Raw genomic sequence first — 288,358 nt, forward strand, 5'->3', positions numbered from 1 at the left:
CATCTGTCCACGGGTGTACGGTGTGTAGTACCTCCCGTTTATGACATCAATGGACTGTCGCTGCCTGAAAGGGGTCTCTGATAAATGTGTCCCCGCTTGTTCGGGGCGGAGCCGCACCCCTTATGACGTCAGCGGACTTTCCCTCTGTAAACGGAGACTCCAATCAAGGGTCTCTGAGGTCTTCGGGATGAAGCCAGCAGTGCACAGGCAAACTTGCCATGGATCACAATACAAATAGTAGGTTTCAATAAAATAAAAACCTTAAATAACCAGGCCCATCCTGTCGACGGGGCAGACCCACCAATAATCCCATAGTCTGAACGAACCGGGGGGTGCCTTCAAGGAAGCAGATTGCTCAGGATGTGCCAGAAGCTCCTACGCCCCAGTGAGCTCTTTCCGTGAATGGTGAACTTGCTGAGTAGGGCTCAACTGGGCGTGAGCTCCCCAGAAGTAGAACGCAAAGGATGACTCTTTTTCTTCCCTCTGTATCTCTCTAACTTTCTCTCTTTCTCCCTCTCTCTTTCACTGTCTCCCCTCTCTGTCAATCTCTTTCTTTCTCTATGCGTTCTCTTCCTGCATTCGTTCAGGTCCCCCTTCTTCATCATCCTTTAAGACTTTATGGTAGGGAGCCTGGTCGTTGTGCATTGCATGACTAAGCTGACGCTAAGGAGTTCCAAGCAGCAGTGATTCAGCTGGAGGACCATGAAACAACGTTCGTCCCCGAAGGTTTTCACAGTGTCTGAAATCCACGAAGGCCAATCTCTGCTGGCCTGGGCAATAGTCATCAAGTGGAATCGATGGGAGATCAGTGAGTTTCGTTTGGGGTGGTCCTCTCAGCTGTCTTGGGATGCTATCTGACCGGCTAGGATATAGGTGTAGCTCTTTTTCTATGCATATTGTTTTCCCTGTGCTCTTGATTGCCATGGCCCCCACCAATTCCTGCTGCTGTAGTCTTTGCACCAGCTTCTCCAGAACCATCCAGAAGCTGCTCGTGTAAGCTGTCTTTCTAGACTTGCCCAGTCACACACACTGACACCAGACTACTTTCTGGCCACGTTGCTCATGGGAAAGTGGTGTAATGCAACATTTTGCACTTGCGGGGATTGTCCAACCTTGCTCAGTTTGATGTCATGCCAAATCTTGCACGCCAGGAGGTGTTTGAAACATTCCTCCTCAGGCTTTAGGGATGTCGCCTGTAGTGTTGACTGTATACTCCCAGGTTGATGGAGATATTCCACCAGGCATTGACTTCCTTTCTCACGCAGGAGGGCAGGCAGGTGGCTGAAGGAGTCCTTGGTGCTCCACTAGGTGGGTAGGGAGGAACCCAGAGGGAGTTGAGGACTTCTAGTCCGCAGGCAGCACAAGGTCTTGTGGGAAGGGGATCAGGCAGGCAGGGAGTGAGTCTGAATTAGGCTAGCCATGTGCGTACACTGGCCCCACTCAGCAAACCGGTCGGTCAGCCATTGGCTGCAGGGCACAGGGTTTGAAAGTCTTGTGTGGGAATGGTCTGCGGGAGCAACTTTGGCACTGCTTTCTGAGGTGCGCCGCGACAACTTTGCGGGAGCAATGGACAGAAGAGTCCTGGGAATGCCTGTGAGGTTTCTTGAGTTCTTTGCTCAGCACGGTGAAGAAGGTTCTTTCTCTGGGCATCATCTTTATGAAAGAAGGTTCTCTGCCTGGGCATCATCTTTATGAATGAAAGTACTCTCCCTGGGCATCATCTTTATGAAAGAAGGTTCTCTGTTTGGGCATCATCTTTATGAAAGTAGGTTCTCTGCCTGGGAATAATCTTTACGAAAGAAGGTTCTATGGCTTGGCATCATCTTTATGAAAGAAGGTTCTCTGCCTTGGCTACATCTTTGTGAATGAAGGTACTTTCTCTGGGCATCATCTTTATGAATGAAAGTTCTCTCTCTGGGCATTATATTTATGAAAGAATGATCTCTCTCTGGGCATCAACTTTATGAATGATGGTTCTCTCTCTGGGCACCATCTTTTTGAAAGATGGTTCTCACTCTGGGTTTCATCTTTATGAAAGAAGGTTCTCTCTCAGGACATCATCTTAATGAATGTAGGTTCTCTGCCTTGGCATCATCTTTATGAATGAAGGTTCTCTCTCTGGGCATCATCTTTATGAAACAAGGATCTCTGCCTGGGCATCATCTTTATGAAAGAAGGCACTCTCTCTGGACATCATCTTTATGAAGCAGGTTCACTACCTGGGCATTATATTTATGAAAGAAGGTTCTCTGTTTAGGCATCATCTTTATGAAAGAAGGTTCTCTGCCTGGGAATCACCTTTACGAAAGAAGGTTCTCTATCTGAGCATCATCTTTATGAAAGAAAGATCTCTCTTTGGGCATCATCTTTATGAAAGAAGGTTTTTTCTCTGGGCAACATCTTTATGAAAGAATGTTCGCTGTCTGGGCATCATATTTATGAATGAAGTTTCTCTCTCTGTGCATCATCTTTATGAAAGAATGTTCTCTGCCTGGGAATCATCTTTATGAAAGAAGGTTGTCTGCGTGGGCACCATGTCTACTAAAGAATGTTGTCTACCAGGGCATCATCTTTGTGAATGAAGGTTCTTTCTCTGGGCATTATCTTTATGAAAGAAGGTTGTCTGCGTGGGCATCATCTTTACTAAAGAAGGTTCTATGTCTCGGCATCATCTACAAGAATGAATGTTCTCTACCTGGGCATCATCTTTAAGAATAAAGGTACACTCTCTGCGTATCATCTTTATGAAACAAGGTTCTAAGTCTGGGCATCACCTATATGAATGAAGGTTCTCTGCCGGGGAATCATCTTTATGAAAGAAGTCTCTCTCTCTAGGCATCATCTTTATGAAAGCAGGTTCTCTCTCAGGATATCATATTTATTAAAGAAGGTTCTCTGTTTGGGCATCATCTTTATCAATTAAGGTTCTCTGGGCATCATCTTATGAATGAAGGGTCTCTCTCTGGAAATCACCTTTATGAAAGAATGTTCTTTGCCTGGGCATCATCTTTGTGAATGAAGGTTCTCTCTCTGGGCATCACTTTATAAATGTAGGTTCTCTGGGCATCATCTTATGAATGAAGGTTCTCTCTCTGGGCATCACCTTTATGAAAGAAGGTTCTTTCTCTGGGCATCATCTCCATGAATGATGGTTCTCTCCCTGGGCATCATCTTTATGAATGACGATTCTCTCTCTGGACATCACATTTATGAATGAAGGTTCTCTGCCTTGGTAACATCGTCATGAATGAAGGCTCTTTCTCTGGGCATCATATTTATGAAAGAAGGTTCTCTATCTGGGAATCAAATTTATGAAAGAATGTTCTCTGCATGGGCATCATCTTTGTGAATGAAGGTTTTCTCTCTGGGCATCATCTTCATGAATGAAGGTTCCTTCTCTGGGCATCTTCTTTATGAAACAAGGTTCCCTGCCTGGGCATCATCTATATGAATGAAGGTTCTCTCTGTGGGCATCATCTTTATAAAGAAATTTCTCTGTTTGTGCATCATCTTTATGAAGGAACGTTCTCTATCTCGGCATTATCTTTATCAATGAAAGTTCACCCTCTGGGTATCACCTTTATGAATGAAGGTCATCTGCCTGGGCATCATCTTTATGAATGAAGGTTTACTCTCTGGGCACCATCTTTATGAAAGTAGGTTCTCTCTCTGGGCATCATCTTTATGAATGAAGGTTCTCTATCTGTGGATCCTCTTTATGAATGAAAATTCTCTGCCTTGGCATCAATTTATGAATGAGGTTTCTCTCACGGGCCATCATCTTTATGAATGAAGGCTCTCTCTCTGGGCATCACCTTTATGAAAGAAGATTCTCTGGGCATCAACTTATGAATGAAGGATCTCTCTCAGCATCACCATTATGAATGAAGGTTCTCTGCCTGGGCATCATCTTTATGAAAGTAAATTTTCTCTCTGGGCATCATCTTTATGAAAGAATGATCTCTTTTTGTGCATCATCTTTATGAAAGAATGTTCTCTTCCTGGGCATCATCTTTATGAAAGAAGATTCTCTCTCTAGGTATCAGTTTTATGAATGAAGTTTCTCTATCTGGGCATCCTCTTTATGAATGAAAGTTCTCTGCCTTGGCATCATCTTTATGAATGAGGGTTCTCTCTTGGGGCATCATCTTTATGAATGAAGGCTCTCTCTCTGGGCATCATCTTTATGAAAGAAGATTCTCTGGGCATAAACTTATGGATGAAGGTTCTCTCTCGGCATCACCATTATGAATGAAGGTTCTCTGCCTGGGCATCATCTTTATGGAAAAACGTTCTCTCTCTGGCCATCATCTTTATGAAAGAAGGTTCTCTGTCTGGGCATCATCTTTATGAATGAAGGTTCTCTGGGCATCAACTTATGAATGAAGGTTCTCTGCGCATCATCTTATGAATGAAGGTTCTCTCTCAGGGAATCACCTATATGAAAGAAGGTTCTCTCTGGGCATCATCTCCATGAATGATAGTTCTGTCCCTGGGCATCATTTTTATGAATGAAGGTTCTCTCTGTGAGCATTATCTTTATGAATGAAAGTTCTCTGCCTGGGCATCATCTTTATGAATGAAGATTCTCTCTCTAGGAATCAGCTTTATGAATGAAGGTTCTCTGCCTGGGCAACATCTTTATGAAAGTAGGCTCTCTCTCTGGGCATAACCTTTAGGAATAAAAGTGATCCTCGTTATTATTGAAGGTTATCTGCCAGGCATCATCTTTATGAAAGTAGCTACATTCTCTGGGCATTATCTTTATGAATGAAGGTTCTCTCAGGGCATCACCTTTATGAATGAAGGATCTCTCTGTGGGTATCATCTTTATGAAAGAAGATTCTCTGGGCATCAACTTATGAATGAATGTTCTCTCTTTGGGCATCACCATTATGAATGAAGGTTCTCTGCATGGGCATCATCTTTATGAAATTAGGTTCTCTCTCTTGGCATCATCTTTATGGATGAAGGTTCTCTGCTTGGGCATCATCTTTATGAATGAATGTTCTATCTCTGGGCATCTTTGTAATGAAATAAAGTTCTCTCTCTGGGAATCATCTTTATTAAAGAATGTTCTCTGTTTGGGGATTATCTTTATGAATGAAGGTTCTCTGCCTGGGAATCATCTTTATAAATGAATGTTCTCTCTCTTGGCACCATATTTATGAATGAAGGTTGTCTCTGGGCATCATCTTTATGTAACAAGGTTCTCTGCCTGTCTATCATCTATATGAATGATAGTTGTCTCTTTGTGTATCATCTTTATGAATGAAGGTTCTATCTCTGGGCATCATCTGTATGAATTAACGTTCTCTGGGCATAATCTTATGAATGAAGATACTCTCTCTGGGCATCACCTTTATGAATGAAGGTTCTCTCTCTTGGCATCATCTTTATGAAAGAAGTTTTTCTGCCTGGGCATTATCTTTACGAAAGAAGGTTCTCTACCTAGTCATCATCTTTATGAATGAATGTACGCTCTCTGGGCATCACCTTTATGAAACAAGGTTTTCTGCCTGGCTATCATCTACATGATTGAAAGTTGTATCTCTGGGCATCCTCTTTATGAATGAAGGTTCTCTGCGCATCATCTTATGAATGAAGGTTCTCTCTCAGGGAATCACCTATATGAAAGAAGGTTCTCTCTCTGGGCATCATCTACATGAATGATGGTTCTGTCCCTGGGCATCATTTTTATGAATGAAGGTTCTCTCTGTGAGCATTATCTTTATGAATGAGAGTTCTCTGCCTGGGCATCATCTTTATGAATGAAGTTTCTCTCTCTAGGAAACAGCTTTATGAATGAAGGTTCTCTGCCTGAGCAACATCTTTATGAATGAACGATCTTCCTCCGTGCATCATATATAAAAGAAGGTTCTCCGCCTGGGAATCATCTTTATGAAAGAATGTTCTCTGCCTCGTCATCATCTTTGTGAATGAAGGTTCTCTGCCTGGGCATCATCTTTATGAATGAAGGTTCTCTTCCTGGGCAACATATTTATGAATGAATGCTCTTTATCTGGGCATTGATTTATGAATGAAGGTTCTCTGCCTGGGAATCATCTTTATTAAAAAAGTTCTCTCTCCTGGCATCACCTTTATTAAAGAAGTTTCTTTCTCTGGGCATCATCTTCATGAATGATGGTTCTCCCTGGACATCAATTTTATGAATGAAGGTTCTCGCTCTGTGCATCATATTCATGAATGAAAGTTCTATGCCTGGGTATCATCTTTATGAATGAAGGTTCTCTCTGTGGGCCTCCTCTTTATTAAATAAGGTTCTCTGGGCATCATCTTATGAATGAAGGTTCTCTCTATGTGCATCACCTTTAGGAATGAAGGTTCTCTGCCTGGACAACATCTTTATGAATGAAGGCTCTTTCTTTGGGCATCATCTTTATGAATGAAAGTTCTCTCTTGGGCATCATCTCTATGAAAGAAGGTTCTTGACTAGCATCAACTTTATGAATGAAGGTTCCCTCCCTGTGCATCATCTTTATGAATGAAGGTTCTCTCTCTGTGCATCATCTTTATGAATGAAGGTTCTCTCCCTGGGCATCATCATTACGAAAAAGGTTCTCTACCTGGGATAATCTTTATGAATGAAGGTACGTTCCTTGGGCATCATCTTTATGAAACACGTTTCTCTCTGTGGTATCATCTTAATGAATGAAGGTTCTCTGTCTGGGAATCATCTTTATGATTGAAGGTTCTCTCTCGGAATCATCTTTATGAAACAAGTGTCTCTGCCTGGCTATCATCTATATTAATGAAAGTTGTCTCTCTGGGCAGGATGTTTATGAATAAAGGATCTCTGCCTGGGCATCATCTTTATGAATGAAGGTTCTCTCTCTGGGGATCATCTTTATGAATGAAGGTTCTCTGGGAATCATCTTATGAATGAAGTTTCTCTCTGTGGGCATCACCTTTAGGAATGAAGGTTCTCTGCCTGGGCAAAATCTTTATGAATGAACGCTCTTTTTCTGGGCATCATCTTTATGAAAGAAGGTTCTTTCTCTGGGCATCACTTCATGAATGAAGGTTCTCTCTCTGAAAATCATCCTTATGAATGAAGCTTCTCTGACTGGGCACCATATTTACGAATGAAGGTTCTCTCTCTGGGCATCATCTTTATGATTGAAGGTTATCTCTCTGGGTATCATCATTATGAAACAAGGTTCTCTGCCTGGCTATCATCAATATGAATGAAAGTTGTCTCTTTGTGTATCATCCTTATGAATGAAAGTTCTCTCCCTGGGCATCATCTTCACGAATAAAGGCTCTCCCTCTGGGCATCATCTTTATGAATGAAGGTTCTCTGACTGGGCACCATATTTACGAATGAAGGTTCTCCCTCTGGGAATCATCTTTATGAATGAATGTTCTCACTCTGGGCATCATCGTAATGAAATAAAATTCTCTCTCTGGGAATCATCTTTATTAAAGAAGGTTCTCTGTTTGGGGATTATCTTTTTGAATGAAGGTTCTCTCAGTAGGCATAACCTTTATTAAAGAAGTTTCTTTCTCGGGGCATCATCTTCATGAATGTTGGTTCTCTCCCTGGGCATCATTTTTATGAATGAAGGTTCTGGCTCTGTGCATCATCTTTATGAATGAAAATACTCCGCCTGGGAATCATCTTTATGAATGAAGGTTTTCTCTCTAGGCCTCATCCTTATGAATTAAGGTTCTCTTGGCATCATCTTATGAATGAAGGATCTCTCTCTGGGCATCACTTTTATGAATGAAGGTTCTCTGCCTGGGCATCATCTTTATGAATGAAGGTTCTCTCTCTGGGAAACACCTTTATTAAAGAAGTTTCTTTCTCCGCGCATCATCTTCATGAATGTTGGTTCTCTCTTTGGGCATCATTTTTATGAATGAAGGTTCTGGCTCTGTGCATCATCTTTATGAATGAAAGTTCTCCGCCTGGGCATCATCTTTATGAATGAAGGTTCTCTCTCTGGGCCTCATCCTTATGAATTAAGGTTCTCTTGGCATCATCTTATGAATGAAGGTTCTCTCTCCGGGAAACACCTTTATGAATGAAGGTTCTCTGCCTGGGCAACATCTTTATGAATGAAGGCTCTTTCTCTGGGCATCATATTTATTTAACAAGGTTCTCTGCCTGGGCATCATCTTTGTGAAAGTATGTTCTCTGCCTGGGCATCATCTTTGTGAATGAAGGTTCTCTCTCTGGGCATCACTTTATGAATGGAGGTTCTCTGGGCATCATCTTATGAATGATGGTTCTCTCCCTGGGTATCATCTTTATGAATGAAAGTTCTCTGCCTGGGCATCATCTTTATGAATGACAGTTCTCTCTCTGGGAATCATCTTTATGAATGAAAGTTCTCTGCCTGGGCATCATCTTTATGAATGAAGGTTCTCTCTCTGGACATCACATTTATGAATGAAGGTTCTTTGCCTAGGCAACATCTTTATAAACGAAGGCTCTTTCTCTGGGCATCATATTTATGAAAGAAGTTTCTCTGCCTGGGAATCAAATTTATGAAAGAATGTTCTCTGCCTGGCCATCATCTTTGTGAATGAAGTTTCTCTCTTTGTGCATCATCTTTATGAATGAAGGTTCTCTCTCTGGGCATCATCTTTATGAATGCATGTTCTCTGGGCACCATCTTATGAATGATGGTTCTCACTCTGGGCAACACCTTTATGTAAGAAGGTTCTTTCTCTGAGCATCATCTTCATGAATGATGGTTTTATCTCTGGGCATCATCTTTATGAATGAAAGTTTCTGCCTTGGCATCATCTTTATGAAAGAAGGTTCTTTCTCAGGGCATCATCTTCATGAATGAAGGTTCTCTCTCTGGAAATCATCTTTATGAATGAAGGTTCTCTCTCTGGGCATCTTCTTTATGAAACAAGGTTCCATGTCTGGGCATCATCTATATGAATGAAGGTTCGCTCGGTGGGCATCATCTTTATAAAGAAATTTCTCTGTTTGGGCATCATCTTTATGATGGAACGTTCTCTATCTCGGCATCATCTTTATCAATAAAGGTTCTCACTGGGCATCATTTTTATGAATGAAGGTTCTAACTCTGGGCATTAAGTTTATTAATGAAGGTTCTCTGACTGGGCATCATCTTCATGAATGAAGGTTCTCTCTCTGGGCATCATATTCATGAATGAAGGTTCTCTCTCTGGAAATTCTCTTTATGAATGAAGGTCCTCTGACTGGGCACCATATTTACGAATGAAGGTTCTCTCTCTGGGATTCTTCTTTATGATTGAAGGTTCTCTCTCTAGGCATCATCATTATGAAACAATATTCTCTGCCGGCTATCATCAATATGAATGAAAGTTGTCTCTTTGTGTATCATCTTTATGAATGAAGGTTCTCTCCCTCGGCATCATCTTCATGAATAAAGGCTCTCCCTCTGGGCATCATCTTTATGAATGAAGGTTCTCTGACCGGGCACCATATTTATGAATGAAGGTTCTCTCTCTGGGAATCATCTTTATGAATGAATGTTCTGTCTCTGGGCATCATCCTAATGAAATAAAATTCTCTCTCTGGGAATCATCTTTATTGAAGAAGGATCTCTGTTTGGGGATTATCTTTATGAATGAAGGTTCTCTCTCTGGGCATCACCTTTATTAAGGAAGTTTCTTTCTCTGGGCATCATATTCATGAATGATGGTTCTCTCCCTGGGCATCATTTTTATGAATGAAGGTTCTGGCGGTGTGCATCATCTTTATGAATGAAAGTTCTCTGCCTGGGCATCACCTGTATGAATGAATGTTCTCTCTCTGGGAAACAACTTTATGAATGAAGGTTCTCTGCCTGGGAAACATCTTTATGAATTGAGGCTCTTTGTCTGGGCATCATATTTATTTAACAAGGTTCTTTTCCTGGGCATCATCTTTGTGAATGAAGGTTCTCTCTATGGGCATCACTTTATGAATGGATGTTCTCTGGGCATCATCTTATGAATGAAGGTACTCTCTCTGGGCATCATCTTCATGAATGATGGTTCTCTCCCTGGGCATCATCTTTATGAATGATAGTTCTCTCTTTGGACATCACATTTATGAATGAAGGTTCTTCGCCTAGGCAACATCTTTATAAATCAAGGCTCTTTCTCTGGGCATCATATTTATGAAAGAAGTTTCTCTGCCTGGGAATCAAATGTATGAAAGAATGTTCTCTGCCTGGCCATCATCTTTGTGAATGAAATTTCTCTCTTTGGGCATCATCTTTATGAATGCATGTTCTCTGGGCACCATCTTATGAATGATGGTTCTCACTCTGGGCAACACCTTTATGTAAGAAGGTTCTTTCTCTGAGCATCATCTTCATGAATGATGGTTCTATCTCTGGGCATCATCTTTATGAATGAAAGTTTCTGCCTTGGCATCATCTTTATGAAAGAAGGTTCTTTCTCTGGGCATCATCTTCATGAATGAAGGTTCTCTCTCTGGGCATCTTCTTTATGAAACAAGGTTCCCTGCCTCGGCATCATCTATATGAATGAAGGTTCTCTCGGTGGGCATCATTTTTATAAAGAAATTTCTCTGTTTGGGCATCATCTTTATGATGGAACGTTCTCTATCTCGGCATCATCTTTATCAATAAAGGTTCTCACACTGGGCATCATTTTTATGAATGAAGGTTCTCTCTCTGGGCATCACCTTTATGAAAGAAGGTTCTTTCTCTGGGCATCATCTCCATGAATGATGGTTCTTTCCCTTGGCATCATCTTTATGAATGACGGTTCTCTCTCTGGGAATCATCTTTATGAATGAAGGTTCTCTGCCTGGGCATCATCTTTAAGAATGAAGGTTCTCTATCTGGGTATCACCTTTAAGAATGAAGGTTCTCTGCCTGAGCATCATCTTTATGAATGAAGGTTCTTTCTCTGGACATCACATTTATGAATGAAGGTTCTCTGCCTTGGCAACATCTTTATGAATGAAGGCTCTTTCTCTGGGCATCATATTTATGAAAGACGGTTCTCTGCCTGGGAATTAAATTTATGAAAGAATGTTCTCTGCATATGCATCATCTTTATGAATGAAGGTTCTCTTCTGGGCATCATCTTTATGAAGAAAGGCTCTCTCTCGGGCATCATCTTTATGAAAGTAAGGTCTCTCGCTGGGCATCATATTTATGAAAGAAAGATCTCTGTTTGTGCATCATCTTTATGGAAGAAAGTTCTCTAAATGGGCATCATCTTTATGGATGATGGTTCTCTGGGCATCATATTATGAATGAAGTTTCTCTCTCTGGGCATCACCTTAATGAAAGAAGGTTCTCTCTTTGAGCATCATATTTAAGACAGAAGGTTCTCAGACTGAGCGTCATCTTTATGAAATGTCCTCTGCCTGGGCATCATCTTTATGAATGAAGGTTCTCTCTGTGGGCATTATCTTTATGAAAGTTGGTTCTCTCTCTGGGCATCATCTCCATGAATGATGGTTCTTTTCTTGGGCACCATCTTTATGAATGACTGTTTTCTCTCTAGGAATCATCTTTATGAATGAAGGTTCTCTGCCTGGGCATCATCTTTAAGAATGAAGGTTCTCTATCTGGGTATCACCTTTAAGAATGAAGGTTCTCTGCCTGAGCATCATCTTTATGAATGAAGGTTCTTTCTCTGGACATCACATTTATGAATGAAGGTTGTCGCCTTGGCAACATCTTTATGAATGAAGGCTCTTTCTCTGGGCATCATCATTATGAAAGAAGGTTCCCTGCCTGGACATCATCTTTACGAAAGAAGGTTCTCTACCTGGGCATCAACTTTATGAATGAAAGTACGCTATCTGGGCATCATCTTTATGAAACAAGGTTCTCTCTCTGGTATCATCTTAATGAATGAAGGTTCTCTGCCTGGGAATCATCTTTATGATTGAAGGTTCTCTGGGCATCATCTTTATGAAACAAGGTTCTCTGCCTGGCTATCATGTATATGAATGAGAGTTTTCCCATTGTGTATCATCTTTATGAATGAAGGTTCTCTCTCTGGGCATGATTTTTATGAATTAAGGTTCTCTGGGCATCATCTTATGAATGAAGATGCTATCTCTGGGCATCACCTTTATGAATGAAGGTTCTCTCTCTGGGCATCATCTTTACTAAAGAAGGTTCTCTACCTGGGCATCATCTTTATGAATGAAGGTACGCTCTCTTTGCATCATCTTTATGAAACAAGGTTCTCTGCCTGGCTATCATCTATATGAATGAAAGTTCTCTCTCTGGGCATCATCATTATGAATGAAGGATCTCTGCCTAGGCACCATCTTTATGAATGAAAGTTCTCTCTCTGGCCATCATCTTTATGAATGCAGGTTCCCTGTGCATCATCTTATGAATGAAGGTTCTCTGTCTGGGCAACATCTTTCTGAATGAAGGCTCTTTCTCTGGGCATCATATTTATCAAAGAAGTTTCTTTGCCTGGGAATCATCATTATGAAAGAATGTTCTCTGCCTGGGCATCATCTTTGTGAGTGTATGTTCTCTCTCTGGGCATCACTTTATGAATGAAGGTTCTCTCTCTGGGCATCACCTTTATGAAAGAAGGTTCTTTCTCTGGGCATCATCTTTATAAAACAAGGTTCTCTGCCTGGCTATCATCTATATGAATGAAAGTTGTCTCTCTGGGCATCATCTTTATGAATAAAGGATCACTGCCTGGGCATCGTCTTTATAAGTGAAGGTTCTCTCTCTGGGGATCATATTTATGAATGAAGGTTCTCTGGGCATCATCTTTTGAATCAAGGTTCTCTCTCTGGGCTTCACCTTAATGAATGAAGGTCCTCTGCCTGGGCATCATCTTTATGAATGAAGGTCCACTCTCTGGGCACCATCTTTATGAATGAATATTCTCTATCTGTGGATCCTCTTTATGAATGAAAGTTCTCTGCCTTGGCATCAATTTATGAATGAGGGTTCTCTCTCGAGGCATCATCTTTATGAATGAAGGCTCTCTCTCTGGGCATCACCTTTATGAAAGAAGATTCTCTGGGCATCAACTTATGAATGAAGGTTCTCTCTCTGGGCATCACCATTATGATTGAAGTTTCTCTGCCTGGGCATCATCTTTATGAAAGTAGGTTCTCTCTCTGGGCATCATCTTTATGAAAGAAAGATCTCTTTTTGTGCATCATCTTTATTGTAGAAGGTTCTCTGTCTCGGCATCATCTTTATGAAAGAAAGTTCTCTATCTGGGCATCACCTTTAAGAATGAAGGTTCTCTGCTTGAGCATCATCTTTATGAATGAGGGTTCTTTCTCTGGACATCACATTTATGAATGAAAGTTCTCGCCTTGGCAACATCTTTATGAATGAAGGCTCTTTCTCTGGGCATCATCATTATGAAAGAAGGTTCCCTGCCTGGACATCATCTTTACGAAAGAAGGTTCTCTACCTGGGCATCATCTTTATGAATGAAAGTACGCTCTCTGGGCATCATCTTTATGAAACAAGGTTCTCTCTCTGGTATCATCTTAATGAATGAAGGTTCTCTGCCTGGGAATCATCTTTATGATTGAAGGTTTTCTGGGCATCATCTTTATGAAACATGGTTCTCTGCCTGGCTATCATCTTTATGAATGAGAGTTTTCACTTTGTGTATCATCTTTATGAATTAAGGTTCTCTGGGCATCATCTTATGAATGAAGATGCTCTCTCTGGGCATCACCTTTATGAATGAAGGTTCTCTCTCTGGGCATCATCTTTATGAAAGAAGTTTCTCTGCCTGGGCATTATCTTTACGAAAGAAGGTTCTCTACCTGGTCATCATCTTTATGAATGAAGGTACACTCTCTTTGCATCATCTTTATGAAACAAGGTTCTCTGCCTGGCTATCATCTATATGATTGAAAGTTGTCTCTCTGGGCATCATCTTTATGAGTGAAGGTTCCCTGTGCATCATCTTATGAATGAAGGTTCTCTGCCTGGGCAACATCTTTCTGAATGAAGGCTCTTTCTCTGGGCATCATATTTATCAAAGAAGGTTCTTTGCCTGGGAATCATCATTATGAAAGAATGTTCTCTGCCTGGGCATCATCTTTGTGAATGTAGGTTCTCTCTCTGGGCATCACTTTATGAATGAAGGTTCTCTGGGCATCATCTTATGAATGAAGGTTCTCTCTCTGGGCATCATCTCCATGAATGATGGTTCTCTCCCTGGGCATCATCTTTATGAATGAAAGTCTCTCTGCCTGGGCATCATATTTATGAATGACGGTTCTCTCTCTGGGAATCATCTTTATGAATGAAGGTTCTCTGCCTAGGCATCATCTTTAAGAATGAAGGTTCTCTATCTGGGCATCACCTTTAAGAATGAAGGTTCTCTGCCTGAGCATCATGTTTATCAGTGAAGGTTCTTTCTCTGGACAACACATTTATGAATGAAGGTTCTCTGCCTTGGCAACATCTTTATGAATGAAGGTTCTCTCTCTGGGCATCATCTTTATGAAGAAAGGCTCTCTCTCTAGGTATCATCTTTATGAAAGTAAGTTCTCTCTCTGGGCATCATATTTATGAAAGAAAGATCTCTGTTTGTGCATCATCTTTATGGAAGAAAGTTCTCTAAATGGGCATCATCTTTATGGATGATGGTTCTCTGGGCATCATCTTATGAATGAAGTTTCTCTCTCTGGGCATCACCTTAATGAAAGAAGGTTCTCTCTTTGGGCATCATATGTAAGACAAAAGGTTCTCGGACTGGGCGTCATCTTTACGAAATGTCCTCTCTCTGGGCATCATCTTTATGAATGAAGGTTCTCTCTGTGGGCATTATCTTTATGAAAGTTGGTTCTCTCTCTGGGCATCATGTTTATGAAAGATGGTTCTCTTTTTGGGCATCATCTTTATGAATGAAGGTTCTCTGGGCATCATCTTATGAATGAAGGTTCTCTCTCTGGGCATTACCTTTATGAAAGAAGGTTCTTCCTCTGGGCATCATCTCCATGAATGATGGTTCTTTCCTTGGGCACCATCTTTATGAATGACGGTTTTCTCTCTAGGAATCATCTTTATGAATGAAGGTTCTCTGCCTAGGCATCATCTTTAAGAATGAAGGTTCTCTATCTGGGCAACACCTTTATAATGAAGGTTCTATGCCTGAGCATCATGTTTATGAATGAAGGTTCTCTCTCTGGACATCACATTTATGAATGAAGGTTCTCTGCCTTGGCAACATCTTTATGAATGAAGGCTCTTTCTCTGGGCATCATATTTATGAAAGAAGGTTCTCTACCTGGGAATCAAATTTATGAAAGAATGTTCTCTGCATGGGCATCATCTTTGTGAATGAAGGTTCTCTCTCTGGGCATCATCGTTATGAATGAAGGTTCTCTCTATGGAAATCATCTTTTTGAATGAATGTTCTCTCCTTGGGCATCATCTTCATGAATGAAGGTTCTCTCTCTGGAAATCATCTTTATGAATGAAAGTTCTCTCATTGGGCATCTTCTTTATGAAACAAGGTTCCCTGCCTGGTCATCATCTATATGAATGAAGGTTCCCTCTGTGGGCATCATCTTAATAAAGAAATTTCTCTGTTTGTGCATCATCTTTATGAAGGAACGTTCTCTGTCTGATATCATCTTAATGAATGAAGGTTCTCTGCCTGGGAATCATCTTTATGATTGAAGGTTCTCTGGGCATCATCTTTATGAAACAAGGTTCTCTGCCTGGCTATCATCTATATGAATGAGAGTTTTCTCTTTGTGTATCATCTTTATGAATGAAGGTTCTCTCTCTGGGCATGATCTTTATGAATTAAGGTTCTCTGGGCATCATCTTATGAATGAAGATGCTATCTCTGGGCATCACCTTTATGAATGAAGGTTCTCTCTCTGGGCATCATCTTTATGAAAGAAGTTTCTCTGCCTGGGCATTATCTTTACGAAAGAAGGTTCTCTACCTGGGCATCATCTTTATGAATGAAGGTACGCTCTCTTTGCATCATCTTTATGAAACAAGGTTCTCTGCCTGGCTATCATCTATAGGAATGGAAGTTGTCTCTCTGGGCGTCATCATTATGAATGAAGGATCTCTGCCTAGGCACCATCTTTATGAATGAAAGTTCTCTCTCTGGCCATCAACTTTATGAATGAAGGTTCCCTGTGCATCATCTTATGAATGAAGGTTCTCTGCCTGGGCAACATCTTTCTGAATGAAGGCTCTTTCTCTGGGCATCATATTTATCAAAGAAGGTTCTTTGCCTGGGAATCATCATTATGAAAGAATGTTCTCTGCCTGGGCATCATCTTTGTGAATGAAGGTTCTCTCTCTGGGCATCACTTTATGAATGAAGGTTCTCTGGGCATCATCTTATGAATGACGGTTCTCTCTCTGGGTATCATCTTTATGAATGAAGGTTCTCTGCCTGGGCATCATCTTTAAGAATGAAGGTTCTCTATCTGGGTATCACCTTTAAGAATGAAGGTTCTCTGCCTGAGCATCATCTTTATGAATGAAAGTTCTTTCTCTGGACATCACATTTATGAATGAAGGTTCTCTGCCTTGGCAACATCTTTATGAATGAAGGCTCTTTCTCTGGGCATCATATTTATGAAAGACGGTTCTCTGCCTGGGTATTAAATTTATGAAAGAATGTTCTCTGCATATGCATCATCTTTATGAATGAAGGTCCACTCTCTGGGCACCATCTTTATGAATGAATATTCTCTATCTGTGGATCCTCTTTATGAATGAAAGTTCTCTGCCTTGGCATCAATTTATGAATGAGGGTTCTCTCTCGAGGCATCATCTTTATGAATGAAGGCTCTCTCTCTGGGCATCACCTTTATGAAAGAAGATTCTCTGGGCAGCAACTTATGAATGAAGGTTCTCTCTCTGGGCATCACCATTATGATTGAAGTTTCTCTGCCTGGGCATCATCTTTATGAAAGTAGGTTCTCTCTCTGGGCATCATGTTTATGAAAGAAAGATCTCTTTTTGTGCATCATCTTTATTGTAGAAGGTTCTCTGTCTCGGCATCATCTTTATGAATGAAAGTCCACGCTCTGGGCACCATCTTTATGATTGAATGTTCTCTATCTGTGGATCCTTTTTATGAATGAAAGTTCTCTGCCTTGGCATCAATTTATGAATGAGGGTTCTCTCTCGAGGCATCATCTTTATGAATGAAGGCTCTCTCTCTGGGCATCACCTTTATGAAAGAAAATTCTCTGGGCATAAACTTATGAATGAAGGGTCTCTCTCTGGGCATCACCATTATGATTGAAGTTTCTCTGCCTCGGCATCATCTTTATGAAAGTAGGTTCTCTCTCTGGGCATCATTTTTATGAAAGAAAGATCTCTTTTTGTGCATCATCTTTATTGTAGAAGGTTCTCTGTCTTGGCATCATCTTTATGAAAGAAGGTTCTCTATCTGGGCATCACCTTTAAGAATGAAGGTTCTCTGCTTGAGCATCATCTTTATGAATGAAGGTTCTTTCTCTGGACATCACATTTATGAATGAAGGTTCTCACCTTGGCAACATCTTTATGAATGAAGGCTCTTTCTCTGGGCATCATCATTATGAAAGAAGGTTCCCTGCCTGGACATCATCTTTACGAAAGAATGTTCTCTACCTGGGCATCATCTTTATGAATGAAAGTACGCTCTCTGGGCATCATCTTTATGAAACAAAGTTCTCTCTCTAGTATCATCTTAATGAATGAAGGTTCTCTGCCTGGGAATCATCTTTATGATTGAAGGTTCTCTGGGCATCATCTTTATGAAACAAGGTTCTCTGCCTGGCTATCATCTATATGAACGAGAGTTTTCTCTTTGTGTATCATCTTTATGAATGAAGGTTCTCTCTCTGGGCATGATATTTATGAATTAAGGTTCTCTGGGCATCATCTTATGAATGAAGATGCTCTCTCTGGGCATCACCTTTATGAATGAAGGTTCTCTCTCTGGGCATCATCTTTATGAAAGAAGTTTCTCTGCCTGGGCATTATCTTTACGAAAGAAGGTTCTCTACCTGGGCATCAACTTTATGAATGAAGGTACGCTCTCTTTGCATCATATTTATGAAACAAGGTTCTCTGCCTGGCTATCATCTATATGAATGGAAGTTGTCTCTCTGGGCGTCATCATTATGAATGAAGGATCTCTGCCTAGGCACCATCTTTATGAATGAAAGTTCTCTCTCTGGCCATCATCTTTATGAATGAATGTTCCCTGTCCATCATCTTATGAATGAAGGTTCTCTGCCTGGGCAACATCTTTCTGAATGAAGGCTCTTTCTCTGGGCATCATATTTATCAAAGAAGATTCTTTGCCTGGGAATCATCATTATGAAAGAATGTTCTCTGCCTGGGCATCATCTTTGTGAAAGAAGGTTCTCTCTCTGGGCATCACTTTATGAAAGAAGGTTCTTTCTCTGGGCATCATCTCCATGAATGATGGTTCTCTCCCTGGGCATCATCCTTATGAATGAAAGTCTCTCTGCCTGGGCATCATCTTTATGAATGACGGTTTTCTCTCTGAGAATCATCTTTATGAATGAAGGTTCTCTGCCTAGGCATCATCTTTATGAATGAAGGCTCTTTCTCTGGACATCACATTTATGAATGAAGGTTCTCTGCCTTGGCAACATCTTTATGAATGAAGGCTCTTTCTCTGGGCATCATATTTATGAAAGAAGGTTCTGTGCCTGGGAATCAAATTTTTGAAAGAATGTTCTCTGCATGGGCATCATCTTTATGAATGAAGGTTCTCTCTCTGGGCATCATCATTTTGAAGAAAGGCTCTCTCACTGGGCATGATCTTTATGAAAGTAAGTTCTCTCTCTGGGCATCATATTTATGACAGAAGGTTCTCGGACTGGGCGTCATCTTTATGAAATGTCCTCTGCCTGGGCATCATCTTTATGAATGAAGGTTCTCTCTGTGGGCATTATCGTTATGAAAGGTGGTTCTCTCTCTGGGCATCATGTTTATGAAAGATGGTTCTCTTTTTGGGCATCATCTTTATGAATGAAGGTTCTCTGGGCATCATCTTATGAATGAATGTTCTCTCTCTGGGCAATACCTTTATGAAAGAAGGTTCTTCCTCTGGGCATCATCTCCATGAATGATGGTTCTTTCCTTGGGCACCATCTTTATGAATGACGGTTTTCTCTCTAGGAATCATCTTTATGAATGAAGGTTCTCTGCCTAGGCATCATCTTTAAGAATGAAGGTTCTCTATCTGGGCATCACCTTTATAATGAAGGTTCTATGCCTGAGCACCATGTTTATGAATGAAGGTTCTCTCTCTGGACATCACATTTATGAATGAAGGTTCTCTGCCTTGGCAACATCTTTATGAATGAAGGCTCTTTCTCTGGGCATCATATTTATGAAAGAAGGTTCTCTACCTGGGAATCAAATTTATGAAAGAATGTTCTCTGCATGGGCATCATCTTTGTGAATGAAGGTTCTCTCTCTGGGCATCATCTTTATGAATGAAGGTTCTCTCTCTGGAAATCATCTTTTTGAATGAATGTTCTCTCCTTGGGCATCATCTTCATGAATGAAAGTTCTCTCTCTGGAAATAATCTTTATGAATGAAGGTTCTCTCATTGGACATCTTCTTTATGAAACAAGGTTCCCTGCCTGGTCATCATCTATATGAATGAAGGTTCCCTCTGTGGGCATCATCTTTATAAAGAAATTTCTCTGTTTGTGCATCATCTTTATGAAGGAACGTTCTCTATCACGGCATCATCTTTATCAATGAATGTTCTCTCTCCGAGCATCATCTTTATGAATGAAGGTTCTCTCTCTGGGCATCACCTTCATGAAAGAAGGTTCTCTGATTGGGCAGCATCTTCATGAATGAAAGTTCTCTCTCTGGGCATCATCTTTATAAAACAAGGTTCTCTGCCTGGCTATCATCTATATGAATGAAAGTTGTCTCTCTGGGCATCATCTTTATGAATAAAGGATCACTGCCTGGGCATCGTCTTTATAAGTGAAGGTTCTCTCTCTGGGGATCATCTTTATGAATGAAGGTTCTCTGGGCATCATCTTTTGAATCAAGGTTCTCTCTCTGGGCTTCACCTTAATGAATGAAGGGTCTCTGCCTGGGCATCATCTTTATGAATGAAGGTCCTCTCTCTGGGCACCATCTTTATGAATGAATGTTCTCTATCTGTGGATCCTCTTTATGAATGAAAGTTCTCTGCCTTGGCATCAATTTATGAATGAGGATTCTCTCTCGAGGCATCATCTTTATGAATGAAGGCTCTCTCTCTGGGCATCACCTTTATGAAAGAAGATTCTCTGGGCATCAACTTATGAATGAATGTTCTCTCTCTGGGCATCACCATTATGATTGAAGTTTGTCTGCCTGGGCATCATCTTTATGAAAGTAAGTTCTCTCTCTGGGCATCATGTTTATGAAAGAAAGATCTCTTTTTGTGCATCATCTTTATTGTAGAAGGTTCTCTGTCTCGGCATCATCTTTATGAAAGAATGTTCCCTCTCTGGGCATCATCTTTATGAATGAATGTTCTCTCTCTGGGCATCATCATTATGAAAGAAGGTTCCCTGCCTAGACATCATCTTTACGAAAGAAGGTTCTCTACCTGGGCATCATCTTTATGAATGAAGGTACGCTCTCTGGGCATCATCTTTATGAAACAAGGTTCTCTCTCTGGTATCATCTTAATGAATGAAGGTTCTCTGCCTGGGAATCATCTTTATGATTGAAGGTTCTCTGGGCATCATCTTTATGAAACAAGGTTCTCTGGGCTTCATCTTATGAATAAAGATGCTCTCTCTGGGCATCATCTTTATGAAAGAAGTTCCTCTGCCTGGGCATTATCTTTACGAAAGAAGGTTCTCTACCTGGGCATCATCTTTATGAATGAAGGTACGCTCTCTGGGAATCATCTTTATGAAACAAGGTTCTCTGCCTGGCTATCATCTATAGGAATGAAAGTTGTCTCTCTGGGCATCATTATTATGAATGAAGGATCTCTGCCTAGGCACCGTCTTTATGAATGAAAGTTCTCTCTCTGGCCATCATCTTTATGAATGAAGGTTCCCTGTGCATCATCTTATGAATGAAGGTTCTCTGCCTGGGCAACATCTTTCTGAATGAAGGCTCTTTCTCTGGGCATCATATTTATCAGAGAAGGTTCTTTGCCTGGGAATCATCTTTATGAAAGAATGTTCTCTGCCTGGGCATCATCGTTGTGAATGAAGGTTCTCTCTCTGGGCATCACTTTATGAATGAAGGTTCTCTGGGCATCATCTTATGAATGAAGGTTCTCTCTCTGGGCATCACCTTTATGAAAGAAGGTTCTTTCTCTGGGCATCATCTCCATGAATGATGGTTCTCTCCCTGGGCATCATCCTTATGAATGAAAGTCTCTCTGCCTGGGCATCATCTTTATGAATGACGGTTTTCTCTCTGAGAATCATCTTTATGAATGAAGGTTCTCTGCCTAGGCATCATCTTTATGAATGAAGGCTCTTTCTCTGGACATCACATTTATGAATGAAGTTTCTCTGCCTTGGCAACATCTTTATGAATGAAGGCTCTTTCTCTGGGCATCATATTTATGAAAGAAGGTTCTGTGCCTGGGAATCAAATTTTTGAAAGAATGTTCTCTGCATGGGCATCATCTTTATGAATGAAGGTTCTCTCTCTGGGCATCATCTTTTTGAAGAAAGGCTCTCTCTCTGGGCATCATCTTTATGAAAGTAAGTTCTCTCTCTGGGCATCATATTTATGAAAGAAAGATCTCTGTTTGTGCATCATCTTTATGGAAGAAAGTTCTCTAAATGGGCATCATCTTTATGGATGATGGTTCTCTGGGCATCATCTTATGAATGAAGTTTCTCTCTCTGGGCATCACCTTAAGGAAAGAAGGTTCTCTCTTTGGGCATCACATTTAAGACAGAAGGTTCTCGGACTGGGCGTCATCTTTACGAAATGTCCTCTGCCTGAGCATCATCTTTATGAATGAAGGTTCTCTCTGTGGGCATTATCTTTATGAAAGTTGGTTCTCTCTCTGGGCATCATGTTTATGAAAGATGGTTCTCTTTTTGGGCATCATCTTTATGAATGAAGGTTCTCTGGGCATCATCTTATGAATGAAGGTTCTCTCTCTGGGCAATACCTTTATGAAAGAAGGTTCTTCCTCTGGGCATCATCTCCATGAATGATGGTTCTTTCCTTGGGCACCATCTTTATGAATGACGGTTTTCTCTCTAGGAATCATCTTTATGAATGAAGGTTCTCTGCCTAGGCATCATCTTTAAGAATGAAGGTTCTCTATCTGGGCATCACTTTTATAATGAAGGTTCTATGCCTGAGCACCATGTTTATGAATGAAGGTTCTCTCTCTGGACATCACATTTATGAATGAAGGTTCTCTGCCTTGGCAACATCTTTATGAATGAAGGCTCTTTCTCTGGGCATCATATTTATGAAAGAAGGTTCTCTACCTGGGAATCAAATTTATGAAAGAATGTTCTCTGCATGGGCATCATCTTTGTGAATGAAGGTTCTCTCTCTGGGCATCATCTTTATGAATGAAGGTTCTCTCTCTGGAAATCATCTTTTTGAATGAATGTTCTCTCCTTGGGCATCATCTTCATGAATGAAAGTTCTCTCTCTGGAAATAATCTTTATGAATGAAGGTTCTCTCATTGGACATCTTCTTTATGAAACAAGGTTCCCTGCCTGGTCATCATCTATATGAATGAAGGTTCCCTCTGTGGGCATCATCTTTATAAAGAAATTTCTCTGTTTGTGCATCATCTTTATGAAGGAACGTTCTCTATCACGGCATCATCTTTATCAATGAATGTTCTCTCTCCGAGCATCATCTTTATGAATGAAGGTTTTCTCTCTGGGCATCACCTTCATGAAAGAAGGTTCTCTGATTGGGCAGCATCTTCATGAATGAAAGTTCTCTCTCTGGGCATCATCTTTATAAAACAAGGTTCTCTGCCTGGCTATCATCTATATGAATGAAAGTTGTCTCTCTGGGCATCATCTTTATGAATAAAGGATCACTGCCTGGGCATCGTCTTTATAAGTGAAGGTTCTCTCTCTGGGGATCATCTTTATGAATGAATGTTCTCTGGGCATCATCTTTTGAATCAAGGTTCTCTCTCTGGGCTTCACCTTAATGAATGAAGGGTCTCTGCCTGGGCATCATCTTTATGAATGAAGGTCCACTCTCTGGGCACCATCTTTATGAATGAATGTTCTCTATCTGTGGATCCTCTTTATGAATGAAAGTTCTCTGCCTTGGCATCAATTTATGAATGAGGATTCTCTCTCGAGGCATCATCTTTATGAATGAAGGCTCTCTCTCTGGGCATCACCTTTATGAAAGAAGATTCTCTGGGCATCAACTTATGAATGAATGTTCTCTCTCTGGGCATCACCATTATGATTGAAGTTTGTCTGCCTGGGCATCATCTTTATGAAAGTAAGTTCTCTCTCTGGGCATCACCATTATGAATAAAGTTCTCTGCCTTGGCATCATCTTTATTAATGAGGGGTCTCTCTCAGGGCATCATTTTTATGAATGAAGTGCTCTCCCTGGGCATCACCATTATGAAGGTTCTGTGACTGGGCATCATCTTTATGTATGTAGATTCTCTCTCTGGGCATCATCTTTATGAAAGAAAGATCTCTTTTTGTGCATCATCTTTATGGAAGAAGGTTCTCTCTCTGGGCAACACCTTTATGTAAGAAGGTTTTTCTCTGGGCATCATCTTTTTGAATGAAGGTTCTCTCTCTGGGTAACATCTTTATGAAAGAAGGTTCTGTGACTGGGCATCATCTTTATGAATGAAGGTTCTCTCTCTGGGCATCCTCTTTATGAATGACGGTTCTCTCTCTGGGAATCATCTTTATGAATAAGGTTCTCTGCCTAGGCATCATCTTTAAGAATGAAGGTTCTCTATCTGGGCATCACCTTTAAGAATGAAGGTTCTCTGCCTGAGCATCATCTTTATGAATGAAGGCTCTTTCTCTGGACATCACATTTATGAATGAAAGTTCTCTGCCTTGGCAACATCTTTATGAATGAAGGCTCTTTCTCTGGGCATCATATTTATGAAAGAAGGTTCTCTGCCTGGGAATCAAATTTATGAAAGAATAATCTCTGCATAGGCATCATCTTTATGAATGAAGGTTCTCTCTCTGGGCATCATCTTTATGAAGAAAGGCTCTCTCTCTGGGCATCATATTTATGAAAGAAAGTCTCTGTTTGTGCATCATCTTTATGGAAGAAAGTTCTCTAAATGGGCATCATCTTTATGGATGATGGTACTCTGGGCATCATCTTATGAATGAAGTTTCTCTCTCTGGGCATCACCTTAATGAAAGAAGGTTCTCTCTTTGGGCATCACATTTAAGACAGAAGGTTCTCGGACTGGGCGTCATCTTTACGAAATGTCCTCTGCCTGAGCATCATCTTTATGAATGAAGGTTCTCTCTGTGGGCATTACCTTTATGAAATTTGGTTCTCTCTCTGGGCATCATTTTTATGAAAGATGGTTCTCTTTTTGGGCATCATCTTTATGAATGAAGGTTCTCTGGGCATCATCTTATGAATGAAGGTTCTCCTCTTGGTATCATCTTTATGAATGAAGGTTCTCTCTCTGGGTATCATCTTTATGAATGAAGGTTCTCTCTCTGGGCATCTTCTTTATTGAACAAGGTTCCCTGCCTGGTCATCATCTATATGAATGAAGGTTCTCTCTGTGGGCATCATCTTTATAATGAGTTTTCTCTACTTGTGCATCATCTTTATGAAGGAACGTTCTCTATCTGGCATCATCTTTATCAATGAATCTTCTCTCTCCGGGCATCATCTTTATGAATGAAGGTTCTCTCTCTCCGGGCATCATCTTTATGAAAGAAGGTTCTCTGACTTGGTAGCATCTTCATCCATGAAAGTTCTCTCTGGGCATCATCTTTATAAAACAAGGTTCTCTGCCTGGCTATCATCTATATGAATGAAAGTTGTCTCTCTGGGCATCATCTTTATGAATGAAGGTTCTCTCTCTGGGCATCACCATTATGAATAAAGTTCTCTGCCTTGGCATCATCTTTATGAATGAGGGGTCTCTCTCAGGGCATCATTTTTATGAATGAAGGTGCTCTCCCTGGGCATCACCATTATGAAGGTTCTGTGACTGGGCATCATCTTTATGTATGTAGATTCTCTCTCTGGGCATCATCTTTATGAAAGAAAGATCTCTTTTTGTGCATCATCATTATGGAAGAAGGTTCTCTCTCTGGGCAACACCTTTATGTAAGAAGGTTTTTCTCTGGGCATCATCTTTTTGAATGAAGGTTCTCTCTCTGGGTAACATCTTTATGAAAGAAGGTTCTGTGACTGGGCATCATCTTTATGAATGAAGGTTCTCTCTCTGGGCATCCTCTTTATGAATGACGGTTCTCTCTCTGGGAATCATCTTTATGAATGAAGGTTCTCTGCCTAGGCATCATCTTTAAGAATGAAGGTTCTCTATCTGGGCATCACCTTTAAGAATGAAGGTTCTCTGCCTGAGCATCATCTTTATGAATGAAGGCTCTTTCTCTGGACATCACATTTATGAATGAAAGTTCTCTGCCTTGGCAACATCTTTATGAATGAAGGCTCTTTCTCTGGGCATCATATTTATGAAAGAAGGTTCTCTGCCTGGGAATCAAATTTATGAAAGAATGTTCTCTGCATAGGCATCATCTTTATGAATGAAGGTTCTCTCTCTGGGCATCATCTTTATGAAGAAAGGCTCTCTCTCTGGGCATCATCTTTATGAAAGTAAGTTCTCTCTCTGGGCATCATATTTATGAAAGAAAGTCTCTGTTTGTGCATCATCTTTATGGAAGAAAGTTCTCTAAATGGGCATCATCTTTATGGATGATGGTTCTCTGGGCATCATCTTATGAATGAAGTTTCTCTCTCTGGGCATCACCTTAATGAAAGAAGGTTCTCTCTTTGGGCATCACATTTAAGACAGAAGGTTCTCGGACTGGGCGTCATCTTTACGAAATGTCCTCTGCCTGAGCATCATCTTTATGAATGAAGGTTCTCTCTGTGGGCATTACCTTTATGAAATTTGGTTCTCTCTCTGGGCATCATTTTTATGAAAGATGGTTCTCTTTTTGGGCATCATCTTTATGAATAAAGGTTCTCTGGGCATCATCTTATGAATGAAGGTTCTCCTCTGGGCATTACCTTTATGAAAGAAGGTTCTTCCTCTGGGCATCATCTCCATGAATGATGTTTCTTTTCTTGGGCATCATCTTTATGAATGACGGTTTTCTCTCTAGGAATCATCTTTATGAATGAAGGTTCTCTCTCTAGGTATCATCTTTATGAATGAAGGTTCTCTCTCTGGGCATCTTCTTTATTGAACAAGGTTCCCTGCCTGGTCATCATCTATATGAATGAAGGTTCTCTCTGTGGGCATCATCTTTATAATGAATTTTCTCTACTTGTGCATCATCTTTATGAAGGAACGTTCTCTATCTGGCATCATCTTTATCAATGAATCTTTTCTCTCCGGGCATCATCTTTATGAATGAAGGTTCTCTCTCTGGGCATCATCTTTATGAAAGAAGGTTCTCTGACTTGGTAGCATTTTCATCAATGAAAGTTCTCTCTGGGCATCATCTTTATAAAACAAGGTTCTCTGCCTGGCTATCATCTATATGAATGAAAGTTGTCTCTCTGGGCATCATCTTATGAATGAAGTTTCTCTCTCTGGGCATCACCTTAATGAAAGAAGGTTCTCTCTTTGGGCATCATATTTAAGACAGAAGGTTCTCGGACTGGGCGTCATCTTTACGAAATGTCCTCTGCCTGGGCATCATCTTTATGAATGAAGGTTCTCTCTGTGGGCATTATCTTTATGAAAGGTGGTTCTCTATCTGGGAATCATGTTTATGAAAGATGGTTCTCTTTTTGGGCATCATCTTTATGAATGAAAGTTCTCTGGGCATCATCTTATGAATGAAGGTTCTCCTCTGGGCATTACCTTTATGAAAGAAGGTTCTTCCTCTGGGCATCATCTCCATGAATGATGGTTCTTTCCTTGGGCACCATCTTTATGAATGACGGTTTTCTCTCTAGGAATCATTTTTATGAATGAAGGTTCTCTCTCTGTGTATCATCTTTATGAATGAAGGTTCTCTCTCTGGGCATCTTCTTTATTGAACAAGGTTCCCTGCCTGGTCATCATCTATATGAATGAAGGTTCTCTCTGTGGGCATCATCTTTATAATGAATTTTCTCTACTTGTGCATCATCTTTATGAAGGAACGTTCTCTATCTGGCATCATCTTTATCAATGATTCTTCTCTCTCTGGGCATCATCTTTATGAATGAAGGTTCTCTCTCTGGGCATCATCTTTATGAAAGAAGGTTCTCTGACTTGGTAGCATCTTCATCCATGAAAGTTCTCTCTGGGCATCATCTTTATAAAACAAGGTTCTCTGCCTGGCTATCATCTACATGAATGAAAGTTGTCTCTCTGGGCATCATCTTTATGAATGAAGGTTCTCTCTCTGGGCATCACCATTATGAATGAAAGTTCTCTGCCTTGGCATCATCTTTATGAATGAGGGGTCTCTCTCAGGGCATCATTTTTATGAATGAAGGTGCTCTATCTGGGCATCACCATTATGAAGGTTCTGTGACTGGGCATCATCTTTATGTATGTAGATTCTCTCTCTGGGCATCATCTTTATGAAAGAAAGATCTCTTTTTGTGCATCATCTTTATGGAAGAAGGTTCTCTCTCTGGGCAACACCTTTATGTAAGAAGGTTTTTCTCTGGGCATCATCTTTTTGAATGAAGGTTCTCTCTCTGGGTAACATCTTTATGAAAGAAGGTTCTGTGACTGGGCATCATCTTTATGAATGAAGGTTCTCTCTCTGGGCATCCTCTTTATGAATGACGGTTCTCTCTCTGGGAATCATCTTTATGAATGAAGGTTCTCTGCCTAGGCATCATCTTTAAGAATGAAGGTTCTCTATCTGGGCATCACCTTTAAGAATGAAGGTTCTCTGCCTGAGCATCATCTTTATGAATGAAGGCTCTTTCTCTGGACATCACATTTATGAATGAAAGTTCTCTGCCTTGGCAACATCTTTATGAATGAAGGCTCTTTCTCTGGGCATCATATTTATGAAAGAAGGTTCTCTGCCTGGGAATCAAATTTATGAAAGAATGTTCTCTGCATAGGCATCATCTTTATGAATGAAGGTTCTCTCTCTGGGCATCATCTTTATGAAGAAAGGCTCTCTCTCTGGGCATCATCTTTATGAAAGTAAGTTCTCTCTCTGGGCATCATATTTATGAAAGAAAGTCTCTGTTTGTGCATCATCTTTATGGAAGAAAGTTCTCTAAATGGGCATCATCTTTATGGATGATGGTTCTCTGGGCATCATCTTATGAATGAAGTTTCTCTCTCTGGGCATCACCTTAATGAAAGAAGGTTCTCTCTTTGGGCATCACATTTAAGACAGAAGGTTCTCGGACTGGGCGTCATCTTTACGAAATGTCCTCTGCCTGAGCATCATCTTTATGAATGAAGGTTCTCTCTGTGGGCATTACCTTTATGAAATTTGGTTCTCTCTCTGGGCATCATTTTTATGAAAGATGGTTCTCTTTTTGGGCATCATCTTTATGAATGAAGGTTCTCTGGGCATCATCTTATGAATGAAGGTTCTCCTCTGGGCATTACCTTTATGAAAGAAGGTTCTTCCTCTGGGCATCATCTCCATGAATGATGTTTCTTTTCTTGGGCATCATCTTTATGAATGACGGTTTTCTCTCTAGGAATCATCTTTATGAATGAAGGTTCTCTCTCTAGGTATCATCTTTATGAATGAAGGTTCTCTCTCTGGGCATCTTCTTTATTGAACAAGGTTCCCTGCCTGGTCATCATCTATATGAATGAAGGTTCTCTCTGTGGGCATCATCTTTATAATGAATTTTCTCTACTTGTGCATCATCTTTATGAAGGAACGTTCTCTATCTGGCATCATCTTTATCAATGAATCTTTTCTCTCCGGGCATCATCTTTATGAATGAAGGTTCTCTCTCTGGGCATCATCTTTATGAAAGTAGGTTCTCTGACTTGGTAGCATTTTCATCAATGAAAGTTCTCTCTGGGCATCATCTTTATAAAACAAGGTTCTCTGCCTGGCTATCATCTATATGAATGAAAGTTGTCTCTCTGGGCATCATCTTATGAATGAAGTTTCTCTCTCTGGGCATCACCTTAATGAAAGAAGGTTCTCTCTTTGGGCATCATATTTAAGACAGAAGGTTCTCGGACTGGGCGTCATCTTTACGAAATGTCCTCTGCCTGGGCATCATCTTTATGAATGAAGGTTCTCTCTGTGGGCATTATCTTTATGAAAGGTGGTTCTCTATCTGGGCATCATGTTTATGAAAGATGGTTCTCTTTTTGGGCATCATCTTTATGAATGAAAGTTCTCTGGGCATCATCTTATGAATGAAGGTTCTCCTCTGGGCATTACCTTTATGAAAGAAGGTTCTTCCTCTGGGCATCATCTCCATGAATGATGGTTCTTTCCTTGGGCACCATCTTTATGAATGACGGTTTTCTCTCTAGGAATCATCTTTATGAATGAAGGTTCTCTCTCTGGGTATCATCTTTATGAATGAAGGTTCTCTCTCTGGGCATCTTCTTTATTGAACAAGGTTCCCTGCCTGGTCATCATCTATATGAATGAAGGTTCTCTCTGTGGGCATCATCTTTATAATGAATTTTCTCTACTTGTGCATCATCTTTATGAAGGAACGTTCTCTATCTGGCATCATCTTTATCAATGAATCTTCTCTCTCTGGGCATCATCTTTATGAATGAAGGTTCTCTCTCTGGGCATCATCTTTATGAAAGAAGGTTCTCTGACTTGGTAGCATCTTCATCCATGACAGTTCTCTCTGGGCATCATCTTTATAAAACAAGGTTCTCTGCCTGGCTATCATCTACATGAATGAAAGTTGTCTCTCTGGGCATCATCTTTATGAATGAAGGTTCTCTCTCTGGGCATCACCATTATGAATGAAAGTTCTCTGCCTTGGCATCATCTTTATGAATGAGGGATCTCTCTCTGGGCATCATCTTTATGAATGAAGGTGCTCTCTCTGGGCATCACCATTATGAAGGTTCTGTGACTGGGCATCATCTTTATGTATGTAGATTCTCTCTCTGGGCATCATCTTTATGAAAGAAAGATCTCTTTTTGTGCATCATCTTTATGGAAGAAGGTTCTCTCTCTGGGCAACACCTTTATGTAAGAAGGTTTTTCTCTGGGCATCATCTTTTTGAATGAAGGTTCTCTCTCTGGGTAACATCTTTATGAAAGAAGGTTCTGTGACTGGGCATCATCTTTATGAATGAAGGTTCTCTCTCTGGGCATCCTCTTTATGAATGACGGTTCTCTCTCTGGGAATCATCTTTATGAATGAAGGTTCTCTGCCTAGGCATCATCTTTAAGAATGAAGGTTCTCTATCTGGGCATCACCTTTAAGAATGAAGGTTCTCTGCCTGAGCATCATCTTTATGAATGAAGGCTCTTTCTCTGGACATCACATTTATGAATGAAAGTTCTCTGCCTTGGCAACATCTTTATGAATGAAGGCTCTTTCTCTGGGCATCATATTTATGAAAGAAGGTTCTCTGCCTGGGAATCAAATTTATGAAAGAATGTTCTCTGCATAGGCATCATCTTTATGAATGAAGGTTCTCTCTCTGGGCATCATCTTTATGAAGAAAGGCTCTCTCTCTGGGCATCATCTTTATGAAAGTAAGTTCTCTCTCTGGGCATCATATTTATGAAAGAAAGTCTCTGTTTGTGCATCATCTTTATGGAAGAAAGTTCTCTAAATGGGCATCATCTTTATGGATGATGGTTCTCTGGGCATCATCTTATGAATGAAGTTTCTCTCTCTGGGCATCACCTTAAAGAAAGAAGGTTCTCTCTTGGGGCATCACATTTAAGACAGAAGGTTCTCGGACTGGGCGTCATCTTTACGAAATGTCCTCTGCCTGAGCATCATCTTTATGAATGAAGGTTCTCTCTGTGGGCATTACCTTTATGAAAGTTGGTTCTCTCTCTGGGCATCATTTTTATGAAAGATGGTTCTCTTTTTGGGCATCATCTTTATGAATGAAGGTTCTCTGGGCATCATCTTATGAATGAAGGTTCTCCTCTGGGCATTACCTTTATGAAAGAAGGTTCTTCCTCTGGGCATCATCTCCATGAATGATGTTTCTTTCCTTGGGCACCATCTTTATGAATGACGGTTTTCTCTCTAGGAATCATCTTTATGAATGAAGGTTCTCTCTCTGGGTATCATCTTTATGAATGAAGGTACGCTCTCTGGGCATCATCTTTATGAAACAAGGTTCTCTCTCTGGTATCATCTTAATGAATGAAGGTTCTCTGCCTGGGAATCATCTTTATGATTGAAGGTTCTCTGGGCATCATCTTTATGAAACAAGGTTCTCTGGGCATCATCTTATGAATAAAGATGCTGTCTCTGGGCATCATCTTTATGAAAGAAGTTCCTCTGCCTGGGCATTATCTTTACGAAATTAGGTTCTCTACCTGGGCATCATCTTTATGAATGAAGTTACGCTCTCTGGGAATCATCTTTATGAAACAAGGTTCTCTGCCTGGCTATCATCTATAGGAATGAAAGTTGTCTCTCTGGGCATCATTATTATGAATGAAGGATCTCTGCCTAGGCACCGTCTTTATGAATGAAAGTTCTCTCTCTGGCCATCATCTTTATGAATGAAGGTTCCCTGTGCATCATCTTATGAATGAAGGTTCTCTGCCTGGGCAACATCTTTCTGAATGAAGGCTCTTTCTCTGGGCATCATATTTATCAGAGAAGGTTCTTTGCCTGGGAATCATCTTTATGAAAGAATGTTCTCTGCCTGGGCATCATCGTTGTGAATGAAGGTTCTCTCTCTGGGCATCACTTTATGAATGAAGGTTCTCTGGGCATCATCTTATGAATGAAGGTTCTGTCTCTGGGCATCACCTTTATGAAAGAAGGTTCTTTCTCTGGGAATCATCTCCATGAATGATGGTTCTCTCCCTGGGCATCATCCTTATGAATGAAAGTCTCTCTGCCTGGGCATCATCTTTATGAATGACGGTTTTCTCTCTGAGAATCATCTTTATGAATGAAGGTTCTCTGCCTAGGCATCATCTTTATGAATGAAGGCTCTTTCTCTGGACATCACATTTATGAATGAAGGTTCTCTGCCTTGGCAACATCTTTATGAATGAAGGCTCTTTCTCTGGGCATCATATTTATGAAAGAAGGTTCTGTGCCTGGGAATCAAATTTTTGAATGAATGTTCTCTGCATGGGCATCATCTTTATGAATGAAGGTTCTCTCTCTGGGCATCATCTTTTTGAAGAAAGGCTCTCTCTCTGGGCATCATCTTTATGAAAGAAAGATCTCTGTTTGTGCATCATCTTTATGGAAGAAAGTTCTCTAAATGGCCATCATCTTTATGGATGATGGTTCTCTGGGCATCATCTTATGAATGAAGTTTCTCTCTGGGCATCACCTTAATGAAAGAAGGTTCTCTCTTTGGGCATCATATTTATGACAGAAGGTTCTCGGACTGGGCGTCATCTTTATGAAATGTCCTCTGCCTGGGCATCATCTTTATGAATGAAGGTTCTCTCTGTGGGCATTATCCTTATGAAAGGTGGTTCTCTCTCTGGGCATCATGTTTATGAAAGATGGTTCTCTTTTTGGGCATCATCTTTATGAATGAAGGTTCTCTGGGCATCATCTTATGAATGAAGGTTCTCTCTCTGGGCAATACCTTTATGAAAGAAGGTTCTTCCTCTGGGCATCATCTCCATGAATGATGGTTCTTTCCTTGGGCACCATCTTTATGAATGACGGTTTTCTCTCTAGGAATCATCTTTATGAATGAAGGTTCTCTGCCTAGGCATCATCTTTAAGAATGAAGGTTCTCTATCTGGGCATCACCTTTATAATGAAGGTTCTATGCCTGAGCACCATGTTTATGAATGAAGGTTCTCTCTCTGGACATCACATTTATGAATGAAGGTTCTCTGCCTTGGCAACATCTTTATGAATGAAGGCTCTTTCTCTGGGCATCATATTTATGAAAGAAGGTTCTCTGCCTGGGAATCAAATTTATGAAAGAATGTTCTCTGCATGGGCATCATCTTTGTGAATGAAGGTTCTCTCTCTGGGCATCATCTTTATGAATGAAGGTTCTCTCTCTGGAAATCATCTTTTTGAATGAATGTTCTCTCCTTGGGCATCATCTTCATGAATGAAAGTTCTCTCTCTGGAAATAATATTTATGAATGAAGGTTCTCTCATTGGACATCTTCTTTATGAAACAAGGTTCCCTGCCTGGTCATCATCTATATGAATGAAGGTTCCCTCTGTGGGCATCATCTTTATAAAGAAATTTCTCTGTTTGTGCATCATCTTTATGAAGGAACGTTCTCTATCTCGGCATCATCTTTATCAATGAATGTTCTCTCTCCGAGCATCATCTTTATGAATGAAGGTTCTCTCTCTGGGCATCACCTTCATGAAAGAAGGTTCTCTGATTGGGCAGCATCTTCATGAATGAAAGTTCTCTCTCTGGGCATCATCTTTATAAAACAAGGTTCTCTGCCTGGCTATCATCTATATGAATGAAAGTTGTCTCTCTGGGCATCATCTTTATGAATAAAGGATCACTGCCTGGGCATCGTCTTTATAAGTGAAGGTTCTCTCTCTGGGGATCATCTTTATGAATGAATGTTCTCTGGGCATCATCTTTTGAATCAAGGTTCTCTCTCTGGGCTTCACCTTAATGAATGAAGGGTCTCTGTCTGGGCATCATCTTTATGAATGAAGGTCCACTCTCTGGGCACCATCTTTATGAATGAATGTTCTCTATCTGTGGATCCTCTTTATGAATGAAAGTTCTCTGCCTTGGCATCAATTTATGAATGAGGATTCTCTCTCGAGGCATCATCTTTATGAATGAAGGCTCTCTCTCTGGGCATCACCTTTATGAAAGAAGATTCTCTGGGCATCAACTTATGAATGAATGTTCTCTCTCTGGGCATCACCATTATGATTGAAGTTTGTCTGCCTGGGCATCATCTTTATGAAAGTAAGTTCTCTCTCTGGGCATCATGTTTATGAAAGAAAGATCTCTTTTTGTGCATCATCTTTATTGTAGAAGGTTCTCTGTCTCGGCATCATCTTTATGAAAGAATGTTCCCTCTCTGGGCATCATCTTTATGAATGAATGTTCTCTCTCTGGGCATCATCATTATGAAAGAAGGTTCCCTGCCTAGACATCATCTTTACGAAAGAAGGTTCTCTACCTGGGCATCATCTTTATGAATGAAGGTACGCTCTCTGGGCATCATCTTTATGAAACAATGTTCTCTCTCTGGTATCATCTTAATGAATGAAGGTTCTCTGCCTGGGAATCATCTTTATGATTGAAGGTTCTCTGGGCATCATCTTTATGAAACAAGGTTCTCTGGGCATCATCTTATGAATAAAGATGCTCTCTCTGGGCATCATCTTTATGAAAGAAGTTCCTCTGCCTGGGCATTATCTTTACGAAAGAAGGTTCTCTACCTGGGCATCATCTTTATGAATGAAGGTACGCTCTCTGGGAATCATCTTAATGAAACAAGGTTCTCTGCCTGGCTATCATCTATATGAATGAAAGTTGTCTCTCTGGGCATCATTATTATGAATGAAGGATCTCTGCCTAGGCACCGTCTTTATGAATGAAAGTTCTCTCTCTGGCCATCATCTTTATGAATGAAGGTTCCCTGTGCATCATCTTATGAATGAAGGTTCTCTGCCTGGGCAACATCTTTCTGAATGAAGGCTCTTTCTCTGGGCATCATATTTATCAGAGAAGGTTCTTTGCCTGGGAATCATCTTTATGAAAGAATGTTCTCTGCCTGGGCATCATCGTTGTGAATGAAGGTTCTCTCTCTGGGCATCACTTTATGAATGAAGGTTCTCTGGGCATCATCTTATGAATGAAGGTTCTCTCTCTGGGCATCACCTTTATGAAAGAAGGTTCTTTCTCTGGGCATCATCTCCATGAATGATGGTTCTCTCCCTGGGCATCATCCTTATGAATGAAAGTCTCTCTGCCTGGGCATCATCTTTATGAATGACGGTTTTCTCTCTGAGAATCATCTTTATGAATGAAGGTTCTCTGCCTAGGCATCATCTTTATGAATGAAGGCTCTTTCTCTGGACATCACATTTATGAATGAAAGTTCTCTGCCTTGGCAACATCTTTATGAATGAAGGCTCTTTCTCTGGGCATCATATTTATGAAAGAAGGTTCTCTGCCTGGGAATCAAATTTATGAAAGAATGTTCTCTGCATAGGCATCATCTTTATGAATGAAGGTTCTCTCTCTGGGCATCATCTTTATGAAGAAAGGCTCTCTCTCTGGGCATCATCTTTATGAAAGTAAGTTCTCTCTCTGGGCATCATATTTATGAAAGAACTATCTCTGTTTGTGCATCATCTTTATGGAAGAAAGTTCTCTAAATGGGCATGATCTTTATGGATGATGGTTCTCTGGGCATCATCTTATGAATGAAGTTTCTCTCTCTGGGCATCACCTTAATGAAAGAAGGTTCTCTCTTTGGGCATCATATTTAAGACAGAAGGTTCTCGGACTGGGCGTCATCTTTACGAAATGTCCTCTGCCTGGGCATCATCTTTATGAATGAAGGTTCTCTCTGTGGGCATTATCTTTATGAAAGGTGGTTCTCTATCTGGGCATCATGTTTATGAAAGATGGTTCTCTTTTTGGGCATCATCTTTATGAATGAAAGTTCTCTGGGCATCATCTTATGAATGAAGGTTCTCCTCTGGGCATTACCTTTATGAAAGAAGGTTCTTCCTCTGGGCATCATCTCCATGAATGATGGTTCTTTCCTTGGGCACCATCTTTATGAATGACGGTTTTCTCTCTGAGTATCATCTTTATGAATGAAGGTTCTCAGCCTAGGCATCATCTTTATGAATGAAGGCTCTTTCTCTGGACATCACATTTATGAATGAAAGTTCTCTGCCTTGGCAACATCTTTATGAATGAAGGCTCTTTCTCTGGGCATCATATTTATGAAAGAAGGTTCTCTGCCTGGGAATCAAATTTATGAAAGAATGTTCTCTGCATAGGCATCATCTTTATGAATGAAGGTTCTCTCTCTGGGCATCATCTTTATGAAGAAAGGCTCTCTCTCTGGGCATCATCTATATGAAAGTAAGTTCTCTCTCTGGGCATCATATTTATGAAAGAACTATCTCTGTTTGTGCATCATCATTATGGAAGAAAGTTCTCTAAATGGGCATCATCTTTATGGATGATGGTTCTCTGGGCATCATCTTATGAATGAAGTTTCTCTCTCTGGGCATCACCTTAATGAAAGAAGGTTCTCTCTTTGGGCATCATATTTAAGACAGAAGGTTCTCGGACTGGGCGTCATCTTTACGAAATGTCCTCTGCCTGGGCATCATCTTTATGAATGAAGGTTCTCTCTGTGGGCATTATCTTTATGAAAGGTGGTTCTCTATCTGGGCATCATGTTTATGAAATATGGTTCTCTTTTTGGGCATCATCTTTATGAATGAAAGTTCTCTGGGCATCATCTTATGAATGAAGGTTCTCCTCTGAGCATTACCTTTATGAAAGAAGGTTCTTCCTCTGGGCATCATCTCCATGAATGATGGTTCTTTCCTTGGGCACCATCTTTATGAATGACGGTTTTCTCTCTAGGAATCATCTTTATGAATGAAGGTTCTCTCTCTGGGTATCATCTTTATGAATGAAGGTTCTCTCTCTGGGCATCTTCTTTATTGAACAAGGTTCCCTGCCTGGTCATCATCTATATGAATGAAGGTTCTCTCTGTGGGCATCATCTTTATAATGAATTTTCTCTATTTGTGCATCATCTTTATGAAGGAACGTTCTCTATCTGGCATCATCTTTATCAATGAATCTTCTCTCTCTGGGCATCATCTTTATGAATGAAGGTTCTCTCTCTGGGCATCATCTTTATGAAAGAAGGTTCTCTGACTTGGTAGCATCTTCATCAATGAAAGTTCTCTCTGGGCATCATCTTTATAAAACAAGGTTCTCTGCCTGGCTATCATCTATATGAATGAAAGTTGTCTCTCTGGGCATCATCTTATGAATGAAGTTTCTCTCTCTGGGCATCACCTTAATGAAAGAAGGTTCTCTCTTTGGGCATCATATTTAAGACAGAAGGTTCTCGGACTGGGCGTCATCTTTACGAAATGTCCTCTGCCTGGGCATCATCTTTATGAATGAAGGTTCTCTCTGTGGGCATTATCTTTATGAAAGGTGGTTCTCTATCTGGGCATCATGTTTATGAAAGATGGTTCTCTTTTTGGGCATCATCTTTATGAATGAAAGTTCTCTGGGCATCATCTTATGAATGAAGGTTCTCCTCTGGGCATTACCTTTAGGAAAGAAGGTTCTTCCTCTGGGCATCATCTCCATGAATGATGGTTCTTTCCTTGGGCACCATCTTTATGAATGACGGTTTTCTCTCTAGGAATCATCTTTATGAATGAAGGTTCTCTCTCTGGGTATCATCTTTATGAATGAAGGTTCTCTCTCTGGGCATCTTCTTTATTGAACAAGGTTCCCTGCCTGGTCATCATCTATATGAATGAAGGTTCTCTCTGTGGGCATCATCTTTATAATGAATTTTCTCTACTTGTGCATCATCTTTATGAAGGAACGTTCTCTATATGGCATCATCTTTATCAATGAATCTTCTCTCTCCGGGCATCATCTTTATGAATGAAGGTTCTCTCTCTGGGCATCATCTTTATGAAAGAAGGTTCTCTGACTTGGTAGCATCTTCATCAATGAAAGTTCTCTCTGGGCATCATCTTTATAAAACAAGGTTCTCTGCCTGGCTATCATCTATATGAATGAAAGTTGTCTCTCTGGGCATCATCTTATGAATGAAGTTTCCCTCTCTGGGCATCACCTTAATGAAAGAAGGTTCTCTCTTTGGGCATCATATTTAAGACAGAAGGTTCTCGGACTGGGCGTCATCTTTACGAAATGTCCTCTGCCTGGGCATCATCTTTATGAATGAAGGTTCTCTCTGTGGGCATTATCTTTATGAAAGGTGGTTCTCTATCTGGGCATCATGTTTATGAAAGATGGTTCTCTTTTTGGGCATCATCTTTATGAATGAAAGTTCTCTGGGCATCATCTTATGAATGAAGGTTCTCCTCTGGGCATTACCTTTATGAAAGAAGGTTCTTCCTCTGGGCATCATCTCCATGAATGATGGTTCTTTCCTTGGGCACCATCTTTATGAATGACGGTTTTCTCTCTAGGAATCATCTTTATGAATGAAGGTTCTCTCTCTGGGTATCATCTTTATGAATGAAGGTTCTCTCTCTGGGCATCTTCTTTATTGAACAAGGTTCCCTGCCTGGTCATCATCTATATGAATGAAGGTTCTCTCTGTGGGCATCATCTTTATAATGAATTTTCTCTACTTGTGCATCATCTTTATGAAGGAACGTTCTCTATCTGGCATCATCTTTATCAATGAATCTTCTCTCTCCGGGCATCATCTTTATGAATGAAGGTTCTCTCTCTGGGCATCATCTTTATGAAAGAAGGTTCTCTGACTTGGTAGCATCTTCATCAATGAAAGTTCTCTCTGGGCATCATCTTTATAAAACAAGGTTCTCTGCCTGGCTATCATCTATATGAATGAAAGTTGTCTCTCTGGGCATCATCTTTATGAATGAAGGTGCTCTCTCTGGGCATCACCATTATGAAGGTTCTGTGACTGGGCATCATCTTTATGTATGTAGATTCTCTCTCTGGGCATCATCTTTATGAAAGAAAGATCTCTTTTTGTGCATCATCTTTATGGAAGAAGGTTCTCTCTCTGGGCAACACCTTTATGTAAGAAGGTTTTTCTCTGGGCATCATCTTTTTGAATGAAGGTACTCTCTCTGGGTAACATCTTTATGAAAGAAGGTTCTGTGACTGGGCATCATCTTTATGAATGAAGGTTCTCTCTCTGGGCATCCTCTTTATGAATGACGGTTCTCTCTCTGGGAATCATCTTTATGAATGAAGGTTCTCTGCCTAGGCATCATCTTTAAGAATGAAGGTTCTCTATCTGGGCATCACCTTTAAGAATGAAGGTTCTCTGCCTGAGCATCATCTTTATGAATGAAGGCTCTTTCTCTGGACATCACATTTATGAATGAAAGTTCTCTGCCTTGGCAACATCTTTATGAATGAAGGCTCTTTCTCTGGGCATCATATTTATGAAAGAAGGTTCTCTGCCTGGGAATCAAATTTATGAAAGAATGTTCTCTGCATAGGCATCATCTTTATGAATGAAGGTTCTCTCTCTGGGCATCATCTTTATGAAGAAAGGCTCTCTCTCTGGGCATCATCTTTATGAAAGTAAGTTCTCTCTCTGGGCATCATATTTATGAAAGAACTATCACTGTTTGTGCATCATCTTTATGGAAGAAAGTTCTCTAAATGGGCATCATCTTTATGGATGATGGTTCTCTGGGCATCATCTTATGAATGAAATTTCTCTCTCTGGGCATCACCTTAATGAAAGAAGGTTCTCTCTTTGGACATCATATTTAAGACAGAAGGTTCTCGGACTGGGCGTCATCTTTACGAAATGTCCTCTGCCTGGGCATCATCTTTATGAATGAAGGTTCTCTCTGTGGGCATTATCTTTATGAAAGGTGGTTCTCTATCTGGGCATCATGTTTATGAAAGATGGTTCTCTTTTTGGGCATCATCTTTATGAATGAAAGTTCTCTGGGCATCATCTTATGAATGAAGGTTCTCCTCTGGGCATTACCTTTATGAAAGAAGGTTCTTCCTCTGGGCATCATCTCCATGAATGATGGTTCTTTCCTTGGGCACCATCTTTATGAATGACGGTTTTCTCTCTAGGAATCATCTTTATGAATGAAGGTTCTCTCTCTGGGTATCATCTTTATGAATGAAGGTTCTCTCTCTGGGCATCTTCTTTATTGAACAAGGTTCCCTGCCTGGTCATCATCTATATGAATGAAGGTTCTCTCTGTGGGCATCATCTTTATAATGAATTTTCTCTATTTGTGCATCATCTTTATGAAGGAACGTTCTCTATCTGGCATCATCTTTATCAATGAATCTTCTCTCCCTGGGCATCATCTTTATGAATGAAGGTTCTCTCTCTGGGCATCATCTTTATGAAAGAAGGTTCTCTGACTTGGTAGCATCTTCATCAATGAAAGTTCTCTCTGGGCATCATCTTTATAAAACAAGGTTCTCTGCCTGGCTATCATCTATATGAATGAAAGTTGTCTCTCTGGGCATCATCTTATGAATGAAGTTTCTCTCTCTGGGCATCACCTTAATGAAAGAAGGTTCTCTCTTTGGGCATCATATTTAAGACAGAAGGTTCTCGGACTGGGCGTCATCTTTACGAAATGTCCTCTGCCTGGGCATCATCTTTATGAATGAAGGTTCTCTCTGTGGGCATTATCTTTATGAAAGGTGGTTCTCTATCTGGGCATCATGTTTATGAAAGATGGTTCTCTTTTTGGGCATCATCTTTATGAATGAAAGTTCTCTGGGCATCATCTTATGAATGAAGGTTCTCCTCTGGGCATTACCTTTATGAAAGAAGGTTCTTCCTCTGGGCATCATCTCCATGAATGATGGTTCTTTCCTTGGGCACCATCTTTATGAATGACGGTTTTCTCTCTAGGAATCATCTTTATGAATGAAGGTTCTCTCTCTGGGTATCATCTTTATGAATGAAGGTTCTCTCTCTGGGCATCTTCTTTATTGAACAAGGTTCCCTGCCTGGTCATCATCTATATGAATGAAGGTTCTCTCTGTGGGCATCATCTTTATAATGAATTTTCTCTACTTGTGTATCATCTTTATGAAGGAACGTTCTCTATATGGCATCATCTTTATCAATGAATCTTCTCTCTCCGGACATCATCTTTATGAATGAAGGTTCTCTCTCTGGGCATCATCTTTATGAAAGAAGGTTCTCTGACTTGGTAGCATCTTCATCAATGAAAGTTCTCTCTGGGCATCATCTTTATTAAACAAGGTTCTCTGCCTGGCTATCATCTATATGAATGAAAGTTGTCTCTCTGGGCATCATCTTATGAATGAAGTTTCCCTCTCTGGGCATCACCTTAATGAAAGAAGGTTCTCTCTTTGGGCATCATATTTAAGACAGAATGTTCTCGGACTGGGCGTCATCTTTACGAAATGTCCTCTGCCTGGGCATCATCTTTATGAATGAAGGTTCTCTCTGTGGGCATTATCTTTATGAAAGGTGGTTCTCTATCTGGGCATCATGTTTATGAAAGATGGTTCTCTTTTTGGGCATCATCTTTATGAATGAAAGTTCTCTGGGCATCATCTTATGAATGAAGGTTCTCCTCTGGGCATTACCTTTATGAAAGAAGGTTCTTCCTCTGGGCATCATCTCCATGAATGATGGTTCTTTCCTTGGGCACCATCTTTATGAATGACGGTTTTCTCTCTAGGAATCATCTTTATGAATGAAGGTTCTCTCTCTGGGTATCATCTTTATGAATGAAGGTTCTCTCTCTGGGCATCTTCTTTATTGAACAAGGTTCCCTGCCTGGTCATCATCTATATGAATGAAGGTTCTCTCTGTGGGCATCATCTTTATAATGAATTTTCTCTACTTGTGCATCATCTTTATGAAGGAACGTTCTCTATCTGGCATCATCTTTATCAATGAATCTTCTCTCTCCGGGCATCATCTTTATGAATGAAGGTTCTCTCTCTGGGCATCATCTTTATGAAAGAAGGTTCTCTGACTTGGTAGCATCTTCATCAATGAAAGTTCTCTCTGGGCATCATCTTTATAAAACAAGGTTCTCTGCCTGGCTATCATCTATATGAATGAAAGTTGTCTCTCTGGGCATCATCTTTATGAATGAAGGTGCTCTCTCTGGGCATCACCATTATGAAGGTTCTGTGACTGGGCATCATCTTTATGTATGTAGATTCTCTCTCTGGGCATCATCTTTATGAAAGAAAGATCTCTTTTTGTGCATCATCTTTATGGAAGAAGGTTCTCTCTCTGGGCAACACCTTTATGTAAGAAGGTTTTTCTCTGGGCATCATCTTTTTGAATGAAGGTACTCTCTCTGGGTAACATCTTTATGAAAGAAGGTTCTGTGACTGGGCATCATCTTTATGAATGAAGGTTCTCTCTCTGGGCATCCTCTTTATGAATGACGGTTCTCTCTCTGGGAATCATCTTTATGAATGAAGGTTCTCTGCCTAGGCATCATCTTTAAGAATGAAGGTTCTCTATCTGGGCATCACCTTTAAGAATGAAGGTTCTCTGCCTGAGCATCATCTTTATGAATGAAGGCTCTTTCTCTGGACATCACATTTATGAATGAAAGTTCTCTGCCTTGGCAACATCTTTATGAATGAAGGCTCTTTCTCTGGGCATCATATTTATGAAAGAAGGTTCTCTGCCTGGGAATCAAATTTATGAAAGAATGTTCTCTGCATAGGCATCATCTTTATGAATGAAGGTTCTCTCTCTGGGCATCATCTTTATGAAGAAAGGCTCTCTCTCTGGGCATCATCTTTATGAAAGTAAGTTCTCTCTCTGGGCATCATATTTATGAAAGAACTATCACTGTTTGTGCATCATCTTTATGGAAGAAAGTTCTCTAAATGGGCATCATCTTTATGGATGATGGTTCTCTGGGCATCATCTTATGAATGAAGTTTCTCTCTCTGGGCATCACCTTAATGAAAGAAGGTTCTCTCTTTGGGCATCACATTTAAGACAGAAGGTTCTCGGACTGGGCGTCATCTTTACGAAATGTCCTCTGCCTGAGCATCATCTTTATGAATGAAGGTTCTCTCTGTGGGCATTATCTTTATGAAAGGTGGTTCTCTCTCTGGGCATCATGTTTATGAAAGATGGTTCTCTTTTTGGGCATCATCTTTATGAATGAAGGTTCTCTGGGCATCATCTTATGAATGAAGGTTCTCCTCTGGGCATTACCTTTATGAAAGAAGGTTCTTCCTCTGGGCATCATCTCCATGAATGATGTTTCTTTTCTTGGGCATCATCTTTATGAATGACGGTTTTCTCTCTAGGAATCATCTTTATGAATGAAGGTTCTCTCTCTAGGTATCATCTTTATGAATGAAGGTTCTCTCTCTGGGCATCTTCTTTATTGAACAAGGTTCCCTGCCTGGTCATCATCTATATGAATGAAGGTTCTCTCTGTGGGCATCATCTTTATAATGAATTTTCTCTACTTGTGCATCATCTTTATGAAGGAACGTTCTCTATCTGGCATCATCTTTATCAATGAATCTTTTCTCTCCGGGCATGATCTTTATGAATGAAGGTTCTCTCTCTGGGCATCATCTTTATGAAAGAAGGTTCTCTGACTTGGTAGCATTTTCATCAATGAAAGTTCTCTCTGGGCATCATCTTTATAAAACAAGGTTCTCTGCCTGGCTATCATCTATATGAATGAAAGTTGTCTCTCTGGGCATCATCTTTATGAATGAAGGTTCTCTCTCTGGGCATCACCTTAATGAAAGAAGGTTCTCTCTTTGGGCATCATATTTAAGACAGAAGGTTCTCGGACTGGGCGTCATCTTTACGAAATGTCCTCTGCCTGGGCATCATCTTTATGAATGAAGGTTCTCTCTGTGGGCATTATCTTTATGAAAGGTGGTTCTCTATCTGGGCATCATGTTTATGAAAGATGGTTCTCTTTTTCGGCATCATCTTTATGAATGAAAGTTCTCTGGGCATCATCTTATGAATGAAGGTTCTCCTCTGGGCATTACCTTTATGAAAGAAGGTTCTTCCTCTGGGCATCATCTCCATGAATGATGGTTCTTTCCTTGGGCACCATCTTTATGAATGACGGTTTTCTCTCTAGGAATCATCTTTATGAATGAAGGTTCTCTCTCTGGGTATCATCTTTATGAATGAAGGTTCTCTCTCTGGGCATCTTCTTTATTGAACAAGGTTCCCTGCCTGGTCATCATCTATATGAATGAAGGTTCTCTCTGTGGGCATCATCTTTATAATGAATTTTCTCTACTTGTGCATCATCTTTATGAAGGAACGTTCTCTATCTGGCATCATCTTTATCAATGAATCTTATCTCTCTGGGCATCATCTTTATGAATGAACGTTCTCTCTCTGGGCATCATCTTTATGAAAGAAGGTTCTCTGACTTGGTAGCATCTTCATCCATGACAGTTCTCTCTGGGCATCATCTTTATAAAACAAGGTTCTCTGCCTGGCTATCATCTACATGAATGAAAGTTGTCTCTCTGGGCATCATCTTTATGAAGGAAGGTTCTCTCTCTGGGCATCACCATTATGAATGAAAGTTCTCTGCCTTGTCATCATCTTTATGAATGAGGGGTCTCTCTCAGGGCATCATTTTTATGAATGAAGGTGCTCTCTCTGGGCATCACCATTATGAAGGTTCTGTGACTGGGCATCATCTTTATGTATGTAGATTCTCTCTCTGGGCATCATCTTTATGAAAGAAAGATCTCTTTTTGTGCATCATCTTTATGGAAGAAGGTTCTCTCTCTGGGCAACACCTTTATGTAAGAAGGTTTTTCTCTGGGCATCATCTTTTTGAATGAAGGTTCTCTCTCTGGGTAACATCTTTATGAAAGAAGGTTCTGTGACTGGGCATCATCTTTATGAATGAAGGTTCTCTCTCTGGGCATCCTCTTTATGAATGACGGTTCTCTCTCTGGGAATCATCTTTATGAATGAAGGTTCTCTGCCTAGGCATCATCTTTAAGAATGAAGGTTCTCTATCTGGGCATCACCTTTAAGAATGAAGGTTCTCTGCCTGAGCATCATCTTTATGAATGAAGGCTCTTTCTCTGGACATCACATTTATGAATGAAAGTTCTCTGCCTAGGCAACATCTTTATGAATGAAGGCTCTTTCTCTGGGCATCATATTTATGAAAGAAGGTTCTCTGCCTGGGAATCAAATTTATGAAAGAATGTTCTCTGCATAGGCATCATCTTTATGAATGAAGGTTCTCTCTCTGGGCATCATCTTTATGAAGAAAGGCTCTCTCTCTGGGCATCATCTTTATGAAAGTAAGTTCTCTCTCTGGGCATCATATTTATGAAAGAACTATCTCTGTTTGTGCATCATCTTTATGGAAGAAAGTTCTCTAAATGGGCATCATCTTTATGGATGATGGTTCTCTGGGCATCATCTTATGAATGAAGTTTCTCTCTCTGGGCATCACCTTAATGAAAGAAGGTTCTCTCTTTGGGCATCATATTTAAGACAGAAGGTTCTCGGACTGGGCGTCATCTTTACGAAATGTCCTCTGCCTGGGCATCATCTTTATGAATGAAGGTTCTCTCTGTGGGCATTATCTTTATGAAAGGTGGTTCTCTATCTGGGCATCATGTTTATGAAAGATGGTTCTCTTTTTGGGCATCATCTTTATGAATGAAAGTTCTCTGGGCATCATCTTATGAATGAAGGTTCTCCTCTGGGCATTACCTTTATGAAAGAAGGTTCTTCCTCTGGGCATCATCTCCATGAATGATGGTTCTTTCCTTGGGCACCATCTTTATGAATGACGGTTTTCTCTCTAGGAATCATCTTTATGAATGAAGGTTCTCTCTCTGGGTATCATCTTTATGAATGAAGGTTCTCTCTCTGGGCATCTTCTTTATTGAACAAGGTTCCCTGCCTGGTCATCATCTATATGAATGAAGGTTCTCTCTGTGGGCATCATCTTTATAATGAATTTTCTCTACTTGTGCATCATCTTTATGAAGGAACGTTCTCTATCTGGCATCATCTTTATCAATGAATCTTCTCTCTCCGGGCATCATCTTTATGAATGAAGGTTCTCTCTCTGGGCATCATCTTTATGAAAGAAGGTTCTCTGACTTGGTAGCATCTTCATCCATGAAAGTTCTCTCTGGGCATCATCTTTATAAAACAAGGTTCTCTGCCTGGCTATCATCTATATGAATGAAAGTTGTCTCTCTGGGCATCATCTTATGAATGAAGTTTCTCTCTCTGGGCATCACCTTAATGAAAGAAGGTTCTCTCTTTGGGCATCATATTTAAGACAGAAGGTTCTCGGACTGGGCGTCATCTTTACGAAATGTCCTCTGCCTGGGCATCATCTTTATGAATGAAGGTTCTCTCTGTGGGCATTATCTTTATGAAAGGTGGTTCTCTATCTGGGCATCATGTTTATGAATGATGGTTCTCTTTTTGGGCATCATCTTTATGAATGAAAGTTCTCTGGGCATCATCTTATGAATGAAGGTTCTCCTCTGGGCATTACCTTTATGAAAGAAGGTTCTTCCTCTGGGCATCATCTCCATGAATGATGGTTCTTTCCTTGGGCACCATCTTTATGAATGACGGTTTTCTCTCTAGGAATCATCTTTATGAATGAAGGTTCTCTCTCTGGGTATCATCTTTATGAATGAAGGTTCTCTCTCTGGGCATCTTCTTTATTGAACAAGGTTCCCTGCCTGGTCATCATCTATATGAATGAAGGTTCTCTCTGTGGGCATCATCTTTATAATGAATTTTCTCTACTTGTGCATCATCTTTATGAAGGAACGTTCTCTATCTGGCATCATCTTTATCAATGAATCTTCTCTCTCCGGGCATCATCTTTATGAATGAAGGTTCTCTCTCTGGGCATCATCTTTATGAAAGAAGGTTCTCTGACTTGGTAGCATCTTCATCAATGAAAGTTCTCTCTGGGCATCATCTTTATAAAACAAGGTTCTCTGCCTGGCTATCATCTATATGAATGAAAGTTGTCTCTCTGGGCATCATCTTTATGAATGAAGGTGCTCTCTCTGGGCATCACCATTATGAAGGTTCTGTGACTGGGCATCATCTTTATGTATGTAGATTCTCTCTCTGGGCATCATCTTTATGAAAGAAAGATCTCTTTTTGTGCATCATCTTTATGGAAGAAGGTTCTCTCTCTGGGCAACACCTTTATGTAAGAAGGTTTTTCTCTGGGCATCATCTTTTTGAATGAAGGTACTCTCTCTGGGTAACATCTTTATGAAAGAAGGTTCTGTGACTGGGCATCATCTTTATGAATGAAGGTTCTCTCTCTGGGCATCCTCTTTATGAATGACGGTTCTCTCTCTGGGAATCATCTTTATGAATGAAGGTTCTCTGCCTAGGCATCATCTTTAAGAATGAAGGTTCTCTATCTGGGCATCACCTTTAAGAATGAAGGTTCTCTGCCTGAGCATCATCTTTATGAATGAAGGCTCTTTCTCTGGACATCACATTTATGAATGAAAGTTCTCTGCCTTGGCAACATCTTTATGAATGAAGGCTCTTTCTCTGGGCATCATATTTATGAAAGAAGGTTCTCTGCCTGGGAATCAAATTTATGAAAGAATGTTCTCTGCATAGGCATCATCTTTATGAATGAAGGTTCTCTCTCTGGGCATCATCTTTATGAAGAAAGGCTCTCTCTCTGGGCATCATCTTTATGAAAGTAAGTTCTCTCTCTGGGCATCATATTTATGAAAGAACTATCACTGTTTGTGCATCATCTTTATGGAAGAAAGTTCTCTAAATGGGCATCATCTTTATGGATGATGGTTCTCTGGGCATCATCTTATGAATGAAGTTTCTCTCTCTGGGCATCACCTTAATGAAAGAAGGTTCTCTCTTTGGGCATCACATTTAAGACAGAAGGTTCTCGGACTGGGCGTCATCTTTACGAAATGTCCTCTGCCTGAGCATCATCTTTATGAATGAAGGTTCTCTCTGTGGGCATTATCTTTATGAAAGGTGGTTCTCTCTCTGGGCATCATGTTTATGAAAGATGGTTCTCTTTTTGGGCATCATCTTTATGAATGAAGGTTCTCTGGGCATCATCTTATGAATGAAGGTTCTCCTCTGGGCATTACCTTTATGAAAGAAGGTTCTTCCTCTGGGCATCATCTCCATGAATGATGTTTCTTTTCTTGGGCATCATCTTTATGAATGACGGTTTTCTCTCTAGGAATCATCTTTATGAATGAAGGTTCTCTCTCTAGGTATCATCTTTATGAATGAAGGTTCTCTCTCTGGGCATCTTCTTTATTGAACAAGGTTCCCTGCCTGGTCATCATCTATATGAATGAAGGTTCTCTCTGTGGGCATCATCTTTATAATGAATTTTCTCTACTTGTGCATCATCTTTATGAAGGAACGTTCTCTATCTGGCATCATCTTTATCAATGAATCTTTTCTCTCCGGGCATCATCTTTATGAATGAAGGTTCTCTCTCTGGGCATCATCTTTATGAAAGAAGGTTCTCTGACTTGGTAGCATTTTCATCAATGAAAGTTCTCTCTGGGCATCATCTTTATAAAACAAGGTTCTCTGCCTGGCTATCATCTATATGAATGAAAGTTGTCTCTCTGGGCATCATCTTTATGAATGAAGGTTCTCTCTCTGGGCATCACCTTAATGAAAGAAGGTTCTCTCTTTGGGCATCATATTTAAGACAGAAGGTTCTCGGACTGGGCGTCATCTTTACGAAATGTCCTCTGCCTGGGCATCATCTTTATGAATGAAGGTTCTCTCTGTGGGCATTATCTTTATGAAAGGTGGTTCTCTATCTGGGCATCATGTTTATGAAAGATGGTTCTCTTTTTGGGCATCATCTTTATGAATGAAAGTTCTCTGGGCATCATCTTATGAATGAAGGTTCTCCTCTGGGCATTACCTTTATGAAAGAAGGTTCTTCCTCTGGGCATCATCTCCATGAATGATGGTTCTTTCCTTGGGCACCATCTTTATGAATGACGGTTTTCTCTCTAGGAATCATCTTTATGAATGAAGGTTCTCTCACTGGGTATCATCTTTATGAATGAAGGTTCTCTCTCTGGGCATCTTCTTTATTGAACAAGGTTCCCTGCCTGGTCATCATCTATATGAATGAAGGTTCTCTCTGTGGGCATCATCTTTATAATGAATTTTCTCTACTTGTGCATCATCTTTATGAAGGAACGTTCTCTATCTGGCATCATCTTTATCAATGAATCTTCTCTCTCTGGGCATCATCTTTATGAATGAAGGTTCTCTCTCTGGGCATCATCTTTATGAAAGAAGGTTCTCTGACTTGGTAGCATCTTCATCCATGAAAGTTCTCTCTGGGCATCATCTTTATAAAACAAGGTTCTCTGCCTGGCTATCATCTACATGAATGAAAGTTGTCTCTCTGGGCATCATCTTTATGAATGAAGGTTCTCTCTCTGGGCATCACCATTATGAATGAAAGTTCTCTGCCTTGTCATCATCTTTATGAATGAGGGGTCTCTCTCAGGGCATCATTTTTATGAATGAAGGTGCTCTCTCTGGGCATCACCATTATGAAGGTTCTGTGACTGGGCATCATCTTTATGTATGTAGATTCTCTCTCTGGGCATCATCTTTATGAAAGAAAGATCTCTTTTTGTGCATCATCTTTATGGAAGAAGGTTCTCTCTCTGGGCAACACCTTTATGTAAGAAGGTTTTTCTCTGGGCATCATCTTTTTGAATGAAGGTTCTCTCTCTGGGTAACATCTTTATGAAAGAAGGTTCTGTGACTGGGCATCATCTTTATGAATGAAGGTTCTCTCTCTGGGCATCCTCTTTATGAATGACGGTTCTCTCTCTGGGAATCATCTTTATGAATGAAGGTTCTCTGCCTAGGCATCATCTTTAAGAATGAAGGTTCTCTATCTGGGCATCACCTTTAAGAATGAAGGTTCTCTGCCTGAGCATCATCTTTATGAATGAAGGCTCTTTCTCTGGACATCACATTTATGAATGAAAGTTCTCTGCCTAGGCAACATCTTTATGAATGAAGGCTCTTTCTCTGGGCATCATATTTATGAAAGAAGGTTCTCTGCCTGGGAATCAAATTTATGAAAGAATGTTCTCTGCATAGGCATCATCTTTATGAATGAAGGTTCTCTCTCTGGGCATCATCTTTATGAAGAAAGGCTCTCTCTCTGGGCATCATCTTTATGAAAGTAAGTTCTCTCTCTGGGCATCATATTTATGAAAGAACTATCTCTGTTTGTGCATCATCTTTATGGAAGAAAGTTCTCTAAATGGGCATCATCTTTATGGATGATGGTTCTCTGGGCATCATCTTATGAATGAAGTTTCTCTCTCTGGGCATCACCTTAATGAAAGAAGGTTCTCTCTTTGGGCATCATATTTAAGACAGAAGGTTCTCGGACTGGGCGTCATCTTTACGAAATGTCCTCTGCCTGGGCATCATCTTTATGAATGAAGGTTCTCTCTGTGGGCATTATCTTTATGAAAGGTGGTTCTCTATCTGGGCATCATGTTTATGAAAGATGGTTCTCTTTTTGGGCATCATCTTTATGAATGAAAGTTCTCTGGGCATCATCTTATGAATGAAGGTTCTCCTCTGGGCATTACCTTTATGAAAGAAGGTTCTTCCTCTGGGCATCATCTCCATGAATGATGGTTCTTTCCTTGGGCACCATCTTTATGAATGACGGTTTTCTCTCTAGGAATCATCTTTATGAATGAAGGTTCTCTCTCTGGGTATCATCTTTATGAATGAAGGTTCTCTCTCTGGGCATCTTCTTTATTGAACAAGGTTCCCTGCCTGGTCATCATCTATATGAATGAAGGTTCTCTCTGTGGGCATCATCTTTATAATGAATTTTCTCTACTTGTGCATCATCTTTATGAAGGAACGTTCTCTATCTGGCATCATCTTTATCAATGAATCTTCTCTCTCCGGGCATCATCTTTATGAATGAAGGTTCTCTCTCTGGGCATCATCTTTATGAAAGAAGGTTCTCTGACTTGGTAGCATCTTCATCAATGAAAGTTCTCTCTGGGCATCATCTTTATAAAACAAGGTTCTCTGCCTGGCTATCATCTATATGAATGAAAGTTGTCTCTCTGGGCATCATCTTTATGAATGAAGGTGCTCTCTCTGGGCATCACCATTATGAAGGTTCTGTGACTGGGCATCATCTTTATGTATGTAGATTCTCTCTCTGGGCATCATCTTTATGAAAGAAAGATCTCTTTTTGTGCATCATCTTTATGGAAGAAGGTTCTCTCTCTGGGCAACACCTTTATGTAAGAAGGTTTTTCTCTGGGCATCATCTTTTTGAATGAAGGTACTCTCTCTGGGTAACATCTTTATGAAAGAAGGTTCTGTGACTGGGCATCATCTTTATGAATGAAGGTTCTCTCTCTGGGCATCCTCTTTATGAATGACGGTTCTCTCTCTGGGAATCATCTTTATGAATGAAGGTTCTCTGCCTAGGCATCATCTTTAAGAATGAAGGTTCTCTATCTGGGCATCACCTTTAAGAATGAAGGTTCTCTGCCTGAGCATCATCTTTATGAATGAAGGCTCTTTCTCTGGACATCACATTTATGAATGAAAGTTCTCTGCCTTGGCAACATCTTTATGAATGAAGGCTCTTTCTCTGGGCATCATATTTATGAAAGAAGGTTCTCTGCCTGGGAATCAAATTTATGAAAGAATGTTCTCTGCATAGGCATCATCTTTATGAATGAAGGTTCTCTCTCTGGGCATCATCTTTATGAAGAAAGGCTCTCTCTCTGGGCATCATCTTTATGAAAGTAAGTTCTCTCTCTGGGCATCATATTTATGAAAGAACTATCACTGTTTGTGCATCATCTTTATGGAAGAAAGTTCTCTAAATGGGCATCATCTTTATGGATGATGGTTCTCTGGGCATCATCTTATGAATGAAGTTTCTCTCTCTGGGCATCACCTTAATGAAAGAAGGTTCTCTCTTTGGGCATCACATTTAAGACAGAAGGTTCTCGGACTGGGCGTCATCTTTACGAAATGTCCTCTGCCTGAGCATCATCTTTATGAATGAAGGTTCTCTCTGTGGGCATTATCTTTATGAAAGGTGGTTCTCTCTCTGGGCATCATGTTTATGAAAGATGGTTCTCTTTTTGGGCATCATCTTTATGAATGAAGGTTCTCTGGGCATCATCTTATGAATGAAGGTTCTCCTCTGGGCATTACCTTTATGAAAGAAGGTTCTTCCTCTGGGCATCATCTCCATGAATGATGTTTCTTTTCTTGGGCATCATCTTTATGAATGACGGTTTTCTCTCTAGGAATCATCTTTATGAATGAAGGTTCTCTCTCTAGGTATCATCTTTATGAATGAAGGTTCTCTCTCTGGGCATCTTCTTTATTGAACAAGGTTCCCTGCCTGGTCATCATCTATATGAATGAAGGTTCTCTCTGTGGGCATCATCTTTATAATGAATTTTCTCTACTTGTGCATCATCTTTATGAAGGAACGTTCTCTATCTGGCATCATCTTTATCAATGAATCTTTTCTCTCCGGGCATCATCTTTATGAATGAAGGTTCTCTCTCTGGGCATCATCTTTATGAAAGAAGGTTCTCTGACTTGGTAGCATTTTCATCAATGAAAGTTCTCTCTGGGCATCATCTTTATAAAACAAGGTTCTCTGCCTGGCTATCATCTATATGAATGAAAGTTGTCTCTCTGGGCATCATCTTTATGAATGAAGGTTCTCTCTCTGGGCATCACCTTAATGAAAGAAGGTTCTCTCTTTGGGCATCATATTTAAGACAGAAGGTTCTCGGACTGGGCGTCATCTTTACGAAATGTCCTCTGCCTGGGCATCATCTTTATGAATGAAGGTTCTCTCTGTGGGCATTATCTTTATGAAAGGTGGTTCTCTATCTGGGCATCATGTTTATGAAAGATGGTTCTCTTTTTCGGCATCATCTTTATGAATGAAAGTTCTCTGGGCATCATCTTATGAATGAAGGTTCTCCTCTGGGCATTACCTTTATGAAAGAAGGTTCTTCCTCTGGGCATCATCTCCATGAATGATGGTTCTTTCCTTGGGCACCATCTTTATGAATGACGGTTTTCTCTCTAGGAATCATCTTTATGAATGAAGGTTCTCTCTCTGGGTATCATCTTTATGAATGAAGGTTCTCTCTCTGGGCATCTTCTTTATTGAACAAGGTTCCCTGCCTGGTCATCATCTATATGAATGAAGGTTCTCTCTGTGGGCATCATCTTTATAATGAATTTTCTCTACTTGTGCATCATCTTTATGAAGGAACGTTCTCTATCTGGCATCATCTTTATCAATGAATCTTCTCTCTCTGGGCATCATCTTTATGAATGAAGGTTCTCTCTCTGGGCATCATCTTTATGAAAGAAGGTTCTCTGACTTGGTAGCATCTTCATCCATGACAGTTCTCTCTGGGCATCATCTTTATAAAACAAGGTTCTCTGCCTGGCTATCATCTACATGAATGAAAGTTGTCTCTCTGGGCATCATCTTTATGAATGAAGGTTCTCTCTCTGGGCATCACCATTATGAATGAAAGTTCTCTGCCTTGTCATCATCTTTATGAATGAGGGGTCTCTCTCAGGGCATCATTTTTATGAATGAAGGTGCTCTCTCTGGGCATCACCATTATGAAGGTTCTGTGACTGGGCATCATCTTTATGTATGTAGATTCTCTCTCTGGGCATCATCTTTATGAAAGAAAGATCTCTTTTTGTGCATCATCTTTATGGAAGAAGGTTCTCTCTCTGGGCAACACCTTTATGTAAGAAGGTTTTTCTCTGGGCATCATCTTTTTGAATGAAGGTTCTCTCTCTGGGTAACATCTTTATGAAAGAAGGTTCTGTGACTGGGCATCATCTTTATGAATGAAGGTTCTCTCTCTGGGCATCCTCTTTATGAATGACGGTTCTCTCTCTGGGAATCATCTTTATGAATGAAGGTTCTCTGCCTAGGCATCATCTTTAAGAATGAAGGTTCTCTATCTGGGCATCACCTTTAAGAATGAAGGTTCTCTGCCTGAGCATCATCTTTATGAATGAAGGCTCTTTCTCTGGACATCACATTTATGAATGAAAGTTCTCTGCCTAGGCAACATCTTTATGAATGAAGGCTCTTTCTCTGGGCATCATATTTATGAAAGAAGGTTCTCTGCCTGGGAATCAAATTTATGAAAGAATGTTCTCTGCATAGGCATCATCTTTATGAATGAAGGTTCTCTCTCTGGGCATCATCTTTATGAAGAAAGGCTCTCTCTCTGGGCATCATCTTTATGAAAGTAAGTTCTCTCTCTGGGCATCATATTTATGAAAGAACTATCTCTGTTTGTGCATCATCTTTATGGAAGAAAGTTCTCTAAATGGGCATCATCTTTATGGATGATGGTTCTCTGGGCATCATCTTATGAATGAAGTTTCTCTCTCTGGGCATCACCTTAATGAAAGAAGGTTCTCTCTTTGGGCATCATATTTAAGACAGAAGGTTCTCGGACTGGGCGTCATCTTTACGAAATGTCCTCTGCCTGGGCATCATCTTTATGAATGAAGGTTCTCTCTGTGGGCATTATCTTTATGAAAGGTGGTTCTCTATCTGGGCATCATGTTTATGAAAGATGGTTCTCTTTTTGGGCATCATCTTTATGAATGAAAGTTCTCTGGGCATCATCTTATGAATGAAGGTTCTCCTCTGGGCATTACCTTTATGAAAGAAGGTTCTTCCTCTGGGCATCATCTCCATGAATGATGGTTCTTTCCTTGGGCACCATCTTTATGAATGACGGTTTTCTCTCTAGGAATCATCTTTATGAATGAAGGTTCTCTCTCTGGGTATCATCTTTATGAATGAAGGTTCTCTCTCTGGGCATCTTCTTTATTGAACAAGGTTCCCTGCCTGGTCATCATCTATATGAATGAAGGTTCTCTCTGTGGGCATCATCTTTATAATGAATTTTCTCTACTTGTGCATCATCTTTATGAAGGAACGTTCTCTATCTGGCATCATCTTTATCAATGAATCTTCTCTCTCCGGGCATCATCTTTATGAATGAAGGTTCTCTCTCTGGGCATCATCTTTATGAAAGAAGGTTCTCTGACTTGGTAGCATCTTCATCAATGAAAGTTCTCTCTGGGCATCATCTTTATAAAACAAGGTTCTCTGCCTGGCTATCATCTATATGAATGAAAGTTGTCTCTCTGGGCATCATCTTATGAATGAAGTTTCTCTCTCTGGGCATCACCTTAATGAAAGAAGGTTCTCTCTTTGGGCATCATATTTAAGACAGAAGGTTCTCGGACTGGGCGTCATCTTTACGAAATGTCCTCTGCCTGGGCATCATCTTTATGAATGAAGGTTCTCTCTGTGGGCATTATCTTTATGAAAGGTGGTTCTCTATCTGGGCATCATGTTTATGAAAGATGGTTCTCTTTTTGGGCATCATCTTTATGAATGAAAGTTCTCTGGGCATCATCTTATGAATGAAGGTTCTCCTCTGGGCATTACCTTTATGAAAGAAGGTTCTTCCTCTGGGCATCATCTCCATGAATGATGGTTCTTTCCTTGGGCACCATCTTTATGAATGACGGTTTTCTCTCTAGGAATCATCTTTATGAATGAAGGTTCTCTCTCTGGGTATCATCTTTATGAATGAAGGTTCTCTCTCTGGGCATCTTCTTTATTGAACAAGGTTCCCTGCCTGGTCATCATCTATATGAATGAAGGTTCTCTCTGTGGGCATCATCTTTATAATGAATTTTCTCTACTTGTGCATCATCTTTATGAAGGAACGTTCTCTATCTGGCATCATCTTTATCAATGAATCTTCTCTCTCCGGGCATCATCTTTATGAATGAAGGTTCTCTCTCTGGGCATCATCTTTATGAAAGAAGGTTCTCTGACTTGGTAGCATCTTCATCAATGAAAGTTCTCTCTGGGCATCATCTTTATAAAACAAGGTTCTCTGCCTGGCTATCATCTATATGAATGAAAGTTGTCTCTCTGGGCATCATCTTTATGAATGAAGGTGCTCTCTCTGGGCATCACCATTATGAAGGTTCTGTGACTGGGCATCATCTTTATGTATGTAGATTCTCTCTCTGGGCATCATCTTTATGAAAGAAAGATCTCTTTTTGTGCATCATCTTTATGGAAGAAGGTTCTCTCTCTGGGCAACACCTTTATGTAAGAAGGTTTTTCTCTGGGCATCATCTTTTTGAATGAAGGTTCTCTCTCTGGGTAACATCTTTATGAAAGAAGGTTCTGTGACTGGGCATCATCTTTATGAATGAAGGTTCTCTCTCTGGGCATCCTCTTTATGAATGACGGTTCTCTCTCTGGGAATCATCTTTATGAATGAAGGTTCTCTGCCTAGGCATCATCTTTAAGAATGAAGGTTCTCTATCTGGGCATCACCTTTAAGAATGAAGGTTCTCTGCCTGAGCATCATCTTTATGAATGAAGGCTCTTTCTCTGGACATCACATTTATGAATGAAAGTTCTCTGCCTTGGCAACATCTTTATGAATGAAGGCTCTTTCTCTGGGCATCATATTTATGAAAGAAGGTTCTCTGCCTGGGAATCAAATTTATGAAAGAATGTTCTCTGCATAGGCATCATCTTTATGAATGAAGGTTCTCTCTCTGGGCATCATCTTTATGAAGAAAGGCTCTCTCTCTGGGCATCATCTTTATGAAAGTAAGTTCTCTCTCTGGGCATCATATTTATGAAAGAACTATCACTGTTTGTGCATCATCTTTATGGAAGAAAGTTCTCTAAATGGGCATCATCTTTATGGATGATGGTTCTCTGGGCATCATCTTATGAATGAAGTTTCTCTCTCTGGGCATCACCTTAATGAAAGAAGGTTCTCTCTTTGGGCATCACATTTAAGACAGAAGGTTCTCGGACTGGGCGTCATCTTTACGAAATGTCCTCTGCCTGAGCATCATCTTTATGAATGAAGGTTCTCTCTGTGGGCATTATCTTTATGAAAGGTGGTTCTCTCTCTGGGCATCATGTTTATGAAAGATGGTTCTCTTTTTGGGCATCATCTTTATGAATGAAGGTTCTCTGGGCATCATCTTATGAATGAAGGTTCTCCTCTGGGCATTACCTTTATGAAAGAAGGTTCTTCCTCTGGGCATCATCTCCATGAATGATGTTTCTTTTCTTGGGCATCATCTTTATGAATGACGGTTTTCTCTCTAGGAATCATCTTTATGAATGAAGGTTCTCTCTCTAGGTATCATCTTTATGAATGAAGGTTCTCTCTCTGGGCATCTTCTTTATTGAACAAGGTTCCCTGCCTGGTCATCATCTATATGAATGAAGGTTCTCTCTGTGGGCATCATCTTTATAATGAATTTTCTCTACTTGTGCATCATCTTTATGAAGGAACGTTCTCTATCTGGCATCATCTTTATCAATGAATCTTCTCTCTCCGGGCATCATCTTTATGAATGAAGGTTCTCTCTCTGTGCATCATCTTTATGAAAGAAGGTTCTCTGACTTGGTAGCATCTTCATCAATGAAAGTTCTCTCTGGGCATCATCTTTATAAAACAAGGTTCTCTGCCTGGCTATCATCTATATGAATGAAAGTTGTCTCTCTGGGCATCATCTTATGAATGAAGTTTCCCTCTCTGGGCATCACCTTAATGAAAGAAGGTTCTCTCTTTGGGCATCATATTTAAGACAGAATGTTCTCGGACTGGGCGTCATCTTTACGAAATGTCCTCTGCCTGGGCATCATCTTTATGAATGAAGGTTCTCTCTGTGGGCATTATCTTTATGAAAGGTGGTTCTCTATCTGGGCATCATGTTTATGAAAGATGGTTCTCTTTTTGGGCATCATCTTTATGAATGAAAGTTCTCTGGGCATCATCTTATGAATGAAGGTTCTCCTCTGGGCATTACCTTTATGAAAGAAGGTTCTTCCTCTGGGCATCATCTCCATGAATGATGGTTCTTTCCTTGGGCACCATCTTTATGAATGACGGTTTTCTCTCTAGGAATCATCTTTATGAATGAAGGTTCTCTCTCTGGGTATCATCTTTATGAATGAAGGTTCTCTCTCTGGGCATCTTCTTTATTGAACAAGGTTCCCTGCCTGGTCATCATCTATATGAATGAAGGTTCTCTCTGTGGGCATCATCTTTATAATGAATTTTCTCTACTTGTGCATCATCTTTATGAAGGAACGTTCTCTATCTGGCATCATCTTTATCAATGAATCTTCTCTCTCCGGGCATCATCTTTATGAATGAAGGTTCTCTCTCTGGGCATCATCTTTATGAAAGAAGGTTCTCTGACTTGGTAGCATCTTCATCAATGAAAGTTCTCTCTGGGCATCATCTTTATAAAACAAGGTTCTCTGCCTGGCTATCATCTATATGAATGAAAGTTGTCTCTCTGGGCATCATCTTTATGAATGAAGGTGCTCTCTCTGGGCATCACCATTATGAAGGTTCTGTGACTGGGCATCATCTTTATGTATGTAGATTCTCTCTCTGGGCATCATCTTTATGAAAGAAAGATCTCTTTTTGTGCATCATCTTTATGGAAGAAGGTTCTCTCTCTGGGCAACACCTTTATGTAAGAAGGTTTTTCTCTGGGCATCATCTTTTTGAATGAAGGTACTCTCTCTGGGTAACATCTTTATGAAAGAAGGTTCTGTGACTGGGCATCATCTTTATGAATGAAGGTTCTCTCTCTGGGCATCCTCTTTATGAATGACGGTTCTCTCTCTGGGAATCATCTTTATGAATGAAGGTTCTCTGCCTAGGCATCATCTTTAAGAATGAAGGTTCTCTATCTGGGCATCACCTTTAAGAATGAAGGTTCTCTGCCTGAGCATCATCTTTATGAATGAAGGCTCTTTCTCTGGACATCACATTTATGAATGAAAGTTCTCTGCCTTGGCAACATCTTTATGAATGAAGGCTCTTTCTCTGGGCATCATATTTATGAAAGAAGGTTCTCTGCCTGGGAATCAAATTTATGAAAGAATGTTCTCTGCATAGGCATCATCTTTATGAATGAAGGTTCTCTCTCTGGGCATCATCTTTATGAAGAAAGGCTCTCTCTCTGGGCATCATCTTTATGAAAGTAAGTTCTCTCTCTGGGCATCATATTTATGAAAGAACTATCACTGTTTGTGCATCATCTTTATGGAAGAAAGTTCTCTAAATGGGCATCATCTTTATGGATGATGGTTCTCTGGGCATCATCTTATGAATGAAGTTTCTCTCTCTGGGCATCACCTTAATGAAAGAAGGTTCTCTCTTTGGGCATCACATTTAAGACAGAAGGTTCTCGGACTGGGCGTCATCTTTACGAAATGTCCTCTGCCTGAGCATCATCTTTATGAATGAAGGTTCTCTCTGTGGGCATTATCTTTATGAAAGGTGGTTCTCTCTCTGGGCATCATGTTTATGAAAGATGGTTCTCTTTTTGGGCATCATCTTTATGAATGAAGGTTCTCTGGGCATCATCTTATGAATGAAGGTTCTCCTCTGGGCATTACCTTTATGAAAGAAGGTTCTTCCTCTGGGCATCATCTCCATGAATGATGTTTCTTTTCTTGGGCATCATCTTTATGAATGACGGTTTTCTCTCTAGGAATCATCTTTATGAATGAAGGTTCTCTCTCTAGGTATCATCTTTATGAATGAAGGTTCTCTCTCTGGGCATCTTCTTTATTGAACAAGGTTCCCTGCCTGGTCATCATCTATATGAATGAAGGTTCTCTCTGTGGGCATCATCTTTATAATGAATTTTCTCTACTTGTGCATCATCTTTATGAAGGAACGTTCTCTATCTGGCATCATCTTTATCAATGAATCTTCTCTCTCCGGGCATCATCTTTATGAATGAAGGTTCTCTCTCTGTGCATCATCTTTATGAAAGAAGGTTCTCTGACTTGGTAGCATCTTCATCAATGAAAGTTCTCTCTGGGCATCATCTTTATAAAACAAGGTTCTCTGCCTGGCTATCATCTATATGAATGAAAGTTGTCTCTCTGGGCATCATCTTATGAATGAAGTTTCCCTCTCTGGGCATCACCTTAATGAAAGAAGGTTCTCTCTTTGGGCATCATATTTAAGACAGAATGTTCTCGGACTGGGCGTCATCTTTACGAAATGTCCTCTGCCTGGGCATCATCTTTATGAATGAAGGTTCTCTCTGTGGGCATTATCTTTATGAAAGGTGGTTCTCTATCTGGGCATCATGTTTATGAAAGATGGTTCTCTTTTTGGGCATCATCTTTATGAATGAAAGTTCTCTGGGCATCATCTTATGAATGAAGGTTCTCCTCTGGGCATTACCTTTATGAAAGAAGGTTCTTCCTCTGGGCATCATCTCCATGAATGATGGTTCTTTCCTTGGGCACCATCTTTATGAATGACGGTTTTCTCTCTAGGAATCATCTTTATGAATGAAGGTTCTCTCTCTGGGTATCATCTTTATGAATGAAGGTTCTCTCTCTGGGCATCTTCTTTATTGAACAAGGTTCCCTGCCTGGTCATCATCTATATGAATGAAGGTTCTCTCTGTGGGCATCATCTTTATAATGAATTTTCTCTACTTGTGCATCATCTTTATGAAGGAACGTTCTCTATCTGGCATCATCTTTATCAATGAATCTTCTCTCTCCGGGCATCATCTTTATGAATGAAGGTTCTCTCTCTGGGCATCATCTTTATGAAAGAAGGTTCTCTGACTTGGTAGCATCTTCATCAATGAAAGTTCTCTCTGGGCATCATCTTTATAAAACAAGGTTCTCTGCCTGGCTATCATCTATATGAATGAAAGTTGTCTCTCTGGGCATCATCTTTATGAATGAAGGTGCTCTCTCTGGGCATCACCATTATGAAGGTTCTGTGACTGGGCATCATCTTTATGTATGTAGATTCTCTCTCTGGGCATCATCTTTATGAAAGAAAGATCTCTTTTTGTGCATCATCTTTATGGAAGAAGGTTCTCTCTCTGGGCAACACCTTTATGTAAGAAGGTTTTTCTCTGGGCATCATCTTTTTGAATGAAGGTACTCTCTCTGGGTAACATCTTTATGAAAGAAGGTTCTGTGACTGGGCATCATCTTTATGAATGAAGGTTCTCTCTCTGGGCATCCTCTTTATGAATGACGGTTCTCTCTCTGGGAATCATCTTTATGAATGAAGGTTCTCTGCCTAGGCATCATCTTTAAGAATGAAGGTTCTCTATCTGGGCATCACCTTTAAGAATGAAGGTTCTCTGCCTGAGCATCATCTTTATGAATGAAGGCTCTTTCTCTGGACATCACATTTATGAATGAAAGTTCTCTGCCTTGGCAACATCTTTATGAATGAAGGCTCTTTCTCTGGGCATCATATTTATGAAAGAAGGTTCTCTGCCTGGGAATCAAATTTATGAAAGAATGTTCTCTGCATAGGCATCATCTTTATGAATGAAGGTTCTCTCTCTGGGCATCATCTTTATGAAGAAAGGCTCTCTCTCTGGGCATCATCTTTATGAAAGTAAGTTCTCTCTCTGGGCATCATATTTATGAAAGAACTATCACTGTTTGTGCATCATCTTTATGGAAGAAAGTTCTCTAAATGGGCATCATCTTTATGGATGATGGTTCTCTGGGCATCATCTTATGAATGAAGTTTCTCTCTCTGGGCATCACCTTAATGAAAGAAGGTTCTCTCTTTGGGCATCACATTTAAGACAGAAGGTTCTCGGACTGGGCGTCATCTTTACGAAATGTCCTCTGCCTGAGCATCATCTTTATGAATGAAGGTTCTCTCTGTGGGCATTATCTTTATGAAAGGTGGTTCTCTCTCTGGGCATCATGTTTATGAAAGATGGTTCTCTTTTTGGGCATCATCTTTATGAATGAAGGTTCTCTGGGCATCATCTTATGAATGAAGGTTCTCCTCTGGGCATTACCTTTATGAAAGAAGGTTCTTCCTCTGGGCATCATCTCCATGAATGATGTTTCTTTTCTTGGGCATCATCTTTATGAATGACGGTTTTCTCTCTAGGAATCATCTTTATGAATGAAGGTTCTCTCTCTAGGTATCATCTTTATGAATGAAGGTTCTCTCTCTGGGCATCTTCTTTATTGAACAAGGTTCCCTGCCTGGTCATCATCTATATGAATGAAGGTTCTCTCTGTGGGCATCATCTTTATAATGAATTTTCTCTACTTGTGCATCATCTTTATGAAGGAACGTTCTCTATCTGGCATCATCTTTATCAATGAATCTTTTCTCTCCGGGCATCATCTTTATGAATGAAGGTTCTCTCTCTGGGCATCATCTTTATGAAAGAAGGTTCTCTGACTTGGTAGCATTTTCATCAATGAAAGTTCTCTCTGGGCATCATCTTTATAAAACAAGGTTCTCTGCCTGGCTATCATCTATATGAATGAAAGTTGTCTCTCTGGGCATCATCTTTATGAATGAAGGTTCTCTCTCTGGGCATCACCTTAATGAAAGAAGGTTCTCTCTTTGGGCATCATATTTAAGACAGAAGGTTCTCGGACTGGGCGTCATCTTTACGAAATGTCCTCTGCCTGGGCATCATCTTTATGAATGAAGGTTCTCTCTGTGGGCATTATCTTTATGAAAGGTGGTTCTCTATCTGGGCATCATGTTTATGAAAGATGGTTCTCTTTTTCGGCATCATCTTTATGAATGAAAGTTCTCTGGGCATCATCTTATGAATGAAGGTTCTCCTCTGGGCATTACCTTTATGAAAGAAGGTTCTTCCTCTGGGCATCATCTCCATGAATGATGGTTCTTTCCTTGGGCACCATCTTTATGAATGACGGTTTTCTCTCTAGGAATCATCTTTATGAATGAAGGTTCTCTCTCTGGGTATCATCTTTATGAATGAAGGTTCTCTCTCTGGGCATCTTCTTTATTGAACAAGGTTCCCTGCCTGGTCATCATCTATATGAATGAAGGTTCTCTCTGTGGGCATCATCTTTATAATGAATTTTCTCTACTTGTGCATCATCTTTATGAAGGAACGTTCTCTATCTGGCATCATCTTTATCAATGAATCTTCTCTCTCTGGGCATCATCTTTATGAATGAAGGTTCTCTCTCTGGGCATCATCTTTATGAAAGAAGGTTCTCTGACTTGGTAGCATCTTCATCCATGACAGTTCTCTCTGGGCATCATCTTTATAAAACAAGGTTCTCTGCCTGGCTATCATCTACATGAATGAAAGTTGTCTCTCTGGGCATCATCTTTATGAATGAAGGTTCTCTCTCTGGGCATCACCATTATGAATGAAAGTTCTCTGCCTTGTCATCATCTTTATGAATGAGGGGTCTCTCTCAGGGCATCATTTTTATGAATGAAGGTGCTCTCTCTGGGCATCACCATTATGAAGGTTCTGTGACTGGGCATCATCTTTATGTATGTAGATTCTCTCTCTGGGCATCATCTTTATGAAAGAAAGATCTCTTTTTGTGCATCATCTTTATGGAAGAAGGTTCTCTCTCTGGGCAACACCTTTATGTAAGAAGGTTTTTCTCTGGGCATCATCTTTTTGAATGAAGGTTCTCTCTCTGGGTAACATCTTTATGAAAGAAGGTTCTGTGACTGGGCATCATCTTTATGAATGAAGGTTCTCTCTCTGGGCATCCTCTTTATGAATGACGGTTCTCTCTCTGGGAATCATCTTTATGAATGAAGGTTCTCTGCCTAGGCATCATCTTTAAGAATGAAGGTTCTCTATCTGGGCATCACCTTTAAGAATGAAGGTTCTCTGCCTGAGCATCATCTTTATGAATGAAGGCTCTTTCTCTGGACATCACATTTATGAATGAAAGTTCTCTGCCTAGGCAACATCTTTATGAATGAAGGCTCTTTCTCTGGGCATCATATTTATGAAAGAAGGTTCTCTGCCTGGGAATCAAATTTATGAAAGAATGTTCTCTGCATAGGCATCATCTTTATGAATGAAGGTTCTCTCTCTGGGCATCATCTTTATGAAGAAAGGCTCTCTCTCTGGGCATCATCTTTATGAAAGTAAGTTCTCTCTCTGGGCATCATATTTATGAAAGAACTATCTCTGTTTGTGCATCATCTTTATGGAAGAAAGTTCTCTAAATGGGCATCATCTTTATGGATGATGGTTCTCTGGGCATCATCTTATGAATGAAGTTTCTCTCTCTGGGCATCACCTTAATGAAAGAAGGTTCTCTCTTTGGGCATCATATTTAAGACAGAAGGTTCTCGGACTGGGCGTCATCTTTACGAAATGTCCTCTGCCTGGGCATCATCTTTATGAATGAAGGTTCTCTCTGTGGGCATTATCTTTATGAAAGGTGGTTCTCTATCTGGGCATCATGTTTATGAAAGATGGTTCTCTTTTTGGGCATCATCTTTATGAATGAAAGTTCTCTGGGCATCATCTTATGAATGAAGGTTCTCCTCTGGGCATTACCTTTATGAAAGAAGGTTCTTCCTCTGGGCATCATCTCCATGAATGATGGTTCTTTCCTTGGGCACCATCTTTATGAATGACGGTTTTCTCTCTAGGAATCATCTTTATGAATGAAGGTTCTCTCTCTGGGTATCATCTTTATGAATGAAGGTTCTCTCTCTGGGCATCTTCTTTATTGAACAAGGTTCCCTGCCTGGTCATCATCTATATGAATGAAGGTTCTCTCTGTGGGCATCATCTTTATAATGAATTTTCTCTACTTGTGCATCATCTTTATGAAGGAACGTTCTCTATCTGGCATCATCTTTATCAATGAATCTTCTCTCTCCGGGCATCATCTTTATGAATGAAGGTTCTCTCTCTGGGCATCATCTTTATGAAAGAAGGTTCTCTGACTTGGTAGCATCTTCATCAATGAAAGTTCTCTCTGGGCATCATCTTTATAAAACAAGGTTCTCTGCCTGGCTATCATCTATATGAATGAAAGTTGTCTCTCTGGGCATCATCTTATGAATGAAGTTTCTCTCTCTGGGCATCACCTTAATGAAAGAAGGTTCTCTCTTTGGGCATCATATTTAAGACAGAAGGTTCTCGGACTGGGCGTCATCTTTACGAAATGTCCTCTGCCTGGGCATCATCTTTATGAATGAAGGTTCTCTCTGTGGGCATTATCTTTATGAAAGGTGGTTCTCTATCTGGGCATCATGTTTATGAAAGATGGTTCTCTTTTTGGGCATCATCTTTATGAATGAAAGTTCTCTGGGCATCATCTTATGAATGAAGGTTCTCCTCTGGGCATTACCTTTATGAAAGAAGGTTCTTCCTCTGGGCATCATCTCCATGAATGATGGTTCTTTCCTTGGGCACCATCTTTATGAATGACGGTTTTCTCTCTAGGAATCATCTTTATGAATGAAGGTTCTCTCTCTGGGTATCATCTTTATGAATGAAGGTTCTCTCTCTGGGCATCTTCTTTATTGAACAAGGTTCCCTGCCTGGTCATCATCTATATGAATGAAGGTTCTCTCTGTGGGCATCATCTTTATAATGAATTTTCTCTACTTGTGCATCATCTTTATGAAGGAACGTTCTCTATCTGGCATCATCTTTATCAATGAATCTTCTCTCTCCGGGCATCATCTTTATGAATGAAGGTTCTCTCTCTGGGCATCATCTTTATGAAAGAAGGTTCTCTGACTTGGTAGCATCTTCATCAATGAAAGTTCTCTCTGGGCATCATCTTTATAAAACAAGGTTCTCTGCCTGGCTATCATCTATATGAATGAAAGTTGTCTCTCTGGGCATCATCTTTATGAATGAAGGTGCTCTCTCTGGGCATCACCATTATGAAGGTTCTGTGACTGGGCATCATCTTTATGTATGTAGATTCTCTCTCTGGGCATCATCTTTATGAAAGAAAGATCTCTTTTTGTGCATCATCTTTATGGAAGAAGGTTCTCTCTCTGGGCAACACCTTTATGTAAGAAGGTTTTTCTCTGGGCATCATCTTTTTGAATGAAGGTTCTCTCTCTGGGTAACATCTTTATGAAAGAAGGTTCTGTGACTGGGCATCATCTTTATGAATGAAGGTTCTCTCTCTGGGAATCATCTTTATGAATGAAGGTTCTCTGCCTAGGCATCATCTTTAAGAATGAAGGTTCTCTATCTGGGCATCACCTTTAAGAATGAAGGTTCTCTGCCTGAGCATCATCTTTATGAATGAAGGCTCTTTCTCTGGACATCACATTTATGAATGAAAGTTCTCTGCCTTGGCAACATCTTTATGAATGAAGGCTCTTTCTCTGGGCATCATATTTATGAAAGAAGGTTCTCTGCCTGGGAATCAAATTTATGAAAGAATGTTCTCTGCATAGGCATCATCTTTATGAATGAAGGTTCTCTCTCTGGGCATCATCTTTATGAAGAAAGGCTCTCTCTCTGGGCATCATCTTTATGAAAGTAAGTTCTCTCTCTGGGCATCATATTTATGAAAGAACTATCACTGTTTGTGCATCATCTTTATGGAAGAAAGTTCTCTAAATGGGCATCATCTTTATGGATGATGGTTCTCTGGGCATCATCTTATGAATGAAGTTTCTCTCTCTGGGCATCACCTTAATGAAAGAAGGTTCTCTCTTTGGGCATCACATTTAAGACAGAAGGTTCTCGGACTGGGCGTCATCTTTACGAAATGTCCTCTGCCTGAGCATCATCTTTATGAATGAAGGTTCTCTCTGTGGGCATTATCTTTATGAAAGGTGGTTCTCTCTCTGGGCATCATGTTTATGAAAGATGGTTCTCTTTTTGGGCATCATCTTTATGAATGAAGGTTCTCTGGGCATCATCTTATGAATGAAGGTTCTCCTCTGGGCATTACCTTTATGAAAGAAGGTTCTTCCTCTGGGCATCATCTCCATGAATGATGTTTCTTTTCTTGGGCATCATCTTTATGAATGACGGTTTTCTCTCTAGGAATCATCTTTATGAATGAAGGTTCTCTCTCTAGGTATCATCTTTATGAATGAAGGTTCTCTCTCTGGGCATCTTCTTTATTGAACAAGGTTCCCTGCCTGGTCATCATCTATATGAATGAAGGTTCTCTCTTTGGGCATCATCTTTATAATGAATTTTCTCTACTTGTGCATCATCTTTATGAAGGAACGTTCTCTATCTGGCATCATCTTTATCAATGAATCTTCTCTCTCCGGGCATCATCTTTATGAATGAAGGTTCTCTCTCTGTGCATCATCTTTATGAAAGAAGGTTCTCTGACTTGGTAGCATCTTCATCAATGAAAGTTCTCTCTGGGCATCATCTTTATAAAACAAGGTTCTCTGCCTGGCTATCATCTATATGAATGAAAGTTGTCTCTCTGGGCATCATCTTATGAATGAAGTTTCCCTCTCTGGGCATCACCTTAATGAAAGAAGGTTCTCTCTTTGGGCATCATATTTAAGACAGAATGTTCTCGGACTGGGCGTCATCTTTACGAAATGTCCTCTGCCTGGGCATCATCTTTATGAATGAAGGTTCTCTCTGTGGGCATTATCTTTATGAAAGGTGGTTCTCTATCTGGGCATCATGTTTATGAAAGATGGTTCTCTTTTTGGGCATCATCTTTATGAATGAAAGTTCTCTGGGCATCATCTTATGAATGAAGGTTCTCCTCTGGGCATTACCTTTATGAAAGAAGGTTCTTCCTCTGGGCATCATCTCCATGAATGATGGTTCTTTCCTTGGGCACCATCTTTATGAATGACGGTTTTCTCTCTAGGAATCATCTTTATGAATGAAGGTTCTCTCTCTGGGTATCATCTTTATGAATGAAGGTTCTCTCTCTGGGCATCTACTTTATTGAACAAGGTTCCCTGCCTGGTCATCATCTATATGAATGAAGGTTCTCTCTGTGGGCATCATCTTTATAATGAATTTTCTCTACTTGTGCATCATCTTTATGAAGGAACGTTCTCTATCTGGCATCATCTTTATCAATGAATCTTCTCTCTCCGGGCATCATCTTTATGAATGAAGGTTCTCTCTCTGGGCATCATCTTTATGAAAGAAGGTTCTCTGACTTGGTAGCATCTTCATCAATGAAAGTTCTCTCTGGGCATCATCTTTATAAAACAAGGTTCTCTGCCTGGCTATCATCTATATGAATGAAAGTTGTCTCTCTGGGCATCATCTTTATGAATGAAGGTGCTCTCTCTGGGCATCACCATTATGAAGGTTCTGTGACTGGGCATCATCTTTATGTATGTAGATTCTCTCTCTGGGCATCATCTTTATGAAAGAAAGATCTCTTTTTGTGCATCATCTTTATGGAAGAAGGTTCTCTCTCTGGGCAACACCTTTATGTAAGAAGGTTTTTCTCTGGGCATCATCTTTTTGAATGAAGGTACTCTCTCTGGGTAACATCTTTATGAAAGAAGGTTCTGTGACTGGGCATCATCTTTATGAATGAAGGTTCTCTCTCTGGGCATCCTCTTTATGAATGACGGTTCTCTCTCTGGGAATCATCTTTATGAATGAAGGTTCTCTGCCTAGGCATCATCTTTAAGAATGAAGGTTCTCTATCTGGGCATCACCTTTAAGAATGAAGGTTCTCTGCCTGAGCATCATCTTTATGAATGAAGGCTCTTTCTCTGGACATCACATTTATGAATGAAAGTTCTCTGCCTTGGCAACATCTTTATGAATGAAGGCTCTTTCTCTGGGCATCATATTTATGAAAGAAGGTTCTCCGCCTGGGAATCAAATTTATGAAAGAATGTTCTCTGCATAGGCATCATCTTTATGAATGAAGGTTCTCTCTCTGGGCATCATCTTTATGAAGAAAGGCTCTCTCTCTGGGCATCATCTTTATGAAAGTAAGTTCTCTCTCTGGGCATCATATTTATGAAAGAACTATCACTGTTTGTGCATCATCTTTATGGAAGAAAGTTCTCTAAATGGGCATCATCTTTATGGATGATGGTTCTCTGGGCATCATCTTATGAATGAAGTTTCTCTCTCTGGGCATCACCTTAATGAAAGAAGGTTCTCTCTTTGGGCATCACATTTAAGACAGAAGGTTCTCGGACTGGGCGTCATCTTTACGAAATGTCCTCTGCCTGAGCATCATCTTTATGAATGAAGGTTCTCTCTGTGGGCATTATCTTTATGAAAGGTGGTTCTCTCTCTGGGCATCATGTTTATGAAAGATGGTTCTCTTTTTGGGCATCATCTTTATGAATGAAGGTTCTCTGGGCATCATCTTATGAATGAAGGTTCTCCTCTGGGCATTACCTTTATGAAAGAAGGTTCTTCCTCTGGGCATCATCTCCATGAATGATGTTTCTTTTCTTGGGCATCATCTTTATGAATGACGGTTTTCTCTCTAGGAATCATCTTTATGAATGAAGGTTCTCTCTCTAGGTATCATCTTTATGAATGAAGGTTCTCTCTCTGGGCATCTTCTTTATTGAACAAGGTTCCCTGCCTGGTCATCATCTATATGAATGAAGGTTCTCTCTGTGGGCATCATCTTTATAATGAATTTTCTCTACTTGTGCATCATCTTTATGAAGGAACGTTCTCTATCTGGCATCATCTTTATCAATGAATCTTTTCTCTCCGGGCATCATCTTTATGAATGAAGGTTCTCTCTCTGGGCATCATCTTTATGAAAGAAGGTTCTCTGACTTGGTAGCATTTTCATCAATGAAAGTTCTCTCTGGGCATCATCTTTATAAAACAAGGTTCTCTGCCTGGCTATCATCTATATGAATGAAAGTTGTCTCTCTGGGCATCATCTTTATGAATGAAGGTTCTCTCTCTGGGCATCACCTTAATGAAAGAAGGTTCTCTCTTTGGGCATCATATTTAAGACAGAAGGTTCTCGGACTGGGCGTCATCTTTACGAAATGTCCTCTGCCTGGGCATCATCTTTATGAATGAAGGTTCTCTCTGTGGGCATTATCTTTATGAAAGGTGGTTCTCTATCTGGGCATCATGTTTATGAAAGATGGTTCTCTTTTTCGGCATCATCTTTATGAATGAAAGTTCTCTGGGCATCATCTTATGAATGAAGGTTCTCCTCTGGGCATTACCTTTATGAAAGAAGGTTCTTCCTCTGGGCATCATCTCCATGAATGATGGTTCTTTCCTTGGGCACCATCTTTATGAATGACGGTTTTCTCTCTAGGAATCATCTTTATGAATGAAGGTTCTCTCTCTGGGTATCATCTTTATGAATGAAGGTTCTCTCTCTGGGCATCTTCTTTATTGAACAAGGTTCCCTGCCTGGTCATCATCTATATGAATGAAGGTTCTCTCTGTGGGCATCATCTTTATAATGAATTTTCTCTACTTGTGCATCATCTTTATGAAGGAACGTTCTCTATCTGGCATCATCTTTATCAATGAATCTTTTCTCTCCGGGCATCATCTTTATGAATGAAGGTTCTCTCTCTGGGCATCATCTTTATGAAAGAAGGTTCTCTGACTTGGTAGCATTTTCATCAATGAAAGTTCTCTCTGGGCATCATCTTTATAAAACAAGGTTCTCTGCCTGGCTATCATCTATATGAATGAAAGTTGTCTCTCTGGGCATCATCTTTATGAATGAAGGTTCTCTCTCTGGGCATCACCTTAATGAAAGAAGGTTCTCTCTTTGGGCATCATATTTAAGACAGAAGGTTCTCGGACTGGGCGTCATCTTTACGAAATGTCCTCTGCCTGGGCATCATCTTTATGAATGAAGGTTCTCTCTGTGGGCATTATCTTTATGAAAGGTGGTTCTCTATCTGGGCATCATGTTTATGAAAGATGGTTCTCTTTTTCGGCATCATCTTTATGAATGAAAGTTCTCTGGGCATCATCTTATGAATGAAGGTTCTCCTCTGGGCATTACCTTTATGAAAGAAGGTTCTTCCTCTGGGCATCATCTCCATGAATGATGGTTCTTTCCTTGGGCACCATCTTTATGAATGACGGTTTTCTCTCTAGGAATCATCTTTATGAATGAAGGTTCTCTCTCTGGGTATCATCTTTATGAATGAAGGTTCTCTCTCTGGGCATCTTCTTTATTGAACAAGGTTCCCTGCCTGGTCATCATCTATATGAATGAAGGTTCTCTCTGTGGGCATCATCTTTATAATGAATTTTCTCTACTTGTGCATCATCTTTATGAAGGAACGTTCTCTATCTGGCATCATCTTTATCAATGAATCTTCTCTCTCTGGGCATCATCTTTATGAATGAAGGTTCTCTCTCTGGGCATCATCTTTATGAAAGAAGGTTCTCTGACTTGGTAGCATCTTCATCCATGACAGTTCTCTCTGGGCATCATCTTTATAAAACAAGGTTCTCTGCCTGGCTATCATCTACATGAATGAAAGTTGTCTCTCTGGGCATCATCTTTATGAATGAAGGTTCTCTCTCTGGGCATCACCATTATGAATGAAAGTTCTCTGCCTTGTCATCATCTTTATGAATGAGGGGTCTCTCTCAGGGCATCATTTTTATGAATGAAGGTGCTCTCTCTGGGCATCACCATTATGAAGGTTCTGTGACTGGGCATCATCTTTATGTATGTAGATTCTCTCTCTGGGCATCATCTTTATGAAAGAAAGATCTCTTTTTGTGCATCATCTTTATGGAAGAAGGTTCTCTCTCTGGGCAACACCTTTATGTAAGAAGGTTTTTCTCTGGGCATCATCTTTTTGAATGAAGGTTCTCTCTCTGGGTAACATCTTTATGAAAGAAGGTTCTGTGACTGGGCATCATCTTTATGAATGAAGGTTCTCTCTCTGGGCATCCTCTTTATGAATGACGGTTCTCTCTCTGGGAATCATCTTTATGAATGAAGGTTCTCTGCCTAGGCATCATCTTTAAGAATGAAGGTTCTCTATCTGGGCATCACCTTTAAGAATGAAGGTTCTCTGCCTGAGCATCATCTTTATGAATGAAGGCTCTTTCTCTGGACATCACATTTATGAATGAAAGTTCTCTGCCTAGGCAACATCTTTATGAATGAAGGCTCTTTCTCTGGGCATCATATTTATGAAAGAAGGTTCTCTGCCTGGGAATCAAATTTATGAAAGAATGTTCTCTGCATAGGCATCATCTTTATGAATGAAGGTTCTCTCTCTGGGCATCATCTTTATGAAGAAAGGCTCTCTCTCTGGGCATCATCTTTATGAAAGTAAGTTCTCTCTCTGGGCATCATATTTATGAAAGAACTATCTCTGTTTGTGCATCATCTTTATGGAAGAAAGTTCTCTAAATGGGCATCATCTTTATGGATGATGGTTCTCTGGGCATCATCTTATGAATGAAGTTTCTCTCTCTGGGCATCACCTTAATGAAAGAAGGTTCTCTCTTTGGGCATCATATTTAAGACAGAAGGTTCTCGGACTGGGCGTCATCTTTACGAAATGTCCTCTGCCTGGGCATCATCTTTATGAATGAAGGTTCTCTCTGTGGGCATTATCTTTATGAAAGGTGGTTCTCTATCTGGGCATCATGTTTATGAAAGATGGTTCTCTTTTTGGGCATCATCTTTATGAATGAAAGTTCTCTGGGCATCATCTTATGAATGAAGGTTCTCCTCTGGGCATTACCTTTATGAAAGAAGGTTCTTCCTCTGGGCATCATCTCCATGAATGATGGTTCTTTCCTTGGGCACCATCTTTATGAATGACGGTTTTCTCTCTAGGAATCATCTTTATGAATGAAGGTTCTCTCTCTGGGTATCATCTTTATGAATGAAGGTTCTCTCTCTGGGCATCTTCTTTATTGAACAAGGTTCCCTGCCTGGTCATCATCTATATGAATGAAGGTTCTCTCTGTGGGCATCATCTTTATAATGAATTTTCTCTACTTGTGCATCATCTTTATGAAGGAACGTTCTCTATCTGGCATCATCTTTATCAATGAATCTTCTCTCTCCGGGCATCATCTTTATGAATGAAGGTTCTCTCTCTGGGCATCATCTTTATGAAAGAAGGTTCTCTGACTTGGTAGCATCTTCATCAATGAAAGTTCTCTCTGGGCATCATCTTTATAAAACAAGGTTCTCTGCCTGGCTATCATCTATATGAATGAAAGTTGTCTCTCTGGGCATCATCTTTATGAATGAAGGTGCTCTCTCTGGGCATCACCATTATGAAGGTTCTGTGACTGGGCATCATCTTTATGTATGTAGATTCTCTCTCTGGGCATCATCTTTATGAAAGAAAGATCTCTTTTTGTGCATCATCTTTATGGAAGAAGGTTCTCTCTCTGGGCAACACCTTTATGTAAGAAGGTTTTTCTCTGGGCATCATCTTTTTGAATGAAGGTTCTCTCTCTGGGTAACATCTTTATGAAAGAAGGTTCTGTGACTGGGCATCATCTTTATGAATGAAGGTTCTCTCTCTGGGCATCCTCTTTATGAATGACGGTTCTCTCTCTGGGAATCATCTTTATGAATGAAGGTTCTCTGCCTAGGCATCATCTTTAAGAATGAAGGTTCTCTATCTGGGCATCACCTTTAAGAATGAAGGTTCTCTGCCTGAGCATCATCTTTATGAATGAAGGCTCTTTCTCTGGACATCACATTTATGAATGAAAGTTCTCTGCCTTGGCAACATCTTTATGAATGAAGGCTCTTTCTCTGGGCATCATATTTATGAAAGAAGGTTCTCTGCCTGGGAATCAAATTTATGAAAGAATGTTCTCTGCATAGGCATCATCTTTATGAATGAAGGTTCTCTCTCTGGGCATCATCTTTATGAAGAAAGGCTCTCTCTCTGGGCATCATCTTTATGAAAGTAAGTTCTCTCTCTGGGCATCATATTTATGAAAGAACTATCACTGTTTGTGCATCATCTTTATGGAAGAAAGTTCTCTAAATGGGCATCATCTTTATGGATGATGGTTCTCTGGGCATCATCTTATGAATGAAGTTTCTCTCTCTGGGCATCACCTTAATGAAAGAAGGTTCTCTCTTTGGGCATCACATTTAAGACAGAATGTTCTCGGACTGGGCGTCATCTTTACGAAATGTCCTCTGCCTGAGCATCATCTTTATGAATGAAGGTTCTCTCTGTGGGCATTATCTTTATGAAAGGTGGTTCTCTCTCTGGGCATCATGTTTATGAAAGATGGTTCTCTTTTTGGGCATCATCTTTATGAATGAAGGTTCTCTGGGCATCATCTTATGAATGAAGGTTCTCCTCTGGGCATTACCTTTATGAAAGAAGGTTCTTCCTCTGGGCATCATCTCCATGAATGATGTTTCTTTTCTTGGGCATCATCTTTATGAATGACGGTTTTCTCTCTAGGAATCATCTTTATGAATGAAGGTTCTCTCTCTAGGTATCATCTTTATGAATGAAGGTTCTCTCTCTGGGCATCTTCTTTATTGAACAAGGTTCCCTGCCTGGTCATCATCTATATGAATGAAGGTTCTCTCTTTGGGCATCATCTTTATAATGAATTTTCTCTACTTGTGCATCATCTTTATGAAGGAACGTTCTCTATCTGGCATCATCTTTATCAATGAATCTTTTCTCTCCGGGCATCATCTTTATGAATGAAGGTTCTCTCTCTGGGCATCATCTTTATGAAAGAAGGTTCTCTGACTTGGTAGCATTTTCATCAATGAATGTTCTCTCTGGGCATCATCTTTATAAAACAAGGTTCTCTGCCTGGCTATCATCTATATGAATGAAAGTTGTCTCTCTGGGCATCATCTTTATGAATGAAGGTTCTCTCTCTGGGCATCACCTTAATGAAAGAAGGTTCTCTCTTTGGGCATCATATTTAAGACAGAAGGTTCTCGGACTGGGCGTCATCTTTACGAAATGTCCTCTGCCTGGGCATCATCTTTATGAATGAAGGTTCTCTCTGTGGGCATTATCTTTATGAAAGGTGGTTCTCTATCTGGGCATCATGTTTATGAAAGATGGTTCTCTTTTTGGGCATCATCTTTATGAATGAAAGTTCTCTGGGCATCATCTTATGAATGAAGGTTCTCCTCTGGGCATTACCTTTATGAAAGAAGGTTCTTCCTCTGGGCATCATCTCCATGAATGATGGTTCTTTCCTTGGGCACCATCTTTATGAATGACGGTTTTCTCTCTAGGAATCATCTTTATGAATGAAGGTTCTCTCTCTGGGTATCATCTTTATGAATGAAGGTTCTCTCTCTGGGCATCTTCTTTATTGAACAAGGTTCCCTGCCTGGTCATCATCTATATGAATGAAGGTTCTCTCTGTGGGCATCATCTTTATAATGAATTTTCTCTACTTGTGCATCATCTTTATGAAGGAACGTTCTCTATCTGGCATCATCTTTATCAATGAATCTTCTCTCTCTGGGCATCATCTTTATGAATGAAGGTTCTCTCTCTGGGCATCATCTTTATGAAAGAAGGTTCTCTGACTTGGTAGCATCTTCATCCATGAAAGTTCTCTCTGGGCATCATCTTTATAAAACAAGGTTCTCTGCCTGGCTATCATCTACATGAATGAAAGTTGTCTCTCTGGGCATCATCTTTATGAATGAAGGTTCTCTCTCTGGGCATCACCATTATGAATGAAAGTTCTCTGCCTTGTCATCATCTTTATGAATGAGGGGTCTCTCTCAGGGCATCATTTTTATGAATGAAGGTGCTCTCTCTGGGCATCACCATTATGAAGGTTCTGTGACTGGGCATCATCTTTATGTATGTAGATTCTCTCTCTGGGCATCATCTTTATGAAAGAAAGATCTCTTTTTGTGCATCATCTTTATGGAAGAAGGTTCTCTCTCTGGGCAACACCTTTATGTAAGAAGGTTTTTCTCTGGGCATCATCTTTTTGAATGAAGGTTCTCTCTCTGGGTAACATCTTTATGAAAGAAGGTTCTGTGACTGGGCATCATCTTTATGAATGAAGGTTCTCTCTCTGGGCATCCTCTTTATGAATGACGGTTCTCTCTCTGGGAATCATCTTTATGAATGAAGGTTCTCTGCCTAGGCATCATCTTTAAGAATGAAGGTTCTCTATCTGGGCATCACCTTTAAGAATGAAGGTTCTCTGCCTGAGCATCATCTTTATGAATGAAGGCTCTTTCTCTGGACATCACATTTATGAATGAAAGTTCTCTGCCTAGGCAACATCTTTATGAATGAAGGCTCTTTCTCTGGGCATCATATTTATGAAAGAAGGTTCTCTGCCTGGGAATCAAATTTATGAAAGAATGTTCTCTGCATAGGCATCATCTTTATGAATGAAGGTTCTCTCTCTGGGCATCATCTTTATGAAGAAAGGCTCTCTCTCTGGGCATCATCTTTATGAAAGTAAGTTCTCTCTCTGGGCATCATATTTATGAAAAACTATCTCTGTTTGTGCATCATCTTTATGGAAGAAAGTTCTCTAAATGGGCATCATCTTTATTGATGATGGTTCTCTGGGCATCATCTTATGAATGAAGTTTCTCTCTCTGGGCATCACCTTAATGAAAGAAGGTTCTCTCTTTGGGCATCATATTTAAGACAGAAGGTTCTCGGACTGGGCGTCATCTTTACGAAATGTCCTCTGCCTGGGCATCATCTTTATGAATGAAGGTTCTCTCTGTGGGCATTATCTTTATGAAAGGTGGTTCTCTATCTGGGCATCATGTTTATGAAAGATGGTTCTCTTTTTGGGCATCATCTTTATGAATGAAAGTTCTCTGGGCATCATCTTATGAATGAAGGTTCTCCTCTGGGCATTACCTTTATGAAAGAAGGTTCTTCCTCTGGGCATCATCTCCATGAATGATGGTTCTTTCCTTGGGCACCATCTTTATGAATGACGGTTTTCTCTCTAGGAATCATCTTTATGAATGAAGGTTCTCTCTCTGGGTATCATCTTTATGAATGAAGGTTCTCTCTCTGGGCATCTTCTTTATTGAACAAGGTTCCCTGCCTGGTCATCATCTATATGAATGAAGGTTCTCTCTGTGGGCATCATCTTTATAATGAATTTTCTCTACTTGTGCATCATCTTTATGAAGGAACGTTCTCTATCTGGCATCATCTTTATCAATGAATCTTCTCTCTCCGGGCATCATCTTTATGAATGAAGGTTCTCTCTCTGGGCATCATCTTTATGAAAGAAGGTTCTCTGACTTGGTAGCATCTTCATCCATGAAAGTTCTCTCTGGGCATCATCTTTATAAAACAAGGTTCTCTGCCTGGCTATCATCTATATGAATGAAAGTTGTCTCTCTGGGCATCATCTTTATGAATGAAGGTTCTCTCTCTGGGCATCACCATTATGAATAAAGTTCTCTGCCTTGGCATCATCTTTATGAATGAGGGGTCTCTCTCAGGGCATCATTTTTATGAATGAAGGTGCTCTCCCTGGGCATCACCATTATGAAGGTTCTGTGACTGGGCATCATCTTTATGTATGTAGATTCTCTCTCTGGGCATCATCTTTATGAAAGAAAGATCTCTTTTTGTGCATCATCTTTATGGAAGAAGGTTCTCTCTCTGGGCAACACCTTTATGTAAGAAGGTTTTTCTCTGGGCATCATCTTTTTGAATGAAGGTTCTCTCTCTGGGTAACATCTTTATGAAAGAAGGTTCTGTGACTGGGCATCATCTTTATGAATGAAGGTTCTCTCTCTGGGCATCCTCTTTATGAATGACGGTTCTCTCTCTGGGAATCATCTTTATGAATGAAGGTTCTCTGCCTAGGCATCATCTTTAAGAATGAAGGTTCTCTATCTGGGCATCACCTTTAAGAATGAAGGTTCTCTGCCTGAGCATCATCTTTATGAATGAAGGCTCTTTCTCTGGACATCACATTTATGAATGAAAGTTCTCTGCCTTGGCAACATCTTTATGAATGAAGGCTCTTTCTCTGGGCATCATATTTATGAAAGAAGGTTCTCTGCCTGGGAATCAAATTTATGAAAGAATGTTCTCTGCATAGGCATCATCTTTATGAATGAAGGTTCTCTCTCTGGGCATCATCTTTATGAAGAAAGGCTCTCTCTCTGGGCATCATCTTTATGAAAGTAAGTTCTCTCTCTGGGCATCATATTTATGAAAGAAAGTCCCTGTTTGTGCATCATCTTTATGGAAGAAAGTTCTCTAAATGGGCATCATCTTTATGGATGATGGTTCTCTGGGCATCATCTTATGAATGAAGTTTCTCTCTCTGGGCATCACCTTAAGGAAAGAAGGTTCTCTCTTTGGGCATCACATTTAAGACAGAATGTTCTCAGACTGGGCGTCATCTTTACGAAATGTCCTCTGCCTGAGCATCATCTTTATGAATGAAGGTTCTCTCTGTGGGCATTACCTTTATGAAAGTTGGTTCTCTCTCTGGGCATCCTTTTTATGAAAGATGGTTCTCTTTTTGGGCATCATCTTTATGAATGAAGGTTCTCTGGGTATCATCTTATGAATGAAGGTTCTCCTCTGGGCATTACCTTTATGAAAGAAGGTTCTTCCTCTGGGCATCATCTCCATGAATGATGTTTCTTTTCTTGGGCATCATCTTTATGAATGACGGTTTTCTCTCTAGGAATCATCTTTATGAATGAAGGTTCTCTCTCTAGGTATCATCTTTATGAATGAAGGTTCTCTCTCTGGGCATCTTCTTTATTGAACAAGGTTCCCTGCCTGGTCATCATCTATATGAATGAAGGTTCTCTCTGTGGGCATCATCTTTATAATGAATTTTCTCTACTTGTGCATCATCTTTATGAAGGAACGTTCTCTATCTGGCATCATCTTTATCAATGAATCTTTTCTCTCCGGGCATCATCTTTATGAATGAAGGTTCTCTCTCTGGGCATCATCTTTATGAAAGAAGGTTCTCTGACTTGGTAGCATTTTCATCAATGAAAGTTCTCTCTGGGCATCATCTTTATAAAACAAGGTTCTCTGCCTGGCTATCATCTATATGAATGAAAGTTGTCTCTCTGGGCATCATCTTTATGAATGAAGGTGCTCTCTCTGGGCATCACCATTATGAATAAAGTTCTCTGCCTTGGCATCATCTTTATGAATGAGGGGTCTCTCTCAGGGCATCATTTTTATGAATGAAGGTGCTCTCCCTGGGCATCACCATTATGAAGGTTCTGTGACTGGGCATCATCTTTATGTATGTAGATTCTCTCTCTGGGCATCATCTTTATGAAAGAAAGATCTCTTTTTGTGCATCATCTTTATGGAAGAAGGTTCTCTCTCTGGGCAACACCTTTATGTAAGAAGGTTTTTCTCTGGGCATCATCTTTTTGAATGAAGGTTCTCTCTCTGGGTAACATCTTTATGAAAGAAGGTTCTGTGACTGGGCATCATCTTTATGAATGAAGGTTCTCTCTCTGGGCATCCTCTTTATGAATGACGGTTCTCTCTCTGGGAATCATCTTTATGAATGAAGGTTCTCTGCCTAGGCATCATCTTTAAGAATGAAGGTTCTCTATCTGGGCATCACCTTTAAGAATGAAGGTTCTCTGCCTGAGCATCATCTTTATGAATGAAGGCTCTTTCTCTGGACATCACATTTATGAATGAAAGTTCTCTGCCTTGGCAACATCTTTATGAATGAAGGCTCTTTCTCTGGGCATCATATTTATGAAAGAAGGTTCTCTGCCTGGGAATCAAATTTATGAAAGAATGTTCTCTGCATAGGCATCATCTTTATGAATGAAGGTTCTCTCTCTGGGCATCATCTTTATGAAGAAAGGCTCTCTCTCTGGGCATCATCTTTATGAAAGTAAGTTCTCTCTCTGGGCATCATATTTATGAAAGAACTATCTCTGTTTGTGCATCATCTTTATGGAAGAAAGTTCTCTAAATGGGCATCATCTTTATGGATGATGGTTCTCTGGGCATCATCTTATGAATGAAGTTTCTCTCTCTGGGCATCACCTTAAGGAAAGAAGGTTCTCTCTTTGGGCATCACATTTAAGACAGAAGGTTCTCGGACTGGACGTCATCTTTACGAAATGTCCTCTGCCTGAGCATCATCTTTATGAATGAAGGTTCTCTCTGTGGGCATTACCTTTATGAAAGTTGGTTCTCTCTCTGGGCATCCTTTTTATGAAAGATGGTTCTCTTTTTGGGCATCATCTTTATGAATGAAGGTTCTCTGGGCATCATCTTATGAATGAAGGTTCTCCTCTGGGCATTACCTTTATGAAAGAAGGTTCTTCCTCTGGGCATCATCTCCATGAATGATGTTTCTTTTCTTGGGCATCATCTTTATGAATGACGGTTTTCTCTCTAGGAATCATCTTTATGAATGAAGGTTCTCTCTCTAGGTATCATCTTTATGAATGAAGGTTCTCTCTCTGGGCATCTTCTTTATTGAACAAGGTTCCCTGCCTGGTCATCATCTATATGAATGAAGGTTCTCTCTGTGGGCATCATCTTTATAATGAATTTTCTCTACTTGTGCATCATCTTTATGAAGGAACGTTCTCTATCTGGCATCATCTTTATCAATGAATCTTCTCTCTCCGGGCATCATCTTTATGAATGAAGGTTCTCTCTCTGGGCATCATCTTTATGAAAGAAGGTTCTCTGACTTGGTTGCATCTTCATCAATGAAAGTTCTCTCTGGGCATCATCTTTATAAAACAAGGTTCTCTGCCTGGCTATCATCTATATGAATGAAAGTTGTCTCTCTGGGCATCATCTTTATGAATGAAGTTTCTCTCTCTGGGCATCACCTTAATGAAAGAAGGTTCTCTCTTTGGGCATCATATTTAAGACAGAAGGTTCTCGGACTGGGCGTCATCTTTACGAAATGTCCTCTGCCTGGGCATCATCTTTATGAATGAAGGTTCTCTCTGTGGGCATTATCTTTATGAAAGGTGGTTCTCTATCTGGGCATCATGTTTATGAAAGATGGTTCTCTTTTTGGGCATCATCTTTATGAATGAAAGTTCTCTGGGCATCATCTTATGAATGAAGGTTCTCCTCTGGGCATTACCTTTATGAAAGAAGGTTCTTCCTCTGGGCATCATCTCCATGAATGATGGTTCTTTCCTTGGGCACCATCTTTATGAATGACGGTTTTCTCTCTAGGAATCATCTTTATGAATGAAGGTTCTCTCTCTGGGTATCATCTTTATGAATGAAGGTTCTCTCTCTGGGCATCTTCTTTATTGAACAAGGTTCCCTGCCTGGTCATCATCTATATGAATGAAGGTTCTCTCTGTGGGCATCATCTTTATAATGAATTTTCTCTACTTGTGCATCATCTTTATGAAGGAACGTTCTCTATCTGGCATCATCTTTATCAATGAATCTTCTCTCTCTGGGCATCATCTTTATGAATGAAGGTTCTCTCTCTGGGCATCATCTTTATGAAAGAAGGTTCTCTGACTTGGTAGCATCTTCATCCATGAAAGTTCTCTCTGGGCATCATCTTTATAAAACAAGGTTCTCTGCCTGGCTATCATCTACATGAATAAAAGTTGTCTCTCTGGGCATCATCTTTATGAATGAAGGTTCTCTCTCTGGGCATCACCATTATGAATGAAAGTTCTCTGCCTTGGCATCATCTTTATGAATGAGGGGTCTCTCTCAGGGCATCATTTTTATGAATGAAGGTGCTCTCTCTGGGCATCACCATTATGAAGGTTCTGTGACTGGGCATCATCTTTATGTATGTAGATTCTCTCTCTGGGCATCATCTTTATGAAAGAAAGATCTCTTTTTGTGCATCATCTTTATGGAAGAAGGTTCTCTCTCTGGGCAACACCTTTATGTAAGAAGGTTTTTCTCTGGGCATCATCTTTTTGAATGAAGGTTCTCTCTCTGGGTAACATCTTTATGAAAGAAGGTTCTGTGACTGGGCATCATCTTTATGAATGAAGGTTCTCTCTCTGGGCATCCTCTTTATGAATGACGGTTCTCTCTCTGGGAATCATCTTTATGAATGAAGGTTCTCTGCCTAGGCATCATCTTTAAGAATGAAGGTTCTCTATCTGGGCATCACCTTTAAGAATGAAGGTTCTCTGCCTGAGCATCATCTTTATGAATGAAGGCTCTTTCTCTGGACATCACATTTATGAATGAAAGTTCTCTGCCTTGGCAACATCTTTATGAATGAAGGCTCTTTCTCTGGGCATCATATTTATGAAAGAAGGTTCTCTGCCTGGGAATCAAATTTATGAAAGAATGTTCTCTGCATAGGCATCATCTTTATGAATGAAGGTTCTCTCTCTGGGCATCATCTTTATGAAGAAAGGCTCTCTCTCTGGGCATCATCTTTATGAAAGTAAGTTCTCTCTCTGGGCATCATATTTATGAAAGAACTATCACTGTTTGTGCATCATCTTTATGGAAGAAAGTTCTCTAAATGGGCATCATCTTTATGGATGATGGTTCTCTGGGCATCATCTTATGAATGAAGTTTCTCTCTCTGGGCATCACCTTAATGAAAGAAGGTTCTCTCTTTGGGCATCACATTTAAGACAGAAGGTTCTCGGACTGGGCGTCATCTTTACGAAATGTCCTCTGCCTGAGCATCATCTTTATGAATGAAGGTTCTCTCTGTGGGCATTACCTTTATGAAAGTTGGTTCTCTCTCTGGGCATCCTTTTTATGAAAGATGGTTCTCTTTTTGGGCATCATCTTTATGAATGAAGGTTCTCTGGGTATCATCTTATGAATGAAGGTTCTCCTCTGGGCATTACCTTTATGAAAGAAGGTTCTTCCTCTGGGCATCATCTCCATGAATGATGTTTCTTTTCTTGGGCATCATCTTTATGAATGACGGTTTTCTCTCTAGGAATCATCTTTATGAATGAAGGTTCTCTCTCTAGGTATCATCTTTATGAATGAAGGTTCTCTCTCTGGGCATCTTCTTTATTGAACAAGGTTCCCTGCCTGGTCATCATCTATATGAATGAAGGTTCTCTCTGTGGGCATCATCTTTATAATGAATTTTCTCTACTTGTGCATCATCTTTATGAAGGAACGTTCTCTATCTGGCATCATCTTTATCAATGAATCTTTTCTCTCCGGGCATCATCTTTATGAATAAAGGTTCTCTCTCTGGGCATCATCTTTATGAAAGAAGGTTCTCTGACTTGGTAGCATTTTCATCAATGAAAGTTCTCTCTGGGCATCATCTTTATAAAACAAGGTTCTCTGCCTGGCTATCATCTATATGAATGAAAGTTGTCTCTCTGGGCATCATCTTTATGAATGAAGGTTCTCTCTCTGGGCATCACCATTATGAATAAAGTTCTCTGCCTTGGCATCATCTTTATGAATGAGGGGTCTCTCTCAGGGCATCATTTTATGAATGAAGGTGCTCTCCCTGGGCATCACCATTATGAAGGTTCTGTGACTGGGCATCATCTTTATGTATGTAGATTCTCTCTCTGGGCATCATCTTTATGAAAGAAAGATCTCTTTTTGTGCATCATCTTTATGGAAGAAGGTTCTCTCTCTGGGCAACACCTTTATGTAAGAAGGTTTTTCTCTGGGCATCATCTTTTTGAATGAAGGTTCTCTCTCTGGGTAACATCTTTATGAAAGAAGGTTCTGTGACTGGGCATCATCTTTATGATTGAAGGTTCTCTCTCTGGGCATCCTCTTTATGAATGACGGTTCTCTCTCTGGGAATCATCTTTATGAATGAAGGTTCTCTGCCTAGGCATCATCTTTAAGAATGAAGGTTCTCTATCTGGGCATCACCTTTAAGAATGAAGGTTCTCTGCCTGAGCATCATCTTTATGAATGAAGGCTCTTCTCTGGACATCACATTTATGAATGAAAGTTCTCTGCCTTGGCAACATCTTTATGAATGAAGGCTCTTTCTCTGGGCATCATATTTATGAAAGAAGGTTCTCTGCCTGGGAATCAAATTTATGAAAGAATGTTCTCTGCATAGGCATCATCTTTATGAATGAAGGTTCTCTCTCTGGGCATCATCTTTATGAAGAAAGGCTCTCTCTCTGGGCATCATCTTTATGAAAGTAAGTTCTCTCTCTGGGCATCATATTTATGAAAGAACTATCTCTGTTTGTGCATCATCTTTATGGAAGAAAGTTCTCTAAATGGGCATCATCTTTATGGATGATGGTTCTCTGGGCATCATCTTATGAATGAAGTTTCTCTCTCTGGGCATCACCTTAAGGAAAGAAGGTTCTCTCTTTGGGCATCACATTTAAGACAGAAGGTTCTCGGACTGGACGTCATCTTTACGAAATGTCCTCTGCCTGAGCATCATCTTTATGAATGAAGGTTCTCTCTGTGGGCATTACCTTTATGAAAGTTGGTTCTCTCTCTGGGCATCATTTTTATGAAAGATGGTTCTCTTTTTGGGCATCATCTTTATGAATGAAGGTTCTCTGGGCATCATCTTATGAATGAAGGTTCTCCTCTGGGCATTACCTTTATGAAAGAAGGTTCTTCCTCTGGGCATCATCTCCATGAATGATGTTTCTTTTCTTGGGCATCATCTTTATGAATGACGGTTTTCTCTCTAGGAATCATCTTTATGAATGAAGGTTCTCTCTCTAGGTATCATCTTTATGAATGAAGGTTCTCTCTCTGGGCATCTTCTTTATTGAACAAGGTTCCCTGCCTGGTCATCATCTATATGAATGAAGGTTCTCTCTGTGGGCATCATCTTTATAATGAATTTTCTCTACTTGTGCATCATCTTTATGAAGGAACGTTCTCTATCTGGCATCATCTTTATCAATGAATCTTTTCTCTCCGGGCATCATCTTTATGAATGAAGGTTCTCTCTCTGGGCATCATCTTTATGAAAGAAGGTTCTCTGACTTGGTAGCATTTTCATCAATGAAAGTTCTCTCTGGGCATCATCTTTATAAAACAAGGTTCTCTGCCTGGCTATCATCTATATGAATGAAAGTTGTCTCTCTGGGCATCATCTTTATGAATGAAGGTTCTCTCTCTGGGCATCACCTTAATGAAAGAAGGTTCTCTCTTTGGGCATCATATTTAAGACAGAAGGTTCTCGGACTGGGCGTCATCTTTACGAAATGTCCTCTGCCTGGGCATCATCTTTATGAATGAAGGTTCTCTCTGTGGGCATTATCTTTATGAAAGGTGGTTCTCTATCTGGGCATCATGTTTATGAAAGATGGTTCTCTTTTTGGGCATCATCTTTATGAATGAAAGTTCTCTGGGCATCATCTTATGAATGAAGGTTCTCCTCTGGGCATTACCTTTATGAAAGAAGGTTCTTCCTCTGGGCATCATCTCCATCAATGATGGTTCTTTCCTTGGGCACCATCTTTATGAATGACGGTTTTCTCTCTAGGAATCATCTTTATGAATGAAGGTTCTCTCTCTGGGTATCATCTTTATGAATGAAGGTTCTCTCTCTGGGCATCTTCTTTATTGAACAAGGTTCCCTGCCTGGTCATCATCTATATGAATGAAGGTTCTCTCTGTGGGCATCATCTTTATAATGAATTTTCTCTACTTGTGCATCATCTTTATGAAGGAACGTTCTCTATCTGGCATCATCTTTATCAATGAATCTTCTCTCTCTGAGCATCATCTTTATGAATAAAGGTTCTCTCTCTGGGCATCATCTTTATGAAAGAAGGTTCTCTGACTTGGTAGCATCTTCATCCATGAAAGTTCTCTCTGGGCATCATCTTTATAAAACAAGGTTCTCTGCCTGGCTATCATCTACATGAATGAAAGTTGTCTCTCTGGGCATCATCTTTATGAATGAAGGTTCTCTCTCTGGGAATCACCATTATGAATGAAAGTTCTCTGCCTTGGCATCATCTTTATGAATGAGGGGTCTCTCTCAGGGCATCATTTTTATGAATGAAGGTGCTCTCTCTGGGCATCACCATTATGAAGGTTCTGTGACTGGGCATCATCTTTATGTATGTAGATTCTCTCTCTGGGCATCATCTTTATGAAAGAAAGATCTCTTTTTGTGCATCATCTTTATGGAAGAAGGTTCTCTCTCTGGGCAACACCTTTATGTAAGAAGGTTTTTCTCTGGGCATCATCTTTTTGAATGAAGGTTCTCTCTCTGGGTAACATCTTTATGAAAGAAGGTTCTGTGACTGGGCATCATCTTTATGAATGAAGGTTCTCTCTCTGGGCATCCTCTTTATGAATGACGGTTCTCTCTCTGGGAATCATCTTTATGAATGAAGGTTCTCTGCCTAGGAATCATCTTTAAGAATGAAGGTTCTCTATCTGGGCATCACCTTTAAGAATGAAGGTTCTCTGCCTGAGCATCATCTTTATGAATGAAGGCTCTTTCTCTGGACATCAAATTTATGAATGAAAGTTCTCTGCCTTGGCAACATCTTTATGAATGAAGGCTCTTTCTCTGGGCATCATATTTATGAAAGAAGGTTCTCTGCCTGGGAATCAAATTTATGAAACAATGTTCTCTGCATAGGCATCATCTTTATGAATGAAGGTTCTCTCTCTGGGCATCATCTTTATGAAGAAAGGCTCTCTCTCTGGGCATCATCTTTATGAAAGTAAGTTCTCTCTCTGGGCATCATATTTATGAAAGAACTATCACTGTTTGTGCATCATCTTTATGGAAGAAAGTTCTCTAAATGGGCATCATCTTTATGGATGATGGTTCTCTGGGCATCATCTTATGAATGAAGTTTCTCTCTCTGGGCATCACCTTAATGAAAGAAGGTTCTCTCTTTGGGCATCATATTTAAGACAGAAGGTTCTCGGACTGGGCGTCATCTTTACGAAATGTCCTCTGCCTGGGCATCATCTTTATGAATGAAGGTTCTCTCTGTGGGCATTATCTTTATGAAAGGTGGTTCTCTATCTGGGCATCATGTTTATGAAAGATGGTTCTCTTTTTGGGCATCATCTTTATGAATGAAGGTTCTCTGGGCATCATCTTATGAATGAAGGTTCTCCTCTGGGCATTACCTTTATGAAAGAAGGTTCTTCCTCTGGGCATCATCTCCATGAATGATGTTTCTTTTCTTGGGCATCATCTTTATGAATGACGGTTTTCTCTCTAGGAATCATCTTTATGAATGAAGGTTCTCTCTCTAGGTATCATCTTTATGAATGAAGGTTCTCTCTCTGATCATCTTCTTTATTGAACAAGGTTCCCTGCCTGGTCATCATCTATATGAATGAAGGTTCTCTCTGTGGGCATCATCTTTATAATGAATTTTCTCTACTTGTGCATCATCTTTATGAAGGAACGTTCTCTATCTGGCATCATCTTTATCAATGAATCTTTTCTCTCCGGGCATCATCTTTATGAATGAAGGTTCTCTCTCTGGGCATCATCTTTATGAAAGAAGGTTCTCTGACTTGGTAGCATTTTCATCAATGAAAGTTCTCTCTGGGCATCATCTTTATAAAACAAGGTTCTCTGCCTGGCTATCATCTATATGAATGAAAGTTGTCTCTCTGGGCATCATCTTTATGAATGAAGGTTCTCTCTCTGGGCATCACCTTAATGAAAGAAGGTTCTCTCTTTGGGCATCATATTTAAGACAGAAGGTTCTCGGACTGGGCGTCATCTTTACGAAATGTCCTCTGCCTGGGCATCATCTTTATGAATGAAGGTTCTCTCTGTGGGCATTATCTTTATGAAAGGTGGTTCTCTATCTGGGCATCATGTTTATGAAAGATGGTTCTCTTTTTGGGCATCATCTTTATGAATGAAAGTTCTCTGGGCATCATCTTATGAATGAAGGTTCTCCTCTGGGCATTACCTTTATGAAAGAAGGTTCTTCCTCTGGGCATCATCTCCATGAATGATGGTTCTTTCCTTGGGCACCATCTTTATGAATGACGGTTTTCTCTCTAGGAATCATCTTTATGAATGAAGGTTCTCTCTCTGGGTATCATCTTTATGAATGAAGGTTCTCTCTCTGGGCATCTTCTTTATTGAACAAGGTTCCCTGCCTGGTCATCATCTATATGAATGAAGGTTCTCTCTGTGGGCATCATCTTTATAATGAATTTTCTCTACTTGTGCATCATCTTTATGAAGGAACGTTCTCTATCTGGCATCATCTTTATCAATGAATCTTTTCTCTCCGGGCATCATCTTTATGAATGAAGGTTCTCTCTCTGGGCATCATCTTTATGAAAGAAGGTTCTCTGACTTGGTAGCATCTTCATCCATGAAAGTTCTCTCTGGGCATCATCTTTATAAAACAAGGTTCTCTGCCTGGCTATCATCTACATGAATGAAAGTTGTCTCTCTGGGCATCATTTTTATGAATGAAGGTTCTCTCTCTGGGCATCACCATTATGAATGAAAGTTCTCTGCCTTGTCATCATCTTTATGAATGAGGGGTCTCTCTCAGGGCATCATTTTTATGAATGAAGGTGCTCTCTCTGGGCATCACCATTATGAAGGTTCTGTGACTGGGCATCATCTTTATGTATGTAGATTCTCTCTCTGGGCATCATCTTTATGAAAGAAAGATCTCTTTTTGTGCATCATCTTTATGGAAGAAGGTTCTCTCTCTGGGCAACACCTTTATGTAAGAAGGTTTTTCTCTGGGCATCATCTTTTTGAATGAAGGTTCTCTCTCTGGGTAACATCTTTATGAAAGAAGGTTCTGTGACTGGGCATCATCTTTATGAATGAAGGTTCTCTCTCTGGGCATCCTCTTTATGAATGACGGTTCTCTCTCTGGGAATCATCTTTATGAATGAAGGTTCTCTGCCTAGGCATCATCTTTAAGAATGAAGGTTCTCTATCTGGGCATCACCTTTAAGAATGAAGGTTCTCTGCCTGAGCATCATCTTTATGAATGAAGGCTCTTTCTCTGGACATCACATTTATGAATGAAAGTTCTCTGCCTTGGCAACATCTTTATGAATGAAGGCTCTTTCTCTGGGCATCATATTTATGAAAGAAGGTTCTCTGCCTGGGAATCAAATTTATGAAAGAATGTTCTCTGCATAGGCATCATCTTTATGAATGAAGGTTCTCTCTCTGGGCATCATCTTTATGAAGAAAGGCTCTCTCTCTGGGCATCATCTTTATGAAAGTAAGTTCTCTCTCTGGGCATCATATTTATGAAAGAAAGTCTCTGTTTGTGCATCATCTTTATGGAAGAAAGTTCTCTAAATGGGCATCATCTTTATGGATGATGGTTCTCTGGGCATCATCTTATGAATGAAGTTTCTCTCTCTGGGCATCACCTTAAAGAAAGAAGGTTCTCCCTTTGGGCATCACATTTAAGACAGAAGGTTCTCGGACTGGGCGTCATCTTTACGAAATGTCCTCTGCCTGAGCATCATCTTTATGAATGAAGGTTCTCTCTGTGGGCATTACCTTTATGAAAGTTGGTTCTCCCTCTGGGCATCATTTTTATGAAAGATGGTTCTCTTTTTGGGCATCATCTTTATGAATGAAGGTTCTCTGGGCATCATCTTATGAATGAAGGTTCTCCTCTGGGCATTACCTTTATGAAAGAAGGTTCTTCCTCTGGGCATCATCTCCATGAATGATGTTTCTTTCCTTGGGCACCATCTTTATGAATGACGGTTTTCTCTCTAGGAATCATCTTTATGAATGAAGGTTCTCTCTCTGGGTATCATCTTTATGAATGAAGGTTCTCTCTCTGGGCATCTTCTTTATTGAACAAGGTTCCCTGCCTGGTCATCATCTATATGAATGAAGGTTCTCTCTGTGGGCATCATCTTTATAATGAATTTTCTCTACTTGTGCATCATCTTTATGAAGGAACGTTCTCTATCTGGCATCATCTTTATCAATGAATCTTCTCTCTCCGGGCATCATCTTTTTGAATGAAGGTTCTCTCTCTGGGCATCATCTTTATGGAAGAAGGTTCTCTGACTTGGTAGCATTTTCATCCATGAAAGTTCTCTCTGGGCATCATCTTTATAAAACAAGGTTCTCTGCCTGGCTATCATCTATATGAATGAAAGTTGTCTCTCTGGGCATCATCTTTATGAATGAAGGTTCTCTCTCTGGGCATCACCATTATGAATGAAAGTTCTCTGCCTTGGCATCATCTTTATGAATGAGGAGTCTCTCTCAGGGCATCATTTTTATGAATGAAGGTGCTCTCTCTGGGCATCACCATTATGAAGGTTCTGTGACTGGGCATCATCTTTATGTATGTATATTCTCTCTCTGGGCATCATCTTTATGAAAGAAAGATCTCTTTTTGTGCATCATCTTTATGGAAGAAGGTTCTCTCTCTGGGCAACACCTTTATGTATGAAGGTTTTTCTCTGGGCATCATCTTTTTGAATGAAGGTTCTCTCTCTGGGCATCACCATTATGAATGAAAGTTCTCTGCCTTGGCATCATCTTTATGAATGAGGGGTCTCTCTCGGGCATCATATTTATGAATGAAGGTGCTCTCTCTGGGCATCACCATTATGAATGAAGGTTCTGTAACTGGGCATCATCTTTATGTATGTAGATTCTCTCTCTGGGCATCATCTTTATGAAAGAAAGATCTCTTTTTGTGCATCATCTTTATGGAAGAAGGTTCTCTCTCTGGGCAACACCTTTATGTAAGAAGGTTTTTCTCTGGGCATCATCTTTTTGAATGAAGGTTCTCTCTCTGGGTAACATCTTTATGAAAGAAGGTTCTGTGACTGGGCATCATCTTTATGAATGAAGGTTCTCTCTCTGGGCATCCTCTTTATGAATGACGGTTCTCTCTCTGGGAATCATCTTTATGAATGAAGGTTCTCTGCCTAGGAATCATCTTTAAGAATGAAGGTTCTCTATCTGGGCATCACCTTTAAGAATGAAGGTTCTCTGCCTGAGCATCATCTTTATGAATGAAGGCTCTTTCTCTGGACATCAAATTTATGAATGAAAGTTCTCTGCCTTGGCAACATCTTTATGAATGAAGGCTCTTTCTCTGGGCATCATATTTATGAAAGAAGGTTCTCTGCCTGGGAATCAAATTTATGAAACAATGTTCTCTGCATAGGCATCATCTTTATGAATGAAGGTTCTCTCTCTGGGCATCATCTTTATGAAGAAAGGCTCTCTCTCTGGGCATCATCTTTATGAAAGTAAGTTCTCTCTCTGGGCATCATATTTATGAAAGAACTATCACTGTTTGTGCATCATCTTTATGGAAGAAAGTTCTCTAAATGGGCATCATCTTTATGGATGATGGTTCTCTGGGCATCATCTTATGAATGAAGTTTCTCTCTCTGGGCATCACCTTAATGAAAGAAGGTTCTCTCTTTGGGCATCATATTTAAGACAGAAGGTTCTCGGACTGGGCGTCATCTTTACGAAATGTCCTCTGCCTGGGCATCATCTTTATGAATGAAGGTTCTCTCTGTGGGCATTATCTTTATGAAAGGTGGTTCTCTATCTGGGCATCATGTTTATGAAAGATGGTTCTCTTTTTGGGCATCATCTTTATGAATGAAGGTTCTCTGGGCATCATCTTATGAATGAAGGTTCTCCTCTGGGCATTACCTTTATGAAAGAAGGTTCTTCCTCTGGGCATCATCTCCATGAATGATGTTTCTTTTCTTGGGCATCATCTTTATGAATGACGGTTTTCTCTCTAGGAATCATCTTTATGAATGAAGGTTCTCTCTCTAGGTATCATCTTTATGAATGAAGGTTCTCTCTCTGATCATCTTCTTTATTGAACAAGGTTCCCTGCCTGGTCATCATCTATATGAATGAAGGTTCTCTCTGTGGGCATCATCTTTATAATGAATTTTCTCTACTTGTGCATCATCTTTATGAAGGAACGTTCTCTATCTGGCATCATCTTTATCAATGAATCTTTTCTCTCCGGGCATCATCTTTATGAATGAAGGTTCTCTCTCTGGGCATCATCTTTATGAAAGAAGGTTCTCTGACTTGGTAGCATTTTCATCAATGAAAGTTCTCTCTGGGCATCATCTTTATAAAACAAGGTTCTCTGCCTGGCTATCATCTATATGAATGAAAGTTGTCTCTCTGGGCATCATCTTTATGAATGAAGGTTCTCTCTCTGGGCATCACCATTATGAATGAAAGTTCTCTGCCTTGGCATCATCTTTATGAATGAGGAGTCTCTCTCAGGGCATCATTTTTATGAATGAAGGTGCTCTCTCTGGGCATCACCATTATGAAGGTTCTGTGACTGGGCATCATCTTTATGTATGTATATTCTCTCTCTGGGCATCATCTTTATGAAAGAAAGATCTCTTTTTGTGCATCATCTTTATGGAAGAAGGTTCTCTCTCTGGGCAACACCTTTATGTATGAAGGTTTTTCTCTGGGCATCATCTTTTTGAATGAAGGTTCTCTCTCTGGGCATCACCATTATGAATGAAAGTTCTCTGCCTTGGCATCATCTTTATGAATGAGGGGTCTCTCTCGGGCATCATATTTATGAATGAAGGTGCTCTCTCTGGGCATCACCATTATGAATGAAGGTTCTGTAACTGGGCATCATCTTTATGTATGTAGATTCTCTCTCTGGGCATCATCTTTATGAAAGAAAGATCTCTTTTTGTGCATCATCTTTATGGAAGAAGGTTCTCTCTCTGGGCAACACCTTTATGTAAGAAGGTTTTTCTCTGGGCATCATCTTTTTGAATGAAGGTTCTCTCTCTGGGTAACATCTTTATGAAAGAAGGTTCTGTGACTGGGCATCATCTTTATGAATGAAGGTTCTCTCTCTGGGCATCCTCTTTATGAATGACGGTTCTCTCTCTGGGAATCATCTTTATGAATGAAGGTTCTCTGCCTAGGAATCATCTTTAAGAATGAAGGTTCTCTATCTGGGCATCACCTTTAAGAATGAAGGTTCTCTGCCTGAGCATCATCTTTATGAATGAAGGCTCTTTCTCTGGACATCAAATTTATGAATGAAAGTTCTCTGCCTTGGCAACATCTTTATGAATGAAGGCTCTTTCTCTGGGCATCATATTTATGAAAGAAGGTTCTCTGCCTGGGAATCAAATTTATGAAACAATGTTCTCTGCATAGGCATCATCTTTATGAATGAAGGTTCTCTCTCTGGGCATCATCTTTATGAAGAAAGGCTCTCTCTCTGGGCATCATCTTTATGAAAGTAAGTTCTCTCTCTGGGCATCATATTTATGAAAGAACTATCACTGTTTGTGCATCATCTTTATGGAAGAAAGTTCTCTAAATGGGCATCATCTTTATGGATGATGGTTCTCTGGGCATCATCTTATGAATGAAGTTTCTCTCTCTGGGCATCACCTTAATGAAAGAAGGTTCTCTCTTTGGGCATCATATTTAAGACAGAAGGTTCTCGGACTGGGCGTCATCTTTACGAAATGTCCTCTGCCTGGGCATCATCTTTATGAATGAAGGTTCTCTCTGTGGGCATTATCTTTATGAAAGGTGGTTCTCTATCTGGGCATCATGTTTATGAAAGATGGTTCTCTTTTTGGGCATCATCTTTATGAATGAAGGTTCTCTGGGCATCATCTTATGAATGAAGGTTCTCCTCTGGGCATTACCTTTATGAAAGAAGGTTCTTCCTCTGGGCATCATCTCCATGAATGATGTTTCTTTTCTTGGGCATCATCTTTATGAATGACGGTTTTCTCTCTAGGAATCATCTTTATGAATGAAGGTTCTCTCTCTAGGTATCATCTTTATGAATGAAGGTTCTCTCTCTGATCATCTTCTTTATTGAACAAGGTTCCCTGCCTGGTCATCATCTATATGAATGAAGGTTCTCTCTGTGGGCATCATCTTTATAATGAATTTTCTCTACTTGTGCATCATCTTTATGAAGGAACGTTCTCTATCTGGCATCATCTTTATCAATGAATCTTTTCTCTCCGGGCATCATCTTTATGAATGAAGGTTCTCTCTCTGGGCATCATCTTTATGAAAGAAGGTTCTCTGACTTGGTAGCATTTTCATCAATGAAAGTTCTCTCTGGGCATCATCTTTATAAAACAAGGTTCTCTGCCTGGCTATCATCTATATGAATGAAAGTTGTCTCTCTGGGCATCATCTTTATGAATGAAGGTTCTCTCTCTGGGCATCACCTTAATGAAAGAAGGTTCTCTCTTTGGGCATCATATTTAAGACAGAAGGTTCTCGGACTGGGCGTCATCTTTACGAAATGTCCTCTGCCTGGGCATCATCTTTATGAATGAAGGTTCTCTCTGTGGGCATTATCTTTATGAAAGGTGGTTCTCTATCTGGGCATCATGTTTATGAAAGATGGTTCTCTTTTTGGGCATCATCTTTATGAATGAAAGTTCTCTGGGCATCATCTTATGAATGAAGGTTCTCCTCTGGGCATTACCTTTATGAAAGAAGGTTCTTCCTCTGGGCATCATCTCCATGAATGATGGTTCTTTCCTTGGGCACCATCTTTATGAATGACGGTTTTCTCTCTAGGAATCATCTTTATGAATGAAGGTTCTCTCTCTGGGTATCATCTTTATGAATGAAGGTTCTCTCTCTGGGCATCTTCTTTATTGAACAAGGTTCCCTGCCTGGTCATCATCTATATGAATGAAGGTTCTCTCTGTGGGCATCATCTTTATAATGAATTTTCTCTACTTGTGCATCATCTTTATGAAGGAACGTTCTCTATCTGGCATCATCTTTATCAATGAATCTTTTCTCTCCGGGCATCATCTTTATGAATGAAGGTTCTCTCTCTGGGCATCATCTTTATGAAAGAAGGTTCTCTGACTTGGTAGCATCTTCATCCATGAAAGTTCTCTCTGGGCATCATCTTTATAAAACAAGGTTCTCTGCCTGGCTATCATCTACATGAATGAAAGTTGTCTCTCTGGGCATCATTTTTATGAATGAAGGTTCTCTCTCTGGGCATCACCATTATGAATGAAAGTTCTCTGCCTTGTCATCATCTTTATGAATGAGGGGTCTCTCTCAGGGCATCATTTTTATGAATGAAGGTGCTCTCTCTGGGCATCACCATTATGAAGGTTCTGTGACTGGGCATCATCTTTATGTATGTAGATTCTCTCTCTGGGCATCATCTTTATGAAAGAAAGATCTCTTTTTGTGCATCATCTTTATGGAAGAAGGTTCTCTCTCTGGGCAACACCTTTATGTAAGAAGGTTTTTCTCTGGGCATCATCTTTTTGAATGAAGGTTCTCTCTCTGGGTAACATCTTTATGAAAGAAGGTTCTGTGACTGGGCATCATCTTTATGAATGAAGGTTCTCTCTCTGGGCATCCTCTTTATGAATGACGGTTCTCTCTCTGGGAATCATCTTTATGAATGAAGGTTCTCTGCCTAGGCATCATCTTTAAGAATGAAGGTTCTCTATCTGGGCATCACCTTTAAGAATGAAGGTTCTCTGCCTGAGCATCATCTTTATGAATGAAGGCTCTTTCTCTGGACATCACATTTATGAATGAAAGTTCTCTGCCTTGGCAACATCTTTATGAATGAAGGCTCTTTCTCTGGGCATCATATTTATGAAAGAAGGTTCTCTGCCTGGGAATCAAATTTATGAAAGAATGTTCTCTGCATAGGCATCATCTTTATGAATGAAGGTTCTCTCTCTGGGCATCATCTTTATGAAGAAAGGCTCTCTCTCTGGGCATCATCTTTATGAAAGTAAGTTCTCTCTCTGGGCATCATATTTATGAAAGAAAGTCTCTGTTTGTGCATCATCTTTATGGAAGAAAGTTCTCTAAATGGGCATCATCTTTATGGATGATGGTTCTCTGGGCATCATCTTATGAATGAAGTTTCTCTCTCTGGGCATCACCTTAAAGAAAGAAGGTTCTCCCTTTGGGCATCACATTTAAGACAGAAGGTTCTCGGACTGGGCGTCATCTTTACGAAATGTCCTCTGCCTGAGCATCATCTTTATGAATGAAGGTTCTCTCTGTGGGCATTACCTTTATGAAAGTTGGTTCTCCCTCTGGGCATCATTTTTATGAAAGATGGTTCTCTTTTTGGGCATCATCTTTATGAATGAAGGTTCTCTGGGCATCATCTTATGAATGAAGGTTCTCCTCTGGGCATTACCTTTATGAAAGAAGGTTCTTCCTCTGGGCATCATCTCCATGAATGATGTTTCTTTCCTTGGGCACCATCTTTATGAATGACGGTTTTCTCTCTAGGAATCATCTTTATGAATGAAGGTTCTCTCTCTGGGTATCATCTTTATGAATGAAGGTTCTCTCTCTGGGCATCTTCTTTATTGAACAAGGTTCCCTGCCTGGTCATCATCTATATGAATGAAGGTTCTCTCTGTGGGCATCATCTTTATAATGAATTTTCTCTACTTGTGCATCATCTTTATGAAGGAACGTTCTCTATCTGGCATCATCTTTATCAATGAATCTTCTCTCTCCGGGCATCATCTTTTTGAATGAAGGTTCTCTCTCTGGGCATCATCTTTATGGAAGAAGTTTCTCTGACTTGGTAGCATTTTCATCCATGAAAGTTCTCTCTGGGCATCATCTTTATAAAACAAGGTTCTCTGCCTGGCTATCATCTATATGAATGAAAGTTGTCTCTCTGGGCATCATCTTTATGAATGAAGGTTCTCTCTCTGGGCATCACCATTATGAATGAAAGTTCTCTGCCTTGGCATCATCTTTATGAATGAGGAGTCTCTCTCAGGGCATCATTTTTATGAATGAAGGTGCTCTCTCTGGGCATCACCATTATGAAGGTTCTGTGACTGGGCATCATCTTTATGTATGTATATTCTCTCTCTGGGCATCATCTTTATGAAAGAAAGATCTCTTTTTGTGCATCATCTTTATGGAAGAAGGTTCTCTCTCTGGGCAACACCTTTATGTATGAAGGTTTTTCTCTGGGCATCATCTTTTTGAATGAAGGTTCTCTCTCTGGGCATCACCATTATGAATGAAAGTTCTCTGCCTTGGCATCATCTTTATGAATGAGGGGTCTCTCTCGGGCATCATATTTATGAATGAAGGTGCTCTCTCTGGGCATCACCATTATGAATGAAGGTTCTGTAACTGGGCATCATCTTTATGTATGTAGATTCTCTCTCTGGGCATCATCTTTATGAAAGAAAGATCTCTTTTTATGCATCATCTTTATGGAAGAAGGTTCTCTCTATGGGCAACACCTTTATGTAAGAAGGTTATTCTCTGGGCATCATATTTTTGAATGAAGGTTCTCTCTCTGGGTATCATCTTTATGAAAGAAGGTTCTCTGACTGGGCATCATCTTTAAGAATGAAGGTTCTCTCTCTGGGCATCCTCTTTATGAATGAAGGTTCTCTCTCTGGCCATCATCTTTATGAAAGAAGGTTCTCTCCCTGTGCATCATCTTTAGGAAGAAGGTACTCTACCTTGTCATCATCTTTTTGAATGAAGGTACGCTCTCTGGGCATCATCTTTATGAAACAAGGTTCTCTGCCTGGCTATCATCTATATGAATGAAAGTTGTCTCTCTGGGCATCATCTTTCTGAATAAAGGATCTCAGCCTGGGCATCATCTTTACGAAAGAAAGTTCTATCTCTGGGCATCATCTTTATGAAAGAAAGCTCTCTCTGGTATCATCTTTATGAATGAAGATTCTCTGTCTGGGAATCATCTTTATGATTGAAGCGTCTCTCTCTGGGCATCATCTTTATGAAACAAGGTTCTCTGCCTGGCTATCATCTATATGAATGAAAGTTGTCTCTCTGGGCATCATCTTTCTGAATAAAGGATCTCAGCCTGGGCATCATCTTTATGAATGAAGGTTCTCTCTCTGGGCATCTTCTTTATGAAACTAGGTTCCTTGCCTGGGCATCATCTATATGAATGAAAGTTGTCTCTCTGGGCATCATCTTTATGAATAAAGGATCTCTGCCTGGGCATCATGTTTATGAATGAAGGTTCTCTCTCTGAGATTATCTTTATGAATGAAGGTTCTCTGGGCATCATCTTTATAAAGAACGTTCTCTCTTTGTGCATCATCTTTATGAAAGAACGTTCTCTGTCGCGGCATCATTTTTATCAATGAAGGTTATCTCTCTCGGCATTATATTTATGAAAGAAGGTTCTCTGCCTGGGCATCATTTTACGAACAATGTTCTCTACCTGGCATCATCTTTATGAATGAAAGTATGCTCTCTGGGCAAAATCTTTATGAAACAAGGTTCTCTGCCAGGGAATCATGTTTACGAAAGAAGGTTCTCTACCTGGGCATCATCTTTATGAATGAAGGTATGCTCCCTGGGCATCATCTTTATGAAACAAGGTTCTTTCTCTGGTATCATCTTAATGAATGAAGGTTCTCTGCCTGGGAATCATCTTTATGATTGAAGATTCTCTCTCTGGGCATCATCATTATGAAACAAGGTTCTTTGCTTGGCTATCATCTATATGAATGAGAGTTGTGTCTTTGTGTATCATCTTTAAGAATGAAGGTTCTCTCTCTGGGCATCATCTTTATGAATTAAGGTTCTCTGGGCATCATCTTATGAATGAAGATGCTCTCTCTGGGCATCACCTTTATGAATGAAGGTTCTCTCTCAGGGCATCATTTTTATGAATGATAGTTCTCTCTCTAGGCATCATCTTTATGAATGAATGTTCTCTCTCTGGGCATCATCTTTATGAAAGAAGATTCCCCACCTGGGCATCATCTTTATGAATGAAGGTACGCTCTCGGGGCATCATCTTTATGAAACAAGGTTGTCTCCCTGGCTCTCATCTATATGAATGTAAGTTGTCTCTGTGGGCATCATCTTTATGAATGAAGGATCTCTGCTTGGGCATCACCTTTATGAATGAAGGTTCTCTGCCTGGGCAACATCTGTATGAATGAAGGCTCTTTATCTGGGCATCATATATATGAAAGAAGGTTCTCTGCCTGGGAGGCATCTTTATGAAAAAAGATTTACTCTCTTGGCATCACTATTATGCAAGAAGGTTCTTTCTCTGGGCATTATCTTCTGAATGATGGTTCTCTCCCTGGGCATCATTTTTATCAATGAATGTTCTCGCTCTGTGCATCATATTTATGAATGAATGCTCTCTGCCTGGGCATCATCTTTATGAATGACGGTTCTCTCTTGGCATCATCTTTATGAATGAAGGATCTCTGCCTGGGCCTCATCTTTATGAATGAAGGTTCTCTCTCTGGTCCTCAACTTTATGAATTAAGGTTCTCTGAGCATTATCTTATGAATGAAGGTTGTCTCTCTGGGCATCACCTTTTTGAATGAAGGTTCTCTGCCTGGGTATCAACTTTATGAATGAAGGTTCACTCTCTGCACATCACCTTTATCAATGAAGGTTCTCTGCCTGGGCAACATCTTTATGAATGAAGTCTCTTTCTCTGGGCATCATATATAAAAGAAGGTTCTCCACCTGGGAGGCATCTTTATGAAAGAATGTTCTCTGCCTGGGCATCACCTTTGTGAATGAAGGTTCTCTGGGCATCATCTTATGAATGAAGGTTCTCTCTCTGGGCATCACCTTTATGAAAGATGGTTCTTTATTTGGGCATATTCTTCATGAATGATGGTTCTCCCCCTGGGCATCATCTTTATGAATGAAGGTTCTCTCTGTGCATCATCTTTATGAATGAAATTTCTCTGCCTGGGCATCAACTTTATGAATGACGGTTCTCTCTCTGTGCATCATCTTTATGAAAGAATGTTCTCTGCCTCGGCATCATTTTTGTGAATGAAGGTTCTCTCTCTAGGCATCATATTTATGAATGAAGGTTCTCTCTCTGGGCATCACCTTTATGTAAGTAGGTTCTTTCTCTGGGCATCATCTTTATGAATAAAAGTTTTATATCTGGGCATCCTCTTTATTTTTTTTAACGTTTTATTAGGGGCTCATACAACTGTTATCACAATCCATACATATACGTACATCAATTGTATAAAGCACATCCATACATTCCCTGCCCCAATCATTCTCAAGGCATTTGCTCTCTACTTAAGCGCCTTGCATCAGGTCCTCCTATTTTTCCCCTCCCTCCCCTTCCCCCCCTCCCTCATGTGCCCTTGGTAATTTATACCTCGTTATTTTGTCATATCTTGCCCTATCTGGAGTCTCCCTTCCCCCCTTCTCTGCTGTCCCTCTCCTAGGGAAGAGGTCACATGTGGATCCTTGTAATCAGTTCCCCCTTTCCAACCCACTCACCCTCCACTCTCTCAGCTTCGTCCCTCACACCCTTTGTCCTGAAGGTATCATCCTCCCGGATTCCCTGTACCTCCAGCCCTCATATGTACCAGTGTACAACCTCTGTCCTATCCAGCCCTGCAAGGTAGAATTCGGATCATGGTAGTTGTGGGGAGGAAGCATCTGGGATCTGGGAGAAAGCTGTGTTCTTCATCGGTATTACCTCGCACCCTAATTAACCCATCTCCTTTCCTAAATACCTCTATGAGGGGATCTCCAGTGGCCGACACTTGGGCCTTGGGTCTCCACTCTGCACTTCCCCCTTAATTTAATATAGTATATATATTACTATATTATTATATATATATATATTATATATATATATTATATATATACACATATATTATATATATATATTATATACATACACATACATACACACACTTATATCGTTGTTTGTTTGTTTTTTGCATGATACCTTATACCTGGTCCCTTAGCACCTCGTGATCGCACTGGCTGGTGTGCTTCTTCCATGTGGGCTTTTTTGCTTCTGAGCTAGATGGCCGCTTGTTCACCTTCAAGCCTTTAAGACCCCAGACACTATCTCTTTTGATAGCCGGGCACCATCAGCTTTCTTCACCACATTTGCTTATGCACCCATTTGTCTTCAGCGATCCTATCATGGAGGTGTGCAGTCAATGATATGATTTTTTGTTCTTTGATGCCTGGTAACTGATCCCTTTGGGACCACTCGATCACACAGGCTGGTGTGTTCTTCCATGTGGACTTTGTTGCTTCTGAGCTAGATGGCCGCTTGTTTATCTTCAAGCCTTTAAGACCCCAGTCACTATCTCTTTTGATAGCCGGGCACCATCAGCTTTCTTCACCACATTTACTTGTTCACCCACTTTGGCTCCAGCCGTTGTGTTGGGAGAGTGAGCATCATAGAGTTCCAATTAAATAAAAGAAGCTATTCATGCATTGAGGGAGTGTTTGAGTAGAGGCCCAAGGTCCTTCTGCCACCTTAATATTAAACCTATAAGTATAGACACATAGATCTATTTCCCCATCTTCCTATATATATTTGCATGTACGTGTCTTTGTCTAGACCTCCATGAATGCCCTTTGACTCCTAGCTCTTTCCTCTATCTCCCTTGACTTTCCTCCTGCCCTACTACCATGGTTCATCGCCACCTGGGCTAGAGTATACCTCTTCTCTAAGCAACCTTACCCTTGATCATTTCCCACCAGGCCTGCCACTCCCCCTTCTTTACCATATGGGATCCCATGGTTTTCCCTGTCCCTGGGTTTTTAACACCACTTCCTTACCCCCCCACCCCCCCCCACCCCAAGTCCCCCCGGAACTGTCGGTCCCGTTGGTTTTCCTCCAGATAGTTTATCCAGCCTGTCCTATTCAGACAGACCTGTGGAGTCACTAACATGCACGAAAACTAGACAGAGGAAAACAAAGCAACAGTATACAACCAGACAACAAAACAACAAAAACAAAACACTGACAAAGAACAGAACAAAACAGTTCACAAGAGAAAAGCTTGTAGTTAGTTCAGGGATCGTTTGCTGGCCCTTAGGAGCGTTTTCCAGTCCAGTCTGTTGGGGCACCACGCACTGGCCCCAAAGTCCACTTTCAGCATTCCCTGGGGACCTTGCCACTCCATTCTCTTGCTGTTCCGCTGCACTCCCCCAGTGATTTGCCTCGGTGTGGTGGGATCAGGTCAGGTGCAATTCCCACACTGTGTCTCTGGTGCTGTCCCCTGTATCGCCCTTTGTCACTGAGGGGCATCATGTCTCATAGTAGGCCCACCCATGTTGTTCTCTCTGTGGACTGGCTGCTCTACTCAGGAACATCATCATCATAGCCTGGGGGGCCAGGCTGTACTCCACTCTCTCCTCCTGCCCCTTCATCTGCTCCCGTGTGCTCTGATCAGATATGTCCATCTCCCGGAGCTGCAGAGTCAATGTCGTCCTTTGGCATCCTCTTTATTAAAGAAGGTTCTCTCTCTAGGAATCATCTTTATGAATGAAGGTTCTCTACTTGGGCATCATCTTTATGAAGGAAGGTTCTCTTTCTAGGCATCATCTTTATGAAACAAGTTTCTAAGTCTGGGCATCAACTATATGAATGAAGTTTCTCTGCCAGGGCATCATCTTTATAAGAGAAGGCTATCACTCTGGGCATCATCTTTTTGAAAGCAGGTTCTCTCTTTGGGCATCATATTTATGAAAGAAGGTTCTCTGTTTGGGCATCATCTTTATGAAAGGAGGTTCTCTTTCTAGGTATTATCTTTATGAATAAAAGGTTCTTTGCCTGGGCATCACCTTTTTGAATGAAGGTTCTCTCTCTGGGCATCTTCTTTATGAAACAAATTCCCTGCCTGTGCATCATCTATATGAATGAAGGTTCTCTCTCTGGGCATCATCTCTAAAAGAAAATTCTCTGTTTGGGCATCATCTTTATGAAAGAACATTCTCTGTCTCGGCATAATCTTTTACAATGAAGGTTCTCTCTCTGGGCATCATCTTTATGAATAAAGTTTCTCTCTCTGGGCATCACCTTTATGAATGAATTTTCTCACTCTGGGCATCATCTTTATGAATGAAGGTTCCCCTCGGGGCACCATCTTTATGAGAGAAGGTTCCCTGCCTGGACATCATCTTTACGAAAGAAGGTTCCCTACCTGTGCATCATCTTTATGAATAAAGGTACGCTCTCTGGGCATCATCTTTATGAAACAAGGTTCTCTCTCTGGGCATCATCTTTATGATTGAAATGTCTCTCTCTGGGCATCATCTTTATGAAACAAGGTTCTTTGCCTGGCTATCATCTATATGAATAAATGTTGTCTCTCTGGGCATCCTCTTTATGAAAGAAGGTTCTCTCTCTGGGCATCATCTTTATGAAAGAAGGTTCCCTGCGTGGACATCATCTTTACGAAAGAAGGTTCTCTACCTGGGCATCATCTTTATGAATGAAGGTACGCTCTCTGGGCATCATCTTTATGAAACAAGGTTCTCTCTCTGGGCATCATCTTTATGAATAAAGGTTCTCTCTCTGGGCATCATCTTTATGAATGAAGATTCTCTCTCTGGGCATCATCTTTATGAAAGAAAGTTCTCTGCCTGGGCATCATCTTTTTTTTTTTTTCAGTAGAAGGATTTTATTGAGGTTGTTTGACAGGATCAACCGTATGTCACCATCAAAAAAAACCAAACCAAACCACACTTGTTACCACTGTTTCAATACTAACTCATAGGGCCCCTATTGGACAGAGTAAAAATGTCCCTTTAATTTTCCAAGACTTAAACATTTTACAGACGTTGACAACCTTATGGCTTCAAACTGCTGGTCTTTTGGCTAGAAGTTCAATGGATAACCCACTGTCATATATTAAACTGATCCCTCAAGGAAAAATGGGTGATGGTCTTCAAAGTTCTCTCCAGACAGGTCACCAAATCCTTATCCCTCTTGACTCATGACCTGGCTTCATATATCAGTGAGTAGATATTTTCTAAATTATACCCTTGTGCTCTCATGATATGTGGGTTCACTTTTTATACATATCTATCCCTTTCTCTGTCTCTCTCTTTTACTTTTTTTTAATACATTTTATTAGGGGCTCATACAACTCTTATCACAATCCATACATATACATACATCAATTGTATAAAGCACATCCGTACATTCTTTGCCCTAATCATTTTCTTTCTTTTTTCTTTTTTTCAATCTTTTTATTGGGGCTCATAAGGCTCTTATCACAATCTGTGCATACATCAAATGAGCAAAGCACCCTTATACATTCATTGCACTCGTCACTCTCATAATTCACCTTCCCTTGTGTTCCCGGAATCAGCTCGGTTTCCCTTTTTTTTCCCCCATCCCCCTCTCTCCCCGATCCCACCCCTGGTCCCTTGATAGTTTATAAATAATTATTATATCTTATCTTACACTCCCCGGCGTCTCCCCTCACCCGCCTCCCCCTTGACAATTTCCCAGAGAGGAGGTTACACATAGATCTCCGAGATCGGTTCTCCCTTTCTACATGCCCTTCCCTCCTGGTGTCGCCTCTCCCAAAGCTGGTGTTGAAGGGTTCGTCTGTCCTAGATTCCCTGTGCCTCCAGATCCCCACTGCACCGCTGTACATCCTCTGGTACAACCAGGTCCTCAAGGCAAGGTAGGATTGGGGTCATGATGATTGAGAGGGGAGGTAGCATTCAGGAACTAGAGGAAGGTTTTGAGTTTCATTGTTGTTACACTGAACCCTGTGTGGCCCATCTCCTCCTCACTACCCCTCTGGAAGGGGTGTTCAGCTCTCTACAGGTGGGCATTGGGTCCCCATCATGCACTCCCCCTCTTTCATGGTGATGTGAGTCTCACCACCACCCCACCTTTGATGTTGGAGACCTGGTCTCCTCTGTCCTTCATGGTCACCTATGTTGGTGTGCTGCTTCCGTGTGGGCTCGGTTGCTTCTGGGCTAGATGGCCGCTTGTTTGCTTTCAAGCCTTTAAGTCCCCAGACGCTATATCTCTCAGTAGCCGGGCACCATCCGCCTTCTTCACCACACTTGCTTATGCACACTTTCGTCTTCAGCCATTATGTGAGGAAGGTGATCACACAATGATTGTTTTTGTTCCTTTGTATCTGCTACATGGTCCATTCAACACCTTGTGTTCGCTTAGGCCGTGTGCTTATTCTCTGTGGGCTTTGTTGCTTCTGAGCTAGATGGCCACTTATTTGCCTTCAAGCCTTTAAGACCCCAGACGCTATATCTTTTTTTGATAGCCGGGCACCATCAGCTTTCTTCAGCACATTTGCTTACACACACGGCTGTCTTCAGTGATCATGTCGGGAAGATGGGTATCCTGCAATGGCTGCTTAGCAGGGCGAGGTGCTATTGTATTGGGGGATTATGCATGAGGAGGCCCAATGTCCATCTGCTACCCTACTACTGAACCTATAAATATATGCGTATAAATCTATTGCCCCCATAAACATAAATATATTTACATATGTACATGTCTGTATTTAGGCTTCTCTGTATACACTTTGCCTCCTACTCCTTTCCTCTATTTCCTTTCGCTTTCCTCCCGACCCATTACCATGTTTGGCCTTCATTCTGGATTCAGTAGTTCCTCTCAGTTACCTTGCTCTTGGTCACTCCCTTCCAGTCCTCCCCTCCCCTCCCTCCTCTGGTTTAGAACCATTCGCTGTTCCCTTGTTTCTGTGTTGGGCGACACCTCCTCCCTTCCCCTACCTCCCACGCTCTCATGTCCCTCCAGGACCATTGGTCCTGTTGTTTTCTTCTCTCATTATTTGTCCAGCCTATCTTGTCTAGGTGGACCTGCTGACATAGCAATATGTGCATACAAATGGATATGACTTTGACTGTACCCAAGTGGCCCATAAGAACATGGCTTTGACAGAAGCAACATCGACACGCTGATAAGCAGAAAAGCCACAAACATACAAAATTTACAAGGTAAAAAACAAAACAAATTAAAAAAGACTAAGCAAAAAGATAGCAAATATTAAAAGAAAAATTGCTAGTAGTTCAAGGTCCTTTCGTTGGCCTGTACACCATCCTTTATACTCCCTCGGGCTCCCTGTGCTCTGCTTCCTCCGCTGCGCCATTGCACGCCCCCAGTGTTTGCCTCAGTGTGGCGGAGTCAGCTCAGTCGCCCATCCCCCATTGTGTCTTAGGTGCTGTCCCATATAGGGCCATGTGTTGGTGCAGGATGTCGTATCTCGTAGTGTGGTCAGCTGAATGGTCCTCTCTGTATGACGGGCCCTTCAGCTGGTCTATCGACTTTGGGCTTGGTGGACCCAGGTGTACTCCACTACGTCCTTTCTCCTTCTTTTGTTTCAGATTCCTTCTGGATGTGGTGTGGTGGGTCAGTTCCTTTCCCACTCCAGACGATCTATTTTTGTTTTCTGTGGTATTCCCTTCGAGTGTGGGGATCGGCCTAATTCTGGTTTGGGCCGGCTTGTCGTCCAGCCTCTTTGTGTAGACCTCTGTACTTTGCGTTGCCCTCCTTGTTTGGTGTGTCATGTTGGGGTCTGTATGCATTTTCCAGATCTGTGGGGACACAACCGATACTCTCCCCCGGGTGGGTTAGTACCCTGCCCCGCCCCATACCATCCATTCAGATTGTCCCCCTCCCGGTTCTCCCTCTCTCTACCCCACTACTCATTCTTTATGCTGGGCTCTCATGTACCTCCCTAGGTGTGGCCTGTCCTCCCTCCAACTATCTATGCTTCCTCCCGTTTATTGTGGGATGGATGTTTATTCTTCTATTTATGTCATGCTGATTGTACTTTCCTCAGGGGACTCATGGTGTACCTGTCCCTTTGGGTCTGGCTTACCTCGCTTAACATAATTCCTTCCAGCTCTTCCCATGAAATAACGTGTTTCATGTGCTCATCGGTGCTTTTCAGTGCTGCATAATACTCCATTGTGTGTATGTGCCAAAGTTTGCTAATCCACTCGTCTATCGATGGAAACTTAGGCTGTTTCCAAGTCTTTGCTATTGTGAATTGTGCCGCAATAAACATTGGAGCGCATATGACTGGTCGTGTTTTATTTGCTGCTTCAACCGGGTATATGCCCAGTAGAGGGATGGCTGGGTCGTAAGGTAGATCAATTTCCATTATTTTTAGGTATCGCCAGATTGCTTTCCACAGTGGCTGTACAAATCTGCACGACCACCAGCAGTGGAGGAGGGTTCCTACTTCACCACAGCCCCTCCAACACTTGTTGCTCTCTGATTTACTGATCTGGGCTAGCCTCAGAGGTGTTAGGTGGTATCTCATGGTTGTTTTGATTTGCATTTCTCTTATGGCAAGGGACTTCGAGCACTTTCTCATATATTTATTGGCCATATTGATCTCCTCTCTAGTGAAAGTTCTTCTCATTTCTTTTGCCCACTTCCTTAGGGGGTTAACTGTTTTCCTCTTTTTGCAGGTCATGATGGTGTTGTAGATTTTAGTAATGAGCCCTTTGTCTGACGTGTCATTACTAAAAATCTTCTCCCAGTCTGTGGGTTGCCTTGTCACCCTCTTGGCAAAGTCTTTCGAGGTGCACAGGTGTTTTATTCTTATTAGATCCCATTTGTCGATTTCCAGATCACCTGTGTGTGTCCCCTTCCCTGTTGCAGTGAGCCTATGTGCTCCCTGGGCCAGTGCTCTGAGATTAGTCCCGATTTCCTCCTTAATGGTCCTGATGGTTTGGGGTTTGACTTCTAGATCTGTGATCCACCTTGAGTGTATTCTTGTGCATGGGGTGAGGTAGACGTCTTGTTTCAACTTTCTACATGTGGATATCCATTGTTTCCAGCACCACTTATTAAAGAGGGCATCTGCTTCCCACTTGACGTTTTTGGGACCCTTGTTGAAGATCAGTTGTCTATATGCTGATGATTTTACTCCTGGGCTTTCTATTCTTTTCCACTGGTCTGAGTGTCTATCATTGTGCCAGTACCATGCTGTTATGACCACTGTAGCTGTGTAGTAGGCATTAAAATCAGGTAGGGCGAGTCCTCCAATTGGGTCCTTCTTCTTGAGGAGTTCTCTGCTAATACTGGGTTTCTTCCCTCTCCATATGAAGTTGGTGGTCAGTTTTTCCAATTCTTTGAAGAAGGTTGATGGTAATTGGATTGGTATAGCGTTGAAAAGTAGAGTGCTTTAGGAAGAACTGTCATCTTTACTATGTTCAGCCTACCTAACCATGAGCAGGGGAGCTTCATCCATTTGTGAAGGTCACTTTTGGTTTCCTGTAATAGGGTTTTATAATTATGCTTATAAAGGTCTTTAGTATTTTTTGTTAAGTATATTCCTAGGTATTTCAGTTTGTTCTTGGCTACTGTGAAGGGTACTTCCCTCTTAATCGCCTCTTCCATGGCCCTGTCCGATGTGTATAGAAACCCTACCGACTTCTGTTTATTGATCTTGTATCCTGCTACTCTTCCATATTCCTCTATTGCTGTAAGTATTCCAACTGTGGAGTTTTGGGGGTCTTCAATGTATAGGATCATGTCATCTGCAAATAACGATAGTTTCACCTCCTCCTCTCCCAACTGGATCCCTTTGATGTCCTTCCGCTGTCTTATGTTGTTAGCCAGAACCTCCAAAACGATATTGAATAGAAGAGGAGACAGGGGGCATCCTTGTCTTATACCCTTTTTCAGTGGTATTGTTCTTGTCTTGTCTCCATTTACTATGAGGTTGGCTGTTGGTCTTTCATAGATAGCTTGTATGAGCTTGAGGAACTTACCTTCCAACCTATCTTCATTAGTGTTTTGATTAGGAATGGATGCTGGATGTTGTCAAATGCTTTTTCTACATCTATGGATATTATCATATGGTTTTTATCCTTTTTCTTCTCGATGTGGTGTATGATATTGATGGATTTTCGGATGTTAAACCATCCCTGCATCGCTGGGATGAATCCTACTTGGTCGTGGTGATTGATATGTTTGATGTTCCTTTGTATTCTATTGGCCAATATTTTGTTAAGGATTTTTGCATCTATGTTCATTTGAGATATTGGTCTATAATTCTCTACACTTGTGGGGTCTTTTCCCTGTTTGGGTATCAAAGTAATGCTGGCTTCGTAAAATGAGTTTGGGAGCTTGCCGTTCTTTTCTACGTTATGGAATACTTTGTGGAGGATCGGTGTCAGCTCTTACCTGAATGTTTGGTAAAATTCTGCTGTGTAGCCATCTGGCCCTGGGGCCTTTTTCCTTGGTAGGTTTTTGATGACACTCTCTATTTCTTCCTTCGCTATGGGTTTGTTGAGGTTCTTGATCTCTGTCTCAGATAATCTAGGGAGAGATTGTTTTTCTACATATTTATCCATGACTTCCAGGTTTCTGAATTCATTAGAATACAAACCTTCATAGTACTTTGTGATTATCCTTTTTATCTCATTGGGGTCTGTTGTTATTGCCCCCGATTCATCCCTCATCCTGGCTATTGATGATTGCTCCTTTCTATCTTTGGTAAGCTTTGCCATGGGAGTGTCAATTTTATTAATTCTTTCATAAAACCAGCTTCTACTTGCGTTAATCCTTTGCATTGTTCTTTTGTCTTCCCACTGGTTTAACTCCGCCCTGATTTTTATTATTTCTTTTCTCTTGCTATTGGAGGGGTAGTTCTGTTGACTCTGTTCTAGTTGTTGGAGGTTTTGTGTTACCATATCTGTCATACGCCTTTCTTCTTTTTTCATGTATGCATTCAGTGATATCAAGCTACCTCTGATAACTGCCTTTGCAGTGTCCCATAAGTTTTGATATGTTGTATGCTCGTTCTCATTAGTTTCTAGAAATTTCCTGATATCCTCTCTGATCTGGACCTTAACCCATTCATGTCCCAGGAGATCGTTGTTTATTCTCCAATTGGTGGCCCTTGCTTTTCTGGGTGCCCTCCTATTAATCTCCAGCTTTATGGCATGGTGGTCTGCGAAAGACGTTTGGATAGTATCTATGTGTTTGAATTTACTCAGGCTGGCCTTATGCCCCAGCATGTGATCTATTCTTGAGAAAGATCCGTGTGGATTGGAGAAGAATGTGAAACCTTTTGCTTTTGGATGAAAGGCTCTATAGATGTCTATCAGGCCCTGTTGCCTAATTACATTGTTTAGCTCTCTGGCCTCTTTGCTGAGCTTCTTTCCCTGTGACCTGTCTTTCTCTGATAGTGGAGTGTTGAAGTCCCCCACTATTATTGTTGCTTCCGTGATTTCTTCTGTCATTTTTTTAATAGTTTGTTTGACGAAATTTCCCGCACCATTATTAGGTGCGTAAATATTCAGTATGCTTAGTGCTTCCTGGTTTACTGAGCCTTTGAGAATTATGTAATGTCCCTCTTTGTCTCTTTTTATGTTTTGGATCTTGAGATCCATTTTGTCGGAGATTAAGATAGCCACTCCTGCCTTCTTGGAGTTACCATTTGCTTGGTAAACTTTCTGCCAGCCCTTTATTCTCAGCATATGCTTGTCTGCTTGCTTAAGGTGTGTCTCTTGCAGGCAGCAGATTGATGGGTTATGTTTTCTAATCCAATCCTCCAGCCTCTTTCTTTTAACATATGAATTGAGCCCATTTGTATTCAGAGTGATTATTACAATCTCTGGTTTCATGGTTGCCATATTGCTTTGTGTTTTGGGTCTTTGCCTATCTTCCTTCATATCAGTGTACTGCGTTTGAGTGGAGGGTTTCTATCCTGTCCTCTTTTCCATCTGAGACCGTGTTGTCCTGGTATGTGTTGCTGGCATGTTGGCTTCTAGATGGAGATGGGCTACATGGTGGTCTCCTGGTGGTTCTAGTTGGAGCTTGATCTTCTGGCCATAGTGAGTCAGCCAGTATGTTCTGCAGGGTCGGGTGACATGCAGTATATATTTTGAGTTCTTCCTTGTCCTGGAAGACCCTTATCTTACCCTCTATCTTAATGGATAACTTGGCAGGATATAGGATTCTGGGGGAGGCATTTTTATCTTTCAGTTTTTGGAAGATGTTGCTCCATTCTCTCCTCCTCTTCATGGTTTCTGCTGATAAGTCTGAGCATATTCTTACCTGCGGTCCTTTGTATGTGACTGTCTTCCTTTCTCTTGATGCTCATAAAATTTTCTCTTTTTCCTCTAAGTTGGATAATTTTACAATTAATGTCTTGGCGTGTTCTTCTTGGTGTTTAGCTTAGCCGGCGTCCTCTCTGCTTCCTGTATGAGAGTCGGATTCTCATTTGTTAGGTTGGGGAAATTTTCTTCCAGGAATTCCTTTGCTATCTTGGCGGTCGATTTGTGTGTTATGTTGTGTTCCGGTAGACCGATTATTCGAATATTATTCATCTTCATAGCATCTGTCATTGATCTCAGGCTGTCTTCTGTTTCTTTAATTTTCCTATCTGATTGTTTTTCTCGCTTGCTTCGTTTGGTTTGAGCGTCCTCGAGTTCACTGATATGGTTCTCAGCCTCCTCAAGCCTAGATATAGCTTCTGTGACCTTTTGTGTGGACTCTGCTACCTCCTCTGTTAGTTTCTGCAGTTCCTTTTGGTGGATAGTATTCATCCCCTCTATTGTGGACTTCATCCCCTCTATTGTGTATTTCATCCCTTCTATCGTTGCATCCTTATTTTGGTTTGCTTCTCTTAGCTCCTGTATTACTGCAAGCAGAGTTCTGAAGATTTCCTTTTGTGGCTGATCTATATCTGTTTCTTCTATGAGTGACGTTAGGTCTGTTAAAGTGCCTCGTTTCTCTGATTTTTTTGTTGGGAGTGATGTGGTCTGTTGATTTTTCCTTGATCCTTTAATAGGCCCCATGCTTCTGGGAGACAGGAGTAACCTTATTGTGTGGAGGCTAGGGCCACTGTGCCGTCTTCTGGGGTGGCTGGGGCGGGCTGCGGCAGGCTTAGGGCTGGCACTGGGGACCCAACAGGACCCCAGGTGGTGAGAGCTGGCTGGAGCTCACTGACGGCTCCTCAGGGACTGCAAAGTCGAGACCCAGGCTCCACTGCAGGTGGAATGTTTGATCTGCCCGGCCTGTGAGCGGGCGCGGGGAGGCCCCTCGGACAGCTGCGCAGACAGCTGCGCAACACAGCAGGGAACAATGGTGTTCGCTCTCCGCCCTGCTCTGAGCTCAGAACCTCGCGGACCGTAGTGGCTTGGTGCGAAACCGCAGGGGGTAATGGCGCCGGCAAAGGAGGCTTGGCGCGAAACTGCAGGGGGAAATGGCGCCCGTCCTCCGCTCAGTCTCAGAGTCGCAGCCGCCGGGGTCCCTGCAGCACCCTGCGGAGGGCACCTACTCTTGTGCCTTGCGCAGGGAGGGGCCCTTGGTGGGCAGACTCAGCAGTGCTGGGCGCGGCGCTCTGTGGAAGCTCAGGGTCTGGGACAGGTGCGGGTTGGGCTATGGCTCCTGTTGGCGGGAAGTGCTCAGCGCAGGGTCCCCGCCAGGAGTGGAGCTGGTGCTAGGCTGCCAGGGGCTGGCGAGGGCGGGCATGTGTGGGAGGCCGGCGAACGGAGGGCAGGTGGAGAGGTCCGCGGCAGCGGTGCGGGTGGATGGTCACCCGTGGGGGTCGCCAGACAACCCGCGGGTCCGCTACCCTGAGCTTGGATGAATGGAGGGAGGGACGTGGGCCCGAGGGCAGATCGCTGCCCTGTGGGGAGAGGGGAACTGCGGGAGAGGAAAGCTTCTCTCCCAGTGGGGATAGGCGAGTGGGGAGTGGGCCGCTGGAGTAGGGGAGCATGACCTGCTGCGCTGGTCTAGTCAGGGCAGGCAAGCGGCTCTGGGCTGGCGTCCGGTTTGAGAACTTTCTTTCATAAGGATGATGCCCATGGAGAGAACCTTCATTCATAAAGGTGATGCCCAGAGAGAGAGAACTTTCATTCATAAAGATGATGCCCAGGCAGAGAACCTTCTTTCATAAAGATGATGCCAGTTAGAGAACCTTCTGGGTAAAGATGATGCCCAGGCAGAGAACCTTCATTCATAAAGATGATGCCAGTTAGAGAACCTTCTTGGTAAAGATGATGCCCAGGCAGAGAACCTTCATTCATAAAGATGATGCACAGAGAGACAACCTTCATTCATAAAGATGATGCCAAGTAGAGAACCTTCATTCATAAAGATGATTCCCAGAGAGAGAACATACTTTCATAAAGAGGATGCCCAGAGATAAAACTTTTATTAATAAAGGTGATGCCCAGAGAAAGAGCCTTCTTTCATAAAGAAGTTACCCAGGCCGAGAACCTTCTTTCATAAAGGTGATGCCCAGAGAGAGAACAGTCATTCATAAAGATGATTCCCAGGCAGAGAACCTTCATTCATTAAGATGATACCAGATAGAGAACCTTGTTTCAAAAAGATGATGCCTAGAGAGCGTACCTTCATTCATAAAGATGATGCCCAGGCAGAGACTTTCTTTCATAAAGATGATGCCCAGAGAGAGAACCTTCATTCATAAAGATGATGCCCCGAGAGAGAACCTTCTTTCTTAAAGATGATGCCCCGGCAGAGAACCTTCATTCATAACGATGATGCCAAATCAGAGAAGCTTCTTTCATAAAGATGATGCCCAGAGAGAGAACCTTCTGTCTTAAAGATGATGCCCAGAGAAAGAACCTTCATTCATAAAGATGATGCCCAGAGTAAGAACCTTCATTCATGAAGTTGATGCCCAGAGAGAGAACCTTCTTTCATAAAGTTGATGCCCAGAGAGAGAACGTTTCGTAAAGATGATTCTCAGACCTAGAATCTTATTTCATAAATAGGATGCCCAGAGAGAGAACCATTATTCATAAAGATGATGCCCAGAGAGAGAACCTTATTTCATAAAGAGGATGCCCAGACAGAGAACCTTTATTCATAAAGATGTTGCCCAGGCAGAGAACCTTCATTCATAAAGATGAGGCCCAGAGAGAGAACCTTCATTCATGAAGATGATGCACCGGCAGAGAACCTTCATTCATAACGATGAGGCCAAATCAGAGAAGCTTCTTTCATAACGATGATACCCAGAGAGAGAACATTCTGTCTTAAAGATGATGCACAGAGAAAGAACCTTCATTCATAAAGATGATGCCCAGAGAGAGAACCTTCATTCATGAAGATGATGTCCAGACAGAGAACCTTCTTTCATAAAGATGATGCCCAGAGAGAGAACCTTGTTTCATAAAGCTTATGCCAAGAGAGAGTACCTTCATTCATAAAGTTGATGCCCAGAGAGAAAACGTTCTTTCATAATTTGATGCCCAAGAGAGAACCTTCTTTCATAAAATTGATGCCCAGAGAGAAAACATTCTATCATAAGTTGATGCCCAAGAGAGAACCTTCATTCATAAAGATGATGCCCAGAGAGTACCTTCATTCATAGAGAAGATGCCCAGAGAGTGAACCTTCATTCATAAACATGATGCCCAGGCAGAGAACCTTCATTCATAACGATTATACCGGAGAGAGAACCTGGTTTCATACAGATATTACCCAGAGAGTACCTTCATTCATAAAGATGATGCCCAGGCAGAGAAAGTACTTTTGTCAAGATGATGCCCAGGCAGAAAACCTTCTGTCATAAAGATGATGCTCAGAGAACCTACATTCATAAAATGATGCCCAGAGAGAGAACTTTTATTCATAAAGATGATGCCCAGAGAGATAATCTTTATTCATATATATGATGCCCAGAGAGAGCCTTCATTCATTAAGATGATGCCCAGGCAGAGAACTTACATTCATAAAGATGATGCCAGGACAGAGAACCTTCATTCATAAAGATGATGCCCACAGTGAACCTTCATTCATAAAAATGATGCGCAGAGAGAGTACCTTCATTCATAAAGTTGATGCCCAGAGAGAGAACCTTCTTTCATAAGTTGATGCCCAAGAGAATCTTCTTTCATAAAGATGATGCCCAGAGAGAGCATTCATTCATAAAGATGATGCCCAGGCAGAGAACCTTTCGTAAAGATGATGCCCAGGTAGAGAACATTCATTCATATAGATGATGCACAGAGAGAGACCTTCTGTCTTAAAGATGATGCACAGGCAGAGAACCTTCTTTCATAAAGATGATGCCCAGGCAGAAAACCTTCTTTCATAAAGATGATGCCTAGAGAGACATACTTCATTCATATATATGATGCCCAGATAGAGAATCTTGTTTCATAACGATGATGCCCCGAGAGAGGACCTTCTTTCATAAAGATGATGCCCAGGCAGAGAACCTTCATTCATATAAATGATGCCAGACAGAGAACCTTCTTTCATGAAGTTGATGTCCAGAGGGAGAACCTTCATTCATAAAGATGATACCAGAGACAGAATCTTGTTTCATAAAGATGATGCCCAGAGAGAGTACCTTCATTCATAAAGATGTTGCCCAGTCAGAGAACCTTTCGTAGGAGTCCGGGAAGATGGCCGACAGGGACACCCGCATACTCTGAGAACTCCTCCAAAGAAAACGGGCTTGGCGACTAAGTAGCTGAATAGTAGGAGTCTGGTGAGTGAAATATCCCCCTGGCACAGCACCCCTGTCCCACCCCATGTATTTGTCCTGAGCAGGGGTCTAGGTGAAAGAGGACCAGACTTGTGGGACATCTCTGGTCACTAAGCTGCTGTGAGCTCACTGGCGACTGGCCTAGGCTCCATCCCCAAACCTGACCCGAGCCCAGAGTCGCTTGCCTGCCCTGCCTAGACAGGCGCAGCAGGTCATGCTCCCCTACAACAGTGGCCCACTCGAGGATCCCCACTGGGAGAGAAGCTTTCCTCTCCAGTGGTTCCCCTCTCCCCACCGGGAAACGATCTGCCCTCAGGCCCGCGTCCCTCCCACCATTCATCCAAGCTCCAGGGAGCGGACCCACAGGTTGTCTGGCGACCCCCACGGGGGACCATCCACCCGCACCGCTGCCGCGGACCTCTCTACCTGCGTGCGCCAGCCTCCCAACCCCGCCAGCCCCCTTCCCCCCCCCCCCCGCAGCCTAGCGCCAGCTCCACTCCTGGGCGGGACCCTGCGCTGAGCACTTCCCGCCGATAGGAGCCATAGCCCAACCCTCGCCTGTTCCGGACCCTGAGCTTCCGCGGAGCGCTGTGGCCCACGTTGCTGAGTCTGACCGCCAAGGGCCCCTCCCTGCGCAAGGCACAAGAGTAGGTGCACTCCCCAGGGTGCTGCGGGGAACCCGGCGGCCGCGACTCTGAGCCTGAGCGGAGGATGGGCGCCATTACCCCCTGCAGTTTTGCGCCAAGCCACTACTGTCCGCGGGGTTCTGAGCTCAGAGTGGGGCGGAGGGCGAACACCATTGTTCCCTGAAGTGTTGCGCCGCTGTCTGCGCAGCTATCAAAGGGGCCTCCCCGCGCCTGCTCACAGTCCGGGCAGATCAAACATTCCACCTGCAGCGGAGCCTGGGACCCGGCTTTGCAGTCCCTGAGCAGCCCTTGGTGAGCTCCAGCCAGCTCTCATCACCTGGGGGCCCTGTGGGGTCCCCAGTGCCAGCCCTAAGCCTGCCGCAGCCCGCCCGAGCCACCCCAGGAGACAGCAAGGTGGCCTGAGCCTCCACACAGTACCCTTAGCTGCCCTAGCACTTCCCAACTAAAGCACTAGGACCTCCAGTGGGGAGAGGCTGGACCTGGGAGGGATTGCTGAGCTGAAGAGCATTCCCAACAACACATAGATCAGCACCACATCTTGGGACAATGCGAACTCAGCCACTTCTGCGCTCTATTAGGCATCACCAGCACTTAGAGGGAAAGGGGGAAATTTTCAGACACTCACATCTACACATCCTCCATCTAGCATAGGTTTTTTTCTGTTTTTGTGTGTGTGTGTGTTTTTTGTTGTTGTTTTTTTTCTGTCTTTTTGCCTTTTGGGTGTTTTTTGTTTGTTTTGTTTTTTATTCCTTCTTCCCTTTCTTTTACTTTCTGCGCTGTATTCTCTCTCCTTCCTTCCTACTTTTTCATTAATGCTTGTACTTCTCTTCTGCCCCTTTTCTATAGATTCTCCTTCTCTCTCTTTTCTTTCTTCTCCTCCCACCTCTACTAGTATCACAGCTTGTCCCTCTTCTATTATAGATTCTCTTCCCTCTCCCCCCAATTTTTTCTTCCTCTGCCCAATATTATGTTAACAACTATTTTTATATCATTAACCTTTTAAATCCTTTTTATTACTAACCCCCCTCCTCATAAAGGGGGCTGCTAAGGGTACCTTGTCACACCTGGTCAAAGCAGCCTGAGGGCACTCACTGAGGCCCCAGCCCCCACTCCAGCTGCTGAAACATCTCAACAACCCGACAGGGAACTCGGTCTACACGGGAGTCTGACCCACCCTTACAGTAGATCATAGGCAATCGCCTGAAAGAATCCTTAACAACAACATATATAAGGTTACTCCTGTCTCCCAGAAGCATGGGGCCTATGAAAGGATCAAGGAAAAATCAACAGACCACATCACTCCCAACAAAAAAATCAGAGAAACGAGGCACTTTAACAGACCTAACGTCACTCATAGAAGAAACAGATATAGATCAGCCACAAAAGGAAATCTTCAGAACTCTGCTTGCAGTAATACAGGAGCTAAGAGAAGCAAACCAAAATAAGGATGCAACGATAGAGGGGATGAAATGCACAATAGAGGGGATGAAGTCCACAATAGAGGGGATGAATACTATCCACCAAAAGGAACTGCAGAAACTAACAGAGGAGGTAGCAGAGTCCACACAAAAGGTCACAGAAGCTATATCTAGGCTTGAGGAGGCTGAGAACCATATCAGTGAACTCGAGGACGCTCAAACCAAACGAAGCTAGCGAGAAAAACAATCAGATAGGAAAATTAAAGAAACAGAAGACAGCCTGAGATCAATGACAGATGCTATGAAGAGGAATAATATTCGAATAATCGGTCTACCGGAACACAACATAACACACAAATCGACTGCCAAGATATCAAAGGAATTTCTGGAAGAAAATTTCCCCAACCTAACAAAGGAGAATCCGACTCTCATACAGGAAGCAGAGAGGACGCCGGCTAAGCTAAACACCAAGAAGAACACGCCAAGACATATAATTGTAAAATTATCCAACTTAGAGGAAAAAGAGAAAATTTTACGAGCATCAAGAGAAAGGAAGACAGTCACATACAAAGGAGCGCAGGTAAGAATATGCTCAGACTTATCAGCAGAAACCATGAAGAGGAGAGAATGGAGCAACATCTTCCAAAAACTGGAAAATAAAAATGCCTTCCCCAGAATCCTATACCCTGCCAAGTTATCCATTAAGATAGAGGGTAAGATAAGGGTCTTCCAGGACAAGGAAGAACTCAAAATATATACTGCATGTCACCGGACCCTGCAGAACATACTGGCTGACTCATTGTGGCCAGAAGATCAAGCTCCAACTAGAACCACCAGGAGACCACCATATAGCCCATCTCCATCTAGAAGCCAACATGCCAGCAACACGTACCAGGACAACAGGGTCTCAGATGGAAAAGAGGACAGGATAGAAACCCTCCACTCAAACACAGTACACTGATATGAAGGAAGATAGGCAAAGACCCAAAACACAAAACAGAATATGGCAACCATGAAGCCAGAGATACTAATAATCACTCTGAATACAAATGGGCTCAATTCATAAGTTAAAAGAAAGAGGCTGGAGGATTGGATTAGAAAACATAACCCATCAATCTGCTGCCTGCAAGAGACACACCTTAAGCGAGCAGACAAGCATATGCTGAGAATAAAGGGCTGGCAGAAAGTTTACCAAGCAAATGGTAACTCCAAGAAGGCAGGAGTGGCTATCTTAATCTCCGACAAAAGGGATTTCAAGATCCAAAACATAAAAAGAGACAAAGAGCGACACTACATAATGCTCAAAGGCTCAGTAAACCAGGAAGCACTTAGCATACTGAATATTGGAAGGTAAGTTCCTCAAGCTCACACAAGCCATCTATGAAAGACCAACAGCCAACATCATAGTCAATGGAGAAAAGACAAGAACAATACCACTGAAAAACGGTACAAGACAAGGATGCCCCCTGTCCCCTCTTCTATTCAATATCGTTTTGGAGGTTCTGGCTAACAACATAAGACAGCGGAAGGACATCAAAGGGATCCAGTTGGGAGAGGATGGGGTGAAACTATCGTCATTTGCAGATGACATGATCCTATACATTGAAGAAGCCCAAAACTCCACAGTTGGAATACTTACAGCAATAGAGGAATACGGAAGAGTAGCAGGATACAAGATCAATAAACAGAAGTCGGTAGGGTTTCTATACACATCGGACAGGGCCATGGAAGAGGCGATTAAGAGGGAAGTACCCTTCACAGTAGCCAAGAACAAACTGAAATACCTAGGAATATACTTAACAAAAAATACTAAAGACCTTTATAAGCATAATTATAAAACCCTATTACAGGAAACCAAAAGTGACCTTCACAAATGGATGAAGCTCCCCTGCTCATGGTTAGGTAGGCTGAACGTAGTAAAGATGACAGTTCTTCCTAAAGCACTCTACAAGTTCAACGCTATACCAATCCAATTACCATCAACCTTCTTCAAAGAATTGGAAAAACTGACCACCAACTTCATATGGAGAGGGAAGAAACCCAGAATTAGCAGAGAACTCCTCAAGAAGAAGGACACAATTGGAGGACTCGCCCTACCTGATTTTAATGCCTACTACACAGCTACAGTGGTCAAAACAGCATGGTACTGGCACAATGATAGACACTCAGAACAGTGGAAAAGAATAGAAAGCCCAGGAGTAAAATCATCAGCATATAGACAACTGATCTTCAACAAGGGTCCCAAAAACGTCAAGTGGGAAGCAGATGCCCTCTTTAATAAGTGGTGCTGGAAACAATGGGTATCCACATGTAGAAAGTTGAAACAAGACGTCTACCTCACCCCATGCACAAGAATACACTCAAGGTGGATCACAGATCTAGAAGTCAAACCCCAAACCATCAGGACCATTAAGGAGGGAATCGGGACTAATCTCAGAGCACTGGTCCAGGGAGCACATAGGCTCACTGCAACAGGGAAGGGGACACACACAGGTGATCTGGAAATTGACAAATGGGATGTAATAAGAATAAAACACCTGTGCACCTCGAAAAACTTTGCCAAGAGGGTGACAAGGCAACCCACAGACTGGGAGAAGATTTTTAGTAATGACACGTCAGACAAAGGGCTCATTACTAAAATCTACAACACCATCATGACCTGCAAAAAGAGGAAAACAGTTAACCCCCTAAGGAAGTGGGCAAAAGAAATGAGAAGAACTTTCACTAGAGAGGAGATCAATATGGCCAATAAATATATGAGAAAGTGCTCGAAGTCCCTTGCCATAAGAGAAATGCAAATCAAAACAACCATGAGATACCACCTAACACCCCTGAGGCTAGCCCAGATCAGTAAATCAGAGAGCAACAAGTGTTGGAGGGGCTGTGGTGAAGTAGGAACCCTCCTCCACTGCTGGTGGTCGTGCAGATTTGTACAGCCACTGTGGAAAGCAATCTGGCGATACCTAAAAACAAATGGAAATTGATCTACCTTACGACCCAGCCATCCCTCTACTGGGCATATACCCGGTTGAAGCAGCAAATAAAACACGACCAGTCATATGCGCTCCAATGTTTATTGCGGCACAATTCACAATAGCAAAGACTTGGAAACAGCCTAAGTTTCCATCGATAGACGAGTGGATTAGCAAACTTTGGCACATACACACAATGGAGTATTATGCAGCACTGAAAAGCACCGATGAGCACATGAAACACGTTATTTCATGGGAAGAGCTGGAAGGAATTATGTTAAGCGAGGTAAGCCAGACCCAAAGGGACAGGTACACCATGAGTCCCCTGAGGAAAGTACAATCAGCATGACATAAATAGAAGAATAAACATCCATCCCACAATAAACGGGAGGAAGCATAGATAGTTGGAGGGAGGACAGGCCACACCTAGGGAGGTACATGAGAGCCCAGCATAAAGAATGAGTAGTGGGGTAGAGAGAGGGAGAACCGGGAGGGGGACAATCTGAATGGATGGTATGGGGCGGGGCAGGGTACTAACCCACCCGGGGGAGAGTATCGGTTGTGTCCCCACCGATCTGGAAAATGCATACAGACCCCAACATGACACACCAAACAAGGAGGGCAACGCAAAGTACAGAGGTCTACACAAAGAGGCTGGACGACAAGCCGGCCCAAACCAGAATTAGGCCGATCCCCACACTCGAAGGGAATACCACAGAAAACAAAAATAGATCGTCTGGAGTGGGAAAGGAACTGACCCACCACACCACATCCAGAAGGAATCTGAAACAAAAGAAGGAGAAAGGACGTAGTGGAGTACACCTGGGTCCACCAAGCCCAAAGTCGATAGACCAGCTGAAGGGCCCGTCATACAGAGAGGACCATTCAGCTGACCACACTACGAGATACGACATCCTGCACCAACACATGGCCCTATATGGGACAGCACCTAAGACACAATGGGGGATGGGCGACTGAGCTGACTCCGCCACACTGAGGCAAACACTGGGGGCGTGCAATGGAGCAGCGGAGGAAGCAGAGCACAGGGAGCCCGAGGGAGTATAAAGGATGGTGTACAGGCCAACGAAAGGACCTTGAACTACTAGCAATTTTTCTTTTAATATTTGCTATCTTTTTGCTTAGTCTTTTTTAATTTGTTTTGTTTTTTACCTTGTAAATTTTGTATGTTTGTGGCTTTTCTGCTTATCAGCGTGTCGATGTTGCTTCTGTCAAAGCCATGTTCTTATGGGCCACTTGGGTACAGTCAAAGTCATATCCATTTGTATGCACATATTGCTATGTCAGCAGGTCCACCTAGACAAGATAGGCTGGACAAATAATGAGAGAAGAAAACAACAGGACCAATGGTCCTGGAGGGACATGAGAGCGTGGGAGGTAGGGGAAGGGAGGAGGTGTCGCCCAACACAGAAACAAGGGAACAGCGAATGGTTCTAAACCAGAGGAGGGAGGGGAGGGGAGGACTGGAAGGGAGTGACCAAGAGCAAGGTAACTGAGAGGAACTACTGAATCCAGAATGAAGGCCAAACATGGTAATGGGTCGGGAGGAAAGCGAAAGGAAATAGAGGAAAGGAGTAGGAGGCAAAGTGTATACAGAGAAGCCTAAATACAGACATGTACATATGTAAATATATTTATGTTTATGGGGGCAATAGATTTATACGCATATATTTATAGGTTCAGTAGTAGGGTAGCAGATGGACATTGGGCCTCCTCATGGGGGGAAGTGCAGAGTGGAGACCCAAGGCCCAAGTGTCGGCCACTGGAGATCCCCTCATAGAGGTATTTAGGAAAGGAGATGGGTTAATTAGGGTGCGAGGTAATACCGATGAAGAACACAGCTTTCCCCCAGATCCTGGATGCTTCCTCCCCACAACTACCATGATCCGAATTCTACCTTGCAGGGCTGGATAGGACAGAGGTTGTACACTGGTACATATGAGGGCTGGAGGTACAGGGAATCCGGGAGGATGATACCTTCAGGACAAAGGGTGTGAGGGACGATGCTGAGAGAGTGGAGGGTGAGTGGGTTGGAAAGGGGGAACTGATTACAAGGATCCACATGTGACCTCTTCCCTAGGAGAGGGACAGCAGAGAAGGGGGGAAGGGAGACTCCAGATAGGGCAAGATATGACAAAATAACGAGGTATAAATTACCAAGGGCACATGAGGGAGGGGAGAAAGGGGAGGGAGGGGAAAAATAGGAGGACCTGATGCAAGGCGCTTAAGTAGAGAGCAAATGCCTTGAGAATGATTGGGGCAGGGAATGTATGGATGTGCTTTATACAATTGATGTACGTATATGTATGGATTGTGATAACAGTTGTATGAGCCCCTAATAAAACGTTAAAAAAAATAAAGAGGATGCCCAGATATAAAACTTTTATTCATAAAGATGATGCCCAGAGAAAGAACCTACTTACATAAAGGTGATGCCCAAGAGAGAACCTTCATTCATAAATATGATGCCTAGAGAGAGAACCTTCATTCACAAAAATGATGCCGAGGCAGAGAACATTCTTTCATAAAGATGATGCACAGAGAGAGAACCGTCATTCATAAAGTTGATGCCCAGGCAGAGAAATTTCATTCATAAAGATGATGCACAGAGAGAACCTTCATTCATAAAGATGATGCCCAGGGGGAGAACCATCATTCATGAAGAATATGCCCAGATAAAGAACCATCTTTCATAAAGGTGATGCCCAGAGAGAGAACCTTCATTCATAAGATGATGCCCAGAGAACATTCATTCACAAAGATGATGCCCAGGCAGAGAACATTCTTTCATAAAGATGCCTCCCAGGCGGAGAACCTTCTTTTATATATGATGCCCAGAGAAAGAGACTTCATTCATAAAGATATTGCCCAGGCAGAGAACCTTCATTGATAAAGGTGATGTGCAGAGAGTGAACCTTCATTCATAAAGTTGATGCCCAGGCACAGAACCTTCATTCAAAAAGGTGATGCCCAGAGAGACAACCTTCATTCATAAGATGATGCTCAGAGAACCTTAATTCATAAAGATGAGGACCAGAGAGAGAACCTCAATTCATAAAGATGAGGCCCAGGCAGAGATTCTTTATTCATAAAGATGATGCCAAGAGAGAACCATCATTCATAAAGATGATGCCCAGGCAGAGAGCATTCATTCATAAATATGATGCACAGAGCGAGAACATTCATTGATAAAAATGATGCCCAGGGAGAGAACCATCATTCATGAAGATAATGCCCAGAGAAAGAACCTTCTTGCATAATAGTGATGCCAAGAGAGTAAATCTTTTTTCATAAAGATGCCTCCCAGGCAGAGAACCTTCTTTCAAATATATGATGCCCAGAGAAAGAGCCTTCATTCATAAAGATGATGCCCAGGCAGAGAACCTTCATTCATAAAGGTGTTTCCCAGAGAGAGAACCTTCATTCATAAAGGTGATGCCCAGGCAGAGAACTTTCATTAATAAAGATGATGCACACCGCCAGAACCTTCATTCATAAAAATGATGCCCAGGGAGAGAACTTTCATTCAAAAAGATGATTCCCAGAGAGAGAACCGTCATTCATAAAGATGATGCCCAGGCAGAGAACTTTCATTCATAAAGATGATGCCCAGGAGAGAACCACCATTCATGGAGATGATGCCCAGAGAGAGTACCTTCATTCATAAGATGATGCCCAGAGAACCTCCATTCATAAAGTGATGCCCAGAGAGAGAAACTTCATTCAAAAAGATGATGCCCAGGCAGAGAACATTCTTTCATAAAGATGATGCCGAGGCAGAGAACCTTGTTAAATAAATATGATGCCCAGAGAAAGAGCCTTCATTCATAAAGATGATGCCCAGGCAGAGAACCTTCATTCATAAAGGTGTTTCCCAGAGAGAGAATCTTCATTCATAAAGGTGATGCCCAGGCAGAGAACTTTCATTCATAAAAATGATGCACACCGCCAGAACCTTCATTCATAAAAATGATGCCGAGGGAGAGAACCATCATTCATGAAGATGATGCCCAGAGAAAGAACCTTCTTACATAAAGATGATGCGCAGGCAGAGAACCTTCATTCATATAGATGATTCCCAGGCAGGGAACCTTGTTTCATAAAGAAGATGCCCAGAGAGAGAACCTTCATTAATAAAGATGATTTCCAGAGAGAGAACCTTCATTCATGAAGATGATGCCCAGAGAAAGAACCTTCTTTCATAAAGATGATGCCAAGGCAGAAACTTTCATTCATAAAGATGATGCCCAGAGATAGAACCATCCTTCATGAAGATGATGCTCAGAGAAAGAACCTTCTTACATAAAGGTGATGCCCAGAGTGAGAACCATCATTCATAAGATGGTGCCCAGAGAACATGCATTCATAAAGATGATGCCCAGAGAGTAAACCTACATTCATAGAGATGATGCCCAAAGAGAGAAACTTCATTCACAAAGATGATGGCCAGGCAGAGAACATTCTTTCATACATTTGATTCCCAGGCAGAGAAACTTCTTTCATAAATATGATGCCCAGAGAAAGAGCCTTCATTTATAAAGATGTTGCCTAGGCAAAGAACCTTCATTCATAAATGTGATGTCCAGAGAGAGAACCTTCATTCATAAAGATGATGACCAGGGAGAGAACCATCATTCATGAAGATGATGCCCAGAGATAGTACCTTCATTCCTAAGATGATGCCCAGAGAACCTCCATTCATAAAGTGATGCCCAGAGAGAGAACCTTCATTCACAAAGATGATGCCCAGGCAGAGAACATTCTTTCATAAAGATGATGCCAAGGCAGAGAACCTTGTTAAATAAATATGATGCCCAGAGAAAGAGCCTTCATTCATAAAGATGTTGCCCGGGCAGAGAAACTTCATTCATAAAGGTGTTTCCCAGAGAGAGAACCTTCATTCATGAAGATGATGCCCAGAGAAAGAACCTTCTTTCATAAAGATGATGGCAAGGCAGAAACTTTCATTCATAAAGATGATGCCCAGAGATAGAACCATCATTCATGAAGATGATGCTCAGAGAAAGAACCTTCTTAGATAAAGTTGTTGCCCAGAGTGAGAACCATCATTCACAAGCTGGTGCCCAGAGAACATGCATTCGTAAGATGATTCCCAAAGAGAGAAACTTCATTCACAAAGATGATGGCCAGGCAGAAAACATTCTTTCATACATTTGATTCCCAGGCAGAGAAACTTCTTTCATAAATATGATGCCCAGAGAAAGAGCCTTCATTTATAAAGATGTTGCCTAGGGAAAGAACCTTCATTCATAAATGTGATGTCCAATGAGAGAACCATCATTCATAAAGATGATGCCCAGGCAGAGAACTTTCATTCATAAAGATGATTCCCAGAGAGAGAACCGTCATTCATAAAGATGATGCCCAGGCAGAGAACTTTCATTCATAAAGATGATGCCCAGGGAGAGAACCATCATTCATGGAGATGATGCCCAGGCAGAGAACTTTCATTCATAATGATGATGCCCAAAGAGAGAAACTTCATTCACAAAGATGATGGCCAGGCAGAGAACATTCTTTAATACATTTGATTCCCAGGAAGAGAAAATTCTTTCATAAATATGATGCCCAGAGAAAGAGCCTTCATTTATAAAGATGTTGCCTAGGCAAAGAACCTTCATTCATAAATGTGATGTCCAAAGAGAGAACCATCATTCATAAAGATGATGCCCAGGCAGAGAACTTTCATTCATAAAGATGATTCCCAGAGAGAGAACCGTCATTCATAAAGATGATGCCCAGGCAGAAAACTTTCATTCATAAAGATGATGCCCAGGGAGAGAACCATCATTCATGGAGATGATGCCCAGAGAGAGTACCTTCATTCATAAGATGATGCCCAGAGAACCTCCATTCATAAAGTGATGCCCAGAGAGAGAACCTTCTTTCATAAAGATGATGCCCAGAGATAGAACCTTCATTCATAAAGATGATGACCAGACAGAGGACAGTCATTCATAAAGATGATGTCCACCAGAGAACCTTGTTTCATAAAGATGATACCCAGAGAGTGTACCTTCATTCATAAAGATGATTCCCAGCAGAGAATTAACTTTCGTAAAGATGATGACAAGGTAAAAAAACCTTTTTTCATAAAGATCATGCCCAGAGAGAGAACCTTGTTTCATTAAGATGATGCCCAGAGAGAAATCCTTCATTCATAAAGATGATGCCCAGGCAGAGAATCTTTCGTAAAGATGATGCCTAGGCAGAGAACTTTCATTCTTATAGATGATGCCCAGAAGGAGACCTTCTTTCATGAAGATGATGCCCAGAGAGAGAACCTTCTTTCTTAAAGATGATGCCCCGGCAAGAAACTTCATTCATAACGATGATGCCAAATCAGAGAAGGATCTTTCATAAAGATGATGCCCAGAGAGAGAACCTTCTGTCTTAAAGATGATGCCCAGAGAAAGAACCTTCATTCATAAAGATGATGCCCAGAGAGAACCTTCATTCATTAAGATGATGTCCAGAGAGAGAACCTTCTTTCATAAAGATGATGCCCAGAGTAAGAACCTTCATTCATGAAGTTGATGCCCAGAGAGAGAAACTTCTTCCATAAAGTTGATGCCCAGAGAGAGAACGTTTCGTAAAGATGATGCTCAGACCTAGAATCTTATTTCATAAATAGGATGCCCAGAGAGAGAACCTTCTTTCATAAAGATGATGCCCAGAGAGAGAACCTTCTTTCATAAAGATAATGCCAAGAGAGAGTACCTTCATTCATAAAGTTGATGCCCAGAGAGAAAACGTTCTTTCATAATATGATGCCCAAGAGAGAACCTTTTTTCATAGAGTTGATGCCCAGAGAGAAAATATTCTATCATAAGTTGATGCCCAAGAGAGAACCTTCATTCATAAAGATGATGCGCAGAGAGAACCTTCATTCATAAAGATGATGCCCAGAGAGAGAACCTTCATTCATGAAGATAATGCCCAGAGAGAGAACCTTCATTCATGAAGATGAAGCCCTGTCAGAGAACCTTCTTTAATAAAGATAATGCCCAGAGTTAGAACCTTCATTCATAAAAATGATGCCCAGTGTGAGAACCTTTATTGAAAAAGATGTTGCCGAGATAGAGAACGTTCCATCATAAAGATGATGCCCAAACAGATAAATTTCTTTATAAAGATGATGCCCACCGAGAGAACCTTCATTCATATAGTTGATGCCCAGGCAGGGAACCTTGTTTCATAAAGATGATGCCCAGAGAGAGAACCTTCATTCATGAAGATGATGCCCAGAGAAAGAACCTTCTTTCATAATGATAATGCCAAGGCAGAAACTTTCATTCATAAAGATGATGCCCAGAGATAGAACCATCATTCATGAAGATGATGCTCAGAGAAAGAACCTTCTTACATAAAGGTGTTGCCCAGAGTGAGAACCATCATTCACAAGCTGGTGCCCAGAGAACATGCATTCGTAAGATGATTCCCAAAGAGAGAAACTTCATTCACAAAGATGATGGCCAGGCAGAAAACATTCTTTCATACATTTGATTCCCAGGCAGAGAAACTTCTTTCATAAATATGATGCCCAGAGAAAGAGCCTTCATTTATAAAGATGTTGCCTAGGGAAAGAACCTTCATTCATAAATGTGATGTCAAGAGAGAACCATCATTCATAAAGATGATGCCCAGGCAGAGAACTTTCATTCATAAAGATGATTCCCAGAGAGAGAACCGTCATTCATAAAGATGATGCCCAGGCAGAGAACTTTCATTCATAAAGATGATGCCCAGGGAGAGAACCATCATTCATGGAGATGATGCCCAGGCAGAGAACTTTCATTCATAAAGATGATGCCCAGGGAGAGAACCATCATTCATGGAGATGATGCCCAGAGAGAGTACCTTCATTCATAAGATGATGCCCAGAGAACCTCCATTCATAAAGTGATGCCCAGAGAGAGAACCTTCATTCACAAAGATGATGCCCAGGCAGAAACCATTCTTTCATACATTTGATTCCCAGGCAGAGAAATTCCTTTCATAAATATGATGTCCAGAGAAAGAGCCTTCGTTTATAAAGATGTTGCCCAGGCAGAGAACCTTCATTCATAAAGGTGTTTCCCAGAGAGAGAACCTTCATTCATAAAGATGATGCCCAGGCAGAGAACCTTCATTCATAAAGGTGATGCCCAGAGAGAGATCCTCCATTCATAAGATGATGCCCAGAGAACCTTAATTCATAAGGATGAGGCCCAGAGGGAGAACCTTCATTCATTAAGATGATGCCCAGGCAGAGAACTTACATTCATAAAGATGATGCACAGAGCCAGAACCTTCATTCATAGAAATGATGCCCAGGGAGAGAACCAACATTCATGAAGATGATGCCCAGAGAAAGAAACTTCTTTAATAAAGGTGATGCCCAGAGAGAGAACCTTTATTCAAAAAGACAATACCCAAACAGAGAACCTTCTTTAATACAGATGATGCCCAGAGAGAGAATTTCATTTCATTACGATGATGCCCAGAGAGAGAACATTCATTCATAAAGATGATTCCCAGAGAGAGAACCTTCATTTGTAAATATGGTGCCCAGTCAGAGAACCTTCATTCATAAAGATGATGCCCAGAGGGAGAGCTTTATTCATGAAGATGATGCCCAGGGAGAGAACTTTCATTCATATTGATGATAGCGAGGCAGAGAACCTTGTTTCATAATGATGATACCCAGAGAGAGAGCCTTCAATCATAAAGATGATGCCCAGAGAGAGAAACTTCATTCGTAAATATGGTGCCCAGTCAGAGGAGCTTCATTCATAAAGATGATTTCCAGTAGAGAACCTTCATTCATGAAGTGATACCCAGAGAAAGAACCTTCTTTTATAAAGATGATGCCCACAAAAAGAGCTTTCATTCATAAAGATTTTGCCCAGGCAGAGAACCTTCATTCCTAAAGGTGATGCCCACAGAGAGAACCTTCATTCATAAGATGATGCCCAGAGAACCTTCATTCATAAAAATGATACTCAGAGAGAGAACCTTCATTCATAAAGATGATGCCCATGCAGAGATTCTTTATTCATAAAGATGATGCCCAGAGAGAGAACCTTCATTCATAAAGATGATTCCCAGACAGAGAACCTTCATTCATTAAGATCATACCACAGAGAGAACCGTGTTTCATAAAGATGATGCCCAGAGAGCGTACCTTCATTCATAAAGATGATGCCCAGGTAGAGAACCTTTTTCGTAATGATGATGCCCAGGGAGAGAACCTTCATTCATAAAGGTGATGCACAGAGAGAGAACTTTCATTCATAAAGTTGATGCCCAATCAGAGAACCTTCTTTCATAAAGATGATGCCCAGAGAAAGAACCTTCTTTTATAAAGATGATGCCCGGAGAAAGAGCCTTCATTCATGAAGATGTTGTCCAGGCAGAGAACCTTCATTCCTAAAAGGAGATGCTCAGGCAGAGAACCTTCATTCTTAAAGGTGATGCACATAGAGAGAACCTTCATTCATAAGATGATGCCCAGAGAACCTTAATTCATAAAGAGGAGGCCCAGAGAGAGAACCTGCATTAATAAAGATGATACCCAGGCAGAGAACCTTCATTCATAAAGATGATGCCCAGAGAGAGAACCTTCTTTCATAAAGATGATGCCTAGAGGGAGAACTTTCATTCATAAAGATGATGCCCAAGAGAACCTTCTTTCATAAAGATGAAGCCCTGAGAGAATCTTAATTCATAAAGATTATGCCCAAAGAGAGAACCTTCTTTCATAAAGATGATGCCCAGAGATAGAACCTTCATTCATAAAGATGATGACCAGACAGAGGACAGTCATTCATAAAGATGATGTCCACCAGAGAACCTTGTTTCATAAAGATGATACCCAGAGAGAGTACCTTCATTCATAAAGATGATGCCCAGCAGAGAATTAACTTTCGTAAAGATGATGACAAAGTAAAAAACCTTTTTTCATAAAGATCATGCCCAGCGAGAGAACCTTGTTTCATGAAGATGATGCCCAGAGAGAAATCCTTCATTCATAAAGATGATGCCCAGGCAGAGAATCTTTCGTAAAGATGATGCCCAGGCAGAGAACTTTCATTCTTATAGATGATGCCCAGAAGGAGACCTTCTTTCATGAAGATGATGCCCAGAGAGAGAACCTTCTTTCTTAAAGATGATGCCCCGGCAGAGAAACATCATTCATAACGATGATGCCAAATCTGAGAAGGATCTTTCATAAAGATGATGCCCAGAGAGAGAACCTTCTGTCTTAAAGATGATGCCAAGAGAAAGAACCTTCATTCATAAAGATGATGCCCAGAGAGAGAACCTTCATTCATTAAGATGATGTCCAGAGAGAGAACCTTCTTTCATAAAGTTGATGCCCAGAGAGAGAACGTTTCGTAAAGATGATGCTCAGACCTAGAATCTTATTTCATAAATAGGATGCCCAGAGAGAGAACCTTTATTCATAAAGATGATACCCAGAGAGAGAACCTTCTTTCATAAAGATGATGTCCAGAGAGAGAACCTTGTTTCATAAAGATAATGCCAAGAGAGTGTACATTCATTCATAAAGTTGATGCTCAGAGAGAAAACGTTCTTTCATAATATGATGCCCAAGAGAGAACTTTTTTCATAGAGTTGATACCCAGAGAGAAAACATTCTATCATAAGTTGATGCCCAAGAGAGAACCTTCATTCATAAAGATGATGCGCAGAGAAAGGACCTTCTTTCATAAAGATGATGCCCAAAGAGAGAACCTTCATTCATAAAAATGATGCCCAGAGAGAGAACCTTCATTCATGAAGATGATGCCCTGTCAGAGAACCTTCTTTAATAAAGATAATGCCCAGAGTTAGAACCTTCATTCATAAAAATGATGCCCAGTGTGAGAACCTTTATTGATAAAGATGATGCCGAGATAAAGAAAGTTCCATCATAAAGATGATGCCCAAACAGATAAATTTCTTTATAAAGATGATGCCCACCGAGAGAACCTTCATTCATATAGTTGATGCCCAGGCAGGGAACCTTGTTTCATAAAGATGATGCCCAGAGAGAGAACCTTAATTCATAAAGATGATTTCCAGAGAGAGAACCTTCATTCATGAAGATGATGCCCAGAGAAAGAACCTTCTTTGATAAAGATAATGCCAAGGCAGAAACTTTCTTCATAAAGATGATGCCCAGAGATAGAACCATCATTCATGAAGATGATGCTCAGAGAAAGAACCTTCTTACATAAAGGTGTTGCCCAGAGTGAGAACCATCATTCATAAGATGGAGCCCAGAGAACATGCATTCATAAGATGATGCCCAAAGAGAGAAACTTCATTCAAAAAGATGATGGCCAGGCAGAGAACATTCTTTCATACATTTGATTCCCAGGCAGAGAAACTTCTTTCATAAATATGATGCCCAGAGAAAGAGCCTTCATTTATAAAGATGTTGCCTAGGCAAAGAACCTTCATTCATAAATGTGATGTCCAAAGAGAGAACCATCATTCATAAAGATGATGCCCAGGCAGAGAACTTCCATTCATAAAGATGATTCCCAGAGAGAGAACCGTCATTCATAAAGATGATGCCCAGGCAGAGAACTTTCATTCATAAACATGATGCCCAGGGAGAGAACCATCATTCATGGAGATGATGCCCAAAGAGAGTACCTTCATTCATAAGATGATGCCCAGAGAACCTCCATTCATAAAGTGATGCCCAGAGAGAGAACCTTCTGTCTTAAAGATGATGCCAAGAGAAAGAACCTTCATTCATAAAGATGATGCCCAGAGAGAGAACCTTCATTCATTAAGATGATGTCCAGAGAGAGAACCTTCTTTCATAAAGATGATGCCCAGAGTAAGAACCTTCATTCATGAAGTTGATGCCCAGAGAGAGAACCTTCTTTCATAAAGTTGATGCTCAGAGAGAGAACGTTTTGTAAAGATGATGCTCAGACCTAGAATCTTATTTCATAAATAGGATGCCCAGAGAGAGGACCTTTATTCATAAAGATGATGCCCAGAGAGAGAACCTTCTTTCATAAAGATGATGTCCAGAGAGAGAACCTTGTTTCATAAAGATAATGCCAAGAGAGTGTACCTTCATTCATAAAGTTGATGCTCAGAGAGAAAACGTTCTTTCATAATATGATGCCCAAGAGAGAACTATTTTCATAGAGTTGATACCCAGAGAGAAAACATTCTATCATAAGTTGATGCCCAAGAGAGAACCTTCATTCATAAAGATGATGCGCAGAGAAAGGACCTTCTTTCATAAAGATGATGCCCAAAGAGAGAACCTTCATTCATAAAAATGATGCCCGGAGAGAGAACCTTCATTCATGAAGATGATGCCCTGTCAGAGAACCTTCTTTAATAAAGATAATGCCCAGAGTTAGAACCTTCATTCATAAAAATGATGCCCAGTGTGAGAACCTTTATTGGTAAAGATGATGGCGAGATAGAGAAAGTTCCATCATAAAGATGATGCCCAAACAGATAAATTTCTTTATAAAGATGATGCCCACCGAGAGAACCTTCATTCATATAGTTGATGCCCAGGCAGGGAACCTTGTTTCATAAAGATGATGCCCAGAGAGAGAACCTTAATTCATAAAGATGATTTCCAGAGAGAGAACATTCATTCATGAAGATGATGCCCAGAGAAAGAACCTTCTTTGATAAAGATAATGCCAAGGCAGAAACTTTCTTCATAAAGATGATGCCCAGAGATAGAACCATCATTCATGAAGATGATGCTCAGAGAAAGAACCTTCTTACATAAAGGTGTTGCCCAGAGTGAGAACCATCATTCATAAGATGGAGCCCAGAAAACATGCATTCATAAGATGATGCCCAAAGAGAGAAACTTCATTCACAAAGATGATGGCCAGGCAGAGAACATTCTTTCATACATTTGATCCCCAGGATAGAGAAACTTCTTTCATAAATATGATGCTCAGAGAAAGAGCCTTCATTTATAAAGATGTTGCCTAGGCAAAGAACCTTCATTCATAAATGTGATGTCCAAAGAGAGAACCATCATTCATAAAGATGATGCCCAGGGAGAGAACTTTCATTCATAAAGATGATTCCCAGAGAGAGAACCATCATCCATAAAGATGATGCCCAGGCAGAGAACTTTCATTCATAAACATGATGCCCAGGGAGAGAACCATCATTCATGGAGATGATCCCCAGAGAATACCATCATTCATAAGATGATGCACAGAGAACCTCCATTCATAAAGTGATGCCCAGAGAGAGAACCTTCATTCACAAAGATGATGCCCAGGCAGAGAACATTCTTTCATACATTTGATTCCCAGGCAGAGAAATTCCTTTCATAAATATGATGCCCAGAGAAAGAGCCTTCATTTATAAAGATGTTGCCCAGGCAGAGAACCTTCATTCATAAAGGTGTTTCCCAGAGAGAGAACCTTCATACATAAAGATGATGCCCAGGCAGAGAACCTTCATTCATAAAGGTGATGCCCAGACATACATCCTTCATTCATAAGATGATGCCAAGAGAACCTTAATTCATAAGGATGAGGACCAGAGAGAGAACCTTCATTCATTAAGATGATGCCCAGCCAGAGAACTTACATTCATAAAGATGATGCACAGAGCCAGAACCTTCATTCATAAAAATGATGCCCAGGGAGAGAACCAACATTCATGAAGATGATGCCCAGAGAAAGAAACTTCTTTAATAAAGGTGATGCCCAGAGAGAGAACCTTTATTCAAAAAGATAATCTCCAAACAGAGAACCTTCTTTAATAAAGATGATGCCCAGAGAGAGAATTTTATTTCATTACGATGGTGCCCAGAGAGAGAACATTCATTCATAAAGATGATTCCCAGAGAGAGAACCTTCATTTGTAAATATGGTGCCCAGTCAGAGAACCTTCATTCATAAGATGATGCCCAGAGAACCTTAATTCATAAAGAGGAGGCCCAGAGAGAGAACCTGCGTTAATAAAGGTGATACCCAGGCAGAGAACCTTCATTCGTAAAGATGATGCCCAGAGAGAGAACCTTCTTTCATAACGATGATGCCTAGAGGGAGAACTTTCATTCATAAAGATGATGCCCAAGAGAACCTTCTTTCATAAAGATGAAGCCCTGAGAGAATCTTAATTCATAAAGATGATGCCCAAAAAGAGAACCTTCTTTCATAAAGATGATGCCCAGAGATAGAAACTTCATTCATAAAGATGATGACCAGAGAGAGAACCTTCTTTCATAACGATGATGCCTAGAGGGAGAACTTTCATTCATAAAGATGATGCCCAAGAGAACCTTCTTTCATAAAGATGAAGCCCTGAGAGAATCTTAATTCATAAAGATTATGCCCAAAAAGAGAACCTTCATTCATAAAGATGATGACCAGACAGAGGACAGTCATTCATAAAGATGATGTCCACCAGAGAACCTTGTTTCATAAAGATGATACCCAGAGAGAGTACCTTCATTCATAAAGATGATTCCCAGCAGAGAATTAACTTTCGTAAAGATGATGACAAGGTAAAAAACCTTTATTCATAAAGATCATGCCCAGAGAGAGAACCTTGTTTCATTAAGATGATGCCCAGAGAGAAATCCTTCATTCATAAAGATGATGCCCAGGCAGAGAATCTTTCGTAAAGATGATGCCCAGGCAGAGAACTTTCATTCTTATAGATGATGCCCAGAAGGAGACCTTCTTTCATGAAGATGATGCCCAGAGAGAGAACCTTCTTTCTTAAAGATGATGCCCCGGCAGAGAAACATCATTCATAACGATGATGCCAAATCAGAGAAGGATCTTTCATAAAGATGATGCCCAGAGAGAGAACCTTCTGTCTTAAAGATGATGCCAAGAGAAAGAACCTTCATTCATAAAGATGATGCCCAGAGAGAGAACGTTCTTTCATAAAGATGATGCCCAGAGTAAGAACCTTCATTCATGAAGTTGATGCCCAGAGAGAGAACCTTCTTTCATACAGTTGATGCCCAGAGAGAGAGCGTTTCGTAAAGATGATGCTCAGACATAGAATCTTATTTCATAAATAGGATGCCCAGAGAGAGAACTTTTATTCATAAAGATGATGCCCAGAGAGAGAACCTTCTTTCATAAAGATGATGTCCAGAGAGAGAACCTTATGTCATAAAGATAATGCCAAGAGAGTGTACCTTCATTCATAAAGTTGATGCTCAGAGAGAAAACGTTCTTTCATAATATGATGCCCAAGGGAGAACTTTTTTCATAGAGTTGATAACCAGAGAGAAAACATTCTATCATAAGTTGATGCCCAAGAGAGAACCTTCATTCATAAAGATGATGCCCAGAGAGAGAACCTTCTTTCATAAAGATGATGCCTAGAGGGAGAACTTTCATTCATAAAGATGATGCCCAAGAGAACCTTCTTTCATAAAGATGAAGCCCTGAGAGAATCTTAATTCATAAAGATGATGCCCAAAGAGAGAACCTTCTTTCATAAAGATGATGCCCAGAGATAGAACCTTCATTCATAAAGATGATGACCAGACAGAGGACAGTCATTCATAAAGATGATGTCCACCAGAGAACCTTGTTTCATAAAGATGATACCCAGAGAGTGTACCTTCATTCATAAAGATGATTCCCAGCAGAGAATTAACTTTCGTAAAGATGTTGACAAGGTAAAAAACCTTTATTCATAAAGATCATGCCCAGAGAGAGAACCTTGTTTCATTAAGATGATGCCCAGAGAGAAATCCTTCATTCATAAAGATGATGCCCAGGCAGAGAATCTTTCGTAAAGATGATGCCCAGGCAGAGAACTTTCATTCTTATAGATGATGCCCAGAAGGAGACCTTCTTTCATGAAGATGATGCCCAGAGAGAGAACCTTCTTTCTTAAAGATGATGCCCCGGCAGAGAAACATCATTCATAACGATGATGCCAAATCAGAGAAGGATCTTTCATAAAGATGATGCCCAGAGAGAGAACCTTCTGTCTTAAAGATGATGCCAAGAGAAAGAACCTTCATTCATAAAGATGATTTCCAGTAGAGAACCTTCATTCATGAAGTGATGCCCAGAGAAAGAACCTTCTTTCATAAAGATGATGCCCAGAAAAGGAGCCTTCATTCATAAAGATTTTGCCCAGGCAGAGAAACTTCATTCCTAAAGGTGATGCCCACAGAGAGAACCTTCATTCATAAGAAGATGCCCAGGGAACCTTCATTCATAAAGATGATCCCCAGAGAGAGAACCTTCATTCATAAAGATGATGCCCATGCAGAGATTCTTTATTCATAAAGATGATGCCCAGAGAGAGAACCTTCATTCATAAAGATGATTCCCAGACAGAGAACCTTCATTCATTAAGATGATACCACAGAGAACCGTATTTCATAAAGATGATGCCCAGAGAGCGTACCTTCATTCATAAAGATGATGCCCAGGTAGAGAACCTTTTTCGTAATGATGATGCCCAGGGAGACAACCTTCATTCATAAAGATGACGCACAGAGAGGGAACCTTCATTCATAAAGTTGATGCCCAGAGAACCTTCTTTCATAAAGATGATGCCCAGAGAAAGAGCCTTCATTCATGAAGATGTTGTCCAGGCAGAGAACCGTCACTCATAAAGGTGATGCTCAGGCAGAGAACCTTCATACTTAAAGGTGATGCACATAGAGAGAACCTTCATTCATAAGATGATGACCAGAGAACCTTAATTCATAAAGAGGAGGCCCAGAGAGAGAACCTTCATTCATTAAGATGATGCCCAGCCAGAGAACTTACATTCATAAAGATGATGCACAGAGCCAGAACCTTCATTCATAAAAATGATGCCCAGGGAGAGACCCAACATTCATGAAGATGATGCCCAGAGAAAGAAACTTCTTTAATAAAGGTGATGCCCAGAGAGAGAACCTTTATTCAAAAAGATAATCTCCAAACAGAGAACCTTCTTTAATAAAGATGATGCCCAGAGAGAGAATTTTATTTCATTACGATGGTGCCCAGAGAGAGAACATTCATTCATAAAGATGATTCCCAGAGAGAGAACCTTCATTTGTAAATATGGTGCCCAGTCAGAGAACCTTCATTCATAAGATGATGCCCAGAGAACCTTAATTCATAAAGAGGAGGCCCAGAGAGAGAACCTGCGTTAATAAAGGTGATACCCAGGCAGAGAACCTTCATTCGTAAAGATGATGCCCAGAGAGAGAACCTTCTTTCATAACGATGATGCCTAGAGGGAGAACTTTCATACATAAAGATGATGCCCAAGAGAACCTTCTTTCATAAAGATGAAGCCCTGAGAGAATCTTAATTCATAAAGATGATGCCCAAAAAGAGAACCTTCTTTCATAAAGATGATGCCCAGAGATAGAAACTTCATTCATAAAGATGATGACCAGAGAGAGAACCTTCTTTCATAACGATGATGCCTAGAGGGAGAACTTTCATTCATAAAGATGATGCCCAAGAGAACCTTCTTTCATAAAGATGAAGCCCTGAGAGAATCTTAATTCATAAAGATGATGCCCAAAGAGAGAACCTTCTTTCATAAAGATGATGACCAGACAGAGGACAGTCATTCATAAAGATGATGTCCACCAGAGAACCTTGTTTCATAAAGATGATACCCAGAGAGAGTACCTTCATTCATAAAGATGATTCCCAGCAGAGAATTAACTTTCGTAAAGATGATGACAAGGTAAAAAACCTTTATTCATAAAGATCATGCACAGAGAGAGAACCTTGTTTCATTAAGATGATGCCCAGAGAGAAATCCTTCATTCATAAAGATGATGCCCAGGCAGAGAATCTTTCGTAAAGATGATGCCCAGGCAGAGAACTTTCATTCTTATAGATGATGCCCAGAAGGAGACCTTCTTTCATGAAGATGATGCCCAGAGAGAGAACCTTCTTTCTTAAAGATGATGCCCCGGCAGAGAAACATCATTCATAACGATGATGCCAAATCAGAGAAGGATCTTTCATAAAGATGATGCCCAGAGAGAGAACCTTCTGTCTTAAAGATGATGCCAAGAGAAAGAACCTTCATTCATAAAGATGATTTCCAGTAGAGAACCTTCATTCATGAAGTGATGCCCAGAGAAAGAACCTTCTTTCATAAAGATGATGCCCAGAAAAGGAGCCTTCATTCATAAAGATTTTGCCCAGGCAGAGAAACTTCATTCCTAAAGGTGATGCCCACAGAGAGAACCTTCATTCATAAGAAGATGCCCAGGGAACCTTCATTCATAAAGATGATCCCCAGAGAGAGAACCTTCATTCATAAAGATGATGCCCATGCAGAGATTCTTTATTCATAAAGATGATGCCCAGAGAGAGAACCTTCATTCATAAAGATGATTCCCAGACAGAGAACCTTCATTCATTAAGATGATTCCACAGAGAACCGTATTTCATAAAGATGATGCCCAGAGAGCGTACCTTCATTCATAAAGATGATGCCCAGGTAGAGAACCTTTTTCGTAATGATGATGCCCAGGGAGAGAACCTTCATTCATAAAGATGACGCACAGAGAGGGAACCTTCATTCATAAAGTTGATGCCCAGAGAACCTTCTTTCATAAAGATGATGCCCAGAGAAAGAGCCTTCATTCATGAAGATGTTGTCCAGGCAGAGAACCGTCACTCATAAAGGTGATGCTCAGGCAGAGAACCTTCATACTTAAAGGTGATGCACATAGAGAGAACCTTCATTCATAAGATGATGACCAGAGAACCTTAATTCATAAAGAGGAGGCCCAGAGAGAGAACCTTCATTAATAAAGATGATACCCAGGCAGAAAATTTTCATTCATGAAGATGATGCAAAGAGCGAGTACCTTCATCCATAAATATGATGTCCAGGGAGAACCACCATTCATGAAGACGATGCCCAGAGAAAGAAACTTCTTTAATAAAGGTGATGCCCAGAGAGAGAACCTTCATTCATAAAGATAATCCCCAAACAGAGATCCTTCTTTAATAAAGATGATTCCCAGAGAGAGAATTTTATTTCCTTACCATGATGCCCAGAGACAGAACATTCATTCATAAAGATGATGCCCAGAGAGAGAACCTTCATTCGTAAATATGGTGCCCAGTCAGAGAACCTTCATTCATAAAGATGATGCCCAGAGGGAGAGCCTTTATTCATGAAGATGATGCCCAGGGAGAGAACCTTCATTCATAAAGATGATACACAAAGAGACAACTTTCATTCATATAGATGATAGCCGGCAGAGATCATTGTTTCATAATGGTGATGCCTAGAGAGAGAACCTTCAATCATAAAGATGATGCCCAGAGAGTGAACCTTCATTCGTGAATATGATGCCCAGTCAGAGAACATTCATTCATAAAGAGGATTTCCAGAGAGAGAACCTTCACTCATGAAGTGATGCCCAGAGAAAGGACCTTGTTTCATAAAGATGATGCCCAGAGAGAGAACCTTCATTCATAAAAATGATGCCCAGAGAGAGAACCTTCATTCATGAAGATGATGCCCTGACAGAGAACCTTCTTTAATAAAGATAATGCCCAGAGTTAGAACCTTAATTCATAAAAATGATGCCCAGTGAGAACCTTTATTGATAAAGATGATGCAGAGATAGAGAAAGTTCCATCATAAAGATGATGCCCAAACAGAGAAATTTCTTTATAAATATGATGCCCACCGAGAGAACCATCATTCATATAGATGATGCCCAGGCAGTGAACCTTGTTTCATAAAAAAGATGCCCAGAGAGAGAACCTTCATTCATTAAGATGATTTCCAGAGAGAGAACTTTCATTCATGAAGATGATGCCCAGAGAAAGAACCTTCTTTCATAAAGAGGATGCCAAGGCAGAAACTTTCATTCATAAAGATGATGCCTAGAGATAGAACCATCATTCATGAAGATGATGTTCAGAGAAAGAACCTTCTTCCATAAAGGTGTTGCCCAGAGTGAGAACCATCATTCATAAGATGGTGCCCAGAGAACATGCATTCATAAAGATGATGCCCAAAGAGAGAAACTTCATTCACAAAGATGATGGCCAGGCAGAGAACATTCTTTCATACATTTGATTCACAGGCAGAGAAACTTCTTTCATAAATATGATGCCCAGAGAAAGAGCCTTCATTTATAAAGATGTTGCCTAGGCAAAGAACCTTCATTCATAAATGTGATGTCCAAAGAGAGAACCATCATTCATAAAGATGATGCCCAGGCAGAGAACTTTCATTCATAAAGATGATTCCCAGAGAGAGAACCGTCATTCATAAAGATGATGCCCAGGCAGAGAACTTTCATTCATAAAGATGATGCCCAGGGAGAGAACCATCATTCATGGAGATGATGCCCAGAGAGAGTACCTTCATTCATAAGATGATGCCCAGAGAACCTCCATTCATAAAGTGATGCCCAGAGAGAGAACCTTCATTCACAAAGATGATGCCCAGGCAGAGAACATTCTTTCATACATTTGATTCCCAGGCAGAGAAACTCCTTTCATAAAAATGATGCCCAGAGAAAGAGCCTTCATTTATAAAGATGTTGCCCAGGCAGAGAACCTTCATTCATAAAGGTGTTTCCCAGAGAGAGAACCTTCTTTCATAAAGATGATGCCCAGGCAGAGAACCTTCATTCATAAAGGTGATGCCCAGAGAGAGATCCTTCATTCATAAGATGATGCCAAGAGAACCTTAATTCATAAGGATGAGGCCCAGAGAGAGAACCTTCATTCATAAAGATGATGCCCAGGCGGAGTACTTTCATTCATAAAGATGATGCACAGAGCCAGAATCTTCATTCATAAAAATGATGCCCAGGGAGAGAACCAACATTCATGAAGATGATGCCCCGAGAAAGAAACTTCTTTAATAAAGGTGATGCCTACTGAGAGAACCTTCATTCAAAAAGATAATCCCCAAACAGAGAACCTTCTTTAATAAAGATGATTCCCAGAGAGAGATTTTTATTTCATTACCATGATGCCCAGAGACAGAACATTCATTCATAAAGATGATGCCCAGAGAGAGAACCTTCATTCGTAAATATGGTGCCCAGTCAGAGAACCTTCATTCATAAAGATGATGCCCAGAGGTAGAGCCTTTATTCATGAAGATGATGCCCAGGGAGAGAACCTTCATTCATAAAGATGATACACAAAGGGACAACTTTCATTCATATAGATGATAGCCGGCAGAGAACATTGTTTCATTAAGATAATGCCTAGAGAGAGAACCTTCAATCATAAAGATGATGCCCAGAGAGAGAACCTTCATTCGTAAATATGGTGCCCAGTCAGAGAACCTTCATTCATAAAGATGATTTCGAGAGAGAGAACCTTCATTCATGAAGTGATGCCCAGAGAAAGGACCTTCATTCATAAAAATGATGCCCAGAGAGAGAACCTTCATTCATGAAGATGATGCCCAGTCAGAGAACCTTCTTTAAAAAAGATAATGCCCAGAGTTAGAACCTTCATTCATAAAAATGATGCCCAGTGAGAACCTTTATTGATAAAGATGATGCCGAGATAGAGAACGTTCCATCATAAAGATGATGCCCAAACAGAGACATTTCTTTATAAAAATGATGCCCACCGAGAGAACCTACATTCATATAGATGATGCCCAGGCAGGGAACCTTCTATCATAAAGAAGATGCCCACAGAGAGAACCTTCATTCATAAAGATGATTTCTAGAGAGAGATCCTTCATTCATGAAGATGATGCCCAGAGAAAGAACCTTCTTTCATAAAGATGATGCCAAGGCAGAAACTTTCATTCATAAAGATGATGCCCAGAGATAGAACCATCATTCATGAAGATGATGCCCAGGCAGAGAACGTCCATTCATAAAGATGATTCCCAGAGAAAGAACCGTCATTCATAAAGATGATGCCCAGGCAGAGAACTTTCATTCATAAAGATGATGCCCAGGCAGAGAACTTTCATTCATAAAGATGATTCCCAGAGAGAGAACCGTCATTCATAAAGATGATGCCCAGGCAGAGAACTTTCATTCATAAACATGATGCCCAGGGAGAGAACCATCATTCATGGAGATGATGCCCAGAGAGAGTACCTTCATTCATAAGATGATGCCCAGAGAACCTCCATTCATAAAGTGATGCCCAGAGAGAGAACCTTCATTCACAAAGATGATGTCCAGGCAGAGAACATTCTTTCATAAAATTGATTCCCTGGCCGAGAAACTCCTTTCATAAATATGATGCCCAGAGAAAGAGCCTTCGTTTATGAAGATGTTGCCCAGGCAGAGAACCTTCATTCATAAAGGTGTTTCCCAGAGAGAACCTTCATTCATAAAGATGATAACCCGGCAGAGAACTTTCATTCATAAAGATGATTCCCAGAGAGAGAACCTTCATTCATGAAGATGATGCCCAGAGAAAGAACCTTCTTTCATAAAGATGATTCCAAGGCAGAAACTTTCATTCATAAAGATGATGCCCAGAGATAGGACCATCATTCATGAAGATGATGCTCAGAGAAAGAACCTTCTTACATAAAGGTGTTGCCCAGAGTGAGAACCATCATTCATAAGATGGTGCCCAGAGAACATGCATTCATAAAGATGATGCCCAGAGAGAGAACCTTCATTCATAAAGGTGGTGCCCAAAGAGAGAAACTTCATTCACAAAGATGATGGCCGGGCAGAGAACATTGTTTCATAAATTTGATTCCCAGGCAGAGAATCTTCTTGCATAAATATGATGCCCAGAGAAAGAGCCTTCATTTATAAAGATGTTGCCTAGGCAAATAACCTTCATTCATAAATGTGATGTCCAAAGAGAGAACCATCATTCATAAAGATGATGCCCAGGCAGAGAACTTTCATTCATAAAGATGATTCCCAGAGAGAGAACCGTCATTCATAAAGATGATGCCCAGGCAGAGAACTTTCATTCATAAAGATGATGACCAGAGAGAGAACCATCATTCATGGAGATGATGCCCAGAGAGAGTACCTTCATCCATAAGATGATGCCCAGAGAACCTCCATTCATAAAGTGCATCATCTTTATTGTAGAAGTTTCTCTGTCTCGGCATCATCTTTATGAAAGAAGGTTCTCTATCTGGGCATCACCTTTAAGAATGAAGGTTCTCTGCTTGAGCATCATCTTTATGAATGAAGGTTCTTTCTCTGAACATCACATTTATGAATGAAAGTTCTCGCCTTGGCAACATCTTTATGAATGAAGGCTCTTTCTCTGGGCATCATCATTATGAAAGAAGGTTCCCTGCCTGGACATCATCTTTACGAAAGAAGGTTCTCTACCTGGGCATCATCTTTATGAATGAAAGTACGCTCTCTGGGCATCATCTTTATGAAACAAGGTTCTCTCTCTGGTATCATCTTAATGAATGAAGGTTCTCTGCCTGGGAATCATCTTTATGATTGAAGGTTTTCTGGGCATCATCTTTATGAAACATGGTTCTCTGCCTGGCTATCATCTTTATGAATGAGAGTTTTCTCTTTGTGTATCATCTTTATGAATTAAGGTTCTCTGGGCATCATCTTATGAATGAAGATGTTCTCTCTGGGCATCACCTTTATGAATGAAGGTTCTCTCTCTGGGCATCATCTTTATGAAAGAAGTTTCTCTTCCTGGGCATTATCTTTACGAAAGAAGGTTCTCTACCTGGTCATCATCTTTATGAATGAAGGTACGCTCTCTTTGCATCATCTTTATGAAACAAGGTTCTCTGCCTGGCTATCATCTATATGATTGAAAGTTGTCTCTCTGGGCATCATCTTTATAAGTGAAGGTTCCCTGTGCATCATCTTATGAATGAAGGTTCTCTGCCTGGGAAACATCTTTCTGAATGAAGGCTCTTTCTCTGGCCATCATATTTATCAAAGAAGGTTCTTTGCCTGGGAATCATCATTATGAAAGAATGTTCTCTGCCTGGGCATCATCTTTGTGAATGTAGGTTCTCTCTCTGGGCATCACTTTATGAATGAAGGTTCTCTGGGCATCATCTTATGAATGAAGGTTCTCTCTCTGGGCATCACCTTTATGAAAGAAGGTTCTTTCTCTGGGCATCATCTTTATGAATGAAAGTCTCTCTGCCTGGGCATCATATTTATGAATGACGGTTCTCTCTCTGGGAATCATCTTTATGAATGAAGGTTCTCTGCCTAGGCATCATCTTTAAGAATGAAGGTTCTCTATCTGGGCATCACCTTTAAGAATGAAGGTTCTCTGCCTGAGCATCATGTTTATCAATGAAGGTTCTTTCTCTGGACAATACATTTATGAATGAAGGTTCTCTGCCTTGGCAACATCTTTATGAATGAAGGTTCTCTCTCTGGGCATCATCTTTATGAAGAAAGGCTCTCTCTCTAGGTATCATCTTTATGAAAGTAAGTTCTCTCTCTGGGCATCATATTTATGAAAGAAAGATCTCTGTTTGTGCATCATCTTTATGGAAGAAAGTTCTCTAAATGGGCATCATCTTTATGGATGATGGTTCTCTGGGCATCATCTTATGAATGAAGTTTCTCTCTCTGGGCCTCACCTTAATGAAAGAAGGTTCTCTCTTTGGGCATATCATATTTAAGACAAAAGGTTCTCGGACTGGGCGTCATCTTTACGAAATGTCCTCTGCCTGGGCATCATCTTTATGAATGAAGGTTCTCTCTGTGGGCATTATCTTTATGAAAGTTGGTTCTCTCTCTGGGCATCATGTTTATGAAAGATGGTTCTCTTTTTGGGCATCACCTTTATGAATGAAGGTTCTCTGGGCATCATCTTATGAATGAATGTTCTCTCTCTGGGCATTACCTTTATGAAAGAAGGTTCTTCCTCTGGGCATCATCTCCATGAATGATGGTTCTTTCCTTGGGCACCATCTTTATGAATGACGGTTTTCTCTCTAGGAATCATCTTTATGAATGAAGGTTCTCTGCCTAGGCATTATCTTTAAGAATGAAGGTTCCCTATCTGGGCATCACCTTTATAATGAAGGTTCTATGCCTGAGCATCATGTTTATGAATGAAGGTTCTCTCTCTGGACATCACATTTATGAATGAAGGTTCTCTGCCTTGGCAACATCTTTATGAATGAAGGCTCTTTCTCTGGGCATCATATTTATGAAAGAAGGTTCTCTACCTGGGAATCAAATTTATGAAAGAATGTTCTCTGCATGGGCATCATCTTTGTGAATGAAGGTTCTCTCTCTGGGCATCATCTTTATGAATGAAGGTTCTCTCTATGGAAATCATCTTTTTGAATGAATGTTCTCTCCTTGGGCATCATCTTCATGAATGAAGGTTCTCTCTCTGGAAATCATCTTTATGAATGAAGGTTCTTTCATTGGGCATCTTCTTTATGAAACAAGGTTCCCTGCCTGGTCATCATCTATATGAATGAAGGTTCCCTCTGTGGGCATCATCTTTATAAAGAAATTTCTCTGTTTGTGCATCATCTTTATGAAGGAACGTTCTCTATCTCGGCATCATCTTAATCAATGAATGTTCTCTCTCCGAGCATCATCTTTATGAATGAAGGTTCTCTCTCTGGGCATCATCTTTATGAAAGAAGGTTCTCTGATTGGGCAGCATCTTCATGAATGAAAGTTCTCTCTCTGGGCATCATCTTTATATAACAAAGTTCTCTGGCTGGCTATCATCTATATGAATGAAAGTTGTCTGTCTGGGCATCATCTTTATGAATAAAGGATCACTGCCTGGGCATCGTCTTTATAAGTGAAGGTTCTCTCTCTGGGGATCATCTTTATGAATGAAGGTTTTCTGGGCATCATCTTTTGAATCAAGTTTCTCTCTCGGGGCTTCACCTTAATGAATGAAGGTCCTCTGCCTGGGCATCATCTTTATGAATGAAGGTCCACTCTCTGGGCACCATCTTTATGAATGAATGTTCTCTATATGTGGATCCTCTTTATGAATGAAAGTTCTCTGCCTTGGAATCAATTTATGAATGAGGGTTCTCTCTCGAGGCATCATCTTTATGAATGAAGGCTCTCTCTCTGGGCATCACCTTTATGAAAGAAGATTCTCTGGGCATCAACTTATGAATGAAGGTTCTCTCTCTGGGCATCACCATTATGATTGAAGTTTCTCTGCCTGGGCATCATCTTTATGAAAGTAGGTTCTCTCTCTGGGCATCATCATTATGAAAGAAAGATCTCTTTTTGTGCATCATCTTTATTGTAGAAGGTTCTCTGTCTCGGCATCATCTTTATGAAAGAAGGTTCTCTATCTGGGCATCACCTTTAAGAATGAAGGTTTTCTGCCTGAGCATCATCTTTATGAATGAAGGTTCTTTCTCTGGACATCACATTTATGAATGAAGGTTCTCGCCTTGGCAACATCTTTATGAATGAAGGCTCTTTCTCTGGGCATCATCATTATGAAAGAAGGTTCCCTGCCTAGACATCATCTTTACGAAAGAATGTTCTCTACCTGGGCATCATCTTTATGAATGAAAGTAGGCTCTCTGGGCATCATCTTTATGAAACAAGGTTCTCTCTCTGATATCATCTTAATGAATGAAGGTTCTCTGCCTGGGAATCATCTTTATGATTGAAGGTTCTCTGGGCATCATCTTTATGAAACAAGGTTCTCTGCCTGGCTATCATCTATATGAATGAGAGTTTTCTCTTTGTGTATCATCTTTATGAATGAAGGTTCTCTCTCTGGGCATGATCTTTATGAATTAAGGTTCTCTGGGCATCATCTTATGAATGAAGATGCTCTCTCTGGGCATCACCTTTATGAATGAAGGTTCTCTCTCTGGGCATCATCTTTATGAAAGAAGTTTCTCTGCCTGGGCATTATCTTTACGAAAGAAGGTTCTCTATCTGGGCATCATCTTTATGAATGAAGGTACGCTCTCTTTGCCTCATCTTTATGAAACAAGGTTCTCTGCCTGGCTATCATCTATATGAATGAAAGTTGTCTCTCTGGGCATCATCATTATGAATGAAGGATCTCTGCCTAGGCACCATCTTTATGAATGAAAGTTCTCTCTCTGGCCATCATCTTTATGAATGAATGTTCCCTGTGCATCATCTTATGAATGAAGGTTCTCTGCCTGGGCAACATCTTTCTGAATGAAGGCTCTTTCTCTGGGCATCATATTTATCAAAGAAGGTTCTTTGCCTGGGAATCATCATTATGACAGAATATTCTCTGCCTGGGCATCATCTTTGTGAATGAAGGTTCTCTCTCTGGGCATCACTTTATGAATGAAGGTTCTCTGGGCATCATCTTATGAATGAAGGATCTCTGCCTAGGCACCATCTTTATGAATGAAAGTTCTCTCTCTGGCCATCATCTTTATGAATGAATGTTCCCTGTGCATCATCTTATGAATGAAGGTTCTCTGCCTGGGCAACATCTTTCTGAATGAAGGCTCTTTCTCTGGGCATCATATTTATCAAAGAAGGTTCTTTGCCTGGGAATCATCATTATGAAAGAATGTTCTCTGCCTGGGCATCATCTTTGTGAATGAAGGTTCTCTCTCTGGGCATCACTTTATGAATGAAGGTTCTCTGGGCATCATCTTATGAATGAAGGTTCTCTCTCTGGGCATCACCTTTATGAAAGAAGGTTCTTTCTCTGGGCATCATCTCCATGAATGATGGTTCTCTCCCTGGGCATCATCTTTATGAATGAAAGTCTCTCTGCCTGGGCATCATCTTTATGAATGACGGTTCTCTCTCTGGGAATCATCTTTATGAATGAAGGTTCTCTGCCTAGGCATCATCTTTAAGAATGAAGGTTCTCTAACTGGGCATCACCTTTAAGAATGAAAGTTCTCTGCCTGAGCATCATGTTTATGAATGAACGTTCTTTCTCTGGACATCACATTTATGAATGAAGGTTCTCTGCCTTGGCAACATCTTTATGAATGAAGGCTCTTTCTCTGGGCATCATATTTATGAAAGAAAGTTCTCTGCCTGGGAATCAAATTTACGAAAGAATGTTCTCTGCATGGGCATCATCTTTATGAATGAAGGTTCTCTCTCTGGGCATCATCTTTATGAAGAAAGGCTCTCTCTCTGGGCATCATCTATATGAAAGTAAGTTCTCTCTCTGGGCATCATATTTATGAAAGAAAGATCTCTGTTTGTGCATCATCTTTATGGAAGAAAGTTCTCTAAATGGGCATCATCTTTATGGATGATGGTTCTCTGGGCATCATCTTATGAATGAAGTTTCTCTCTCTGGGCATCCCCTTAATGAAAGAACGTTCTCTCTTTGGGCATCATATTTAAGACAGAAGGTTCTCGGACTGGGCGTCATCTTTACGAAATGTCCTCTGCCTGGGCATCATCTTAAGGAATGAAGGTTCTCTCTGTGGGCATTATCTTTATGAAAGGTGGTTCTCTCTCTGGGCATCATGTTTATGAAAGATGGTTCTCTTTTTGGGCATCAACTTTATGAATGAAGGTTCTCTGCGCATCATCTTATGAATGAAGGTTCTCTCTCTGGGCATTACTTTTATGAAAGAAGGTTCTTCCTATGGGCATCATCTCCATGAATGATGGTTCTTTCCTTGGGCACCATCTTTATGAATGACGGTTTTCTCTCTAGGAATCATCTTTATGAATGAAGGTTCTCTGCCTTGGCATCAACTTTAAGAATGAAGGTTCTCTATCTGGGCATCACCTTTATAATGAAGGTTCTATGCCTGAGCACCATGTTTATGAATGAAGGTTCTCTCTCTGGACATCACATTTATGAATGAAGGTTCTCTGCCTTGGCAACATCTTTATGAATGAAGGCTCTTTCTCTGGGCATCATATTTATGAAAGAAGGTTCTGTACCTGGGAATCAAATTTATGAAAGAATGTTCTCTGCATGGGCATCATCTTTGTGAATGAAGGTTCTCTCTCTGGGCATCATCTTTATGAATGAAGGTTCTCTCTCTGGAAATCATCTTTTTGAATGAATGTTCTCTCCTTGGGCATCATCTTCATGAATGAAGGTTCTCTCTCTGGAAATCATCTTTATGAATGAAGGTTCTCTCATTGGGCATCTTTTTATGAAACAAGGTTCCCTGCCTGGTCATCATCTATATGAATGAAGGTTTCCTCTGTGGGCATCATCTTTATAAAGAAATTTCTCTGTTTGTGCATCATATTTATGAAGGAACATTCTCTATCTCGGCATCATCTTTATCAATGAATGTTCTCTCCCCGAGCATCATCTTTATGAATGAAAGTTCTCTCTCTGGGCATCATCTTTATAAAACAAGGTTCTCTGCCTGGCTATCATCTATATGAATGAAAGTTGTCTCTCTGGGCATCATCTTTATAAATAAAGGATCACTGCCTGGGCATCGTCTTTATAAGTGAAGGTTCTCTCTCTGGGGATCATCTTTATGAATGAATGTTCTCTGGGCATCATCTTTTGAATCAAGGTTCTCTCTCTGGGCTTCACCTTAAAGAATGAAGGTCCTCTGCTTGGGCATCATCTTTAAGAATGAAGGTCCACTCTCTGGGCACCATCTTTATGAATGAATATTCTCTATCTGTGGATCCTCTTTATGAATGAAAGTTCTCTGCCTTGGCATCAATTTATGAATGAGGGTTCTCTCTCGAGGCATCATCTTTATGAATGAAGGCTCTCTCTCTGGGCATCACCTTTATGAAAGAAGATTCTCTGGGCATCAACTTATGAATGAAGGTTCTCTCTCTGGGCATCACCATTATGATTGAAGTTTCTCTGCCTGGGCATCATCTTTATGAAAGTAGGTTCTCTCTCTGGGCATCATGTTTATGAAAGAAAGATCTCTTTTTGTGCATCATCTTTATTGTAGAAGGTTCTCTGTCTCGGCATCATCTTTATGAATGAAAGTCCACGCTCTGGGCACCATCTTTATGATTGAATGTTCTCTATCTGTGGATCCTTTTTATGAATGAAAGTTCTATGCCTTGGCATCAATTTATGAATGAGGGTTCTCTCTCGAGGCATCATCTTTATGAATGAAGGCTCTCTCTCTGGGCATCACCTTTATGAATGAAAATTCTCTGGGCATCAACTTTTGAATGAAGGGTCTCTCTCTGGGCATCACCATTATGATTGAAGTTTCTCTGCCTCGGCATCATCTTTATGAAAGTAGGTTCTCTCTCTGGGCATCATTTTTATGAAAGAAAGATCTCTTTTTGTGCATCATCTTTATTGTAGAAGGTTCTCTGTCTTGGCATCATCTTTATGAAAGAAGGTTCTCTATCTGGGCATCACCTTTAAGAATGAAGTTTCTCTGCTTCAGCATCATCTTTATGAATGAAGGTTCTTTCTCTGGACATCACATTTATGAATGAAGGTTCTCACCTTGGCAACATCTTTATGAATGAAGGCTCTTTCTCTGGGCATCATCATTATGAAAGAAGGTTCCCTGCCTGGACATCATCTTTACGAAAGAATGTTCTCTACCTGGGCATCATCTTTATGAATGAAAGTACACTCTCTGGGCATCATCTTTATGAAACAAAGTTCTCTCTCTGGTATCATCTTAATGAATGAAGGTTCTCTGCCTGGGAATCATCTTTATGATTGAAGGTTCTCTGGGCATCATCTTTATGAAACAAGGTTCTCTGCCTGGCTATCATCTATATGAATGAGAGTTTTCTCTTTGTGTATCATCTTTATGAATGAAGGTTCTCTCTCTGGGCATGATCTTTATGAATTAAGGTTCTCTGGGCATCATCTTATGAATGAAGATGCTCTCTCTGGGCATCACCTTTATGAATGAAGGTTCTCTCTCTGGGCATCATCTTTATGAAAGAAGTTTCTCTGCCTGGGCATTATCTTTACGAAAGAAGGTTCTCTACCTGGGCATCATCTTTATGAATGAAGGTACGCTCTCTTTGCATCATCTTTATGAAACAAGGTTCTCTGCCTGGCTATCATCTATATGAATGAAAGTTGTCTCTCTGGGCATCATCATTATGAATGAAGGATCTCTGCCTAGGCACCATCTTTATGAATGAAAGTTCTCTCTCTGGCCATCATCTTTATGAATGAATGTTCCCTGTGCATCATCTTATGAATGAAGGTTCTCTGCCTGGGCAACATCTTTCTGAATGAAGGCTCTTTCTCTGGGCATCATATTTATCAAAGAAGGTTCTTTGCCTGGGAATCATCATTATGAAAGAATGTTCTCTGCCTGGGCATCATCTTTGTGAATGAAGGTTCTCTCTCTGGGCATCACTTTATGAATGAAGGTTCTCTGGGCATCATCTTATGAATGAAGGTTCTCTCTCTGGGCATCACCTTTATGAAAGAATGTTCTTTTTCTGGGCATCATCTCCATGAATGATGGTTCTCTCCCTGGGCATCATCTTTATGAATGAAAGTCTCTCTGCCTGGGCATCATCTTTATGAATGACGGTTCTCTCTCTGGGAATCATCTTTATGAATGAAGGTTCTCTGCCTAGGCATCATCTTTAAGAATGAAGGTTCTCTAACTGGGCATCACCTTTAAGAATGAAAGTTCTCTGCCTGAGCATCATGTTTATGAATGAACGTTCTTTCTCTGGACATCACATTTATGAATGAAGGTTCTCTGCCTTGGCAACATCTTTATGAATGAAGGCTCTTTCTCTGGGCATCATATTTATGAAAGAAAGTTCTCTGCCTGGGAATCAAATTTACGAAAGAATGTTCTCTGCATGGGCATCATCTTTATGAATGAAGGTTCTCTCTCTGGGCATCATCTTTATGAAGAAAGGCTCTCTCTCTGGGCATCATCTATATGAAAGTAAGTTCTCTCTCTGGGCATCATATTTATGAAAGAAAGATCTCTGTTTGTGCATCATCTTTATGGAAGAAAGTTCTCTAAATGGGCATCATCTTTATGGATGATGGTTCTCTGGGCATCATCTTATGAATGAAGTTTCTCTCTCTGGGCATCCCCTTAATGAAAGAACGTTCTCTCTTTGGGCATCATATTTAAGACAGAAGGTTCTCGGACTGGGCGTCATCTTTACGAAATGTCCTCTGCCTGGGCATCATCTTAATGAATGAAGGTTCTCTCTGTGGGCATTATCTTTATGAAAGGTGGTTCTCTCTCTGGGCATCATGTTTATGAAAGATGGTTCTCTTTTTGGGCATCAACTTTATGAATGAAGGTTCTCTGCGCATCATCTTATGAATGAAGGTTCTCTCTCTGGGCATTACTTTTATGAAAGAAGGTTCTTCCTCTGGGCATCATCTCCATGAATGATGGTTCTTTCCTTGGGCACCATCTTTATGAATGACGGTTTTCTCTCTAGGAATCATCTTTATGAATGAAGGTTCTCTGCCTAGGCATCAACTTTAAGAATGAAGGTTCTCTATCTGGGCATCACCTTTATAATGAAGGTTCTATGCCTGAGCACCATGTTTATGAATGAAGGTTCTCTCTCTGGACATCACATTTATGAATGAAGGTTCTCTGCCTTGGCAACATCTTTATGAATGAAGGCTCTTTCTCTGGGCATCATATTTATGAAAGAAGGTTCTGTACCTGGGAATCAAATTTATGAAAGAATGTTCTCTGCATGGGCATCATCTTTATGAATGAAGGTTCTCTCTCTGGGCATCATCTTTATGAAGAAAGGCTCTCTCTCTGGGCATCATCTATATGAAAGTAAGTTCTCTCTCTGGGCATCATATTTATGAAAGAAAGATCTCTGTTTGTGCATCATCTTTATGGAAGAAAGTTCTCTAAATGGGCATCATCTTTATGGATGATGGTTCTCTGGGCATCATCTTATGAATGAAGTTTCTCTCTCTGGGCATCCCCTTAATGAAAGAACGTTCTCTCTTTGGGCATCATATTTAAGACAGAAGGTTCTCGGACTGGGCGTCATCTTTACGAAATGTCCTCTGCCTGGGCATCATCTTAATGAATGAAGGTTCTCTCTGTGGGCATTATCTTTATGAAAGGTGGTTCTCTCTCTGGGCATCATGTTTATGAAAGATGGTTCTCTTTTTGGGCATCAACTTTATGAATGAAGGTTCTCTGCGCATCATCTTATGAATGAAGGTTCTCTCTCTGGGCATTACTTTTATGAAAGAAGGTTCTTCCTCTGGGCATCATCTCCATGAATGATGGTTCTTTCCTTGGGCACCATCTTTATGAATGACGGTTTTCTCTCTAGGAATCATCTTTATGATGAAGGTTCTCTGCCTAGGCATCAACTTTAAGAATGAAGGTTCTCTATCTGGGCATCACCTTTATAATGAAGGTTCTATGCCTGAGCACCATGTTTATGAATGAAGGTTCTCTCTCTGGACATCACATTTATGAATGAAGGTTCTCTGCCTTGGCAACATCTTTATGAATGAAGGCTCTTTCTCTGGGCATCATATTTATGAAAGAAGGTTCTGTACCTGGGAATCAAATTTATGAAAGAATGTTCTCTGCATGGGCATCATCTTTGTGAATGAAGGTTCTCTCTCTGGGCATCATCTTTATGAATGAAGGTTCTCTCTCTGGAAATCATCTTTTTGAATGAATGTTCTCTCCTTGGGCATCATCTTCATGAATGAAGGTTCTCTCTCTGGAAATCATCTTTATGAATGAAGGTTCTCTCATTGGGCATCTTCTTTATGAAACAAGGTTCCCTGCCTGGTCATCATCTATATGAATGAAGGTTTCCTCTGTGGGCATCATCTTTATAAAGAAATTTCTCTGTTTGTGCATCATATTTATGAAGGAACATTCTCTATCTCGGCATCATCTTTATCAATGAATGTTCTCTCCCCGAGCATCATCTTTATGAATGAAAGTTCTCTCTCTGGGCATCATCTTTATAAAACAAGGTTCTCTGCCTGGCTATCATCTATATGAATGAAAGTTGTCTCTCTGGGCATCATCTTTATAAATAAAGGATCACTGCCTGGGCATCGTCTTTATAAGTGAAGGTTCTCTCTCTGGGGATCATCTTTATGAATGAATGTTCTCTGGGCATCATCTTTTGAATCAAGGTTCTCTCTCTGGGCTTCACCTTAAAGAATGAAGGTCCTCTGCTTGGGCATCATCTTTAAGAATGAAGGTCCACTCTCTGGGCACCATCTTTATGAATGAATATTCTCTATCTGTGGATCCTCTTTATGAATGAAAGTTCTCTGCCTTGGCATCAATTTATGAATGAGGGTTCTCTCTCGAGGCATCATCTTTATGAATGAAGGCTCTCTCTCTGGGCATCACCTTTATGAAAGAAGATTCTCTGGGCATCAACTTATGAATGAAGGTTCTCTCTCTGGGCATCACCATTATGATTGAAGTTTCTCTGCCTGGGCATCATCTTTATGAAAGTAGGTTCTCTCTCTGGGCATCATGTTTATGAAAGAAAGATCTCTTTTTGTGCATCATCTTTATTGTAGAAGGTTCTCTGTCTCGGCATCATCTTTATGAATGAAAGTCCACGCTCTGGGCACCATCTTTATGATTGAATGTTCTCTATCTGTGGATCCTTTTTATGAATGAAAGTTCTATGCCTTGGCATCAATTTATGAATGAGGGTTCTCTCTCGAGGCATCATCTTTATGAATGAAGGCTCTCTCTCTGGGCATCACCTTTATGAATGAAAATTCTCTGGGCATCAACTTATGAATGAAGGGTCTCTCTCTGGGCATCACCATTATGATTGAAGTTTCTCTGCCTCGGCATCATCTTTATGAAAGTAGGTTCTCTCTCTGGGCATCATTTTTATGAAAGAAAGATCTCTTTTTGTGCATCATCTTTATTGTAGAAGGTTCTCTGTCTTGGCATCATCTTTATGAAAGAAGGTTCTCTATCTGGGCATCACCTTTAAGAATGAAGTTTCTCTGCTTCAGCATCATCTTTATGAATGAAGGTTCTTTCTCTGGACATCACATTTATGAATGAAGGTTCTCACCTTGGCAACATCTTTATGAATGAAGGCTCTTTCTCTGGGCATCATCATTATGAAAGAAGGTTCCCTGCCTGGACATCATCTTTACGAAAGAATGTTCTCTACCTGGGCATCATCTTTATGAATGAAAGTACGCTCTCTGGGCATCATCTTTATGAAACAAAGTTCTCTCTCTGGTATCATCTTAATGAATGAAGGTTCTCTGCCTGGGAATCATCTTTATGATTGAAGGTTCTCTGGGCATCATCTTTATGAAACAAGGTTCTCTGCCTGGCTATCATCTATATGAATGAGAGTTTTCTCTTTGTGTATCATCTTTATGAATGAAGGTTCTCTCTCTGGGCATGATCTTTATGAATTAAGGTTCTCTGGGCATCATCTTATGAATGAAGATGCTCTCTCTGGGCATCACCTTTATGAATGAAGGTTCTCTCTCTGGGCATCATCTTTATGAAAGAAGTTTCTCTGCCTGGGCATTATCTTTAAGAAAGAAGGTTCTCTACCTGGGCATCATCTTTATGAATGAAGGTACGCTCTCTTTGCATCATCTTTATGAAACAAGGTTCTCTGCCTGGCTATCATCTATATGAATGAAAGTTGTCTCTCTGGGCATCATCATTATGAATGAAGGATCTCTGCCTAGGCACCATCTTTATGAATGAAAGTTCTCTCTCTGGCCATCATCTTTATGAATGAATGTTCCCTGTGCATCATCTTATGAATGAAGGTTCTCTGCCTGGGCAACATCTTTCTGAATGAAGGCTCTTTCTCTGGGCATCATATTTATCAAAGAAGGTTCTTTGCCTGGGAATCATCATTATGAAAGAATGTTCTCTGCCTGGGCATCATCTTTGTGAATGAAGGTTCTCTCTCTGGGCATCACTTTATGAATGAAGGTTCTCTGGGCATCATCTTATGAATGAAGGTTCTCTCTCTGGGCATCACCTTTATGAAAGAAGGTTCTTTCTCTGGGCATCATCTCCATGAATGATGGTTCTCTCCCTGGGCATCATCTTTATGAATGAAAGTCTCTCTGCCTGGGCATCATCTTTATGAATGACGGTTCTCTCTCTGGGAATCATCTTTATGAATGAAGGTTCTCTGCCTAGGCATCATCTTTAAGAATGAAGGTTCTCTAACTGGGCATCACCTTTAAGAATGAAAGTTCTCTGCCTGAGCATCATGTTTATGAATGAACGTTCTTTCTCTGGACATCACATTTATGAATGAAGGTTCTCTGCCTTGGCAACATCTTTATGAATGAAGGCTCTTTCTCTGGGCATCATATTTATGAAAGAAAGTTCTCTGCCTGGGAATCAAATTTATGAAAGAATGTTCTCTGCATGGGCATCATCTTTATGAATGAAGGTTCTCTCTCTGGGCATCATCTTTATGAAGAAAGGCTCTCTCTCTGGGCATCATCTATATGAAAGTAAGTTCTCTCTCTGGGCATCATATTTATGAAAGAAAGATCTCTGTTTGTGCATCATCTTTATGGAAGAAAGTTCTCTAAATGGGCATCATCTTTATGGATGATGGTTCTCTGGGCATCATCTTATGAATGAAGTTTCTCTCTCTGGGCATCCCCTTAATGAAAGAACGTTCTCTCTTTGGGCATCATATTTAAGACAGAAGGTTCTCGGACTGGGCGTCATCTTTACGAAATGTCCTCTGCCTGGGCATCATCTTAATGAATGAAGGTTCTCTCTGTGGGCATTATCTTTATGAAAGGTGGTTCTCTCTCTGGGCATCATGTTTATGAAAGATGGTTCTCTTTTTGGGCATCAACTTTATGAATGAAGGTTCTCTGCGCATCATCTTATGAATGAAGGTTCTCTCTCTGGGCATTACTTTTATGAAAGAAGGTTCTTCCTCTGGGCATCATCTCCATGAATGATGGTTCTTTCCTTGGGCACCATCTTTATGAATGACGGTTTTCTCTCTAGGAATCATCTTTATGATGAAGGTTCTCTGCCTAGGCATCAACTTTAAGAATGAAGGTTCTCTATCTGGGCATCACCTTTATAATGAAGGTTCTATGCCTGAGCACCATGTTTATGAATGAAGGTTCTCTCTCTGGACATCACATTTATGAATGAAGGTTCTCTGCCTTGGCAACATCTTTATGAATGAAGGCTCTTTCTCTGGGCATCATATTTATGAAAGAAGGTTCTGTACCTGGGAATCAAATTTATGAAAGAATGTTCTCTGCATGGGCATCATCTTTGTGAATGAAGGTTCTCTCTCTGGGCATCATCTTTATGAATGAAGGTTCTCTCTCTGGAAATCATCTTTTTGAATGAATGTTCTCTCCTTGGGCATCATCTTCATGAATGAAGGTTCTCTCTCTGGAAATCATCTTTATGAATGAAGGTTCTCTCATTGGGCATCTTCTTTATGAAACAAGGTTCCCTGCCTGGTCATCATCTATATGAATGAAGGTTTCCTCTGTGGGCATCATCTTTATAAAGAAATTTCTCTGTTTGTGCATCATATTTATGAAGGAACGTTCTCTATCTCGGCATCATCTTTATCAATGAATGTTCTCTCCCCGAGCATCATTTTTATGAATGAAAGTTCTCTCTCTGGGCATCATCTTTATGAAAGAAGGTTCTCTGATAGGGCAGCATCTTCATGAATGAAAGTTCTCTCTCTGGGCATCATCTTTATAAAACAAGGTTCTCTGCCTGGCTATCATCTATATGAATGAAAGTTGTCTCTCTGGGCATCATCTTTATAAATAAAGGATCACTGCCTGGTCATCGTCTTTATAAGTGAAGGTTCTCTCTCTGGGGATCATCTTTATGAATGAATGTTCTCTGGGCATGATCTTTTGAATCAAGGTTCTCTCTCTGGGCTTCACCTTAAAGAATGAAGGTCCTCTGCTTGGGCATCATCTTTAAGAATGAAGGTCCACTCTCTGGGCACCATCTTTATGAATGAATATTCTCTATCTGTGGATCCTCTTTATGAATGAAAGTTCTCTGCCTTGGCATCAATTTATGAATGAGGGTTCTCTCTCGAGGCATCATCTTTATGAATGAAGGCTCTCTCTCTGGGCATCACCTTTATGAAAGAAGATTCTCTGGGCATCAACTTATGAATGAAGGTTCTCTCTCTGGGCATCACCATTATGATTGAAGTTTCTCTGCCTGGGCATCATCTTTATGAAAGTAGGTTCTCTCTCTGGGCATCATGTTTATGAAAGAAAGATCTCTTTTTGTGCATCATCTTTATTGTAGAAGGTTCTCTGTCTCGGCATCATCTTTATGAATGAAAGTCCACGCTCTGGGCACCATCTTTATGATTGAATGTTCTCTATCTGTGGATCCTTTTTATGAATGAAAGTTCTCTGCCTTGGCATCAATTTATGAATGAGGGTTCTCTCTCGAGGCATCATCTTTATGAATGAAGGCTCGCTCTCTGGGCATCACCTTTATGAAAGAAAATTCTCTGGGCATCAACTTATGAATGAAGGGTCTCTCTGTGGGCATCACCATTATGATTGAAGTTTCTCTGCCTCGGCATCATCTTTATGAAAGTAGGTTCTCTCTCTGGGCATCATTTTTATGAAAGAAAGATCTCTTTTTGTGCATCATCTTTATTGTAGAAGGTTCTCTGTCTTGGCATCATCTTTATGAAAGAAGGTTCTCTATCTGGGCATCACCTTTAAGAATGAAGTTTCTCTGCTTCAGCATCATCTTTATGAATGAAGGTTCTTTCTCTGGACATCACATTTATGAATGAAGGTTCTCACCTTGGCAACATCTTTATGAATGAAGGCTCTTTCTCTGGGCATCATCATTATGAAAGAAGGTTCCCTGCCTGGACATCATCTTTACGAAAGAATGTTCTCTACCTGGGCATCATCTTTATGAATGAAAGTACGCTCTCTGGGCATCATCTTTATGAAACAAAGTTCTCTCTCTGGTATCATCTTAATGAATGAAGGTTCTCTGCCTGGGAATCATCTTTATGATTGAAGGTTCTCTGGGCATCATCTTTATGAAACAAGGTTCTCTGCCTGGCTATCATCTATATGAATGAGAGTTTTCTCTTTGTGTATCATCTTTATGAATGAAGGTTCTCTCTCTGGGCATGATCTTTATGAATTAAGGTTCTCTGGGCATCATCTTATGAATGAAGATGCTCTCTCTGGGCATCACCTTTATGAATGAAGGTTCTCTCTCTGGGCATCATCTTTATGAAAGAAGTTTCTCTGCCTGGGCATTATCTTTACGAAAGAAGGTTCTCTACCTGGGCATCATCTTTATGAATGAAGGTACGCTCTCTTTGCATCATATTTATGAAACAAGGTTCTCTGCCTGGCTATCATCTATATGAATGGAAGTTGTCTCTCTGGGCGTCATCATTATGAATGAAGGATCTCTGCCTAGGCACCATCTTTATGAATGAAAGTTCTCTCTCTGGCCATCATCTTTATGAATGAATGTTCCCTGTCCATCATCTTATGAATGAAGGTTCTCTGCCTGGGCAACATCTTTCTGAATGAAGGCTCTTTCTCTGGGCATCATATTTATCAAAGAAGATTCTTTGCCTGGGAATCATCATTATGAAAGAATGTTCTCTGCCTGGGCATCATCTTTGTGAATGAAGGTTCTCTCTCTGGGCATCACTTTATGAATGAAGGTTCTCTGGGCATCAATTATGAATGAAGGTTCTTTGTCTGGGCATCATCTCCATGAATGATGGTTCTCTCCCTGGGCATCATCTTTATGAATGAAAGTCTCTCTGCCTTGGCATCTTTATGAATGACGGTTCTCTCTCTGGGAATCATATTTATGAATGAAGGTTCTCTGCCTAGGCATCATCTTTAAGAATGAAGGTTCTCTATCTGGGCATCACCTTTAAGAATGAAGGTTCTCTGCCTGAGCATCTTCTTTATGAATGAAGGCTCTCTCTCTGGACATCACATTTATGAATGAAGGTTCTCTGCCTTGGCAACATCTTTATGAATGAAGGCTCTTTCTCTGGGCATCATATTTATGAAAGATGGTTCTATGCCTGGGAATCAAATTTTTGAAAGAATGTTCTCTGCATGGGCATCATCTTTATGAATGAAGGTTCTCTCTCTGGGCATCATCTTTATGAAGAAAGGCTCTCTCTCTGGGCATCATCTTTATGAAAGTAAGTTCTCTCTCTGGGCATCATATTTATGAAAGAAAGATCTCTGTTTGTGCATCATCTTTATGGAAGAAAGTTCTCTAAATGGGCATCATCTTTATGGATGATGGTTCTCTGGGCATCATCTTACGAATGAAGTTTCTCTCTCTGGGCATCACCTTAATGAAAGAAGGTTCTCTCTTTGGGCATCATATTTATGACAGAAGGTTCTCGGACTGGGCGTCATCTTTACGAAATATCCTCTGCCTGGGCATCATCTTTATGAATGAAGGTTCTCTCTGTGGGCATTATCGTTATGAAAGGTGGTTCTCTCTCTGGGCATCATGTTTATGAAAGATGGTTCTCTTTTTGGGCATCATCTTTATGAATGAAGGTTCTCTGGGCATCATCTTATGAATGAAGGTTCTCTCTCTGGGCAATACCTTTATGAAAGAAGGTTCTTCCTCTGGGCATCATCTCCATGAATGATGGTTCTTTCCTTGGGCACCATCTTTATGAATGACGGTTTTCTCTCTAGGAATCATCTTTATGAATGAAGGTTCTCTTCCTAGGCATCATCTTTAAGAATGAAGGTTCTCTATCTGGGCATCACCTTTATAATGAAGGTTCTATGCCTGAGCACCATGTTTATGAATGAAGGTTCTCTCTCTGGACATCACATTTTTGAATGAAGGTTCTCTGCCTTGGCAACATCTTTATGAATGAAGGCTCTTTCTCTGGGCATCATATTTATGAAAGAAGGTTCTGTACCTGGGAATCAAATTTATGAAAGAATGTTCTCTGCATGGGCATCATCTTTGTGAATGAAGGTTCTCTCTCTGGGCATCATCTTTATGAATGAAGGTTCTCTCTCTGGAAATCATCTTTTTGAATGAATGTTCTCTCCTTGGGCATCATCTTCATGAATGAAGGTTCTCTCTCTGGAAATCATCTTTATGAATGAAGGTTCTCTCATTGGGCATCTTCTTTATGAAACAAGGTTCCCTGCCTGGTCATCATCTATATGAATGAAGGTTTCCTCTGTGGGCATCATCTTTATAAAGAAATTTCTCTGTTTGTGCATCATCTTTATGAAGGAACGTTCTCTATCTCGGCATCATCTTTATCAATGAATGTTCTCTCCCCGAGCATCATCTTTATGAATGAAGGTTCTCTCTCTGGGCATCATCTTTATGAAAGAAGGTTCTCTGATAGGGCAGCATCTTCATGAATGAAAGTTCTCTCTCTGGGCATCATCTTTATAAAACAAGGTTCTCTGCCTGGCTATCATCTATATGAATGAAAGTTGTCTCTCTGGGCATCATCTTTATGAATAAAGGATCACTGCCTGGGCATCGTCTTTATAAGTGAAGGTTCTCTCTCTGGGGATCATCTTTATGAATGAAGGTTCTCTGGGCATCATCTTTTGAATCAAGGTTCTCTCTCTGGGCTTCACCTTAATGAATGAAGGGTCTCTGCCTGGGCATCATCTTTATGAATGAAGGTCCACTCTCTGGGCACCATCTTTATGAATGAATGTTCTCTATCTGTGGATCCTCTTTATGAATGAAAGTTCTCTGCCTTGGCATCAATTTATGAATGAGGATTCTCTCTCGAGGCATCATCTTTATGAATGAAGGCTCTCTCTCTGGGCATCACCTTTATGAAAGAAGATTCTCTGGGCATCAACTTATGAATGAATGTTCTCTCTCAGGGCATCACCATTATGATTGAAGTTTGTCTGCCTGGGCATCATCTTTATGAAAGTAAGTTCTCTCTCTGGGCATCATGTTTATGAAAGAAAGATCTCTTTTTGTGCATCATCTTTATTGTAGAAGGTTCTCTGTCTCGGCATCATCTTTATTAAAGAATGTTCCCTCTCTGGGCATCATCTTTATGAATGAATGTTCTCTCTCTGGGCATCATCATTATGAAAGAAGGTTCCCTGCCTGGACATCATCTTTACGAAAGAAGGTTCTCTACCTGGGCATCATCTTTATGAATGAAGGTACGCTCTCTGGGCATCATCTTTATGAAACAAGGTTCTCTCTCTGGTATCATCTTAATGAATGAAGGTTCTCTGCCTGGGAATCATCTTTATGATTGAAGGTTCTCTGGGCATCACCTTTATGAAACAAGGTTCTCTGGGCATCATCTTATGAATAAAGATGCTCTCTCTGGGCATCATCTTTATGAAAGAAGTTCCTCTGCCTGGGCATTATCTTTACGAAAGAAGGTTCTCTACCTGGGCATCATCTTTATGAATGAAGGTACGCTCTCTGGGAATCATCTTTATGAAACAAGGTTCTCTGCCTGGCTATCATCTATAGGAATGAAAGTTGTCTCTCTGGGCATCATTATTATGAATGAAGGATCTCTGCCTAGGCACCGTCTTTATGAATGAAAGTTCTCTCTCTGGCCATCATCTTTATGAATGAAGGTTCCCTGTGCATCATCTTATGAATGAAGGTTCTCTTCCTGGGCAACATCTTTCTGAATGAAGGCTCTTTCTCTGGGCATCATATTTATCAGAGAAGGTTCTTTGCCTGGGAATCATCTTTATGAAAGAATGTTCTCTGCCTGGGCATCATCGTTGTGAATGAAGGTTCTCTCTCTGGGCATCACTTTATGAATGAAGGTTCTCTGGGCATCATCTTAAGAATGAAGGTTCTCTCTCTGGGCATCACCTTTATGAAAGAAGGTTCTTTCTCTGGGCATCATCTCCATGAATGATGGTTCTCTCCCTGGGCATCATCCTTATGAATGAAAGTCTCTCTGCCTGGGCATCATCTTTATGAATGACGTTTTCTCTCTGAGAATCATCTTTATGAATGAAGGTTCTCTGCCTAGGCATCATCTTTATGAATGAAGGCTCTTTCTCTGGACATCACATTTATGAATGAAAGTTCTCTGCCTTGGCAACATCTTTATGAATGAAGGATCTTTCTCTGGGCATCATATTTATGAAAGAAGGTTCTATGCCTGGGAATCAAATTTATGAAAGAATGTTCTCTGCATAGGCATCATCTTTATGAATGAAGGTTCTCTCTCTGGGCATCAACTTTATGAAGAAAGGCTCTCTCTCTGGGCATCATCTTTATGAAAGTAAGTTCTCTCTCTGGGCATCATATTTATGAAAGAACTATCTCTGTTTGTGCATCATCTTTATGGAAGAAAGTTCTCTAAATGGGCATCATCTTTATGGATGATGGTTCTCTGGGCATCATCTTATGAATGAAGTTTCTCTCTCTGGGCATCACCTTAATGAAAGAAGGTTCTCTCTTTGGGCATCATATTTAAGACAGAAGGTTCTCGGACTGGGCTTCATCTTTACGAAATGTCCTCTGCCTGAGCATCATCTTTATGAATGAAGGTTCTCTCTGTGGGCATCATGTTTATGAAAGATGGTTCTCTTTTTGGGCATCATCTTTATGAATGAAAGTTCTCTGGGCATCATCTTATGAATGAAGGTTCTCCTCTGGGCATTACCTTTATGAAAGAAGGTTCTTCCTCTAGGCATCTTCTCCATAAATGATGGTTCTTTCCTTGGGCACCATCTTTATGAATGACGGTTTTCTCTCTAGGAATCATCTTTATGAATGAAGGTTCTCTCTCTGGGTATCATCTTTATGAATGAAGGTTCTCTCTCTGGGCATCTTCTTTATTGAACAAGGTTCACTGCCTGGTCATCATCTATATGAATGAAGGTTCTCTCTGTGGGCATCATCTTTATAATGAATTTTCTCTACTTGTGCATCATCTTTATGAAGGAACGTTCTCTATCTGGCATCATCTTTATCAATGAATCTTCTCTCTCTGGGCATCATCTTTATGAATGAAGGTTCTCTCTCTGGGCATCATCTTTATGAAAGAAGGTTCTCTGAGTTGGTAGCATCTTCATCAATGAAAGTTCTCTCTGGGCATCATCTTTATAAAACAAGGTTCTCTGCCTGGCTATCATCTATATGAATGAAAGTTGTCTCTCTGGGCATCATCTCATGAATGAAGTTTCTCTCTCTGGGCATCACCTTAATGAAAGAAGGTTCTCTCTTTGGGCATCATATTTAAGACAAAAGGTTCTCGGACTGGGCGTCATCTTTACGAAATGTCCTCTGCCTGGGCATCATCTTTATGAATGAAGGTTCTCTCTGTGGGCATTATCTTTATGAAAGGTGGTTCTCTCTCTGGGCATCATGTTTATGAAAGATGGTTCTCTTTTTGGGCATCATCTTTATGAATGAAAGTTCTCTGGGCATCATCTTATGAATGAAGGTTCTCCTCTGGGCATTACCTTTATGAAAGAAGGTTCTTCCTCTGGGCATCATCTCCATGAATGATGGTTCTTTCCTTGGGCACCATCTTTATGAATGACGGTTTTCTCTCTAGGAATCATCTTTATGAATGAAGGTTCTCTCTCTGGGTATCATCTTTATGAATGAAGGTTCTCTCTCTGGGCATCTTCTTTATTGAACAAGGTTCCCTGCCTGGTCATCATCTATATGAATGAAGGTTCTCTCTGTGGGCATCATCTTTATAATGAATTTTCTCTACTTGTGCATCATCTTTATGAAGGAACGTTCTCTATCTGGCATCATCTTTATCAATGAATCTTCTCTCTCCGGGCATCATCTTTATGAATGAAGGTTCTCTCTCTGGGCATCATCTTTATGAAAGAAGGTTCTCTGACTTGGTAGCATCTTCATCCATGAAAGTTCTCTCTGGGCATCATCTTTATAAAACAAGGTTCTCTGCCTGGCTATCATCTATATGAATGAAAGTTGTCTCTCTGGGCATCATCTTTATGAATGAAGGTTCTCTCTCTGGGCATCACCATTATGAATGAGAGTTCTCTGCCTTGGCATCATCTTTATGAATGAGGGGTCTCTCTCAGGGCATCATTTTTATGAATGAAGGTGCTCTCTCTGGGCATCACCATTATGAAGGTTCTGTGACTGGGCATCATCTTTATGTATGTAGATTCTCTCTCTGGGCATCATCTTTATGAAAGAAAGATCTCTTTTTGTGCATCATCTTTATGGAAGAATGTTCTCTCTCTGGGCAACACCTTTATGTAAGAAGGTTTTTCTCTGGGCATCATCTTTTTGAATGAAGGTTCTCTCTCTGGGTAACATCTTTATGAAAGAAGGTTCTGTGACTGGGCATCATCTTTATGAATGAAGGTTCTCTCTCTGGGCATCCTCTTTATGAATGACGGTTCTCTCTCTGGGAATCATCTTTATGAATGAAGGTTCTCTGCCTAGGCATCATCTTTAAGAATGAAGGTTCTCTATCTGGGCATCACCTTTAAGAATGAAGGTTCTCTGCCTGAGCATCATCTTTATGAATGAAGGCTCTTTCTCTGGACATCACATTTATGAATGAAAGTTCTCTGCCTTGGCAACATCTTTATGAATGAAGGCTCTTTCTCTGGGCATCATATTTATGAAAGAAGGTTCTCTGCCTGGGAATCAAATTTATGAAAGAATGTTCTCTGCATAGGCATCATCTTTATGAATGAAGGTTCTCTCTCTGGGCATTATCTTTATGAAGAAAGGCTCTCTCTCTGGGCATCATCTTTATGAAAGTAAGTTCTCTCTCTGGGCATCATATTTATGAAAGAAAGTCTCTGTTTGTGCATCATCTTTATGGAAGAAATTTCTCTAAATGGGCATCATCTTAATGGATGATGGTTCTCTGGGCATCATCTTATGAATGAAGTTTCTCTCTCTGGGCATCACCTTAATGAATGAAGGTTCTCTCTTTGGGCATCACATTTAAGACAGAAGGTTCTCGGACTGGGCGTCATCTTTACGAAATGTCCTCTGCCTGAGCATCATCTTTATGAATGAAGGTTCTCTCTGTGGGCATTACCTTTATGAAAGTTGGTTCTCTCTCTGGGCATCATTTTTATGAAAGATGGTTCTCTTTTTGGGCATCATCTTTATGAATGAAGGTTCTCTGGGCATCATGTTATGAATGAAGGTTCTCCTCTGGGCATTACCTTTATGAAAGAAGGTTCTTCCTCTGGGCATCATCTCCATGAATGATGTTTCTTTTCTTGGGCACCATCTTTATGAATGACGGTTTTCTCTCTAGGAATCATCTTTATGAATGAAGGTTCTCTCTCTGGGTATCATCTTTATGAATGAAGGTTCTCTCTCTGGGCATCTTCTTTATTGAACAAGGTTCCCTGCCTGGTCATCATCTATATGAATGAAGGTTCTCTCTGTGGGCATCATCTTTATAATGAATTTTCTCTACTTGTGCATCATCTTTATGAAGGAACGTTCTCTATCTGGCATCATCTTTATCAATGAATCTTCTCTCTCCGGGCATCATCTTTATGAATGAAGGTTCTCTCTCTGGGCATCATCTTTATGAAAGAAGGTTCTCTGACTTGGTAGCATTTTCATCAATGAAAGTTCTCTCTGGGCATCATCTTTATAAAACAAGGTTCTCTGCCTGGCTATCATCTATATGAATGAAAGTTGTCTCTCTGGGCATCATCTTATGAATGAAGGTTCTCTCTCTGGGCATCACCTTAATGAAAGAAGGTTCTCTCTTTGGGCATCATATTTAAGACAGAAGGTTCTCGGACTGGGCGTCATCTTTACGAAATGTCCTCTGCCTGGGCATCATCTTTATGAATGAAGGTTCTCTCTGTGGGCATTATCTTTATGAAAGGTGGTTCTCTATCTGGGCATCATGTTTATGAAAGATGGTTCTCTTTTTGGGCATCATCTTTATGAATGAAAGTTCTCTGGGCATCATCTTATGAATGAAGGTTCTCCTCTGGGCATTACCTTTATGAAAGAAGGTTCTTCCTCTGGGCATCATCTCCATGAATGATGGTTCTTTCCTTGGGCACCATCTTTATGAATGACGGTTTTCTCTCTAGGAATCATCTTTATGAATGAAGGTTCTCTCTCTAGGTATCATCTTTATGAATGAAGGTTCTCTCTCTGGGCATCTTCTTTATTGAACAAGGTTCCCTGCCTGGTCATCATCTATATGAATGAAGGTTCTCTCTGTGGGCATCATCTTTATAATGAATTTTCTCTACTTGTGCATCATCTTTATGAAGGAACATTCTCTATCTGGCATCATCTTTATCAATGAATCTTCTCTCTCTGGGCATCATCTTTATGAATGAAGGTTCTCTCTCTGGGCATCATCTTTATGAAAGAAGGTTCTCTGACTTGGTAGCATCTTCATCCATGAAAGTTCTCTCTGGGCATCATCTTTATAAAACAAGGTTCTCTGCCTGGCTATCATCTATATGAATGAAAGTTGTCTCTCTGGGCATCATCTTTATGAATGAAGGTTCTCTCTCTGGGCATCACCATTATGAATGAAAGTTCTCTGCCTTGGCATCATCTTTATGAATGAGGGGTCTCTCTCAGGGCATCATTTTTATGAATGAAGGTGCTCTCTCTGGGCATCACCATTATGAAGGTTCTGTGACTGGGCATCATCTTTATGTATGTAGATTCTCTCTCTGGGCATCATCTTTATGAAAGAAAGATCTCTTTTTGTGCATCATCTTTATGGAAGAAGGTTCTCTCTCTGGGCAACACCTTTATGTAAGAAGGTTTTTCTCTGGGCATCATCTTTTTGAATGAAGGTTCTCTCTCTGGGTATCATCTTTATGAAAGAAGGTTCTGTGACTGGGCATCATCTTTATGAATGAAGGTTCTCTCTCTGGGCATCCTCTTTATGAATGACGGTTCTCTCTCTGGGAATCATCTTTATGAATGAAGGTTCTCTGCCTAGGCATCATCTTTAAGAAGGAAGGTTCTCTATCTGGGCATCACCTTTAAGAATGAAGGTTCTCTGCCTGAGCATCATCTTTATGAATGAAGGCTCTTTCTCTGGACATCACATTTATGAATGAAAGTTCTCTGCCTTGGCAACATCTTTATGAATGAAGGCTCTTTCTCTGGGCATCATATTTATGAAAGAAGGTTCTCTGCCTGGGAATCAAATTTATGAAAGAATGTTCTCTGCATAGGCATCATCTTTATGAATGAAGGTTCTCTCTCTGGGCATCATCTTTATGAAGAAAGGCTCTCTCTCTGGGCATCATCTTTATGAAAGTAAGTTCTCTCTCTGGGCATCATATTTATGAAAGAATGTCTCTGTTTGTGCATCATCTTTATGGAAGAAAGTTCTCTAAATGGGCATCATCTTTATGGATGATGGTTCTCTGGGCATCATCTTATGAATGAAGTTTCTCTCTCTGGGCATCACCTTAAAGAAAGAAGGTTCTCTCTTTGGGCATCACATTTAAGACAGAAGGTTCTCGGACTGGGCGTCATCTTTACGAAATGTCCTCTGCCTGAGCATCATCTTTATGAATGAAGGTTCTCTCTGTGGGCATTACCTTTATGAAAGTTGGTTCTCTCTCTGGGCATCATTTTTATGAAAGATGGTTCTCTTTTTGGGCATCATCTTTAAGAATGAAGGTTCTCTGGGCATCATCTTATGAATGAAGGTTCTCCTCTGGGCATTACCTTTATGAAAGAAGGTTCTTCCTCTGTGCATCATCTCCATGAATGATGGTTCTTTCCTTGGGCACCATCTTTATGAATGACGGTTTTCTCTCTAGGAATCATCTTTATGAATGAAGGTTCTCTCTCTGGGTATCATCTTTATGAATGAAGGTTCTCTCTCTGGGCATCTTCTTTATTGAACAAGGTTCCCTGCCTGGTCATCATCTATATGAATGAAGGTTCTCTCTGTGGGCATCATCTTTATAATGAATTTTCTCTACTTGTGCATCATCTTTATGAAGGAACGTTCTCTATCTGGCATCATCTTTATCAATGAATCTTCTCTCTCCGGGCATCATCTTTATGAATGAAGGTTCTCTCTCTGGGCATCATCTTTATGAAAGAAGGTTCTCTGACTTGGTAGCATCTTCATCAATGAAAGTTCTCTCTGGGCATCATCTTTATAAAACAAGGTTCTCTGCCTGGCTATCATCTATATGAATAAAAGTTGTCTCTCTGGGCATCATCTTTATGAATGAAGGTTCTCTCTCTGGGCATCACCATTATGAATGAAAGTTCTCTGCCTTGGCATCATCTTTATGAATGAGGGGTCTCTCTCAGGGCATCATTTTTATGAATGAAGGTGCTCTCTCTGGGCATCACCATTATGAAGGTTCTGTGACTGGGCATCATCTTTATGTATGTAGATTCTCTCTCTGGGCATCATCTTTATGAAAGAAAGATCTCTTTTTGTGCATCATCTTTATGGAAGAAGGTTCTCTCTCTGGGCAACACCTTTTTGAATGAAGGTTCTCTCTCTGGGCATCATCTTTATGAATGAAGGTTCTCTCTCTGGGCATCACCATTATGAATGAAAGTTCTCTGCCTTGGCATCATCTTTATGAATGAGGGGTCTCTCTCGGGGCATCATATTTATGAATGAAGGTGCTCTCTCTGGGCATCACCATTATGAATGAAGGTTCTGTAACTGGGCATCATCTTTATGTATGTAGATTCTCTGTCTGGGCATCATCTTTATGAAAGAAAGATCTCTTTTTGTGCATCATCTTTATGGAAGAAGGTTCTCTCTCTGGGCAACACCTTTATGTAAGAAGGTTTTTCTCTGGGCATCATCTTTTTGAATGAAGGTTCTCTCTCTGGGCATCATCTTTATGAATGAAGGTTCTCTCTCTGGGCATCACCATTATGAATGAAAGTTCTCTGCCTTGGCATCGTCTTTATGAATGAGGGGTCTCTCTCGGGGCATCATATTTATGAATGAAGGTGCTCTCTCTGGGCATCACCATTATGAATGAAGGTTCTGTAACTGGGCATCATCTTTATGTATGTAGATTCTCTCTCTGGGCATCATCTTTATGAAAGAAAGATCTCTTTTTATGCATCATCTTTATGGAAGAAGGTTCTCTCTATGGGCAACACCTTTATGTAAGAAGGTTATTCTCTGGGCATCATATTTTTGAATGAAGGTTCTCTCTCTGGGTATCATCTTTATGAAAGAAGGTTCTCTGACTGGGCATCATCTTTAAGAATGAAGGTTCTCTCTCTGGGCATCCTCTTTATGAATGAAGGTTCTCTCTCTGGGCATCATCTTTATGAAAGAAGGTTCTCTCCCTGGGCATCATCTTTAGGAAGAAGGTACTCTACCTGGGCATCATCTTTTTGAATGAAGGTACGCTCTCTGGGCATCATCTTTATGAAACAAGGTTCTCTGCCTGGCTATCATCTATATGAATGAAAGTTGTCTCTCTGGGCATCATCTTTCTGAATAAAGGATCTCAGCCTGGGCATCATCTTTACGAAAGAAAGTTCTATCTCTGGGCATCATCTTTATGAAAGAAAGCTCTCTCTGGTATCATCTTTATGAATGAAGATTCTCTGTCTGGGAATCATCTTTATGATTGAAGCGTCTCTCTCTGGGCATCATCTTTATGAAACAAGGTTCTCTGCCTGGCTCTCATCTATATGAATGAAAGTTGTCTCTCTGGGCATCATCTTTCTGAATAAAGGATCTCAGCCTGGGCATCATCTTTATGAATGAAGGTTCTCTCTCTGGGCATCTTCTTTATGAAACTATGTTCCTTGCCTGGGCATCATCTATATGAATGAAAGTTGTCTCTCTGGGCATCATCTTTATGAATAAAGGATCTCTGCCTGGGCATCATGTTTATGAATGAAGGTTCTCTCTCTGAGATTATCTTTATGAATGAAGGTTCTCTGGGCATCATCTTTATAAAGAACGTTCTCTCTTTGTGCATCATCTTTATGAAAGAACGTTCTCTGTCGCGGCATCATTTTTATCAATGAAGGTTATCTCTCTCGGCATTATATTTATGAAAGAAGGTTCTCTGCCTGGGCATCATCTTTACGAACAATGTTCTCTACCTGGCATCATCTTTATGAATGAAAGTATGCTCTCTGGGCAAAATCTTTATGAAACAAGGTTCTCTGCCAGGGAATCATCTTTACGAAAGAAGGTTCTCTACCTGGGCATCATCTTTATGAATGAAGGTATGCTCCCTGGGCATCATCTTTATGAAACAAGGTTCTCTCTCTGGTATCATCTTAATGAATGAAGGTTCTCTGCCTGGGAATCATCTTTATGATTGAAGATTCTCTCTCTGGGCATCATCATTATGAAACAAGGTTCTTTGCCTGGCTATCATCTATATGAATGAGAGTTGTGTCTTTGTGTATCATCTTTAAGAATGAAGGTTCTCTCTCTGGGCATCATCTTTATGAATTAAGGTTCTCTGGGCACCATCTTATGAATGAAGATGCTCTCTCTGGGCATCACCTTTATGAATGAAGGTTCTCTCTCAGGGCATCATTTTTATGAATGATAGTTCTCTCTCTGGGCATCATCTTTATGAAAGAAGATTCCCCACCTGGGCATCATCTTTATGAATGAAGGTACGCTCTCGGGGCATCATCTTTATGAAACAAGGTTGTCTCCCTGGCTCTCATCTATATGAATGAAAGTTGTCTCTGTGGGCATCATCTTTATGAATGAAGGATCTCTGCTTGGGCATCACCTTTATGAATGAAGGTTCTCTGCCTGGGCAACATCTGTATGAATGAAGGCTCTTTATCTGGGCATCATATATATGAAAGAAGGTTCTCTGCCTGGGAGGCATCTTTATGAAAAAAGATTTACTCTCTTGACATCACTATTATGCAAGAAGGTTCTTTCTCTGGGCATTATCTTCATGAATGATGGTTCTCTCCCTGGGCATCATTTTTATCAATGAATGTTCTCGCTCTGTGCATCATATTTATGAATGAATGCTCTCTGCCTGGGCATCATCTTTATGAATGACGGTTCTCTCTTGGCATCATCTTTATGAATGAAGGATCTCTGCCTGGGCCTCATCTTTATGAATGAAGGTTCTCTCTCTGGTCCACATCTTTATGAATTAAGGTTCTCTGAGCATCATCCTATGAATGAAGGTTGTCTCTCTGGGCATCACCTTTTTGAATGAAGTTTCTCTGCCTGGGTATCAATTTTATGAATGAAGGTTCACTCTCTGCACATCACCTTTATCAATGAAGGTTCTCTGCCTGGGCAACATCTTTATGAATGAAGTCTCTTTCTCTGGGCATCATATATAAAAGAAGGTTCTCCGCCTGGGAGGCATCTTTATGAAAGAATGTTCTCTGCCTGGGCATCATCTTTGTGAATGAATGTTCTCTGGGCATCATCTTATGAATGAAGGTTCTCTCTCTGGGCATCACCTTTATGAAAGATGGTTCTTTATCTGGGCATATTCTTCATGAATGATGGTTCTCCCCCTGGGCATCATCTTTATGAATGAAAGTTCTCTCTGTGCATCATCTTTATGAATGAAATTTCTCTGCCTGGGCATCAACTTTATGAATGACGGTTCTCTCTCTGTGCATCATCTTTATGAAAGAATGTTCTCTGCCTCGGCATCATTTTTGTGAATGAAGGTTCTTTCTCTAGGCATCATATTTATGAATGAAGGTTCTCTCTCTGGGCATCACCTTTATGTAAGTAGGTTCTTTCTCTGGGCATCATCTTTATGAATAAAGTTTTATATCTGGGCATCCTCTTTATTTTTTTTAACGTTTTATTAGGGGCTCATACAACTGTTATCACAATCCATACATATACGTACATCAATTGTATAAAGCACATCCATACATTCCCTGCCCCAATCATTCTCAAGGCATTTGCTCTCTACTTAAGCGCCTTGCATCAGGTCCTCCTATTTTTCCCCTCCCTCCCCTTCCCCCCCTCCCTCATGTGCCCTTGGTAATTTATACCTCGTTATTTTGTCATATCTTGCCCTATCTGGAGTCTCCCTTCCCCCCTTCTCTGCTGTCCCTCTCCTTGGGAAGAGGTCACATGTGGATCCTTGTAATCAGTTCCCCCTTTCCAACCCACTCACCCTCCACTCTCTCAGCTTCGTCCCTCACACCCTTTGTCCTGAAGGTATCATCCTCCCGGATTCCCTGTACCTCCAGCCCTCATATGTACCAGTGTACAACCTCTGTCCTATCCAGCCCTGCAAGGTAGAATTCGGATCATGGTAGTTGTGGGGAGGAAGCATCCAGGATCTGGGAGAAAGCTGTGTTCTTCATCGGTATTACCTCGCACCCTAATTAACCCATCTCCTTTCCTAAATACCTCTATGAGGGGATCTCCAGTGGCCGACACTTGGGCCTTGGGTCTCCACTCTGCACTTCCCCCTTAATTTAATATAGTATATATATTACTATATTATTATATATATATATTATATATATACACATATATTATATATATATTATATATATACACATATATACACATACATACACACACTTATATCGTTGTTTGTTTGTTTTTTGCATGATACCTTATACCTGGTCCCTTAGCACCTCGTGATCACACTGGCTGGTGTGCTTCTTCCATGTGGGCTTTTTTGCTTCTGAGCTAGATGGCCGCTTGTTCACCTTCAAGCCTTTAAGACCCCAGACACTATCTCTTTTGATAGCCGGGCACCATCAGCTTTCTTCACCACATTTGCTTATGCACCCATTTGTCTTCAGCGATCCTATCATGGAGGTGTGCAGTCAATGATATGATTTTTTGTTCTTTGATGCCTGGTAACTGATCCCTTTGGGACCACTCGATCACACAGGCTGGTGTGTTCTTCCATGTGGACTTTGTTGCTTCTGAGCTAGATGGCTGCTTGTTTATCTTCAAGCCTTTAAGACCCCAGTCACTATCTCTTTTGATAGCCGGGCACCATCAGCTTTCTTCACCACATTTACTTGTTCACCCACTTTGGCTCCAGCCGTTGTGTTGGGAGAGTGAGCATCATGGAGTTCCAATTAAATAAAAGAAGCTATTCATGCATTGAGGGAGTGTTTGAGTAGAGGCCCAAGGTCATTCTGCCACCTTAATATTAAACCTATAAGTATAGACACATAGATCTATTTCCCCATCTTCCTATATATATTTGCATGTACGTGTCTTTGTCTAGACCTCCATGAATGCCCTTTGACTCCTAGCTCTTTCCTCTATCTCCCTTGACTTTCCTCCTGCCCTACTACCATGGTTCATCGCCACCTGGGCTAGAGTATACCTCTTCTCTAAGCAACCTTACCCTTGATCATTTCCCACCAGGCCTGCCACTCCCCCTTCTTTACCATATGGGATCCCATGGTTTTCCCTGTCCCTGGGTTTTTAACACCACTTCCTTACCCCCCCACCCCCCCACCCCAAGTCCCCCCGGAACTGTCGGTCCCGTTGGTTTTCCTCCAGATAGTTTATCCAGCCTGTCCTATTCAGACAGACCTGTGGAGTCACTAACATGCACGAAAACTAGACAGAGGAAAACAAAGCAACAGTATACAACCAGACAACAAAACAACAAAAACAAAACACTGACAAAGAACAGAACAAAACAGTTCACAAGAGAAAAGCTTGTAGTTAGTTCAGGGATCGTTTGCTGGCCCTTAGGAGCGTTTTCCAGTCCAGTCTGTTGGGGCACCACGCACTGGCCCCAAAGTCCACTTTCAGCATTCCCTGGGGACCTTGCCACTCCATTCTCTTGCTGTTCCGCTGCACTCCCCCAGTGATTTGCCTCGGTGTGGTGGGATCAGGTCAGGTGCAATTCCCACACTGTGTCTCTGGTGCTGTCCCCTGTATCGCCCTTTGTCACTGAGGGGCATCATGTCTCATAGTAGGCCCACCCATGTTGTTCTCTCTGTGGACTGGCTGCTCTACTCAGGAACATCATCATCATAGCCTGGGGGGCCAGGCTGTACTCCACTCTCTCCTCCTGCCCCTTCATCTGCTCCCGTGTGCTCTGATCAGATATGTCCATCTCCCGGAGCTGCAGAGTCAATGTCGTCCTTTGGCATCCTCTTTATTAAAGAAGGTTCTCTCTCTAGGAATCATCTTTATGAATGAAGGTTCTCTACTTGGGCATCATCTTTATGAAGGAAGGTTCTCTTTCTAGGCATCATCTTTATGAAACAAGTTTCTAAGTCTGGGCATCAACTATATGAATGAAGTTTCTCTGCCAGGGCATCATCTTTATAAGAGAAGGCTATCACTCTGGGCATCATCTTTTTGAAAGCAGGTTCTCTCTTTGGGCATCATATTTATGAAAGAAGGTTCTCTGTTTGGGCATCATCTTTATGAAAGGAGGTTCTCTTTCTAGGTATTATCTTTATGAATAAAAGGTTCTTTGCCTGGGCATCACCTTTTTGAATGAAGGTTCTCTCTCTGGGCATCTTCTTTATGAAACAAATTCCCTGCCTGTGCATCATCTATATGAATGAAGGTTCTCTCTCTGGGCATCATCTCTAAAAGAAAATTCTCTGTTTGGGCATCATCTTTATGAAAGAACATTCTCTGTCTCGGCATAATCTTTTACAATGAAGGTTCTCTCTCTGGGCATCATCTTTATGAATAAAGTTTCTCTCTCTGGGCATCACCTTTATGAATGAATTTTCTCACTCTGGGCATCATCTTTATGAATGAAGGTTCCCCTCGGGGCACCATCTTTATGAGAGAAGGTTCCCTGCCTGGACATCATCTTTACGAAAGAAGGTTCCCTACCTGTGCATCATCTTTATGAATAAAGGTACGCTCTCTGGGCATCATCTTTATGAAACAAGGTTCTCTCTCTGGGCATCATCTTTATGATTGAAATGTCTCTCTCTGGGCATCATCTTTATGAAACAAGGTTCTTTGCCTGGCTATCATCTATATGAATAAATGTTGTCTCTCTGGGCATCCTCTTTATGAAAGAAGGTTCTCTCTCTGGGCATCATCTTTATGAAAGAAGGTTCCCTGCGTGGACATCATCTTTACGAAAGAAGGTTCTCTACCTGGGCATCATCTTTATGAATGAAGGTACGCTCTCTGGGCATCATCTTTATGAAACAAGGTTCTCTCTCTGGGCATCATCTTTATGAATAAAGGTTCTCTCTCTGGGCATCATCTTTATGAATGAAGATTCTCTCTCTGGGCATCATCTTTATGAAAGAAAGTTCTCTGCCTGGGCATCATCTTTTTTTTTTTTCAGTAGAAGGATTTTATTGAGGTTGTTTGACAGGATCATGTCACCATCAAAAAAAACCAAACCAAACCACACTTGTTACCACTGTTTCAATACTAACTCATAGGGCCCCTATTGGACAGAGTAAAAATGTCCCTTTAATTTTCCAAGACTTAAACATTTTACAGACGTTGACAACCTTATGGCTTCAAACTGCTGGTCTTTTGGCTAGAAGTTCAATGGATAACCCACTGTCATATATTAAACTGATCCCTCAAGGAAAAATGGGTGATGGTCTTCAAAGTTCTCTCCAGACAGGTCACCAAATCCTTATCCCTCTTGACTCATGACCTGGCTTCATATATCAGTGAGTAGATATTTTCTAAATTATACCCTTGTGCTCTCATGATATGTGGGTTCACTTTTTATACATATCTATCCCTTTCTCTGTCTCTCTCTTTTACTTTTTTTTAATACATTTTATTAGGGGCTCATACAACTCTTATCACAATCCATACATATACATACATCAATTGTATAAAGCACATCCGTACATTCTTTGCCCTAATCATTTTCTTTCTTTTTTCTTTTTTTCAATCTTTTTATTGGGGCTCATAAGGCTCTTATCACAATCTGTGCATACATCAAATGAGCAAAGCACCCTTATACATTCATTGCACTCGTCACTCTCATAATTCACCTTCCCTTGTGTTCCCGGAATCAGCTCGGTTTCCCTTTTTTTTCCCCCATCCCCCTCTCTCCCCGATCCCACCCCTGGTCCCTTGATAGTTTATAAATAATTATTATATCTTATCTTACACTCCCCGGCGTCTCCCCTCACCCGCCTCCCCCTTGACAATTTCCCAGAGAGGAGGTTACACATAGATCTCCGAGATCGGTTCTCCCTTTCTACATGCCCTTCCCTCCTGGTGTCGCCTCTCCCAAAGCTGGTGTTGAAGGGTTCGTCTGTCCTAGATTCCCTGTGCCTCCAGATCCCCACTGCACCGCTGTACATCCTCTGGTACAACCAGGTCCTCAAGGCAAGGTAGGATTGGGGTCATGATGATTGAGAGGGGAGGTAGCATTCAGGAACTAGAGGAAGGTTTTGAGTTTCATTGTTGTTACACTGAACCCTGTGTGGCCCATCTCCTCCTCACTACCCCTCTGGAAGGGGTGTTCAGCTCTCTACAGGTGGGCATTGGGTCCCCATCATGCACTCCCCCTCTTTCATGGTGATGTGAGTCTCACCACCACCCCACCTTTGATGTTGGAGACCTGGTCTCCTCTGTCCTTCATGGTCACCTATGTTGGTGTGCTGCTTCCGTGTGGGCTCGGTTGCTTCTGGGCTAGATGGCCGCTTGTTTGCTTTCAAGCCTTTAAGTCCCCAGACGCTATATCTCTCAGTAGCCGGGCACCATCCGCCTTCTTCACCACACTTGCTTATGCACACTTTCGTCTTCAGCCATTATGTGAGGAAGGTGATCACACAATGATTGTTTTTGTTCCTTTGTATCTGCTACATGGTCCATTCAACACCTTGTGTTCGCTTAGGCCGTGTGCTTATTCTCTGTGGGCTTTGTTGCTTCTGAGCTAGATGGCCACTTATTTGCCTTCAAGCCTTTAAGACCCCAGACGCTATATCTTTTTTTGATAGCCGGGCACCATCAGCTTTCTTCAGCACATTTGCTTACACACACGGCTGTCTTCAGTGATCATGTCGGGAAGATGGGTATCCTGCAATGGCTGCTTAGCAGGGCGAGGTGCTATTGTATTGGGGGATTATGCATGAGGAGGCCCAATGTCCATCTGCTACCCTACTACTGAACCTATAAATATATGCGTATAAATCTATTGCCCCCATAAACATAAATATATTTACATATGTACATGTCTGTATTTAGGCTTCTCTGTATACACTTTGCCTCCTACTCCTTTCCTCTATTTCCTTTCGCTTTCCTCCCGACCCATTACCATGTTTGGCCTTCATTCTGGATTCAGTAGTTCCTCTCAGTTACCTTGCTCTTGGTCACTCCCTTCCAGTCCTCCCCTCCCCTCCCTCCTCTGGTTTAGAACCATTCGCTGTTCCCTTGTTTCTGTGTTGGGCGACACCTCCTCCCTTCCCCTACCTCCCACGCTCTCATGTCCCTCCAGGACCATTGGTCCTGTTGTTTTCTTCTCTCATTATTTGTCCAGCCTATCTTGTCTAGGTGGACCTGCTGACATAGCAATATGTGCATACAAATGGATATGACTTTGACTGTACCCAAGTGGCCCATAAGAACATGGCTTTGACAGAAGCAACATCGACACGCTGATAAGCAGAAAAGCCACTAACATACAAAATTTACAAGGTAAAAAACAAAACAAATTAAAAAAGACTAAGCAAAAAGATAGCAAATATTAAAAGAAAAATTGCTAGTAGTTCAAGGTCCTTTCGTTGGCCTGTACACCATCCTTTATACTCCCTCGGGCTCCCTGTGCTCTGCTTCCTCCGCTGCGCCATTGCACGCCCCCAGTGTTTGCCTCAGTGTGGCGGAGTCAGCTCAGTCGCCCATCCCCCATTGTGTCTTAGGTGCTGTCCCATATAGGGCCATGTGTTGGTGCAGGATGTCGTATCTCGTAGTGTGGTCAGCTGAATGGTCCTCTCTGTATGACGGGCCCTTCAGCTGGTCTATCGACTTTGGGCTTGGTGGACCCAGGTGTACTCCACTACGTCCTTTCTCCTTCTTTTGTTTCAGATTCCTTCTGGATGTGGTGTGGTGGGTCAGTTCCTTTCCCACTCCAGACGATCTATTTTTGTTTTCTGTGGTATTCCCTTCGAGTGTGGGGATCGGCCTAATTCTGGTTTGGGCCGGCTTGTCGTCCAGCCTCTTTGTGTAGACCTCTGTACTTTGCGTTGCCCTCCTTGTTTGGTGTGTCATGTTGGGGTCTGTATGCATTTTCCAGATCGGTGGGGACACAACCGATACTCTCCCCCGGGTGGGTTAGTACCCTGCCCCGCCCCATACCATCCATTCAGATTGTCCCCCTCCCGGTTCTCCCTCTCTCTACCCCACTACTCATTCTTTATGCTGGGCTCTCATGTACCTCCCTAGGTGTGGCCTGTCCTCCCTCCAACTATCTATGCTTCCTCCCGTTTATTGTGGGATGGATGTTTATTCTTCTATTTATGTCATGCTGATTGTACTTTCCTCAGGGGACTCGTGGTGTACCTGTCCCTTTGGGTCTGGCTTACCTCGCTTAACATAATTCCTTCCAGCTCTTCCCATGAAATAACGTGTTTCATGTGCTCATCGGTGCTTTTCAGTGCTGCATAATACTCCATTGTGTGTATGTGCCAAAGTTTGCTAATCCACTCGTCTATCGATGGAAACTTAGGCTGTTTCCAAGTCTTTGCTATTGTGAATTGTGCCGCAATAAACATTGGAGCGCATATGACTGGTCGTGTTTTATTTGCTGCTTCAACCGGGTATATGCCCAGTAGAGGGATGGCTGGGTCGTAAGGTAGATCAATTTCCATTTTTTTTAGGTATCGCCAGATTGCTTTCCACAGTGGCTGTACAAATCTGCACGACCACCAGCAGTGGAGGAGGGTTCCTACTTCACCACAGCCCCTCCAACACTTGTTGCTCTCTGATTTACTGATCTGGGCTAGCCTCAGGGGTGTTAGGTGGTATCTCATGGTTGTTTTGATTTGCATTTCTCTTATGGCAAGGGACTTCGAGCACTTTCTCATATATTTATTGGCCATATTGATCTCCTCTCTAGTGAAAGTTCTTCTCATTTCTTTTGCCCACTTCCTTAGGGGGTTAACTGTTTTCCTCTTTTTGCAGGTCATGATGGTGTTGTAGATTTTAGTAATGAGCCCTTTGTCTGACGTGTCATTACTAAAAATCTTCTCCCAGTCTGTGGGTTGCCTTGTCACCCTCTTGGCAAAGTCTTTCGAGGTGCACAGGTGTTTTATTCTTATTAGATCCCATTTGTCGATTTCCAGATCACCTGTGTGTGTCCCCTTCCCTGTTGCAGTGAGCCTATGTGCTCCCTGGGCCAGTGCTCTGAGATTAGTCCCGATTTCCTCCTTAATGGTCCTGATGGTTTGGGGTTTGACTTCTAGATCTGTGATCCACCTTGAGTGTATTCTTGTGCATGGGGTGAGGTAGACGTCTTGTTTCAACTTTCTACATGTGGATACCCATTGTTTCCAGCACCACTTATTAAAGAGGGCATCTGCTTCCCACTTGACGTTTTTGGGACCCTTGTTGAAGATCAGTTGTCTATATGCTGATGATTTTACTCCTGGGCTTTCTATTCTTTTCCACTGGTCTGAGTGTCTATCATTGTGCCAGTACCATGCTGTTATGACCACTGTAGCTGTGTAGTAGGCATTAAAATCAGGTAGGGCGAGTCCTCCAATTGGGTCCTTCTTCTGAGGAGTTCTCTGCTAATACTGGGTTTCTTCCCTCTCCATATGAAGTTGGTGGTCAGTTTTTCCAATTCTTTGAAGAAGGTTGATGGTAATTGGATTGGTATAGCGTTGAACTTGTAGAGTGCTTTAAGAAGAACTGTCATCTTTACTATGTTCAGCCTACCTAACCATGAGCAGGGGAGCTTCATCCATTTGTGAAGGTCACTTTTGGTTTCCTGTAATAGGGTTTTATAATTATGCTTATAAAGGTCTTTAGTATTTTTTGTTAAGTATATTCCTAGGTATTTCAGTTTGTTCTTGGCTACTGTGAAGGGTACTTCCCTCTTAATCGCCTCTTCCATGGCCCTGTCCGATGTGTATAGAAACCCTACCGACTTCTGTTTATTGATCTTGTATCCTGCTACTCTTCCATATTCCTCTATTGCTGTAAGTATTCCAACTGTGGAGTTTTGGGGGTCTTCAATGTATAGGATCATGTCATCTGCAAATAACGATAGTTTCACCTCCTCCTCTCCCAACTGGATCCCTTTGATGTCCTTCCGCTGTCTTATGTTGTTAGCCAGAACCTCCAAAACGATATTGAATAGAAGAGGAGACAGGGGGCATCCTTGTCTTATACCCTTTTTCAGTGGTATTGTTCTTGTCTTTTCTCCATTTACTATGAGGTTGGCTGTTGGTCTTTCATAGATAGCTTGTATGAGCTTGAGGAACTTACCTTCCAACCTATCTTCATGAGTGTTTTGATTAGGAATGGATGCTGCATGTTGTCAAATGCTTTTTCTGCATCTATGGATATTATCATATGGTTTTTATCCTTTTTCTTCTCGATGTGGTGTATGATATTGATGGATTTTCGGATGTTAAACCATCCCTGCATCGCTGGGATGAATCCTACTTGGTCGTGGTGATTGATATGTTTGATGTTCCTTTGTATTCTATTGGCCAATATTTTGTTAAGGATTTTTGCATCTATGTTCATTTGAGATATTGGTCTATAATTCTCTACACTTGTGGGGTCTTTTCCCTGTTTGGGTATCAAAGTAATGCTGGCTTCGTAAAATGAGTTTGGGAGCTTGCCGTTCTTTTCTACGTTATGGAATACTTTGTGGAGGATCGGTGTCAGCTCTTACCTGAATGTTTGGTAAAATTCTGCTGTGTAGCCATCTGGCCCTGGGGCCTTTTTCCTTGGTAGGTTTTTGATGACACTCTCTATTTCTTCCTTCGCTATGGGTTTGTTGAGGTTCTTGATCTCTGTCTCAGATAATCTAGGGAGAGATTGTTTTTCTACATATTTATCCATGACTTCCAGGTTTCTGAATTCATTAGAATACAAACCTTCATAGTACTTTGTGATTATCCTTTTTATCTCATTGGGGTCTGTTGTTATTGCCCCCGATTCATCCCTCATCCTGGCTATTGATGATTGCTCCTTTCTATCTTTGGTAAGCTTTGCCATGGGAGTGTCAATTTTATTAATTCTTTCATAAAACCAGCTTCTAGTTGCGTTAATCCTTTGCATTGTTCTTTTGTCTTCCCACTGGTTTAACTCCGCCCTGATTTTTATTATTTCTTTTCTCTTGCTATTGGAGGGGTAGTTCTGTTGACTCTGTTCTAGTTGTTGGAGGTTTTGTGTTACCATATCTGTCATACGCCTTTCTTCTTTTTTCATGTATGCATTCAGTGATATCAAGCTACCTCTGATAACTGCCTTTGCAGTGTCCCATAAGTTTTGATATGTTGTATGCTCGTTCTCATTAGTTTCTAGAAATTTCCTGATATCCTCTCTGATCTGGACCTTAACCCATTCATGTCCCAGGAGATCGTTGTTTATTCTCCAATTGGTGGCCCTTGCTTTTCTGGGTGCCCTCCTATTAATCTCCAGCTTTATGGCATGGTGGTCTGCGAAAGACGTTTGGATAGTATCTATGTGTTTGAATTTACTCAGGCTGGCCTTATGCCCCAGCATGTGATCTATTCTTGAGAAAGATCCGTGTGGATTGGAGAAGAATGTGAAACCTTTTGCTTTTGGATGAAAGGCTCTATAGATGTCTATCAGGCCCTGTTGCCTAATTACATTGTTTAGCTCTCTGGCCTCTTTGCTGAGCTTCTTTCCCTGTGACCTGTCTTTCTCTGATAGTGGAGTGTTGAAGTCCCCCACTATTATTGTTGCTTCCGTGATTTCTTCTGTCATTTTTTTAATAGTTTGTTTGACGAAATTTCCCGCACCATTATTAGGTGCGTAAATATTCAGTATGCTTAGTGCTTCCTGGTTTACTGAGCCTTTGAGAATTATGTAATGTCCCTCTTTGTCTCTTTTTATGTTTTGGATCTTGAGATCCATTTTGTCGGAGATTAAGATAGCCACTCCTGCCTTCTTGGAGTTACCATTTGCTTGGTAAACTTTCTGCCAGCCCTTTATTCTCAGCATATGCTTGTCTGCTTGCTTAAGGTGTGTCTCTTGCAGGCAGCAGATTGATGGGTTATGTTTTCTAATCCAATCCTCCAGCCTCTTTCTTTTAACATATGAATTGAGCCCATTTGTATTCAGAGTGACTATTACAATCTCTGGCTTCATGGTTGCCATATTGCTTTGTGTTTTGGGTCTTTGCCTATCTTCCTTCATATCAGTGTACTGCGTTTGAGTGGAGGGTTTCTATCCTGTCCTCTTTTCCATCTGAGACCGTGTTGTCCTGGTATGTGTTGCTGGCATGTTGGCTTCTAGATGGAGATGGGCTATATGGTGGTCTCCTGGTGGTTCTAGTTGGAGCTTGATCTTCTGGCCATAGTGAGTCAGCCAGTATGTTCTGCAGGGTCGGGTGACATGCAGTATATATTTTGAGTTCTTCCTTGTCCTGGAAGACCCTTATCTTACCCTCTATCTTAATGGATAACTTGGCAGGATATAGGATTCTGGGGGAGGCATTTTTATCTTTCAGTTTTTGGAAGATGTTGCTCCATTCTCTCCTCCTCTTCATGGTTTCTGCTGATAAGTCTGAGCATATTCTTACCTGCGGTCCTTTGTATGTGACTGTCTTCCTTTCTCTTGATGCTCATAAAATTTTCTCTTTTTCCTCTAAGTTGGATAATTTTACAATTATATGTCTTGGCGTGTTCTTCTTGGTGTTTAGCTTAGCCGGCGTCCTCTCTGCTTCCTGTATGAGAGTCGGATTCTCCTTTGTTAGGTTGGGGAAATTTTCTTCCAGGAATTCCTTTGCTATCTTGGCGGTCGATTTGTGTGTTATGTTGTGTTCCGGTAGACCGATTATTCGAATATTATTCCTCTTCATAGCATCTGTCATTGATCTCAGGCTGTCTTCTGTTTCTTTAATTTTCCTATCTGATTGTTTTTCTCGCTTGCTTCGTTTGGTTTGAGCGTCCTCGAGTTCACTGATATGGTTCTCAGCCTCCTTAAGCCTAGATATAGCTTCTGTGACCTTTTGTGTGGACTCTGCTACCTCCTCTGTTAGTTTCTGCAGTTCCTTTTGGTGGATAGTATTCATCCCCTCTATTGTGGACTTCATCCCCTCTATTGTGTATTTCATCCCTTCTATCGTTGCATCCTTATTTTGGTTTGCTTCTCTTAGCTCCTGTATTACTGCAAGCAGAGTTCTGAAGATTTCCTTTTGTGGCTGATCTATATCTGTTTCTTCTATGAGTGACGTTAGGTCTGTTAAAGTGCCTCGTTTCTCTGATTTTTTTGTTGGGAGTGATGTGGTCTGTTGATTTTTCCTTGATCCTTTAATAGGCCCCATGCTTCTGGGAGACAGGAGTAACCTTATTGTGTGGAGGCTAGGGCCACTGTGCCGTCTTCTGGGGTGGCTGGGGCGGGCTGCGGCAGGCTTAGGGCTGGCACTGGGGACCCAACAGGACCCCAGGTGGTGAGAGCTGGCTGGAGCTCACTGACGGCTCCTCAGGGACTGCAAAGTCGAGACCCAGGCTCCACTGCAGGTGGAATGTTTGATCTGCCCGGCCTGTGAGCGGGCGCGGGGAGGCCCCTCGGACAGCTGCGCAGACAGCTGCGCAACACAGCAGGGAACAATGGTGTTCGCTCTCCGCCCTGCTCTGAGCTCAGAACCTCGCGGACCGTAGTGGCTTGGTGCGAAACCGCAGGGGGTAATGGCGCCGGCAAAGGAGGCTTGGCGCGAAACTGCAGGGGGAAATGGCGCCCGTCCTCCGCTCAGTCTCAGAGTCGCAGCCGCCGGGGTCCCTGCAGCACCCTGCGGAGGGCACCTACTCTTGTGCCTTGCGCAGGGAGGGGCCCTTGGTGGGCAGACTCAGCAGCGCTGGGCGCGGCGCTCTGTGGAAGCTCAGGGTCTGGGACAGGTGCGGGTTGGGCTATGGCTCCTGTTGGCGGGAAGTGCTCAGCGCAGGGTCCCCGCCAGGAGTGGAGCTGGTGCTAGGCTGCCAGGGGCTGGCGAGGGCGGGCATGTGTGGGAGGCCGGCGAACGGAGGGCAGGTGGAGAGGTCCGCGGCAGCGGTGCGGGTGGATGGTCACCCGTGGGGGTCGCCAGACAACCCGCGGGTCCGCTCCCCTGAGCTTGGATGAATGCAGGGAGGGACGTGGGCCCGAGGGCAGATCGCTGCCCTGTGGGGAGAGGGGAACTGCGGGAGAGGAAAGCTTCTCTCCCAGTGGGGATAGGCGAGTGGGGAGTGGGCCGCTGGAGTAGGGGAGCATGACCTGCTGCGCTGGTCTAGTCAGGGCAGGCAAGCGGCTCTGGGCTGGCGTCCGGTTTGAGAACTTTCTTTCATAAGGATGATGCCCATGGAGAGAACCTTCATTCATAAAGGTGATGCCCAGAGAGAGAGAACTTTCATTCATAAAGATGATGCCAGTTAGAGAACCTTCTTGGTAAAGATGATGCCCAGGCAGAGAACCTTCATTCATAAAGATGATGCACAGAGAGACAACCTTCATTCATAAAGATGATGCCAAGTAGAGAACCTTCATTCATAAAGATGATTCCCAGAGAGAGAACATACTTTCATAAAGAGGATGCCCAGAGATAAAACTTTTATTAATAAAGGTGATGCCCAAAGAAAGAGCCTTCTTTCATAAAGAAGTTACCCAGGCCGAGAACCTTCTTTCATAAAGGTGATGCCCAGAGAGAGAACAGTCATTCATAAAGATGATTCCCAGGCAGAGAACCTTCATTCATTAAGATGATACCAGATAGAGAACCTTGTTTCAAAAAGATGATGCCTAGAGAGCGTACCTTCATTCATAAAGATGATGCCCAGGCAGAGACTTTCTTTCATAAAGATGATGCCCAGAGAGAGAACCTTCATTCATAAAGATGATGCCCCGAGAGAGAACCTTCTTTCTTAAAGATGATGCCCCGGCAGAGAACCTTCATTCATAACGATGATGCCAAATCAGAGAAGCTTCTTTCATAAAGATGATGCCCAGAGAGAGAACCTTCTGTCTTAAAGATGATGCCCAGAGAAAGAACCTTCATTCATAAAGATGATGCCCAGAGTAAGAACCTTCATTCATGAAGTTGATGCCCAGAGAGAGAACCTTCTTTCATAAAGTTGTGCCCAGAGAGAGAACGTTTCGTAAAGATGATTCTCAGACCTAGAATCTTATTTCATAAATAGGATGCCCAGAGAGAGAACCATTATTCATAAAGATGATGCCCAGAGAGAGAACCTTATTTCATAAAGAGGATGCCCAGACAGAGAACCTTTATTCATAAAGATGTTGCCCAGGCAGAGAACCTTCATTCATAAAGATGAGGCCCAGAGAGAGAACCTTCATTCATGAAGATGATGCACCGGCAGAGAACCTTCATTCATAACGATGAGGCCAAATCAGAGAAGCTTCTTTCATAACGATGATACCCAGAGAGAGAACATTCTGTCTTAAAGATGATGCACAGAGAAAGAACCTTCATTCATAAAGATGATGCCCAGAGAGAGAACCTTCATTCATGAAGATGATGTCCAGAGAGAGAACCTTCTTTCATAAAGATGATACCCAGAGAGAGAACCTTGTTTCATAAAGATTATGCCAAGAGAGAGTACCTTCATTCATAAAGTTGATGCCCAGAGAGAAAACGTTCTTTCATAATTTGATGCCCAAGAGAGAACCTTCTTTCATAAAATTGATGCCCAGAGAGAAAACATTCTATCATAAGTTGATGCCCAAGAGAGAACCTTCATTCATAAAGATGATGCCCAGAGAGTAACTTCATTCATAGAGAAGATGCCCAGAGAGTGAACCTTCATTCATAAACATGATGCCCAGGCAGAGAACCTTCATTCATAACGATTATACCGGAGAGAGAACCTGGTTTCATACAGATATTACCCAGAGAGTACCTTCATTCATAAAGATGATGCCCAGGCAGAGAAAGTACTTTTGTCAAGATGATGCCCAGGCAGAAAACCTTCTGTCATAAAGATGATGCCCAGAGAACCTACATTCATAAAATGATGCCCAGAGAGAGAACTTTTATTCATAAAGATGATGCCCAGAGAGATAATCTTTATTCATATATATGATGCCCAGAGAGAGCCTTCATTCATTAAGATGATGCCCAGGCAGAGAACTTACATTCATAAAGATGATGCCAGGACAGAGAACCTTCATTCATAAAGATGATGCCCAGAGTGAACCTTCATTCATAAATATGATGCGCAGAGAGAGTACCTTCATTCATAAAGTTGATGCCCAGAGAGAGAACCTTCTTTCATAAGTTAATGCCCAAGAGAATCTTCTTTCATAAAGATGATGCCCAGAGAGAGCATTCATTCATAAAGATGATGCCCAGGCAGAGAACCTTTCGTAAAGATGATGCCCAGGTAGAGAACATTCATTCATATAGATGATGCACAGAGAGAGACCTTCTGTCTTAAAGATGATGCACAGGCAGAGAACCTTCTTTCATAAAGATGATGCCCAGGCAGAAAACCTTCTTTCATAAAGATGATGCCTAGAGAGACATACTTCATTCATATATATGATGCCCAGATAGAGAATCTTGTTTCATAACGATGATGCCCCGAGAGAGGACCTTCTTTCATAAAGATGATGCCCAGGCAGAGAACCTTCATTCATATAAATGATGCCAGACAGAGAACCTTCTTTCATGAAGTTGATGTCCAGAGGGAGAACCTTCATTCATAAAGATGATACCAGAGACAGAATCTTGTTTCATAAAGATGATGCCCAGAGAGAGTACCTTCATTCATAAAGATGTTGCCCAGTCAGAGAACCTTTCGTAGGAGTCCGGGAAGATGGCCGACAGGGACACCCGCATACTCTGAGAACTCCTCCAAAGAAAACGGGCTTGGCGACTAAGTAGCTGAATAGTAGGAGTCTGGTGAGTGAAATATCCCCCTGGCACAGCACCCCTGTCCCACCCCATGTATTTGTCCTGAGCAGGGGTCTAGGTGAAAGAGGACCAGACTTGTGGGACATCTCTGGTCACTAAGCTGCTGTGAGCTCACTGGCGACTGGCCTAGGCTCCATCCCCAAACCTGACCCGAGCCCAGAGTCGCTTGCCTGCCCTGCCTAGACAGGCGCAGCAGGTCATGCTCCCCTACAACAGTGGCCCACTCGAGGATCCCCACTGGGAGAGAAGCTTTCCTCTCCAGTGGTTCCCCTCTCCCCACCGGGAAACGATCTGCCCTCAGGCCCGCGTCCCTCCCTCCATTCATCCAAGCTCCAGGGAGCGGACCCACAGGTTGTCTGGCGACCCCCACGGGGGACCATCCACCCGCACCGCTGCCGCGGACCTCTCTACCTGCGTGCGCCAGCCTCCCAACCCCGCCAGCCCCCCTCCCCCCCCCGCAGCCTAGCACCAGCTCCACTCCTGGCCTGGACCCTGCGCTGAGCACTTCCCGCCGACAGGAGCCATAGCCCAACCCTCGCCTGTTCCGGACCCTGAGCTTCCGCGGAGCGCTGTGGCCCACGTTGCTGAGTCTGACCGCCAAGGGCCCCTCCCTGCGCAAGGCACAAGAGTAGGTGCACTCCCCAGGGTGCTGCGGGGACCCCGGCGGCCGCGACTCTGAGCCTGAGCGGAGGATGGGCGCCATTACCCCCTGCGGTTTTGCGCCAAGCCACTACTGTCCGCGGGGTTCTGAGCTCAGAGTGGGGCGGAGGGCGAACACCATTGTTCCCTGAAGTGTTGCGCCGCTGTCTGCGCAGCTGTCAAAGGGGCCTCCCCGCGCCTGCTCACAGTCCGGGCAGATCAAACATTCCACCTGCAGCGGAGCCTGGGACCCGGCTTTGCAGTCCCTGAGCAGCCCTTGGTGAGCTCCAGCCAGCTCTCATCACCTGGGGGCCCTGTGGGGTCCCCAGTGCCAGCCCTAAGCCTGCCGCAGCCCGCCCGAGCCACCCCAGGAGACAGCAAGGTGGCCTGAGCCTCCACACAGTACCCTTAGCTGCCCTAGCACTTCCCAACTAAAGCATGAGGACCTCCAGTGGGGAGAGGCTGGACCTGGGAGGGATTGCTGAGCTGAAGAGTATTCCCAACAACACATAGATCAGCACCACATCTTGGGACAATGCGAACTCAGCCACTTCTGCGCTCTATTAGGCATCACCAGCACTTAGAGGGAAAGGGGGAAATTTTCAGACACTCACATCTACACATCCTCCATCTAGCATAGGTTTTTATCTGTTTTTGTGTGTGTGTGTGTGTTTTTTGTTGTTGTTTTTTTTCTGTCTTTTTGTTTTTTTGCCTTTTGGGTGTTTTTTGTTTGTTTTGTTTTTTATTCCTTCTTCCCTTTCTTTTACTTTCTGCGCTGTATTCTCTCTCCTTCCTTCCTACTTTTTCATTAATGCTTGTACTTCTCTTCTGCCCCTTTTCTATAGATTCTCCTTCTCTCTCTTTTCTTTCTTCTCCTCCCACCTCTACTAGTATCACAGCTTGTCCCTCTTCTATTATAGATTCTCTTCCCTCTCCCCCCAATTTTTTCTTCCTCTGCCCAATATTATGTTAACAACTATTTTTATATCATTAACCTTTTAAATCCTTTTTATTACTAACCCCCCTCCTCATAAAGGGGGCTGCTAAGGGGACCTTGTCACACCTGGTCAAAGCAGCCTGAGGGCACTCACTGAGGCCCCAGCCCCCACTCCAGCTGCTGAAACATCTCTGCACTGCGGGCCACCAGCCCGACAGGGAACTCGGTCTACACAGCAGTCTGACCCACCCTTACAGTAGGTCATAGGCAATCGCCTGAAAGAATCCTTAACAATAACATATATAAGGTTACTCCTGTCTCCCAGAAGCATGGGGCCTATTAAAGGATTAAGGAAAAATCAACAGACCACATCACTCCCAACAAAAAAAATCAGAGAAACGAGGCACTTTAACAGACCTAACGTCACTCATAGAAGAAACAGATATAGATCAGCCACAAAAGGAAGTCTTCAGAACTCTGCTTGCAGTAATACAGGAGCTAAGAGAAGCAAACCAAAATAAGGATGCAACGATAGAAGGGATGAAATGCACAATAGAGGGGATGAAGTCCACAAGAGAGGGGATGAATACTATCCACCAAAAGGAACTGCAGAAACTAACAGAGGAGGTAGCAGAGGCCACACAAAAGGTCACAAAAGCTATATCTAGGCTTGAGGAGGCTGAGAACCGTATCAGTGAACCCGAGGACGCTCAAACCAAGCGAAGCAAGCGAGAAAAACAATCAGATAGGAAAATTAAAGAAACAGAAGACAGCCTGAGATCAATGACAGATGCTATGAAGAGGAATAATATTCGAATAATCGGTCTACCGGAACACAACATAACACACAAATCGACTGCCAAGATAGCAAAGGAATTCCTGGAAGAAAATTTCCCCAACGTAACAAAGGAGAATCTGACTCTCATACAGGAAGCAGAGAGGACGCCGGCTAAGCTAAACACCAAGAAGAACACGCCAAGACATATAATTGTAAAATTATCCAACTTAGAGGAAAAAGAGAAAATTTTACGAGCATCAAGAGAAAGGAAGACAGTCACATACAAAGGAGCGCAGGTAGAATATGCTCAGACTTATCAGCAGAAACCATGAAGAGGAGGAGAGAATGGAGCAACATCTTCCAAAAACTGAAAGATAAAAATGCCTCCCCCAGAATCCTATACCCTGCCAAGTTATCCATTAAGATAGAGGGTAAGATAAGGGTCTTCCAGGACAAGGACGAACTCAAAATATATACTGCAAGTCACCCGACCCTGCAGAACATACTGGCTGACTCACTATGGCCAGAAGACCAAGCTCCAACTAGAACCACCAGGAGACCACCATATAGCCCATCTCCATCTAGAAGCCAACATGCCAGCAACACGTACCAGGACAACAGGGTCTCAGATGGAAAAGAGGACAGGATAGAAACCCTCCACTCAAACGCAGTACACTGATATGAAGGAAGACAGGCAAAGACCCAAAACCCAAAACAGAATATGGCAACCATGAAGCCAGAGATTGTAATAATCACTCTGAATACAAATGGGCTCAATTCATATGTTAAAAGAAAGAGGCTGGGGAATGGATTAGAAAACATAACCCATCAATCTGCTGCCTGCAAGAGACACACCTTAAGCAAGCAGACAAGCATATGCTGAGAATAAAGGGCTGGCAGAAAGTTTACCAAGCAAATGGTAACTCCAAGAAGGCAGGAGTGGCTATCTTAATCTCCGACAAAATGGATCTCAAGATCCAAAACATAAAAAGAGACAAAGAGGGACATTACATAATGCTCAAAAGCTCAGTAAACCAGGAAGCACTTAGCATACTGAATATTTATGCACCTAATAATGGCGCGGCAAATTTCGTCAAACACACTATTTAAAAAATGACAGAAGAAATCACGGAAACAACCATAATAGTGGGGGACTTCAACACTCCACTATCAGAGAAAGACAGGCCACGGGGGAAGACGCTCAGCAAAGAGGCCAGAGAGCTAAACAATGTAATTAGGCAACAGGGCCTGATAGACATCTATATAGCCTTTCATCCAAAAGCAAAAGGTTTCACATTCTTCTCCAATCCACACGGATCTTTCTCAAGAATAGATCACATGCTGGGACACAAGGCCAGCCTGAGTAAATTCAAACACATAGATATTATCCAGACGTCTTTCGCAGACCACCATGCCATAAAGCTGGAGATTAATAGAAGGGCACCCAGAAAAGCAAGGGCCACCAATTGGAGAATAAACAACAATCTCCTGCGACATGAATGGGTTAAGGTCCAGAACAGAGAGGATATCAGGAAGTTTCTAGAAACTAATGAGAACGAGCATACAACATATCAAAACTTATGGGACACTGCAAAGGCAGTTATCAGAGGTAGCTTGATATCAATGAATGCATATATGAAAAAAGAAAAAAGGCGTATGACAGATATGTTAACACAAAACCTCCAACAACTAGAACAGAGCCAACAGAACTACCCCTCCAATAGCAAGAGAAAAGAAATAATAAAAATCAGGGCGGAGTTAAACCAGTGGGAAAACAAAAGAACAATGCAAAGGATTAACGCAACTAGAAGCTGGTTTTATGAACGAATTAATAAAATTGACACTCCCCTGGCAAAGCTTACCAAAGATAGAAAGGAGCAAACATCAATAGCCAGGATGAGGGATGAATCGGGGGCAATAACAACAGACCCCAATGAGATTAAAAAGGATAATCACAAAGTACTATGAAGGATTGTATTCTAATGAATTCAGAAACCTGGAAGACATGGATAAATATTTAGAAAAACAATCTATCCCGAGATTATCTGAGACAGAGATCAAAAACCTCAACAAACCCATAGCGAAGAAGAAATAGAGAGTGTCATCAAAAACCTATCAAGGAAAAAGGCCCCAGGGCCAGATGGCTACACAGCAGAATTTTATCAAACATTCAGGGAAGAGCTGACACCGATCCTCCACAAAGTATTCCATAACACAGAAAAAACGGCAAGCTCCCAAACTCATTTTACGAAGCCAGCATTACTTTGATACTCAAACAGGGAAAAGACCCCACAGGTGTAGAGAATTATAGACCAATATCTCTAATGAACATAGATGCAAAAATCCTTAACAAAATATTGGCCAATAGAATACAAAGGAACATCAAACATATCATTCACCACAACCAAGTAGGATTCATCCCAGCGATGCAGGGATGGTGTAACATCCGAAAATCCATCAATATCATACACCACATCGAGAAGAAAAAGGATAAAAACCATATGATAATATCCATAGATGCAGAAAAAGCATTTGACAACATCCAGCACCGATTCCTAATCAAAACACTCATGAAGATAGGATTGGAAGGTAAGTTCCTCAAGCTCATACAAGCTATCTATGAAAGACCAACAGCCAACATCATAGTCAATGGAGAAAAGACAAGAACAATACCACTGAAAAAGGGTACAAGACAAGGATGCCCCCTGTCCCCTCTTCTATTCAATATCGTTTTGGAGGTTCTGGCTAACAACATAAGACAGCGGAAGGACATCAAAGGGATCCAGTTGGGAGAGGAGGAGGTGAAACTATCGTTATTTGCAGGTGACATGATCCTATACATTGAAGACCCCCAAAACTCCACAGTTGGAATACTTACAGCAATAGAGGAATATGGAAGAGTAGCAGGATACAAGATCAATAAACAGAAGTCGGTAGGGTTTCTATACACATCGGACAGGGCCATGGAAGAGGCGATTAAGAGGGAAGTACCCTTCACAGTAGCCAAGAACAAACTGAAATACCTAGGAATATATTTAACCAAAAATACTAAAGACCTTTATAAGCATAATTATAAAACCCTATTACAGGAAACCAAAAGTGACCTTCACAAATGGATGACCCTCCCCTGCTCATGGTTAGGTAGGCTGAACATAGTAAAGATGACAGTTCTTCCTAAAGCACTCTACAAGTTCAATGCTATACCAATCCAATTACCATCAACCTTCTTCAAAGAATTGGAAAAACTGACCACCAACTTCATATGGAGAGGGAAGAAACCCAGAATTAACAGAGAACTCCGCAAGAAGGACACAATTGGAGGACTCGCCCTACCTGATTTTAATGCCTGCTACACAGCTACAGTGGTCAAAACAGCATGGTACTGGCACAATGATAGACACTCAGACCAGTGGAAAAGAATAGAAAGCCCAGGAGTAAAATCACCAGCATATAGACAACTGATCTTCAACAAGGGTCCCAAAAACGTCAAGTGGGAAGCAGATGCCCTCTTTAATAAGTGGTGCTGGAAACAATGGATATCCACATGTAGAAAGTTGAAACAAGACGTCTACCTCACCCCATGCACAAGAATACACTCAAGGTGGATCACAGATCTAGAAGTCAAACCCCAAACCATCAGGACCATTAAGGAGGTAATCAGGACTAATCTCAGAGCACTGGCCCAGGGAGCACATAGGCTCACTGCAACAGGGAAGGGGACACACACAGGTGAACTGGAAATCGACAAATGGGATCTAATAAGAATAAAACACCTGTGCACCTCGAAAGACTTTGCCAAGAGGGTGACAAGGCAACCCACAGACTGGGAGAAGATTTTTAGTAATGACATGTCAGACAAAGGGCTCATTACTAAAATCTACAACACCATCATGACCTGCAAAAAGAGGAAAACAGTTAACCCCCTAAGGAAGTGGGCAAAAGAAATGAGAAGAACTTTCACTAGAGAGGAGATCAATATGGCCAATAAATATATGAGAAAGTGCTCAAAGTCCCTTGCCATAAGAGAAATGCAAATCAAAACAACCATGAGATACCACCTAACACCCCTGAGGCTAGCCCAGATCAGTAATTCAGAGAGCAACAAGTGTTGGAGGGGCTGTGGTGAAGTAGGAACCCTCCTCCACTGCTGGTGGTCGTGCACAGTTGTACAGCCACTGTGGAAAGCAATCTGGCGATACCTAAAGAAAATGGAAATTGATCTACCTTACGACCCAGCTATCCCTCTAATGGGCATATACCCGGTTGAAGCAGCAAATAAAACACGACCAGTCATATGCTCTCCAATGTTTATTGCGGCACAATTCACAATAGCAAAGACTTGGAAACAGCCTAAGTTTCCATCGATAGACGAGTGGATTAGCAAACTTTGGCACATACACACAATGGAGTATTATGCAGCACTGAAAAGCACCGATGAGCACATGAAACACGTTATTTCATGGGAAGAGATGGAAGGAATTACGTTAAGCGAGGTAAGCCAGACCCAAAGGAACAGGTACAACATGAGTCCCCTGAGGTAAGTACACTCAGCCTGACAGAAATAGAAGAATAAACATCCATCCCATAATAAACGGGAGGAAGCATAGATAGTTGGAGGGAGGACAGGCCACACCTAGGGAGGCACATGAGAGCCCAGCATAAAGAAGGAGTAGTGGGGCAGGGAGAGGGAGAACCGCGAGGGGGAGAATCTGAATGGATGGTATGGGGGGGGGGGGCAGGGTACTAACCCACCCGGGGGAGAGTATCGGTTGTGTCCCCACAGATCTGGAACATGCATACGGACCCCAACACGACACACCAAACAAGGAGGGCAACGCAAAGTACAGAGGTCTACACAAAGAGGCTGGACGACAAGCCGGCCCAAACCAGAATTAGGCTGACCCCCACACTCGAAGGGAATACCACAAAAAACAAAAATAGATCGTCTAGAGTGGGAAAGGAACTGACCCACCACACCACATCCAGAAGGAAGCTGAAACAAAAGAAGGAGAAAGGACGTAGTGGAGTACACCTGGGTCCACCAAGCCCAAAGTCGACAGACCAGCTAGAAGGGCCCGTCATACAGAGAGGACCATTCAGCTGACCACACTACGAGATACGACATCCTGCACCAACACATGGCCCTACAAGGGACAGCACCTGAGACACAATGGGGGATGGGCGACTGAGCTGACCCCGCCACACTGAGGCAAACACTGGGGGCGTGCAATGGAGCAGCGGAGGAAGCAGAGCACAGGGAGCACAAGGGAGTATAAAGGATGGTCTACAGGCCAACGAAAGGACCTTGAACTACTAGCAATTTTTCTTTTAATATTTGCTATCTTTTTGCTTAGTCTTTTTTAATTTGTTTTGTTTTTTACCTTGTAAATTTTGTATGTTAGTGGCTTTTCTGCTTATCAGCGTGTCGATGTTGCTTCTGTCAAAGCCATGTTCTTATGGGCCACTTGGAAGCAGTCAAAGTCATATCCATTTGTATGCACATATTACTATGTCAGCAGGTCCACCTAGACAGGTAGGCTGGACAAATAATGAGAGAAGAAAACAATAGGACCAACAGTCCTGGAGGGACATGAGAGCGTGGGAGGTAGGGGAAGGGAGGAGGTGTCGCCCAACACAGGAACAAGGGAACAGCGAATGGTTCTAAACCAGAGGAGGGAGGGGAGGGGAGGACTGGAAGGGAGTGACCAAGAGCAAGGTAACTGAGAGGAACTACTGAATCCAGAATGAAGGCCAAACATGGTAATGGGTCGGGAGGAAAGCGAAAGGAAATAGAGGAAAGGAGTAGGAGGCAAAGTGCATACAGAGAAGCCTAAATACAGACATGTACATATGTAAATATATTTATGTTTATGGGGGCCATAGATTTATATGCATATATTTGTAGGTTCAGTAGTAGGGTAGCAGATGGACATTGGGCCTCCTCATGCATAATCCCCCAATACAATAGCACCTCGCCCTGCCAAGCAGCCATTGCAGGATACCCATCTTCCCGACATGATCACTGAAGACAGCCGTGTGTGTAAGCAAATGTGGTGAAGAAAGCTGATGGTGCCCGGCTATCAAAAAAAGATATCGCGTCTGAGGTCTTAAAGGCTTGAAGGCAAATAAGCGGCCATCTAGCTCAGAAGCAACAAAGCCCACAGAGAAGAAGCACACGGCCTAAGCGAACACAAGGTGTTGAATGGACCATGTAGCAGATACAAAGGAACAAAAACAATCATTGTGTGATCACCTTCCTCACATAATTGTTGAAGACGAAAGTGTGCATAAGCAAGTTTGGTGAAGAAGGCGGATGGTGCCCGGCTACTGAGAGATATAGCGTCTGGGGACTTAAAGGCTTGAAAGCAAACAAGCGGCCATCTAGCCCAGAAGCAACCGAGCCCACACAGAAGCAGCACACCAACATAGGTGACCATGAAGGACAGAGGAGACCAGGTCTCCAACATCAAAGGTGGGGTGGTGGTGAGAATCACATCACCGTGAAAGAGGGGGAGTGCATGATGGGGACCCAATGCCCACCTGTAGAGAGCTGAACACCCCTTCCAGAGGGGTAGTGAGGAGGAGATGGGCCACACAGGGTTCAGTGTAACAACAATGAAACTCAAAACCTTCCTCTAGTTCCTGAATGCTTCCTCCCCTCCCAATCATCATGACCCCAATCCTACCTTGCCTTGCGGACCTGGTTGTACCAGAGGATGTACAGTGGTGCAGTGGGGATCTGGAGGCACAGGGAATCTAGGACAGACGAACCCCTCAACACCAGCGGTGGGAGTGGCGACAACAGGAGGGAAGGGCATGTAGAAAGGGAGAACCGATCTCGGAGATCTATGTGTAACCTCCTCTCTGGGAGATTGTCAAGGGGGAGGCGGGGGAGGGGAGACGCCGGGGAGTGTAAGATAAGATATAATAATTATTTATAAACTATCAAGGGACCAGGGGTGGGATCGGGGAGGGAGGGGGATGGGGGGAAAAAAAGGGAAACGGAGCTGATTCCAGGAACCCAAGTGGAAGGTGAATTATGAGAGTGACGAGTGCAACGAATGTATAAGGATGCTTTGCTCCTTTGGTGTATGTACAGATTGTGATAAGAGCCTTATGAGCCCCAATAAAAAGATTTTAAAAAAAGAAAATGATTAGGGCCAAGAATGTACGGATGTGCTTTATACAATTGATGTATGTATATGTATATGCATGGATTGTGATAAGAGTTGTATGAGCCCCTAATAAAATGTAAAACAAATAAATAAATAAATAAATAAATAAATAAATAAATTTAATTTTAAAAAAAGACAGTAGGTGGACATTGGACCTCCACTCAAGTACTTACTTAATGCAAGAACACTTTGGTCTATTAAATTGGCATTCCATGATGCCCACCTTCCCTACACGAACGCTGAAGACAAATGTTGCATAAGCAAATGTAGTGAAGAAAGCTGATGGTGCCTGGCTATCAAAAGTTATAGTGTCTTGGGTCTTAAAGTCTTGCAGGTAAACAAGCAGCCATCTAGTTCAGAAGCAACAAAGCCCACATGGAGGAAGCACATCAGCCTGTGTGATCACGAGGTGTCGATGGTATCAGGTATCAGGCAACAAAGAACAGAATATCCCATCATTGCAAATAAGGGGGAGTGCAGGGTGGAGACCCAAAGCCCATCTGTAGGCAACTGGACACCCCCTTACAGAAGTGTCTTTGAGAGGAGACGAGTCATTCAGGATGCAGGGTAGCAACGATGAAACATACAACTTTCCTCAAGTTCTTAAATGCTTTCTTTTCTCACTTTCATGATCCCAATTCTACTTTCCAAACCTGGCTAGACCACAGGATGTACAGTTGTACACGCAGGAACTGGAAACACAGGGAATCCAGGACAGATGATACCTTCAGGACCAGTGCTGAGAGTTGTGTTACCGGGAGGGTGGAAGGAGGGTGGGGTAGAAAGAGAGAATCCATTACAAGGATCTACATATAACCTCCTCCCTGGTGGATGGACAACAGAAAAGTGGGTGAGGGGAGAGGTCGGATAGTGTAATATATGACAAAATAATAATGGTTTATAAATTATCGAGCGTTCATGATGGAGGGGGCAGTGGGGAGGGAGGGGTAAAATGAAGAGCTGATATCAAGGGCTTAAGTAGAAAGCAAGTATTTTCAGAATGATGATGGCAACAAATGTACAAATGTGCTTGACACAATGGATGTATGTATGGATTGTGATAAGAGTTGTATGAGCCCCCAATAAAATGATTCAAAAAGAAAGAAGAGAATTCTAAAAAGGACATTTAAAGAGTCATTTACACTACCAAACCAAGAGATAAAATACTTAGGAATAGATCGAACTAGAGAAAAAAAGTTATACAAAATCCTATAAAGCCCTTGTACAAAAATACAAGAGATGAAATAACAAATGGTAAACTCTCCCAAGCTCATTCATAGCATGAATATAAGGAAAATGTCTGCATTACTGAAAGCACTGTATAAATTTAATGCAATTCTGATAAAAGACCCTGCACAATTCTTTAAAGAAATGGAAAAACTAATCACCAACTTTATATGGAAACGAAAGAAACCCAGGATAAATGAAACACTACTAAGAAAACAACAACAGGAAAAAAGTAGGAGACCTTCCACTTACCAATTTCAAAACGTATTACACAGCCATGTTCATTCAAAGAGCTAAGCATTTTGTATGTCTATATATGTTGTGGCAGTTATATAATCTATTGTCAACCTGACAAAGGGGGAGTGTCTCGCCTTTTAATGAGCTCACGGCTTGATGTCCTCATTTGGATGTGCGTGGAGATAAATAGATCACTGGAGGCATGACACACTCTCCCTGGGAGATATTCTTGTTGGCAAGTCATATGGAGCTACACTGAGGGAGCCGGAGACCTAGAGCTGGAGGAGCCACATGGAGACCCATGCCAGTACTGAGATGCTTCCACCAACACTGGATCCACAAGACTTTACACCCACTGACCTGTGAATCTCATGCATCAACATAATTACATGTGCTCCATGAGTCTGAAAGGAATTTATAGACTGCTAGTGGACATATGAGCTAATATCAGACTGATGGGCTTCCTCTGGACTGCGCTGGTATGCTTAATGCTCTCTCTTACACACACATGAGTGTCTCTGGATGTGTTTTTCTAGTCAAACCAGACTAATACATATGTATGTATATGTGTGTATATATGTGTATCTATGTATGTGTGTGTATATATACATATATATGTCGGTAAGCATGTAGACCATATGTATGCCAATGATGGATGGATTAGAACAGAGAACCCAGACATATAACCAAGTACCTTATAAAGGACTGAAACACGTTAAGTAGCAAAAATATGGCCTTTACAATATACATTGCTAGAAAATTAGATCTCAACCTCTAAGAATGAAGCAGGACCCATACATCAGACCATGTATGAAAACAAATTCAAGATGAATTAAAGAAATAAATATAAACCAGAGAACCATAAGGATAACCAATGAAAAACAAGGACAAACTTAAAGGTCCCAATACAAGGAATAAATACATGAACAAACAAAATGAAAGCATTCACTGTATAAAAGGCAAAATAGAGTACTTGAACCTTCTAATAATATAACATCTATGTACCTCAAGGGACATCATCAAAAGAATAAAGAGAGAACCTACAGATTGTGAAAAATATATGGCAATTATATATCAGATAGAGGGCTAGTTTGAGAAACTCTAGAAAACTACATCTTAATAAGGAAAACAGATCAATTGAAAATTGGCATAGGACACTAATGGACAATCGACTAAAGATGACACCCAAATAGCCAATAATCATAGGAAGAAAAGCTCACATTGATTATCTATGAAAGAAATACAAAATAAAATATTAAGGAAATATGACCATATACTGACATTCTTAGAAAATTTGTTTAAAAAAAAAACAGAAGTATGTGCTACAGTGGACCACACTAAGCCTATAGGCTGGGGAGAGAGGCCAGCATGCCATGCCCACATGGAAGCAAATCAAGAAAGAAAAAGAGAAAGGTACAGTCTAGACGCCATATCAGCGCAACAAGCCTGAAGGATAATGTCCCTACACAGAACTGCTAAGGTACAGAGAGGACTGTAGCGTCATCAACAGCTAAAGACATGATGTCCCCTCACTGGAGCACACCTTGATGGTGGAACATACTGAAAGACACACGGCGGGGAGTTGGTCTGGTCTGATCACCCCACAGCGTGGCAAACCAAGAAGGGAACATAGAGACCAGCAATGGGAGTCAAGCAAAGCCACAAAGTCACTGAGGAGTCCTAAAAACAGACTCCTGTCTAGGAGGAACGGCTCCCACAACTCCCACAGTACCAGACCAGGAATTATGTATGCCCTTTTTGTTTGATTGTTTGTTTCTATGCTAGCTATTATTACATTGTATTCCTTTTTTTTCCTCTTCATTCAATCTTTTGTTTCATCTCTGGCATTGTTGATTTGACTCCTTATATAAGGTAGGCATCAGAAGCACGCTCGAGGAGAAAGCCATAGAATCAATGGTTCTGGAGAGACTTGGAGGGAGAAGGAGGTGAGGGAAGACAGCAGTGAGCAAACAGCACCACAGATAGGTGTGTTAGTGTGGGTAAACTAGGGAAACAAATTCACAGAAACTCATATCTAAGAGAGAGTTTTATAGAAAGGGTAAGTGTACATTAAGAAAACATCCCAACCCAGTGCTGTTCAAGCCCATAGGTCCAACAATAGCCCATATGTCCGACACCAATCCAGAAAGTCCTCCTCCATCTCACAAAACACACGCAATGACGCCGACTGAAGGAGGAAAGCCGAATCAGTGAGCATGTAAACATCGGTGCTGGCAGGCGGTTCCACGGGGCTGCTCCAGCACCCAGGGCTGTATCAGGGTAGATCCATGTGGCTTTGCCTCAGGGATGTCTCACAGGAAGTAAGCCTTGCCAGCTGAAGCAGGAAACTGGATAAGGCACCTGCACCCTGGCCCAACCATCAGAAATCAAGAGACCCAAGAACTAGAAAGGTGAGGCTCACCAATTCATTTATCTCTCCACCTGTCAACTAACCCCACATGTGTTTATCAGCCAGGTTGTCACAATAAATTTAACTGTCTCACAGGGGAATAACTAGAGAATGAAAATCAACAAGGAGGATGTAGAGATCCTGGGGGTGATGGACCAACAGCAATCTAGTTGAGAGGAAATACTAAGATGCAGAAGAAGGGTGAGCGTGATTGTGGGGCAGGAGGAACGTGAGAGAAGGAAGAAGAATGATCATGTGTTAGTCTGGGTTGACTAGAGAAACAAATCCACACAGATGCTCATATGTGTATAGGAAAGAGCTTTATATACAAGAGTAATTGAATGTTGAGAAAACATCCCAGCCCAGTCCAGAAGTCCGAGATTAGCCCACATGTGCAATACCACTCCATATAGTCCTGTTCAGACTCATGAAACACATGCAGTGATGCCGAATACAGGAAGATCACAGGACAGTGGGTAAGAAGTCTTGTGGATCCAGTGGCATTGTAAGCATCTCAGCACTGGCAAGGGGTCTTCACAGGGCTTCTCTGACTCCAGAGGTCTTGCCCCATCAGCCTTTCTCCATGTGTCTTCTACATAGAGATGTCTCTCAGGGAGTGAGCCAAGACAGAGAGTGTCTCCAGCCTCCAAGGAGGAATACAGGAGTTCCCAGAATCCTCAGAACATCATGCCCACCCAGAGACCTCATTGGCTATGACCCCATTGACAGCGTAGATTCCACCCCTTCATTCTGAATCCTCAAATTGACACCAGATTATATCACTAGCACAGATCTATTAAACAAAGCCATGAAGAGAGGAATAAGCACAGGTGGACATATGTAAATACCTGGATTCATAAAAATAGAAGTATTGGCCCATGGACGAATATTTATATGGCAATACACTGAGGTAGAGTAGATGGCCTTCAGGCCTCTTCTCATGCCCTGCCTTAATGCAAGAACACTTTGTTCTACCAACCTGGCACTCTGTGATGCTCACCCTCCAGGCACAATTGATGAAGATAAAATGAGTGCATAAATATGGTGAAGAAAGCAGAAGGTGTTCCACCATTAAAAGATATAGCACCTGAGGTCTTAAAGGGTTGAAGTTAAACAAATGGCCGCATGGCAGAGGAAAGAGAAGCCTATATGGAAGAAAACCACCAGCCTGTGTGATCATGAGGTGTGGATGGAATCAACTAAAAGGCATCAGAAGACCCAAAGCAAACAAACAAACAAAAACATATTGATAAGAACAAAGGGGGTTGGACCAGAGACACAAAACCCATCTATAGGCAGTCCACTCATGGAAGGGTCCCAAGGAAGGAAAGAGTCAACCAGGGAATAGTATAGCACAGAAGAAACACAAATAATATTCCTTTGGTTCCTGGTGGCTTCCTTACCCCCATTATCATGATCCCAGTCCTGCCTTTCCCTGTGGGCTAGACTGGAGAATGTGCACAGATACAGGTAAGAGAAAAGAACCCACAACACATGAAATCCAGGAAGAGGAATGGGATTGGTGATACCAAGAGGATATGGGGAACGTGAGGAGAAGAGGCTATAGAGAGAGGGAACCTATCACAATGATTGAAATATTACCACAACCACAACCACCACCCATGGGGAAGGCAGACAGTAGTTTGTGAAGGTATGAAAATTATGATTTATAATTTATCAAGGGTCACGAAGGTGGGGGGTGGCAGGGAAAAACAGGAGCTGATACTAAAGGCTCAATCAAAAATAAAAGTTTAGAAAATAATAATAATAGCAATATATGTACAGATATGCTTGCTGCACTTGATGTATACTTTAAGTGCTGTAGGAGAACCCAATAAAATGATCTTTTAATAAAACAAGAGAAAGAAACTTTCTTTGATGGTTACCAGGAGCAAGAGGGGAAGACAGAGTAAACTGCTGGCTAGCGGATAGTCAAATGTTACACTGAGCAAAGGTGGAAGCAGTACACAATGAGAAGGGCAACAAAAATGACAGAGGCAGAGGAAACCCTAGCATTGGTGCAAGGGTTAAGGTTAACATAATGCTGTTTTGTACACAATTCTACAATCACATTGATCTAGAAATAGGTGCAGGGATGGACATGCAGGCTGAAAGGGTTTGGAAGGAGGGTAGGAGTGGGCATATACCTACAAACAAATCTTTCTACGTGTACATTTATCTATGCTGGAATTTATCCATGCATGTGGTGTGGCAGCCAAGGGCAGCCAAAGTTATTAAAACTTCTTATATATAACCAAACACCCTCACAGAATAAATCACAGGGCCTGGGAATTCAGGGCCATGGAATCAGGAAACACCAAGGTTAAATGACACTGCACTGAAAAAAAATGATGTAAATGCTACTTTGGTGAGGGGCAACTAGGGGCCTGCAAGTTTGGTAGTGCCCTTCTAAGGTGTAGCTATTTGTCGCTCCTAGTCTAGAAGAGGGAAAAGGAGTCAAGGATATCAAAGGCACATCGAAAAAATGAGAACAATGGACAAAACAAACATCACACTCTATGACCTTCAGACAAGAACTAGATAGTGCCCAACTGCCACCCCCAACTGCTCTGAAGGGATCCATATTTAGAAAGTCTTGCTTAGAGTGTGAGGGAAAATGTAGAATTAACTCACAATCTTTAAAAAAAAAAACTGGCTTCCAGGCAGTGTACGATAAGATATAATAATTAATTATAAACTATTAAGGGACCAGTGGAAAGGGGGAGCAGGGAGGGAGCGGGAGGGGGGGGGGAGGGAAAACGAGCTGATTCCAGGAACCCACGTGGCAGGTGAATTTTGAGAATGATGAGTGCAACAAATGTATAAGGGTGCTTTGCTCAATTGATGTATGTACGGATTGTGATAAGAGTTGCATGAGCCCCAATAAAAAGATTTATTAAGGAAAAAAAACAGGCTTAAATATAGGCTGTTGAAGGCCCTAAGGCTATGCCCTTTAGAGATCCTTCAAGGTCTGGAAATGAACTCACCCCTATGGCCAATAGGCAGGTCTCTTAGAGGAAATATAACACTAGGGGGCTAAGCACACATGGGAACTCTCATCGGTTGGAGATCAAAGTGGCAGTATTTACCTGAGGACACAGTGCAGAAGAAGGGTTAGGGAAGACCAAAATTATAAATAGATAGATAGATAATGATAGATAAATAAGTAAGTAAATAAAAATGTTTGAGTGCCATGGAATTGATTGCGAATCCTAGTGATCCGACAGTACCCAGTAGAATTGTCCCGAGGGCTCCTGAGACTAATGCTTTATAGGTGTAGAAAGCCTTGACTTTCTCCTGCAGAGTGGCTGGTGGTTTGAAACTACCTGAGAAACACCCGACACTTGCCTGGGGAAAATGTTGAAACCTTAAATCATTCCTGAGGACTTCTTAAAACCAATGGATAAGTTAGAATAACTACTTATAAAGAAAGAAAAAAGGGAAAAACAACCAAGGTTAGGCCTGGAGCAGATTAAGAACTACCTATATGAGATGAACTTGACAACAGGAATTCAAAAGATTAGATTGGAACCCTTGGGAGCAGTTAGTGCATCTTAATGGGGGTGGGGGGATTACTCAGGAGGAGGCTGAGAATGGTTGCACAATTCAAAGATTGTCATTAATGTCACCGAATTGTCCACATCAGAATTGTGAGACTGGTGTATGTGGTGCCGTGGAGTCTCAACAACTAACTAAACAGACCACCAGGTTGCCTGAGGAAAACAGGCTTGGAGCTTACAGTGGAGGTCGGGCTATAGTACACACACTGGAGCGGGGCGCAGGAGACTCAAGCTATAAAACCATTGAAGTAAGCTTGCGTTAGAGAGGACAATGACTTAGATAAGAAGGTAACAACAGAAGAAAATGAGACATGATTTAAGTCAGGATATATTGTGAAGGTAGACCTAAGTGGTGTGCGGAGGGATTAGTTGCAGGGTTTAACAGAAAGATAGGGGGCAGGATTAATCATGAGGTTTCTGGTCTGAGCAATTGGGGAAATGGTGGTAACTGTTACTTAACCTGATGGGAAAGACCTGGTATGAACACCATTGTAAGATGATTGGAGGCACAGGGCACGTGAATCATTCTACTAGAATAAGAAAGTAAGACATGTGTATTTAGCTATGCTCTCTCCAGGTGATGTGAATACATCTTCCTCTTCCTTCACAACATACAATTCAAAACCAAGCAGCTATTGAAAAATTGGGACTCATGGGAATATACCATGCCTTTAACATGGAGATGAAGTCCCTGTCAAGTGAGATCATAACAGATTTCTCAAAGCCGTAGCAGGGGAGTCTTCCAGCAAGATGTTGACTGTGTAACACATACCCATGCCAGAGGGACTCTGCAGAAATCAGCACAGGAGAGTTACTCAGAGGGAAAATCCACATTGCTCGGTCAAGGGAGGAGCATCATGAAGATAAGTGGGCACAGATCCACTAGGTTTTGAGGAGCTAGGGGATTTTGACTTACCACAGTGGACGAAGCCTTGGGTTTGACCTTAGCCTTGCCATCGTCTTGGCCTGAGCCAAGGGCTTTATCTCAGCATAGCCACAGCTTGGGCATGGTTTAAACCCCTCCAGTCCCTCTGTCAGGAATCGGGGCTCTGCTATATTGTTATTATTGTTTCACTCTCTTCCCTCTGCCTCCCACAGGCAAAGCAGGCTCAGGTTTCTTTTTAATCTATTCTGTTTCTCTTCCCTTACTCTCTCACGCCACAGCTCACTTCCACGCCACTCACTCCATCCTCTGCAGCATAACCAGAGGATGGGGAAATTGAGCTGCCATAAAACCCAGCAAGTCCCCTACTGGGCATACACCCAGAAGAGGCAAGAAACAAACCACAGCCACGCATCTGTGCTCCAGTGTTCATGGCGGCGCAGTTCACAATCGCAAGGAGTTGGAAACAATCCACATTTCCATCAACCGACGAATGGATTAAAAAACTGTGGTGCATACATATAATGGAGTACTACACATCCCTTAAAAGCAGCAATGAACACATGAAGCACATCGCCACATGGGAAGAACTAGAGTAAATCATGATAAGCGAAGTATGCCAAGCACAAAAGGACAAGTACAACATGAGTCTGCTGACGTAAGCTTAAATAGGCAAATTGGGAATAGAGAATAAACTACTATATACAAACATTCCTGGGGTGAGGTCCAGGTAGCATGGCTGGGGCCAGACCAAATCCAGGGATACATATGGTAGCCAACTAAAAAGGAGGGGACAACGGAAGAAAAAACAACCAAGGCATGGGTAGCGGGGTAACAGGGTACTAACCCATACGAGGAGAGGATATTTTTTATATCTCCACAGGTAACGAAGGAAAAAAAAACACTTCAACTCAGTGCTTCAACCCAGTGCTCCTGGACATGAATGAAACATACCTTCATGGAGCAGGACACAAATGGACAGGTCTGAGGGGAGCCCCAAGCCCAACTACATGGACAGCATTCCCTCGCTGAAGAAGAATTCACTTCAGAGGACAACACCGAAGCTACACCTCAGGGAGAGGGACGTTTCTGATCACTGCACACAGGAGCAAATCAAGGGAGAGGAAGAGAGAGTGGAACACAGCCTAGCCCACCAAGCTCTGAGGATGATATTCCTGCTCAGAGCAGCCAAAGCACAGAGAGGACCATAGGACCAGTCCCACTACGAGATACGATGTCCCTCACTGACACCTAGCACTTCTGGGGAAAACACTGGAGACACTCTGTGGGAATTGCTCCCAATGTGACCCCACCACACTGAGGCAAAACATTAAGGGCGTGCAACAGAACAGCAAGGGGAACAGAACAACGAAGTCCCCAGGAAACACCAAAAAATAGACTTTGGGGCCAGGGAGTGGCACCCCATCAGACTCCATTGGAAAACACTCATAAAGGTCAAAAAGAGATCTTGAACTATTAACAGGCTTTTTTTGTCCTTGCTTTTTTTGTTGCTTTTTTTTCTGACAATGTTTTGCTCTGTTGTTGTCTTCTGTGCATATTACTATCTCTGTAGGTCTATCTAGATGAGATAGGCCAGATAATCCCTCTGGAGAGAAAACTATGGGGTCTACGGTTGCTGAGGGACAAGGGAGAGGGACACATGAGGGAAAGGAAGTGGGTGTTAACAAACCCAGGAACAAGTGAACAAGTGGTCCAAAATCAATGGTGAGGAAGGTGTAGTAGGCCTGCAACCACGAATAATTACTGAAACCCAAATGAAAGCTGAGCATGATAGTGGGACAAGAGGAAAGTAAAAGAAAATAGAGGAAAGAACTAGGAGCCAAAGGTCATTTATAGAGGTCTACATACAGGTATGTACATATGTAAATATATTTATATGTGATGAGGAGGAAATAGATCTATGTGCATATATTTACAGGTTTAGTATTACAGTAGCAGATAGACATTGGGCCTCCACTCAATAACTCTCTCAATGAAGGAACACATTGTTCTATTAAACTGGCATTCCATGATGCCCACCTTCCTGACACAATCACTGAAATCAAAGTGGATGCATAAGCAAAGGTGGTGAGGAAGGGTGATGGTGACCGGCTATCAAAAGTTATAGCATCTGGAGTTTTAAAGGCTTGAAGATAAACAAGCAGCAATCTAGCTGAGAAGCAACAAAGCCCCCATGGAAGAAGCATACTAGCCTGTGTGATCACGAGGTGTAGATAAGATCAGGTGTCAGTCATCAAAGAGCCAAAAAACTTATCATTGTGAATGAGGCAGAGAATGAAGGGGAGACCCAAAGCCCATCTGTATTAAACTGGACATCCCCTTACAGAAGGATCTTTGGGAGGAGATGAGCCAGTCAAGGTGCAATACAGCACCAACGAAACATACAATTTCCCTCTAGTTCTTTGATGCTTCCACTCCCTGCTCCATGACACCAAATCTACCTTAAAATCCGGCTAGACCAGAGGACGTACACTGGTACAGATGAGAGCTGGAAACACAGGGAATTCCAGATAGGTAAACCTTTCAGGACCAATAACGAGAGCAGCGATACCAGGAGGGTAAGAGGAAGGTAGGGTAGAAAGAGGGACTGATCACAATGATCTACATAAAACCCCCTCCCTGGGGGATGGTCAAAAGAAAACTGGGTGATGGGTGACATTGGACAGTGAAAGACACGACAAAATAATAATAATTTATAAATTATCAAGGGTTCAGGAGGGAGGGACAGTGGGGGGAGAGGGGAAAAATTAGGAGCTGAAAGCAAAGGGCTCAAGTAAAAAGAAAATGTTTCGAGAATGACGATGGCAACAAATGTACAAATGTGCATGACAGAATGGATGTATGTAAGGACTGTGATAAGAGTTGCACTAGCCCCCAATAAAACAATTTTAAAATATTTAAGAAGAGGAAAAGTTAATCTTTATCTAGAGAGATGATGCTCTCATAGGTGTCCTGCATCACACTGCTGTAGAGGGCCTTCTGATCCAAATCCAGTAACTCCCATTCTTCTTCAGAGAAAATCACGGCGACATCTTCAAAGGTCACCAAACTCTGAAGAAAAAAAATGGGTTGCCCTCAATACTTGCCACTGCAGAAGCAGTCCAACTACCTATTTGAGTTTCAAGGTGAGCCAGAGACAAAAGGAGGTTAACAGTATATAAGAGAGGTAAGGAGAGGGTTGAAGAAAGAGACAGGGAAAAGTCCTCAAGGATGGAGCCAAAGGGGTAAGAATCAAATTCCCAGAGGTGCCCAATCCCCACTGTGCCATGTCTGATTGTCCAGAGGAGATGTCTGGGTGGAACAAGCCTCGAAGTGCCCGCTGGGTAGTGAGGATCACACACAGCACAGGAAAAAGGGCTGAGACTTGTGGAAGACTATTGCTGGGGACCTACAGACTCAGGTTCTGCCTCAGCAGTCCAAAGGGAGAAACAGAAGAGCAACCCAATATCCACCTCATCCCTCAGGATCCCCACTCTCCCCTGAGGCCCATACCTATCCTGTTTTCATGGACATGTTAAGGTTCTCTTCTCACCTTCTTTCTCCTTGGACCATATTTTCCCCGATAGAGTTTCACCAGAGCAACAGCCTCCTGGATGCTCTGTGGGCGGTGCTTCTGTATCTGGTAATATAACTTCATGGGCAGAAGGCCCAGGAACTGCTCTAGCACCAGCATTTCCAAGATCTGCTCCTTGGAGTGACTCTCTGGTCTCAGCCAATGACGGCACAATTCTTGAAGCTGGTCAACAACCTGGAGTGGGGCAGCTGTTGCAGGATAGACGAAGTCTCTGAACATCAGGTGAGCGCTCTCAGGATCAAGACTGCTACTCAGTGGGGTCAAATTTTCACCCTGATTGGAGGTGCGTTTCACAGAGCCCTTCAGGCCCAAACTGGGCCTCAGCTGGGGGATCTGATCTGCGGCCACCTCGGTATCTTCCATCATCATTTTCCTGCGGGAACAGTGCGAGCTCTGTGTGTTCTCCTTCCTGCGGACATGGAAGGAGAGAAGGGAAAAGTACATTACAAGAAGAAAGTTACAGGACCCTTGTGTTACTGGCTACTTACCAGAACAAGAAGAACAGAAATTCTGATGGCTTTTCGTCCTTTAAAACTAACGCTTAGTTCTATAACAACCAGAAGGGATAGGTCACTTCTGGATACAGACATCATTCCTTTGGTGCTCAGCAGCTCAGGGAAGGCAAATGCCAATCGATGACTTTTGTGTTATCTGTTTTCTGAAATGTTGTTGGGCGACAAATTTGGCACCCAACAGCTGAGAGGAGATATGAGATCATCTGAAAACCTAATCTGGGTGTTGGTGTCCTACCTTCTCAGTGACCAGGGAATACAGGGATGAAACCTAAAGATTTAGCTTCAGTAGATGTTAATGGCCTGGTGGTATAGCGATTACAGGTTTTGCTGGGATCCAAAGGTTCACAGTACAAAATCACCAGCAGCTCCAAGGTAGGAGGACTAGGTTTTCTGCTCCAGGAAACAATTACTGTCCTAGATTCTCAAGGGCTCACGATGAGCCACCTCTCACTGTCTTCGGATTTCTGTTGGCTTTCTAATGTTAAAGAATCTTTAAATGACACCCAGCTTTCTCCAGTCAATAACATAGATAATCAGCATTGACATGGTTAAGTTCCCTACACACTCACTTCTTTCAGGATGGACTAAACAGCTTCTCTTATCACTTACACAAATATCTTAAATCTGAAGAAGCTTATATTGAGAAATAGGGCTTGTCATTACATGTCTATCTCTATTAGATACGTTTACATATTTGCCTTTACTTCCATTTTCTACAAACTCTTTGAGGTTCCCCTCACTCATTCTTCTCCATTACATACAAAACAGTCTCATGAGCAGAGCATAGTTGTGGCCACAGAGAAAACCAGAATGAACTTTAAAAAACTGATGTACCACAAAATATCTTCTCAGACCTCAGTAGAATAGAACCAGATACTAACAAGAGTAAGGTTTAGGAATTCATTCGTGTGTGTGTGTGTGTGTGTGTGTGTGTGTGTGTGTGTATAACTACCTACTTAAAAACTATTGGATAATAAAGCAGATAAAATAAAATTTAATTTTTTCTTGAATCTGTTGAGTATGAAAATACCAAAGACACAAATCTTGGGAACACAGTCCAAATTGTTGGGAATTTTACATCAAAATATAATGAATTCAAACCAATACCTTAACCCAGCAGCACCGAGTATTAGAAAATCAACAGTAAATTAATCCTGTAGTCCAAAACTATTGGAAAAATATAAAAATTAGAAAAAAATAAATGCAGAAGGAAAGGGAAAATCAACCCAGAGAAAAGCAACGAGACTGAAAGGTGATTATTTGAAAGGATTAATAAAATTTAGAGACCACTGACAACACTCAAATGAAAAAGACGAGAAGATGAAATTATTCTGAATAAGAAATGAATTGTTGTATGTTTCCTCTTGTTCTTCAATGCTTTCTCCCTCTCACTAGCATGATCCCAATTCTATCTTATAAATCTGGCTAGACCAGTGCATGCACAGGGGTACAGGTAAGAGCTATACCACAGGGAATCCAGGACAGAAAAACCCCTCAGGACCCATAATGGACAGAAAAAACCCTCAGGACCAATAATGGGAGTGGTGATACCAGGAGGGTGAGGGGAAGGTGGGGAAAGAGAGGGGAAACTGATCCCAATGATCTAAATATCACCAACCCCCAGGGGGATGGACAACAGAAAAATGGGTGAAGTGAGATATGGGTCAAAAAATAATAATATATAACCTATCCAGGGTTCATGAGGGAGGGAGGACAGGAGTACGAGGGAAAGGAAAGTGGAAAATGAGTAACTGATAGCAAGGGCTCAAGTAGAAGGAAAATATTTTGAAAATGATGATGGTAACATATGTACAAAGTTATTTGACAAAAGAGATGTCTGTATGAATTATGATGAGATCCCAGTAAACGATTAAGTAAAACAAGACATGAAACTGGTGACTCCATGGCAGAACCATTTGACATGAAAAGGATATCAGTGCACTATGAGGAACAAAGCTCAAACACAGATGAAAAACCTAGAAAATATGGAAAGGGTTTTTAGAAACATGCTGCTTACCTAAAGTAAGAGAAACTGAAGTGGAAAGTTTGAGCAGACCTGTAACAGAGGAAGACATGAAACACATCATCCAATAGCTCCCAACAAAAGAATATCTGCCACCAATCCTATTCCAACGACCTTAGGATACAGAAAAGGATGGAATAAATCACTTTATGAAGGGAATATAAGCCTGCTTAGACAAAGATGACACTAAAAATATCTAATATATTAAAAATATATCCTGCCTGAATACAGCAGCAATATTTCTCAACACCAAATACCATATATACTCGTGTATAAGCTAACCCGCATACAGCCGAGGCACCTGATTTTACCACAAAAACACGTATTAAAAAATGAGTTGGAAAACTCTGCTTGTACATGAGTACATACGATAGCTAACTGAATACAAAACCATGTCAAAAAAAATCACGAATCATGTCCATGTGAGATGTGTCCCAAGCAAGACAACCAAGGATGGTTCAACATTAGAAAAACAATCAATGTAATCTGCGCCATAAACAAAATAATGCGAAAGACTCATATGATCACATCAACAGATGCAGAAAATGTGTTTGACAAAGTCAAACGCCAATTCCTAATGAAAACACTCAAATCTATAGAAATGGAAGGAGAATGCCTCGACATAACTAAATGTGTATACATTAAACCAACTGCCAACACTGATCACAATGAAGAGAAACAGAAAGCACTCCCTCCGTGAATGGGAATCAGACCAGAAGACCCTGCAGCACCACTCCTATTCAATAGTGTACTGCAACTCTTCACCTGAGCCATTATAAGGCAGGCAAGGGAAAAATAGTCCTCTAATTAGGGAAGGAAGAAATATAACTATGTCTACTCACAGAAGATAAGATTCTATACACACAAAATCCCATAAACTCAACCGGAAAGCTATTAGGCTAATAAGTGGGGTTGGGCAAAGTGGCAGAGAAAAGATTAACATGCGAAAATCTCTTAAGTTCCTCTATACCATTGAAGGGAACCCTGTAAAGACATTCAGGAAAGCAATCAACTTACAATAGTTAATGAAAACATTAATAACATAGGAATAAAGTTAACCAGCGATACGAAGACTTATATACGAAGAAAACCACAGAACACTACTGCAAGAACCCAAAAGAGAGCAACATGAATGGAAAAAGCATGTTGAGTTTACAATTGTTGTCAGGAGTCTTCAAGTCCCTTACAACTCATAGCAACTCTATGAACAACAGACCAAGCACTACCAGTCCTTCAATTTGCTCACAATTGTCACAAACTTTGGGTCCATTGTTGTGTCAATTTTTATCCTTTGTTAGGTTGTTGGTAGGTGCCATCAAGTCTGCTCTGACCCACAGCCACAACTCTAGGCACAACAGAGCAAAGCACTGCCCAGTTCTGTGCCCTTGCCACAACTGACCCTATGCCTGAGCCCGTTGTGGCAGCCACTATGGCAATCCATCTTGTATTGTCCATCTCTTATCATTAAGATGTCTTAATATTGTGAAAATTTCAAACCCACACCAAGTGATCTACAGGTGTGGTACAAATGTTGTCTATATTCTATCATAGATCTTCAAGTGATGAAAAAAATTTTGATGGGCTGGTCTTAGCTTAGGGGAAAACACAGCAAACCAAACAAACAAAAAAATGCCCACAGGCACCTCAAATGTATAGCATGGCTTTCCTTCGTAACATACCGACTAGAAGACGCACCCCAATGTCAAAAAATTAAAAGTGTGCATGTTAGAATCTATGAAGAACAGTACTTCAGAGAAAAATAAACCCATAAATTCCCACTAGGTTAGTTGTTTGGAAAACCGTTAACTTACTACCCATGCAATTTACTTCCTTAAAAAATTATATCAAGATATTCCTCGCATAATTAATTATAGAAAGTTCATTTGAAGTTTATAGTTCCCACGCAAACATAGGCGTATGCTGCTCGTGCTTCATCTGTCTGATACAGGTTGATGGGTCAATGAATGGATACTGAGTACCTTTCAAAGAGGTCCAAAATGTACCTACAAATTTTATCACAAAACACAAACCAGCACAACCACCCGTGGACACGCATAAACCATGGAATCCTTCCAAACACTACCAAGATTTGAACTTTCCTGGTCGGCATCACAGTCTTTCCTATGCTATCTGAGAAGGGAATCCTCCTTAAGGTCTAAGCAGAGTAGATAAACCCATGAACCGTTGACTCCTGCTGCTGAAATGGTTGAAATGCACCCCTTTCTAGGACAGGCGTGGAAACGGACTGGCCAGCAACGGGTTCTAGAACCATTGCTACGCCGAGAGCACGGCCTGAAGGAAGGAAGTGCCCGGGGAGACTCGGGTTCCAAGACAAAGCGAGTCATTCGACGCCAGAGCGCAGAGCCCCGAGCCCAGGCTCTCCCACACTTCACTGCAAGAGAGCTTTGCTCTGTCTTTGATCAGGCAGCAAGGGGGGCCCCACCAACGGTCGCCTTCCTCGTGCTGAGGCCCGCCCTTCGTGCCTCGTGAGGCGCGACAAGGTCTTGCGGCTGAAGCCCCTGAAACACTGGAGACCACACGCCCGTTGGGTACTTGCGGAGAAACGGGGGTCCTGTGCACGGTTATCCCCCAAACTAGCCCAGCCGGCACGCTCCCTCACCTCACAGCGTCCACCGCCTGGCTCCACCTGCCCGCGTCCGTTGTTCCGCCGCCTCAGGCTCCAGCCGGCCACGAAGAGACGACGTGAGGGGCGTGGTCCCGGGGGCGGAGCCTTCCGCCAGCCCCGCCTTCTCCCGCCCGAACGTTCCGCTCCACACAGGCGGGGGGCGGGAAGCGGAAGTGACCGGAACGCCGCTGTCCGTCCTGCATCCCTCGCTCCCACCTGTGACTTCTGTCCAGGCTGGCCCCCATGGCTGCTGGTCCTGGCGCCACCGCTGGCTTTGGGACGTGGAGCTTTGCTCACAACAGGTGGTGAATATGCCAGGTCTAGCGCTGAGCTGAAGCCGAACTGGGGACATCAGTAATATGTGCAGAACAGAAATGGGATCGGCCCTGTATGTGCATCCCTCCAAATTTAAATTCTGAGTTCGCAATGGAACCGACGTCATTAAAATATGTACATGAATCCTTGATAATTTATAAATTATTTTGTCATGGCTTACCCTGTCCCTTCAGCCCCTTTTCTCGTGTCCGTCCTCCAGGGAGGAGGTCACATGGAGATCCTTGTAATTGGTTCTCTATTTCCAAGCCCCTTTCCCTCTACCTCCCAGTATTGCCACTGCCCTCTGGAATACCAGTGCCTCCAGCTCGTGTCTGCACCAGTATACATCCTCTGCTCTATCCAGACTTACAAGGTAGAATTCAGATCATGATAGTGGGGGGCGGGGTGAGGGAGGAAGCATTTAGGAACTAGAGGAAAGCTGCATTCTTCATTGGTGTTGCATCGCACCCGGGCTGACTCATCTCCTCCCCTAGACCTCTCTGCAAGGGGATCTCCAGTGGCCAACAAATGGGCTTTGGGTCTCCAATCTGCACTTCCCCCTTCATTCACTAAGGTAAGATTTTTCTGTTCTGATGATGCCTTATACCTGATCCCTTTGGCACCTCGTGATCGCACAGGCTGGTGTGCTTCTTCCATGTGCGCTTTGTTGCTTCTGAGCTAGATGGCCACTTGTTTCCCTATAGACCTTTAAGACCCCAGATGCTATCTCTTTTGCTAGCCGGGCACCATCAGGTTTCTTCACCACATTTGCTTATGCACCCATTTGTCCTCAGCTATTGTATCATGGAAATTACCCAGGATTGTGATGGAGGGGAGAGCGGGGAAGGAGGGGGGGAAAGAGGACCTGATGCAAAGCGCTTAAGTGGAGAGGAAATGCTTAGGGAATGATGAGGGCAATGAATGTATAGATGTGCTTTACACAATTGATGTATGTATAGATTGTGATAAGAGTTGTATGGGTCCCTAATGAAACCTTTAATAAAAGGAAACATGTACACATGCTGCTCTGCTTTACTGTCTTCAGATAGGCTGAGCGCCTCCGTATGTTGAACCAGTGTGCAAAGTCAGTTTTAAGAGGGCTCTTCGTAGGAAGGAGCAGATAAACATCATACAGTGTGGCATGAGGAAAACAAAAAAAAGCATGACTCCCTGAAACAATATTGGCCACCTGTTGTGCTCCAGCAGTGCCCTCAAACAATAACGGTTAATAAGGTAGACCACAGAGATGGGCCTGTTGATTCCAGATCAGTTAAAACTATTGTTTGCTGGTTTTCTCTCCAGAGAGGTCTTGAACGACCTCAGATAAGCAAGGTGCCCCCAGTTCTGCATAACAGCGACAAAGTGAATGTTGACATTCTGATGCAATAACACTTTGGCCCAATAACACTTCCTTCCTAAGATGGACATGAAGCTAACCGAGGCTCCACTTTTTTTCAGACACTGTCTTGGAGGTTTTCAGGTCTGGGAAACTGAATGACGATCAAAACTCAGGCTAGGAGGGCGGCACAGCAAGACACAAAGAAATGGGAACCTTAAATGTGTGACTGAGTCCCTGAACAAACCTGCCCAGCTATTTGCCCTATTCCTGGACAGTGACACAGAAACTACAAATATATGTTAATGCAATTATTATTATCAATTGCTGGTGGTACAAGGGCCTTGAAGGCAACGTTTGGCCGCGCAGTCAGGCTAACACACCCCCATGAAGTGGTTCCGGACTGGCAGTGGGAACCAAGAACATCTTCCCATTAGAAGCTGGAATGAGAACTATGGTTCCGGGCGCTTTCGTGATGTCCAAACGGTGCGGAACCCCAGCAAAAACCACGGGTCCTTTACAAAGCCTGCGGCTGTCCCCCTGTAGACAGAGGACAGGCGGGGGTCAAAGTGCAGGCCTATGGCAGGGAGGGAAGAGCACAAAGGTCGAAAGCTATTTCCCACGCTGTTTGGGACCCAAGACCTTTTGAAGCAATCTCCTCTCCCCGAGGTAGACCCACTACAAGCGGTCCGGACAGTCCCCCACAGCCGCTTCCCAAGGTTGCTGCTTAGCCACAGGGACCTCAAGAGAAAGAAAGAGATTGACAGAGAGGCGGAGGGTGGGGGGGGGGGGAGAAATAGAGAGGGAAGAAAAATAGTCATCCGTTGCATACTTCTTCTCCGGAGCTCACGCCCAGCTGAGCCCTATTCAGCAGGTTCACCAGGCAAGGAAAGAGCTCACTGGGGCGACAGGAGATTCTGGCACATCCTGAGCCTTCTCCTTCCTTGAAGGCATTCCCCAGCTTCGTTCAGACTACGGGATTTCTGGTGGGTCTGCCCCATCCGCAGTATGGGCCAGGTTATTTAAGGTTTTTTATTTTATTGAAACCTACTATTTGTATTGCTATCCATGGCAGGTGTGCCTGTGCACTGTTGGCTTCATCCCGAAGACCTCAGAGACCCTTGATCGGAATCGCCGTTCACATAGTTAAGAGTCCGCTGACATCATAAGGGCGGTGCCACGCACCCGAACAACCGGGGCCTGATTTATCAGAGTCCCCGTTAAGCCCGCGAGAGTCCATTGATGTCATGAAGGGGAGGTACTACACACCGTACACCTGTGGACAGATGGACCAGAGTCACCTTTCTTGCAGGGACAGTCCTCTGACAACATCAGGGGGCGGTCTCAAAGCCGGACATCCGGTGGCATACTTCTCGGGGACCAATTTCACGCAGGGACAGGTGCCTTTTAGGACCCAACGAGGGCTCTTCCGGTCAACGGGTGTCCCCGCCCAAATGTGTCCTCCCTGGGCACTTCCTGTTACCACCCTTCTCTCGGGCCCAGTCCTGCCGGGTCTGTTTTCATCTATCCGATTGGCATTCGCCTTTGTTGCCCGGGCTGCCTGACGTTTGAGCTCAAGTGCGGGTGGTTCTAGGGCCTTGAAGGCAACGTCTGGTTTCACAGTCGGGCTCACACACCCCCATGAAGCGCTCCCGGCCTGGCAGTGGCACCGGGAAAACCTTCCCACCAGCAGCTTGCGTGAGAACTATGGTTCCGGGCGCCTTCGTGGGGCCCGGCTCTCTGAGCTTCCCCGGCTCGGGCCACGGGTTCTTCACAGAGCCTGCTGCTGTCCCCCTGTAGAGAGCGGACGGGCTGGGGTGAAAGTGGTGTCCTCGGCCTGGGAGGGGGCAGGCCTAAGGCCGAAAGCGATTTCGGGGGCTGTTTTAGTCCCCAGAACCTTTAGGCCACCGTCCGCTACCCGAGGTAGCCCCGCTCTAAGCGGTCCGGGCAGTCTCCCACACCCGCTTCCCAAGGTTCCTGCGTTGACACAGGGACCTCAAGAGATCTACGTGAAGGAGGCCACTGCCTCATAGGCCCATGCTGCTCAGAGAGCTCACGGATCTGGAGGCTCCTTTGAGCTTTCGAAGCCTGTGCCTACTCTCCACCTGGGGGTCCTTGCCATCAGGGGACCCCACCACCAGCCAGGAGAGGGCAGGCGCAGATAAAGACAGAAAGACCCGCCTTGCGTCCCCGCCCAACTCTGACAGGCCCCGCCCAACACGCCCTGGCAGCACGCGAGCAGTCCCCTAATGCTGTGCCTCGGCTCTCAGGCTACATGTCCGCAGAGAGTTCTGTGCTCTTGGGCCAAGCATCACCCATGTACCCCACTCAGTGCCAGCTCCGGGGCTCCTAGGGGACCCCATGCTCTTGGGCTCTTGCCCTGAGGCGGCCCTTGTTTTCCACCTGCTTCTGCCTGCCAGCTAGCTCATCCCAGCGAGGCCGGCGGTTGATTTGACGGGCTTTGCACAAGCTGCACTTACCACTTTGAGGAAGGTGTACTTGATCCTTTCGGGTTCCCCAATGCAAACTCACCTTGGTGACATAGCGTGCTGCTTTGGCCTGCCTTCTTAACCGTGCCGAGCAAAGAACTCAAGAAACCTCATAGGCATTCCCAGGACTCATCTGTCCGTTGCTCCCGCCTTGAGTATGTGCCCACAAAGCTGCCGCGGCGCAAGTCAGAACGCAGTCGCCAAAGGTGCTCCCGAAGTCCTATCCCCTGACACGACTTTCAAGCCCTGGGCTCTTGCAGCCAATGGCTAACCGACCGGTTTGCTGAGTGGGGCCAGTGTCCGCACTTGGCTAGCCTAATTCAGAACCACTCCCTGCCTGCCTGATCCCCTTCCCACAAGACCTTGTGCTGCCTGCGGACTAGAGGTCCCCAACTCCCTCTAGGTTCCTCCCTACCCACCTAGTGGAGCACCAAGGACTCCTTTACCCACCTGCCTGACCACCTGCGTGAGAAAAGAAGTCAGTGCCTGGTGGAATATCTCCATTAACCTGGGAGCATACAGCCAACACTACAGACCACATCCCCAAAGCCTGAGGAGGAAAGTTTCAAACACCTCCTGGCGTGCAAGATTTGGCATGACATGAAACTGAGCAAGGTTGGACAATCCCCGCTAGTGCAAAATGTTGCATTACACCACTTTCCCGTGAGCAAGGTGGCCAGAAAGTGGTCTGGTGTCAGTGTGTTTGACTGGGCAAGTCTAGAAAGACAGCTTACACGGGCTGTTTCTGGATGGTTCTGGAGAAGCTGGTCCGGGAGACAACAGCAGCAGGAATTGGTGGGGGCCATGGCAATCAAGAGCACTGGGAAAACAATATGCATAGAAAAAGAGCTACACCTATATGCTAGCCGGTCAGATAGTATCCTAAGACAGCTGAGAGGACCACCACAAACCAAACTCACTGATCTCTCATCGATTCCACTTGAGGGCTATGACCCAGGGCAGCAGAGATTGGCCTCGGTGGATTTCAGATACTGTGAAAATCTTTGGGGGCGGATGATGTTTCATGGTCCTCCAGCTAAATCAGTGCTGGTTTGAAACTCCTAGCTTCAGGCTAGTCACGCAATGCACAACGACCCGTTTCCGACTGTAAATTTTTAAAAGAAGATGAAGAAGGTGCACATGAACGAAAGGATGAAGCTAAGGGCGTAGAGATGGAAAGAGATTGACAAAGAGGGCACAGAGAGAGAGAGCGAGAGCGAGAGCGAGAGCGAGAGCGAGAGAGAGAGAGAGAGAGAGAGAGAGAGAGAAAGGCAGAGAGATACAGGGAGAGATACAGAGGGTAAAAAATAGTCATTCGTTGCATTCTACTTCTGGGGAGCTCACGCCCAGCTGAGCCCTATTCAGCAGGTTCACCAGTCAAGGAAAGAGCTCACTGGGGCGACAGGAGATTCTGGCACATCCTGAGCCTTCTCCTTCCTTGAAGGCATCCCCCGCTTCGTTCAGACTACGGGATTTCTACTGGGTCTGCCCCATCCACAGTATGGGCCAGGTTATTTAAGGTTTTTTATTTTATTGAAACCTACTATTTGTATTGCTATCCATGACAGGTGTGCCTGTGCACTGTTGGCTTCATCCCGAAGACCTCAGAGACCCTTGATCAGAATTGCCGTTCACATAGTTAAGAGTCCGCCGACATCATAAGGGCGGTGCCACGCACCCGAACAACCGGGGCCTGATTTATCAGAGTCCCCTTTCAGCCCGCGAGAGTCCATTGATGTCATGAAGGGGAGGTACTACACACCGTACACCTGTGGACAGATGGACCAGAGTCGCCTTTCTTGCAGGGACAGTCCTCTGACAACATTAGGGGGCGGTCTCAAAGCCGGACATCCGGTGGCATACTTCTCGGGGACCAATTTCACGCAGGGACAGGTGCCTTTTAGGTCCCAACGAGGGCTCTTCCGGTCAACGGGTGTCCCCGCCCAAATGTGTCCCCCCTGGGCACAACCTGTTACCACCCTTCTCTCGGGCCCAGTCCTGCCGGGTCTGTTTTCATCTATCCGATTGGCATTCGCCTTTGTTGCCCGGCCTGCCTGACGTTTGAGCTCAAGTGCGGGTGGTTCTAGGGCCTTGAAGGCAACGTCTGGCTTCGCAGTCGGGCTCACACACCCCCATGAAGCGATCCCGGCCCGTCAGTGGGACCAGGAAAACCTTCCCGCCAGCAGCTTGCGTGAGAACTATGGTTCTGGGCGCCTTCGTGGGGCCCGGCTCTCTGAGCCTCCCCAGTTCGGGCCACGGGTTCTTCACGGAGCCTGCTGCTGTCCCCCTGTAGAGAGCGGACGGGCTGGGGTGAATGTGGTGTCCTCGGCTTGGGAGGGTGGAGGCCTAAGGCCGACAGCGATTTCCGGGGCTGTTTTGGTCCCCAGAACCTTTAGGCCACCGTCCGCTACCCGAGGTAGCCCCGCTCTAAGCGGTCCGGGCAGTCTCCCACACCCGCTTCCCAAGGTTCCTGCGTTGACACAGGGACCTCAAGAGATCTACGTGAAGGAGGCCACTGCCTCATAGGCCCATGCTGCTCAGAGAGCTCACCGATCTGGAGGCTCCTTTGAGCTTTGGGAGCCTGTGCCTACTCTCCACCTGGGGGTCCTTGCCATCAGGGGACCCCACCACCAGCCAGGAGAGGGCAGGCGCAGATAAAGACAGGAAGCCCCGCCTTCCGGCCCCGCCCAACTCCGACAGGCCCCGCCCAACACGCCCTGGCAGCACTCAAGCAGTCTCCTAATGCTGTGCCTCGGCTCTCAGGCTCCATGTGTGCGGGGAGTCCTGTGCTCTTGGGCCAAGCATCACCCATGTACCCCACTCAGTGCCAGCTCCGGGGCTCCTAGGGAACCCCATGCTCTTGGGCCCTTGCCCTCAGGCGGCCCTTGTTTTCCACCTGCTTCTGCCTGCCAGCTAGTTCATCCCAGCGAGGCCGGCGGTTGATTTGACTGGCTTTGCACAAGCTGCACTTACCACTTTGAGGAAGGTGTACTTGACCCTTCCGGGTTCCCTCATGCAAACTCACCTGGGTGACATAGCATGCTGCTTTGGGCTGCTTTCTTCACCGTGCCGAGCAAAGAACTCAAGAAACCTCATAGGCATTCCCAGGACTCTTCTGTCCGTTGCTCCCGCCTTGAGTATGTGACCACAAAGCTGCCGCGGCGCAAGTCAGAACGCAGTCCCCAAAGGTGCTCCCGAAGGCCTATCACCTGACAAGACTTTCAAGCCCTGGGCTCCTGCAGCCAATGGCTAACCGACCGGATTGCTGAGTGGGGCCAGTGTCCGCACTTGGCTAGCCTAATTCAGACTCACTCCCTGCCTGCCTGATCCCCTTCCCACAAGACCTTGTGCGGCCTGCGGACTAGAGGTCCCCAACTCCCTCTAGGTTCCTCCCTACCCACCTAGTGCAGCACCAAGGATTCCTTTACCCACCTGCCTGCCCTCCTGCGTGAGAAAGGAAGTCAGTGCCTGGTGGAATATCTCCAACAACCTGGGAGCATACAGTCAACACTACAGAACACATCCCCAAAGCCTGAGGAGGAAAGTTTCAAACACCTCCTGGCGATCAAGATTTGGCATGACATGAAACTGAGCAAGGTTGGACAATCTCCGCAAGTGCAAAATGTTGCATTAAACCACTTTCCCGTGAGCAAGGTGGCCAGAAAGTGCTCTGGTGTCAGTGTGTGTGACTGGGTAATTCTAGAAAGACAGCTTACACGGGCTGTTTCTGGATGGTTCTGGAGAAGCTGGTGTGGGAGCCTACAGCAGCAGGAATTGGTGGGGGCCGTGGCAATCAAGAGCACTGGGAAAACAATATGCATAGAAAAAGAGCTACACCTATATCCTAGCCGGTCAGATAGTATTCTAAGGCAGCTGAGAGGACCACCCCAAACCAAACTCACTGATGTCCCATCGATTCCACTTGATGGCTATGGCCCAGGACAGCAGAGATTGGCCTCGGTGGATTTCAGACACTGTGAAAACCTTTGGGGGCGAACGATGATTCATGGACTTCCAGCTAAATCACTGCTGGTTTGAAACTCCTAGCTTCAGGCTAGTCATGCAATGCACAATGACCGGTTTCCGACTGTAAATTTTTAAAAGAACATGAAGAAGGTGCACATGAACGAAAGGATGAAGCTAAGGCGTAGAGAAGGAAAGAGATTTACAAAGAGGGCAGAGAGAGAGAGAGAGAGAGAGAGAGAGAGAGAGAGAGAGAGAGAGAGAGAGAGAGAGTTAGAGAGACACAGGGAGATACAGGGAGAGATACAGAGGGTAAAAAATAGTCATTCGTTGCATTCTACTTCTGGGGAGCTCACGCCCAGCTGAGCCCTATTTAGTAGGTTCACCAGTCAAGGAAAGAGCTCACTGGGGCGACAGGAGATTCTGGCACATCCTGAGCCTTCTACTTCCATGAAGGCATCCCCCGCTTCGTTCAGACTACGGGATTCCTGGTAGGTCTGCCCCATCCGCAGTATGGGCCAGGTTATTTAAGGTTTTTTATTTTATTGAAACCTACTATTTGTATTGCTATCCATGACAGGTGTGCCTGTGCACTGTTGGTTTCATCCCGAAGACCTCAGAGACCCTTGATCGGAATCGCAGTTCATAGTTAAGAGTCCGCTGACATCATAAGGGCGGTGCCACGCACCCGAACAACCGGGGCCTGATTTATCAGAGTCCCCGTTAAGCCCGCGAGAGTCCATTGATGTCATGAAGGGGAGGTACTACACACCGTACACCTGTGGACAGATGGACCAGAGTCGCCATTCTTGCAGGGACAATCTCTGACAACATCAGGGGGCGGTCTCAAAGCAGGACATCAGGTGGCATACTTCTCGGGGAACAATTTCACGCAGGGACAGGTGCCTTTTAGGTCCCAACGAGGGCTCTTCCGGTCAACTGGTGTCCCCCCAAAATGTGCCCCCCCTGGGCACTTCCTGTTACCATCCTTCTCTCGGGCCCAGTCCTGCCGGGTCTGTTTTCATGTATCCGATTGGCATTCGCCTTTGTTCCCCGGGCTACCTGACGTTTGAGCTCAAGTGAGGGTGGTTCTAGGGCCTTGAAGGCAACGTCTGGCTTCGCAGTCGGGCTCACACACCCCCATGAAGCGCTCCCGGCCCGGCAGTGGCACCGGGAATACCTTCCCACTAGCAGCTTGCGTGAGAACTATGGTTCCGGGCGCTTTCGTGGGGCCCTGCTCACTGAGCCTCCCCAGCTCGGGCCACGGTTTCTTCACAGAGACTGCTGCTGTCCCCCTGTAGAGAGCGGACGGGCTGGGGTGAAAGTGGTGTCCTCGGCCTGGGAGGGGGCAGGCCTAAGGCTGAAAGCGATTTCCCGGGCTGTTTTGGTCCCCAGAACCTTTAGGCCACCGTCCTCTACCCGAGGTAGCCCCGCTCTAAGCGGTCCGGGCAGTCTCCCACACCCGCTTCCCAAGGTTCCTGCGTTGACACAGGGACCTCAAGAGATCTACGTGAAGGAGGCCACTGCCTCATAGGCCCTTGCTGCTCAGAGAGCTCACGGATCTGGAGGCTCCTTTGATCTTTGGGAGCCTGTGCCTACTCTCCACCAGGGGGTCCTTGCCATCAGGGGACCCCACCACCAGCCAGGAGAGGGCAGGCGCAGATAAAAACAGGAAGCCCCGCCTTCAGGCCCCGCCCAACTCCGACAGGCCCCGCCCATCACGCCCTGGTCACACGCAAGCAGTCTCCTAATGCTGTGCCTCGGCTCTCAGGCTCTTGTCCGGAGAGAGTCCTGTGCTCTTGGGCCAAGCATCACCCATGTACCCCACTCAGTGCTAGCTCCGGGGCTCCTAGGGGACCCCATGCTCTTGGGCTCTTGCCCTCGGGCAGCTCTTGTTTTCCCCCTGCTTCTGCCTGCCAGCTAGTTCATCCCAGCGAGGTTGGCGGTTGACTTGGCCGCCTTTGCACAAGCTGCACTTACCACTTTGAGGAAAGTGTACTTGACCCTTCCGGGTTCCCTCATGCAAACTCACCTGGGTGACATAGCATGCTGCTTTGGGCTGCCTTCTTCACCGTGCCGAGCAAAGAACTCAAGAAAGCTCATAGGCATTCCCAGGACTCTTCTGTCCGTTGCTCCCGACTTTAGTGCGTGCCGGCAAAGCTCCCGCGGCGCACCTCAGAACGCAGTCGCCAAAGGTGCTCCTGCAAACCTTTCCCTTGACAAGACTTTCAAGCCCTGGGCTCCTGCAGCCAATGGCTGACCGAACGGTTTGCTGAGTGGGGCCAGTGTCCGCACTTGGGTAGCCTAATTCAGACTCACTCACTGCCTGCCTGATCCCCTTCCCACAAGACCTTGTGCTGCCTGCAGACTAGAGGTCCCCAACTCCCTCTAGGTTCCTCCCTACCCACCTAGTGGAGCACCAAGGACTCCTTTACCCACCTGCCAGCCCTCCTGCGTGAGAAAGGAAGTCAGTGCCTGGTGGAATATCTCCATCAACCTGGGAGCATACAGTCAACACTACAGACCACATCCCCAAAGCCTGAGGAGGAAAGTTTCAAACACCTCCTGGCGTGCAAGATTTGGCATGACATGAAACTGAGCAAGGTTGGACAATCCCCGCAAGTGCAAAATGTTGCATTACACCACTTTCCCGTGAGCAAGGTGGCCAGAAAGTGGTCTGGTGTCAGTTTGTGTGACTGGGCAAGTCTAGAAAGACAGCTTACACGGGGTGTTTCTGGATGGTTCTGGAGAAGCTGGTCCGGGAACCTACAGCAGCAGGAATTGGTGGGGGCCATGGCAATCAAGAGCACTGGGAAAACAATATGCATAGAAAAAGAGCTACACCTATATCCTAGCCGGTCAGATAGTATCCTAAGACAGCTGAGAGGACCACTCCAAGCCAAAATCACTGATCTCCCATCGATTCCACTTGATGGCTATGACCCAGGACAGCAGAGATTGCCCTCGGTGGATTTCAGACACTGTGAAAACCTTTGGGGGCGAACGATGATTCATGGTCCTCCAGCTAAATCACTGCTGGTTTGAAACTCCTAGCTTCAGGCTAGTCATGCAATGCACAACGACAGGCTTCCGACTGTAAATTTTTAACAGAAGATGAAGAAGGTGCACATGAACGAAAGACGAAGCTAAGGCGTAGAGAAGGAAAGAGATTGACAAAGAGGGCAGAGAGAGAGAGAGAGAGAGAGAGAGAGACAGAGTAGGGAGAGAGAGAGAAGAGAGAGAGAGAGATTTAGAGAGACAGAGAGATACAGGGAGAGATACAGAGGATAAAAAATAGTCATTCGTTGCATTCTACTTCTGGGGAGCTCACGCCCGGCTGAGCCCTATTCAGCAGGTTCACCAGTCAAGGAAAGAGCTCACTGGGGCGACAGAAGATTCTGGCACATCCTGAGCCTTCTACTTCCTTGAAGGCATTCCCCGCTTCGTTCAGACTACGGGATTTCTGGTGGGTCTGCCCCATCCGCAGTATGGGCCAGGTTATTTAAGGTTTTTTATTTAATTGAAACCTACTATTTGTATTGTTATCCATGACAGGTGTGCCTGTGCACTGTTGGCTTCATCCCAAAGACCTCAGAGACCCTTGATCAGAATCGCCGTTCACATAGTTAAGAGTCCGCTGACATCATAAGGGCGGTGCCACGCACCCGAACAACCGGGGCCTGATTTATCAGAGTCCCCTTTCAGCCCGCGAGAGTCCATTGATGTCATGAAGGGGAGGTACTACACACCGTACACCTGTGGACAGATGGACCAGAGTCGCCATTCTTGCAGGGACAGTCCTCTGACAACATTAGGGGGCGGTCTCAAAGCCGGACATCCGGTGGCATACTTCTCGGGGACCAATTTCACGCAGGGACAGGTGCCTTTTAGGTCCCAACGAGGGCTCTTCCGGTCAACGGGTGTCCCCCCAAAATGTGTCCCCCTGGGCACTTCCTGTTACCATCCTTCTCTCGGGCCCAGTCCTGCCGGGTCTGTTTTCATGTATCTGATTGGCATTCGCCTTTGTTGCCAGGGCTGCCTGACGTTTGAGCTCAAGTGCGGGTGGTTCTAGGGCCTTGAAGGCAACGTCTGGCTTCGCAGTCGGGCTCACACACCCCCATGAAGCGCTCCCGGCCCGGCAGTGGCACCGGGAAAACCTTCCCACTAGCAGCGTGCGTGAGAACTATGGTTCCGGGCGCCTTCGTGGGGCCCGGCTCTCTGAGCCTCCCCAGCTCCGGCCACGGGTTCTTCACAGAGCCTGCTGCTGTTCTTCACAGAGCCTGCTGCTGTCCCCCTGTAGAGAGCGGACAGGCTGTGGTGAAAGTGGTGTCCTCGGCCTGGGAGGGGGCAGACCTAAGGCTGAAAGCGATTTCCCGAGCTGTTTTGGTCCCCAGAACCTTTAGGCCACCGTCCGCTACCCGAGGTAGTCCCGCTCTAAGCGGTCCGGACAGTCTCCCACACCCGCTTCCCAAGGTTCCTGCATTGACACAGGGACCTCAAGAGATCTACGTGAAGGAGGCCACTGCCTCATAGGCCCATGCTGCTCAGAGAGCTCACGGATCTGGAGGCTCCTTTGAGCTTTCGAAGCCTGTGACTATTCTCCACCTGGGGGTCCTTGCCATCAGGGGACCCCACCACCAGCCAGGAGAGGGCAGGCGCAGATAAAGACAAAAAGCCCCGCCTTGCGTCCCCGCCCAAATCCGACAGGCCCCGCCCATCACGCCCTGGCAACACGTAAGCAGTCCCGTAATGCTGTGCCTCGGCTCTTAGATTACATGTCCACAGAGAGTCCTGTGCTCTTGGGCCAAGCATCACCCATGTACCCCACTCAGTGCCAGCTCCGGGGCTCCTAGGGGACCCCATGCTCTTGTGCTCTTGTTCTCAGGCAGCTCTTGTTTTCCACCTGCTTCTGCCTGCCAGCTAGTTCATCCCAGCGAGGCTGGCGGTTGACTTGGCCGGCTTTGCACAAGCTGCACTTACCACTTTGAGGAAGGTGTACTTGACCCTTCCGGGTTCCCTCATGCAAACTCACCTGGATGACATAGCATGCTGCTTTGGGCTGTCTTCTTCACCGTGCCGAGCAAAGAACTCAAGAAAGCTCATAGGCATTCCCAGGACTCTTCTGTCCGTTGCTCCCGACTTTAGTGCGTGCCGGCAAAGCTCCCGCGGCGCACCTCAGAACGCAGTCGCCAAAGGTGATCCCGCAGGCCTTTACCCTGACAAGACTTTTAAGCCCTGGGCTCCTGCAGCCAAAGGCTGACCGAACGGTTTGCTGAGTGGGGCCAGTGTCCGCACTTGGCTAGCCTAATTCAGACTCACTCCCTGCCTGCCTGATCCCCTTCCCACAAGACCTTGTGCTGCCTGCAGACTAGAGTTCCCCAACTCCCTCTAGGTTCCTCCCTACCCACCTAGTGGAGCACCAAGGACTCCTTTACCCACCTGCCAGCCCTCCTGCGTGAGAAAGGAAGTCAGTGCCTGGTGGAATATCTCCATCAACCTGGGAGCATACAGTCAACACTACAGACCACATCCCCAAAGCCTGAGGAGGAAAGTTTCAAACACCTCCTGGCGTGCAAGATTTGGCATGACATGAAACTGAGCAAGGTTGGACAATCCCCGCAAGTGCAAAATGTTGCATTACACCACTTTCCCGTGAGCAAGGTGGCCAGAAAGTGGTCTGGTGTCAGTTTGTGTGACTGGGCAAGTCTAGAAAGACAGCTTACACGGGGTGTTTCTGGATGGTTCTGGAGAAGCTGGTCCGGGAACCTACAGCAGCAGGAATTGGTGGGGGCCATGGCAATCAAGAGCACTGGGAAAACAATATGCATAGAAAAAGAGCTACACCTATATCCTAGCCGGTCAGATAGTATCCTAAGACAGCTGAGAGGACCACTCCAAGCCAAAATCACTGATCTCCCATCGATTCCACTTGATGGCTATGACCCAGGACAGCAGAGATTGCCCTCGGTGGATTTCAGACACTGTGAAAACCTTTGGGGGCGAACGATGTTTCATGGTCCTCCAGCTAAATCACTGGTGGTTTGAAACTCCTAGCTTCAGGCTAGTCATGCAATGCACAACGACAGGCTTCCGACTGTAAATTTTTAACAGAAGATGAAGAAGGTGCACATGAACGAAAGACGAAGCTAAGGCGTAGAGAAGGAAAGAGATTGACAAAGAGGGCAGAGAGAGAGAGAGAGACAGAGAGAGAGAGAGAGAGAGAGAGAGAGTAGGGAGAGAGAGAGAGAGAGTTAGAGAGACAGAGAGATACAGGGAGAGATACAGAGGGTAAAAAATAGTCATTCGTTGCATTCTACTTCTGGGGAGCTCACGCCCAGCTGAGCCCTATTCAGCAGGTTCACCAGTCAAGGAAAGAGCTCACTGGGGCGACAGGAGATTCTGGCACATCCTGAGCCTTCTACTTCCTTGAAGGCATTCCCCGCTTCGTTCAGACTACGGGATTTCTGGTGGGTCTGCCCCATCCGCAGTATGGGCCAGGTTATTTAAGGTTTTTTATTTTATTGAAACCTACTATTTGTATTGCTATCCATGACAGGTGTGCCTGTGCACTGCTGGCTTCATCCCAAAGACCTCAGAGACCCTTGATCGGAATCGCCGTTCACATAGTTAAGAGTCCGCTGACATCATAAGGGCGGTGCCACGCACCCGAACAACCGGGGCCTGATTTATCAGAGTCCCCTTTCAGCCCGCGAGAGTCCATTGATGTCATGAAGGGGAGGTACTACACACCGTACACCTGTGGACAGATGGACCAGAGTCGCCATTCTTGCAGGGACAGTCCTCTGACAACATTAGGGGGCGGTCTCAAAGCCGGACATCCGGTGGCATACTTCTCGGGGACCAATTTCACGCAGGGACAGGTGCCTTTTAGGTCCCAACGAGGGCTCTTCCGGTCAACGGGTGTCCCCCCCAAATGTGTCCCCCCTGGGCACTTCCTGTTACCATCCTTCTCTCGGGCCCAGTCCTGCCGGGTCTGTTTTCATGTATCTGATTGGCATTCGCCTTTGTTGCCAGGGCTGCCTGACGTTTGAGCTCAAGTGCGGGTGGTTCTAGGGCCTTGAAGGCAACGTCTGGCTTCGTAGTCGGGCTCAAACACCCCCATGAAGCGCTCCCGGCCCTGCAGTGGCACCGGGAAAACCTTCCCACTAGCAGCGTGCGTGAGAACTATGGTTCCGGGCGCCTTCGTGGGGCCCGGCTCTGTGAGCCTCCCCAGCTCGGGCCACGGGTTCTTCACAGAGCCTGCTGCTGTCCCCCTGTAGAGAGCGGACGGGCTGGGGTGAAAGTGGTGTCCTCGGCCTGGGAGGGGGCAGACCTAAGGCTGAAAGCGATTTCCCGAGCTGTTTTGGTCCCCAGAACCTTTAGGCCACCGTCCGCTACCCGAGGTAGTCCCGCTCTAAGCGGTCCGGACAGTCTCCCACACCCGCTTCCCAAGGTTCCTGCGTTGACACAGGGACCTCAAGAGATCTACGTGAAGGAGGCCACTGCCTCATAGGCCCATGCTGCTCAGAGAGCTCACGGATCTGGAGGCTCCTTTGAGCTTTCGAAGCCTGTGACTATTCTCCACCTGGGGGTCCTTGCCATCAGGGGACCCCACCACCAGCCAGGAGAGGGCAGGTGCAGATAAAGACAAAAAGCCCCGCCTTGCGTCCCCACCCAAATCCGACAGGCCCCGCCCATCACGCCCTGGCAACACGTAAGCAGTCCCCTAATGCTGTGCCTCGGCTCTTAGATTACATGTCCACAGAGAGTCCTGTGCTCTTGGGCCAAGCATCACCCATGTACCCCACTCAGTGCCAGCTCCGGGGCTCCTAGGGGACCCCATGCTCTTGGGCTCTTGTTCTCAGGCAGCTCTTGTTTTCCACCTGCTTCTGCCTGCCAGCTAGTTCATCCCAGCGAGGCTGGCGGTTGACTTGGCCGGCTTTGCACAAGCTGCACTTACCACTTTGAGGAAGGTGTACTTGACCCTTCCGGGTTCCCTCATGCAAACTCACCTGGATGACATAGCATGCTGCTTTGGGCTGTCTTCTTCACCGTGCCGAGCAAAGAACTCAAGAAAGCTCATAGGCATTCCCAGGACTCTTCTGTCCGTTGCTCCCGACTTTAGTGCGTGCCGGCAAAGCTCCCGCGGCGCACCTCAGAACGCAGTCGCCAAAGGTGATCCCGCAGGCCTTTACCCTGACAAGACTTTTAAGCCCTGGGCTCCTGCAGCCAAAGGCTGACCGAACGGTTTGCTGAGTGGGGCCAGTGTCCGCACTTGGCTAGCCTAATTCAGACTCACTCCCTGCCTGCCTGATCCCCTTCCCACAAGACCTTGTGCTGCCTGCAGACTAGAGGTCCCCAACACCCTCTAGGTTCCTCCCTACCCACCTAGTGGAGCACCAAGGACTCCTTTACCCACCTGCCAGCCCTCCTGCGTGAGAAAGGAAGTCAGTGCCTGGTGGAATATCTCCATCAACTTGGGAGCATACAGTCAACACTACAGACCACATCCCCAAAGCCTGAGGAGGAAAGTTTCAAACACCTACTGGCGTGCAAGATTTGGCATGACATGAAACTGAGCAAGGTTGGACAATCCCCGCAAGTGCAAAATGTTGCATTACACCACTTTCCCGTGATCAAGGTGGCCAGAAAGTGGTCTGGTGTCAGTTTGTGTGACTGGGCAAGTCTAGAAAGACAGCTTACACGGGGTGTTTCTGGATGGTTCTGGAGAAGCTGGTCCGGGAACCTACAGCAGCAGGAATTGGTGGGGGCCATGGCAATCAAGAGCACTGGGAAAACAATATGCATAGAAAAAGAGCTACACCTATATCCTAGCCGGTCAGATAGTATCCTAAGACAGCTGAGAGGACCACTCCAAGCCAAAATCACTGATCTCCCATCGATTCCACTTGATGGCTATGACCCAGGACAGCAGAGATTGCCCTCGGTGGATTTCAGACACTGTGAAAACCTTTGGGGGCGAACGATGTTTCATGGTCCTCCAGCTAAATCACTGGTGGTTTGAAACTCCTAGCTTCAGGCTAGTCATGCAATGCACAACGACAGGCTTCCGACTGTAAATTTTTAACAGAAGATGAAGAAGGTGCACATGAACGAAAGACGAAGCTAAGGCGTAGAGAAGGAAAGAGATTGACAAAGAGGGCAGAGAGAGAGAGAGAGAGAGAGAGAGAGTAGGGAGAGAGAGAGAAGAGAGAGAGAGAGAGTTAGAGAGAAAGAGAGATACAGGGAGAGATACAGAGGGTAAAAAATAGTCATTCGTTGCATTCTACTTCTGGGGAGCTCACGCCCAGCTGAGCCCTATTCAGCAGGTTCACCAGTCAAGGAAAGAGCTCACTGGGGCGACAGGAGATTCTGGCACATCCTGAGCCTTCTACTTCCTTGAAGGCATTCCCCGCTTCGTTCAGACTACGGGATTTCTGGTGGGTCTGCCCCATCCGCAGTATGGGCCAGGTTATTTAAGGTTTTTTATTTAATTGAAACCTACTATTTGTATTGTTATCCATGACAGGTGTGCCTGTGCACTGTTGGCTTCATCCCAAAGACCTCAGAGACCCTTGATCAGAATCGCCGTTCACATAGTTAAGTGTCCGCTGACATCATAAGGGCGGTGCCACGCACCCGAACAACCGGGGCCTGATTTATCAGAGTCCCCTTTCAGCCCGCGAGAGTCCATTGATGTCATGAAGGGGAGGTACTACACACCGTACACCTGTGGACAGATGGACCAGAGTCGCCATTCTTGCAGGGACAGTCCTCTGACAACATTAGGGGGCGGTCTCAAAGCCGGACATCCGGTGGCATACTTCTCGGGGACCAATTTCACGCAGGGACAGGTGCCTTTTAGGTCCCAACGAGGGCTCTTCCGGTCAACGGGTGTCCCCCCCAAATGTGTCCCCCCTGGGCACTTCCTGTTACCATCCTTCTCTCGGGCCCAGTCCTGCCGGGTCTGTTTTCATGTATCTGATTGGCATTCGCCTTTGTTGCCAGGGCTGCCTGACGTTTGAGCTCAAGTGCGGGTGGTTCTAGGGCCTTGAAGGCAACGTCTGGCTTCACAGTCGGGCTCACACACCCCCATGAAGCGCTCCCGGCCCGGCAGTGGCACCGGGAAAACCTTCCCACTAGCAGCGTGCGTGAGAACTATGGTTCCGGGCGCCTTCGTGGGGCCCGGCTCTCTGAGCCTCCCCAGCTCGGGCCACGGGTTCTTCACAGAGCCTGCTGCTGTCCCCCTGTAGAGAGCGGACGGGCTGGGGTGAAAGTGGTGTCCTCGGCCTGGGAGGGGGCAGACCTAAGGCTGAAAGCGATTTCCCGAGCTGTTTTGGTCCCCAGAACCTTTAGGCCACCGTCCGCTACCCGAGGTAGTCCCGCTCTAAGCGGTCCGGACAGTCTCCCACACCCGTTTCCCAAGGTTCCTGCGTTGACACAGGGACCTCAAGAGATCTACGTGAAGGAGGCCACTGCCTCATAGGCCCATGCTGCTCAGAGAGCTCACAGATCTGGAGGCTCCTTTGAGCTTTCGAAGCCTGTGACTATTCTCCACCTGGGGGTCCTTGCCATCAGGGGACCCCACCACCAGCCAGGAGAGGGCAGGCGCAGATAAAGACAAAAAGCCCCGCCTTGCGTCCCCGCCCAAATCCGACAGGCCCCGCCCATCACGCCCTGGCAACATGTAAGCAGTCCCCTAATGCTGTGCCTCGGCTCTTAGATTACATGTCCACAGAGAGTCCTGTGCTCTTGGGCCAAGCATCACCCATGTACCCCACTCAGTGCCAGCTCCGGGGCTCCTAGGGGACCCCATGCTCTTGTGCTCTTGTTCTCAGGCAGCTCTTGTTTTCCACCTGCTTCTGCCTGCCAGCTAGTTCATCCCAGCGAGGCTGGCGGTTGACTTGGCCGGCTTTGCACAAGCTGCACTTACCACTTTGAGGAAGGTGTACTTGACCCTTCCGGGTTCCCTCATGCAAACTCACCTGGATGACATAGCATGCTGCTTTGGGCTGCCTTCTTCACCGTGCCGAGCAAAGAACTCAAGAAAGCTCATAGGCATTCCCAGGACTCTTCTGTCCGTTGCTCCCGACTTTAGTGCGTGCCGGCAAAGCTCCCGCGGCGCACCTCAGAACGCAGTCGCCAAAGGTGATCCCGCAGGCCTTTACCCTGACAAGACTTTTAAGCCCTGGGCTCCTGCAGCCAAAGGCTGACCGAACGGTTTGCTGAGTGGGGCAGTGTCCGCACTTGGCTAGCCTAATTCAGACTCACTCCCTGCCTGCCTGATCCCCTTCCCACAAGACCTTGTGCTGCCTGCAGACTAGAGGTCCCCAACACCCTCTAGGTTCCTCCCTACCCACCTAGTGGAGCACCAAGGACTCCTTTACCCACCTGCCAGCCCTCCTGCGTGAGAAAGGAAGTCAGTGCCTGGTGGAATATCTCCATCAACCTGGGAGCATACAGTCAACACTACAGACCACATCCCCAAAGCCTGAGGAGGAAAGTTTCAAACACTTCCTGGCGTGCAAGATTTGGCATGACATGAAACTGAGCAAGATTGGACAATCCCCGCAAGTGCAAAATGTTGCATTACACCACTTTCCCGTGATCAAGGTGGCCAGAAAGTGGTCTGGTGTCAGTTTGTGTGACTGGGCAAGTCTAGAAAGACAGCTTACACGGGGTGTTTCTGGATGGTTCTGGAGAAGCTGGTCCGGGAACCTACAGCAGCAGGAATTGGTGGGGGCCATGGCAATCAAGAGCACTGGGAAAACAATATGCATAGAAAAAGAGCTACACCTATATCCTAGCCGGTCAGATAGTATCCTAAGACAGCTGAGAGGACCACTCCAAGCCAAAATCACTGATCTCCCATCGATTCCACTTGATGGCTATGACCCAGGACAGCAGAGATTGCCCTCGGTGGATTTCAGACACTGTGAAAACCTTTGGGGGCGAACGATGTTTCATGGTCCTCCAGCTAAATCACTGCTGGTTTGAAACTCCTAGCTTCAGGCTAGTCATGCAATGCACAACGACAGGCTTCCGACTGTAAATTTTTAACAGAAGATGAAGAAGGTGCACATGAACGAAAGACGAAGCTAAGGCGTAGAGAAGGAAAGAGATTGACAAAGAGGGCAGAGAGAGAGAGAGAGAGAGAGAGAGAGAGAGAGAGAGAGAGAGAGAGTAGGGAGAGAGAGAGAAGAGAGAGAGAGAGAGTTAGAGAGACAGAGAGATACAGGGAGAGATACAGAGGGTAAAAAATAGTCATTCGTTGCATTCTACTTCTGGGGAGCTCACGCCCAGCTGAGCCCTATTCAGCAGGTTCACCAGTCAAGGAAAGAGCTCACTGGGGCGACAGGAGATTCTGGCACATCCTGAGCCTTCTACTTCCTTGAAGGCATTCCCCGCTTCGTTCAGACTACGGGATTTCTGGTGGGTCTGCCCCATCCGCAGTATGGGCCAGGTTATTTAAGGTTTTTTATTTAATTGAAACCTACTATTTGTATTGTTATCCATGACAGGTGTGCCTGTGCACTGTTGGCTTCATCCCAAAGACCTCAGAGACCCTTGATCGGAATCGCCGTTCACATAGTTAAGAGTCCGCTGACATCATAAGGGCGGTGCCACGCACCCGAACAACCGGGGCCTGATTTATCAGAGTCCCCTTTCAGCCCGCGAGAGTCCATTGATGTCATGAAGGGGAGGTACTACACACCGTACACCTGTGGACAGATGGACCAGAGTCGCCATTCTTGCAGGGACAGTCCTCTGACAACATTAGGGGGCGGTCTCAAAGCCGGACATCCGGTGGCATACTTCTCGGGGACCAATTTCACGCAGGGACAGGTGCCTTTTAGGTCCCAACGAGGGCTCTTCCGGTCAACGGGTGTCCCCCCCAAATGTGTCCCCCCTGGGCACTTCCTGTTACCCTCCTTCTCTCGGGCCCAGACCTGCCGGGTCTGTTTTCATGTATCTGATTGGCATTCGCCTTTGTTGCCAGGGCTGCCTGACGTTTGAGCTCAAGTGCGGGTGGTTCTAGGGCCTTGAAGGCAACGTCTGGCTTCGCAGTCGGGCTCACACACCCCCATGAAGCGCTGCCGGCCCGGCAGTGGCACCGGGAAAACCTTCCCACTAGCAGCGTGCGTGAGAACTATGGTTCCGGGCGCCTTCGTGGGGCCCGGCTCTCTGAGCCTCCCCAGCTCGGGCCACGGGTTCTTCACAGAGCCTGCTGCTGTCCCCCTGTAGAGAGCGGACGGGCTGGGGTGAAAGTGGTGTCCTCGGCCTGGGAGGGGGCAGACCTAAGGCTGAAAGCGATTTCCCGAGCTGTTTTGGTCCCCAGAACCTTTAGGCCACCGTCCGCTACCCGAGGTAGTCCCGCTCTAAGCGGTCCGGACAGTCTCCCACACCCGCTTCCCAAGGTTCCTGCGTTGACACAGGGACCTCAAGAGATCTACGTGAAGGAGGCCACTGCCTCATAGGCCCATGCTGCTCAGAGAGCTCACGGATCTGGAGGCTCCTTTGAGCTTTCGAAGCCTGTGACTATTCTCCACCTGGGGGTCCTTGCCATCAGGGGACCCCACCACCAGCCAGGAGAGGGCAGGCGCAGATAAAGACAAAAAGCCCCGCCTTGCGTCCCCGCCCAAATCCGACAGGCCCCGCCCATCACGCCCTGGCAACATGTAATCAGTCCCCTAATGCTGTGCCTCGGCTCTTAGATTACATGTCCACAGAGAGTCCTGTGCTCTTGGGCCAAGCATCACCCATGTACCCCACTCAGTGCCAGCTCCGGGGCTCCTAGGGGACCCCATGCTCTTGTGCTCTTGTTCTCAGGCAGCTCTTGTTTTCCACCTGCTTCTGCCTGCCAGCTAGTTCATCCCAGCGAGGCTGGCGGTTGACTTGGCCGGCTTTGCACAAGCTGCACTTACCACTTTGAGGAAGGTGTACTTGACCCTTCCGGGTTCCCTCATGCAAACTCACCTGGATGACATAGCATGCTGCTTTGGGCTGTCTTCTTCACCGTGCCGAGCAAAGAACTCAAGAAAGCTCATAGGCATTCCCAGGACTCTTCTGTCCGTTGCTCCCGACTTTAGTGCGTGCCGGCAAAGCTCCCGCGGCGCACCTCAGAACGCAGTCGCCAAAGGTGATCCCGCAGGCCTTTACCCTGACAAGACTTTTAAGCACTGGGCTCCTGCAGCCAAAGGCTGACCGAACGGTTTGCTGAGTGGGGCAGTGTCCGCACTTGGCTAGCCTAATTCAGACTCACTCCCTGCCTGCCTGATCCCCTTCCCACAAGACCTTGTGCTGCCTGCAGACTAGAGGTCCCCAAATCCCTCTAGGTTCCTCCCTACCCACCTAGTGGAGCACCAAGGACTCCTTTACCCACCTGCCAGCCCTCCTGCGTGAGAAAGGAAGTCAGTGCCTGGTGGAATATCTCCATCAACCTGGGAGCATACAGTCAACACTACAGACCACATCCCCAAAGCCTGAGGAGGAAAGTTTCAAACACCTCCTGGCGTGCAAGATTTGGCATGACATGAAACTGAGCAAGGTTGGACAATCCCCGCAAGTGCAAAATGTTGCATTACACCACTTTCCCGTGAGCAAGGTGGCCAGAAAGTGGTCTGGTGTCAGTTTGTGTGACTGGGCAAGTCTAGAAAGACAGCTTACACGGGGTGTTTCTGGATGGTTCTGGAGAAGCTGGTCCGGGAACCTACAGCAGCAGGAATTGGTGGGGGCCATGGCAATCAAGAGCACTGGGAAAACAATATGCATAGAAAAAGAGCTACACCTATATCCTAGCCGGTCAGATAGTATCCTAAGACAGCTGAGAGGACCACTCCAAGCCAAAATCACTGATCTCCCATCGATTCCACTTGATGGCTATGACCCAGGACAGCAGAGATTGCCCTCGGTGGATTTCAGACACTGTGAAAACCTTTGGGGGCGAACGATGTTTCATGGTCCTCCAGCTAAATCACTGCTGGTTTGAAACTCCTAGCTTCAGGCTAGTCATGCAATGCACAACGACAGGCTTCCGACTGTAAATTTTTAACAGAAGATGAAGAAGGTGCACATGAACGAAAGACGAAGCTAAGGCGTAGAGAAGGAAAGAGATTGACAAAGAGGGCAGAGAGAGAGAGAGAGAGAGAGAGAGAGAGAGAGAGAGAGAGAGAGAGAGAGAGAGAGAGAGAGTAGGGAGAGAGAGAGAAGAGAGAGAGAGAGAGTTAGAGAGACAGAGAGATACAGGGAGAGATACAGAGGGTAAAAAATAGTCATTCGTTGCATTCTACTTCTGGGGAGCTCACGCCCAGCTGAGCCCTATTCAGCAGGTTCACCAGTCAAGGAAAGAGCTCACTGGGGCGACAGGAGATTCTGGCACATCCTGAGCCTTCTACTTCCTTGAAGGCATTCCCCGCTTCGTTCAGACTACGGGATTTCTGGTGGGTCTGCCCCATCCGCAGTATGGGCCAGGTTATTTAAGGTTTTTTATTTAATTGAAACCTACTATTTGTATTGTTATCCATGACAGGTGTGCCTGTGCACTGTTGGCTTCATCCCAAAGACCTCAGAGACCCTTGATCGGAATCGCCGTTCACATAGTTAAGAGTCCGCTGACATCATAAGGGCGGTGCCACGCACCCGAACAACCGGGGCCTGATTTATCAGAGTCCCCTTTCAGCCCGCGAGAGTCCATTGATGTCATGAAGGGGAGGTACTACACACCGTACACCTGTGGACAGATGGACCAGAGTCGCCATTCTTGCAGGGACAGTCCTCTGACAACATTAGGGGGCGGTCTCAAAGCCGGACATCCGGTGGCATACTTCTCGGGGACCAATTTCACGCAGGGACAGGTGCCTTTTAGGTCCCAACGAGGGCTCTTCCGGTCAACGGGTGTCCCCCCCAAATGTGTCCCCCCTGGGCACTTCCTGTTACCATCCTTCTCTCGGGCCCAGTCCTGCCGGGTCTGTTTTCATGTATCTGATTGGCATTCGCCTTTGTTGCCAGGGCTGCCTGACGTTTGAGCTCAAGTGCGGGTGGTTCTAGGGCCTTGAAGGCAACGTCTGGCTTCACAGTCGGGCTCACACACCCCCATGAAGCGCTCCCGGCCCGGCAGTGGCACCGGGAAAACCTTCCCACTAGCAGCGTGCGTGAGAACTATGGTTCCGGGCGCCTTCGTGGGGCCTGGCTCTCTGAGCCTCCCCAGCTCGGGCCACGGGTTCTTCACAGAGCCTGCTGCTGTCCCCCTGTAGAGAGCGGACGGGCTGGGGTGAAAGTGGTGTCCTCGGCCTGGGAGGGGGCAGACCTAAGGCTGAAAGCGATTTCCCGAGCTGTTTTGGTCCCCAGAACCTTTAGGCCACCGTCCGCTACCCGAGGTAGTCCCGCTCTAAGCGGTCCGGACAGTCTCCCACACCCGCTTCCCAAGGTTCCTGCGTTGACACAGGGACCTCAAGAGATCTACGTGAAGGAGGCCACTGCCTCATAGGCCCATGCTGCTCAGAGAGCTCACGGATCTGGAGGCTCCTTTGAGCTTTCGAAGCCTGTGACTATTCTCCACCTGGGGGTCCTTGCCATCAGGGGACCCCACCACCAGCCAGGAGAGGGCAGGGGCAGATAAAGACGAAAAGCCCCGCCTTGCGTCCCCGCCCAAATCCGACAGGCCCCGCCCATCACGCCCTGGCAACATGTAATCAGTCCCCTAATGCTGTGCCTCGGCTCTTAGATTACATGTCCACAGAGAGTCCTGTGCTCTTGGGCCAAGCATCACCCATGTACCCCACTCAGTGCCAGCTCCGGGGCTCCTAGGGGACCCCATGCTCTTGTGCTCTTGTTCTCAGGCAGCTCTTGTTTTCCACCTGCTTCTGCCTGCCAGCTAGTTCATCCCAGCGAGGCTGGCGGTTGACTTGGCCGGCTTTGCACAAGCTGCACTTACCACTTTGAGGAAGGTGTACTTGACCCTTCCGGGTTCCCTCATGCAAACTCACCTGGATGACATAGCATGCTGCTTTGGGCTGTCTTCTTCACCGTGCCGAGCAAAGAACTCAAGAAAGCTCATAGGCATTCCCAGGACTCTTCTGTCCGTTGCTCCAGACTTTAGTGCGTGCCGGCAAAGCTCCCGCGGCGCACCTCAGAACGCAGTCGCCAAAGGTGATCCCGCAGGCCTTTACCCTGACAAGACTTTTAAGCCCTGGGCTCCTGCAGCCAAAGGCTGACCGAACGGTTTGCTGAGTGGGGCAGTGTCCGCACTTGGCTAGCCTAATTCAGACTCACTCCCTGCCTGCCTGATCCCCTTCTCACAAGACCTTGTGCTGCCTGCAGACTAGAGGTCCCCAAATCCCTCTAGGTTCCTCCCTACCCACCTAGTGGAGCACCAAGGACTCCTTTACCCACCTGCCAGCCCTCCTGCGTGAGAAAGGAAGTCAGTGCCTGGTGGAATATCTCCATCAACCTGGGAGCATACAGTCAACACTACAGACCACATCCCCAAAGCCTGAGGAGGAAAGTTTCAAACACCTCCTGGCGTGCAAGATTTGGCATGACATGAAACTGAGCAAGGTTGGACAATCCCCGCAAGTGCAAAATGTTGCATTACACCACTTTCCCGTGAGCAAGGTGGCCAGAAAGTGGTCTGGTGTCAGTTTGTGTGACTGGGCAAGTCTAGAAAGACAGCTTACACGGGGTGTTTCTGGATGGTTCTGGAGAAGCTGGTCCGGGAACCTACAGCAGCAGGAATTGGTGGGGGCCATGGCAATCAAGAGCACTGGGAAAACAATATGCATAGAAAAAGAGCTACACCTATATCCTAGCCGGTCAGATAGTATCCTAAGACAGCTGAGAGGACCACTCCAAGCCAAAATCACTGATCTCCCATCGATTCCACTTGATGGCTATGACCCAGGACAGCAGAGATTGCCCTCGGTGGATTTCAGACACTGTGAAAACCTTTGGGGGCGAACGATGTTTCATGGTCCTCCAGCTAAATCACTGCTGGTTTGAAACTCCTAGCTTCAGGCTAGTCATGCAATGCACAACGACAGGCTTCCGACTGTAAATTTTTAACAGAAGATGAAGAAGGTGCACATGAACGAAAGACGAAGCTAAGGCGTAGAGAAGGAAAGAGATTGACAAAGAGGGCAGAGAGAGAGAGAGAGAGAGAGAGAGAGAGAGAGAGTAGGGAGAGAGAGAGAAGAGAGAGAGAGAGTTAGAGAGACACAGAGAGATACAGGGAGAGATACAGAGGGTAAAAAATAGTCATTCGTTGCATTCTACTTCTGGGGAGCTCACGCCCAGCTGAGCCCTATACAGCAGGTTCACCAGTCAAGGAAAGAGCTCACTGGGGCGACAGGAGATTCTGGCACATCCTGAGCCTTCTACTTCCTTGAAGGCTTCCCCAGCTTCGTTCAGACTACGGGATTTCTGGTGGGTCTGCCCCATCCGCAGTATGGGCCAGGTTATTTAAGGTTTTTTATTTAATTGAAACCTACTATTTGTATTGTTATCCATGACAGGTGTGCCTGTGCACTGTTGGCTTCATCCCAAAGACCTCAGAGACCCTTGATCAGAATCGCCGTTCACATAGTTAAGAGTCCGCTGACATCATAAGGGCGGTGCTACGCACCCGAACAACCGGGGCCTGATTTATCAGAGTCCCCTTTCAGCCCGCGAGAGTCCATTGATGTCATGAAGGGGAGGTACTACACACCGTACACCTGTGGACAGATGGACCAGAGTCGCCATTCTTGCAGGGACAGTCCTCTGACAACATTAGGGGGCGGTCTCAAAGCCGGACATCCGGTGGCATACTTCTCGGGACCAATTTCACGCAGGGACTGGTGCCTTTTAGGTCCCAACGAGGGCTCTTCCGGTCAACGGGTGTCCCCCCCAAATGTGTCCCCCCTGGGCACTTCCTGTTACCATTCTTCTCTCGGGCCCAGTCCTGCCGGGTCTGTTTTCATGTATCTGATTGGCATTCGCCTTTGTTGCCAGGGCTGCCTGACGTTTGAGCTCAAGTGCGGGTGGTTCTAGGGCCTTGAAGGCAACGTCTGGCTTCGCAGTCGGGCTCACACACCCCCATGAAGCGCTCCCGGCCCGGCAGTGGCACCGGGAAAACCTTCCCACTAGCAGCGTGCGTGAGAACTATGGTTCCGGGCGCCTTCGTGGGGCCCGGCTCTCTGAGCCTCCACGCTCCGGCCACGGTTTCTTCACAGAGCCTGCTGCTGTCCACCTGTAGAGAGCAGACGGGCTGGGGTGAAAGTGGTGTCCTCGGCCTGGGAGGGGGCAGGCCTAAGGCTGAAAGCGATTTCCCGGGCTTTTTGGTCCCCAGAACCTTTAGGCCACCGTCCGCTACCCGAGGTAGTCCCGCTCTAAGCGGTCCGGACAGTCTCCCACACCCGCTTCCCAAGGTTCCTGCGTTGACACAGGGACCTCAAGAGATCTACGTGAAGGAGGCCACTGCCTCATAGGCCCATGCTGCTCAGAGAGCTCACGGATCTGGAGGCTCCTTTGAGCTTTCGAAGCCTGTGACTATTCTCCACCTGGGGGTCCTTGCCATCAGGGGACCCCACCACCAGCCAGGAGAGGGCAGGGGCAGATAAAGACGAAAAGCCCCGCCTTGCGTCCCCGCCCAAATCCGACAGGCCCCGCCCATCACGCCCTGGCAACACGTAAGCAGTCCCCTAATGCTGTGCCTCGGCTCTTAGATTACATGTCCACAGAGAGTCCTGTGCTCTTGGGCCAAGCAGCACCCATGTACCCCACTCAGTGCCAGCTCCGGGGCTCCTAGGGGACCCCATGCTCTTGTGCTCTTGTTCTCAGGCAGCTCTTGTTTTCCACCTGCTTCTGCCTGCCAGCTAGTTCATCCCAGCGAGGCTGGCGGTTGACTTGGCCGGCTTTGCACAAGCTGCACTTACCACTTTGAGGAAGGTGTACTTGACCCTTCCGGGTTCCCTCATGCAAACTCACCTGGATGACATAGCATGCTGCTTTGGGCTGTCTTCTTCACCGTGCCGAGCAAAGAACTCAAGAAAGCTCATAGGCATTCCCAGGACTCTTCTGTCCGTTGCTCCCGACTTTAGTGCGTGCCGGCAAAGCTCCCGCGGCGCACCTCAGAACGCAGTCGCCAAAGGTGATCCCGCAGGCCTTTACCCTGACAAGACTTTTAAGCCCTGGGCTCCTGCAGCCAAAGGCTGACCGAACGGTTTGCTGAGTGGGGCCAGTGTCCGCACTTGGCTAGCCTAATTCAGACTCACTCCCTGCCTGCCTGATCCCCTTCCCACAAGACCTTGTGCTGCCTGCAGACTAGAGGTCCCCAACTCCCTCTAGGTTCCTCCCTACCCACCTAGTGGAGCACCAAGGACTCCTTTACCCACCTGCCAGCCCTCCTGCGTGAGAAAGGAAGTCAGTGCCTGGTGGAATATCTCCATCAACCTGGGAGCATACAGTCAACACTACAGACCACATCCCCAAAGCCTGAGGAGGAAAGTTTCAAACACCTCCTGGCGTGCAAGATTTGGCATGACATGAAACTGAGCAAGGTTGGACAATCCCCGCAAGTGCAAAATGTTGCATTACACCACTTTCCCGTGATCAAGGTGGCCAGAAAGTGGTCTGGTGTCAGTTTGTGTGACTGGGCAAGTCTAGAAAGACAGCTTACACGGGGTGTTTCTGGATGGTTCTGGAGAAGCTGGTCCGGGAACCTACAGCAGCAGGAATTGGTGGGGGCCGTGGCAATCAAGAGCGCTGGGAAAACAATATGCATAGAAAAAGAGCTACACCTATATCCTAGCCGGTCAGATAGTATCCTAAGACAGCTGAGAGGACCACTCCAAGCCAAAATCACTGATCTCCCATCGATTCCACTTGATGGCTACGACCCAGGACAGCAGAGATTGCCCTCGGTGGATTTCAGACACTGTGAAAACCTTTGGGGGCGAACGATGATTCATGGTCCTCCAGCTAAATCACTGCTGGTTTGAAACTCCTAGCTTCAGGCTAGTCATGCAATGCACAACGACAGGCTTCCGACTGTAAATTTTTAACAGAAGATGAAGAAGGTGCACATGAACGAAAGACGAAGCTAAGGCGTAGAGAAGGAAAGAGATTGACAAAGAGGGCAGAGAGAGAGAGAGAGAGAGAGAGAGACAGAGAGACAGAGAGACAGAGTAGGGAGAGAGAGAGAAGAGAGAGAGAGAGAGTTAGAGAGACAGAGAGATACAGGGATAGATACAGAGGGTAAAAAATAGTCATTCGTTGCATTCTACTTCTGGGGAGCTCACGCCCAGCTGAGCCCTATTCAGCAGGTTCACCAGTCAAGGAAAGAGCTCACTGGGGCGACAGGAGATTCTGGCACATCCTGAGCCTTCTACTTCCTTGAAGGCATTCCCCGCTTCGTTCAGACTACGGGATTTCTGGTGGGTCTGCCCCATCCGCAGTATGGGCCAGGTTATTTAAGGTTTTTTATTTAATTGAAACCTACTATTTGTATTGTTATCCATGACAGGTGTGCCTGTGCACTGTTGGCTTCATCCCAAAGACCTCAGAGACCCTTGATCGGAATCGCCGTTCACATAGTTAAGAGTCCGCTGACATCATAAGGGCGGTGCCACGCACCCGAACAACCGGGGCCTGATTTATCAGAGTCCCCTTTCAGCCCGCGAGAGTCCATTGATGTCATGAAGGGGAGGTACTACACACCGTACACCTGTGGACAGATGGACCAGAGTCGCCATTCTTGCAGGGACAGTCCTCTGACAACATTAGGGGGCGGTCTCAAAGCCGGACATCCGGTGGCATACTTCTCGGGGACCAATTTCACGCAGGGACAGGTGCCTTTTAGGTCCCAACGAGGGCTCTTCCGGTCAACGGGTGTCCCCCCCAAATGTGTCCCCCCTGGGCACTTCCTGTTACCATCCTTCTCTCGGGCCCAGTCCTGCCGGGTCTGTTTTCATGTATCTGATTGGCATTCGCCTTTGTTGCCAGGGCTGCCTGACGTTTGAGCTCAAGTGCGGGTGGTTCTAGGGCCTTGAAGGCAACGTCTGGCTTCGCAGTCGGGCTCACACACCCCCATGAAGCGCTCCCGGCCCGGCAGTGGCACCGGGAAAACCTTCCCACTAGCAGCGTGCGTGAGAACTATGGTTCCGGGCGCCTTCGTGGGGCCTGGCTCTCTGAGCCTCCCCAGCTCGGGCCACGGGTTCTTCACAGAGCCTGCTGCTGTCCCCCTGTAGAGAGCGGACGGGCTGGGGTGAAAGTGGTGTCCTCGGCCTGGGAGGGGGCAGACCTAAGGCTGAAAGCGATTTCCCGAGCTGTTTTGGTCCCCAGAACCTTTAGGCCACCGTCCGCTACCCGAGGTAGTCCCGCTCTAAGCGGTCCGGACAGTCTCCCACACCCGCTTCCCAAGGTTCCTGCGTTGACACAGGGACCTCAAGAGATCTACGTGAAGGAGGCCACTGCCTCATAGGCCCATGCTGCTCAGAGAGCTCACGGATCTGGAGGCTCCTTTGAGCTTTCGAAGCCTGTGACTATTCTCCACCTGGGGGTCCTTGCCATCAGGGGACCCCACCACCAGCCAGGAGAGGGCAGGCGCAGATATAGACAAAAAGCCCCGCCTTGCGTCCCCGCCCAAATCCGACAGGCCCCGCCCATCACGCCCTGGCAACACGTAAGCAGTCCCCTAATGCTGTGCCTCGGCTCTTAGATTACATGTCCACAGAGAGTCCTGTGCTCTTGGGCCAAGCAGCACCCATGTACCCCACTCAGTGCCAGCTCCGGGGCTCCTAGGGGACCCCATGCTCTTGTGCTCTTGTTCTCAGGCAGCTCTTGTTTTCCACCTGCTTCTGCCTGCCAGCTAGTTCATCCCAGCGAGGCTGGCGGTTGACTTGGCCGGCTTTGCACAAGCTGCACTTACCACTTTGAGGAAGGTGTACTTGACCCTTCCGGGTTCCCTCATGCAAACTCACCTGGATGACATAGCATGCTGCTTTGGGCTGTCTTCTTCACCGTGCCGAGCAAAGAACTCAAGAAAGCTCATAGGCATTCCCAGGACTCTTCTGTCCGTTGCTCCCGACTTTAGTGCGTGCCGGCAAAGCTCCCGCGGCGCACCTCAGAACGCAGTCGCCAAAGGTGATCCCGCAGGCCTTTACCCTGACAAGACTTTTAAGCCCTGGGCTCCTGCAGCCAAAGGCTGACCGAACGGTTTGCTGAGTGGGGCCAGTGTCCGCACTTGGCTAGCCTAATTCAGACTCACTCCCTGCCTGCCTGATCCCCTTCCCACAAGACCTTGTGCTGCCTGCAGACTAGAGGTCCCCAACTCCCTCTAGGTTCCTCCCTACCCACCTAGTGGAGCACCAAGGACTCCTTTACCCACCTGCCAGCCCTCCTGCGTGAGAAAGGAAGTCAGTGCCTGGTGGAATATCTCCATCAACCTGGGAGCATACAGTCAACACTACAGACCACATCCCCAAAGCCTGAGGAGGAAAGTTTCAAACACCTCCTGGCGTGCAAGATTTGGCATGACATGAAACTGAGCAAGGTTGGACAATCCCCGCAAGTGCAAAATGTTGCATTACACCACTTTCCCGTGATCAAGGTGGCCAGAAAGTGGTCTGGTGTCAGTTTGTGTGACTGGGCAAGTCTAGAAAGACAGCTTACACGGGGTGTTTCTGGATGGTTCTGGAGAAGCTGGTCCGGGAACCTACAGCAGCAGGAATTGGTGGGGGCCGTGGCAATCAAGAGCGCTGGGAAAACAATATGCATAGAAAAAGAGCTACACCTATATCCTAGCCGGTCAGATAGTATCCTAAGACAGCTGAGAGGACCACTCCAAGCCAAAATCACTGATCTCCCATCGATTCCACTTGATGGCTATGACCCAGGACAGCAGAGATTGCCCTCGGTGGATTTCAGACACTGTGAAAACCTTTGGGGGCGAACGATGTTTCATGGTCCTCCAGCTAAATCACTGCTGGTTTGAAACTCCTAGCTTCAGGCTAGTCATGCAATGCACAACGACAGGCTTCCGACTGTAAATTTTTAACAGAAGATGAAGAAGGTGCACATGAACGAAAGACGAAGCTAAGGCGTAGAGAAGGAAAGAGATTGACAAAGAGGGCAGAGAGAGAGAGAGAGAGAGAGAGAGAGAGAGAGAGAGAGAGAGAGAGAGAGAGAGAGAGAAGGGAGAGAGAGAGAAGAGAGAGAGAGAGAGTTAGAGAGACAGAGAGATACAGGGAGAGATACAGAGGGTAAAAAATAGTCATTCGTTGCATTCTACTTCTGGGGAGCTCACGCCCAGCTGAGCCCTATTCAGCAGGTTCACCAGTCAAGGAAAGAGCTCACTGGGGCGACAGGAGATTCTGGCACATCCTGAGCCTTCTACTTCCTTGAAGGCATTCCCCGCTTCGTTCAGACTACGGGATTTCTGGTGGGTCTGCCCCATCCGCAGTATGGGCCAGGTTATTTAAGGTTTTTTATTTAATTGAAACCTACTATTTGTATTGTTATCCATGACAGGTGTGCCTGTGCACTGTTGGCTTCATCCCAAAGACCTCAGAGACCCTTGATCGGAATCGCCGTTCACATAGTTAAGAGTCCGCTGACATCATAAGGGCGGTGCCACGCACCCGAACAACCGGGGCCTGATTTATCAGAGTCCCCTTTCAGCCCGCGAGAGTCCATTGATGTCATGAAGGGGAGGTACTACACACCGTACACCTGTGGACAGATGGACCAGAGTCGCCATTCTTGCAGGGACAGTCCTCTGACAACATTAGGGGGCGGTCTCAAAGCCGGACATCCGGTGGCATACTTCTCGGGGACCAATTTCACGCAGGGACAGGTGCCTTTTAGGTCCCAACGAGGGCTCTTCCGGTCAACGGGTGTCCCCCCCAAATGTGTCCCCCCTGGGCACTTCCTGTTACCATCCTTCTCTCGGGCCCAGTCCTGCCGGGTCTGTTTTCATGTATCTGATTGGCATTCGCCTTTGTTGCCAGGGCTGCCTGACGTTTGAGCTCAAGTGCGGGTGGTTCTAGGGCCTTGAAGGCAACGTCTGGCTTCGCAGTCGGGCTCACACACCCCCATGAAGCGCTCCCGGCCCGGCAGTGGCACCGGGAAAACCTTCCCACTAGCAGCGTGCGTGAGAACTATGGTTCCGGGCGCCTTCGTGGGGCCTGGCTCTCTGAGCCTCCCCAGCTCGGGCCACGGGTTCTTCACAGAGCCTGCTGCTGTCCCCCTGTAGAGAGCGGACGGGCTGGGGTGAAAGTGGTGTCCTCGGCCTGGGAGGGGGCAGACCTAAGGCTGAAAGCGATTTCCCGAGCTGTTTTGGTCCCCAGAACCTTTAGGCCACCGTCCGCTACCCGAGGTAGTCCAGCTCTAAGCGGTCCGGACAGTCTCCCACACCCGCTTCCCAAGGTTCCTGCGTTGACACAGGGACCTCAAGAGATCTACGTGAAGGAGGCCACTGCCTCATAGGCCCATGCTGCTCAGAGAGCTCACGGATCTGGAGGCTCCTTTGAGCTTTCGAAGCCTGTGACTATTCTCCACCTGGGGGTCCTTGCCATCAGGGGACCCCACCACCAGCCAGGAGAGGGCAGGGGCAGATAAAGACGAAAAGCCCCGCCTTGCGTCCCCGCCCAAATCCGACAGGCCCCGCCCATCACGCCCTGGCAACATGTAATCAGTCCCCTAATGCTGTGCCTCGGCTCTTAGATTACATGTCCACAGAGAGTCCTGTGCTCTTGGGCCAAGCATCACCCATGTACCCCACTCAGTGCCAGCTCCGGGGCTCCTAGGGGACCCCATGCTCTTGTGCTCTTGTTCTCAGGCAGCTCTTGTTTTCCACCTGCTTCTGCCTGCCAGCTAGTTCATCCCAGCGAGGCTGGCGGTTGACTTGGCCGGCTTTGCACAAGCTGCACTTACCACTTTGAGGAAGGTGTACTTGACCCTTCCGGGTTCCCTCATGCAAACTCACCTGGATGACATAGCATGCTGCTTTGGGCTGTCTTCTTCACCGTGCCGAGCAAAGAACTCAAGAAAGCTCATAGGCATTCCCAGGACTCTTCTGTCCGTTGCTCCAGACTTTAGTGCGTGCCGGCAAAGCTCCCGCGGCGCACCTCAGAACGCAGTCGCCAAAGGTGATCCCGCAGGCCTTTACCCTGACAAGACTTTTAAGCCCTGGGCTCCTGCAGCCAAAGACTGACCGAACGGTTTGCTGAGTGGGGCAGTGTCCGCACTTGGCTAGCCTAATTCAGACTCACTCCCTGCCTGCCTGATCCCCTTCCCACAAGACCTTGTGCTGCCTGCAGACTAGAGGTCCCCAAATCCCTCTAGGTTCCTCCCTACCCACCTAGTGGAGCACCAAGGACTCCTTTACCCACCTGCCAGCCCTCCTGCGTGAGAAAGGAAGTCAGTGCCTGGTGGAATATCTCCATCAACCTGGGAGCATACAGTCAACACTACAGACCACATCCCCAAAGCCTGAGGAGGAAAGTTTCAAACACCTCCTGGCGTGCAAGATTTGGCATGACATGAAACTGAGCAAGGTTGGACAATCCCCGCAAGTGCAAAATGTTGCATTACACCACTTTCCCGTGAGCAAGGTGGCCAGAAAGTGGTCTGGTGTCAGTTTGTGTGACTGGGCAAGTCTAGAAAGACAGCTTACACGGGGTGTTTCTGGATGGTTCTGGAGAAGCTGGTCCGGGAACCTACAGCAGCAGGAATTGGTGGGGGCCATGGCAATCAAGAGCACTGGGAAAACAATATGCATAGAAAAAGAGCTACACCTATATCCTAGCCGGTCAGATAGTATCCTAAGACAGCTGAGAGGACCACTCCAAGCCAAAATCACTGATCTCCCATCGATTCCACTTGATGGCTATGACCCAGGACAGCAGAGATTGCCCTCGGTGGATTTCAGACACTGTGAAAACCTTTGGGGGCGAACGATGTTTCATGGTCCTCCAGCTAAATCACTGCTGGTTTGAAACTCCTAGCTTCAGGCTAGTCATGCAATGCACAACGACAGGCTTCCGACTGTAAATTTTTAACAGAAGATGAAGAAGGTGCACATGAACGAAAGACGAAGCTAAGGCGTAGAGAAGGAAAGAGATTGACAAAGAGGGCAGAGAGAGAGAGAGAGAGAGAGAGAGAGTAGGGAGAGAGAGAGAAGAGAGAGAGAGAGTTAGAGAGACACAGAGAGATACAGGGAGAGATACAGAGGGTAAAAAATAGTCATTCGTTGCATTCTACTTCTGGGGAGCTCACGCCCAGCTGAGCCCTATACAGCAGGTTCACCAGTCAAGGAAAGAGCTCACTGGGGCGACAGGAGATTCTGGCACATCCTGAGCCTTCTACTTCCTTGAAGGCTTCCCCAGCTTCGTTCAGACTACGGGATTTCTGGTGGGTCTGCCCCATCCGCAGTATGGGCCAGGTTATTTAAGGTTTTTTATTTAATTGAAACCTACTATTTGTATTGTTATCCATGACAGGTGTGCCTGTGCACTGTTGGCTTCATCCCAAAGACCTCAGAGACCCTTGATCAGAATCGCCGTTCACATAGTTAAGAGTCCGCTGACATCATAAGGGCGGTGCTACGCACCCGAACAACCGGGGCCTGATTTATCAGAGTCCCCTTTCAGCCCGCGAGAGTCCATTGATGTCATGAAGGGGAGGTACTACACACCGTACACCTGTGGACAGATGGACCAGAGTCGCCATTCTTGCAGGGACAGTCCTCTGACAACATTAGGGGGCGGTCTCAAAGCCGGACATCCGGTGGCATACTTCTCGGGACCAATTTCACGCAGGGACTGGTGCCTTTTAGGTCCCAACGAGGGCTCTTCCGGTCAACGGGTGTCCCCCCCAAATGTGTCCCCCCTGGGCACTTCCTGTTACCATTCTTCTCTCGGGCCCAGTCCTGCCGGGTCTGTTTTCATGTATCTGATTGGCATTCGCCTTTGTTGCCAGGGCTGCCTGACGTTTGAGCTCAAGTGCGGGTGGTTCTAGGGCCTTGAAGGCAACGTCTGGCTTCGCAGTCGGGCTCACACACCCCCATGAAGCGCTCCCGGCCCGGCAGTGGCACCGGGAAAACCTTCCCACTAGCAGCGTGCGTGAGAACTATGGTTCCGGGCGCCTTCGTGGGGCCCGGCTCTCTGAGCCTCCACAGCTCCGGCCACGGTTTCTTCACAGAGCCTGCTGCTGTCCACCTGTAGAGAGCAGACGGGCTGGGGTGAAAGTGGTGTCCTCGGCCTGGGAGGGGGCAGGCCTAAGGCTGAAAGCGATTTCCCGGGCTTTTTGGTCCCCAGAACCTTTAGGCCACCGTCCGCTACCCGAGGTAGTCCCGCTCTAAGCGGTCCGGACAGTCTCCCACACCCGCTTCCCAAGGTTCCTGCGTTGACACAGGGACCTCAAGAGATCTACGTGAAGGAGGCCACTGCCTCATAGGCCCTTGCTGCTCAGAGAGCTCACGGATCTGGAGGCTCCTTTGAGCTTTCGAAGCCTGTGACTATTCTCCACCTGGGGGTCCTTGCCATCAGGGGACCCCACCACCAGCCAGGAGAGGGCAGGGGCAGATAAAGACGAAAAGCCCCGCCTTGCGTCCCCGCCCAAATCCGACAGGCACCGCCCATCACGCCCTGGCAACACGTAAGCAGTCCCCTAATGCTGTGCCTCGGCTCTCAGGCTCCATGTCTGCGGGGAGTCCTGTGCTCTTGGGCCAAGCAGCACCCATGTACCCCACTCAGTGCCAGCTCCGGGGCTCCTAGGGGACCCCATGCTCTTGTGCTCTTGTTCTCAGGCAGCTCTTGTTTTCCACCTGCTTCTGCCTGCCAGCTAGTTCATCCCAGCGAGGCTGGCGGTTGACTTGGCCGGCTTTGCACAAGCTGCACTTACCACTTTGAGGAAGGTGTACTTGACCCTTCCGGGTTCCCTCATGCAAACTCACCTGGATGACATAGCATGCTGCTTTGGGCTGTCTTCTTCACCGTGCCGAGCAAAGAACTCAAGAAAGCTCATAGGCATTCCCAGGACTCTTCTGTCCGTTGCTCCCGACTTTAGTGCGTGCCGGCAAAGCTCCCGCGGCGCACCTCAGAACGCAGTCGCCAAAGGTGATCCCGCAGGCCTTTCCCCTGACAAGACTTTTAAGCCCTGGGCTCCTGCAGCCAAAGGCTGACCGAACGGTTTGCTGAGTGGGGCCAGTGTCCGCACTTGGCTAGCCTAATTCAGACTCACTCCCTGCCTGCCTGATCCCCTTCCCACAAGACCTTGTGCTGCCTGCAGACTAGAGGTCCCCAACTCCCTCTAGGTTCCTCCCTACCCACCTAGTGGAGCACCAAGGACTCCTTTACCCACCTGCCAGCCCTCCTGCGTGAGAAAGGAAGTCAGTGCCTGGTGGAATATCTCCATCAACCTGGGAGCATACAGTCAACACTACAGACCACATCCCCAAAGCCTGAGGAGGAAAGTTTCAAACACCTCCTGGCGTGCAAGATTTGGCATGACATGAAACTGAGCAAGGTTGGACAATCCCCGCAAGTGCAAAATGTTGCATTACACCACTTTCCCGTGAGCAAGGTGGCCAGAAAGTGGTCTGGTGTCAGTTTGTGTGACTGGGCAAGTCTAGAAAGACAGCTTACACGGGGTGTTTCTGGATGGTTCTGGAGAAGCTGGTCCGGGAACCTACAGCAGCAGGAATTGGTGGGGGCCGTGGCAATCAAGAGCGCTGGGAAAACAATATGCATAGAAAAAGAGCTACACCTATATCCTAGCCGGTCAGATAGTATCCTAAGACAGCTGAGAGGACCACTCCAAGCCAAAATCACTGATCTCCCATCGATTCCACTTGATGGCTATGACCCAGGACAGCAGAGATTGCCCTCGGTGGATTTCAGACACTGTGAAAACCTTTGGGGGCGAACGATGTTTCATGGTCCTCCAGCTAAATCACTGCTGGTTTGAAACTCCTAGCTTCAGGCTAGTCATGCAATGCACAACGACAGGCTTCCGACTGTAAATTTTTAACAGAAGATGAAGAAGGTGCACATGAACGAAAGACGAAGCTAAGGCGTAGAGAAGGAAAGAGATTGACAAAGAGGGCAGAGAGAGAGAGAGAGAGAGAGAGACAGAGAGACAGAGAGACAGAGTAGGGAGAGAGAGAGAAGGGAGAGAGAGAGAAGAGAGAGAGAGAGAGTTAGAGAGACAGAGAGATACAGGGAGAGATACAGAGGGTAAAAAATAGTCATTCGTTGCATTCTACTTCTGGGGAGCTCACGCCCAGCTGAGCCCTATTCAGCAGGTTCACCAGTCAAGGAAAGAGCTCACTGGGGCCACAGGAGATTCTGGCACATCCTGAGCCTTCTACTTCCTTGAAGGCATTCCCCGCTTCGTTCAGACTACGGGATTTCTGGTGGGTCTGCCCCATCCGCAGTATGGGCCAGGTTATTTAAGGTTTTTTATTTAATTGAAACCTACTATTTGTATTGTTATCCATGACAGGTGTGCCTGTGCACTGTTGGCTTCATCCCAAAGACCTCAGAGACCCTTGATCGGAATCGCCGTTCACATAGTTAAGAGTCCGCTGACATCATAAGGGCGGTGCCACGCACCCGAACAACCGGGGCCTGATTTATCAGAGTCCCCTTTCAGCCCGCGAGAGTCCATTGATGTCATGAAGGGGAGGTACTACACACCGTACACCTGTGGACAGATGGACCAGAGTCGCCATTCTTGCAGGGACAGTCCTCTGACAACATTAGGGGGCGGTCTCAAAGCCGGACATCCGGTGGCATACTTCTCGGGGACCAATTTCACGCAGGGACAGGTGCCTTTTAGGTCCCAACGAGGGCTCTTCCGGTCAACGGGTGTCCCCCCCAAATGTGTCCCCCCTGGGCACTTCCTGTTACCATCCTTCTCTCGGGCCCAGTCCTGCCGGGTCTGTTTTCATGTATCTGATTGGCATTCGCCTTTGTTGCCAGGGCTGCCTGACGTTTGAGCTCAAGTGCGGGTGGTTCTAGGGCCTTGAAGGCAACGTCTGGCTTCGCAGTCGGGCTCACACACCCCCATGAAGCGCTCCCGGCCCGGCAGTGGCACCGGGAAAACCTTCCCACTAGCAGCGTGCGTGAGAACTATGGTTCCGGGCGCCTTCGTGGGGCCTGGCTCTCTGAGCCTCCCCAGCTCGGGCCACGGGTTCTTCACAGAGCCTGCTGCTGTCCCCCTGTAGAGAGCGGACGGGCTGGGGTGAAAGTGGTGTCCTCGGCCTGGGAGGGGGCAGACCTAAGGCTGAAAGCGATTTCCCGAGCTGTTTTGGTCCCCAGAACCTTTAGGCCACCGTCCGCTACCCGAGGTAGTCCAGCTCTAAGCGGTCCGGACAGTCTCCCACACCCGCTTCCCAAGGTTCCTGCGTTGACACAGGGACCTCAAGAGATCTACGTGAAGGAGGCCACTGCCTCATAGGCCCATGCTGCTCAGAGAGCTCACGGATCTGGAGGCTCCTTTGAGCTTTCGAAACCTGTGACTATTCTCCACCTGGGGGTCCTTGCCATCAGGGGACCCCACCACCAGCCAGGAGAGGGCAGGGGCAGATAAAGACGAAAAGCCCCGCCTTGCGTCCCCGCCCAAATCCGACAGGCCCCGCCCATCACGCCCTGGCAACACGTAAGCAGTCCCCTAATGCTGTGCCTCGGCTCTTAGATTACATGTCCACAGAGAGTCCTGTGCTCTTGGGCCAAGCATCACCCATGTACCCCACTCAGTGCCAGCTCCGGGGCTCCTAGGGGACCCCATGCTCTTGTGCTCTTGTTCTCAGGCAGCTCTTGTTTTCCACCTGCTTCTGCCTGCCAGCTAGTTCATCCCAGCGAGGCTGGCGGTTGACTTGGCCGGCTTTGCACAAGCTGCACTTACCACTTTGAGGAAGGTGTACTTGACCCTTCCGGGTTCCCTCATGCAAACTCACCTGGATGACATAGCATGCTGCTTTGGGCTGTCTTCTTCACCGTGCCGAGCAAAGAACTCAAGAAAGCTCATAGGCATTCCCAGGACTCTTCTGTCCGTTGCTCCAGACTTTAGTGCGTGCCGGCAAAGCTCCCGCGGCGCACCTCAGAACGCAGTCGCCAAAGGTGATCCCGCAGGCCTTTACCCTGACAAGACTTTTAAGCCCTGGGCTCCTGCAGCCAAAGACTGACCGAACGGTTTGCTGAGTGGGGCAGTGTCCGCACTTGGCTAGCCTAATTCAGACTCACTCCCTGCCTGCCTGATCCCCTTCCCACAAGACCTTGTGCTGCCTGCAGACTAGAGGTCCCCAAATCCCTCTAGGTTCCTCCCTACCCACCTAGTGGAGCACCAAGGACTCCTTTACCCACCTGCCAGCCCTCCTGCGTGAGAAAGGAAGTCAGTGCCTGGTGGAATATCTCCATCAACCTGGGAGCATACAGTCAACACTACAGACCACATCCCCAAAGCCTGAGGAGGAAAGTTTCAAACACCTCCTGGCGTGCAAGATTTGGCATGACATGAAACTGAGCAAGGTTGGACAATCCCCGCAAGTGCAAAATGTTGCATTACACCACTTTCCCGTGAGCAAGGTGGCCAGAAAGTGGTCTGGTGTCAGTTTGTGTGACTGGGCAAGTCTAGAAAGACAGCTTACACGGGGTGTTTCTGGATGGTTCTGGAGAAGCTGGTCCGGGAACCTACAGCAGCAGGAATTGGTGGGGGCCATGGCAATCAAGAGCACTGGGAAAACAATATGCATAGAAAAAGAGCTACACCTATATCCTAGCCGGTCAGATAGTATCCTAAGACAGCTGAGAGGACCACTCCAAGCCAAAATCACTGATCTCCCATCGATTCCACTTGATGGCTATGACCCAGGACAGCAGAGATTGCCCTCGGTGGATTTCAGACACTGTGAAAACCTTTGGGGGCGAACGATGTTTCATGGTCCTCCAGCTAAATCACTGCTGGTTTGAAACTCCTAGCTTCAGGCTAGTCATGCAATGCACAACGACAGGCTTCCGACTGTAAATTTTTAACAGAAGATGAAGAAGGTGCACATGAACGAAAGACGAAGCTAAGGCGTAGAGAAGGAAAGAGATTGACAAAGAGGGCAGAGAGAGAGAGAGAGAGAGAGAGAGAGTAGGGAGAGAGACAGAAGAGAGAGAGAGAGTTAGAGAGACACAGAGAGATACAGGGAGAGATACAGAGGGTAAAAAATAGTCATTCGTTGCATTCTACTTCTGGGGAGCTCACGCCCAGCTGAGCCCTATACAGCAGGTTCACCAGTCAAGGAAAGAGCTCACTGGGGCGACAGGAGATTCTGGCACATCCTGAGCCTTCTACTTCCTTGAAGGCTTCCCCAGCTTCGTTCAGACTACGGGATTTCTGGTGGGTCTGCCCCATCCGCAGTATGGGCCAGGTTATTTAAGGTTTTTTATTTAATTGAAACCTACTATTTGTATTGTTATCCATGACAGGTGTGCCTGTGCACTGTTGGCTTCATCCCAAAGACCTCAGAGACCCTTGATCAGAATCGCCGTTCACATAGTTAAGAGTCCGCTGACATCATAAGGGCGGTGCTACGCACCCGAACAACCGGGGCCTGATTTATCAGAGTCCCCTTTCAGCCCGCGAGAGTCCATTGATGTCATGAAGGGGAGGTACTACACACCGTACACCTGTGGACAGATGGACCAGAGTCGCCATTCTTGCAGGGACAGTCCTCTGACAACATTAGGGGGCGGTCTCAAAGCCGGACATCCGGTGGCATACTTCTCGGGACCAATTTCACGCAGGGACTGGTGCCTTTTAGGTCCCAACGAGGGCTCTTCCGGTCAACGGGTGTCCCCCCCAAATGTGTCCCCCCTGGGCACTTCCTGTTACCATTCTTCTCTCGGGCCCAGTCCTGCCGGGTCTGTTTTCATGTATCTGATTGGCATTCGCCTTTGTTGCCAGGGCTGCCTGACGTTTGAGCTCAAGTGCGGGTGGTTCTAGGGCCTTGAAGGCAACGTCTGGCTTCGCAGTCGGGCTCACACACCCCCATGAAGCGCTCCCGGCCCGGCAGTGGCACCGGGAAAACCTTCCCACTAGCAGCGTGCGTGAGAACTATGGTTCCGGGCGCCTTCGTGGGGCCCGGCTCTCTGAGCCTCCACAGCTCCGGCCACGGTTTCTTCACAGAGCCTGCTGCTGTCCACCTGTAGAGAGCAGACGGGCTGGGGTGAAAGTGGTGTCCTCGGCCTGGGAGGGGGCAGGCCTAAGGCTGAAAGCGATTTCCCGGGCTTTTTGGTCCCCAGAACCTTTAGGCCACCGTCCGCTACCCGAGGTAGTCCCGCTCTAAGCGGTCCGGACAGTCTCCCACACCCGCTTCCCAAGGTTCCTGCGTTGACACAGGGACCTCAAGAGATCTACGTGAAGGAGGCCACTGCCTCATAGGCCCTTGCTGCTCAGAGAGCTCACGGATCTGGAGGCTCCTTTGAGCTTTCGAAGCCTGTGACTATTCTCCACCTGGGGGTCCTTGCCATCAGGGGACCCCACCACCAGCCAGGAGAGGGCAGGGGCAGATAAAGACGAAAAGCCCCGCCTTGCGTCCCCGCCCAAATCCGACAGGCCCCGCCCATCACGCCCTGGCAACATGTAATCAGTCCCCTAATGCTGTGCCTCGGCTCTTAGATTACATGTCCACAGAGAGTCCTGTGCTCTTGGGCCAAGCAGCACCCATGTACCCCACTCAGTGCCAGCTCCGGGGCTCCTAGGGGACCCCATGCTCTTGTGCTCTTGTTCTCAGGCAGCTCTTGTTTTCCACCTGCTTCTGCCTGCCAGCTAGTTCATCCCAGCGAGGCTGGCGGTTGACTTGGCCGGCTTTGCACAAGCTGCACTTACCACTTTGAGGAAGGTGTACTTGACCCTTCCGGGTTCCCTCATGCAAACTCACCTGGATGACATAGCATGCTGCTTTGGGCTGTCTTCTTCACCGTGCCGAGCAAAGAACTCAAGAAAGCTCATAGGCATTCCCAGGACTCTTCTGTCCGTTGCTCCCGACTTTAGTGCGTGCCGGCAAAGCTCCCGCGGCGCACCTCAGAACGCAGTCGCCAAAGGTGATCCCGCAGGCCTTTCCCCTGACAAGACTTTTAAGCCCTGGGCTCCTGCAGCCAAAGGCTGACCGAACGGTTTGCTGAGTGGGGCCAGTGTCCGCACTTGGCTAGCCTAATTCAGACTCACTCCCTGCCTGCCTGATCCCCTTCCCACAAGACCTTGTGCTGCCTGCAGACTAGAGGTCCCCAACTCCCTCTAGGTTCCTCCCTACCCACCTAGTGGAGCACCAAGGACTCCTTTACCCACCTGCCAGCCCTCCTGCGTGAGAAAGGAAGTCAGTGCCTGGTGGAATATCTCCATCAACCTGGGAGCATACAGTCAACACTACAGACCACATCCCCAAAGCCTGAGGAGGAAAGTTTCAAACACCTCCTGGCGTGCAAGATTTGGCATGACATGAAACTGAGCAAGGTTGGACAATCCCCGCAAGTGCAAAATGTTGCATTACACCACTTTCCCGTGATCAAGGTGGCCAGAAAGTGGTCTGGTGTCAGTTTGTGTGACTGGGCAAGTCTAGAAAGACAGCTTACACGGGGTGTTTCTGGATGGTTCTGGAGAAGCTGGTCCGGGAACCTACAGCAGCAGGAATTGGTGGGGGCCGTGGCAATCAAGAGCGCTGGGAAAACAATATGCATAGAAAAAGAGCTACACCTATATCCTAGCCGGTCAGATAGTATCCTAAGACAGCTGAGAGGACCACTCCAAGCCAAAATCACTGATCTCCCATCGATTCCACTTGATGGCTATGACCCAGGACAGCAGAGATTGCCCTCGGTGGATTTCAGACACTGTGAAAACCTTTGGGGGCGAACGATGATTCATGGTCCTCCAGCTAAATCACTGCTGGTTTGAAACTCCTAGCTTCAGGCTAGTCATGCAATGCACAACGACAGGCTTCCGACTGTAAATTTTTAACAGAAGATGAAGAAGGTGCACATGAACGAAAGACGAAGCTAAGGCGTAGAGAAGGAAAGAGATTGACAAAGAGGGCAGAGAGAGAGAGAGAGAGAGAGAGAGAGAGACAGAGAGACAGAGAGACAGAGTAGGGAGAGAGAGAGAAGAGAGAGAGAGAGAGTTAGAGAGACAGAGAGATACAGGGATAGATACAGAGGGTAAAAAATAGTCATTCGTTGCATTCTACTTCTGGGGAGCTCACGCCCAGCTGAGCCCTATTCAGCAGGTTCACCAGTCAAGGAAAGAGCTCACTGGGGCCACAGGAGATTCTGGCACATCCTGAGCCTTCTACTTCCTTGAAGGCATTCCCCGCTTCGTTCAGACTACGGGATTTCTGGTGGGTCTGCCCCATCCGCAGTATGGGCCAGGTTATTTAAGGTTTTTTATTTAATTGAAACCTACTATTTGTATTGTTATCCATGACAGGTGTGCCTGTGCACTGTTGGCTTCATCCCAAAGACCTCAGAGACCCTTGATCGGAATCGCCGTTCACATAGTTAAGAGTCCGCTGACATCATAAGGGCGGTGCCACGCACCCGAACAACCGGGGCCTGATTTATCAGAGTCCCCTTTCAGCCCGCGAGAGTCCATTGATGTCATGAAGGGGAGGTACTACACACCGTACACCTGTGGACAGATGGACCAGAGTCGCCATTCTTGCAGGGACAGTCCTCTGACAACATTAGGGGGCGGTCTCAAAGCCGGACATCCGGTGGCATACTTCTCGGGGACCAATTTCACGCAGGGACAGGTGCCTTTTAGGTCCCAACGAGGGCTCTTCCGGCCAACGGGTGTCCCCCCCAAATGTGTCCCCCCCTGGGCACTTCCTGTTACCATCCTTCTCTCGGGCCCAGTCCTGCCGGGTCTGTTTTCATGTATCTGATTGGCATTCGCCTTTGTTGCCAGGGCTGCCTGACGTTTGAGCTCAAGTGCGGGTGGTTCTAGGGCCTTGAAGGCAACGTCTGGCTTCGCAGTCGGGCTCACACACCCCCATGAAGCGCTCCCGGCCCGGCAGTGGCACCGGGAAAACCTTCCCACTAGCAGCGTGCGTGAGAACTATGGTTCCGGGCGCCTTCGTGGGGCCCGGCTGTCTGAGCCTCCCCAGCTCCGGCCACGGGTTCTTCACAGAGCCTGCTGCTGTCCCCCTGTAGAGAGCGGACGGGCTGGGGTGAAAGTGGTGTCCTCGGCCTGGGAGGGGGCAGGCCTAAGGCTGAAAGCGATTTCCCGAGCTGTTTTGGTCCCCAGAACCTTTAGGCCACCGTCCGCTACCCGAGGTAGTCCCGCTCTAAGCGGTCCGGACAGTCTCCCACACCCGCTTCCCAAGGTTCCTGCGTTGACACAGGGACCTCAAGAGATCTACGTGAAGGAGGCCACTGCCTCATAGGCCCATGCTGCTCAGAGAGCTCACGGATCTGGAGGCTCCTTTGAGCTTTCGAAGCCTGTGACTATTCTCCACCTGGGGGTCCTTGCCATCAGGGGACCCCACCACCAGCCAGGAGAGGGCAGGCGCAGATAAAGACAAAAAGCCCCGCCTTGCGTCCCCGCCCAAATCCGACAGGCCCCGCCCATCACGCCCTGGCAACACGTAAGCAGTCCCCTAATGCTGTGCCTCGGCTCTTAGATTACATGTCCACAGAGAGTCCTGTGCTCTTGGGCCAAGCATCACCCATGTACCCCACTCAGTGCCAGCTCCGGGGCTCCTAGGGGACCCCATGCTCTTGTGCTCTTGTTCTCAGGCAGCTCTTGTTTTCCACCTGCTTCTGCCTGCCAGCTAGTTCATCCCAGCGAGGCTGGCGGTTGACTTGGCCGGCTTTGCACAAGCTGCACTTACCACTTTGAGGAAGGTGTACTTGACCCTTCCGGGTTCCCTCATGCAAACTCACCTGGATGACATAGCATGCTGCTTTGGGCTGTCTTCTTCACCGTGCCGAGCAAAGAACTCAAGAAAGCTCATAGGCATTCCCAGGACTCTTCTGTCCGTTGCTCCCGACTTTAGTGCGTGCCGGCAAAGCTCCCGCGGCGCACCTCAGAACGCAGTCGCCAAAGGTGATCCCGCAGGCCTTTACCCTGACAAGACTTTTAAGCCCTGGGCTCCTGCAGCCAAAGGCTGACCGAACGGTTTGCTGAGTGGGGCCAGTGTCCGCACTTGGCTAGCCTAATTCAGACTCACTCCCTGCCTGCCTGATCCCCTTCCCACAAGACCTTGTGCTGCCTGCAGACTAGAGGTCCCCAACTCCCTCTAGGTTCCTCCCTACCCACCTAGTGGAGCACCAAGGACTCCTTTACCCACCTGCCAGCCCTCCTGCGTGAGAAAGGAAGTCAGTGCCTGGTGGAATATCTCCATCAACCTGGGAGCATACAGTCAACACTACAGACCACATCCCCAAAGCCTGAGGAGGAAAGTTTCAAACACCTCCTGGCGTGCAAGATTTGGCATGACATGAAACTGAGCAAGGTTGGACAATCCCCGCAAGTGCAAAATGTTGCATTACACCACTTTCCCGTGAGCAAGGTGGCCAGAAAGTGGTCTGGTGTCAGTTTGTGTGACTGGGCAAGTCTAGAAAGACAGCTTACACGGGGTGTTTCTGGATGGTTCTGGAGAAGCTGGTCCGGGAACCTACAGCAGCAGGAATTGGTGGGGGCCATGGCAATCAAGAGCACTGGGAAAACAATATGCATAGAAAAAGAGCTACACCTATATCCTAGCCGGTCAGATAGTATCCTAAGACAGCTGAGAGGACCACTCCAAGCCAAAATCACTGATCTCCCATCGATTCCACTTGATGGCTATGACCCAGGACAGCAGAGATTGCCCTCGGTGGATTTCAGACACTGTGAAAACCTTTGGGGGCGAACGATGTTTCATGGTCCTGCAGCTAAATCACTGCTGGTTTGAAACTCCTAGCTTCAGGCTAGTCATGCAATGCACAACGACAGGCTTCCGACTGTAAATTTTTAACAGAAGATGAAGAAGGTGCACATGAACGAAAGACGAAGCTAAGGCATAGAGAAGGAAAGAGATTGACAAAGAGGGCAGAGAGAGAGAGAGAGAGACAGAGAGAGAGAGAGAGAGAGAGAGAGAGAGAGAGAGAGAGAGTAGGGAGAGAGAGAGAGAGAGTTAGAGAGACAGAGAGATACAGGGAGAGATACAGAGGGTAAAAAATAGTCATTCGTTGCATTCTACTTCTGGGGAGCTCACGCCCAGCTGAGCCCTATTCAGCAGGTTCACCAGTCAAGGAAAGAGCTCACTGGGGCCACAGGAGATTCTGGCACATCCTGAGCCTTCTACTTCCTTGAAGGCATTCCCCGCTTCGTTCAGACTACGGGATTTCTGGTGGGTCTGCCCCATCCGCAGTATGGGCCAGGTTATTTAAGGTTTTTTATTTAATTGAAACCTACTATTTGTATTGTTATCCATGACAGGTGTGCCTGTGCACTGTTGGCTTCATCCCAAAGACCTCAGAGACCCTTGATCGGAATCGCCGTTCACATAGTTAAGAGTCCGCTGACATCATAAGGGCGGTGCCACGCACCCGAACAACCGGGGCCTGATTTATCAGAGTCCCCTTTCAGCCCGCGAGAGTCCATTGATGTCATGAAGGGGAGGTACTACACACCGTACACCTGTGGACAGATGGACCAGAGTCGCCATTCTTGCAGGGACAGTCCTCTGACAACATTAGGGGGCGGTCTCAAAGCCGGACATCCGGTGGCATACTTCTCGGGGACCAATTTCACGCAGGGACAGGTGCCTTTTAGGTCCCAACGAGGGCTCTTCCGGTCAACGGGTGTCCCCCCCAAATGTGTCCCCCCTGGGCACTTCCTGTTACCATCCTTCTCTCGGGCACAGTCCTGCCGGGTCTGTTTTCATGTATCTGATTGGCATTCGCCTTTGTTGCCAGGGCTGCCTGACGTTTGAGCTCAAGTGCGGGTGGTTCTAGGGCCTTGAAGGCAACGTCTGGCTTCGTAGTCGGGCTCAAACACCCCCATGAAGCGCTCCCGGCCCTGCAGTGGCACCGGGAAAACCTTCCCACTAGCAGCGTGCGTGAGAACTATGGTTCCGGGCGCCTTCGTGGGGCCCGGCTCTGTGAGCCTCCCCAGCTCGGGCCACGGGTTCTTCACAGAGCCTGCTGCTGTCCCCCTGTAGAGAGCGGACGGGCTGGGGTGAAAGTGGTGTCCTCGGCCTGGGAGGGGGCAGACCTAAGGCTGAAAGCGATTTCCCGAGCTGTTTTGGTCCCCAGAACCTTTAGGCCACCGTCCGCTACCCGAGGTAGTCCCGCTCTAAGCGGTCCGGACAGTCTCCCACACCCGCTTCCCAAGGTTCCTGCGTTGACACAGGGACCTCAAGAGATCTACGTGAAGGAGGCCACTGCCTCATAGGCCCATGCTGCTCAGAGAGCTCACGGATCTGGAGGCTCCTTTGAGCTTTCGAAGCCTGTGACTATTCTCCACCTGGGGGTCCTTGCCATCAGGGGACCCCACCACCAGCCAGGAGAGGGCAGGTGCAGATAAAGACAAAAAGCCCCGCCTTGCGTCCCCACCCAAATCCGACAGGCCCCGCCCATCACGCCCTGGCAACACGTAAGCAGTCCCCTAATGCTGTGCCTCGGCTCTTAGATTACATGTCCACAGAGAGTCCTGTGCTCTTGGGCCAAGCATCACCCATGTACCCCACTCAGTGCCAGCTCCGGGGCTCCTAGGGGACCCCATGCTCTTGGGCTCTTGTTCTCAGGCAGCTCTTGTTTTCCACCTGCTTCTGCCTGCCAGCTAGTTCATCCCAGCGAGGCTGGCGGTTGACTTGGCCGGCTTTGCACAAGCTGCACTTACCACTTTGAGGAAGGTGTACTTGACCCTTCCGGGTTCCCTCATGCAAACTCACCTGGATGACATAGCATGCTGCTTTGGGCTGTCTTCTTCACCGTGCCGAGCAAAGAACTCAAGAAAGCTCATAGGCATTCCCAGGACTCTTCTGTCCGTTGCTCCCGACTTTAGTGCGTGCCGGCAAAGCTCCCGCGGCGCACCTCAGAACGCAGTCGCCAAAGGTGATCCCGCAGGCCTTTACCCTGACAAGACTTTTAAGCCCTGGGCTCCTGCAGCCAAAGGCTGACCGAACGGTTTGCTGAGTGGGGCCAGTGTCCGCACTTGGCTAGCCTAATTCAGACTCACTCCCTGCCTGCCTGATCCCCTTCCCACAAGACCTTGTGCTGCCTGCAGACTAGAGGTCCCCAACACCCTCTAGGTTCCTCCCTACCCACCTAGTGGAGCACCAAGGACTCCTTTACCCACCTGCCAGCCCTCCTGCGTGAGAAAGGAAGTCAGTGCCTGGTGGAATATCTCCATCAACTTGGGAGCATACAGTCAACACTACAGACCACATCCCCAAAGCCTGAGGAGGAAAGTTTCAAACACCTACTGGCGTGCAAGATTTGGCATGACATGAAACTGAGCAAGGTTGGACAATCCCCGCAAGTGCAAAATGTTGCATTACACCACTTTCCCGTGAGCAAGGTGGCCAGAAAGTGGTCTGGTGTCAGTTTGTGTGACTGGGCAAGTCTAGAAAGACAGCTTACACGGGGTGTTTCTGGATGGTTCTGGAGAAGCTGGTCCGGGAACCTACAGCAGCAGGAATTGGTGGGGGCCATGGCAATCAAGAGCACTGGGAAAACAATATGCATAGAAAAAGAGCTACACCTATATCCTAGCCGGTCAGATAGTATCCTAAGACAGCTGAGAGGACCACTCCAAGCCAAAATCACTGATCTCCCATCGATTCCACTTGATGGCTATGACCCAGGACAGCAGAGATTGCCCTCGGTGGATTTCAGATACTGTGAAAACCTTTGGGGGCGAACGATGTTTCATGGTCCTCCAGCTAAATCACTGCTGGTTTGAAACTCCTAGCTTCAGGCTAGTCATGCAATGCACAACGACAGGCTTCCGACTGTAAATTTTTAACAGAAGATGAAGAAGGTGCACATGAACGAAAGACGAAGCTAAGGCGTAGAGAAGGAAAGAGATTGACAAAGAGGGCAGAGAGAGAGAGAGAGAGAGAGAGAGAGAGAGAGAGAGAGAGAGAGAGAGAGTAGGGAGAGAGAGAGAAGAGAGAGAGAGAGAGTTAGAGAGACAGAGAGATACAGGGAGAGATACAGAGGGTAAAAAATAGTCATTCGTTGCATTCTACTTCTGGGGAGCTCACGCCCAGCTGAGCCCTATTCAGCAGGTTCACCAGTCAAGGAAAGAGCTCACTGGGGCGACAGGAGATTCTGGCACATCCTGAGCCTTCTACTTCCTTGAAGGCATTCCCCGCTTCGTTCAGACTACGGGATTTCTGGTGGGTCTGCCCCATCCGCAGTATGGGCCAGGTTATTTAAGGTTTTTTATTTAATTGAAACCTACTATTTGTATTGTTATCCATGACAGGTGTGCCTGTGCACTGTTGGCTTCATCCCAAAGACCTCAGAGACCCTTGATCAGAATCGCCGTTCACATAGTTAAGAGTCCGCTGACATCATAAGGGCGGTGCCACGCACCCGAACAACCGGGGCCTGATTTATCAGAGTCCCCTTTCAGCCCGCGAGAGTCCATTGATGTCATGAAGGGGAGGTACTACACACCGTACACCTGTGGACAGATGGGCCAGAGTCGCCATTCTTGCAGGGACAGTCCTCTGACAACATTAGGGGGCGGTCTCAAAGCCGGACATCCGGTGGCATACTTCTCGGGGACCAATTTCACGCAGGGACAGGTGCCTTTTAGGTCCCAACGAGGGCTCTTCCGGTCAACGGGTGTCCCCCCCAAATGTGTCCCCCCTGGGCACTTCCTGTTACCATCCTTCTCTCGGGCCCAGTCCTGCCGGGTCTGTTTTCATGTATCTGATTGGCATTCGCCTTTGTTGCCAGGGCTGCCTGACGTTTGAGCTCAAGTGCGGGTGGTTCTAGGGCCTTGAAGGCAACGTCTGGCTTCGCAGTCGGCCTCACACACCCCCATGAAGCGCTGCCGGCCCGGCAGTGGCACCGGGAAAACCTTCCCACTAGCAGCGTGCGTGAGAACTATGGTTCCGGGCGCCTTCGTGGGGCCCGGCTCTCTGAGCCTCCCCAGCTCGGGCCACGGGTTCTTCACAGAGCCTGCTGCTGTCCCCCTGTAGAGAGCGGACGGGCTGGGGTGAAAGTGGTGTCCTCGGCCTGGGAGGGGGCAGACCTAAGGCTGAAAGCGATTTCCCGAGCTGTTTTGGTCCCCAGAACCTTTAGGCCACCGTCCGCTACCCGAGGTAGTCCCGCTCTAAGCGGTCCGGACAGTCTCCCACACCCGTTTCCCAAGGTTCCTGCGTTGACACAGGGACCTCAAGAGATCTACGTGAAGGAGGCCACTGCCTCATAGGCCCATGCTGCTCAGAGAGCTCACGGATCTGGAGGCTCCTTTGAGCTTTCGAAGCCTGTGACTATTCTCCACCTGGGGGTCCTTGCCATCAGGGGACCCCACCACCAGCCAGGAGAGGGCAGGCGCAGATAAAGACAAAAAGCCCCGCCTTGCGTCCCCGCCCAAATCCGACAGGCCCCGCCCATCACGCCCTGGCAACATGTAATCAGTCCCCTAATGCTGTGCCTCGGCTCTTAGATTACATGTCCACAGAGAGTCCTGTGCTCTTAGGCCAAGCATCACCCATGTACCCCACTCAGTGCCAGCTCCGGGGCTCCTAGGGGACCCCATGCTCTTGTGCTCTTGTTCTCAGGCAGCTCTTGTTTTCCACCTGCTTCTGCCTGCCAGCTAGTTCATCCCAGCGAGGCTGGCGGTTGACTTGGCCGGCTTTGCACAAGCTGCACTTACCACTTTGAGGAAGGTGTACTTGACCCTTCCGGGTTCCCTCATGCAAACTCACCTGGATGACATAGCATGCTGCTTTGGGCTGTCTTCTTCACCGTGCCGAGCAAAGAACTCAAGAAAGCTCATAGGCATTCCCAGGACTCTTCTGTCCGTTGCTCCAGACTTTAGTGCGTGCCGGCAAAGCTCCCGCGGCGCACCTCAGAACGCAGTCGCCAAAGGTGATCCCGCAGGCCTTTACCCTGACAAGACTTTTAAGCCCTGGGCTCCTGCAGCCAAAGGCTGACCGAACGGTTTGCTGAGTGGGGCCAGTGTCCGCACTTGGCTAGCCTAATTCAGACTCACTCCCTGCCTGCCTGATCCCCTTCCCACAAGACCTTGTGCTGCCTGCAGACTAGAGGTCCCCAACTCCCTCTAGGTTCCTCCCTACCCACCTAGTGGAGCACCAAGGACTCCTTTACCCACCTGCCAGCCCTCCTGCGTGAGAAAGGAAGTCAGTGCCTGGTGGAATATCTCCATCAACCTGGGAGCATACAGTCAACACTACAGACCACATCCCCAAAGCCTGAGGAGGAAAGTTTCAAACACCTCCTGGCGTGCAAGATTTGGCATGACATGAAACTGAGCAAGGTTGGACAATCCCCGCAAGTGCAAAATGTTGCATTACACCACTTTCCCGTGAGCAAGGTGGCCAGAAAGTGGTCTGGTGTCAGTTTGTGTGACTGGGCAAGTCTAGAAAGACAGCTTACACGGGGTGTTTCTGGATGGTTCTGGAGAAGCTGGTCCGGGAACCTACAGCAGCAGGAATTGGTGGGGGCCATGGCAATCAAGAGCACTGGGAAAACAATATGCATAGAAAAAGAGCTACACCTATATCCTAGCCGGTCAGATAGTATCCTAAGACAGCTGAGAGGACCACTCCAAGCCAAAATCACTGATCTCCCATCGATTCCACTTGATGGCTATGACCCAGGACAGCAGAGATTGCCCTCGGTGGATTTCAGACACTGTGAAAACCTTTGGGGGCGAACGATGTTTCATGGTCCTCCAGCTAAATCACTGCTGGTTTGAAACTCCTAGCTTCAGGCTAGTCATGCAATGCACAACGACAGGCTTCCGACTGTAAATTTTTAACAGAAGATGAAGAAGGTGCACATGAACGAAAGACGAAGCTAAGGCGTAGAGAAGGAAAGAGATTGACAAAGAGGGCAGAGAGAGAGAGAGAGAGAGAGAGAGAGAGAGAGAGAGAGAGAGAGAGAGAGAGAGAGAGAGAGAGAAGGGAGAGAGAGAGAAGAGAGAGAGAGAGAGTTAGAGAGACAGAGAGATACAGGGAGAGATACAGAGGGTAAAAAATAGTCATTCGTTGCATTCTACTTCTGGGGAGCTCACGCCCAGCTGAGCCCTATTCAGCAGGTTCACCAGTCAAGGAAAGAGCTCACTGGGGCGACAGGAGATTCTGGCACATCCTGAGCCTTCTACTTCCTTGAAGGCATTCCCCGCTTCGTTCAGACTACGGGATTTCTGGTGGGTCTGCCCCATCCGCAGTATGGGCCAGGTTATTTAAGGTTTTTTATTTAATTGAAACCTACTATTTGTATTGTTATCCATGACAGGTGTGCCTGTGCACTGTTGGCTTCATCCCAAAGACCTCAGAGACCCTTGATCGGAATCGCCGTTCACATAGTTAAGAGTCCGCTGACATCATAAGGGCGGTGCCACGCACCCGAACAACCGGGGCCTGATTTATCAGAGTCCCCTTTCAGCCCGCGAGAGTCCATTGATGTCATGAAGGGGAGGTACTACACACCGTACACCTGTGGACAGATGGACCAGAGTCGCCATTCTTGCAGGGACAGTCCTCTGACAACATTAGGGGGCGGTCTCAAAGCCGGACATCCGGTGGCATACTTCTCGGGGACCAATTTCACGCAGGGACAGGTGCCTTTTAGGTCCCAACGAGGGCTCTTCCGGTCAACGGGTGTCCCCCCCAAATGTGTCCCCCCTGGGCACTTCCTGTTACCATCCTTCTCTCGGGCCCAGTCCTGCCGGGTCTGTTTTCATGTATCTGATTGGCATTCGCCTTTGTTGCCAGGGCTGCCTGACGTTTGAGCTCAAGTGCGGGTGGTTCTAGGGCCTTGAAGGCAACGTCTGGCTTCACAGTCGGGCTCACACACCCCCATGAAGCGCTCCCGGCCCGGCAGTGGCACCGGGAAAACCTTCCCACTAGCAGCGTGCGTGAGAACTATGGTTCCGGGCGCCTTCATGGGGCCCGGCTCTCTGAGCCTCCCCAGCTCGGGCCACGGGTTCTTCACAGAGCCTGCTGCTGTCCCCCTGTAGAGAGCGGACGGGCTGGGGTGAAAGTGGTGTCCTCGGCCTGGGAGGGGGCCGGCCTAAGGCTGAAAGCGATTTCCCGAGCTGTTTTGGTCCCCAGAACCTTTAGGCCACCGTCCGCTACCCGAGGTAGTCCCGCTCTAAGCGGTCCGGACAGTCTCCCACACCCGCTTCCCAAGGTTCCTGCGTTGACACAGGGACCTCAAGAGATCTACGTGAAGGAGGCCACTGCCTCATAGGCCCATGCTGCTCAGAGAGCTCACGGATCTGGAGGCTCCTTTGAGCTTTCGAAGCCTGTGACTATTCTCCACCTGGGGGTCCTTGCCATCAGGGGACCCCACCACCAGCCAGGAGAGGGCAGGGGCAGATAAAGACGAAAAGCCCCGCCTTGCGTCCCCGCCCAAATCCGACAGGCCCCGCCCATCACGCCCTGGCAACATGTAATCAGTCCCCTAATGCTGTGCCTCGGCTCTTAGATTACATGTCCACAGAGAGTCCTGTGCTCTTGGGCCAAGCATCACCCATGTACCCCACTCAGTGCCAGCTCCGGGGCTCCTAGGGGACCCCATGCTCTTGGGCTCTTGCCCTCAGGCAGCTCTTGTTTTCCACCTGCTTCTGCCTGCCAGCTAGTTCATCCCAGCGAGGCTGGCGGTTGACTTGGCCGGCTTTGCACAAGCTGCACTTACCACTTTGAGGAAGGTGTACTTGACCCTTCCGGGTTCCCTCATGCAAACTCACCTGGATGACATAGCATGCTGCTTTGGGCTGTCTTCTTCACCGTGCCGAGCAAAGAACTCAAGAAAGCTCATAGGCATTCCCAGGACTCTTCTGTCCGTTGCTCCCGACTTTAGTGCGTGCCGGCAAAGCTCCCGCGGCGCACCTCAGAACGCAGTCGCCAAAGGTGATCCCGCAGGCCTTTACCCTGACAAGACTTTTAAGCCCTGGGCTCCTGCAGCCAAAGGCTGACCGAACGGTTTGCTGAGTGGGGCCAGTGTCCGCACTTGGCTAGCCTAATTCAGACTCACTCCCTGCCTGCCTGATCCCCTTCCCACAAGACCTTGTGCTGCCTGCAGACTAGAGGTCCCCAACTCCCTCTAGGTTCCTCCCTACCCACCTAGTGGAGCACCAAGGACTCCTTTACCCACCTGCCAGCCCTCCTGCGTGAGAAAGGAAGTCAGTGCCTGGTGGAATATCTCCATCAACCTGGGAGCATACAGTCAACACTACAGACCACATCCCCAAAGCCTGAGGAGGAAAGTTTCAAACACCTCCTGGCGTGCAAGATTTGGCATGACATGAAACTGAGCAAGGTTGGACAATCCCCGCAAGTGCAAAATGTTGCATTACACCACTTTCCCGTGAGCAAGGTGGCCAGAAAGTGGTCTGGTGTCAGTTTGTGTGACTGGGCAAGTCTAGAAAGACAGCTTACACGGGGTGTTTCTGGATGGTTCTGGAGAAGCTGGTCCGGGAACCTACAGCAGCAGGAATTGGTGGGGGCCATGGCAATCAAGAGCACTGGGAAAACAATATGCATAGAAAAAGAGCTACACCTATATCCTAGCCGGTCAGATAGTATCCTAAGACAGCTGAGAGGACCACTCCAAGCCAAAATCACTGATCTCCCATCGATTCCACTTGATGGCTATGACCCAGGACAGCAGAGATTGCCCTCGGTGGATTTCAGACACTGTGAAAACCTTTGGGGGCGAACGATGTTTCATGGTCCTGCAGCTAAATCACTGCTGGTTTGAAACTCCTAGCTTCAGGCTAGTCATGCAATGCACAACGACAGGCTTCCGACTGTAAATTTTTAACAGAAGATGAAGAAGGTGCACATGAACGAAAGACGAAGCTAAGGCGTAGAGAAGGAAAGAGATTGACAAAGAGGGCAGAGAGAGAGAGAGAGAGAGAGTAGGGAGAGAGAGAGAAGAGAGAGAGAGAGTTAGAGAGACACAGAGAGATACAGGGAGAGATACAGAGGGTAAAAAATAGTCATTCGTTGCATTCTACTTCTGGGGAGCTCACGCCCAGCTGAGCCCTATACAGCAGGTTCACCAGTCAAGGAAAGAGCTCACTGGGGCGACAGGAGATTCTGGCACATCCTGAGCCTTCTACTTCCTTGAAGGCTTCCCCAGCTTCGTTCAGACTACGGGATTTCTGGTGGGTCTGCCCCATCCGCAGTATGGGCCAGGTTATTTAAGGTTTTTTATTTAATTGAAACCTACTATTTGTATTGTTATCCATGACAGGTGTGCCTGTGCACTGTTGGCTTCATCCCAAAGACCTCAGAGACCCTTGATCAGAATCGCCGTTCACATAGTTAAGAGTCCGCTGACATCATAAGGGCGGTGCTACGCACCCGAACAACCGGGGCCTGATTTATCAGAGTCCCCTTTCAGCCCGCGAGAGTCCATTGATGTCATGAAGGGGAGGTACTACACACCGTACACCTGTGGACAGATGGACCAGAGTCGCCATTCTTGCAGGGACAGTCCTCTGACAACATTAGGGGGCGGTCTCAAAGCCGGACATCCGGTGGCATACTTCTCGGGACCAATTTCACGCAGGGACTGGTGCCTTTTAGGTCCCAACGAGGGCTCTTCCGGTCAACGGGTGTCCCCCCCAAATGTGTCCCCCCTGGGCACTTCCTGTTACCATTCTTCTCTCGGGCCCAGTCCTGCCGGGTCTGTTTTCATGTATCTGATTGGCATTCGCCTTTGTTGCCAGGGCTGCCTGACGTTTGAGCTCAAGTGCGGTTGGTTCTAGGGCCTTGAAGGCAACGTCTGGCTTCGCAGTCGGCCTCACACACCCCCATGAAGCGCTCCCGGCCCGGCAGTGGCACCGGGAAAACCTTCCCACTAGCAGCGTGCGTGAGAACTATGGTTCCGGGCGCCTTCGTGGGGCCCGGCTCTCTGAGCCTCCACAGCTCCGGCCACGGTTTCTTCACAGAGCCTGCTGCTGTCCCCCTGTAGAGAGCGGACGGGCTGGGGTGAAAGTGGTGTCCTCGGCCTGGGAGGGGGCAGGCCTAAGGCTGAAAGCTATTTCCCGGGCTTTTTGGTCCCCAGAACCTTTAGGCCACCGTCCGCTACCCGAGGTAGTCCCGCTCTAAGCGGTCCGGACAGTCTCCCACACCCGCTTCCCAAGGTTCCTGCGTTGACACAGGGACCTCAAGAGATCTACGTGAAGGAGGCCACTGCCTCATAGGCCCTTGCTGCTCAGAGAGCTCACGGATCTGGAGGCTCCTTTGAGCTTTCGAAGCCTGTGACTATTCTCCACCTGGGGGTCCTTGCCATCAGGGGACCCCACCACCAGCCAGGAGAGGGCAGGGGCAGATAAAGACGAAAAGCCCCGCCTTGCGTCCCCGCCCAAATCCGACAGGCACCGCCCATCACGCCCTGGCAACACGTAAGCAGTCCCCTAATGCTGTGCCTCGGCTCTCAGGCTCCATGTCTGCGGGGAGTCCTGTGCTCTTGGGCCAAGCAGCACCCATGTACCCCACTCAGTGCCAGCTCCGGGGCTCCTAGGGGACCCCATGCTCTTGTGCTCTTGTTCTCAGGCAGCTCTTGTTTTCCACCTGCTTCTGCCTGCCAGCTAGTTCATCCCAGCGAGGCTGGCGGTTGACTTGGCCGGCTTTGCACAAGCTGCACTTACCACTTTGAGGAAGGTGTACTTGACCCTTCCGGGTTCCCTCATGCAAACTCACCTGGATGACATAGCATGCTGCTTTGGGCTGTCTTCTTCACCGTGCCGAGCAAAGAACTCAAGAAAGCTCATAGGCATTCCCAGGACTCTTCTGTCCGTTGCTCCCGACTTTAGTGCGTGCCGGCAAAGCTCCCGCGGCGCACCTCAGAACGCAGTCGCCAAAGGTGATCCCGCAGGCCTTTACCCTGACAAGACTTTTAAGCCCTGGGCTCCTGCAGCCAAAGGCTGACCGAACGGTTTGCTGAGTGGGGCCAGTGTCCGCACTTGGCTAGCCTAATTCAGACTCACTCCCTGCCTGCCTGATCCCCTTCCCACAAGACCTTATGCTGCCTGCAGACTAGAGGTCCCCAACTCCCTCTAGGTTCCTCCCTACCCACCTAGTGGAGCACCAAGGACTCCTTTACCCACCTGCCAGCCCTCCTGCGTGAGAAAGGAAGTCAGTGCCTGGTGGAATATCTCCATCAACCTGGGAGCATACAGTCAACACTACAGACCACATCCCCAAAGCCTGAGGAGGAAAGTTTCAAACACCTCCTGGCGTGCAAGATTTGGCATGACATGAAACTGAGCAAGGTTGGACAATCCCCGCAAGTGCAAAATGTTGCATTACACCACTTTCCCGTGATCAAGGTGGCCAGAAAGTGGTCTGGTGTCAGTTTGTGTGACTGGGCAAGTCTAGAAAGACAGCTTACACGGGGTGTTTCTGGATGGTTCTGGAGAAGCTGGTCCGGGAACCTACAGCAGCAGGAATTGGTGGGGGCCGTGGCAATCAAGAGCGCTGGGAAAACAATATGCATAGAAAAAGAGCTACACCTATATCCTAGCCGGTCAGATAGTATCCTAAGACAGCTGAGAGGACCACTCCAAGCCAAAATCACTGATCTCCCATCGATTCCACTTGATGGCTATGACCCAGGACAGCAGAGATTGCCCTCGGTGGATTTCAGACACTGTGAAAACCTTTGGGGGTGAACGATGATTCATGGTCCTCCAGCTAAATCACTGCTGGTTTGAAACTCCTAGCTTCAGGCTAGTCATGCAATGCACAACGACAGGCTTCCGACTGTAAATTTTTAACAGAAGATGAAGAAGGTGCACATGAACGAAAGACGAAGCTAAGGCGTAGAGAAGGAAAGAGATTGACAAAGAGGGCAGAGAGAGAGAGAGAGAGAGAGAGAGAGAGAGAGAGAGAGACAGAGAGACAGAGAGACAGAGTAGGGAGAGAGAGAGAAGAGAGAGAGAGAGAGTTAGAGAGACAGAGAGATACAGGGATAGATACAGAGGGTAAAAAATAGTCATTCGTTGCATTCTACTTCTGGGGAGCTCACGCCCAGCTGAGCCCTATTCAGCAGGTTCACCAGTCAAGGAAAGAGCTCACTGGGGCGACAGGAGATTCTGGCACATCCTGAGCCTTCTACTTCCTTGAAGGCATTCCCCGCTTCGTTCAGACTACGGGATTTCTGGTGGGTCTGCCCCATCCGCAGTATGGGCCAGGTTATTTAAGGTTTTTTATTTAATTGAAACCTACTATTTGTATTGTTATCCATGACAGGTGTGCCTGTGCACTGTTGGCTTCATCCCAAAGACCTCAGAGACCCTTGATCGGAATCGCCGTTCACATAGTTAAGAGTCCGCTGACATCATAAGGGCGGTGCCACGCACCCGAACAACCGGGGCCTGATTTATCAGAGTCCCCTTTCAGCCCGCGAGAGTCCATTGATGTCATGAAGGGGAGGTACTACACACCGTACACCTGTGGACAGATGGGCCAGAGTCGCCATTCTTGCAGGGACAGTCCTCTGACAACATTAGGGGGCGGTCTCAAAGCCGGACATCCGGTGGCATACTTCTCGGGGACCAATTTCACGCAGGGACAGGTGCCTTTTAGGTCCCAACGAGGGCTCTTCCGGTCAACGGGTGTCCCCCCCAAATGTGTCCCCCCTGGGCACTTCCTGTTACCATCCTTCTCTCGGGCCCAGTCCTGCCGGGTCTGTTTTCATGTATCTGATTGGCATTCGCCTTTGTTGCCAGGGCTGCCTGACGTTTGAGCTCAAGTGCGGGTGGTTCTAGGGCCTTGAAGGCAACGTCTGGCTTCGCAGTCGGCCTCACACACCCCCATGAAGCGCTGCCGGCCCGGCAGTGGCACCGGGAAAACCTTCCCACTAGCAGCGTGCGTGAGAACTATGGTTCCGGGCGCCTTCGTGGGGCCCGGCTCTCTGAGCCTCCCCAGCTCGGGCCACGGGTTCTTTACAGAGCCTGCTGCTGTCCCCCTGTAGAGAGCGGACGGGCTGGGGTGAAAGTGGTGTCCTCGGCCTGGGAGGGGGCAGACCTAAGGCTGAAAGCGATTTCCCGAGCTGTTTTGGTCCCCAGAACCTTTAGGCCACCGTCCGCTACCCGAGGTAGTCCCGCTCTAAGCGGTCCGGACAGTCTCCCACACCCGCTTCCCAAGGTTCCTGCGTTGACACAGGGACCTCAAGAGATCTACGTGAAGGAGGCCACTGCCTCATAGGCCCATGCTGCTCAGAGAGCTCACGGATCTGGAGGCTCCTTTGAGCTTTCGAAGCCTGTGACTATTCTCCACCTGGGGGTCCTTGCCATCAGGGGACCCCACCACCAGCCAGGAGAGGGCAGGCGCAGATAAAGACAAAAAGCCCCGCCTTGCGTCCCCGCCCAAATCCGACAGGCCCCGCCCATCACGCCCTGGCAACACGTAAGCAGTCCCCTAATGCTGTGCCTCGGCTCTTAGATTACATGTCCACAGAGAGTCCTGTGCTCTTGGGCCAAGCATCACCCATGTACCCCACTCAGTGCCAGCTCCGGGGCTCCTAGGGGACCCCATGCTCTTGGGCTCTTGCCCTCAGGCAGCTCTTGTTTTCCACCTGCTTCTGCCTGCCAGCTAGTTCATCCCAGCGAGGCTGGCGGTTGACTTGGCCGGCTTTGCACAAGCTGCACTTACCACTTTGAGGAAGGTGTACTTGACCCTTCCGGGTTCCCTCATGCAAACTCACCTGGATGACATAGCATGCTGCTTTGGGCTGTCTTCTTCACCGTGCCGAGCAAAGAACTCAAGAAAGCTCATAGGCATTCCCAGGACTCTTCTGTCCGTTGCTCCAGACTTTAGTGCGTGCCGGCAAAGCTCCCGCGGCGCACCTCAGAACGCAGTCGCCAAAGGTGATCCCGCAGGCCTTTACCCTGACAAGACTTTTAAGCCCTGGGCTCCTGCAGCCAAAGGCTGACCGAACGGTTTGCTGAGTGGGGCCAGTGTCCGCACTTGGCTAGCCTAATTCAGACTCACTCCCTGCCTGCCTGATCCCCTTCCCACAAGACCTTGTGCTGCCTGCAGACTAGAGGTCCCCAACTCCCTCTAGGTTCCTCCCTACCCACCTAGTGGAGCACCAAGGACTCCTTTACCCACCTGCCAGCCCTCCTGCGTGAGAAAGGAAGTCAGTGCCTGGTGGAATATCTCCATCAACCTGGGAGCATACAGTCAACACTACAGACCACATCCCCAAAGCCTGAGGAGGAAAGTTTCAAACACCTCCTGGCGTGCAAGATTTGGCATGACATGAAACTGAGCAAGGTTGGACAATCCCCGCAAGTGCAAAATGTTGCATTACACCACTTTCCCGTGAGCAAGGTGGCCAGAAAGTGGTCTGGTGTCAGTTTGTGTGACTGGGCAAGTCTAGAAAGACAGCTTACACGGGGTGTTTCTGGATGGTTCTGGAGAAGCTGGTCCGGGAACCTACAGCAGCAGGAATTGGTGGGGGCCATGGCAATCAAGAGCACTGGGAAAACAATATGCATAGAAAAAGAGCTACACCTATATCCTAGCCGGTCAGATAGTATCCTAAGACAGCTGAGAGGACCACTCCAAGCCAAAATCACTGATCTCCCATCGATTCCACTTGATGGCTATGACCCAGGACAGCAGAGATTGCCCTCGGTGGATTTCAGACACTGTGAAAACCTTTGGGGGCGAACGATGTTTCATGGTCCTCCAGCTAAATCACTGCTGGTTTGAAACTCCTAGCTTCAGGCTAGTCATGCAATGCACAACGACAGGCTTCCGACTGTAAATTTTTAACAGAAGATGAAGAAGGTGCACATGAACGAAAGACGAAGCTAAGGCGTAGAGAAGGAAAGAGATTGACAAAGAGGGCAGAGAGAGAGAGAGAGAGAGAGAGAGAGTAGGGAGAGAGAGAGAAGAGAGAGAGAGAGTTAGAGAGACACAGAGAGATACAGGGAGAGATACAGAGGGTAAAAAATAGTCATTCGTTGCATTCTACTTCTGGGGAGCTCACGCCCAGCTGAGCCCTATACAGCAGGTTCACCAGTCAAGGAAAGAGCTCACTGGGGCGACAGGAGATTCTGGCACATCCTGAGCCTTCTACTTCCTTGAAGGCTTCCCCAGCTTCGTTCAGACTACGGGATTTCTGGTGGGTCTGCCCCATCCGCAGTATGGGCCAGGTTATTTAAGGTTTTTTATTTAATTGAAACCTACTATTTGTATTGTTATCCATGACAGGTGTGCCTGTGCACTGTTGGCTTCATCCCAAAGACCTCAGAGACCCTTGATCAGAATCGCCGTTCACATAGTTAAGAGTCCGCTGACATCATAAGGGCGGTGCTACGCACCCGAACAACCGGGGCCTGATTTATCAGAGTCCCCTTTCAGCCCGCGAGAGTCCATTGATGTCATGAAGGGGAGGTACTACACACCGTACACCTGTGGACAGATGGACCAGAGTCGCCATTCTTGCAGGGACAGTCCTCTGACAACATTAGGGGGCGGTCTCAAAGCCGGACATCCGGTGGCATACTTCTCGGGACCAATTTCACGCAGGGACTGGTGCCTTTTAGGTCCCAACGAGGGCTCTTCCGGTCAACGGGTGTCCCCCCCAAATGTGTCCCCCCTGGGCACTTCCTGTTACCATCCTTCTCTCGGGCCCAGTCCTGCCGGGTCTGTTTTCATGTATCTGATTGGCATTCGCCTTTGTTGCCAGGGCTGCCTGACGTTTGAGCTCAAGTGCGGGTGGTTCTAGGGCCTTGAAGGCAACGTCTGGCTTCGCAGTCGGCCTCACACACCCCCATGAAGCGCTGCCGGCCCGGCAGTGGCACCGGGAAAACCTTCCCACTAGCAGCGTGCGTGAGAACTATGGTTCCGGGCGCCTTCGTGGGGCCCGGCTCTCTGAGCCTCCCCAGCTCGGGCCACGGGTTCTTTACAGAGCCTGCTGCTGTCCCCCTGTAGAGAGCGGACGGGCTGGGGTGAAAGTGGTGTCCTCGGCCTGGGAGGGGGCAGACCTAAGGCTGAAAGCGATTTCCCGAGCTGTTTTGGTCCCCAGAACCTTTAGGCCACCGTCCGCTACCTGAGGTAGCCCCGCTCTAAGCGGTCCGGACAGTCTCCCACACCCGCTTCCCAAGGTTCCTGCGTTGACACAGGGACCTCAAGAGATCTACGTGAAGGAGGCCACTGCCTCATAGGCCCATGCTGCGCAGAGAGCTCACGGATCTGGAGGCTCCTTTGAGCTTTCGAAGCCTGTGACTATTCTCCACCTGGGGGTCCTTGCCATCAGGGGACCCCACCACCAGCCAGGAGAGGGCAGGCGCAGATAAAGACAGAAAGCCCCGCCTTGCGTCCCCGCCCAAATCCGACAGGCCCCGCCCATCACGCCCTGGCAACACGTAAGCAGTCCCCTAATGCTGTGCCTCGGCTCTTAGATTACATGTCCACAGAGAGTCCTGTGCTCTTGGGCCAAGCATCACCCATGTACCCCACTCAGTGCCAGCTCCGGGGCTCCTAGGGGACCCCATGCTCTTGGGCTCTTGCCCTCAGGCAGCTCTTGTTTTCCACCTGCTTCTGCCTGCCAGCTAGTTCATCCCAGCGAGGCTGGCGGTTGACTTGGCCGGCTTTGCACAAGCTGCACTTACCACTTTGAGGAAGGTGTACTTGACCCTTCCGGGTTCCCTCATGCAAACTCACCTGGATGACATAGCATGCTGCTTTGGGCTGTCTTCTTCACCGTGCCGAGCAAAGAACTCAAGAAAGCTCATAGGCATTCCCAGGACTCTTCTGTCCGTTGCTCCCGACTTTAGTGCGTGCCGGCAAAGCTCCCGCGGCGCACCTCAGAACGCAGTCGCCAAAGGTGATCCCGCAGGCCTTTACCCTGACAAGACTTTTAAGCCCTGGGCTCCTGCAGCCAAAGGCTGACCGAACGGTTTGCTGAGTGGGGCCAGTGTCCGCACTTGGCTAGCCTAATTCAGACTCACTCCCTGCCTGCCTGATCCCCTTCCCACAAGACCTTGTGCTGCCTGCAGACTAGAGGTCCCCAACTCCCTCTAGGTTCCTCCCTACCCACCTAGTGGAGCACCAAGGACTCCTTTACCCACCTGCCAGCCCTCCTGCGTGAGAAAGGAAGTCAGTGCCTGGTGGAATATCTCCATCAACCTGGGAGCATACAGTCAACACTACAGACCACATCCCCAAAGCCTGAGGAGGAAAGTTTCAAACACCTCCTGGCGTGCAAGATTTGGCATGACATGAAACTGAGCAAGGTTGGACAATCCCCGCAAGTGCAAAATGTTGCATTACACCACTTTCCCGTGAGCAAGGTGGCCAGAAAGTGGTCTGGTGTCAGTTTGTGTGACTGGGCAAGTCTAGAAAGACAGCTTACACGGGGTGTTTCTGGATGGTTCTGGAGAAGCTGGTCCGGGAACCTACAGCAGCAGGAATTGGTGGGGGCCATGGCAATCAAGAGCACTGGGAAAACAATATGCATAGAAAAAGAGCTACACCTATATCCTAGCCGGTCAGATAGTATCCTAAGACAGCTGAGAGGACCACTCCAAGCCAAAATCACTGATCTCCCATCGATTCCACTTGATGGCTATGACCCAGGACAGCAGAGATTGCCCTCGGTGGATTTCAGACACTGTGAAAACCTTTGGGGGCGAACGATGTTTCATGGTCCTCCAGCTAAATCACTGCTGGTTTGAAACTCCTAGCTTCAGGCTAGTCATGCAATGCACAACGACAGGCTTCCGACTGTAAATTTTTAACAGAAGATGAAGAAGGTGCACATGAACGAAAGACGAAGCTAAGGCGTAGAGAAGGAAAGAGATTGACAAAGAGGGCAGAGAGAGAGAGAGAGAGAGAGAGAGAGTAGGGAGAGAGAGAGAAGAGAGAGAGAGAGTTAGAGAGACACAGAGAGATACAGGGAGAGATACAGAGGGTAAAAAATAGTCATTCGTTGCATTCTACTTCTGGGGAGCTCACGCCCAGCTGAGCCCTATACAGCAGGTTCACCAGTCAAGGAAAGAGCTCACTGGGGCGACAGGAGATTCTGGCACATCCTGAGCCTTCTACTTCCTTGAAGGCTTCCCCAGCTTCGTTCAGACTACGGGATTTCTGGTGGGTCTGCCCCATCCGCAGTATGGGCCAGGTTATTTAAGGTTTTTTATTTAATTGAAACCTACTATTTGTATTGTTATCCATGACAGGTGTGCCTGTGCACTGTTGGCTTCATCCCAAAGACCTCAGAGACCCTTGATCAGAATCGCCGTTCACATAGTTAAGAGTCCGCTGACATCATAAGGGCGGTGCTACGCACCCGAACAACCGGGGCCTGATTTATCAGAGTCCCCTTTCAGCCCGCGAGAGTCCATTGATGTCATGAAGGGGAGGTACTACACACCGTACACCTGTGGACAGATGGACCAGAGTCGCCATTCTTGCAGGGACAGTCCTCTGACAACATTAGGGGGCGGTCTCAAAGCCGGACATCCGGTGGCATACTTCTCGGGACCAATTTCACGCAGGGACTGGTGCCTTTTAGGTCCCAACGAGGGCTCTTCCGGTCAACGGGTGTCCCCCCCAAATGTGTCCCCCCTGGGCACTTCCTGTTACCATCCTTCTCTCGGGCCCAGTCCTGCCGGGTCTGTTTTCATGTATCTGATTGGCATTCGCCTTTGTTGCCAGGGCTGCCTGACGTTTGAGCTCAAGTGCGGGTGGTTCTAGGGCCTTGAAGGCAACGTCTGGCTTCGCAGTCGGCCTCACACACCCCCATGAAGCGCTGCCGGCCCGGCAGTGGCACCGGGAAAACCTTCCCACTAGCAGCGTGCGTGAGAACTATGGTTCCGGGCGCCTTCGTGGGGCCCGGCTCTCTGAGCCTCCCCAGCTCGGGCCACGGGTTCTTTACAGAGCCTGCTGCTGTCCCCCTGTAGAGAGCGGACGGGCTGGGGTGAAAGTGGTGTCCTCGGCCTGGGAGGGGGCAGACCTAAGGCTGAAAGCGATTTCCCGAGCTGTTTTGGTCCCCAGAACCTTTAGGCCACCGTCCGCTACCTGAGGTAGCCCCGCTCTAAGCGGTCCGGACAGTCTCCCACACCCGCTTCCCAAGGTTCCTGCGTTGACACAGGGACCTCAAGAGATCTACGTGAAGGAGGCCACTGCCTCATAGGCCCATGCTGCGCAGAGAGCTCACGGATCTGGAGGCTCCTTTGAGCTTTCGAAGCCTGTGACTATTCTCCACCTGGGGGTCCTTGCCATCAGGGGACCCCACCACCAGCCAGGAGAGGGCAGGCGCAGATAAAGACAGAAAGCCCCGCCTTGCGTCCCCGCCCAAATCCGACAGGCCCCGCCCATCACGCCCTGGCAACACGTAAGCAGTCCCCTAATGCTGTGCCTCGGCTCTTAGATTACATGTCCACAGAGAGTCCTGTGCTCTTGGGCCAAGCATCACCCATGTACCCCACTCAGTGCCAGCTCCGGGGCTCCTAGGGGACCCCATGCTCTTGGGCTCTTGCCCTCAGGCAGCTCTTGTTTTCCACCTGCTTCTGCCTGCCAGCTAGTTCATCCCAGCGAGGCTGGCGGTTGACTTGGCCGGCTTTGCACAAGCTGCACTTACCACTTTGAGGAAGGTGTACTTGACCCTTCCGGGTTCCCTCATGCAAACTCACCTGGATGACATAGCATGCTGCTTTGGGCTGTCTTCTTCACCGTGCCGAGCAAAGAACTCAAGAAAGCTCATAGGCATTCCCAGGACTCTTCTGTCCGTTGCTCCCGACTTTAGTGCGTGCCGGCAAAGCTCCCGCGGCGCACCTCAGAACGCAGTCGCCAAAGGTGATCCCGCAGGCCTTTACCCTGACAAGACTTTTAAGCCCTGGGCTCCTGCAGCCAAAGGCTGACCGAACGGTTTGCTGAGTGGGGCCAGTGTCCGCACTTGGCTAGCCTAATTCAGACTCACTCCCTGCCTGCCTGATCCCCTTCCCACAAGACCTTGTGCTGCCTGCAGACTAGAGGTCCCCAACTCCCTCTAGGTTCCTCCCTACCCACCTAGTGGAGCACCAAGGACTCCTTTACCCACCTGCCAGCCCTCCTGCGTGAGAAAGGAAGTCAGTGCCTGGTGGAATATCTCCATCAACCTGGGAGCATACAGTCAACACTACAGACCACATCCCCAAAGCCTGAGGAGGAAAGTTTCAAACACCTCCTGGCGTGCAAGATTTGGCATGACATGAAACTGAGCAAGGTTGGACAATCCCCGCAAGTGCAAAATGTTGCATTACACCACTTTCCCGTGAGCAAGGTGGCCAGAAAGTGGTCTGGTGTCAGTTTGTGTGACTGGGCAAGTCTAGAAAGACAGCTTACACGGGGTGTTTCTGGATGGTTCTGGAGAAGCTGGTCCGGGAACCTACAGCAGCAGGAATTGGTGGGGGCCATGGCAATCAAGAGCACTGGGAAAACAATATGCATAGAAAAAGAGCTACACCTATATCCTAGCCGGTCAGATAGTATCCTAAGACAGCTGAGAGGACCACTCCAAGCCAAAATCACTGATCTCCCATCGATTCCACTTGATGGCTATGACCCAGGACAGCAGAGATTGCCCTCGGTGGATTTCAGACACTGTGAAAACCTTTGGGGGCGAACGATGTTTCATGGTCCTCCAGCTAAATCACTGCTGGTTTGAAACTCCTAGCTTCAGGCTAGTCATGCAATGCACAACGACAGGCTTCCGACTGTAAATTTTTAACAGAAGATGAAGAAGGTGCACATGAACGAAAGACGAAGCTAAGGCGTAGAGAAGGAAAGAGATTGACAAAGAGGGCAGAGAGAGAGAGAGAGAGAGAGTAGGGAGAGAGAGAGAAGAGAGAGAGAGAGTTAGAGAGACACAGAGAGATACAGGGAGAGATACAGAGGGTAAAAAATAGTCATTCGTTGCATTCTACTTCTGGGGAGCTCACGCCCAGCTGAGCCCTATACAGCAGGTTCACCAGTCAAGGAAAGAGCTCACTGGGGCGACAGGAGATTCTGGCACATCCTGAGCCTTCTACTTCCTTGAAGGCTTCCCCAGCTTCGTTCAGACTATGGGATTTCTGGTGGGTCTGCCCCATCCGCAGTATGGGCCAGGTTATTTAAGGTTTTTTATTTAATTGAAACCTACTATTTGTATTGTTATCCATGACAGGTGTGCCTGTGCACTGTTGGCTTCATCCCAAAGACCTCAGAGACCCTTGATCAGAATCGCCGTTCACATAGTTAAGAGTCCGCTGACATCATAAGGGCGGTGCTACGCACCCGAACTACCGGGGCCTGATTTATCAGAGTCCCCTTTCAGCCCGCGAGAGTCCATTGATGTCATGAAGGGGAGGTACTACACACCGTACACCTGTGGACAGATGGACCAGAGTCGCCATTCTTGCAGGGACAGTCCTCTGACAACATTAGGGGGCGGTCTCAAAGCCGGACATCCGGTGGCATACTTCTCGGGACCAATTTCACGCAGGGACTGATGCCTTTTAGGTCCCAACGAGGGCTCTTCCGGTCAACGGGTGTCCCCCCCAAATGTGTCCCCCCTGGGCACTTCCTGTTACCATTCTTCTCTCGGGCCCAGTCCTGCCGGGTCTGTTTTCATGTATCTGATTGGCATTCGCCTTTGTTGCCAGGGCTGCCTGACGTTTGAGCTCAAGTGCGGGTGGTTCTAGGGCCTTGAAGGCAACGTCTGGCTTCGCAGTCGGCCTCACACACCCCCATGAAGCGCTCCCGGCCCGGCAGTGGCACCGGGAAAACCTTCCCACTAGCAGCGTGCGTGAGAACTATGGTTCCGGGCGCCTTTGTGGGGCCCGGCTCTCTGAGCCTCCCCAGCTCCGGCCACGGTTTCTTCACAGAGCCTGCTGCTGTCCACCTGTAGAGAGCAGACGGGCTGGGGTGAAAGTGGTGTCCTCGGCCTGGGAGGGGGCAGGCCTAAGGCTGAAAGCGATTTCCCGGGCTTTTTGGTCCCCAGAACCTTTAGGCCACCGTCCGCTACCCGAGGTAGTCCCGCTCTAAGCGGTCCGGACAGTCTCCCACACCCGCTTCCCAAGGTTCCTGCGTTGACACAGGGACCTCAAGAGATCTACGTGAAGGAGGCCACTGCCTCATAGGCCCATGCTGCTCAGAGAGCTCACGGATCTGGAGGCTCCTTTGAGCTTTCGAAGCCTGTGACTATTCTCCACCTGGGGGTCCTTGCCATCAGGGGACCCCACCACCAGCCAGGAGAGGGCAGGGGCAGATAAAGAAGAAAAGCCCCGCCTTGCGTCCCCGCCCAAATCCGACAGGCACCGCCCATCACGCCCTGGCAACACGTACGCAGTCCCCTAATGCTGTGCCTCGGCTCTTAGATTACATGTCCACAGAGAGTCCTGTGCTCTTGGGCCAAGCAGCACCCATGTACCCCACTCAGTGCCAGCTCCGGGGCTCCTAGGGGACCCCATGCTCTTGTGCTCTTGTTCTCAGGCAGCTCTTGTTTTCCACCTGCTTCTGCCTGCCAGCTAGTTCATCCCAGCGAGGCTGGCGGTTGACTTGGCCGGCTTTGCACAAGCTGCACTTACCACTTTGAGGAAGGTGTACTTGACCCTTCCGGGTTCCCTCATGCAAACTCACCTGGATGACATAGCATGCTGCTTTGGGCTGTCTTCTTCACCGTGCCGAGCAAAGAACTCAAGAAAGCTCATAGGCATTCCCAGGACTCTTCTGTCCGTTGCTCCCGACTTTAGTGCGTGCCGGCAAAGCTCCCGCGGCGCACCTCAGAACGCAGTCGCCAAAGGTGATCCCGCAGGCCTTTACCCTGACAAGACTTTTAAGCCCTGGGCTCCTGCAGCCAAAGGCTGACCGAACGGTTTGCTGAGTGGGGCCAGTGTCCGCACTTGGCTAGCCTATTTCAGACTCACTCCCTGCCTGCCTGATCCCCTTCCCACAAGACCTTGTGCTGCCTGCAGACTAGAGGTCCCCAACTCCCTCTAGGTTCCTCCCTACCCACCTAGTGGAGCACCAAGGACTCCTTTACCCACCTGCCAGCCCTCCTGCGTGAGAAAGGAAGTCAGTGCCTGGTGGAATATCTCCATCAACCTGGGAGCATACAGTCAACACTACAGACCACATCCCCAAAGCCTGAGGAGGAAAGTTTCAAACACCTCCTGGCGAGCAAGATTTGGCATGACATGAAACTGAGCAAGGTTGGACAATCCCCGCAAGTGCAAAATGTTGCATTACACCACTTTCCCGTGATCAAGGTGGCCAGAAAGTGGTCTGGTGTCAGTTTGTGTGACTGGGCAAGTCTAGAAAGACAGCTTACACGGGGTGTTTCTGGATGGTTCTGGAGAAGCTGGTCCGGGAACCTACAGCAGCAGGAATTGGTGGGGGCCGTGGCAATCAAGAGCGCTGGGAAAACAATATGCATAGAAAAAGAGCTACACCTATATCCTAGCCGGTCAGATAGTATCCTAAGACAGCTGAGAGGACCACTCCAAGCCAAAATCACTGATCTCCCATCGATTCCACTTGATGGCTATGACCCAGGACAGCAGAGATTGCCCTCGGTGGATTTCAGACACTGTGAAAACCTTTGGGGGCGAACGATGATTCATGGTCCTCCAGCTAAATCACTGCTGGTTTGAAACTCCTAGCTTCAGGCTAGTCATGCAATGCACAACGACAGGCTTCCGACTGTAAATTTTTAACAGAAGATGAAGAAGGTGCACATGAACGAAAGACGAAGCTAAGGCGTAGAGAAGGAAAGAGATTGACAAAGAGGGCAGAGAGAGAGAGAGAGAGAGAGAGAGAGAGAGAGAGAGAGAGACAGAGACAGAGAGACAGAGTAGGGAGAGAGAGAGAAGAGAGAGAGAGAGAGTTAGAGAGACAGAGAGATACAGGGAGAGATACAGAGGGTAAAAAATAGTCATTCGTTGCATTCTACTTCTGGGGAGCTCACGCCCAGCTGAGCCCTATTCAGCAGGTTCACCAGTCAAGGAAAGAGCTCACTGGGGCGACAGGAGATTCTGGCACATCCTGAGCCTTCTACTTCCTTGAAGGCATTCCCCGCTTCGTTCAGACTACGGGATTTCTGGTGGGTCTGCCCCATCCGCAGTATGGGCCAGGTTATTTAAGGTTTTTTATTTAATTGAAACCTACTATTTGTATTGTTATCCATGACAGGTGTGCCTGTGCACTGTTGGCTTCATCCAAAAGACCTCAGAGACCCTTGATCGGAATCGCCGTTCACATAGTTAAGAGTCCGCTGACATCATAAGGGCGGTGCCACGCACCCGAACAACCGGGGCCTGATTTATCAGAGTCCCCTTTCAGCCCGCGAGAGTCCATTGATGTCATGAAGGGGAGGTACTACACACCGTACACCTGTGGACAGATGGACCAGAGTCGCCATTCTTGCAGGGACAGTCCTCTGACAACATTAGGGGGCGGTCTCAAAGCCGGACATCCGGTGGCATACTTCTCGGGGACCAATTTCACGCAGGGACAGGTGCCTTTTAGGTCCCAACGAGGGCTCTTCCGGTCAACGGGTGTCCCCCCCCCAATGTGTCCCCCCTGGGCACTTCCTGTTACCACCCTTCTCTCGGGCCCAGTCCTGCCGGGTCTGTTTTCATCTATCCGATTGGCATACGCCTTTGTTGCCCGGGCTGCCTGACGTTTGAGCTCAAGTGCGGGTGGTTCTAGGGCCTTGAAGGCAACGTCTGGCTTCGCAGTCGGCCTCACACACCCCCATGAAGCGCTGCCGCCCCGGCAGTGGCACCGGGAAAACCTTCCCACTAGCAGCGTGCGTGAGAACTATGGTTCCGGGCGCCTTCGTGGGGCCCGGCTCTCTGAGCCTCCCCAGCTCGGGCCACGGGTTCTTTACAGAGCCTGCTGCTGTCCCCCTGTAGAGAGCGGACGGGCTGGGGTGAAAGTGGAGTCCTCGGCCTGGGACGGGACAGGCCTAAGGCTGAAAGCGATTTCCCGAGCTGTTTTGGTCCCCAGAACCTTTAGGCCACCGTCCGCTACCCGAGGTAGTCCCGCTCTAAGCGGTCCGGACAGTCTCCCACACCCGCTTCCCAAGGTTCCTGCGTTGACACAGGGACCTCAAGAGATCTACCTGAAGGAGGCCACTGCCTCATAGGCCCTTGCTGCTCAGAGAGCTCACGGATCTGGAGGCTCCTTTGAGCTTTCGAAGCCTGTGACTATTCTCCACCTGGGGGTCCTTGCCATCAGGGGACCCCACCACCAGCCAGGAGAGGGCAGGCGCAGATAAAGACAAAAAGCCCCGCCTTGCGTCCCCGCCCAAATCCGACAGGCCCCGCCCATCACGCCCTGGCAACAGGCAAGCAGTCTCCTAATGCTGTGCCTCGGCTCTCAGATTACATGTCCACAGAGAGTCCTGTGCTCTTGGGCCAAGCATCACCCATGTACCCCACTCAGTGCCAGCTCCGGGGCTCCTAGGGGACCCCATGCTCTTGTGCTCTTGTTCTCAGGCAGCTCTTGTTTTCCACCTGCTTCTGCCTGCCAGCTAGTTCATCCCAGCGAGGCTGGCGGTTGACTTGGCCGGCTTTGCACAAGCTGCACTTACCACTTTGAGGAAGGTGTACTTGACCCTTCCGGGTTCCCTCATGCAAACTCACCTGGATGACATAGCATGCTGCTTTGGGCTGTCTTCTTCACCGTGCCGAGCAAAGAACTCAAGAAACCTCATAGGCATTCCCAGGACTCTTCTGTCCGTTGCTCCCGACTTTAGTGCGTGCTGGCAAAGCTCCCGCAGCGCACCTCAGAACGCAGTCGCCAAAGGTGATCCCGCAGGCCTTTACCCTGACAAGACTTTCAAGCCCTGGGCTCCTGCAGCCAAAGGCTGACCGAACGGTTTGTTGAGTGGGGCCAGTGTCCGCACTTGGCTAGCCTAATTCAGACTCACTCCCTGCCTGCCTGATCCCCTTCCCACAAGACCTTGTGCTGCCTGCAGACTAGAGGTCCCCAACTCCCTCGAGGTTCCTCCCTACCCACCTAGTGGAGCACCAAGGACTCCTTCACCCACCTGCCAGCCCTCCTGCGTGAGAAAGGAAGTCAGTGCCTGGTGGAATATCTCCATCAACCTGGGAGCATAGAGTCAACACTACAGACCACATCCCCAAAGCCTGAGGAGGAAAGTTTCAAACACCTCCTGGCGTGCAAGATTTGGCATGACATGAAACTGAGCAAGGTTGGACAATCCCCGCAAGTGCAAAATGTTGCATTACACCACTTTCCCGTGATCAAGGTGGCCAGAAAGTGGTCTGGTGTCAGTTTGTGTGACTGGGCAAGTCTAGAAAGACAGCTTACACGGGGTGTTTCTGGATGGTTCTGGAGAAGCTGGTCCGGGAACCTACAGCAGCAGGAATTGGTGGGGGCCATGGCAATCAAGAGCACTGGGGAAAAAATATGCATAGAAAAAGAGCTACACCTATATCCTAGCCGGTCAGATAGTATCCTAAGACAGCTGAGAGGACCCCTCCAAACCAAAATCACTGATCTCCCATCGATTCCACTTGATGGCTAGGACCCAGGACAGCAGAGATTGCCCTCGGTGGATTTCAGACACTGTGAAAACCTTTGGGGGCGAACGATGTTTCATGGTCCTCCAGCTAAATCACTGCTGGTTTGAAACTC

The sequence above is a fragment of the Tenrec ecaudatus genome, chromosome Y (assembly GCF_050624435.1).
Source record: "Tenrec ecaudatus isolate mTenEca1 chromosome Y, mTenEca1.hap1, whole genome shotgun sequence".
In the NCBI taxonomy this organism is placed as follows: Eukaryota; Metazoa; Chordata; class Mammalia; order Afrosoricida; family Tenrecidae; genus Tenrec; species Tenrec ecaudatus.